We start from the raw sequence: 288,358 nt of genomic DNA on the forward strand, positions 1-288,358 counted from the left end.
CTCAGACGATGGGACATGTGATTACCAAGGTAATTCCGTGTCAAGACAGCAAATGGTAGGGAACTGGACACTCCAGTGAGAAGTACGTGTGATTTGAAGAGGGCTAAAACATTTTGTTTCATTATATCACACCAAAGAGTAATTCCACTAAAATAAAGACTACCAAGAACTGGAAAACAAAGCATCTAATTTGACTTTAAAAAGAGTTTTTAAAAATCTGTGTTTAAATCCCCAGAGCCAGCGGGTCAAAGGAGTGATTCATGATGAACTCTGCCTTCAGGCTGGAGCTGCTGATACCATCCTGGTAGATAATTGCCTGTCCTGTGCTTAAGGTTCTTGTGGGAAGGAAATTCCAAGGCCCCTTTGGTAATGAATGCATACCAGTGCCTGAATGGTCCCTCAAGGAAGATTTCCTCTCTGTGGAGCCTGAAATCCCGTGGCCGCAGTTTTATCTACTTCCTCTAGTTCTGCTAGTCCCAGTTCAGTTCAAGATCCTCTATTTACAAGGTCACATGATTTTAAAAGATCATTTAAGGCTCCCTTCACATCACATCTTAACTAAAGTTTAATAACGCAAGAAATGTTTGCGTAGGAACTGGTGACAAGGAGAGGAACTTGGATGGATCTTGGCTTTTGCTCTCTGGTTTCCCTAGAATGACCTTCTGACCCCTGTTCAGCAAGCCAGCTCCATCACTTCCTTCAAAGCCTAGTTTCGCTCCCTTCCTAAGCCCCCTCTTAGGTGTTACTCCATTGAGGGGCAGACACAGACCCAGATAATAAAACCACAACACATGGTTCACAATCTCGCTTCATTGGCTGGAAGCCCGCCCTTCCCACCCTGGCCGGATATGGTGGCTGGGGAGGGGTGGCTAGTGTCCTGAGCCTCATCTTCTACCTTCTGGGTAATGAGATTAACCTGCCTTCTCTCTCATGTGGCCCTCATATGTCTCTGCCAAAAGGGACAAGGTGACATTTGGCTAATTTTTTTTTTGTGCTAATGAGCATAATTGGGAACTGTCTAGGGAAGCTTCCTTTTTCCAGGTAATTTGTACATCTTAACAGCGGCCTTCTGGAGCTGTTGTGGTCCTGTGCTGTGTATTGCTACTGTGGGAATGTCTAACTAATTAAGAAAGGAGTGGGCAGTGGGCCAGGCTGCAGAGGTGATGTTTTGGGCCTGGTCAGGCTTTGCTACACCCTACCTCTCACGGCGAGGTCAGGATTTTTATTGACCCATGGCAGGGCTGGAATTGCTTCTTTAATTTGTTATTTTTAATTACTTTTAAAATTGGAAATGTCGTGTATACGCAATGGAAAATAAACCTCCTCCAACCCCACACTCCCCGTTGCCTTCCCCCATGACATCAAATATAGTCCTTTCCACATAGTACTCGTGTGATGAACAGATGCTAGTATATGAATGGATTCATTTGTAGCAGGTAATTTTAGAAAATTGGGGGGAAAAATGGGAAGGCATGGAATAAGACATTCTCAGCACTGCAGAGAAAGAGGCCTTATGAAATAAGAAAGGTTTTTATGAACAGATGAAGGTCAATGATTGATTTTTGAGAAGGCTGATTAATTAAAATAAAACATTCATTAAGGATCTATTATATGGCAGGTCCTGCTCTGGTGACGTTTGAAGGTGTCAAACTCTGATAGAAGCTCAATTATTAATGGAGAGAAGCCTTGTAAATTGTACTAAGTGCCTGAGGAGCCTGGGAGCAACTCATTATGTTTTCAGGAGTCAGGAGCATCTTATCAGAGGGGGAGACGTGTGCTTTCTTGAAGGATGCTTCTAAGTCCTTCCGAAGGAGAGAGGGAAACAGGGATTCCAACCCTAGCAAACAGCAGCATGCAGAGGGGGACAACGCACAACCTTTTCAGGGAAACGGTCGTTGTGATTGGCATACAGGCAGCAGATCTCGGTGGGAGGTGACGCTGAAAGGGAAGTCGGGGACCAGGTTACCTTGGGCTGTGTGTGACTTCTCTGGAGAAGGACTTTTGTCCCGATGTGCAACTGTTGGAGACTTTTAGGTTGAGAAGTGACCACCCCCCACACTCCCCCAGGACAGTTTGGATGGCGGTGTGAGAAACAGATTGAAACAGGGAGGGACTAGAGTCCAGCAGGATAATCCAGTAATCCAAGCCAAGAGTGAGGACACAGTCATCCAGGCCATTCTGGTGGGAATGGGTTTGAGAGAAATTTCTAGGTTGATTTACATGGTTAACTACATCTTGATAGTTACCTGGTACAAGGAAGGGGTGCAGGGAGGAAAGGCCAGTGCCGAATTCTTTGTGGGTCTAGTACTGCTAAAAAAAAAAACACAGAGCAAAGGAGAATAGCTGTAGCAACACAAATCTGGTGAATTCAATCTGAGGCTTGTTAGTTTGAGATTTCTGGGGCGCAACCAAGCCAAGAACTTCTGCAGGGAAAGAGTTTCAATGATACAAGTGGAATTAGCAATATCCAGTATTCTATAAAGGTCAAGGAAGATAAAAATTAAAAAGTAGCCATTAGGTTTGTTAATTAGGATGCCATCCATGACATTTGGGAGGGCAGTTTCAGAAGAAGAGGAAGGAAACCAGTTACAACAGGCTGGTAACTGAAAAAACCTATAGCAAGCCGTATTTATATGTGGAAGGAAGACAGCTTATAGAGAAATGGATGCAGATGTGTGACTAGTGAGGCAGGACAGGTGGGAGAACTGCCCTGGTTTGCCAGGTTTGCCAGGTTTGCCAAGGAGAGAGACACCTCTCTTGGCACCACCAGGGATGTACTTGCCCCTAGAATCTCACTAATGGCTGCTACAACCATCACACTCACTGTGGGGGTGGAGAAAGGGGCTCCTTTTTCTTTCACAGACCACCCACCCCCTTTTCCACAGTGGTACAGCTGGGAGGTGCTGTGATCCCCAACCCCTCCTTAATTCTCCTAACACCTTGGTTAAAGAGCAACTTTAAACTGGCCACACAAATGTCCCTATCCTTTGAGCTCACAGGTACAGTCTTACAGGGTTTCTAAGGAAGCAGCTCCTGCCAGTCCTGGCTCCGGGAGGCCCTACTCTCCTCCTTACTGCTCGGGAGCCCCCATGAAGACCTGAGATACTGGGCCCGAGAGGAGATGGGCCAGGAAGAGGAAAGTGTTCCCTTTCTCTTTGATCTAAAGCTGCCTTCCGAACCCTTGCTTCTTGCCTTGTATGACTCCCATTGAGACTGGCCACTCCTTCAGGGAAGACTCCACTCTACCTTCTACCCAAAGAGAGTGACAAAGCCCTATGGTTTCAAAAGAAAGAACAACTGAGTCAGAATGGGAGAGTTCAATAATCGTACACAGCATTCATAGAGAGTTTCTGATTTTGGATTACCTTAAGACAGCAGGGGTGGTGGGTGAGGTAAGGATCAGTGGGATGCAGGAAAAGTGAAAGCAGTTTATTTCTTGATGTATCTTATCGTCTGTGTGAGGCAGCGCCCTAAGACTACTGATGAGAGGAGGGGTAGTGGGTCAGTTGGGATTTGGAGAGGAACAGCTTGGAAAGTGGAGATTGGAGACAATTAGAAAAGGGGGAAATATTGCCTAGAAGCACCAAAGACCCCGCTGAACACAGACCTCCTTCACTTGTGTAGTCAGCGTGGCTATGTGAGTTATTTCTCCAGCAGAGTAGCAGCCTGAGGCACATATGAGGAAAGTTGCGGTTGGAGATTATGCAAAGCTGTGGATTGGCAAGGTAGGCGCAACCTAAGGACACTGACGTGAAGGGGAGGATGCTGGTGAGAATGTGGTTGGAAGTCTTGGTCATGAGGCCCAGGCTGGGAAGGGAAAAGACAGTACAGACGGGAGGACGGGTGGATTGAGTGTGGGGTGGGGTGGGGGGAGGAACCACAGGCCTTACGGAAGGAGGTGGGTTTGGGGAAATAAGGGAATGGACTGATGAGAGGGCAGAGTTTTTGGCTAGACAGCAGGTTGCTGAGTTTCGGATGTCAGAGATAAAATAATTCTGGGCCTGGGAAGGGGAGTGGGTCGATGCAGGAAAGTCGATCGGGAGCCATACACCGCACGCACATTGGGGTGAGTAAAATGATGTGGTCATCAAACCTGGACTTCGTAAACTCGTTAAAATAAATAAAGTAAATCTGTCCTTGAAAACCAGGTTGATGACACCCAAATAAATGCAAAATTTGGAAAACAACTGCTTTGCTTTGCATATCTTAACAATTAGGAGGTAGGATAGGAAAAGATAGGCCTCTCTACAGAACTTATAAAGAATAATACAGCCCTGCCCGGTGAGGCTCCGTGGACTGAGCTCCAGCCTGTGAACCAGAGGGTCACAGGTTCGATTCCAAGTCAGGACACATGCCTGGGTTGCAGGCCAGGTCCCCAGTGTGGAGCGTGTGAGAGGCAACCACATATTGATGTTTTTCTCCCTCCCTTCCCCCGTCTCTAAAAATAAATAAATACAATCATTAAAAAAGAAAAAACAATACATGGAGACCTCACTTAGTAGGTGTCCTTCTATTAAGAGAATGAGTGAACATATTAGCAAGTTTTAAATTCCAGATTTTTTACTTCTCTAGAAAAATTAGATGATCCTTGCAGCAGTGAGATTCCTTACCAGGTTATCTGAACCCTTCCCACTCCATGTTGCTGGGCCACACCTGGCTGAGTGTCGGCTGCTCTTTATCATTATGTTCACACTGTCTTTCTTCGAGTTAAGAGGAAAGTGAAATATTTCTTGTATCATCAAAGGCTCTTTTCAAAACTGGAAAGCCAAAGATGACTCAGGAAGAGTGTCCCTCTGCATTTGATATGGAAATACATCACTGTTAAAAAACTATAAATTATGCAGCTCTTATGAAACAAATCCTCCCAGCCTTGCTCACTGTGTTATGTACCTGGCTCCTGTACAGTATGGCATCAGAGTACGCCATGACTCCTGTAATAAATAAGAGTAGAACTACAATCAAATGCATGAGAGTTTACAAAAGCAGTGTGATAAACGACAGTCATTTTTAGAGCAGATCGATCATACGACTGTCCTGATAGAATAATCCTATCAAATGTCCAGTAATTAATAGAGTCTCTCAAAGCGCTACCTAACTCAATAGCCACTGATGAAAATTTAACAAATTCACGCAGTGGTTTCTCAGTGGCTGGAAAGCGTCACTGTAACTCCCAGAATGCCTCATTTACTGTCAGCCATATACACCTAAAGAAGGTGTCTTCAAAGTAAATGGGTGAGAAGTCCTTAGTGTCAGGAGGGGAAGAATATGCAAATAAAAGCTTTTGGCAGGTCTAACTTATTTCATTGTTGCCTAGGAAGAAAGGGAATCACTACGTATTTCCTGTTGAGAATCATGAGAAAAGGAACACAATCCAGGCTTTAGGACCGAACTAGATTAAAATCAACACCTTGGATTAGTTTAGGAGGCAAATGGGTAGCCACTGTGGACCAGTGCATCGATATGATCTGCTATTTCCTTAAAGCACCGTGGTCGTCTACTTTCTGCTCCAGTAAGCGCTCATATTCAGCATAAGAGGAGAAGTCCAATGTGAAAGTTCAGCGGTTCAATTACACCTTTAGAGAAATACAGGAAATAAAAGGAGACTGAGGTTTGGGAGAGAAAATTGTCATAATACATGGAGGGGAAAATGATCTGAAGGTCAAGAATTCAGTGAGTCAGAAAAATTTAGAGTCACGATGTGACAGCCTACAGACTGGATACGAACATATAACCTGCGAGGGTATAAATGACGGCATGAAGTCAGTAAACAGCGTCAGTGTTTTCCGGGGGAGGCCGAAGTAGGGCTATTAAGGATGACAGAGCCCCAGTAGCTCATGTTCTAGGCATCCCAGTGAAGATACAAACAAAGAGAGGACCGTTTGGTGAAGGGCGACGACCATGAGTAAAAAGCTGAGATGGACCGAAATAGAGAAAAATTGAAGAGATAAGGCTACCTATGGCCGGCACAAGGAGATGATGAGATTTTAAAGGTGTCTATTAGCTTTAAACACGATGAACAAATTATTCAGCAGGACCTAACCATTAGTATATAGATATAATAAATTGGCATAAGCACTATGGAGTTATCCAGATTGAGCATTTTATTAATGTCTTGCCTGTTTCTTACCACCCTGCTCTGAACATTAGTCGGAAGGAATGATTAGATAAGTATTTGCTGAGGAATGACTATGATATTTGGCTCTTCTTCTCACTCTAACTTACTATGAATTTTACAGTGCCATGAAAACACTTTGGCAAAATATTTACAATTTCTTCAATAACATTGTTCATGGAACAGGAGAAATGGAGAGCAATCCCTTAGTGACTGCAGAGACAAGCAGGAAGGACAAGAAACGGTCGCTCCCTATGCTGTTTGTGATGAACAGAATCTGAGTTTGGCTATTAAAAAGCCTGCTGGGAGCTGAGAATTTCACTTGCCAGAGGAACATGCTGCTTCCCATAGAGGAGAAACGGTACCTACGGTCTGGCTGTTCGCGGGTTGGGGAAGGACAGCTATAACATTCGCAGGCGTGTGACCAGCAAGCGGCTTGTGGGAGACAAGCACTTATGGGGATAAAAAGGAACCTGGCACAGGCCTTGTGCTTCTGGCATCATTAGTTACAGGTCTGCCAAGATACTTTGGGAAACGTTTTAATTTAAATACCAAGTCTATTTCAGCGGAGCCTCCCTGGTTTGACCTGTTGGGAGTCCAGAGTGAGATGGATAGGTGTTCATTTTGCAGATTAAGCAAATTAGATGGCACTTTTATAAAAAGCATTCTGGAGGTTTAAATCTCTGTATATCCTCACTCATCCGGGGAAACTCACGGTACAAGTTGCAGGATATATGGCTCTCACAGCACTTTACTAGTGACTGGTAACTAGTAAAGGGCAGAGACACCTCCAGGCGTTTATTCAAAATACCAAGGTTAGATAAAGAACCTTAGGAATAAAGGCCTCACATTCTTCCTCTCCTCTCCCACAGGGTACTCAGAGGATTCTCTGACCATAGCTTCAATAAGGTAAATCAAGAACTTGATTTGAATTCTTTGAACATATTTTTTTTCTGCAAAAACTATCACAAAACCAAAAAAATTTTTGAGCCAAAACTAGGGGAAAAGAAAAGGGATGGGACTGAATCAAATATTAAAAACGTTGTCCTTCGATGTACATATATTTCTGTGAGTGTGTAGGCCCTAGTTGGCAGGAGCGGATAAAGTGGATGGTTTACAAAAACATAAATCCACAATATCAGAAGAATTAAAAGGCCTCCCAAGAATAACATCGAGGCATTTGAAGTTGCTTCAGCTACAGGGGTGGGTACGTATATATATGTACATAAAGCCCAGTTCCTCAGAGGCTACTGGGCAGTTTGCTACAACATCATGCTAATGAGAGCAAGGGTTTGAGTTCACTGCCCCCTCCCTCCCAGGGGACTATCAGTTTCTCTTCCTGCACCCTGGGAGAAGCTCACTCCTAGAAAAGGAAACTCAATCGTTGGAGAAGAGCTGGGGTGCTAAGGGAGGACTGGAGGTTGGAGTCAGGGAGCCAGGGATGGAGAGGTGGGTGGGGCCTCGGGTACCAGGCTATGAATTTGGGCCCTGTCTGGCTGGAGGGATGAAGATTCCGGTGGGGTGAGGTGGGGGGACACAATCAAGGTTGATTTTTTAGGTGTACCCAAGGTCACTGTACCCAAAGCGTTGGGGCTGGGGGTAACTGGGGAGGACCAGAGCGAGGAGGGACCAGCTGTTGAGACCCAATTAGGATATACTGGCTCTCAGAGGGCTGGACCAGCCAGCATCTCAGGAAGGTCACTAAGAGGAAGGAACATTGGTGATAAATCTCTGTAGGGCGACTCAGAGGGCACAGAGCTTGCTCTGCTGAGGTCCTCTGCTCCCTACCTCGCTCCATCTGCCCCCCCCCCCAACTTATCCATCCACCCATCCACGCCACCCTGGCATCCTGGAAACCGGCTGAATCAATTTACAGTTTTAGGAGCCCGAGGGAACAGGCTCCCTGACTGTATGTGACTTGGGTCTGACCACTGTACTGGGGAAGCCCAGAGGGGAACGTCCGGATGGCTTTTTCCCAAGCTGGGTGGGAGGGGAAAGAGTCCAGTGCTCCGGGGCTGGGGGTAGGAGGGAGGGGCAGCGGCAGAGTCCCCAGAGACTCGGGACATCAGCTCCTGGCACAGGGGCCTGCGTGGTCGTTGCCCCTCGGGGCGCCTGGCGGGTGATTGGCAGTTACCACAGTTCTAGTGGGGCACTGGGTATCCGACACGCGTCGCCACCTCCGGTCCTTGTCAGCTAGGCTACTAAATTCCCGCCGCCCGGTGATCTGGCCCCACAGCAACGGCCGCGACCTCGAGCAGGAGCCCGGGCAACCAGTGGTGGGTCAGCGGCGGTCAGGGAGGGTCCCTGCGGCCTGTAGGGGGCAGCGCGGAGCCTAAGAGGAGACTCTGCAGCGGGCGGGGGTGGGTGGGTCTGGGCTACCCCGGGCTTCGCAGCGACTGCAGGGCCCGGCTGCCCCTGCCCGCCGTGCGCTTCCTCTCCAAGCTTCAGGCCTCAGCGGGACCCCGGAGGGACGTGGCAGGGCCACCTTGCGACGGCCCGTAGGGTTAGGACCAGGGGAGACCCGCGTTGCTTCCCCTCCTCGAGGGGTGGCGAGACCCTCCAGAGGCGCCTCCGCGTGGCAAGAGTTCGTCGGGTCGCCTGCGGCTTCCCCTCGCTTTAAGCCCGAGGTGGGCACCCCGAGCCCGGGGCAGGGCGCCCGGGTCCCGCGCGATGACTGCTCCAGCCCCCGAGGAGGGCGGGTGCCCCGAGCCCCAGAGCTGGGCGCCCCGTTACCTTGGGGTGGGTGCCTGGAACCCCGGGGTGGGCACCCGGCGCGCGCGGGTTATTTTTGGCGCCCGCGGCGGCATGTGTGTCTGGGCGTGTTTTCCTTCCCCAGGTGCCCGGAGCCCCGGCTCCGCCGCCACCAGAGCTGACTTGTGTCTCTCTCTTCTCTCCCCTGCAGGAATCTTTCCCTTCTGCCGTTACGACTTTCACCGCGCGCGGGGAGAGCTGGAAACAAACATCACATCTAAATTTAAAAAAAAGAAAGAAAGAAAGAAAAGAAAAAGCGGAAGAAGCTGCGAGGCGGCGACAGGGAGGAGGCGAGGAGGAGGGGCCGCGCACGGCGGGCCCGGCCGGAGGCGGCGGCGGGGACGCGGGGACGCGGGGACGCGGCTTTGTGCTGGCGGGTCGCGGGGCGCCCATGGCGGAGTGCGGCCGGGGGGGCGCCGCTGGCGGGGCCCTGCCCACCTCCCCGGGCCCAGCTCTCGGTGCCAAAGGTGCCCTGAAACCCGGGGAAGGTGACGGCAGCGGGGGAGGTCGCCTCGGCCACGGGCGGACGCGCTGTGACAGCGGCGGGGTTTCTAACGGAGACTGCAGCCTCGGCGTGTCCGGGGAAGAAGCCCGGGTCAGCTCCGCCGCGGGACCTCACGGTGGGGTGCTCGCTCCGAGCCCCAGCCCGGCTGCCTGCCCCCTCCTCCGGGAAAACAAACCGGGCGGCCTGCCCCGCCGGAGCAGCATCATCAAGGTAAGTGGGAGAAGGGCGCTGATCGCCCACCCCCAGCCGCCCTTGGGGTCTGTTTCCCCCGGAGGAGAGTGGTGGTGGAAGGAGGGGTTTGTAAGAGGAGCCCATTGCTAACGGGAACCACTGGTGCACGGGTGCTTGGGATGGTTGAGCAGGGATTGGATGCCAATGGCATTTGGAAAGATTCTGGAGATGTTTCTCAGTGTGCAGGGGAAACTGTGCTCAGACATTCCCAGTTGAACTTGGGGCTGTCACCTCTCCCAGGATTGGCCTGGAATTATGGCCTGTACCTGGCTGGGCAGGGCATGTTCTTCTGTGGTAGCTTCAGCTGGTAACAGACTCCCAGTAAGGTCTCTATTGTATGTTTGAGGCAGTTGGTGATTATGTGAAAACATTTTCTTAAAAATCCCAGAGGGAGAACAGAGATTATTTTACAGGTTTCTTCTGATCTGTATACAGTTGCTTTTTGCAAACGGTTCTACTTCGTGGCTGCAATGTCTCTGGTCAGTCACATGGAGACGTGGAGTAGGGTTCTGAACATAAATGCAAATTTCCGCTTTCTTAGGCTCAAAAGCACTGAGAGATTATAGTGGACTGAGAGAAAAAGCACTGGACGATTTAGGCTTTTTCTTGCTGCAGTAGGCTGGTCTTCAGTTCTGTGCAAGTTCTTTTGGGCAGTTTGCTTGGTCTTGATATCTCTTGCGTTGTGTTATTTAGCAGAAAAAAAGCCAGCGATTGTTTGTGTACTTTAAACTCAAGAAGTAATATTAGGAACTCCTGAGTTTGTTGTGGTTTCATTCTAATATTACATTTTGGTCTGCCGTGTAAAAATATTTCTCGCGACATTAAGTGAAAAAAAAAGTTGATAAGCTAAGAAGCACAGAGCCTTAGCAGGACTGGCTCATTCTGCTCCCGTTTGGAGCACATATGAAAATGTTGCTTTCTGAAAAGCAAGAGCTTACCAGGTCAGTGAGCAGCCACGCACATGGACAGGGCTGCACGGATAGCTGATGACTGGTGGGAAGGAGGACAGAAGGGGCCACAGTGAAAAGAGTTGGCACTGGTGGTACTAGAAATTTAATTGGACCTACAGTAGTCTCCTAAGTACAGTGTTAAGTGTCCGATGCTGTTCTCAACGTATACAGTAATCTAGTGAAATACACCCCCTTGCTACTCTGTGTAACAGGCAGTTGTGAAACTGCTTTTCGCTTTGTCATCTGTTTGCACAGTTTGTGTCTGGGCAAGTGCACAATTGAAGGGCTTCAAGCTCAAGTGTAGTGACCTACCTACAGCAGGTGTTCTGAGTTAAACTAAGAAAAAAGTAACGTATAATTTTGCTGCATACCTAGCTTTTAGTGCTTCATATATATATATATTTACACTGCAGCTTATATTTCTGTGAAAGTTGCTTTCAACTGTGTGGGATAATCAGTCCTATTACAGAGCTATGTGTCATCTGTTTTTATCCATGACTAGAGATTTGTGGTGATTTTGCACTGTGGTATTAATGAAATTTGAAGTGAAAATTCCAGTGAGGATACCAACCTACTCTAACCCTTCACCTCCATTTTTCTGGAGGGGCCTGTTTTTACATTTAAAAAAAATCCCAACGTTATTGGTATCTGTAGTGGGATTCACAGAGTAGCTTAGTTATAACAGCATCTGCTTGAATACATTCTTGGAAGATGAGGAAGGATGGCTTGCCCATATTTCTGATGTGTGGAATTGAGAATTTTGTTGGTAGATGTCATTTCTTCATTGAAGATTCTAGAAGAACATGGGAAAATGATTAATTATAAAGAAATTACTGGTTTCTGAATCGTTACACTTTGAAAGATCTCTTTGTCATTTTTGTTCTTGCTAATGAAGGCAGTTGGCTTCTTGTTCACAGTTATTTTCCTAGGTACACATTGCCAGCACCATCGTTAGGCCTCAATATGCTTCCTGAGTGAATGCAGGAGTGATAAGGAAGTACATGTGTTCTCTGTTAAGTTCTCCTAATTTCTGAAAAGGGCTACTTTGGATTTACCATTCTCATATCTTATTCATTGACTTGTACCTCCTGAGGAGACTTGATCAACTGCTTTTTCTTGCCAAGCTGATCAAGCCTGGATTACAGGAAAGGGTTGTGCTATAATTAAGTAGGTAACTAGTTGGTATGTTTCCCCTTGAATGGGTGCCTTGAAGAATCAAGATTTCATCAAGGTAGTATGGTACTTCCTAAAGACGTAACAGCCTCTATCCTAATAGAATAGAGATCTTTCACTTTAACATCAAATTTCATATAGCAATGAATAACACAGAGACTTTTTTGTCACATGAATGGCAGAAATTATATTTCATTTTTCTCAAAAAATAATATAGAACTTAGCAAAAGCCTCTGTAAAAAAGCAACAGTCACCGCCTTCTTGTGTTCGTTTTGAATACAGGGGATGAATGCAGGCAGGTGATGGAATAGTAGAGGCGGAAGTCGATTAGTAAGCAAGAGCATAATTGGGGGCATGAGAAAATGGCAGGAGTAAATTCTAGCTAAGGAACAGAGACCAGAATTCACAGGGTTGCATTCGCTGAAATGTCAGGCTTGTGAGCTATGCCTGTTTCCTAGCTTGTGTCTTCATTACAGCCCCTGACAGCCCTCTCAGGTGGGCATCCCAGTGTGTACAGGAGGAGAGAGCCTGTTGCTGACATGCAGAACCACAGGCAGAAACACACAGTGGTCTCACCAGCATTATATTCTCCTTTTAAAGTCATTGCTTTCGAATTCCATCTGTTTTGTAAATGCAGCGTTAAGTAAGAAATTGTTGTCAAACTACATTTCTGCCCAAGTAGGTGTACAGATCTGTACTGAAAGAGCTCCTTGGTTATGGTAAGAGTGTTGATGAAAATACAGCCTTGCAGAGCCTTTTACAAATACTACGAGGAGGAAAGTAAGTCATGGGGCCCCTCACCACCTTTTTCTACTTTTCCTTAGCTTATTGAAAATACCGTTATACTTTTGAGATTATTCACAAAGCCTATGGCTAGATTTGTAGGGAACGGGGCCCTTTATGTTTGTCTTCTTAAGTGATCTAGTAAACGAAAACATCACTTTCATTTTCTCTTTTCATATTTCATGTCATCACACTATTCAATACGACGCACACTTTATTTTGAAACAATTAATTTGGCTTGTGATTCACGTAGCATCCATGTTTTTTGCAAAGAGCTGAATCCTTTAACTTAGGAGCTTGGTCTGAAACTATGAAGGAGCAATTTTAGGCCTTAGATTTCTTTTTAATTTTGGAAATAAATGAAGTTAAAATGTCTGTGTATTTGGATGGTTTACTTTAATGAAAGCTAATTGAATCTTTTAGTTGGTACTTTTAAAAATGTGGCCTAATTTGCATAAAGTAAAACTCACTTCCGTTGGTGAGTTCCATGCCACCTGACAAACACAAATGTGTGTTATCATCTCCGCTGTCAAAATACAGAGTAGTTCCATCACCTCAGAAAATTCCCCTGTCCCTTTGTAGTCTTCCCCACCCCCGGCCCCAGACCAAGGCAACCTTTGATCTTAGGTACTTTTTTAATAAGTAAGAAATACAGGTACTGCATTATTTTGGTATTTAAAAGTAATAACTGCTGCCACCATTTACTAAACACTCACTGCATGCAAAACACAGGAAAAGTTTTTAATGCAGTTCTTTGGCTTGGTTCTGTACCAATCATGTAGGCTGAAGAGAACCAGAATTCAGGCAGGTTAACCACTTGGCGGAGGTGTTAGAGCTGGTGGATGTACTCCACGTGGGTACAGCTGCACTCTGCTGCCCCCCAAATTGTACTGGCTGTTTTAAATTCTCTATTTAATGATGGGAGCCTTGGTAATTTGGAACACTGGCTTTGGTTTTCCCCTTTAAATGTAGGGGACATGGGAGAGCGGGGAAAGAATCTGTTTCTGCTGGCAGAAGAGGTTGACAGATAATGTCATCAGGCAGCTGTTAATCACCTGTTGTAGCTGCTTGACCAGAGCCACCAGCTTCTCTGGGACGGATGGTTTGACCTTGTCAAGGTGGCAACCCTTATTTTTCTTAATATCATCACTTCTAGTATCATAATTATAGTATCATGCTATGTAGGAAGAAGGCCTTTATTACCTTTTGGCCAAAATATATCCCTATGTCTTGATGCTGAACATCCCAAAGTGGGGAATAAACGGGCTTTTTGGATTTATCATACATATTTAAACAGAATAATAAAAACGTCCCCCGAAAATGATATTGTCCCATGGTTAAAATAAACTAGACTCCTTGTAGGCAAAAGCTGGGCTATATTTATCAGTTCTGCATAGATCATAAGCACTCAGTAACTATATTTTGAATTGGACTTTACATATACTATTTGCATTTTACTGTAGATATTTTTTTTCTTGAATGGTTGGGAAAAGAAAATTGCATGCCCCAAAATCTTGTGGGCATAAATATTGAACAAACAGTAACAGGATAGAAAAGTGAATTTGTCTGCATAGATAGGCAGCCTGGATCTTTTAGGTCAGAAAAATCCATTGGCCAGCCAGCAGCTCCCCACTTCACTTTGAACTAATGCATTTTAGGTCACACAAGATAACTGTTGAAGGGCCAGGGCATGGTTCCTTCTCTCAGCTGCTCAATTTTCCAGCCTCTCCTCCAAACGGTGATGTTTGACTCAGTTGTTTTTCATTCAGATAGGCAACTGACATGAAATTGTTTTGTTTTGTTTTGTTTTTAATTGCTGCCCTCGGCCACTCAAGCTATTTTCTTAGATTGCTCTCTCCCAGAATCAGTTCAGTTCCTTTTATAGTTCTGTGCTCTCCACAAGGGGTCTGAACTTGACTGTTCCTTTTTTCTTTTCCTTTTCTTCTTCTTTTTTTAATGTCTAAGTTACCCATGCCTCACTGTTGAACAAAATAGGGCATTGTTATTTACAGCCAAAATGCAGATATACATGAAGCATGAACATTCATATTTTTTCTGTCTATATTTTAAACATGTATGTCCAAAAATAGATGCTCTGTTCCTTAATAATAATAACTGTTGGCTGTCATTACTTACTCATCTGCCAGACCCCTGGATTAGTTTAGCTACCTTTTTGTTTTACCTTAATAAGTTCTGTAGTTCAGGAGATATTCAATTATTTTTACCTGTGGGCGATAATATCTGAAACTGTGTGTTCCTACTGATAATCATTGTGAAGCAACAGGATTGCGCTTGGCATAAGAGTATTAGTAGTGACTCAAACTCAAGTCAGAGCCCCCAGGGAAGTCTTAGCAGTACCTGCTTTTCTTGTGTCAGAATAATTCCATCCGGCTGGGTTGCTCAGATGTTTGGAGCCTGCACCAAAGGTTGCGAGCGTGATCCCTGGTTGGGGTGTGCGTAGGAGACAACTGATCAATGCTTCTCTCTCACATCGATGTTTCTATCTTACTCTCTCACCCACCTCTCTAAAATCAGTAAACATATCCTCAGGTGAGGATTTAAAAAATCATGCTTAAAAAAATTCCATAGCTTTAGGGTGCTCAAAATACAAAATTAATTACATTGAACTTCAGTGATGGTTATGCAAGTGGTCCAGCCTGCTGGGAGGACACTTGGCACCTGCCTATTTCCAAGTGGCAGAGGAGGGCAGGTGGCTAGGCACCCTGCTGGCTACTAGTGCTTGGTCACATGGGAGGAATAATTAGGCAAAATGCATTGTAGGTAATCTCAGCTGGGCTGCACTCTGGGGTCTTATGCTGCACTTAGGCCATGAGTTGCCCATCTGGATTATTCAGGAGGCAGAACAGTGGTGGGAAAAGTAGAGGATGTGGAGTTAGGTGCTTGCATTCGTTTCTGGCTCGCTCCCTTCCTTTCTGTGTTGCCTTCAGCAAGATCTCTAAGTCTGTGCCTAATTACCCCGTCTCCTCTACAGAGAGAATAAAATCCCCCCTCAGAGCAGACTGTGAGGATGAAATGAGACAATGTGAGTAGCACGCGGTAAAACTCTCAATAAGCTGTACCTAGTGTGGGGTTTTTCTTTTTAGTTTCTCTGATTGAGAGTTTATCCTGAGATGAGCAAACTCATTTAGCTCCATTTGAGTTGGAGATCTCTAACATTACCGTGCCCACTTTGGAAGTTTTGTCTTTTGAAATATGCAGAAAGTGCCCAGAAAAACTTCTCAAGCATATGCTAAAGATGCGTTTAAGAATTATTTGTTAGGATACCTTTCTAAATCTGAAGCCTCGGACAACCGTGCGCATATCTGAGTAGCCTCAGCTACATGGTCCGAGGGTATGGAACATCAGTTTCATGGAGTCAGGCTCCCATACGTCTTGATTTGCTCAGGCGGTCCAGATTTACACCTTTCATCCTGACAAAATTATTAATGGTGCCTTCTTTCACTCTCAGAGGCAGCCTGGTTTGCATGATACATAGTATGGCCACCCCACTTACTGCTTTTTACACACTCTTTGTGACAGCCTCGGGGGAGCCCCATGAGCCTGCTCTCCGTGCTAAACTTGGCCCTGGCGTCTATACCTCCCTTTTCTCAGGTTGGAATGCTTTCCTCCTCTCTCAGTCACCTTTAAGGTCTTCCTCGGTTCACCCGCTCTCAGGAGGCATCACCTCCTTCTCTGCCTTCCCACCACCACTCTGCCTATGTGTCTTTGTACAGCCCCATTTCCTCCTGCCTCATAGGTAACTTACTGGCCTTCAGTTTGTGCAGACACCTAGTTTAATACCTTGTAGAAAGCAGGCGTTTGAGTATACACTTGTTGAATAAATGTGTGATGGATGAGTAAGTGGACATGAATGACGCAACTTGTCTTAGTAGTTTGATGAAGATGTTATTTAGACTTACTCCCACTGGCTTTGATTGGAATACAAAATTCAATGGGCTGTGTACGTCAGAGAAGACATTTATTTCACATACATAATTTTGGAAACAATCAAACGGAAGGAAATACCTTGATTTAACATTGGATTCAGGAATTTGGTTGGTTTCAGAAGTGTTATGCAAGATGTTGATATGAATGATCTGTCCCCTTTGGTGCCCCTGAAATAAGAGTAGACCTTTGAAAATGTCTTTTTATGTCCTGTCAAAGTTTAAAAAGCATGGTGAGAGAGCTTTACTATTTGTTAAAGCATTTAATTTCTTTTCTAGTATTCAGTTTCCTTAAGGGATTATAGTTTTGCTTGTTTTTTTTATTTGTTTATTTTTAAGGCACTGAATTACTTAACCCTTTATGGTCATTAACATTGGGTTGTCATAAGATATTCATTGGGAGCACTTTGGAATTAATAATAAACAAGAATAAACAAGGAATATAGGTGGGGTTGTAGAAGTAGGACCTTTAATCCCCAAGCACATTCTGACATATACTGGAAGAAATTCTACCTTTTATTGCAACTCAGGGATTGCGTATGGAAGTATTAGTAAGAAATGCTGGGCCTGCATCATCTCACACAAGTCTGACCGCAGCCTGCAAGGAGACATTATCATTCCCTTTTTACAGACAAAGAGACCCACTCTTCAAGGTGCAGGTGGTTTCAAGCGAGGTCTCAGTGTGGGCGGGGCAGAGCCAGCACTCAGACCAAGTCTGACGGACGCGAAAGCCCACACTTTGACAGGCCCCATTGACCTCTTTCTATTCCATCATTTGACACGTGCCTTTGACTTTTTTGGCCTGCTTGCCCAAGCCATTCTGGCTTCTTGATCCTAGCAGTTTCTCCCAGTCCTAAAATAGATGACTGGGTTTTAATTAGGAAAGTTTGGCCTTTGGGGACTGAATCTTGGGATGGAGCCAGCATGTATCTAAATCAACAAAAAGCCATAACCGTGGTCCTGCCACCATTTCTGTCTGGTCTGCAAACCAGACTTTTGTCTTTTTCTTCTCCACTCTCATTTGATTGATTTGAAAAATTTTTAGGAGGAGGGTCATTTTCCATTTTTATTTCTTTCTTACACAAAAACTGAATTTACGGTTACCTACTTTTTAGGTTCCTAGAAGCTAAAGTAGATTATAATTAATAACAATGTTTTAGGTGAGCTTTTCCCCATAATATCCACATGTATTGTTGTTTTGGAATTGTCAAGTAATTATAACATTATAAAATATGTTAATACTTACAACAAATTATTGCAAAGTTAATAGTAATGTATCTTCTTAGAGTATGCTGAGTATACTGATATGGACATAGCAGATATTAGCAACACCTCAGAAACTAAGCAGCTGGATTTAGAAGTGATTAATAAGGTAGATTCTGGGATGTTTAGAACTGAAAGAGATCATGTAAAATTCTTTTGTGATTAAATGTACACAAGGCCATAATGGTTAGTACATTGCGCTCCCAGCTATGGTTGAGTTCATTTATTTGCATGTTAGCGAAACAAAATTGAAAAAATAGTTATGTAATACTGCAGTCTGTGAGTATTATTAATAGAACAAGATGTGGTCTTCCAAACAACTATATTTGAGAATTTGTTTTTTTGCTATAGATAGCTGCATATGTACATATGCTATACTTGTGCGTTCATATACTCTGAAGTCTCTGTTTATAAATAGTACAGATTAAGAGCAAATCAAATAATGTAGCGGTGGGGTGACCGGAGTCCCGCCGTGTGAAAGACTGATGGATGGGTGGCAGGTGTCCACTCTCCAAATGGAAAGTGCTCAGGAAGGGGTTGGCTGGTTCTGTTTTTGTTTTTGTCTTTGTTTTTAGGAGCATTGCTGATGGAGCCTCTGTTGCTCTTGACCAATTAATGTGGCCACAGAGGGATAAGTGACCTGGTTTGCAGCTACCATTAGAATCACAAGCCACATGACTCTCTCCGGGTGGCTTTCTGATACCTTTTATCTTCTACCTTCCTTCTAAGCTCCGATGTTCTGTGGGCAAAGCAGATGTAATTTTTCAGATAGTTAAATATGGTTTAACCTTTATTCTTGAAGGAAATATAGCAAGTTGCTTAGATTTTTATTTGTATCAATCCATGCTAACAGATGATATTAAATACCAGTGGAATTATTCAGATGTTTTTATATTGGAACTAAATATTCTTGATGTAATATCAGTTTTAAGGATGTGTTTTTCTTTGGAATTTTTGGTGACCTGTTGAAAGAGATCTGTATGCTTTTTCAAAGCTTTCTCTGGTTTATGTATAGTCCCATAAATGTTTTTATATATGTTAAAAATAAAATTGCCATGTCACACGATATATTTTCTTATATCTTTATAAGATGCCGTACATTGAGCTTTAGTAGATATTATCATGTGATTTTTCTAACTGGTTAAATCAATTTATACACCCCCACTTGGTTACATGAATTCTAGTTGCTCTAATGCTTACTAATACTTGGTATTGATTTTTTAACTGTAACCATTTGTGATGGTTATGTCATGGTGCCTTCCTGTGGCTTTTAGTTTGCATGGCCCTGATGGCTAATGATGTTGAGCACTTTTTCATATGTTTCCTTGGTCACTTGGATATTCCTCTTTGTAAAATGTCTGTTCAAGTCTTTTGTCTATTTAAAAAGTTGGGTTTTTATATATTTTAAATAGATTTGTAGGACTCATTTACATTTCCTGATATGTGTTTTGTTTTATATATATATACTTTAAGAGAGATATATACACATTAAATGGCATCTTTTAATGAGAAACAGTTCTTCATTTTAGTGAAATCCAATTATTAGCTTTTTATGGTTATTATTTTTGTGTCCTGTTTAAGATATCTTTATTTAGCTTAAGGCCATGAAAAATAATCATTGGTAGACCTTTTTTTCCCCACGCTCAGACCTATAATCTACCTGGAAATTATTTTTGTATATGGTGTGAGGTAGGGGTCAAGAATTTCTTTCCATCTACATCCAGTGAACTCAGCACAGTTTATTTGAAAACATCATCCGCCCCCCCCCCAATCCCATCCAGCCCACTGCGCTGCATCAGTCCTTTGTCATAAATCAGATGACTGTGTATGTGTGGATCTGTTTCTGGAGTCTGTTGTGTTACATCAGTCTATTTACCTATCCTTGTACCACACTGTCTTTCTTACTAGGTATAATACCCAACAGATATTAGTCCATTTGTATATTAAAAGGTAGGTACAAGAATGCTGCCTAGAGCAGCATTAACTGTAACAGCCCAAGCTGGAAGCAACCAAATGCCTGTGACTGCTACATGTACCACTCCAGTCTCGCAAGCATAATGTTGAGAGAAATAAACCAGCCACACACAAAAATTCTTACTATATGATTTCATGTATGTACCGTTCAATAACAGGCAAATGAATGGAAACTTTCGCAAACATGTGAAACACTTTTTTGCTGCAGTGGAGCACCGGTGTGGTGCGGAGACCTGAGCGGAGTGAAGCCGTGGGGAGAGGGTGGCGAGGGGGGCGGCTGGAGGAGCAGGCGGACAGTGTCTTTCCTGGACCGCACTGAGAACACGTAGACGCCCGGCCTGTGGGACGAGACACATCAGCGAATCGGGAGTCGTCTTACACCATTGCTGTGATTGCTAGGAGTTTTTATGATTTGTTTTGGTGTAGTTTTGAGAGTTTTAATTCATTCAGGTGCATTCAGAGGGTTTAATATTGCAAAGTGTGCTGCTCATAGAAAACTTTGAGAACCACTCATTTGTGGAGCACCTGTTCTCTGCATGACGGTTTTCTAGACAGCGCTTTTGGGTCTCAAAAGCAGTTGAAAACAGAAACCAGTTGTCCACGTGTGTAGACAAAAGCAAGAGTTATTTGATTACTGCTGAATAGCTGTCTACCTGGGATCCCAGGAGGTCAGCATAGCGTTTAAGCCCCACTGAGCACTCACCTTGTCCTATGTAAATATTCTTCCAGGTGGGGAAAGCACCAAATCTTCAAACGGGTGTTTCGAGTACATACTGGGATTGCCTGGATTTGAAAACATCCGAATGTGCAGAGCTAGCCCGATTAAATCAGAATTTCTGAGGGTTTCCGAACCCTCAGCAATTTTAAGGCATAGTCAGGATTAAGAACAGCCAAGAGACCTTTTTCATGTTGGCTCTTTGCTGGTTCAGCTCTGTGAGATAACAGGCAAGGAGGGGCTCCAGGATCCACCAGGTGTTGTTGGTGACCCTGAGGCTGGTGGGTGCAGGGGGCTGGGCTTCAGCTCCTCAGTGCAGCTTTTCCTTCCAGGGTTACCTGAGTTGCCCTTCTTCTGAGGCGACATAAAATAATAATGAAGAGGAACATTTTTAAAGTCAAATTTGGAGAAACAGATTTTATGTGTGAAAATGATGGTCACCCCTGGGCATTACTCATCATCTCGTAAGGAAGTATTTTTGATGCAAGTAAAAGAATATGGTATGCAGGTTGTCCCAAAAGCCCTGGGCTGGTCACTGGAGCCTGACTCGGTAATACCCAGATTCAGCATCACTGTGCAGCCACTGTTTCTCTTGGCTCTTTTCCATCCCCACACAGAAAAGACATCTGTGTGTCCATGACATCATGCATCATGGAGAAAGAGCTTTCCTGGGAGGGAAATATTTTAGAAAGAACTAATTTTACTGAGGCATGAGCACTCTTTCTAGAAAGAGGTGATTGCATGTTTCAAACTATGCTGAGTCGAGTCCTCACATTTCCTGTAGCTACTGCATCTACGCTCAGGTAGCAACGTGTAGCAAAAAGGCTATTCACTCATAGAAGATTATAAATGGACATTTGCCAGACACGTACCTATTTGTACAGGAGGAAGAGAGCCAGTGTGTGATGTGTCGGTGCACCACCGTGTCATGGTGGGCTGGCAGTCGGGCTTGGGACGCCGTGACCTTTGGGTAAATGCCTGCTTTCTGAATGCCGTCTAGCACTTTTCTCTTGCCACACAGGCACTTGCGGTCAGGAGGAATGACCGTTGAATTCCCAGAGCATCTATAAAAATATTTTATTGGCTGCAAGGCAGTAACACGAAAATATCAGTGTTGCTTATTTCCAGTCTCAGTTGCTTGGTGTGTACTCTTTTAGTCGCTCTGTTAGCAGATCATCAGTGTTCACATCTATTCTTTTAATAATTATTTTTCTCTTCCAAATTAACGTGGGGGTACCTTGCAGCAGAGAAGCTCTTGTCCACTGATTTTCAGGTAGGCGCCGAGAAAGAGGCAGGGTCTGGCGGGGAGGCTGTGTCCTTGGAGACTCCGGTCTGTAGAGGCTGGAGGAGCACCGGCAGTGTTCTCTGGCCTTGCTGATCTTGATGGGAACCCATATATTAATACTTGTATCTTTAACAGGTAGTTTAATTTATTTCCTTGCCCATGGGAGGCATGGTGGAAACAAACATTAATATTCTTGGGGGGAGAAATTCTACATTCTTTCTGTGAAAATTGAGTGCTCGGGGATGTTGACCAGGCAAAGAATCAGAGAGGCTCCGCTTTCTACAGCACAGGTAGCCAAATCTTCTCACCCGTCTTCTTTGTTAGGGAAGAGAGTATTGTGGGAGAATATTTTTAAATAGTTAAATAGCCCTTTGTCCCAACAAACAGCCGCCATTGATGAATGCGCCCCCGAGGGACCTGGAAGCAAGAGAGTGAAACCAAATGGGAGAAATGGGACACAGAGCTCCGTGGGCACCTTACTTAGAAGTAGCTGGGGGTATGTTTTCTGCGGCAGGGCCCTGACCTCAGAGCACTTATCCTGCTGTCCTCATTCCTGGCTGTGAGGTAGAACAAGAAGAAGATGGGCTAGAAATGTCCGCAAAGTAACAAGGCAGGCAAGAGCTCCTGTTCCCGGATAGAATTTGGCAACTCACAGGCCTACCATTCCTAGGAACACCAGGGGCCATTAGATCCATAAATTATGCTCCAAAAGAGCTCTTCCAACTTTGTCCGCACCAGGTTATGGATAGCAAATGAGATAAGTGTACTGCTGGGTTTGAGGAGATTGCTTGTGGCTGGAGGCCTCACCCAGCCACGGTGAGGGCAGGAATGGAAGGCGGGGGATTGCACACAGTAGTGTTCCAGGGCGCACCGGGCACACTGACCAGGAGGCTGTGCTTCCGAGGGGGTGCAGAGGAGAGCGGAAGTGTGAGGAAAGGTACCGTTGGCTTTGGTGTGCCCTGCATCTCTGGCTGTTGAGGTGATGCCCTCCATAATACGACTCCCACGGCAAATTCACACAAGTGGCAGATCGAAGCTTGGCTCCAGTACATGCCATGGAGCTGCTGCCACTGTGCAGACGACAGCACTCAGGTCAGCTTGGCTCATGGATGTGAGAACTGGGCAGAATGGACCACCTCCAGAGTGAGCTGCTCCAGCACTACATTTGCTGGGGGCCGATTTCTTTTGTAGAGAGGACTGTTGATCTAGCCTTTGGCTATTCTGATGTATCTGAACAGCGCAGACCCGTGCAGTCGCGTTTAAAACCAACAACTAAAGGGCCTCAAATAGGCAGGAAGGCTGGCTTCCCTGAGCTGCTTTGCAGAGGTTCAGACACGAGATGTGGACTCCAGTTCCAGCAATCAGGGAACTGGCTGGTGGGGACCGGGAGCTGGAAGTCAGGAGTTCTGGGCTCTGATTTAGGGTCTGTGCCTCTGTTTTTATTTATCAGCATTGTGAGCTGGTGGCATGATTATTTTCATCACTACCAGGACAGAGCCGATGAAGTGTTAATCTCAGCCTCTTGAAAGGTTCTGTTATGAGGTAGCATTGGTTGTGATTCTGAAGCAGATAACCTTCATTTTTTCCCCAGGGCCAAGGTGAAAATTCAAAGAAGAATTCAGGAAGTCTCTGAAAGCAATAGTAATTTGCATGTAGCTTTTTTTGTATTTTTAATGTTTTTCAGTGGATTTGAAAAGGTAATAACATTTGTCGTTGATGAAATTATACTTTTTTCTCATAGAATATCCAATTGAAGGCAGAAAGTCTGAGCTTTAGGTCTAGCATGTATTTTGACTTGTAAAAATATCAGTTGAAATCTTTATATCTTACTGTATTCTCTACAAATTGAAATAAAGTTATATGTTGCCCTACCTACTCATTTTACTAGGATAAGCATCCTCATGTTTTGAAGGGAGTTTGAAGCTATGAAAGCAAGATGTTATAAAAACATAAAATGGTAGTAACAGTACTCAGAACCAAAGGCCCCCCCAGACTGAAGAATTCCTTTGTATACTGACCACACATCATCTTTACATAGTTCTTTGATCCCTACGAGGGACTTTTAACGACTCAGCTTACTCTCACAACTGTGTTGTGCCAAGGATGCCATTGGTGGCCCCCACATTATGGGTGAAAAAGTGGAGGTCCACTCATACCAAATCACACACGGCCACACAAAATGTTGGTGACGCCGGGCCCAGGTCTCCTGACCTGTGTGTAGTTCAGTCCTCCCGTCTGTGTCCCTGCGACTCGGGTATCTTCACACATTTTATACCTGTAAATTGGAAAGGTGGCACTTCATCCTTCACCCACTTAATTAACGAGACACGAAAATAGAAACCCAGCATCATCAAAAGATAATCTGGAATTGTGTGGCTGGCTGAGAAACCGGCCTTGTTTTCCTGCTGTGAAGGGAACTGAGGTGTAATGCCTTGAGCATTTGTCTCTGGCCCACTATTACTCAGAAAAATTAACTGCTTTGCTGCTTATTCTGATAGGCAGACCATCTGTACATCCTTGAAGCTAAAAAAAAAGTTGTAGTTTTGCACTGAAATTACCTAGCAAGTCAGACATATTTGTCATTCCGAGAAAGCAGCAATATTGCTCCCTGCCGCTGCCACCTGTTGCTTTCAAGGTGCTGCTCCTGCACGATCAGGACCTTCAGAGTGTGGGGGCGTGTCCAGCCAGCTGTGCTGGGGCAGTCCTTTTCCCATGGGCTCGGGACCCAGGTGAAGCTGGTGCTGACGAGGACAGGGTCACAGCTGGTCCTCCTCTGAGCTTGCGAGCTTTGCAGAGAAAAAGACTCCGCTCTCTGGTCCTGTCTGCATCCTGGACTCAGGATGGGCAGTGCCCACACAGATGGGTCACTCTCGGACAGGAAATCCATGGCTGTCTGTCCTGCCACCTCCTCCCTATCGTCCTCAGATTTCTCTCTTGCTTTGCAGGGAAACCTCTCCACCTTTGCCTTGAGGGCTGTCCACCAGTCAGTCCTCCCTCTCCTCGCACAGCCACTGTGCCCCAGACCCCGTCCTCTCCCTCCTGTGTCTTTAGTTTCTCCTTCTGTGCATATATCTCCCAGTCATCAAACAAACATGCTCAGGTTCTTAACAAATGAGAAAGACAGCAGTAACCTCCCCCCTCCCTGTTCAGCTCTCTCTCGAGAGTGGCTGTGATCTCCCGCTCCATTTCCTTTCCTTGCCTTTCTCACTCCACCTTCTCCCAGCAGTGAAGGTCATCAGGGCTCACTGTGTCATCCGGTGAATAGGCCTCCTTCCCATCTGCCAGGCCTCATCCTGGGCAGCTTTTTCACAGCCGTAGCTGCAGTTAAACTAGCTGTTCACTGAGGGGTCTCTAATGGATGTCTCTGGCTCAGATCTGCCCTCCTAGCCTGAGACACTGCTGTCCGCTCAGCATTCCTCCAGCATGTCACTGCACATCCCACGGCAGTGTGTTCAAATCCAACCTTCCCCTTCTTATCCTGCTCCCACCCTCCATCTGGTCCTTTTCTGGTGCTGTTTAGTTGGCACACAGCATCACCATCCATTCTGCTTTCTTTAGGGTCAGAGAATCAGCCTCAATGGAAGAGTATTTTTTAAAGGATTTGAGAAGCTTAGGAAATTATTGCAAGCTCTTCTTTCACAAGCAAAATGCTTGCGCTTATCTTTTTTTAAAAAAGAATTGGTTCGTTCTGATACATGTTGCTATTAAGATTAGGTAAGCGCATGATTTCTATAGCAAGAACATGGGCTGAATTGAATCAAAATGTTTTAACTCTTAAGCATAACTTTCTCTGTAATTTTCAGTCTAAAATGGTTTAGAGGGAATCATACAGGTAACTAGGTGTTCATATGCCTCTACCTTCAACTTCCATTAATCTCTGAGAGTCTCTTATCATTATTTGCCATGTGTTGGTTCAGTTAACATTGCAGAGCAAAATTTAATTGGTGTCTGGCTTAGAAACATTTGTTTCTTGCAGAGAAAGTGTTATAAATTAGGAATGGGCATATTTGTGAGCCAAAGGGGGACAATTTTTAAGCATTTCAAAAAGAGGTATCTATGTGAAGAATTCCTTTTCTTTTAAGGTTTCAGTGTGGCATCGAATTATCTTAAGACTAGGATAGTAGTTCTTACTCTGGTGTCTGTGATTTATAACATTTTTCTCATCGATTTCTTTCCTCTTACTTTGGAATGTTTCTGAGGAAAAAATTTGTGTGTGTCAAAGATATTACTGAGTGCTTTTGCTACTGGCGAGTATCAGGTGGATGGAATGAGAGTAGGCATGGTCTGGAAGTCGCCATTGGAGCGACCTTCACGTTAAGGGATCAGTTCAGTTCCTCTTTGATGGCGCTAAAGCAGGCCCGTTCTGTCACTCGACCGTGGGCATCCAGCTCTTCCCATGTTGGAAAATACTGCAGACAGAAAAGTGCACCTGAGCTCCAGCCCTTGAATTTCACTTTTGTCGCTGAATATGGTGAGACACAAAAACCGTGTCCTGGTTGTATAGCAAGGTGCTTGCCAGTGAAACTGTAGAATCCATAGGCATTCTGTGTGCCCAGCCGTGGTGGGATGGGGGGCGCCCAGCCGTGGGAGAGGACGGAGCTGTGGATGTTTAGGTTGTGTGTCCTGTGACCAGGTAGGAGTTGCCACCTGGTGGGAGAGACCTGGGAAACTTTATTTCTGGCTCATGGTCAGGTTGGTTCTGTGAGTCTAGAAGGAAAGAATTGAAGGAGTCTATTTAACATAGCAAGGCACGCTCAAGGTTGCTGACATTTTTTCTCATACATTAAAGCAGATTTTGGCAGGACCGGTCCCTTCAGCCTGCACCTGGGTGTGCCGTTGGCATTCTTCATGACAACCACCTGACGGTTTTCATCTGTTGTGTGTGTGTGGAATTTCAGAGAATTCGTCCTTTGTGATTTCTTTTTGGAAGGCGCAGTGGCCACGGCTGTCTTTGAAATGTGTCACTGGGATGGTAAGAAAGCCTTGACCCCATGAAGAGGGAGCATCTGGATGCGGGGCAGCTGGCCGGGCCTCGCTGCCTGGGCTACGGCAGTCTCACGCGTTGTGAGAACCTGTCACGTTCTACGGTCCTTGCTCCGTGTTGTCGAGTCTGCCGGCCAGTAATCCTGAAAAACATTTGATGCCTGCACAGTTGCCAGTTTGGCGAGAACCATGGCCATGACTTTCACTCCTTTACCATCAAAAGAGATTGTGACCAAAAAATGGGAGCAGACCATAGATTCCACGTGGTTAACACTGAGACCAAATGTGAGAGGCGTGTGTGTTTTAAGAAAGGGAAAAACCCTGTTTCCTGCTGGGTTGGCTTGTAAGTGGCCCTTTGAGTGAGGTCCATCCTACAGGTCAAGGCTTGGCCATTACCATGGCACCGCTGCTGGAGAACCGGGACTGCTTTTGCCCAGGTGCCATCCAGGAAGCACGGCCTGGAGGCAGGTAACCAAGTACATCTGCCGGCCAGAGTCAGCGACACACCTGTGGCAGTCCCTGTGCAGGTAAAAGCTTGTAAACTCCAGGAAAAACTACAGGGCGCTTTTGAAGGTTATTTTCACTCTGACAGCCTTATGTGGAATACAGATTGAATCTTCCCCATGACACAGACAGCACCAGTGGGGCCATTCTTGCTACAGGAGGCCCCGGGGTGTGTGGACACAGGGAGTGATGTACAGTGAGTGGAACTGGAAGAGGTTTTCGGGGGACGTCACACATCCGCACCCAGCCTATCCGAGCCTGCCGGGCAGAGAGGGCTGTGTTGCCACTTGGCACCACTTGCCTTTTGTAGCTAAAACAAAAACTGGAAGTCGAAGCTGATTGACTGTCAAACGCCAGGACCCAGTTTCTACTTCTGGATCAAAGTAAAGCAGCCGCCTTCTAACGGGAATTTTCTTTTAGTATGTAGTATACTTATGACTTAGCTGCACTATTTACATTTATTTCACTCTCTTTGGGAAGGAGCTGGTTAATTTTCTCATTCGAAATAAATTTGAGAAATATTATTTACAAAATAAAAACTCATCTATGTGAAGGAAGTGAAGTTCCAGTGAAGGCAGTAACTGTACGCAGTTTTGTGGGCGTGCGCATAGGCTTCCGAGGCGTTTTCTTCAGATCGCCAGTGGCATCTGCGTTTTTAAAAACAGCCAGTCACCGATTCAGAGCAAGACTGTGCTGTTGCACGAGCTGACTGTTTAAGCCCACCCCTCAGAATATTGACAGCAGGCCAGATCCTATTAGTGCTGTGCCCCGTCTTTGCAGGAGACTGGAGGGAGGAAGCTGAGATGGGAGGGGTCCCTGAAGCGGAGGGGCGGTTGCTGACAGGTGCCCATCACTGTCCAGCCAAGGTACCACCAACCATCTTCCACTTCGAGGAGCACACCCCAGATCTACCCAGGGAAGCTCCCAGGCAGGAAGTGAGCAGTCGTCACGGGGGCTGCATTTTGACTTTTATGGGCCTAGGCCCTTTGTTCTTCGTGGGTTTCCTCCTCTGTTTAAGTCAAACATTAAAAATTGTATTTCACAACTGTGTTGGTATAAAGGCTAACCTATCTAATATTATAGATTGAAACATTTTATTCAACCATTTTATTCTTTTTGTTCCTTCTGAATTTACAAGAAATTAAAATATTTTGTGGGCCCCTACATCTATTGTGGGGCTAGCACTGCGTGCCTGCTGTCCAGTGGGTAAGTGGGCCATGAGGTGGGCAGACCGCCCCCGATTTTCTTTCTTAATGTATCAGGAAGTGGAATATACAGACAAAAACGTACTATTTACTTCTGATCTATTATTCTCACGTACAGTTGAGAGAAGTCATTGAACGCACTGTGAATTTAAATTTTAGAGAGAATATTTTATCAGTTAATATGTAACTTGTACCTTCAGCTTAGTGTTGATTTTTTCCATGACCCTGATTTTCAAAATTTTAATAAGGTTTGAATTTTTAAAATTAAAATTTTTACTGTGTTAATATCAGCAACTCATATTCTGTGGAGTTTGAGAAGATTTACTCTTGAGTATACGCAATGAAAAATATATTCAATGTTTCTAGTTTATTTTGTGAATATACAATGCTTTTTACATAATACCTGATTTTCGAAACTAAATTAACTTTATATAGGCACGTCTTTATATTTCCTCCAGATTCTGTGTTTTCTATGAATTCTTTGAGTATAAACCCCCTTTTAAAGATAACAGGCAATAATTTTGTGACTTGGAAATTTCAGAGTGGCCAGGGAAAGCATGCTAAAAATAGAAACTGTGTTTATTTACTCTTGCTCCACCCGCACTGGCAGAGTGGTTGCAGGCTTTGGGAAGGCTGCTGGTGTCTGGAGGGTGTTTTTTTCCCCCTGTTGCAGAGTTGAAGGAAGAGGTTGTCCTTTTAACTCCTCAGTCCTGTTTCCGCTCTTTGGCAACTCAGATGAATTATTTCCCCATGCTGGTGTCTGAAAATGGGTTTGACCAGTTCATTTAGTTTTTGGTTCATTCTCCTCTGTATTTATATATTTTCATTAAGCTCCGTGTCATGAGTGGAAGTGTAGAAATTTTGGTTAATGATAATACTTAAAAAATTTATTAGCTTGTAATTTTTAAGTTTTCTGGTTTTTCTCAAATAGTGTAAAAAGATGGCTAGTTATTTGGTTAAAAGGGCCTAGATCATGAGTTTAGTTTGGGCATTAGCTTTTCGCCTGGAAAAGATGCAACTTCTTAAGACTGAATGACTATGAACAACACAGGCTTGTCATTTGTGTCATGTATTGTGTATTGTGATGAAGTATATGGCTTTTTTTTTAAAGATAAGTGTACAGCTTAACTCAATGCTGTCACTGCTGTGACCACCAGACATGCAGCCTTGTGATACCAGCCTGGTGCTTGAGGCACATACCCCTTCTGGGACCTTTGGCCCAAATGTTGTTGCTGGGTGCACTTGACAGCAAAGGCATTAGGGCATTGATGGTGCCCGCTCCACAGGGCCCTGCTTTGGTAGGAGGAGCTTATTGCTTTGGCTCTGGAGTGAGCTGGCTTGGGTGTGAATCCAGGCTGGGCATGGATTCGCCTTAGTTTCCTCATCTCTAATATAGGTATAATAATGTCACGGACTTGGCTGGACTCTTGTCAGAATTAACTGATGCCATACATGGGACACACAGCTGTTAATGAGAATTAGTAACTGCGTTTGTACGGACATACACAGTAGCAGGAGTTTGAACTTCTCCTTTGAGGTGTCTTGCCCTTGGGTTTCTTTACCTCCTTTCATAATGACTGCGTGAAAGAAATGAGTGTCAGCTCACTTAATCTATTTCAATTGAATTTATTTCAAAACACATTTAGTGGGTTGTCACTACATTTTTTATTCTATGTCTATTAATTCCAAATAACACTTAAGCAGCTGTAAGTAAAAACTTTGTGGACTGATTTGGCACTGTCAGGTCGTGCCTCCTATTTTAATTCCATTCTCTGTTGTGGGTTCCCTCTATTGCAGAGAATGGTATAGTGAACCCTTCTGTACCCATCATCCAGCTTCAGCAGTTACCAGCTCCTGGCCAGTCTTCTTTCCTCTGTACACCTACCCACTTATTCTCATCCCGTATTATTCTAATGCAAATCCCTGACACCCTATTATTCATAAATCTATTTATACAAACCATATCTCTTTATTTTACCTAAAACCCCCCAGTAATTCCTTAACATCAAGTATCTAGTTGATGCTCAGATATCTGGTTTTCTTCAAAAATAGTTTAGTTCAGGGCCCAGATCAGGGCCCATATATCGCAATTGGTTGATGTATCTCTTAAGTCTCCTTTAATCTTCCCCCATGTCAGTCAATCAAGGCCTGTGGGCAGGAGAACAGTATAGGGTTAGCTGAGAACTGTCAGCACCCCACGCTCAGGGCAGCCGGGGGATCTGGGCAGGCCACCAGTGGCATCCACGACTTGCGCAGAACTAACTTCCAGGCCAAGGGAGCAGCCTGAGCGACAGTCTGTGAACTGCAGCACCGCGTGTCTGGTGGAACGAGAAACGCCAGCTTTCTCGGAGGCAAGCGGACTTGGGGAAGAGATGTTGGGGATTGTGGTGTGTCCCAGGCTGCGGTCTATTTTATATTTTTAATGCTGGCCTTAAAAATAACTTGTTTTTTTTCAGATGAGAATGAAATTAATAAAAATGGGATTGTAGCTAAACTATTAGAAACACATAGTGCAGGGGTGTCAAACTTTTTCACTGGGGGTCACATCAACCTTGCGCTTGACTTCAAAGGGCCGAATGTAATTTCAACTCCTTAACAGTTAAGGAGTAGGTACATTTATACAGTCCTAAAATTATTTTGGCCCTTTGAAGGCAACCACGAGGCTGACATGGCCCTGGTGAAAATGAGTTGGACACCCCTGATATAGTATATCAACTTAACATTTATTTTGTGATAACATCTAAATTGGAAAATTATGGTAATGTGTGGTAATGTTGTGGAATCTGTGTTATGTAGATATTTGGAACAGAGAGTGTCTTAACCTTCTTTCTGTTTTTCCTTTTATTGTACAAAGAGTGTTAGTGATGACAGGCTGCAGGGCAGACCGTGGTTATCTCTCGAGTCCCGGGAGTGTCCAGAGGGGCTTGTGCTATCCACCTGCTGGATTTGGGTAAAAGTAGTTGAAGAGTTCAGCATTTTTTGGTTTTGTCTAACACCTTTCAACAGTTCTCATCCACGTTGATGTCCTTAGTGTGAGTTCTTAATGTGATAAAATGTACAGTCTTAACATACAGGTTTTGCTGTTTCTTGACGGTGAGGACCTGGGTTAGAACTTGACAGTTTTAACTCTGCCACTTACTGTTGGGCAAGTCACGTAACTTCTCTCCGAGTAGCTTCGTTTTTGAAAAGCCAACAACAACAACAACAATAATGCTTATTATTATTACTTAATGAGAATGGGTATATTAGAGCATTTAGCAAGGATTAGGTACACCCAAGCTCACAATGCTTTGTTTATTATTTCATTATTCTTATTCTTACTGTTTTCTTATCAAATATCTTTTGGGATCATTGAGGTAAGGTGCACTAAGCAGACAGTGATGAATGAAGGGGATTAGGAACAAGGGCATTAACTTTTATGTCTCCTGGGGTTGAAATTTGCCCTGTACAACTTAGATATGTTTCCTTTATGTTTTCTATCTTTCTTTATAGTCTTTAACTGATTTAATATTGGTTCGGAGTCCCTGTTCCTGTCAGCAAAAGGCAGGATGTCAAAAATAACTCTTATCTGGCCCTGGCTGGTGTAGCTCGGTGGGTTGAGCGAGGGCTGCTAACCAAAGGATAGCTGGTTTGATTCCCAGTCAGGGCACATACCGGGGTTGCAGGCCAGGTCCCCAGTAGGGGGTGTGCAAGAGGCAACCACACATTGATTAAAAAAATAACTGTGTCTTTCTGGGCTTAAAATAGTCTATATTGGGTTAAATGCTGTCTCTTTAGGGTAATTTCTTTCCTCTTTAAGGGGTCTTCCCTTCCTAGTCCTAGGAAACAATAGGATTGTTCTGACTGATTACCTTTATTGTGACTCGGTCATGGCCCACTATGATCTCTACCCACTTATCAGCATTGTACCCCCATCTCTGCTTTCCCCGGTGTTACCAAGAGGACCTCCCATGGGTCTCTGCATCCAGGTGGAAGATCTCCACCCACTTGGAGTACTCAGCTCATTCATCCAGAAGCTCTTCCCTCTTCTTCAGTGTCAAGTTTTCACCCTCTACTAGATATTCCCTTCAGCATCAAGCGTTCTGACATTCCTTCCATCTTCTCTTTATGCCACTTCTCTGCTGGCTGCTGCCCAATTTCTTTGTCTCTTTTGGCAGCAGAGCAACTTGAAGAATTGTATATGTTTTGTGTCTCCAACTCCTTGCTCCCAGTTTTTCTTAAACCCACTTGATTTTGGTTCTTACCCTCATTATTCACCAAAGCCGCACTTGTCAAGGTCACCAGGTTCATAAATCGCCAGTCAGTTCTCAGTTCTCCGTTGACTTTCCCCATCAGTAGCACAGGACGTGGTTGGTCATTCTTGTCTTGAGACCCGTACTCCACTTGGTTTCCCTGGCTCCCTGCTCTTCTAGTTTTCTTCCTGTCTCACCAGCCAGTCTTTCCGGTTCCCTTTGCAGATTCCTCCTCTTGTCTTTGATCTCAAAATGTTGTAGCAATCTCGGTCTTCTTCTATCTGTTCTTCTCTGTCTGCTTACCCTCCTTTGGTGATCTCATCCCGTCTCCCGGTCCCAAGTGTCAGCCCCTCCCAAATGCGTATCTCTGGCCTGATATCTCTTCCAACACTCCAGGCTGCCATATCCAGCTTCCTACTCTCTCTCCCCACTTGTCAGGTCTCAAACGCAGCTGTCCTTCCTCCTTTCCATCTGCGGCTCAGTTTGATGGCAGTTCAGGCCTCAGAGTCTCTTGGACTCTGCTCTTTCTCTCATACACCACATCTAATCTAGCAACAAATCCGTTGGCTCTGCCTTCAAAATACAGCTATAATGTCAGAGTGTGATGAGGCGGTATCTGCATTATAGAGTTAGTAATCGGCACAGCTCTGATTCAAACTCATGTCCATTGTACTCCAAAGTCTTCACTCTTATTTTTAAGTTTATATTTTTCACAATTTTTTAAATGGCACAGCTTCATGGGAAATAAGTAGACCTTTCAGTACTATTATATGGATGTACTCATAGACAACCTTCCTATTGGTTTCGTGCAGCTGTTAAATTATTTTTGTTTTAAGTATTTAAGAGTTAGTCCCAAACACTTGATTTCACAGGTTTGAGTTTGTTTGTCTTCCCCCATCCTCCGCCCTGGCCCAGTAACACTGAGTTGTATCAGTTTGCTCTATCATTTTTCTTTGAAGGGAACTGAGAGACCTGTTTGGTTGTACCAGGTGATGAGCAACATTGCCCAAAAACCCAAAAATAGATTTGTGGGTTGTTTTTTTTTTTACTGTGAGACCAGGTGCTCTCTACCGAGCTATTCTGCTTTCTTTGCTTAAAAAAATTAATACAAAATACTGAATAACTAGCCCTAGCTGGTGTAGCTCAGTGGATTGAGCGTGGGCCTGCGAACCAGAGTATCGCGGTTCGATTCCCAGTCAGGGCACATGCCTGGGTTGCAGGCCAGTTCCCAGCAGGGGACGCAGGAGAGGCAACCGTACATTGATATTTCTCTCCTTCTCTCCTTTCCTTCCCCTCTAAAGATAAATAAATAAAATCTCTAAAAAATACTGAATAACTAATGACTGTGAGGTGAATTGAAGTTAGATCCATGAAAACGTACTTTGTAACAAAACCAAATCGACCATCCCAACAAACAAAACAAACATCTTGAGATGCAGGCGTTAGCTGACCCTGTTCTCGCTGTGCCCTGTATCTGTCCTATCGTTCTGATGCTGGTACCCAGGTTTTCTTACCATACGCTTGGGAGATTACAATACTTCATCTCCCTTCCTACTGTTCCTGTCCTTTCCCCCCAAATCCTTTTTCAGAAAGTTTGTAAATTAATAGTCCTTTAACACTACTTTGTAAAATCCTTCACTCAGCAGTTCTGTGATGCCCTTTGTTTTAGTCTGCAGTCCTGGCTTCCTCCTGGTTTTCAGGACACTCCCCATCTGCTCTTGGTGTTTTTCCAGGACTCTTTCCTGCTTCTTGCCAACCCCCATTCGAGTCTTGTCTTCTGAGCCCTATTCCAGAATTGTCCTTCTTCTGAACCTTCTGGTTAGCAAGCCCAGCCCTTCTGCTGGGCACTTCTCACTCATTAATTGACATTTTTATTGTTAGGGATGCTATGATATGTTCTTTAGCTTCTAAGATTCTTCTCAGGGCTTAGTAATGTCTTCACTGAGAAAGTAGGATCCCTACCTAGTACGGGATGTGGTGTAAAATGCGTCTTAATCATTTTGCCAGATACTGGTAGAATTCTGTTATAAATCATAAAAAAATAAACCAGTGTTTTAATGGTTTACTGCTTTGTGATATATTTACTTGAAATCATATCTTAAGTTTGACTGTAAGGTAAACAAACATTTAAATTTGGTCAGAAATGTGAAATGTAAAGTGACTTTTTTTGAGAATGGGAAATTAAATTCAGTCACTTAATAAAATATGAATACATAAATATACTTTTATATGTATGTAATTTACCTTTCACAGAGTCATTTTTATAACAGCATGTTCATAAAAAAACAATACCAGGTTCTTAATCATTTTTGAATAGAACACTTGAGGTGCCGATTTAGAGTCACGATGTTGTGAAAGTTAAAAAGCCTGTAAATTTTGTTCCTGTTGTAAAAATGTAAAAGGTTTTTTAAATTTCAGATTATTGAAACATAGAGACTATAGGTTAATGTAACAGCCACCATCATGTTTTTCTTTTTAAAACGCTGTTTTCACTACCCTCGCATATATGACCGGCCACATTTTCTCTGATACTGGGAATCATTAGCAACCTTGGCATCTGTTGTCATGGGGTTTTAAGTTTGGTAACTACAAAATGAGCTTGAATTGTATTTCATTAGTGTTAATCTTTTTCTTCTGATTTGATGTGGAATTTTTGGTGTATGCCATTACTTGGGAGAAATTGTTTTTAGTGGTGTGTTGTGAAGAAACTGGTTGGACAATTAAGGTAACTCTAACATAGATTTTTATATAATCTGTAAAGTTTTCATGAGGATAACAAAGTACATTTTGTATATGAAGACGTACATGAGTACGTCTAAACCAGGGAAGTAAATGTTTCCAGAGCCACGAAAACGTGTGAATTATGATGCATGGATAATTCTACCGTGAAATGCATACTGAACAATTTCAGAGACTCTAAGAGCAAATACCTGCCAAGTTTCTCTATGTCAAGATGTGGCTAAAGACATTAATACAGAGTTGTATGGATGTTATGACTCAGAACTTTCACCTTATAAATAAAAAAGGCGAGGTGAGAATAAATGTGAAGATTTCAACGAAGTCTTAAGCAACTTCTAGGCCTTGAGTCAAAAGTATTAACCTCATAGAGAGAAGAATGTTTACTAAGTGCTATGCATTGTTTGGTTTATGTTCATTTTTCTTTCACGTTATAAAAGATATATTTTAATTGAATTATGTATATATTGTCTGGTTGTATAGGTACATTTCTTTGCTGCTCTAGTATTTTTCTTCTTTTTTGTTCAGATAGTGTTGTATCTCTGTCTTTAAGAAATTACGTCTCGGCCCTGGCTGGTATGGCTCAGTGGATTGAGCACGGGCCTGTGAAGCAAGGGGTCGCTAGTTCAGTTCCCGGTTGGGGAGCATGCCTGGGTTGCAGGCCATGTCCCCAGTGGGGAACCCATGAGAGGCAACCACACACTGATGTTTCTCTCCCACTCTTTCTCCTTCCCTTCCCCTCTCTCTAAAAATAAATAAATAAAATATTTTTTTAAAAAAGAAATTACTTCTCATTGATTTATCTTACTTATGCTGTTTCATTTTTCTTTCAAATTCATCATTTGAACTATGGAAACTGATGATTTTTAGGAAGTTTTTTTGGACATTATTTGGGTCAAGGCACGTTTGATGTGGGAGAAAGGATAATGCCTGCCTCTCCCGCCAGCAGGCCTCTCACAGCCTTGCGGAAGCGAGAGGGAGGAGGCGCGAGGAAAGGCTGGTGAGGGAAAGGGGACACCCGTTCGGTCTACATTTAGAACCGCGGAAGGGAATGAACATCACAGAAACTCCCTGCCCGACTTGCTCAAACCGCAGTCTTGAGCATCTAAAATAGTCAGCTAAGGTTTCCATTATTTTTATGTATTTATTTATTTTTAAAAAGTTGTTCCATTATAGTTGCCCTCATTCCCCCTCTGCTGCTGTCCCCCGCCCTGCCCACCCCCCTGCTCCCACAGTCAGCCCCCACCCTGTTGCCCGAAGTCCGTGGGTCATTCATACCTCTCCGTTCATTAGACCCCTCCGCTCCTTTCCCCACCATCTCCCTCCCCCCACCCCTCTGGTCACTGTCAGTGTGTATTCCTTGTTTCTGGTTTCCACTATTTCTAATTAATTAAATCAAAGCAGGCATATGATCTTGAAAACCATTCGTGTTTTTCATCTGATTGTGAAAGGTTTTTGTGTTTTCTTTTTCGCAGATTATAATCTGTCTATAGCCTACTTCTATGCTGCAGCACCAGAATGAACAGAGGTGACATTGACTCGGTATAACCTGCTGCGCTAGGGAACAAATCAGAGGAAGTGTGAGGAGTATGGGATAAAAGATGACTCAGCTTTTTAAAACAATGAGTAACTAAATATTTTGTTTTTCAACTAGTTGTTTCTCAATTGTTTTGGTCAAGAAAATGTATACTTTGCTGGGTTATGGGTTTGCTGGAGGTGATGGGTTTCTGCAGTGAACTAATTTGTGCAGCTACTGAGGGTATCTTTCCAGAAACTTTGAAGACAGGAAATAAGAAAATGGTGCATAGAGTGGAGGAATGGTCAGGAGGGAAGTAGTTTCTCCCAGAAGTATTTCTGATGAAGAAAAAATATTCTGCAGCTTGGCATTCAAATTTGTTACTGCCAAAACTCCAGGAATAATTTACCACCAATGGCATTCAATATGTTATTTGTAAAAGAGAAAAATTAATATCATCCCTATGAAAGAGTCGGTTATACTGTGGCACCCAACAAATGTACTTCACATAACTCTGTCACCTTTTTACTTAGAGGAAAAATCCAAAGAGTTAGTGGTGAATGTTTGGAATTATTTTGACACCAATTACTTAGAGACTTAAAACAAAAAATATATATTATCTATAGAATTTCGAAGGATAGAAGGTAAAGATAGTTAAAATACCAGTTTCTTTTTCCCTCTTCGGTGTTCAGGTCTGTGTGGTACATTATGTTTTAGACTCCTCTCCCTTTTGTGGTCATACATTAGCCACGTGTCATCCTGTACCTCCAGCGATAAAGGAACAAGTTGTGTGTTCTTTTCTCCCCCCTCTGCCCTTGCCTGCATTCTTTGTCTTACGAACCCCTTGGAGACTCCTGGTTTCCTCAGTAGGTTGCCTGGCAGTGACTGGAGCATGAGATAGCTATGCTATAAAAGGCTCTTCCTTCCCTGGCCCAGCCTTTTCCTGGTACTTAGCCCTTCCCTGTCTTTCCCAATCCGGATGTGCATGGACTATGGCCCCATTTTTGTCAAGGACATGCATCCTCAGCAGATTGATCTCCCTTTCGGTTAGGGTCAGGGCTCAAGGACCGGCTCTTGAGCCTTCTGGTGTATCTGGCTACTTCACCAATGAGTATCAGAATTAATCCTATGACTAGACTCAGCAGGATTGTAGAGTTTTAGGTTTCTTGTTTTTGGCCCAAACATTCCCTTCTGGTTATCTACAACTGTATAACAAACTACCTTAGATTTACTGGCATGGAACAATGATCATTTTATTATTACCATGGGTCAGCAATTGGGACAGGACACACCATGGGTGGTTAGTCTTTGCTCCTTAGTCTGGGCTCGACTGGGAAGACTTGAATGCTGGGTGACTCAGACACTGGCTGAGGCTGGAGCGTCCACTTCCAAGATGAGATCCTCACTCACATGGTGAACACTTTTGTGGGGCTATGGTTGGGTTCAACTTCATGTCTATGTGTGGTCTGTCCAACATGATGGTCTCAGGTAGGTGAATGTCCCCCAGACCAACCTTCCTAAGGGGACCATGTGGAAGCTGCATGGCCTCTTCGAACCTCGCCCTCCAGTCGCAGTGAGTCACTTCTGCTGCATTCTTTCACAAGTTACAAGGGAATCAGAGGCCAGCCCACATTCAGGGAGAGGGGCATGTGCCCCTACTTTTTTTTATTGATTGATATAGAGAGAAAGGAAAGGTGAGACAGAGAGAAAGAGAGACAGACAGACAGTGACATGAGAGAGAAATATTGATGGGTTACCTCCCATATGTGACCTGAGCAGGGGTTGAACCTGCAGCCTAGCTATGTGTCCTGAGTGGGGAGGGAAGCCACAACCTTGTGGTATGTGGGATGACACTCCAACCAGCTAAGCCACCGGCCAGGGCAAGAAACCCCGCTTTTTGATGAGAGGTAACAATGTCACACTGAAGAAGAGCATGAATCTCGAGGGACTTTGTGATCTGGGAACTTAACGCAAATGAGAGGCTGCATCTTGGTATTTTGAGTCCATAATGCTAATTTCCATTTCCTTATGCGAATCATTCAGATGTCTCATAATTTGAAAGTTTAGTGTTTTGTACCAAAAATTTGGATGATTGCCTGAATATTCTCCTTATTTACTTGTGTTGCTGGCTGACTTCTTACATAACTTCTGTGGAACCAGATTCAGAGGAGGACCGTTCAGCAGTCTTCGATTCGTACCCTTCATCTGACAAGCTAAAACAGGACTGTAAGATTATGCCAGATTATTATAAGAAAGAGCACATTGTTACCATGAACTTTACAATCAGCAAGGCATTTAAGCCAGAAAGATGAAAGGAAAGAAATGTTAAAAACAATGGAAATTTTTGTGTAGAAAATAGTCTTTTTAGATAAGGTACGACAATTTAATACCAATGGCTCTGCCGATGACTCTCAATAGCATGCCATAGCAAGGTGCACAGTGAGGTTTTAGCGATAGCTTCCTAATACCTCCCTTAAGAATGAAGCGATACAGCAGAGTTAGGCTCCCCAGAGTACAGACTGGTCATGACTTTCTGTATTGAAGGAAAAAGACTAAGGTAACATGAAAACCTGGACAAGTTACCTTACCTCTTCGGATCTGTTTCCTTTTCTGTAAAGCAAGGCGTTGAAATTTTTTCTAACTGTTTAGCACGTTGACTTTATTGTTCTTACACTTTCCTAGCCCCGGAACAAGACAGTTATATGGCAGCTCCAAGTTAATATTAAATACAGAAGTACAAGGGTCACTCAATTAAGTTTCAGAGTTACTAAATTCTAGTCACTTTATACTTAGCAAATAGACTTGTTTTAACTAATCCTCACAATTAAACAGACATGCTATAGGAGAATTGTGGAGTAAGTAAATTATTTAAAACAGTATGGAGCCCTGACTGGTGTGGAGCTCAGTGGGTTGGGTATTGCCCCGTGGACCAAAAGGTCTCAGGTTGGTTCGATTCCTGGTCGGAGCACATACCTGTGTTGTGAGCAAGGTCCCCGGTTAGGGCTTGCAAGAGGCAACCGATCGATGTTTCTGTATTTCTCTTTCTCACTCCCCTCCCCTCTCTCTAAAAATAAATAAGTAAAATCTGAAAAAAAAAGATGATTTGGGCACTCTTTAAAAATTTAGAGTACTTACAAATCATAATATTTAGAAGATTTAGTTTTATTCCTTTGAATCAAAAACACCTAAACTCACTCACTTGGAGCTGTTAACAATTTAGTAGGAGTTAGTACAATTGAAGTTTTAGTTTTATTCCTTTGAACCAAAACCCTGAACTTACATATTTGGAGCCAGAATTTAAATGACTAAATAACATAAATCACACGCGGCAGTTTAAGATGGGGGAGTATTGATAGGAGGGTATGCCCCTGAGCTACCAGGACAGTAAAATTTAACCCTAACATTACCGTTAACTTTAGAGATTAGAATATTAAAAACAAATGACTAAATAACAGTTTAGGAAATAATGCAGTTGAGGTTCTGGAGCTTGTTTTGCCTAAGTTTTCAATTTTATTGAAATGATGTTCATCATATTCTCCCACCTTTTGAAATTCCACTGCATATATAATTGTGCCCTTTTCATCACTAGTAATGTATATTTCTTTCTTTTTTTGTGATTATGCTTCCCCATGGTTTATCAGTTTCACAGTTTAGTTATTGTTTTTTTTTTAAGCCAACTTGTGGCTTTGTGGATTTTCTCTATTGTTCTCTTGCATCCCTTTTCTGTTTCATTAGTTTCTGCTTTTGTCTTTCTTATTTCATTGATCCTTATTATTTCTTCTCTTTTTTTTCCTTTGGGTTTATTCTGTTTGCTATTTTTGTGACTATTTAGGTTGTACGCTTAGCTCTTTAATATTTAGCCTTCCTTTAGAGTATTAATTCTGTGGTTTGTATAGTTGGCTTACTGTATATATACATTGTATATGTATATGTGTTTATACATATACAATGTATATGCGTTTTTGTTTGTATATTATGTTTGTGTTTACATATACATGTTGTATATGTATTTATACATATACATATACAAAGTACCACATACACATATATACATATGTATATATAAATACACATATATACACAGGGAATGTGTATATTTATATATACACATATACAACACACACACACATAGTAAGCCAACCATGTATACACATACATGTATATATATACATATATATAAGTAAGGGTATATATGTATATATATTATGACTGATCTTTTTTGGGGTTTGGTTTAGTAAACACCTGTTTACCTGGTATTTTCCTGGTGCTTCCCTCAGTGTGAGGAAGGGTTACCTCAGGTAGCAGCATGTGAATATGTGTTTTCTCCTGGGAACCCTCATCTCAAAGATTCTGTGAATATGGACTTTAAAATGGTATTTTATTGGTGTGAGAATGAGCAAAGCAATTGAAAATTCATTTAGGCAAAATATAAAATAACTGATACTCATAGAGTACCACATATACAGCATCTGCTGAAAACTTAATCACCAGAATATGCTCTTACCAACCCAGTTTGTTTCCCTCCCTGCCTCTAAGGATGACAAATCAGTGAGGCGAAGAGACTGTGTGTTTTTAAACAAATTGAAATCATTTGTCCATAATGCTTTGTTTACGGTACTGTTTGCGGTTTTGTTACTTCAGTATCCATAAACCATCTTTCATTCTGTAGTGTGTAAATGTGGCAACAGATTCTCCAGTCACTTTTTTATGGATTCCGGATTCCAAAAAGGTTGGCTGTTAAAAGGCCAAGGAAGGTACCACTTCTTGGCTTTACAGTATCATTTAACTTTTTTCCACTGCATTTGTTAGATATAATGTTAATCCTCATGTGTTTTTCTTCTTTCATGGATGATGTAAGACATAGCATTATATTAACTCCTAGAGTTTACCAAAGAAATATGTTAATTTTATTATTTAATTGATTACATGATAGACATATTTATTGAGGATCTGAACAGCTGGAAAGATTGACCACAAATTAAAAGCAGGTATGTAAATTAGAGTGAGAGAGAGAGAGAGAGAGAGAGAGAGAGGAAGCAGGCGCTTTGAGCTTATATGTGGCTCCTGCCTGCTGGCTTGGCCATTGGTTCGAGTAGAGAGGGCCTCGCTCCTTCTGGGTGGGACGTGCTCCAGAGTGGAAGTGCTTGTGCAGCGTTTTTATTTATTTTAAAAAGATCGAGTTTTCGTTTCACTGGAGGCCACCCAGTTCCTCAAATACTATGAATAAATAGGAGCTTGCTGTGTTGCAAGCCATTACTAAGTGAGAATACAAGGAGACATTTTAAATATTAATTTCCCAGCCCCAAATCATAACGTAAATGTGTTTTGATGATCCCACATTTATAGCTTTCCTTTATCCTTGCCATTTGGAAGAAAGTTAGTATGTTAACTGGTGTTAAAATGAACTCGTTTTCAACTAAAGTTCGAATTAGGAATTTCATCCAGAAGGACAGAATAGCTCAAAGCCATAAAAAAGGTGCTCACATCTTGACCTGCAAGCATTTTTAAGCCTAACCTGTTTTGTTGTGTTTGTGGATCTAGCCCAGATAGTAAGTTTTCCCAAGGGCGGAGGTCAGGTCCTCTGCTTTGTATGTGTGCATATATAGCCACAAATACCTGCTCTACCTCATAGGTAGAGAGATGCTAACCAGCTATTTCAATCATATTTTTTAAATGGACCATTTCAGACTAAAGTTAGTTTTGTAGAGAATCTTAAATAATCAGCACCAAGCGTATTATTTTATTTTTAATTTAATCATCTGTCTTTATCATGTAAGAAAGCTTTAAATATAGTGACCAAGGGACTGATGTATTGGAAATATGATTTACCTGCTTAATTGAGACAGCGAATTGGTGCCTCTATATCTATTCTTGGCAAGCTGATGAAATATCTAGTAAACGGTACGATCGTTCAACACATGAGCTCAGAACAGTCTTTGAGGAACACAGCATCCAGCTTTCCCTAAGAGGAGATCCTGTTTCACCGTGCTTTCAGAATTCTTCAAAGGCTGCGGGAGGATGTGGATGAGAAGGACAGGAGATGCACAGCTGCCAGCATTTTAGGGAGATGTGAACTAGAAGTATAGCAGACTGAAAGAACAGATATTCCCAGAATATCACTCTCCATTTTCGTATACAAGGGTACACATGTTTTCTAAAGACAGGTGCAAATCATTTTACTGTGATCTCTACCACTGCCCCTGTCTGTTAATCAGACAGTCATCTGGAAAGCATCTGATTGTGTAGGATCTGCATAGAACTGTTGTCTATTTCAGTATGGACACAGGAGTTATTAAGATAGCTGTGTTGGAAGAATCTCATCTAAGACACTGGTAGCGGTGGGGAAAACAGTTGAAGATGCTTTGATTTTAGAGAGGTTGCTTGAGTTATACATGGTTTTAGTGGGACAAAAAAAGTGAGAGAAAGAGTTTCATGGAACTATTTAAAAAGAATGTGATACAACAAAAGCTATTTTTAATCTGTGGCTTGGGTGGAGAAAATTCATGCTCTTTCATAGTTATGAACTTTTTAAATTAATTTCTGTGAGAAAGAATCTTTACTGAGAAGAGAATTTGGCTTTGCAGTTTTGTTAAAACTTATTCAAGCAAAATTTTGGTATTCAGAATTCAGTATTGCGATATAGTGTTCATAACAGAAATGCTCAGTCAAAACCTATTTTGAACACATAGCGTGCCCCTTTAAAACCTTAAAAAATTGTGAAAATTTAAAATCATCTAAAAATGATCATGTAAAAAATTTGAAATCTTTTTGTACTTTTCTAACTGGTTCCATCCAGAACTTTTCTGAAAATGCATTGTGTTTCTAACTCTCATAAAAGATTACTTCCTTTGTCAAAACAAATCATTCCTATGATCTCATCATTCCACCAAATATAGCTACAGAGGGGGCCACATTTCGGAAGTAAGCTCTCCGTTAATAGTATATATATACATGTTTAATAGAGGGCTTAGAAACTGTGGCCTCAGGTGCTATTGAAATATATCCTCCAGGTCTATTTCTGTCAGAAAAATCCTATAAAATTATTTCTAATTATTTATTGATCCTCTGTTTGATGAGACATTACTCGCTTATGGTGTCCTTTAGTGCTTTGTACATGGTTCCCTTTAGTTCTTGAGCATATTTGAAAATAGCTGATTTCTAGTCTTTGTCTAGTTGAGTCCCACGCGAGGGCTTCCTCAGAGACAGTTTCTATTAATTGCCTTTTTACTTGTATCCGGGCTGTACTTTCTTGTGTCTTTACATGCTGTGTCATTTAGTTGGTGTCATTGAAACATTTTTAATGTGGTCATGTGGCAACTCTGGAAATTCGATTCTCTCCACTCCCCATGCAGGTGTTCTGCTTTTGTTGTTGCTGTTCCTTTACCTCTGTACTATTTTTTAAATATTTTATTTATTTACTTATTTTTAGAGACAGGGGAAGGGAAGGAGAAAGAGTGGAAGAGAAACATCAGTGTGTGGTTGCCTCTCATGGGTCCCCTACTGGGGACCTGGCCTGCAGCCCAGGCATGGGCCCTGAGTGGGAATCGAACCGTGGGAATCGAACCGGCGACCCTTTGCTTCACAGGCCCATGCTCAATCTACTGAGCTACACCAGCCAGGGCATTCTGTACTATTTTTAAGCAGTCTGTATTCCTTTCAATTAGCTTAGCGGTCAGCTAGCGATGGGACAGAAATGCACAATTCCTCCTTAGCCTCACTTCCTGCTTCTCAGAACCTGCAGGTCAGCCAGAGGTGAGACCTGAGGGCCACCTCAGGGCTTTCCTGAGCATGTTTGCACGTCACCCTGTGCGCGTATGCACGTGATTGTCTAGATTGCCAGCAATATGTCTGATGTTTTCAAAGTCCTTATTTGCCAAAGCAGCTCATTTTTCACCCTTTCCTCGCAAGCTTTTTGGTTAGTTTATTATTTGCCTCAACTTTTACCCACTGACCCAGACAGCGGGGACAGCTGTATTTGCTTTTAAGTGTTTTTGACAAAAGCCCCCTGGATCGCCACCTCGATTCAACACTTGGTAGAGTTCCATGTCAGGGGAGATCAAGCCAAGCCCTCTGAGCTGAGCCACTCAGCAGATCAAAGCAAACAATCATGATTCTTTCAGACTAAGTTCTGTTCTGCTCCTGCAGGTAATGGAATCTGTACTAGGACCGTGGGCGCTTGTCTTCAAGGCCCCCCACTGGGCTAAGGCTGGGGTGGGGGGACGGGGGTAAGTTGTACTGCACACACAAAGCTGGCTGTTCCTACTGAGATTCAGCTGCTTTTATTGATTGTGTTCCCCTGGTTGTTGCAATCTCTTGGTTGTTTCCATCATTCCAAAAATGTTGATTGTGGCAGTTTTGCCAGTTCATTTTGTGCTTTTGTGGAGGAACAGACTTTTGGAGTTTCCTACCCTGCCATTTTCATTAGTGTCCCTTTGTCATCTGATTAATTTAATATCCATCTAGCTCTCAACCTCTCTTGATGAATCTTTTTCACTGAAATATGCAAATAAGTATACTCTATATTGCTTATGCATTTGATATTGCAACCTTTGTTTTTCTTAGTACTTTACTTTTTAGTACTTCAAGTCTTTAGTACTCTCTAGAGTCTCTAGGCAGATCCAGAGCAATTGTATGGATTTTCCCCAGGTTAATATAATAAAAGTTTTAAATCTAACATATGATTTTAATAAAATAAGATTCCCTTTCATGACAAATAAGATAGAGCTTGGAGAATCCCAAGAGTTGCTCTGAGATTCAGTGTTCCCAGAATTCATCTAGCTTTTTAAATAAATAGTGTTGATCGCATGTATTTATATGTGTTATTATTTAATTGATGACTGTCTTGCCCACTGATTTTACAACCCTCTAATGTAGACAGTCTCTGTTTTTATTCACTTTTCTACCCTTACCACTAGGCATGGTACCTGGCACATAGTAAGTAGGTATTTAAGAAACATTTGTAGAATGAGCCCTGGCTGGCATAGCTCAGTGGGTTGAGTGCGGGCTGCGAACCAAAGGGTTGCAGGTTCCATTTCCAGTCAGGGCATATGCTTGGGTTGCAGGCCAGGTCCCCAGTGGGGGCCATGTGAAAGGCAACCACACATTGATGTTTCTCTCATTCTCCCTCCCTTCTCCTCTCTCTGTAAATAAATAAATAAATAAATAAATAAATAAATAAATAAATAAATATTTTGTAGAATGAATCCAGGGGCTGCTAGATGAAGACCGGAATAAAGATGTCCAAGACCTGAATTATCCAGACCTTTAGAATTTGTCAGGTAGAACACTTGAGTCACAGGAGAGCTTTCTTGGTTTTACCCTTAATTTCAGGGGCTTACTTAGAAAGGACCCATCCTTTCAATTGCTTCCAGTTGGACCCATCAGGACAATTTTCCCCTTGTATTTAAATGAATAAGATACTCTTAAGTTGTATAATATCTTTTACAAAAAGAGTGAAATTTAAATTAGAGGTCTAGGATCTTAGCACTCCAGGCAAGTTAACTTTTCCACAACCTACGGTCAACCCGTCATTGTCTGAGCCAGTTAAGGGACGCTGGCAGGAGGGTGACAGATTCCCCCCTCAGCTCTGAAAGGAAACAGTGGCGGGGTGGGCGGGCCTACCAGCATTCTTCCGTGTAAGAAGGCAGTCGGTGACTGGGAGTAGCTGTGATTAGGAGGGACTGGGTATTAGAAGATACTTCTAGGTCATCATTTCAGATTTCATTCAGCTTTACTTCATGCATATGGACTTTAAATCTACAGAATACAGGTTTCTGCTTTTTGTTTTTTTAGTGTGGATGACCTAAGTCATTATGGTTAATTAGCATGTCCACTTAAAATTCCAAAATCCGGCAGGTAGAAAATAGATAGGGGGGAGGGCAAGAATAGTATGGGAAATATAGAATCTAAAGAACCTGAGACACGTGGTCATAAACTAAAGGGGGGGAATGGTGGGGGAGTGGGTGGGCAGGGTGGAGGGGAATGAAGGGGGGAAATAGAACGGTAATGACATAATCAATAAAATATATTTAAAAAATAAATACAAAAAATAAAAAAAAAATAAACATTACTGGGATTGAGTTAAAAAAATTCCAAAATCCTATTGTACGCATATTTATCTTAGTCAGTTCATGTTATATTGAATCTATAAGCTTTATTATTTGGTTTTGCGTTTTGTTTTGGTTTTTTGCACTTATCCATTGTGCTTTTCCTATTGGGATGTAATTCACATACTATAAAATTCACCTTCTACAGTCTATGATTCATTGTTTTTCTTCAGGATACTCTGCCACCACCACCACCATCTAATTCCAGAACATTCTCATCTCCCCAGTCAGCAGCCACTCAGCCCCTGATAGCCACCAGTCTGCTTCCTGTGTCTCTGTCTGAATTTGCGTGTTCTAGACTGTTCATATAAATGGAATCATATAGTACATGGTCTTCTGAAACTGTTTTTTCTTCCTTAGCAGGATGTTTGCAAGTTTCCTCCACGTGATAGGATGTGGTATCAGTACTTCATTCTTTTTTATGGCTGAAGAATATTCTGTTGTATGGATGTACCACATTTTGTTGGTCTACTCATCAGTCGATGGATGTATGGGTTATTTGAACCTTTTGGCTGTCATGAATAACGCCACTATGAACATGTGTGTACATTTTTGAGTGGACGTATGTTTTCATTTATCCCTAGACATGGAATTGATCGGTCATATGGTGAATTGGTTAATTTTCTGAGGAACTACCATATGTCTCTAAAGTGGCCCAGTCTGCTTTCCAGGTGACTCTTTCAAGTTCCTAAAACAAAGGAGTGGGCCGCATTGGCTCACATTTCTATAAACTAAATGTTTTGAGCACTAACAATTTGTAGGAAAACTGTCTGCATGAAAACAATTAATTATTTTTCTTCTGATTATTCCCCCTCAGGACTTCCAAATATTACTGCCATGCTCATCAGAATGAAGTCTCTGGCTGATTCTTCATGAGAGCTGGCATTTCTGCTTGAGTAGCGTTAAATTACAATCAAACAAAAAATTGTCCCTTATTCATAACATCAAATATTCTAGAGTCAGACAGATAGGAGGGCTAGCTCTGCTACTCGGTTCCTAGCATTGCTGCTTTGGGGAAGAATTTCCTTTCTTGAACCTCAGTTTTCTTCTCTGTGTAATGGGGTTACTACTAGTATCGACTTCTAGGTGTTCCTGACAGGGTTGGAATGAGGCCTGTGTGAAGAGCACTTGCCTGGCACTTCTCAGGTGCTCCATCAGTGTTCACTGTGTTTAACTGTGATATCGTTACATCGTTATTTAACTGCAAATGTTTTCTTTGGAAGAATACATTAAAGAAGGTTTAAAAGTATTCCCTGAAACTACTTGGAGGTGATTCTTGTTTTACCATGGTGATCAGATGTTCAGTCTAGCAAACAAAATAATTTATAATAAAAGCTATTATATTATATTATATTATATTATATTATATTATATTATATTATATTATATTGAGTTTATTGGGGTGATACTGTATACCTGGAACCTATATAATTTTATTAACCAAAAACTTCTTAAGGTGAGGGAGTAATGGGTGGAGGGAAGCTTAAAAATCAATTTGAAATTGCTCCTTAGTAGCTATTATCATCTTATTTTTGAAGTATATAAAATTAAAGCAATTTGTTTTTCATTTCCTTCTTCCCTAAAGCAAATGGAATTTGGACACAGAAATTTTTTTATAGCAAAAACAAAATGCTAGAGGCACCCCGTTTAGCACTACTTTAACGTTATTCTTTAAGACAGAGCAAATTAAACCCTCCATAGAACGTTCATAATGTGGTTGCACAATAGTGTATTAACTGTCACATTTCTGTTTAATTTTGCTTCCTTATAGTAAGTGACCAAACAAAGGGATTTTTTCCAGTTAAAGCCATATAATGTAATGCTACAAATGTAGTACAAATAAAATATTGACAAAACACAAAAATTAAAAATAAACGTATGAAATAAATGATTTGAGGACAAAACGGCAAATGGCCAACAATGGTTAATGAACATTCTGCTGAAACCCTCTTTGTTTATTTGAAAGAAATGCATTTTTGCTCAGTCTGTGTTCTAAGTAGGATGCCCCATAATCTGCAACTGGAGCATCGTGGTCAGTTCTTTTGGCTTGGTAGCATCAGCAGTTTGAGAGCCGGAAGGGACCTTGGTAATAAAGATCAGAGTAGCTCAGCATTTCTCAGCCTGTGCACTATTGATATTTTGGGCTGAGAGTTCTTTGTTGTGGGGACTGCCCTCAACATTGCAGGATGCTGAACAGCAAGCATCCTATTCTCTACCCAGTGCATGCCAGTAGCACCTCCCCACTCTCCCTGTACTCCTTTGTGACAACTAAAAATGTCTCCAGACTTTGCCAGAGCTCCTATAGGGGCAGAACGACCCCTCATTCAGAATCGTTGGTCTAGTGAAACTTACTTTCGCTGGGACTTGCCTCAGAGCATTTTGATACTGCTGGCATTGAGATTTATATATTCCTGAACATCAGGGCCTGGTGTACAGTTGTAGCGTTTCCTTTTTTAGCGGGGTCGGGGGGGGAAGAGAGAACATTGATGTGAGAGAAACATTAACTGCTTGCTTCTCATATGCGCCCCTATCTGGACAAATCTGCAACCTAGGCACGTACCCTGGCTTGTAATGGAACCTGTGACCTTTTGGTTTATAGGATGATGCTCCAACCGACTGAACCACACTGGCCAGAACCATTTCAATGTTTTCTTCATAAAGATAACATGTTTTCAAATCCTGAAAAGGTTTTTGAAAAGACGGGCAAGAAGAGTCAGAGCATCTTGGTAAAGTTGTCAAACACCCTGGGAGTGGGAGTCGCATTAGAATGCAGACTCACTCTGCAGTCATTCTTCACTTTTGAAAAAGAGCCTCTCAGATCTCACTGTTTTGAACTGCAGCCCTTGGTTCTTGTCCTTCTGATTTCTCTGTGCACGGACACATCTGCCGGCCTCCTTTGGAGCCACGGATGTGTTGTGTTTCTGACCAGGAATAGCAAACCCTCTGCCTTCCCAGTTTCCTGTACTAGGCAGGAGGAATTCCCATCATCCCCCAGTCTTGGAGGCTTTGCAAAAGCCTGGTGATCCCAAAACTTAAAGAGAGGAGAATGCTCTCTACTTCTTGTCATGGGAACTACTTGAGTATACGAAGGATTCTCCATGATTGAGTCTAACAGAAGCAAGTGGACCACTGCTGCCTATTTTGATTACCCTGTGGGGCCCAACTAGTCATCCCAAGGTCCTGGCTTTGACTCCACACTCATCCCCAGACTGTTCAAGTAGGGCCTGCATGTCACCTCACTAAGGCTGACAGAGACTCCCAGGATGGCGGAGGCCTCTCTTTACAGATGGAGAAATATGGGAGGTGACTTGCCTAAGCAAAGGAAGAGTCGCAAGACTCTTAATTCAAGAGTTATATTCTTCTGGCCAGCATTGGCCTGGTCTGTCTTTTCTCTCAGAACCCAGAACAGTGCTGTCCTATAGCAGATGCTCGTAGTTTATCTCCCCTCTTTTTTAGTCTAAAAGATATTTAATGTGGGTGAAGAGTATGCTTTTAATTATTTCTCCATTGAACTGGAGGACGTAACCTCATGAGATCCTATTTTTGTTCCCCTCATTTTGAAGGCAGGCACAATTTCATGAGTAGATGAAGATCACCCAAATTTGAGGGAGTGCTCCGGGCGCACAAATACTTGTGGCGGAGAGAAAACAAAAGCCCTCCCTCGACTAGACTACTGCAGGGAAGAGCCGGTATTGGGAACAGCTGTGTTTGAAAGTCTCCTAATTGTTATTTATTCTATCTGTAGATCTGTAGCTCAACAAATGTATGAATAGGACTTCTGCTGATCATATCTCTTTGTTTTGATCAGGACTGCTATGAATAAGAGCTGTAGTGTACTGTTTTCTTAAACTCCTAGGGCTTTTACCACAGTTCAGTTGTTTTTTTTTCTTTCGGGGGGGAAAAAACCCAGCCTTCTTTAGCTTCTTTTCATTTCTAAGAAATTGAACCTAGAATAATAAACAAGTGATGTATTTTTTAAATCCCTGAGGGACCACTTCTCGGATTTGTGAACCTCATCATCTCTCCTAAATATGAGTCTCTTATTTTCTTATGCTTTGTGGAACTCTCTTACAGGCACCTGGAGTTTGGAATGGCCCAAATGTTACCATTGTCTCCTTAAGTCCGATTCTTGAGTGGTTCCCAAGTCATCAATGGCATTTTGTTTTATGACCTACACAGGAACCTTGGAGCCATTTTTATCTCCTTATCTCCTTTTTGGCTCATCTTCGGGTACACGTTTTTCTGAGATACATACTCTCATCAGGTCCCTCTCTACTTTTCCTTCTGTGAATGCAGGTGGTAGCATGTGGCCCTGTATTTACATTGATGCTTCTCCTCAACATTTTCATTCTCTGGCCAGGCCCCTTTCCTCTGCCCAGAGTTCACATCCTCAGTAGAGATGTCCCTCCCCAACCACCCTTCCCAGGGCGAACATTCCTTCCTTCTCTGGATTACCGTTTCTTTTTTTACTCTCACACTTGTGAACTTATTTGGTATTTTTAATTCGCAGGTTTGACGCTTCTGCGGGGTCAGGAGATCTCAAAGGGAGGGGCCCAGCTTGTACTCAGGTCCGTGTCTGCGCCTCTGTCAGCATGAACACTCAGGCCATGTTTTGATGTGAACTTAGAAAAAGATACCTGGACTAGATGGAGGGCCTTTAAATCGTGCTTATTATTTCTTGTTTGATCCCTTTCGAGTTTTTTTTCCTCTTCCCTCCTCACTTGCTTCTCATGCTTAGGAAAAAACTCGTAAAGGTTCTGTTCCTTTAAAATAACTTCAGTACAGACTTTATCAGCAAATGGAATACCCTGGCTGCATTATCAGTGTTCTTGCTAAATGTGGTTTAATTAACATCTGTTGACATCAAGGAACAGAAAACAAAACCACCCCAGGCAAATCTTCACTGTTTTGGAGGTTAAGTTTTCTCCTTTGTGAAATAATAATAATAGCAATAATAATAATAGTGGTAATAATAATAGTACCTATCTGACAGAGTTACGTGGTAGGGATTCCATGAGATATTGGATATGAAAGCATCTTAAGAGAGCGGTCCCCAATTTTTTTGGCACCTGGGACCAGTTTCATGGAAGGCAGTTTTTCCATGGACTGGGTTGGGGGATGGTTTGGGGATGATTCAAGTGCATTACCTTCAAGCTCACCTCCTGCTATGTGGTTTCCAACAGGCTGGGACCTGTACTGGTCCGAGGCAGCCAGAGGTCGGGGACCTCTGGTTAAGACATTAAATCCTGACATAGAATAAGTTCCCACTTAATTTTTAGTTGCTTCTGGATTTATATCTATTTATTAGGCCTGGATTTCATAATCATTCTACTAGTCGGTTTACTTAGTACCAGCTCTCAGTGTATGTGACCCCTGAAGGATTGTTTTCAAAATCTATCTTCATTTCTGGTTAGCAACATCTTTTTTGGTAGTAGTGTATGCGTTTTATTTCAGCTGATGATTGGTTTCATAAGACAACGGGGTCGAGTTTTTTCTTCTTGTTTAAGAATCTTTAGAATGCTCATTATTTCTCTCCTATGTTTTGGATATAATTGAGTTCATTTTTTAAATAACTTGATAATTAAATTTAGCAGTTTCGTTTTGGAGTTTATTTTTGTTTTGGTATGAAGACAGGAAGTAAGATGTTTCATGGTTATCATTATTTTGTTTGGAATTTCTGCTGAATTTTCTCTTCGTTGCAGTTGTACTTGGGGAAAGGCCCTCCCTCTTTGGTTCAGACTGGGAGGGCCTGACACCTCCCCGGCACTAGGCAATGTAGGAGATCCGGAGCTTATTAATCAATCCCCTGTGCTTATCTTTAGGGTGCAGGGAAAACGAATCTAAGGTCTGAATTACAACTTACCCACGGTAGACACAGCCCACACCCTGACACTAATCGGGGAAAATCAGCCCCGCTCCTTGTCCTGCCACGATGGTCTGCCAAGTCAAAGGAAAAGGAAGAGACTATGACGGGTTTTTTTCCCCTCCTTCTCTCCTTTTCCTTCCTCTCTTGTTTTCTTTATCCATTCCTTTTTTATATAGGTTACAAAAGCAGAATTTGTAGTGAGTGCTGTTTCGCTGTACAGTTGTGTAAGTTTGCTTTTCCTTTAAAGCTGAGTTCAGCACCACTTTCTGGGAAGAAACCATCCCACTTTCCCACGGCCTCCAAGATGCAGCCAAGTGCCGTTAGACAGTGGGGGTGTCTGACGTGGCTGCCACTCAGGACGTTTTAGGGTGAAGGACTGAGGAAGGAGGGGAAAGACTCAAGAGAAGGCAGCCGCCCTCCACTGAGATATTTAAATGGCAGGGAAGACGGAGCTACTACTGTCTCCTGACAGCCTTGTTAAGGAGCACTGGAAACTAACTTTTTGTGTGTGTTTTTTTGGGGGGAGGCAGAAGATGTTAAGCCTCTGTACTTCCTATATAAAGAGTTTTGGCAAACATTCACACTGATTTAGTTAAATAAAAATGCAAAGTAAGCGGTCATTGAAATATATAGTGTATACGAATCCAGCTGAAAAGTAAAAGATTACACAGGGAAAGTCTCCCCATCCTGGCCTCTGCCACTCATTTTCCCTCCCCACAGGTGTGACTTTCCAGAGATACTTTATGCATACATCAACACACATATGCACCTGTCTGCGCTTTTTACACATAGCAGCATATAACAGGTTGTTTGTCACTTTCTTCCTTTACCTTACACTATTTTCTGACCTTTTCCAAGTCAGTAGATGAAGAGTTTCTCATTCTTATGCCTGCATACTGCTACATTGGATTGATGTGTAATTTATTTAATTAGTTTCCTCTTGAGGGGCATTTAGGTGCTGGGAGGAAGTAACTTTTAAAAATCCTCTTAAAAAAAAAGCCCTGGCTGGTGTAGCTCAGTGGATTGAGCACGGGCCTGTGAAGCAACCGAGTTGCCGGTTTGATTCCCACCCAGTCAGGGCACATGCCTGGGTTGCAGGCCAGGTCCCCAGTAGGGGGGACACATGAGAGGCAACCACACATTGATGTTTCTCTCCTACTCTTTCTCCTTCCCATTCCCTCTGTCTAAAAATAAATTAAAAAATATTTTAAAAAATTCTCTTAATTTGTGAAAACTGTCCTAATATAATGTACTCTGCTGGTGTGATTAAAAATTTGTTTTAGAAAAAAATACAAGGAACTATGTAGGATCTGTTTCCAAAACAACAAAAATCACATCTGATAAGGCATAAAGGAGAACAACCAGTAAGGACCCAAGAACCCCCAAAATTATCTACGATAATTTTTGCAGCAGCTTCAGCACATCTGCCCAGTGTCTTGCCGTCTTCGGCAACGGCCCCTAGGTGTATGCATCGTGGGATAGTTGAGCATGTGTAAGAGAAATGGTGTTGGCATCATGGACCTAGAAGAACATGGTACATGAATCAGTGAGAGAGCTTTTGAGCACGCAAAGACTTTCTTTGCCGAAAAGGCCATGCACTGATAGAGGTGCCCTGAGATGCCTGCACACTAAGTGACCCCCAGTTAAACCATAATTCCAGGACAGTGTGGTCAGTGCCGTGACCAAATAAGTGAATGGCTCTGTGGATAGTATGTGCTTCGGCGCTCCATCTAACTCAACAGGGCAGAGGCAGGAGAGTTTCACCCAGAGGAAGCACCTGCCAAACTGAGCCCTGAAGAATATGTTGGAAGAGTATAGGTTAACTGGGGGTGGAATAGTGTGGGTACCCCATGCTCTAGGACAGGGAGAGCAGCACGCATGGACCGGCATAGGCCTTTGGAGGAACTTCAGTGTGTGGCTGGGCAGGCGGGGTTGGGAGAGGAGGCTGGCAAGGTAATCAGGGACAGGAGAGCCACAGCTGTCTACAGGCTGTTAAAGACTTAGATTTAGGCTACCGGAGGCCACTGAAGGCTTTCACCAGGGGTGTGAAGTTACCTGGTTTGTGTTTTTAAAATCTCATTGTAACTGCCAGGTGGAGAATGAACTGGGAGGGGGTAGGATGCGCTTTAGGACAGTGCTGCAGCAATCCCAGTGAGTAGTCACGAGGGCCTGAACTAGGTGACCACGGTGCAGGTAGTAGGGTCCAGAGCAGACCCTGGAGAGCTCTTTGGAACGAGAATCAACAGCAGGTAGCAACTGCTGAACCTGCACGTGGAGGCAGACACACTCAGCCCTCTGGCTGTTGTTCACTTGAAAATAAATAAACAGTGCATTTAATATGTGCGTCTTTATGAACTTTCCGCACTGTTTCTGTTGAATAAACCCTGGAAGTGGAATTGTTGGTTCGAAGGAAACAAGATTTTAAAATCTTTTAACAATGTAGTCAAATTGCCTCCATGAAGGCTTTCCGCATTTCTAGGTTCCCTAGCAATTAGGATGCTGCCGTTTCCCGGTAGCTTCAGCATCCCTGGGCGCTGTTACTGCCGTGAATCTGCACCAACCTCATTGTCAGAAACACGTATCTTTTCTTTGTTTTAAGTTGTGTTTCTGTGAGTACTGGTGAGGTTACAGTTTTTTATATTTATGTACTAATTATATTTGTACTAATTGCATATTCATGGTTTTTTGCTTTTCTCTTCAACCATTTGTCTTATTTCTAAGAGCTCTATAAGTATTTTAGTTGCTTAACCCTTTCTCTTTTATATTTGTTGCAAAATTTCCCTAATTTGTTGTAGCATTCCTCGACTTTGTTACTGTGCTTACTTCTGTCTGTGTTGTTTTGTTGATCAGAAAGTTTTATTTAATGTAATACTATTTTTTTCATGATTTCTGCCTTTGGTGTTGAGAATCCTTCAATCTTGAGTTATATAAATATTGGCATTTATATAAATATTCACTCTTACTGTCATTTTCTATATTTAAATCTTTACAGTCGGGACTTTCATGGTGTAAAATGTGTTGTAGGAGTCTACCTTTTTAGTTCCCAAAGTAAAAAAAAAGAGCTAAAAATAAAATTCTAAAACCCCCAATCAGGACATGTAGTCTAACAAAGAACTTTTGTGCAGTTTGTGTGGGGAGGCAGTCTCGGAGTTCGTTGGAGGAATATTAGAACTTCTGAGGCATTTCATGTGGTCAGAAGAACAGACCCTTTGAAATCCGGAGTGTGTGAGAAAGCTCAGCTCATCAAATACTGCTCACGGTTTATGGGCTTGCAACCTGCGTTTCACTTGCAGCTCAAGCCATCTTCCCTCTTTGAAGCATTAGTTAACACCAAAAGGATGTTTCAGGTGGGTGGTGGCGCTAATTTTTGCGTTCATTGGTTGCTTCTTATACAGCACGTCCAAGAGAACACATTCTCTTGGAATCAGAACAAGACCGAAGATTGTCCAGCCCTGACCCTCAGTGCTAAATGAAGCAAAGCCTCCAAGTGACTCAAGGAGTCTTAGGAAATAAAATACCACAGGCTGTGACCTTGATCGTTTTGCAGCGAAGATTTCCTAAACATTTTCCGAGCTTTTAGAATTAATTTAGGGGCCTAATGGAAGTCTGACTTTTCTAAGATTTTCATTTTGAAGCGTCACTCGTTTTGACCGAGAGAAAGCACCGCCGGGCTCTGCCTAGTGAGGCGACTTCTGGAGACGAGGCTGGTGACCCGACGGTCTGCGCATGCGTGGCTCAGAGGGCCAGTGTTGTGTGCATCAGCCTGTGCCACTGGCTGGCGGGGAAGCTGGGCTGCCCAGTCGGTGCTGTTTGCAAGCGTCTGAGGGGGGGTTCGGTGGCTTTCGGGCCGCCGAGAATGCCATGTGCATCTGTTCGATAACTCTGTGGTTGGTTTGTTCTCTCTGGTTTTGCCAACTTGTTTTTAAAAAGAAAAAAAGCCGACAGGCAAACAAGAATGGTATGTTCAATGTTTATCATTTTACATGAGAAACTGGTTGTTTTCCTGGAGAGATTTATTTTTTTAAGTGATTGGGTCTTTCTTTTTTAAAGGCTAGGAATATTAACTATGACAATGAGTATGACATTATACATACTTTTTTCCACCTGTCTAAGCAGTATCTTTTCAGAAAGGAAGCCTGTACTTAACTGCTTGTTGTATGTCAGAGATCAGGAAAGAGTGACTGTTGAAAGTCATCTTTTTTTCTTTTTTTGGCTTTGGCACAGGTTTTCTGATGTTGTCCAGGCCTAGGCAGCACCCTTAAATCTTATCTTATTTTTATAGTTTTGGGTTTCCAGCCTTAGCACTATTGACATTTTGGCCTGGATAATCCTTTGTTGTAGGGGCTTGTTCTGTATTGTAGGGTGTTTAGCAGCCTCCCTGGTCTCTGTCCACTAGATGTGAGTAGCCCCTCTCCCCACGGCCCCACAGCCATGGTAGTTGAAATGTACCCCCCGGCATGGTCAAGTGTTGGCTCAGGAGCCCACGATCCCTGGTTGAGAGCCATCGCTGCAGAGAAGGTAGGATGGGTTGAATCAGGATTTATATTTGATTTATCTGTGGCCTACTTTCAAGTCTGGTAGTTTGTTGTCTTTAGGACAAAAATAGGCTATTGGAAGGAACCCTTTTACTAAACTTCAGTGGAAATGCAATTACATTTCATAACATTGGGAGTCACTAACTGTGAAGTTGTTATATTGAAAATGAAATCCATGAACTGAGACCCGAGGATAGCATTGAGAATCTGGGAGGTTATTTTCTGGAGAGAATGATCCACTGTAGGTCTCAGCTGTTTCCAGGCAAAAGGCAGGAATCACGAGGCACTTCTTTGGAATCAGTTACGGTCGTTACATTTAGTTAGTTGCTGTGTTAATGATACAAATCAAAGGACAGGATGCTTCTTTCCAAAAATACCCACCTGCCCTTCTAGGCCCCAAGCTGTGCAAGATTTGCAGGTTGTGTCCTTCTGTTACTCAGATGAAACACCCACCTGCTGTGGAAAATCAGGAAAGTCAACCAAAGCTTGTAACAAAGCCCTTCCTTGATGACAAGTTTTAATGACGACAAGTTACACACTTGGGTGGACATGAGTGACCTGTGTTTTTCTCACACCTGGTTCAGTTTTCCTCTCACTGTTGCTGATTTCTAAAGGTGCATCTTCCTTTTCATGAATGCCACTGCAGACAGAGAGCCGTGTCGCAGACGCCAGCCTCAGCAGAGAGTGTTCTACTGGCATTAATTTTGGACAACAGGTTACAGCTTTTCTATTGGATTTTAAATGATGTAACAGAAATGATGACAAATTGGCCTGAAAAGTGGCAATAGATATGTGATTTAACACTCCATCTTAAGTTGTACCTACTTGTCTTACATCATTTTTAGTACTTCTTTCAAGCATAACTGCCTATACAATGCAATTGTGTTAATTCATTGTTAAATGCATTTTTTGTTAATTTCTTAAGTGAAGTGCATTATAAATCACCTGTCAGAACATTGCTTTGCTTATATTAGACAAGCAATTTAATCATGTTTGGATCTGCTTTTTTAAAAAAAGTTTTGGTGATTTTATAAAGCTTTTGGATGATTAGATTAACTGTTTCTACACTATATAAAATGCCCTTTAGTGCATTTTTAAAGGGCTATAAAATAATAATTAGAACTTAGAATTATAGTCAACTTTCAGTGGTAACTTCAATGATCGTTGCAAATAGAGGGCAGGAGAGGTGTTACAGAAACCCAAAAGAGGCATTTGGAAAGGAGTACAAGGGGCTTACCACCCTCACTTTTCCCCCTGCCCAGCCTTCACCTGCTGCAGGAGCTGACCGCCACATAGGGGGAGGAAGCCACAGCCTCAGAGAAAGCGGTCTACTTGTGGAAGACGGCGTGTTGACTTCTTTTTTCCCTGGCAGATTTTGATTGGCCCTTTTCTGAATATATTTCTGTGTGAAACCAGGAAACAGTAACCCGTTTCTTATTGCTTATGTCGTGCAAAGGCAACCCTCAGAAGCAGTTTGATGAGACCGGTGCCAGGAGGCTGGCTGCTCCTTGGAAACGCCAGGAAGAGGCGAGGTCTTTGGGGGCCCCTCTGCCCTGTACCTCTTCTCCTGTTGTGAACGCCTCACCCGGGCTGGAGTTCTGGGTGTCAAGTGTTTATGTCCACTTGAGGGCTTTCATGTTTGTGCCTGAAACGAAGACAGCCAACGCTGTGACTCCAGCAACTGGAGCAAAAGAATTCAGTGATATGAGGAAAATTTATACAAGTGTTTGAGGGAGGATATTAGTCCTGTCTCTGACTTTTAGTCTGTTTTTAAAACTTATTAACAGCTAGCTATGCAGTGTGTTTGAGACATCTGGCCTTGTCGTTGTCTAACTATAATCATTTTTAGGGATGCTGTGAATCCATTATTTTATGTTTTATCTTCCTGAAAATCAACTAAGGCCCATACATGCTTGTGCACATGCAGAAAATATAATTCGCACTATAGATAGCACTAGGGGTAAATGGGAGATCACGTGGTTTTTCTTGTCATTTTTTTTTTGTAGGCCAATAGTCTAAGAGCTGTTGAAGTTTGGATAGATTCAAACTAATTTCTAGGTCTGTTGACTTAGAAATAAACACAAATGTTCAGGCTGTGGATTTTTAATTTTCAATGCTTATTTTAGGGAAGTCTGTTGGTTGTGTTTATTGGGGTGTGTGACTCATGAGGCCCAAGTCATGGGTTTGAGCTCTGCATCTAGCTCTTCACTTTGCCAAATTCTGTGATTTCACAGGGCACATAATGTCATAAAGTAAATGAGAAAAGTATCAGGTCTAAGTGCGTGCATATTGTTGACATCAGACAAAGCACTCAAAAGGTAGTTACTCTAGAATAAAATCAGTAAAGATGGATTAGGCCTCAGTGGGAGAAAAACGATGACAGAATTGTGGAGCCTCTGAGTGCAAAAGTCTAGGGCCTCGTTCCGTTTACACCGCACAGGATATTGGGGACAGCTTTCCTTGGGGTGATACTTTTGTTATTTCCACTCCATCTGTTTCCCTGCAAAGTAACATATTTTAGAAAACCTCAGAAAGATGTTTGTTTCCAGACACTATAGAAGGAGAAGAAACTGAGCGACTGTTTCCAGACTATTTCCGTTCGGCGGGGCAGTGGGGAAGCGAAAGGAATACCAAGCATGTGGGAGGTGGGTGGTACCTGAGGCCTTCAGGTCTGAGCAGGAAGATTCACACTGTAAAAACACAGTATTCCTAATTGAGACAGAGGCATTCGAAAGCCCAGATGAGTGGGATTTGAGGGAAACCACGGAGGATAAGAAAAGCCCTCATTAAATGATGGGAAGGCAGGGGATGGCTGGGTTGCTTTCTTGTGCAAAGCACCCAGGCAACACCCTCCTGCTCCGCCCTGCCCCCAACCTCTGGGGTGAGTTGTGCCTCTGGTGAGACAGGACCACCCACCCATCTGTATTATCTGTCTGGCTCCGTGCCTCATCTTCAGATGCTTTCTCTAGACGGGCTTTCCTTGCTGCTTCTGAGCGTGCTCCCATCTCTCTGAATTACTGAGAGACATATAATAAAGTGCATCATCTGTATCTGTAGTAAAGTGTGCAACGCATGGTGCCAGCCCCCAGGAGACGCTGCCAGGGGGATAGCTGCCGCTCCCACTTCTGGACAGCATCTGGCGCAGTGACTGCCACTAGAGCTGCGGCTGCTTTTGATTTTGCAGGCCGCAGTCTGCCCCGAGCTCTGACCCCGGACCTCCACCTTTGTGCGCTGTGGGTGTGTTTCTGACCCGGCCTGCAGTGTCCTGCCTCCTTCCTGGCCCCCTTGTCCTGTTCCCAAGGCTGAGAGGAGGGGGCTGCCCACCGTTCCCTCCGTGGCCTCCTGTTCTTCCCACCGCTGGGCTGTTCGTACTCACGGCTGTGACTGCATGCCCTGTGCTCCATTGCCTACTAACATTGTCACTAGGGTTTCCTGGGTCCCCTTCACTCGTGGCATGTTAAAAACCCCTCTCAATGCCACTGTTGCTGCTTACATGTTTTTTCGTTTGTTTTTGCCTTTCTTAAATTTTGTTGTCACCTAGGCAGAATGGTTTCTGGAAAAGGCAAATCAGAGAATTCGCTTTCAGCCAAGCCCCTGGGCCTGCAGCACAAGCTATAGCCCCTTACCACGACACCAAGGCCCCCCTCCTCCTGCCTCCTGTCCAGTCACCACCCTGCTCATCGTCCCTCCCCGCCTCACGGTACACGCTCTGGTGATACCTGATGCCAGTAGGTGCACTGAACAGACCACACGTTTTTTGCCTCCTAGTGTCTCGATGTTTGCTCTGCCCGGAATCGCGTCCCTCCTTCCCTCACTCTGGTTGTCCTCTGCACAGGCATCATCTCCGTGAGGCGGTGGCGGACTCCTGGCTGGGCTCACGGCCCCTCCACCGGCCTCCCACAGGCCCCCATCTACTTCCCAGGCTACAATTATGACCCATTTTTTTAAAAAATTAAATAAACCTGAACAGAACAGACTAAAAGAGAAAATGCTACCTCACATGTTGCTGTGTAAGTGTGCACAGCATTCCCGTGTAAACCAGAGCTGTGTCCAGGGTTGTAACATGGGGCTGCCACACTCTGCTGGAATCCGTGCTTCCCCATGGATTGTAAATGCCTCGAGAGCAAGCACTGTTCTTAGCCTTTTGCCCTCATGTTGAGCAGAGTATGTACTCAAGTAAAAAGCTTGTTGAATGGAATCTGCTAATGATCAAAGAAGCAGAGGGGAAATAGTAAATCACATGGATTACTAGGATGCAACATGTAATCGTGCAAGAAGCTGCTTCTTTGAATCTAAATTCGTTCCTACCTCTGGACCCCCCGGACAGAAGCCTCCTTGTCCTGTGGACCCGCTGACAGCCACGGAGAGTGTCTTGTTCTCTTTCGTCTAAGCGCATGTGACAATATTCTGTGGTTATTTAGGGGGTAAAGCAGCTCTCTTTCATTTCTTTGCAGAAGTTGAACTCGTACCACATCAGCTCATGCGTGAACTGGCTTTCCTGCAGCAGGGGTAGGAGACAAAGGCCAGGGCCGTCTGGTGAAGGGTTCCATGCAGTCTTTCTGTATATTTTCCCTCAGAGGGACCAGAAAACATGCCCTGGAGGAAGAGTGCAGCCTCCCCTCCCAGGGGCCCACTGGTGTCACTCTCAGAACCCCAGTGCAGAGCTGGAGCCTCGGGGTGCTCGCTCACGGGGTCTGCACGCTGCCTTCCTTGTCTTTCCTAGTTGTCCAAACATGGAGTCAGAGGTGGCCGTCTCACGTGCTGCCTTCCCATCCTTCCGGTGCGTTCTGTCCTCTTTTCTAGGCACCTTTTCTCCCAAATTCCATGTTTATTTCAGTACTTTGACTGCTTCCTCTCATGTTTTCATCAGCGGTCTACTCAGATGCGTTTGTCCTCCTCATTTCATCCCATCCCTCTCTTGGACCCCCTCACAAGCAATGGAGAAAAGATGCAATGTAAACAAAACTTGGAAAGGAAAAGGGCCATCAGGTGACTTCCACTTCATTTGGGCTCCTGTCCTCAACACATGGGAAGGAGTTGTGCTTTAGGCCATAGGCCGCATATAAAAATGACGGAGGTCCCAAAGGGGCTGCATCTTACTTTTCTATATCTTCTCAGGGCGTAGCGTGGTGCCCTGCAGAGAATAAGGAGTTCAGTAATAGTTTGCTGTCCAGCTACTTGAATTAATAAATATTAAGCATGACACTCTCTCTCTCATGCCCTTAGCTGCCTCCTTCTTTCAAACATTGCTACCAGTGCTTTATTTTATAATTCTGACATAAATGACTTTGACATCAATGACAGTCTTGGCAGATTTGACATTATTAAAAATACCAGCTGAATAATAAAATACCAGCTGAATAATATGCTTGTACTTCCTGAAGTCAGACACTTCGCTTGTGAAATGTTGATGCTCTGAGTCTGAGTTACGAACTGTGAGTACAGTTGTCCTCTGTACCAACCTGTAAGCTCTGAAGCACTTCTGTTGATAAATTTCCTCCCAGGGGGTTGCTTTGGGTGTGAGAAGAGGCACTTAAGGGAAGTTACTCCCAGAAGGCTTGAATGCTGTGTCCGATCCGGAGAGCGTACAAGCTTTGGAGGGGTGTGGGCAGCCCGGTGTAAAGGTAGTCGTTTTAAAAAATCTTTCCAGATTGGCAGTAACGTTATTGTTCTGATCTGTACAATGTATATTTACTAGAATCAGACATAGAAAAGTATGAAAAAGAAAGTGAAAATTAACTACTTTCTCACTGTCTCTCCTTTTCAGTGTATTGTCATTTACACTTTTGCATATACATAGAATATACAATATTTTTAAAGATTATTCTAAAATGTTATTTTACTACCTGCCTTTAAAAAACACATTATAACACCAGCTACCTATCCACATAATCAATGTAGCTTTTCATTATTGTTTTATATAGTGGTTGTATATTGTTTTATAGTGGTTGTGTGGTGCCCTATTGTAAGGTTATTCCATAATTTTCCACAACCAACGACACTTAGGTTGTTTTCTTTTTTTCTTTTCAGTATTATAAAACACTTTCTAATTAAGGTCTCTTCTAGTAGCTTGTACTGAACAAATCATTTAATCACCTTTTGAATTCATGGCTACTTCTGTTGGAGGATAGTGTTAAACTCGTACCTAAGGTTTCGATTATATTTCAAAATATAATCATGGTTCATTCATGGCTTTATGCCTTCAACAGGCGGCTTCCTGTAGCAGGGGAGGTATAGGCAGTGGTTAAGGGCATGACTACCATAATCAGAGTGCTTGGATCCAAAAATTCCTCTATTCCACTCAATAGCTCTGTGACTTTAGGCATATTGGGTAACCTTGTTAGGTGTCTGCTTCCTGATTTGTAAGTGGAAATGATACTCCTGACATTGTGGTGTTGTGGTATTTCATGTGATTACATGAAATAATGCATGTGAGTGCTCAGCATGGTGCCTTACATGGAATAAGCACCCAGATCGTGGCAGCTGATCTTTTCACTCTAATGACTCCTCCTCCCAGTGCCTTTCTCCATTGTGCCAGAGCCCATCCATCAGTCAGTGGTGAACTCAGATGGTCCTCTGTCTTTTCCCTGGATCAGGCCAAAAACCTCGGCGTCATCCTTGATGCTTATCATGGAATTAATTGTGTTCTCCTAAAATTCATATGATGAAGTCTTAATTAAGCCCCTAGGATTAGTGTACCCAATGGTACCCTCTATGTACGAGGTGCTCAATAAACAGTTAATAGATGTTTATAGATACCAACATCAGGAGAATTGATACAGCCATCACTTTCACTTTTCTTTTCCTGTCTAAAGCAAATTTACAGACCCTGAGCTCATGGTTCCACTTGATCAATGTAGGAAGGACCTTTCTGACCCATCACTGTTTACCCATGACCTCCTTTATCCTTTCCACCTTTCCCTCCTTTCTCTATTTCTTAGAGCTCTTCTCTGGCTTTCTCAGAAGAGCTTCATTTCTTTGCTTCCTTCCACCCTCACATTGCATCCCTTGTTGGCCAACAGATGACTCTCACTGGCCAACTAAAGCGAGAGCCGTGCAGGTCCATAAATGTTTGTTGTGAAAGGAAGTGTGAATTTATGGGAGCAGTGGGCTTCTTGTTCAGGACAACATCCTCTCAGACTTAGATGGCCTTTGTGGAAATAGAAGTGTTTAAATGAAAGATTTAAAGTTGGCAGGACTGGGACAGAAGAGAAGGGAAAGGTGGTTCAAGTAGTAGGAAATGAAAAGCGAACGGAGGCAGAGCGGCCATGCCTGTGCCCTGGCTTCCCCAGCTCCGTGGTGCGCCCAGAGGGCCCTGGAATTCCAGCAGAAGAGGGTGTCTCTCCCTCACGCCCCTTCAGTGAACGGCTTTCCTTCATATACTAGATTGAGTGGGAGGATAAAAATAGAAGTTCATAAAATTAGTTTTACTAAATTGAAATTATTTTCTGTTTGGTTTAATTACTAGCATTTCAACAATGATTTCCCCATTTTTAAAATGTTGTCTGTACATTATTCCAGCTACATTATGGACTAAGTAGGTTTTTCTGGGTGGGTTGGAGGTTATAAGCACCGTTTACAGTGTAGGTCTATGGGACAATGGACGTGGAGTTGCAGACAACTGATTCACATAGAAACTTTTGGAATACAACTGAATGGTGGACTGATTTCTTATTACTGATTTAAATTTTAGTTGTGGTTTCACATTTTGTTTGTCTAGTCCATAAGTAGAATCCACTGTGGCTTTTATTTTAATTCCATAGTTATTTTATGCAGCTGATTAAAAAGTTAAAAGTTATAAATCCTGTCATAAATAATTTCATTTTAACTCTTATTGTATCATAATATTTTAAAATAATTAACAGTTCTTCCTTCTCTTCTTTTTAATCATGTAATAATCGAGTAGAGATTTGTTTTTACTTTTTAAAAATTGATTTTGGGGGTGGTGGGGAGGAGACAGAGAGAAAGAGAAATCCATTTGTTGTTCCACTTACTTATGCGTTCATTGGTTGATTCTTGTATTTGCCTTGAACACGGATCAAACCTGCAACCTTGGTACCTCGGGCAGTGCTCCAATTAAATGAGCCTCCTCATTTGGATGTACTTTAATATGGTCAAGGTGGCAGAGGTTTTCTTTTATATTTATTTTACCACACAAAACAAGTAAGTAAGTAAGTATAAGATTAAACATTTATTCTTGATGAATCATCTTTTTTTTTTGGCATAGGAGCGAGCTCAAACAAAATTGCTTAAAGAGCAGTAAGTAAAGATTTTCTTAAATTCTCACATTTGTGATATTGGACCACTTAAGGTGTGAGTTCCTTAGTAGTAGGGATGGTCCCTAGAACCCCCCTCAGTAAATGGTGCTGAAGGAATGACAATTGTACTGAGATGTCAGAAAGCAAGGGCCACCTGCAAAGCCTTTGGATGGATGGATACCTCTCTCCTGTCTAGTACTTCTGCGCTTTTGAAGGGCAGTTAATTACGCCCATGGGGAAAAAGAGTTTTAAAAACAAAATATCTTCTTTTTCTCCCCCGAATGGTTTTATCTCCAGTTATTTTGTTATTCTAAGTCAGAGTGCAAACTATTTTTGCCACCGAAATGTTTTTACTCCGGTGACTGACAAGATTAAAAAAACCCTACCCCCTCCACATCCCAGAAAACCCTTTCAGGTCTTCCTCTTCGGAAAATTCTAGTCATAAATTAATTGCCGGTCAAGGGCATTTCTCCAGTTACAAAAACCCATTTCTTAAAATTTAGCATCTAAGGGAAGGTTAATGTGGAAGTTAATTATAGTTAGTATGATATCAATAATTGTTTCCTGTTCATTATTTTAATAAAATGGCTCATTTGATTCATTAACAATTACTTGTTAGGACAAATAAAGAAGACGTATATTTTAATTGTCCTACTTTCTAAATCATTCCACACACATTTACATAGAATTGTTTAGCATTTTAAAGAAAGCATTATAACTTATACACAAAAGTTTGTATCATCATTATTCATAATCCCCCAAAGTGGAAACCACCCAAATAGCCATTAACTGATTAATGTATAAATAGAACGTGGCACATGCATACCGTGGAATGCTGCTTGACGATAAAAAGAAATGAAGTAATGATACATGGCTACGACATAGAATAACCTTGAAAACCTATGCAAGCGCAAGAAACTAGTCGCAAAAGGCCACGTGTTTATGAGTCCACTTCTATGAAATGTCCAGAGGGGCAACTCTGTGGTAACCGAAAGTAGAGTGTGGATGCCTGGGGCATGGTGGGGGTTCAGCGGGTGAGGAGTTTGATGGCTGCTATTGAGTGTGGGATTTTTTAGGGTTTGATGAAAATGTTCTAAAATCAGTTATGGTGACTGTTGCACAACTTTGCACATATCCTAAAAGTCATTGAATTGTATACTTTACATAGATGAATTGTATGGTGTGTGAATTATATCTCAATAAAGCTGCTATTAAAATTTTTTGTTAGAATTCATTCACTAATTTTGTATAATATAATGGAAGAGACTCTAGAGAGAGCTAGCATGTTCAGTTAGATAAATATAATGCATAGTGAATAAATGCATGCAATACCTACTGAGGAAAACTCTTTGAAACTGTGTTCAGGTGAGACTGAATAAAGAACAAATACCCTGTTTCATGACTTCGAAAATATCATTGTCCTTACATCCCGGGGAACAGATCTTAGAGTCTACATCCACTGAAAAATTTTTTTAAAGTCCGAATGACTATTTGAAACAATCTGCTTAGTTTCAAGAAGGTACTTAAAATATTTCTACTGTTTGCTTTAGAGATGACCTTGCTTTGCCGTGTGTCCAGGCCAGTTGTGATACGGTAGTTTGCCAACCATTACAAAGCATAAAAGGCAGTTCAAGCAGCGCATTTGTCATGTGGATTTGGGAAGTTGAAGTCACTTTAATAATTGATCATGGTGTATGAAGGGGAAATGAGAAATGAGTATGCTGCAAGAGGTCTCAAGAAAATATTTGGGTTTCCTCTCTTCCTCTTGGAGATGAAAGAAACATTCTTGGCGCAGGTGATTTGAAATCATTTAGTGTTGTCCAGGTGGGGTGTTTGGGGTAACACCCATCTTCAGAGCCCTTGATATTTATCCTGGAACATTTTACGTTATTTTGAATTATTAAACAATTTGTGAATATTTTTTAAAAATATTTTTAAAAATATTCACATATCACAGATTCTGCTAAAATTCTGTTTGCCACCCAATCAATCCCATTTCTCTCCAGGGAGGAAACGACTGTCATTGTTTTGGTAGATATGGTCCTTGGGCTTTGAGGCCTTTTTCTGTGTATTTCATATGTACACATACATTCCTATAGACATACATAATTCGGATGTGTGGTTCTTTAAAAAAATCAACAACATAACAGTAGCAATTTTTCCCTTTAAAAATATGTCTGGGGAGGCTTTTGATGTTTGTAGGCATCAGGTTCTAAGTGCTGTGGAGCATTTGTTATATGCATGTGCGATAAAAAGCATGTAAACACTATTTAACCATTTCCCCATTGATGGTCATATAAGTTTTTTTCCTAATTTTTGCTGTATGAATTTTATTGCTCCTCAGCGAATAAATCCCAGCATATGACTTTTTGTGGACGTGCACAGGGGAAGCCCTTCTCTAGGGTAGTAAACAGGAGGAGTGATTGCTGGGTGGGAGGGCCCCCAATTTTCTATTTTGGTGCTGCCATCTTGCCCCTTCCATGTGCCCGGGCGCCCTCCCACCAGCAGTTCCTCTGTGCACTTGCCAGCACTGGACACCACTGAACTTTATTTGTGGTTAAAAAAGTATCTCCTTGTTTTAATTTGCATTTGCATGAGTATTCATGGGTTGAACAGATTTTCATGTTTAATGGCTCTTTAATTTCCTCTTCTGCAAATTATTCCTGTATATCCTTTATCCAGCTTTTAAATATTGGGTAATTTATGTTTTTTTGATTGATTGGTAGATTTTTAAAACTATATTTTCGATATTAATTGTCTGCCTCATATGTGTTGTAGTTTTTTTTTTCTCTGTGGCTTGTCTTAAAACTTTGTTTATGGCATCTTTTGTTAGGCAGAAATTTTAAATTTAGATGTAGTCAAATTTATTTTTTTATTTTATTTTTTGTGCTCAGAAACCCTTCCATCTCCCTCCTCACGTTGTTTAATTCTCTACTATAGCCATATTGAAAGTCTTATTTTCATTTTGCACTGGGCCCCACAAATTATATAGGCAGCCCTGCTTATGTGTTATTTGAAGCTTAAGGTCTTTAATTACTCTGGACTTGTGTGTGTGTGAGCAACTTGTGTGACAAGGAGGTTTTATTTTTTTATTTTATTTTTATTTATTTTAATTTTTAAAAAAAATATTTTATTTATTTATTTTTCGAGAGAGGGGAAGGGAAGGAGAAAGAGTGGGAGAGAAATATCAATGTATGGTTGCCTCTCATGCGTCCCCTGCTGGGAACTGGCAACCCAGTCCCCTGCAACCCAGGCATGTGCCCTGACTGGGAATTGAACCTCGATACTCTGGTTCGCAGGCCCGCACTCAATCCACTGAGCTATGCCAGCCAGGGCAAGGAGGTTTTATTTTTTATTTTATGTTTTGTGCAAATGGACAGCTAGTTGTCTCAGTACCATTTGTTGACGAGTGAATGGAATGCCACTTTTATTATATTTTGGATTCTGTCGTATTCATTGGAGTGTCTCTGGACTGTGTGTTCTGTTCTATGAATATGATGATGTATTTCTGTACCCATACCATCCTCTTTTAATTAGTGTAGCTTCACAATGTTTTCATTGATATCTGGGAGGGCAAGACTTTTGTTCTTTCTCGTTAAGGTTGACTCAACTATCTTGTGTGCTTTTTCATTTGCTTTAAATTTTTTTGGTATCAGCCCATCCAATTCCTTGCAAATTCCATTTGTTTCTTTTGTTAGGGATTATATTAAATTTTAAATGAGTTTGGGAAAAAGTAAAGTGTTTATAATATTAAGTCCTCCCATCCAGGGATACGATATTATCTCTTCTTTAATTACTTTGTGTCCTTTGCTAAAGTTTGACATATTTTTTCTGAACGGTCTTGCATGTCAGGTATTTTGAAAATGTTATTTTGAATGAGATTTATTTCTAAGTTTTTCTAATTGATTGTTGCTCATGTATACAAGAGAGTATTTTCTACTTTTCATTTTGTACATGACTTCTTAGCTATCATCCTTATAGATCTAATAGTTTGGTTCTCTTAATTCTTTGTGTAGACTATAAAAAATCTTCAAATAATGACATTTTTGTGTCTTTTTAAAGATGTGTATATGTTACTTTTTTGTTTGGGATACTGCTTTGACTAGTACAAGTGTTACTCTTCAATTGGGATGCTTCTAGACTGTCATTATTACATGAAACGTTGAACATCGGCCTCTCATGGAGTTCCCTTTTCAGGTTAAGGAATGTTTCTACTTCTAGTTTATTGAGTCTTGTGTTTAATGTGTTTTTCATTTGATCAGTCCTTTTCTAGGCAGTAATTAACACAGTCATATAATTTTTTTCTCTTTTACTCTGTTAATATAGTAAATGTCTTCATAAAATTTTTTCTTGAGTTTTCCTGGGAAATCGGCTGTTTTGTTTATTTTTCTAATCTATTTATATTGACTATATATGACCTGAATTAAAAAATAATAGTTCAATCCTTGTTCTTTTCCAAATGTATTTTGTCAAAGATTTGTGTGTTTTATTTGTGTTTAAAAATTACCAGGTTTGGGATTTATTGATCAACTGTGTTATTTTTATTTGTTTTCTGTAGCTTTTGATTTCTTATTCATCTGTCTCTTGTTTTATCTTTATTAATTGGTCTTTTCTATGTGTTTATTTTGTTTCTCGTTTTCTATCTTCTTGAATTTTAAACTTAGGCCACTGATTCTTTTTTATTGTTTATATTTTCTCAACAGGCCTCTGGGACCACATGAATTTTCCGAAGTGCTACTTTTTCCAGCAGCACAGTGGTCTCATGATTCATTTTCAAACAATTGGGGATTTCCATTTTGATTTTTTTTCTCATTCTAAAAGATTTTTGGAAGTGTGTTCTTAAATTTCTCCATGTGTAGGATGTTTTTGGTTATGCAGATCTGTCAGGTTATTTGCCTGTATAATTCTGTTTAAGGAGTGTTTCTGTGTCCTCCTCTGGGGCCTAATTCAAGGTCACTTTTTGTAGGTACACTGAAGACCAAGACTTACTAAATTTATATTCCGATGCACCCATCCCATCACTAGTTTTCTGTCCTTGACTTGATGATTTCTGCTGAAAAAATATAAAAGTCTCTTCATGATTATGGCTTTGTCAATCAAATATGCTGCTATTCAAAGTCATGAACAATTAAACCAAAGCTAAGAAGGGACACAGGTCTGGTTTTATAAGTATAAAGTTCAGTTCAACCACGGTGCTCGTCAAATCCTAAGGAAGTGAAAAGTTACCTACGCAGGTGCGGCTGTACTAACAGATGAGAGAAACCTAAGGACTTGATATTGCAATGGTATCATTCATTATTTTAAAATAAAGAATGCGTTTTAGCCGCTCTTGGGACTCCAACCTAACTGAATCCTCGGAGGTGCCCTCAGAGGTGCTTTTCTGCATAATTTGTAATAGTGAAAAACCAGAAGTAAATATTCAGTAATAACAATAAACAAATGAAAGGATATTATGTCCGTGGTTTTTAAAAATGATTTTTACCAGAATATTTAAGATTATGTGGGGGAATTTTTCGTGCTGTCTTTACTTAATAAGGAAGGATATAAAATATTACATGATGTGATTATGTCTTGAGAAAAACGATATAGGGACGTTAAATGAATGCATAGAAAAAAGGTTGTTTTTAACAGTTATCCCTTGAATGATGGTGTACATATGTTCATTTTGTTCTTCATATTTGGATATGTTTTCAAAACGTTTACAATGATGATTTATTTAATAAATCATCCTTGGAGGCAGGCATCTTTCATCAGCTCATTGCTTTTGTCTAGTAGTGCACATAACCTACAATCAGGTGAGTGCTAATCGGAATATCCGTTGTAGCTTTGCGGGGGAGTCCAACCTTTTGGTGTCTCTGGGCCACACTGGAAGAAGAGTTGTCTTGGGCCACACGTTCAATACACTGTGACACGTAATCACAAGGAAATCTCATCATTTTTTAAGTAAATGCATGATTTTGTGTTGGGCCTCATTCAGAGCCGTCCTGGGCCGCATGCAGCATGCAGGCCATGGGGGGGGACACCCTGCAAGTGATTATGGCAGATTTAATCTGAAATATACTCAATGAAATGGAAATTAAAATAATAACTAATGAGCAAAGAGTAAAAAGACTGGTATATTTTGTGTTGCAGAATGTGAAGGAGGAAATAGATGTTCTTATTGGCTGGTGGTAGTAGCATTAGGCAACCGTGATGGGTAGTTGAGCAATATCTGTCTAAATTTTAAATATTTACATTCTTTGACCCCCAGAGTTCCCTGCTATGAATTAAGCCTATAGCAATTATGAAAGTAGGGAAGGATTTAACTGAGTACTGTTTATAATAGTGAAAAAAATTGGAAGAAAAATGTTAATATCCTGTATGGAACTGGTCGAATAAATTGTGTTACATCTAAATAAGGGAATAGTATACAAGCCTTAAAAAGGAAGGATAACTTTATGGATAATGACATCAAAAAATATCTGAGATACATTTTAAGTTAATGAAATGAGTTGCAAAATACTATCTGTAATATCTTATTTTTGTAAAGAAAATGGGATGTGTGTGTGTACATTCACACACACACACATACACACATATGCATTAAAAATTTTTAAAGTTTTTGGAGAAATATGTACAATAGTTAACAGTACCTACCAGTGAGCAAAATGCAAAACCTGAGCAACTTCACATATTACTATAACTTTGAATTTAATAATAAGTATGAATTATTTTAAATAATTTTGATAAAGATACATTTTAAAAAGTAAAAATTGATATCACTGTAATCAATGCTACTTAGGCATTTCCTTTCTGGACGTGGCAGTGGCTCTAGCGGTGTAATTAGCACGTGAAACAGAATCAGGGTCACCTGGGCCCCAGGCTTGTCCTCTGAAATTCTCTTTTTCACAAGTATACGGCACTCATGTAATTACTTGTAATGGGTAGCAACATGGTAATTAATGTGCTTGAAGTCAAGGAATTATTACAATTTAGTGAGTTCTTTTAAACATTTGGTGGTGAAGTTGACACAAAACATCGCATTAGTTTCAGGTACACAACATAGTGATTCGATATTTGTATACCCTATGAAATGATGACCATAGTAAGTCTAGTTAACTTTCGTCACCATGCATAACAACCTAGGAACTTCTTACTTCAGGGAGCTAGTGCTAATTTCATGGACATTATCCTATACGGGTCAGATAATCCCAGGGCAGATATTTAAGTTGTCTGAGAAAGGAAATCGATGGGTAAAATTAGTAACATTAGTGCAAACTTAAAGCTGTAGGAGTTCCTGTGAAATGTAACAGAACTCAGAATGTTTGCACCATCGTCTCTTTCTTACTAGGAGGAGACGAGTAACTCTGGAGGAGTTTTTTTTAATGGGTCACAAGTATTATACAAAGTTAAAAAGATATGAACAAATATTTAAATTTTGAGTTGATGTCTCACTTTTATTTAATATGCCTGATGAACTTTAAAATACCTGTTAATTCATACAGTCTTAAGCTATCATTTTCACTCAGTGGCATTTGTATTTCTTGAGCAGTTCTGTTATCCCTTCTTTAAATGCCTAGCTTTCCAAGCCAAGTTCAGAAAAGGATGAGCAATAATCCACTAACTGAAGGTGATAATGAAGCTGCATTTTAAAACAATGTTTGTAAAAAGGTCACACTAATACAGCTTACATACTCAGGGTCCGAATGCTTTCGTCCTTTACTTCTGGTGTCTGAAAATGTCTTTGTGTTCAGTAAATGTGGGTACAATGTTCAACGTAAAACTGTAATAAAGCAAATTACAAATGCACGCTAAAGGTGTGGGGCGGGGGGAGATTCCATTTGCAGTTTGCTCCCTAAAACGTAGTTGATAGCTTGAGCCATTATTATCTTTAATGGCAGATTGAAGTGAGTGACGTGTTGAATGTTGAGTTAAATTCCTGTTATAAAGAAAAAAAAGTAAAGCTACTGGCCTAATATAATGGTGTTCAAACTCTTTTTAGGGGACCTAATCCATCTAAGAGATGGATAATGACATCAAAAAATATCTGAGATACATTTTAAGTTAATGAAATGAGTTGCAAAATACTATCTCTAAAGCACACACATATGCATATTAAAGTTTTGGAGAAATATGTACAATAGTTAACAGTACCTACCATCTCTTAGATGGATTAGGTCCCCATCTCTTTTTATATAAAAAGTAAAGTCGCTGTGGATAGTTTCTGCAAGACTTCCACTTTAAATCACTTACAGACTTAGGCATTAGTTTTTGTCTTGCTCTATTCTGCACCTGTAAGCTCCACCTAAGCTGCTGATCTGTTTTCAGTATTTGTTTCATTCCCTGTTCAGAATGCACACCTGGGTCAGGAGCAGTGCTGCAAGCCAGGCTGTAGGAACTGCAGGATGAGGCTTCCGGTTCTCTCTGCCTTTGCCCTCCCCCATGGATAGGTGACGACCTTAGTAGACCTTTCCCCCTAACTGTCTCTCCGGTTTGTTGGGAGTAGACATCTGTACTCTGATTTTTGCTATGAAAGCCTACCTCTACATTGGTCTCATCAGCGCTTCAGTCCATCTTTGGCTTTATATATGCATATAGCTTCCCATTCGAATGCAGAGAAAGGGAAGTCTCCACCCTGCTCTGGGGGGACCTGTTACCGATGGCACCAGCTCCTGCCACTTCAGGTCTTACATCCACGTCTATCCTCCCGGTCCTTAGGATCTTCCTTTTTTTCCCTCCAAATTCAACCACACACCTTGCCTCTCGGGCATAACGTTACGTGCCTTTTGACTCCTCTTCTCTTTTACTCCTTTTTACTACAAAACACATGGAACGGGTGGTTCTTGCCCACTCTCTCCCAGACTCTCCAGACTGATTTTCGTTCCCACCCACCTACTCAGCAACTTCTTTCTCCAGTGCTACCCTTGATCTTCATATTGCAAAATCCAAAGGTCTCCTGTTCATTATTTCTCGCTTTGGCCTTTCCACAGCACGAATGTTGCTGACTCTGCCTTTCCTGAGTTTTTTTTTCCTCCTGGTTTTTCACACATTGTCCGTCATCATTTTTCTCCTGCCTTTACGTCCAGTTCTTCCCAGCTTGCTTTGCTGGTTAGTTTTCCTTGTGTTGCGTTCCAGTGGGCGCTCACCGCAGTTCTGCCTCGGGTCCACGCTGCTTTACGTCCCGTCCGGGTTTCTCCCCGGAGAGCTGTCCCAAGGGCAGATAGCGCCCATCTCCAGCCGCTTCTCCAGCCTACTCCTGTCCTTGGTACTTACCCGGCTCTCAGTACTGTAGCCCACCTGTGTTCAGAGCCACTATCATTTCCTTTTTAACTTCAAAACCTGTGATTCTTTGGGTGAAAAGAAAGTCATTTCCTCTATAAAACTAGTTGGTTTATGAAAATTCTGTATTTCAACAAAGCGCCATCAGTATTCCAACCTTGTAGGTGGCACCACCTTGACTCATGATTTAGCCGAAAACCTAGAAGTCTCTCTTAGCGCCCCCACCTGTGATCCTCCGAGGAGCCGTGTGCCGATTTACGTTAGTTCTCCCAGCACGTGCCGCCGCCTGGGCCCACCTCGCCCTGCTGGGCCTTCTCACTGTGAATTCCTCCCAGGCCCCATGCTGCTTTCTAAACAGTCAAGCCGCTGGTCATCTCTGTTCCTTGTTCGCTTCGCCGGTTTTGAGTTCTGGACTGGCCTTGCAGGATCCCTGGGGGTCCGGCTCTGCCTCTGTCCCCACCTCCTTCCCTGCTTCCCTGTCACTCTCAGTCAGCTCTGTTCTCTCGTGCAGACCTTCAGTCCTGTCGTTCCCCTCGTCCCGATTGGCTGCTTCACTCCATTCCGAGCCCTGCCTGGCTCGGAAGGGCCACCTAAAGCTCTCGGAATCTACATCTCAAGTCAGTACCCCATAGTTTAAATGAGGGGAGGTTTAGTTTAATATATAAGACTCATCTGTGTCTTATATATGAATAAATAAATAATCCCCTGGGCATGAACCTCCCCTTCCCTCAGAAATCTTCCCTGAAGCCACTTCGTTTTCTGAAAACACATTTTAGTCTTACACACCTAACTCTTAGTTTCTTCAGGGTGAGAATGTAAGTCATCCCCTCGTCTGTCCCCTCTGGTGACCATTGTGATACCAAAGATAATTTCAGGAACTACTTATTAATTGTTGGGCATCTCAGTTTGAATACTTATTAACAGGTTAAGAAATTTTAAATCAGGTTTTAAAAATCTAATTATGTGTAATCCATGCAATGCTGAAAGTGTCTCATAGTAACATAGGCCAGGACCTAACATTCTTTACACATAAATCTAGAAGACGTTTTCTGGGTAGAATACCTGCTGTCAGAGAAGTGTGTGTCGTCTTGTTTCGGTGGAGGCGGACAGCCTGCCGCATTTCCCAGTGCAGCCTCGTGGCATGTGTAGGTACTGGGCTTCCAGAAGGTTAATGCTAGAAGGGGCCTTGGAGCTGGATTAGGTCCCCTGTGAAGGATCAGACTTCCAAGTTCGGAGTCAGAGGACATAGCTCTCTTGCCCGTTCACCGTGGCAGAAAGGTCTGGAGGCCCGGGCAGGGTGGGCTTGTCGCTAGGGCTTCTAGGCCGCGTGATGCTCCAACACGGCTGTGCCACGGAGGCTCTCCCAGGTGGCTGGGGGCAGGGGCGGGTGGGAGCACGTGCCCCTTAACGGAATGGCTGGTTGGGCGGAGGCCCAGGACGACTGCATTGGGAAAGGGAAGGTACTGTTGGACCCAGGGGCTCTGAGCGGTTGGGGCAGCGGTCATCTGGGGTACCACGCCCCAGCCTTGGGGCAGCCGGCCCCCTCCGAACTCCACTGGCCAGTCTCTCGGGAGGCCTGGGCCCCTTGGCTCAGGTCTGGGGGGGCAGAGACTGGCCGGAGCAGATGGTACCTGCAGTGCCCCAGGCCCATGTTAGAATGAGCTGGTAGAAGGCAGTGTTGAACCTTGCTCCTCCAGAGGATGACCTCTGAGGAAGAAATGGGCGAAGGAACAAACAGACGTACGTCTCCAACAACTAACTACTGAGGAAAAGGGAAGGTTCTGGGAGAGGCCGCCGGTCAGACTCCATCTGTATTACTCAGGGTTCTCCAGAGAAACAAATGTGTGTCGGGGGAGGGAAGGCAGGGAGGGAGGAAAGGAGGGAGAGAAAAATGAGAGATTAATTTTAAAGAATTGGCTCAAGCAGTTGTTGGGACTGACATGTTTCAAATCTGTAGAGCAAGCCAGCCGCGGGCGGAGGTCCAGGTAAGAGCTGATGTTGCAGTACTGAGTCTGAAGGCTGGAAACTCAGGCAGATTTTCTCTGCAGCTGCGGAGGCAGGATTCCTTCTTGAGAAATAATCTTTGCTCTTAAGGCTTTCCACTGAGTAGATGAGGCCTACGTTCATTATGGAGACTGGTCTACTGTACTGAAGGCCGACCGATTGTAGATATTAATCACACCTAAAAAAGTACTTCTACAACTATGTCTAGGCTAGTGCCTGGCCAAACAACTGTACACCATGGTCTACCCAAGGTGACGTAAAATTAACTGTCACCACAGTGCTCCTGGAACATGGTCCTCTCTCAAAGGAAGGAAGGTCATTAGCTAAACCTTCTTCCCTCCAGAGACCGTAGGAGGAAGAGGGGAGAGGAGACTGTCGTCCTTATCTATGGGCCTTGTTTATTTCAGTCTTTAGTTAGTTGCTCCTTGAACTTTAAATCTTGGCCCACTCTAGGGTGGCATTTGGGAGACTGGCTTATTGTAGATCACTCCCTTCTTAAAAGGTAACACTCCCTAGGACAGCCAGGGCCCCAGACTCATGGTCCTTGAGTGGAGGGTGTATCTATCTACCTGTATTTGTATCTATATCTGTATCATATGTCTATATATCTCTATCATCTATATCATCTCTCTCTCTCTATATATATGTATATGTATATATATATATATGTATTTCTTAAGGGTAGAATCCATATTTGTCTATCTTCGTAGCCCCACAGTGTCTAGTATCTTAGTGCTGAGCCTCATACATAATGGACATTATTTTTTAAAAATATACTGAAGGCTTCCCAGTTCAAGGCACTGTGCTTGCTAGGTGTTGGAACAGCCATTGAATATGTACTTATTGAGTGAATTATTTCACGTCACTTTATACTATCATTTGTATTTCCTTTTCCCCACAGTTAGAGGGAAGTGACCTTAAACTAGTACATCCTAGAGCACAGTCCTGTGAGTACTCAGTCCCTGACCGGCATTCAGGGTTTCTGTGACTTGCCTCCATTTACCTTTCCAGCCTTAGCTCTTACTGTTCCCCTCCCAGAGCTTGTGCTCAGTCCCCACCAAACTAGCTGCCCTCACAGTCACCCCCAGAACATTTCCACTCTTATGATGTTCCTTTCACCCGAAATGCCCTTTCTTGCCAGTTCACTTCATTTTTACCCATTCAGACCTATTATTCAATAGATGATAACCTACCAGGACCCCATGCTTCCTGTGTTCAGAACATCACAGCATTTTCATAAACTTATCTTAATACACTTACCACTTACATATTTCCTTTAGCCTCTGTAATGTAGAGTCTGTATTGAAAGCCTCTGGAGGAGGGAGTCCGTGTCCCCTTCCACACCCTGCTCAGTGCCTTGCGCTCTGCTGGTGGTGAGGTGGGACTCACTGGAGCCCCCGGCGGTCCTTGTGTTATATTTGACGCAAGTTAGGAATCACTTCAGCCACTACATTATTTTGGCCAGGTTATCCAGTTTCTGGGCAGTCTCAGACTTTGCCTTTCTTTTTGTACTTGGAACGTAGTCAGAGGACAGAAAAAGAAATTAGATTCCTTCCTACCCCGTTTATTGTTGATAAGAGGGTAGTTAACAAAACAAAAGCAAAAACACGATCATTTGAGGTTTAAAATGAATGGCTGCAAGACAGATTAAAAATCATTCATGAATTTTTCATCATTGGGCCTCATTTTCATCAATACTCACAAACTGGGTATTGATGCTTTGCTCCGGGGGCCTGAGACTTCAACTGGGGACTTCGTTTTTCACGATACTCACGGTAGCTGCCACTCAGGAACTCTTCGTCTAGTCGGATGAGAGGTGAGAGGAAGGGCAAGGGTGTGCTGGGGTGTCGGAGAGAGGTGGGGCAGGGGCCTGCCTTGGTTGCTTTGCGGTTCAGCCAGTTTGGGTCCAGCCCAGATATTACCACTAAAAGGAGAAAAACGTTCAAGTGCAGGGCAGCACTGGAGGCCAGGATGTTCTTGGGATGTAACGCTGTAAGGACATTCCTACAAGCTCATTAGTTTTCCTGCCATAGAGGCATTGGCACACTCAGATGCCAGGCGACATTGTGTCAAAGCAACAAGCCCAGAATCCTAGCAACAATGTTAAATGTTGGAAACTTATTGAAAATGACTCTTTTCACATGAGGAAGTTTTGTTGGCAGAGAGGAAAGCAGACCTTGCCCTTTGCCAAAGCCGAGGAAAACGGGTATATATTTTTCTTTTGCTCAGCGCTTGCTGTTTTGTTAGGAATTTTAGCTGATGCAGAGATATTAACCTTGCCCTAAGAGAATGTTTGTCAAGAAAAGAGAGTTCTAAGGAATGATGAAGTCTTGTTTCTGGAATGTTTACTCTTTTACAGCATCAGCAATTCGTTTTGTTGCTGCCTTGCTCGCTTTTGGATGCTGTGCCTCCGGACCTCTGGGATCCCAAACAGGAATCTCTAAATTTGATCCCGTAGCAAAAATGAAAAAAAAAAAGTGCGTTTTACCCAATGTACTTTTCTTTTAAAGAAATTTTTGTATACAGTTAGATTTTTAAAAATAGTAACCCTGCAAAGTTCTATGTGGAGGGTTTGGAAAAAGAAAGCCAACAGCAGCCCCGTGACTATCATTGTTAATCTGTCTTCATTTTCTCTGGCTCTGAGAAATGAACAGTTTCAATATTAGTGGGCTGTTATAAAGGGCTTGAAACAGTCGTGAAGTTCTCTGTGGTTCTTGTTATTGGGTTCAAGTGTAAGTACACCTTCTGAAAGATTTGTATTTTCTTTGCCCAATGTCCAGAAACTGTACTTGTTGGTTACTCTAATTGTTAAATGCCGGGGTCTCTCTTTCCTGAGTAAGAACGTAATTGCCACCCACTTTACTTGATTTCACAATGCTCTCTGTATAAGAACCATATGATGATGAATTGCATCTTGCATTTAGTTTCTGAAAGTCACTTTCAGCGAGGACTTGTGTTTGCTTAGTGTTGTAGGACAGCAAAATGCCTGTAACCCGGTGGACCGGCTGCCACCTGTGGCTTTTCTGTCTCACAAAGTTAGTATCTAGCTGTAGCAGTCTGTTTACTCAGGTATGTGGCGACATCTTATCTTGGAGCTTTTTTTAGATGTTCTATTTTTTTCACCTCAACAGTATCCTCGTTGATATTACGCCATAACCATTATGTTACTTCAGAGTGTTTGTAAACAGGCAGGATACACAAGTCCAAAAACACGTTTCCCAGTTGATAGCTGCGTCCCTATGAAAGGGGTGCAGGGGAGGAGCCCCCCAGGCAGAGACCGTTTGCTCTGTGTCCACCAACCTAGGGGACGTTGGCTAAGTTCACGGCACCGGGAGGCACTGCGTGAACCTCTGTCGAGTTGCCATGGCAGACCACATCTCTCCCCCAAGACTGTGAAACAGAGACCTGTTCTCCACGGGCGCCCTTTTCCTTCGTGCAGCCTCTGGCCTCTTTTTTACTTTGTTTACCTAGGCTTTTGCAAGTTTTCAGTAACCTCTGTTTAGTCCTCCTGAGAGTTTCATGGGAGCTTCTGAGCCACAGCTTGCCATTTTGTACTTTCTCTCCCTGCTTTGAGGAATAGGTGTTTTTTTGGGTGGAGGGGGTGGTGTTTATCATCATAAATGCAACCGCTGGCACCTACCACCTTTATCAAAACCCAGGAGTGTGGCCCAAAGCCAAGACAGAAATGCACACTTCTGACCGGGGGAGTTTTCAGCCATTTAGAACCGAAAAGCAAGTGTCAGAAGCAGAGCCCGGGACAGGATGTTGTCTGGACCTGCCTGGTTTAATTGAGTGTTTAGTGTCTAGCAATTGTGTCCTCTCTCCCCCCTGCCACAGAGGAGCCCCCTGGTGCCGAGGGAGCTGACTTCCTTAGTGAACAGGGCCGGCCACTCCCGGGCCATTGCCAAGCTGCCTTCTCCTGTCCTCACAGGGCGGGAGCTGTTGTATAGATGCACAGTGTCATGCCACAAAATACAGTCATACAAAGAAGAAAGCCATCGTGGAGGTTTCTAAAGATGAAATCCATCCTTCCATTTTTAATGCCAAATTTATCTTCACCCTTGAGCATATTTTTGTTTCTATATAACTATGTCTTTCCCCATATTTACATTTCCGTCTTCTGTGTAAATACGAGTCTGTTACTCGGCCATTAGTGGGCTTTTGCTTTGAGTTGTTTTCTCATGTCAGTGGCATGTCTTTAAAATATTTTTATTCAAAGATGATAAAAAGCATGTATTTAAGAACATTTTGGGGAAAAAAATCCCTCTAGGTCTCTCATTCCTTCCACACAGCTGTTTTTGCTAATGTGTGTTGCCTTCCAGTTGTGCACATATCTAGCATAGCTGTTCTGAAAGGATGCTTTTTATTTGTTCGGGGTTTAACTTGTCATGCTCCAGCCCCAGTCTCTAATTCCCTCTCCTTTGGATTTATAGAACGCTCCGCCAAGTTGAAAGGCCTGCGATTTGTGGCCGTGGTTCAAAGCAGAGCTAACCAACTCCTGCAGGAATGAAATGGCCTGGGCGGGCTGAGAGCCCCAGTGTCTTTAGAGCTGCGCTCTGACCAAATGCGGTGGCCGGGATCGTCCACCACCAGCTAATGCGGTTCATCATGCAAGGAGTGACTAACTTACACGGAAATGATTTTCATAGGAACAGAGACATTCTCACTGAAAAGACTTTATTTTACCCAGAAAAGTATTCCAAAACATATACAAGGTATCACGTGAGCAAATTCTTATTCCTTAAGTCATGGTGAGTGTTTCTAGGGCTTCCATCACCTTTTCAGTCACAGTTTGAAATGTGATGATTTTGTATCTCGTCCTGGTCAGCAGCAAACTACGTTTCTTTCTGTGCATTGTGGCACTTGGTCACAATATGAAAGCTATTTATTTTCAACCATTTGGATAAATTGTTATTTAGAACCAAGACAGAAAGTGGAATAATTCTAAGCTTTCTGCCAGAAGATATTTTAGTATGTCTTTTTGTACTTGAGTATGTGAAGGATACTTCTTTTCTAATACCGAAAGCTTAAATAGTAAGGGTCCCCTGATAGGTGGTTAATACTTTTAAAAGCAAGTATTAACAGAGGAATAATAACAGATCATTTGCTTTTAAGACTGTGATTTTAAAAAGAAGAAATAAGCCCTTACTAGTGTGGCCCAGTGGGTTGGGCGCCGTCCCGTAAATTGAAGGGTCACCCATTTGATTCCCAGTCAGGACACGTGTCTGGGTTGCGGGCCAGGTCCCTGAGTAGGGACTCGTGAGAGGCAACCAGTTGGTGTTCTTTGAGCGCATCAGCATTTCTCTCCCACTCTTTCTCCCTCCCCTCCCCCTTTTCTGAAAATAAATAAATAAATCCTTTAAAAAAAAGAAGAAGAAATACGGATCTGATCATTCCAAGAATAAAAATAACATGCCACTATCCATTTTCCTTAAGTCTTCCTTTCTATTTCACTTACTGATTTTCCTCAGTAGACTGTAATTGGTTGTACAGTTCTGGAATTTGGGGGAAATGAGGTTTTATTAAAGAATAAATCATCTCCTTGGCTCTTTGATTATAAAGCTTCTGTGTGGGCAAGAGTGTTAAAGTTTGTGTTTTGTTGTATGAATCTTTTCAGGGTTTGCCTCTTCAGGAATATATACTTGGCTCTGATCTCCATAATGATAATTCATAATTGACATGGAAAGGAAGAAGAGAATGTCACCACTAGGGAAAAGGGGGCTATGATGTAAGCATCAGACCCCTCCCGAGCGACTGTAGGCATAACTTACCTAAAAGAAGCTAAGACTAAACACTTTCCTGAAGTACAAGTGCCAGTGGTTCATTCCCGATCTTCAGACATTCCTGATTTTTCTCTCATTTGCAAAGGGAACTTTTCACAGAATTTCTTGAATTACGTTTTGTCTTCAGTAACGGACGCAGTAACCTGAACTCCATGTGTTTTAGTTATCGGAAGGCTCAGCGGTCCGAGAAAGCCTTCTCTGAACCAGTGGGCCGGGAACGCTGGCCCCGCTCTGGTGCCACGGCCCCCAGGCACGCTTCTGCATTGGCTTCTAATCATGTACGTTTGAAATTCTTCTTCCTGCCATCTCCACTATTGAGTACTGTCTGCTTTTTCAGCACTTCCGCAGTATTTGGCTCGTGATGCTTAACAATTGTTAGTAAATGGAACTAAACTGAAAGCCAAAATAGCGAGCATAAAAATGGGTTGTCTTATGCCTGAAGTTAACAATACATTTGATGAGTCTAATATTCCGTGATGATACATATTGAAACATTGAAGAGTAAAGGTCAGGGAGACTTTTGGTTTATTACTCTAATTCAGTGTCATTATTTTAGTGTATTTCCTTAGGGAACCAAGAGTCTCATGGCTGTGTCTGTGCTCGGTCTGTGTCCTCTGTGAGCTTTCGTCTCTGCAGAGGGAATGCATGACAAGCATTTGGGGCCGTCGCCGCTCTGTTAGCCGCGCTTGGGCGCTGCACAGAGGGGTGCCCACGGCCGCTCTGCTGGGCCCCGAAGGCCACTTCCACGTTACCTTAGAAGTGAAAAAACTTACCCCTGAGAAAGGAGGCAGCAGTTAGGCTCTGTTCGCTCACGGCAAGAGCCGGTGGGAGGTGCACGTGGGGAGAGTGCAGCCCTGTTTCCAGTGGCAGCTTCGGAGGGGTTTGCAAAAGACCGAGTTGGTCATCAAGATGGAAGTGCAGTTCTCAGTGTTCCTGGCAGCCTCCGGAGATGCCAGCAGGAGGAGAACAGAACCTAAGACGATCGTGGAGCCAGGACCATGAGCTGTCCACGAGTCTGAGCAACCTGGCAGATGTCTCTAGGAATGGCCAGTGGCGTCAAGACATAGGGAATTCTAATCAGTGGGAGGGACCTTGTCCAGCCAGCAGGAACAGAGGGAGGAGCTGAGTGGAACCAGCCGAAAGGCTACTGAGCAGAGAAGTTTAAGGACCCTGCGAGTCAGAAGAGAAGCCGTGAGAAATGATGCTGGGCAACTTGCATCTGTCGCCATGGACGCCTGCCCTAGCCTCCCTGCCTGTTGGGTTTCTTCTCAGAAGGCAGAGGATAATAATGTCTGCGTCTCGGGGTGGCCGTGGGGTTTAAAGGAGGTGGTGGCACGGATCTGGCACTGTCTCAGTTCCTTTGTGACCCTACACTTCTAGTGTGAATCATCCCACAGCTGAAGGGCCATACCCCAGGGGTTCTTTAGCTCCTGTTTTGCGCCTGGTAGAACTATTTTTAAAGAGCAGATGATAACCTAACAATGAACCCAAAAAGGGTCACTTGTCAGAGAATCTCTGGATGGGGATCAAGCTGGTGATAGACTCTCAGGTTACCAAGAGCCCTCATTACATATAACTCCTGAATATTTAATATGCCAGTCCATGTTTATGATTTACAGTTCCTCCATCTCTTTGCCTTATAAACAGTGTCTGTTTGGACACAGAAGCAGCTCTGTGTTTTTAAAGGGAATTGGAGGAAGGAGTCTGACATTTACGGGGCCCCTGAGTGCCAGATTTTCCCTTCTTTACCTCCCTTATTTCCTTTGACTCCCGCAGCCGCCCTGTGGAACTCATCCTCATCCTTGTGCGATGCATGAGGAGGCCGAGGCCCAGACAGGACACGTCTAGGGGCCTTGGGTCATCAGCTACTTGCAGGTAGAGTCAGAATTTGGACCCAGGCTTGTCAGGTGTGGACAGCAGTGCTCTTTATCCTCCCATGTTCCCCGACGTGCCGAACAAGGAGCAGCCCCTGCACCTGGGGGTGGGGCATGTGGGAGGCGGGGTCCTGCCTGGTCAGCCCGTGGCCCCGCTGTGGCCTGCCCGTGGCAGACTGTTGGTAACCAGTGACTGAGTGAAGAAAAGGTGCATGTTAAGGTTGGAAACGAAGTATTTCAGCAAGTGGCAGTGTGTCAGCAATATGAAATTTGTCATCAATATTATTGAATTACTGAAAAATATGTGACATTTACTAACACAGGCTTCCCCCAAATGGCTTTGCAGTCATTTAAAAGATCTGCGTTCAGAATGGGACAGTGTGTGAAAAACTGGCACGAAATGAATTCAAAAGATGTCAACGATTTTTTACAAGATTAAAGAGGCCCACGCTGCCTCTAGAAAAAAGGAAACCGATTGGCTTAAAAATATCTTCTGAAAAGTAATGATGTAAATATTGACTCGTGTATTCTCCATTTCTTTAGCCCTTACGTTTAAATGTTCAAAGGTTGCCCTTATGGAGATTTTTAAGAGCACTGTTTATTTTCCCTTAAAGGGACAGTCCAACTTTCAATCAGGTTGAAAATTAAAATTTACAGGTCTTGGCTCAGTAAATGAAACTACGAGCTGTATGTTTTATAAGAACTTTGATGATAAAAATGTAAAGGTCTAGCTAAACTGGCGTTTTATTAGTAACCATAGAACCATGGATTTATCAAGCCTGGGATCTGATGGAAATTCTACTCGATTGAATAAATCAAGTTTAATTAAACGGGTTTTTTTCACCAGAGGCAGAAAGACGCGTCCTAGAGCTGCAGAGCTTCTCCTCTGCACCTCGGTCCCCCCTCCCCAGGCAGGGAGGGGCTTTAACAGGAGACTCAGGTGCATCGAGATGCCTTTTCCTTTCCATCCATTTGGTCAAAGTATATTTAGCACTAGCAAAAAGCAATCCTGTCACGGTGAAGAGGAGTGCGTTTAGTGCTGGCTCTCTTTCCTTAGAAGTTCATTTCACAATTTTAGTGAAGATACGCTGAGTATTTCACAATTCCATACAACTTGTGTGGAGGCTGTTTCCTCTTCTTGAGGGGAATGGGGGGGTCCTCTCGAGTTGTGTAAAGAAGCTGTCGCTGACCCCCGGTGGCAGCAGTCTGGGTAGTCTTTCAATGGACAGGCAGCCTTGGTCGTCACAAGAAACTTGACATTGATGATGTCTGTAGCACAGGGTGAAAGGAGCTACCCTCTATCCAATGGCTACGTTTGTACAGAGGGTGTAGTTCTGTGGCTGCAGGAACTACACATTGTTTGTAAGTGTTATCCTGATGGGGAAACTTGATTTGTATCAACCAGGTGGAAGCTAATTTAATTTGCATTTGTTGAGCCTCTGAACCTCAAGTAAAATATGCTTTTCGTAACTCTGAGGAAAAAAGACATTTATGTTTGTAAACCGTCTGGTTGCGATATGAATTTTTAATTCTTCTCAAGTTATATTTGTGTCCTAGCATGTATTACAGCTTCTGACATACTATCAGACATATGAGGTCATTTAAATAGTATTCGATGTGTCGTTGTGGTCATCTAATTAGGGCCATTTTTTATTTCTCTCTTTCCCCCAACTCCCTTTCTATTCTCTCTTGCAGGACAGTTAACCTTGCTTTTTTCTTCATGTGTAGTATGGCTTTCGGGGTGATAGGAGGGTGAATGAACATTGCGGAATATTGTAGCAGTGATATTCATTTGTAATTTTTTAAAGTATAAGATGCACCAAGTGTTATCCCTGCAAAAAAATTGCGTTGGCTTTGCTTACGTTTATGAGTGTCAGCCCTTCGTTCCAGCCGTCATTCCCAAGTTCAGTGATGCCGTTTGCTGAGTGCTTGCTTTGGGCAAAGCTCCACACTAGACATGTCAGGGGGAGTTTGGAATTAGAGTGTGACGGGCCCTCACCCTTAAGGAGCTTATCCTCTGGACCTCACCGTCCGATACATTAGCCTGAGACTCGGAGTCCGTGTGTCCTGCAGTGCAGTTAGTCAGCGAGACCCCGGGGTCGCTGGGCGCCACGGTCGCTTAGTCGGTGCCGGCATGTGTTGTACATGACTCTGCAGCTGAATTTCTGAGACTTGGTGTAAGAAAAGAAGACATAATATCTTAATAATTTTTATGTTAATTACATGTTGAAATAATAGTATTTTGGGTTACATAAAATAAATTATTAAAGTGTATTTCATCTGTTTCTTCTGACATTTTTGGTAACGGTTAGTAGGAAATTTTGAATTACGTGTGTGACTGTCATACTTTTGGGGCAGCATGGACCGTGTCTCTGCTTCCTCCCAGTGCTGTCGTTAAGGGAGCGCGCTCACCAACCCCACAGAACGTCAGTGTCTTCCCCATCAGTACTCACACGTTCAACCACAGCAAACAATGGCAGCCACAGTAAAATAGGATAAGAAGTCAGACTATGTGATTTCTCATTAGCCCTTTAAGTAGTCCATTATTAATGTAAATACAAGGCTAAATAGGATAGTTTTCTTCTTTCACAGCATTATTTTTTAAAAAAACATACTGAAACCTAGGTTCCCAGGTGCTTAGGATAGAAATAAAAGAAAGAAATGGGGCGCGGGGGGCGCTGCTTCAAGTACCTTGTGCAGAACAGCAAGAACAACAGTGTGGTGGTTACCAGAGGTGGGGGAGGTGGAGGAGGGTAAAGGGGGGACAAGTGGTAATAGAAAGAGACTTGGTTTGGTGAACACACAATAAATACAATGTACAGATGATGTGTGTAGCATTGTACCCCTGAAATCTATATAATTTTATGAACCAACATCGCCCCAATAAATTCAATTAAAAATGTTCAGGAAGCACATCTGAGCTTGCCACTTGTCTTGCAATGATGTAGGCAGAAAACGCTCTGATCAAACCCTTATTAAACGCTCCTTATAGGAGGGAATGATGGTGGTAATAATAATGTGATAAGATCAATCACATTAACTAGATGGACATTTATTGAGGGCATCAAGAAGTTCGGTGGGCATTTCTACACGATCTTGTTCAGTGCAGCAGTCCTAGGGAGATAGGCCATCCTAGCGTGTGTTTCAGTAGCAGCAGGCCAGGCTGAGCTACGCAGGAAGTGGTGGCGCGGAGGCCGCCCCGAGCTGTGGCGGCCAGACGAACATGCCGTGGTGGCCACCGCGGAGACCATCGGCCAGCTGACTTCCCTTTTATGAGAACAAAGTGTTGGGAACTAGATGTGAGCTCTTAGAAGGCATTTAGATCTGTGAGATTAATTTGAGGGTTAATTTCAGGCCAACTCCTTTATCACTGTCCGGTAATCCCAGTAAATGAGACTTGAAGACTTGTAATGTGATGTAAAAGTCATAGTTAAGTCAACCTCCACAGTGCTTTCACATTTGTTGCCTCGTTCATGCTTTCCCAGGCCCTTTAAAGTAATTAAGGACAAGTAATTACTCTCCTCATTTCATAAAATTAGCGGCTGAGGTTTCTAGAGGTTTATTGACCTTCCTAAGGCTGCACAGCCGGTACCTGAGGATCTAGGAGGACCCAGCTGTGGCGGACAGGGTGGGCCGACCAGACAGTGGTGGGGGCCCAGCCGCCCCAGCTTCAAGACCTGGCTTTGCACTTAGCATCTGAAACTTGGAGCACTGAGTCACCCAGGGTCTCACCAGAAAAATGGTATTTTCCTTGAGAATTGAATCTAGGGGGGGTTTACAGGTGCTGGAAGAACCACAAGGCCGAACAGAGACTGGCAGCAGCAGAAAACCATCCTACCTGCAGGGTGGAGAGACAGGGAGCCCATCCCGGAGGCTGTGGGAACCTCAGAGGGGATGGGGCCTCCACGGAGAGGGGGAGGGAGAACCGCCCAGACTCCCCCTTTCTCCTGCCTCACACGCCCAGTCCTCTGCCAGAGCCTCCTGGGCACAACCCAGCAGGTGTCCAGCTGACTTGGGACCAGAGGAAATCTGCCAGGGTCAGCTCTCTGGTCAGACAGAGCAGAGCAGGGTTCCTGAAGGACCGGATCTGCCTGCTGGGCAAACTCTTTAGCCCCTGAAAGGGGGCTGGTAGGTCCCGCTCAAGGAGTTGGGGATTGAGAGGAATAGTGTCTATGAAGTGCCTGTGCCTAACAGTAGCTCCGTAAAGGTTAGCCCACCCCTCCTTTCCGCGGGAACCACGGCATTTAAGGTAGTCACCACGTGGCCTAAAACACTTAGACATGTGTGACAAGTGAGAATTTGCATCCTGGCCATCTCTCTGAGCACTGTGAACAGGCATGGATTATTCTAGTTCCTTTCCACACTTCATCCTCTTTATTGCTTTTGGTATTTTCCTCTTTCTCAGCTCATAAAGAAAACCCATTACATTATCTACATCAAGGACACTTCCCGTTTTGTCCTGGGGTTGTGGGCTGTAAGAGCGAAGACTGCTCAGAGGAAGCTCCTACAGGCCATGTGGAGGTTGATTTTCCCGTATTCCCAGTCCAATCTTATTTTGAAAAGCCCTTGATTTTAAGTTTTAGTCTTATTAAATTAAAAAATGTTCTATAGTAATGCTTTTAAAAGCACAACTAAATTACTTGAAAAAAAGTATAATTGGAATAAACACGATTCAGCTAAAACTTCAGCTCTTTTCAGAGGACAGAATGTGATTTTGGTGTTGCCATTATAATTTCGAACAGACCCAAGTGAATTTTCATATCACAGTTGGATTGGGGGAGGAGGGGAGATGCATAAAAGCAGGTTAAAGATAACCTGTTGGCTAATCGAATTTTTAGATGCGTTCAATGTTGTGAGCCACAAACTCAGCTCAGCAGCCTTACAAAGGATTCTGAACTTGGAGAGTTGATTTTCAAGGTGCCTGTGGGGCAGAGAGTCCTAGACTGTCTTTAATGACACATATGAGAGTGACAATGTTATATGCATGCAATACATCCACTTTTTTGAAATTTAAAACGAGAGCCACCATACACGTGTATATTTGGGGCAGTGGGCACGATTTGATCTCCAGAAGAACTGATCTATGGCCTGTTAAAACGGTCAGTTGGAGGAGCCCAGCCATGGGTTCCTTCACCCTGCTTCATGGAACCTCATTTTCTTGCTCCAGCTCCGAGATCTCACACTCCACCTCCAGAGGCACGAGTTGAGAATGGGAAACCTGAATTGCAGTGTCCAATGGTGTGTGATGAACCCAGGCCAATTCTTCAGGCCTTCACCTCAGGGCACTCACAGGAGAGCAGGACTCTGTCTGCCCAGCCGAGCTGGTGGTCTCATTGTGTTCCTAAGAAAGTCCAAGAAGATCAAAGGGGAGCTTCAGCTGGGAGCTGGGCAAGAGCTCTGGGCAAGGGTGACCGTACATTTCACCTTGCCCAGAACAGGCCCTGTTGTTGTGGCATATTTATTAATAATGTCCACCTTTGTTCCCAGAAGTGTCCAGTTTGGATGTCACTCTACCTTGGGAGAACAGAGCCTACCAGGTCCCACCATCCCTGTGGTCTGTGGGGCCTGGGGGCCTTGAGCCTTTCCCCCTCAGCGGGAGCCTTCTGTGGAGACACTGCTGCAATCACTTCTAGGTCTCCTCTGTGAGCGGCTGGGCCCTAGTGAGTCAGTGCAGGGTTGCAGTAGAGGGCTGGTGCCTTGGCTTTAGGACTCTCGGACGTCAAAGCACTGTTCCCAAGTGGTCATTGGAATGGCAACCTGATTCTTGGAATAAGGACGGCATCCTGCAGAGTAAGGGCTTTTGGTGATTAGTTTGCAAGTGGATTTGGCCCTTGTTTTTGCTCCTGGATGACTCCAATAGAATCAGACAGTGTAATGAATTGGGTCGTTTTAAGCTTTCAGTGTTATAACACCTTTGTATAAAAGCTAAGCAGGCCTTATGAGTACCTGCATTTTATTCTCACACCAATCTCCTGAAGCCCAGTAAGAAAAAGCCCTTCCCGATCCAGCTGTCAGAGCTGAAGTTCACAGTGTGTGCTCTGCAGGGCTGCCTGAGCTGCTTGGTCTATGTTCTGTGTGATTATTAATGGTGCATGCTGTTCTGTATTATTTAAAATGCGAGCCAGGTTTAGGAAGCTGTATTTAGAATGAGTCTTGTGTCTGCCACAGGGATTTAATTGTACATTTGCTACTTGTACTTTTCTCCCAGTAGTTAGGTTTACAGCCATGAGGGTAGAGACGGCGACATAAGATTTCACTGAGGCAGTTAAATCGCTTCAGTCACCGGCAGCGCAGGCCATTTAAAATGCATTAATGATGAGATTTTGCTGGTTTTTAAAACTGCTTTTCATTTCAGTGTGATGAGCTAATTAATTTGGAAGGGACTTGAGGCTTTGAAAGGGAACATGATGATCCAGGAAAATGGCAGGCCTGGACCTTCCGCAGCCCAAACGGGCATCGCTCTGCCGCTCAGACGCTCTGGAGTGACCGCTGAGTGTCACAGATCCCTGCCATGCAGGCACTGGCATTTGTGTTGATCCCTTAAACTGTGGGGCTTTTAATTAAAAGGGGGGGGCTTACTGTGGCCATGTCCTAAAGTGTGAGAATGCTGTTGCTGTAAGTCTGGTAGATGCAAAAATTGGGAAAGCCTGTGTGTGCCGCTTCAGCGATGTTTGCGTTAGAAAATTTCTATTTGCATAGAATGCCTCCAAGTAGAAAAGCAGAGGGTTTGGAATTGACTATAATTTTAAAATTTTTCAGTAGGTAAAAAGTTTTGAATTGTAACCGTGAGCACTATAATATTTGGAGATAATTATAACTGTTTAAAAGTTATTTGTTTGTTCGCTTATTTATTTAGAGAGAGGGGAAAGGAGGGAGAAAGAGAGGGAGAGAAACATAAGTGTGTGGTTGCCTCTCACGTGCCCGCAACCCAGGCATGTGTCCTAACCGGAAATCGAACAAGCAACCCTTTGGTTCCCAGTCCAGTATTCAACTGCTGAGCCACACCAGGCCAGGGCTAAAAGTTATGTTTAAAGTATACAGGTTTCTCTCTGGTGCTGAAAATGGTGATGCTTCAAGTGGTCATCTTTGAGTTCATCCATTCCTTTGGGGGGTGGTTAATAAACTATCACAGTTAAACATGATATATGCTTTAGCTCGGTTTTGTTAAACTGTTAAGACAGAAACACAATAAATACCTACATGAATAGTCTGGTGCTTTTTCAAATTACAAAACAAATGAGACCTTATTCATTTGGTGACCCTTCAGAGAAGGTGGTGAGTTTTATTTGCACACACAGGAAGAGTGCACACGATTATATCGGTTTTGTGCTTGGTTGTATTTCTTCTGCCTGTGGCACAGGAGCGTGAGCTCCCAAGGCTGCGGGGCCTTCCCAGGAGAGGGCTGACTCCTCTGCGCTGAGGCTGGAGGCTCGCCGGCTCGCCCTGCAGTGTTGCCCAGAGGGCTCCCATCCAGCCCCTTACCTGCTGGCCTTGTCCTGCCCAACAGCCCCTCCCTCCGCCACACGTACACTTCTTCAGATGTCACAGGCTCTTTCCTATCTCATGTCTTTGCCTGCACTGTTCCCTCTGATTACTTAGCCTTCCCTTCCTTTTCATTTCCCATCGGGATCTAGCCCCAAAGTCACCTCGTGGGGAACGTTAATGAGGATCTCCTCCCCTGCCCTCCTGAGAACTTTGTTCCTTCACAGATATGTTCTTTCTCGCACATCTTTAATTTCCCCTTTTCACTGGACAGGTGCCTTCAGCACAGAAACCTGCTCTAATATTTCCAATATGGATAAACAAGGACGCACTCTCTCTCCCTCTCTCCACCAGTTCCTTTTCCCGGCTCCTCCTTCACAGAGCTGACTGTACTCACTGCCTCGAGTCCTCATTCCCCGCTCACGCCTCCTGGCCCTTTTGCACTGTTCTGGAACTGCTCTTGCCAGGGTCACCCAAGAACTCTGTGCTGTCAAATCTCACACATACCTCACTGACTTAACATCAAAGAAATCATCACAGAAGGTATAAAAAAGATACAAGACACAGGAAAAAAAAGTAAAATGGCAGATGTGAATTCACCTGTAACAGCAATAATATATGAATTGGATTCAGTAATCCAATCAAAGGCAGAGATTGTCAGACTGGATTAAAAAAAAAAAGATCTAATTACATGCTGTCTACACTTTTGGTTCGAAAATACAAATAGGTTGGAAGCAAAACGACAAGTAAAAGATGTATCATCCAAATAGCAACTGTAAGAAAGCTGGCGAGGCTTTGCTAACACTAGGCCTGCTTCACTCTCCTGTCCTGAGGTCCCAGAGGCATTGCGGGCCACTCCGTTCTTACTTAAACATGTTATCCTGCTGTAACACCTCCGTCCTCTGGAGTCACTGTTACGTCTTCGGCTTCAGCTTTCTTGCCTCTCGCTGATCCCTCTTTTTCTGCCCAACCTGAAATACTGGAGTGCACCAGATTCAAGCCTAGACCGTCTTCTCTTTTCTCTCTCCTTTTTACGAGTTACCAGAGTGCTCTAGCTTCCAAATTTATATCTATAGGCTTGACCTCTCTTCTGATTTCCAGCTTCATACATTAAAATGCCTACTTGACATCTCTACTCGGACGTCTAGATGCATCTCAAACTCACCACGCTCAAAACAAAACTCCTGATTTCCTCCCCCCACAAAAAACCATTCCTTAATCTCCCCCATCCAAATAAATGGTGTCATTGTGCACCATTTAATCAATCTAGAAACATGGAAGTCATCTTAGATTCTTCCATTTTTTTCCATGATTTGTACCAGTCCATCAGCAAATATTGCCAACTCTAACATTTGAATTACCCTGAAGCGATCCACCTCTGGTTTTAATCACCGTGGTCCCAGCCACCGTCCTCCTGTGTCTGGGCGACTGTGGTTGTCTCTAAACTACTTCCCCACCTCCACTCGTATTCCATTTAATTCACTCTCCACTTGGCACTGCTTTAAAAAGGTAAATTAGACCATGACACTCTCCATCAAGCAGTTGCCCGCTGAATTAAATCCTACACGATTTAAGATGCCTTTAAGATTCTGCAGGATCTAGTCTCTTCCTCTCCCCGTGTGATTTCACCCCCTTCCGGCTTCACTCACTACCTGCTCCACAGCCCCCGAGGTCTCCTTTCAGCGCTGGAGTGATCAAGTTCACTGGAGCCTCAGGGTGTTGGCACTCACCATTGCTTCTTCCTGGGCTCCGCATGGAATGAGACCAGAGACAAGATTCACTGGGACTGGGGTACTTGAGGGACCTGTCCAAAAGCTTGTCTGGAAGCCACACTCACCCCAGCTGGGACCACCTCTGTGGGTCGGAGACCAGGAGCCTTCAGAGAAGACCTGAAAGGTTTTGTGGCTGAGAGCTGCGAGGCTACGGAGGGGCCTCCAAAACCCTCTCCAGGGGTGTCCGACCTGCGGGCCGCATGCAGCCCAGGACAGCTGTGAATGTGGCCCAACACAAAACCATACATTTACTTAACACACAATGAGGTTTTTTGTGCTAATGTGTCACAATGTCAATACAACTCTTCTTCCAGCGTGGCACAGAGATGCCAAAAGGTTGGACACCCCTGCAGGCTGTGGCATTGACCAAGGGCTCATGGGTTAGGGCAGTAGTTTCCAAGTTGGGTATGTCTGGAAGAAAGTATTAGAATTTCAGTTTACTTTAGTGAATGTTTCCCAGCATAGAGAATGTGTTAGTTGTTAGCACATGCATTTAACATGTAAATAAATAAATATGTCTTAGACGCATGCTCAACAATAGGATCATGTGATCAGTATACAAAAAGCACTTTGTTAAAAAAAAAAGGCAGCCCTTTAAAACTGTGGAAACCTTCCAACAGAGAAAAGCCCAGAAGCAGATGACTTCACTGGTGAATTCCCCCAAACATTTGGAGAAGAATTAACACCAACGCTCCTGAGACCCTTCCTTTGTATTTCTCTGGTATTGGTTGTCATGTCTCCCCATTTTTTATTTTATTTATTTGAGTCCTCTCTCCTTTTTTCTTGGTGATTCCAGCTAAAGGTCTGTCTCTCTTGTTTCTCTTTTCAAAGAACCAGCTTTCAGTTTAATTTGATCTTTTTCTGTTGTCTTTTTAGTCTATGTCATTCATTCTTGCTCTGATCTTCTACTGACTTTGGGGTTAGTTTGTTCTTCTTTCTCCAGTTCCTTGAAATGTAAAGTTGGGTTATTTCAGATCTTCCTGGTTTCTGAATGTAGAGGCATTTATTGCTGCGAACTTCCTTCTGAAAATTGCTTCTGCTGTGTGCCGTAAGTTTGGGTATGTTGTGTTTCCATTTTCATTTGTCTCAAGGTATGTTCTCATTTCTCTTTTGGTATCTTTAACCCATTGGTTGTTTGCTAGCATGTTGTTTAATCTCCAAGCATTCGTGAATTTTCTTCTTGTTACTGATTTCTAGTTTTATACGATTGTGGTTGGAGAAGGTGATTTGCCTGACTTCAGTCCTCTTAAGTGTATTAGGACTTGTTTTGTGGCCTAACACGTGGTCCACCTTGAAGAATGTTTCATGCTTGAATGTGTGTTATTGTTGCTTTTGGATGAGATTTCACTCATATTCATTCACACACACACACACACACACACACACACACACACAATCTCCACCCATCCATCCATCTGGCTTTAATGTGTCATTTGAAGCCAGTGTTTCCTCATTGATTTTTCTGTCTGGATGATCTATTGATTGATAGAAGTGGGGTATTAAAGTCCCCTGTCATTAAGTATAGCTTTCTATTTCTCCCTTTAGGGTTGTTAGTGTTTATTTTATACATGAGGTGCTCCTGTATTGAGTTCACCCATATTTACCAATGTTACATTCTCTTGTTGGATGGCCCTCTTCACTGTTGAGAGGCCCAGCCCGTCAGAAGGGACCACCGTTCTGAAGGCGGCATCCGCCCAGCCAGTACACGACAGGGCCCGTCCCCTCAGAACGCTCACTTTCTCCTCCAGGAGATAAGCTGAGCCACCTAAAACAATTAGAGAACTGGGGAAGACTATAATTCAGAGTTAAATTATACGTTGGAGATTATAAATACTGTTTGAGTTTGGAGAGGAGACAACATTGAGGGCTGGGCTAGTACAGGCTCATGAGTGGCTTGGAACTTAAAAGAATATTTTGTAGAAAGCTGAGTTTCCCCTTCTGTATGATTCATTATTTTGTGTTTTTTCCTTTGTTTTTGTGATCTAATTGTCCCCTGCCACACACACACAGTAATTTCGCATGCAAATATAAGCCACTGGATTTAAAAAGGGCCCCAGGAGAAGTTTCTAAACAAAATAATTTGGAAAAAAAGAAAATAATAAACAAGGTGATGGCATAATAAATTGTTGGTGAAGCAATTTTCCTTAAATAATTGTGGAAATCCTGACATTTCTGACTGGAAGAGCCACTCTTCTCCCTTCTCCGTGACAGAGGTGGCCCAAGGCACGGACCCCAGGGGAAGCTCCTTTCTGCGTCCCAACTACCCCCAAATTGCCATAATTTCCCCCTAGTGCCAAGCAATGACAGAGTTGAGGGTTAAAAAGTCAGAACAATGAACTGTTCTTCCTGAGCTGCCCAGAAATAGTGATGAGCCAGTACAATTCAGGGGGGGAAATTGCGATTTTGAAGTTCCTCTTCACCGTATTGATAGCTAAGGGGTCGCATTATGGGATTTGGCTTGCATACCTCTTGAAATTCAGTTTGATTTACCAGTTATTAGCAATTAAAATTATGTAGCCACATCTCGAAATAGCTCTGTAGGAGAGGAAGTCAGCAGACTTTCTAACGTGCTGGGTAGGAACTACCGTATACACGGCTGAGAAACACTGAGTTTCCACACTAAAGCTGGCCACTTAAGTACCATTATTATAGATCGTAAATTTAAAGTCATTAGCATCAGTATTTTCACTAGAACGTGAAGTAGCGCCAGTGTCGTTTAGAGGAGCTCAGGCCTCCCCATTACGTTTTTCATTACCGGAGAAAAGCAATGAATTTTATTGCAGCTTACATTGGACACAGATGTACGTTATGGCTTTCTAAATTTACTTGAGGTAAATATTTCAGTAGTAGTGAAACTGTTTCTGCAACAGAGTGTTGTCAGAAGGGTTTACTCATTGTTCCCACTCTGCCCTCAGCGCTCATCCGCATGCCTGGGTCAGAAATGCATCCCTTCCTCGCTCTTGCCTTCTCCCAGGCACGCTGCTTGCGACTTGGTGCTGGGCCTCCGGTGCGGTTGGGGTGATTCTTGGTGCTCCTGGTCTAGTTTCAACCTTAGGCTGCGCTGTGCACCTGGGCCCTAGGGGTGGGACCTTCCTAGCATTCCCGCCTTGCTTCCCAAGGTGGCCAACCTCTGCCTGTACCTGTGGTGAGTCTGGGTGGGAGACAGCTTTCTGCCTCTCTCCTGGTGGTGGCAGAGCTCTGCGTTTTAATATTAGCGCATGCCCTGGAGTCCAAGAGGTCCTTCTGCCCTGTGGGGTAGTCACTCTGTGCCGGGCTGTGGAGGTGGATGGAGTTCTCTTCTACCCTTTGCCCAGCAGCACTCAGAGAAAGAGCTTGCTGCCCTTACCCTGGTGTCTGAGGCTTCTGTTTGCCATGAGAGGATGACTGGGGAAGTAGGCAGTTCCACGCTGTCCCCAGTGACAGTGTCACCAGCTGTATGCTGGTGCCCAGAGAGGGGCGCTATCTTCTGCTCGGCCCCTCGTCTTTCTCAGTAGCACCCGTGAAACCAGACTCTCCCTCTGTCTGGAGCACCCAGTTAACTACACCATCAGTTAACCTGATAAACTGGTCACTTAACCTACTAGTCCACAACTGGCCTTTAGGGATTCCGTAAAATTTCAGCTGATTTTTTCCTCACCTCCCTCCAAGATGGACTCTTTCTCCCATGCTCTGCTAAACGTGAAATAGCGTCGATGTTTGTCTTTCCTTAGAAGGGCTCATCACTCTGGAATCAGTTCTCTTGGTTGCCTGGGGACTGCAGTTCTCTGATGCATACAAAATAAACGTTACAGTTGTTGTACAGATTGTCTGGCTTTTTCTTGTTAGAGTGGCTGGCAGTGATGTTTTCGTTTGGCTGTCTGCATTGTAAGCCGTCATCTGAACTGTACTGGCCCCTGACTCATGCATGACTTTCAAGTCTCCCATAGGTTCCTAGGCCACCAGCAGGTCTGTGTCTTCATAGACTACTTGCCAGACTCAGGCCAGGTTTTGCTTTGGGAATCCAGGAGAGGTCATCCTGGAAGAAGAGACCCATTCGCTTTCTGTTATTTGCAATAAAGGGCCTTCCATGGGAGTAGAAAGCAGCAATTGACTATACTTAGCTTTTTTTTAGTCATTTTATTATTTTTCAGCTCATCAGATATTATAAGATGACCTTCGGAGTGACCACTTTTGCGCCAGGTCCTTTTCTTTTTCCTTTTTGCTTGTCTTGGAGAGCGCATCAAGGTTTCAGAGATGCGCGAAAACCTTGCAAGGTAACCCTGATGTGCTCTGCAGGGCACACTCTTTCAGTTCAGAGATGTTACTGCGCAGAAGGAAGGTCAGGCCTTGCTGTGCTCCTTTAATGGGCCTCATGTGGTTCTGGGGTGTTTTGTTTTGTTGATAGAAATTTCTTTAACCCAGTGTTTCTTCTATCCTAGAGCCCTTCTAATAAATAAAGATCTCACACTCTTTTTTGTGCTATTTATAAATCAAAGTAAATGACTGGACTCAAAACGAAGCTGAAGGAGAAATGCCACTGTGTTTTCAGACTAGGCCCCCTCCCCATTCTGTCACATCCCCCACCCCCACCCCAGAATCGGTGCCTAGGCCCCTTCACTGGTTCTGCCCGTGTATTGACTCTGGGTATTGACTCATCGTTGTCTCGTGGTGCTTATTGAGAGATAATCACACAGAAAATGGAAACAAATCGCTTTTGAAATACAAGAGAAATGCAGGAGGACCTAGGGGGTGAATCTCACCTAGCAGGACCTCCAGCCCTCTGTGTGTCATAAGGCAGACCTTTCCCCAGCCCTGCTCCAGGGGTTTCCTGGGCTCCAGAATGAGCTGGATCTCTTGGACCAGTGCCCCACGCTTTGTTACCCACAGAAGAAATGGGGCACACCTCTTTATTGCTTCCTTTTAGGATGAGAATTTATGAGATTGCCCACACCCACTTATGAAATTGCTACCTCTTAAGTATCCCAGATGGTAGTTTTAATGGCCAAGAGGTAGAGACAAGGTTATATTAAACAAAAGTAGGCAGACTTGTTAGAAATATGCATGTTTCCCCATAGAGCTCAACGTGGCTATTTCCATTTCTGATGTTAACTATAAGTCCTGTAAACATGTTTACTCTCTTGAGTTTGCTGTGATAAGTTCGGCTAGCCTCTTTCTAGTTCGTTGCTTTCTTAAAGTCACTCTTGGTGCAAAATCGTTATTCTGTAAATAAGTGTTGGTTAAATGCATAAATGAATCTTTAAGCTTCTATCTAGTTCAAACTTTTATGATTATCTTTCCTCAGAATTCGTAATTTCAGGGTCGATACAGAGGTAGGTTCCTTTGAAAGCTGGTATTCTTCCAGACTAGACTTTGCTTTGAGTCTCTTCTCTTGATGGTACCAAGCGCTAATGGAGCAATATCGGTGCAACAATGGACCGAGTTTACACTTTGTTGTTTCCACCACTGAGCAGCTTTAGGTGACAAGTACTTACATTGTAAGTGCCAGCCCTGAAATTATTTTCATCAGTATTTTGAGGAACCTCCACCTCAGCAGAAACTTAGGGTTTTTTTCCCTCTGGTTTTAGGCAATTAATGCATATAAGTTATGTGCATTTAGTTTTCTTTTATTTAGGAAAAACAGTATGTATACCAAATATAGTTGGATCATTTCATTGTTAGATTTAAACTAACATTAAGAGGCAACACAGAAAATAGATTCCAGCTTTGGTGCCGACCAGCCGCTCAGCCTGTGTAAGTACCTGATCCCTGCTGGGCGAAAAGGGGAAAGCCGGGTAGGTCAGCAGGAGCGGGATGAAGACTCTGGGAGTCAGGCAGGTTGAGGGCCTGCGTCTCCTGCTCCTGAACCCGGACTCTCCTTCCCTCCCACACCACTTCTGTCCTTTCCCCTTCCTTTCCTCTCCGCGGGGGAGGGCCAGCTTGCCTTCACCGTCTACCTGTGGCTTCCAGCCAGTGATTCCGGTCCCTCCAGTGATGAGTTCTCTTTTTTGGTCTCTAAGCTTTCACACTCCTCTCTCTGAACTTCCTAGTAGCTTTATCTGCTAGCGAGGAAGGAGAAACAGCGCCTTCCATCCAGGCCTCAGCATGCTGTGGGGAGGACGGGGTGGTCTAGGCAACAGCGGATGGAAGGGGAAGAGGAGACAGGAAGTGTCTGATAAGGGGAGTCCCTGCTGTCATTACAGTAGCCTGTGCTAGGCTGGTGTTCATGGGTCTGCTTCGATGGCTTGAAGTCACCAGTCATTGCCTGGGCTGGCTTGTGAACTGCAAGGCAACGAGTTTAAAGCCACAGGTACAGTGTTTGTTTAAGCTGCGGAGTGTCCCGCAGGTGTGGGTGCTGGAGCATGTATGTACGCTGTCAACCTGCTTTGCCATCTGGCTTTTTCCCTCTTGGTAATGGAGACGCCTGTGCATTTGGAATATATCATTTGTAGTAAATTGGCAAGTGGTAGTTGAATATTGGTCAATACGTTTAAAATGACAGAATGAAAGGTTATGATGTTGAAAAATGCTGTCTACATTTTTAATGGATCAGTACCTCCATTTAACTTCGTGACTCATTTTATTAGTGATACCTCTGGGCTATAATGTATAAAGATTATAAAACTCCCTTAATTAGTATGTTGTCTTTTTTAAAGGTGTTTCTTTTTAAAGATAAAGACAGCCTTCATTCTGAAAAATGGGAAATTTTTACGTTTGTTTCATGCCGTTACGCATGGCTGGTTACAGATTTCATGCCAACTTGCTTGAATAGATAAAATAAAATCTGCACTTTAGGGATTTGGAGCACCTCTGGTACAATATATCTTATGGACACAATTACCACAGTCTTCATGTCTTTTACACTTTACTGTTCTGAGGATACAGTTATAAAGAAATACTCTGCCTTGTGGCTTCTTTGTTTTATCTTGGCATTCAGATCACAGAGGCCTCTATGGTTCATTTTGAAACTCTGAGGGAAATGATACCCATATGTCTTAAAGTTTAAGTTTAATTACCTCCTGCAAATTGCTTTTGGAAGTATAGCTAGTCACAAAATAAAAGTGGTTTTAAAATTTGAGATGCAGAGAATAGCACAGGTTTTTTTTTTGAGAGATTTTATTCAAAATAGGTTCTTTCCGGAGCAGGAAAGTGAGAATTGCCTTCGGGTAATATTTTTCATGTTCTTCCTTTTATTGCCATGAAAGTTACATAATCCCAACCTCCATCTCCCTTATTTATGCATATAATGAATTTCTGAAAATTTATCACAGACTTTGCGCACCTCCTGAAAGGCATTATCATGTTTGAGGCCAAGATTGAGAAAGATGCTGCGAGGGCCTTGGAGCAATTGTTACTTTGAATGACAGAGGCCTCGGGACAGGAAGGGACTTACATCCACCTGGCTCCGCGAGGTGGGCGCTTGTTATGTTATGGAGGAAGGTTGAGGACTGTGTTACTGGTGGTGTGCATTTCCTTAGAAACAGATGCTGCCTGGACATTTTCACCTGGCAGTGTTAATAATCTGTTAACAGTGGAAGTGCTTACACTTAAGTGACATTCACCTGGTGCCTGGTAATGGGCCTTAGAAAGTCAACTGTGGAATTTTAGAAATACCTCCAGCTGTAATGGTGATCCAGGCCTCGCACCCAGATTTACAACACAACTGCAGCAGTAAAACCGTGTTGATCTGAAATATTTAGGACCAGGGACAATCTGAGACTTGGAAGGGCTAGGATTCTGCTTGAATTCCAGTGTCTGCTTACATATTACATGGTTCATACTGAGCTGGTTTTGGTCATCAGGCGTGTGTAGTTTCCAGAAACAGCCCAGGCGTCTCAGTGAGTCGAAGTGGTTTTCAAACTTTCGTTGCATCCCCCATCAGCTAGAATGTTGCCTAAAATGCCAGTTCCTGGGTATTGCTCCCTAGAGATCTGATACCAGAGCGTAGAAAATCTATGTTTTAACCCGGTAACGCGAGTGATTCTGAGGCAAGTGGTCTAGTGACCACCCTCTGAGAAACACTCGTGTGAGAAAGGTATGCACAAGTGGGGCCTGCTTCATGGGCCTGTGTATGTAGCCTGTGCAACTGCACAGCCCACCCCCCGCCCCCCACTCGAAAGGGCCCTGCATGTGCCTTGGTGCTCTGCTGTCAGCTTCTTGAAATCTTAGTAATTTTTCAACAAGGAGTCCTACATCTGCATTTTTCCCCGAGGCCTGAAAATTATGCAGATAGCTCTCTCTTCAAGATGTGATTGGGTGTTACCAAAATTGTGTTTCTTGGCGCCCATGGATTGCAATTATTCAATCACGATTTCTTCTCTGTTTGTATTAGGCGGAAACACCAAGGCCTCTTCTCAGCTTTAGAATGAATGAGTATCATTCATCATTGGACATAGGATAGGAAATCCTAATAGCATGACCTTTTTTTCCCTGAAGGAAATTAAATATTTATTGCTAGTCTTGAACATAGACCTCTCCACAGATACGGTTCTAATGCACCATTTCCTCTTCTCCTAGGATGGCACGAAACAGAAGAGAGAACGGAAGAAGACAGTCTCCTTCAGCAGCATGCCGACCGAGAAGAAGATCAGCAGCGCCAGCGACTGCATCAACTCGATGGTCGAGGGTTCCGAACTCAAAAAGGTTCGCTCCAACTCTAGAATTTACCACCGGTATTTTTTACTGGACGCTGACATGCAGAGCCTGAGGTGGGAACCATCCAAGAAGGATTCTGAGAAAGCCAAGATCGATATTAAATCCATCAAGGAAGTGAGAACAGGAAAAAATACGGATATATTTCGCAGCAATGGCATTTCCGACCAGATATCCGAAGACTGTGCGTTTTCGGTCATTTACGGAGAGAATTATGAATCCCTTGATTTGGTTGCCAACTCTGCCGATGTTGCGAACATCTGGGTGACGGGACTGCGGTACCTAATATCTTATGGAAAACATACCCTTGATATGTTAGAAAGTAGCCAAGACAACATGAGGACTTCCTGGGTTTCACAGATGTTTAGTGAAATTGACGTAGATAACGTTGGACACATCGCTCTGTGCCATGCGGTGCAGTGTATCAGAAACCTCAATCCCGGCTTAAAAACTAGCAAAATTGAGCTTAAGTTCAAAGAATTGCACAAATCCAAGGACAAATCTGGAACCGAAGTCACGAAGGAAGAATTTGTTGAGGTTTTCCATGAGCTTTGTACTAGGCCTGAAATCTATTTCCTTTTAGTTCAGTTTTCAAGCAATAAAGAATTCCTTGATACCAAGGACCTTATGATGTTTCTTGAGGCAGAGCAGGGTGTGGCACATATAAATGAGGAAATAAGCCTTGAAATTATTCACAAATATGAGCCATCCAGAGAGGGCCGGGAAAAGGGCTGGCTCTCCATAGACGGGTTCACGAATTACCTTATGTCCCCTGACTGTTACCTGTTTGACCCGGAACATAAGAAGGTGTGTCAGGACATGAAGCAGCCTTTGTCTCATTACTTTATAAACTCATCTCATAATACGTACTTAATAGAGGATCAGTTCCGAGGTCCCTCTGATATCACGGGATACATTCGCGCTCTGAAAATGGGTTGCCGGAGTGTTGAATTAGACGTGTGGGATGGGCCCGACAATGAACCTGTCATTTACACAGGCCACACCATGACCTCTCAGATAGTCTTCCGCAGCGTCATTGACATCATTAACAAGTATGCATTCTTCGCTTCAGAGTATCCGCTTATCTTATGTTTGGAAAACCACTGTTCTATTAAGCAGCAGAAGGTGATGGTTCAACACATGAAGAAAATTTTAGGAGACAAGCTCTATACAACATCCCCCAATGTTGAGGAATCCTATCTGCCATCCCCAGATGTCCTGAAAGGGAAGATACTAATTAAAGCGAAGAAGCTGTCCTCCAACTGCCCTGGAATGGAAGGGGACGTTACTGATGAAGATGAAGGAGCAGAGATGTCTCAGAGGATGGGCAAAGAGAACGTGGAGCAGCCCAACCATGTGCCCGTGAAGCGATTTCAGCTCTGCAAAGAGCTGTCCGAGCTGGTAAGCATCTGTAAGTCGGTTCAGTTCAAAGAGTTTCAGGTGTCCTTCCAGGCGCAGAAGTACTGGGAAGTCTGCTCTTTCAACGAAGTGCTCGCCAGCAAATACGCCAATGAAAATCCGGGGGACTTTGTAAACTACAACAAACGTTTCCTCGCCAGGGTTTTTCCCAGCCCAATGAGGATTGACTCCAGTAACATGAACCCTCAAGATTTTTGGAAATGTGGATGCCAGATTGTAGCCATGAACTTTCAGACGCCAGGGCTGATGATGGACCTGAACATTGGCTGGTTTAGGCAGAATGGGAACTGTGGCTATGTCCTCCGGCCAGCCATCATGAGGGAGGAAGTCTCTTTCTTCAGCGCCAACACGAAAGACTCTGTGCCAGGAGTCTCACCTCAGCTCCTCCACATCAAAATCATCAGCGGGCAGAACTTTCCCAAACCCAAAGGGTCAGGTGCCAAAGGTGACGTGGTGGATCCTTACGTCTACGTGGAAATTCATGGAATCCCCGCCGACTGTGCAGAACAAAGGACAAAAACAGTGCACCAGAATGGAGATGCTCCTATTTTTGATGAAAGCTTTGAATTTCAAATTAACCTCCCAGAGCTGGCCATGGTGCGCTTCGTGGTACTAGATGATGACTATATCGGGGACGAGTTTATCGGCCAGTACACCATCCCCTTCGAATGTTTACAAACGGGTTACCGCCACGTCCCCCTGCAGTCACTGACTGGAGAGGTCCTTGCACACGCCTCTTTGTTTGTCCACGTGGCCATCACTAACCGGAGAGGAGGAGGCAAACCTCACAAAAGGGGCCTTTCTGTGAGGAAAGGGAAGAAATCCAGGGAATACGCATCTTTGAGAACACTGTGGATTAAAACTGTGGATGAGGTGTTCAAGAACGCCCAGCCCCCTATCCGGGACGCCACAGACCTGAGAGAGAACATGCAGGTACGTTCCAGAACTTAAGTGTTTTACTCAACAGTTTTCCTTCTTAGTGCATGTGCATTGTTCATGAAAATATTGCAGGGGTTTTTTTTTTAAGTAGTATATTTGATTGTTACATTATTTGTAAATTCCACTTGGTTACTAGAATGTTTACCACAAGTCTCATTCTCCTGTTTAAATTTCCAAAACCGTAGCTGGAATCGAGAACATGGGCAGCCTACTAGAATAAAGCAGTCTCATCGTTGTCCTGCACACCATGTCTCGGTCTCCTTTAATTAATGCTCAGCAGTGCCCCCATTTTTTCTAGTAGTGTCCACGGGAATCTCTGGGTTTTCTGAGTGTTCCTTAGCTGGAACACACACCGATGGCCTATCAAAATAAAAGGGACACGTTCCAGTCTTTTCTTATGGAGCTGTTCTGCTGGGAAAGTAGCAAGTGTTTATATAAGCCAATGTGTTTGCATTTTGAGCCTCCTGCTGATTTTAGAGGATAGCTATTTACTTGTTTAAGTGAAAGACGTGGCATGTATACCTACTAGACATGCAGTGATTCCCACTGAACTCTGTAATGGCTAACAGCAGGCAGCTAGGAATTCTGTATGCAGTTAAGGTTCGACCACATGCCTAGCAGTGTACGAGGGCGCAGGAGGGACACAGAAGTGGGCAGCAAGGGCCACCTCACAGGGATACCAGCCCTTGCCCGTCCCAGGGTGAGAAGGTCCATGTGCATGACAGCTGCTCAGCGTGTGTTTATTAAATAGACACATGTACTATATTAGCTGATTATATGTTTATGTGTGAGTATATACAGGGTGGGGCATAAGTAGGTTTACAGTTGTGAGGAGTACATGAAACACAGGTTCTTCTGGTATTCTTATTAATTAATTATTGTAGTATTTTCCACACAAACAGCTGTGAATCTACATTTGCCCCACCCTGTATATAACTATTATAAGAAGAATGCCACTGGCAAGTGAGATCTGACTCAGAAAATTCAATATATTTCACCCCTCTCCCAATTTGGATGCCTCATTAATAAAAACACCTTCCCACAGTAGAGAAATTTTATTCTGGTTCTTTCAAAGTAAAGCATACCAGAAATACGAAGGGCGTTCCCCCATTTCTGAGGGTGAGAATGGCTTGGTTAACCCTCAGCTCTGAGCAAGCCACATTGCCCCCAGCCCCACGGCTGCTGCTGTGCGTGGGACCCAGAATCCCCGAGGACCTGCCAGAGCCTGAGCCTCACCTTTCCAGAACCACGTGCTCGGAGCGGAGCCCAAGGTGGTGATGTTCAATGAGCACTGAGCGCAGGCAGCCCCGGCCTGAGGGCGCAGCAGCGAAGGCCCAGATGACCTTAGCTGGGGGCGGGCGGTGGAAGGGGAAGCAGCCCGCAAGCAGGTGAATAAACACACAGGCGAGTGCTGTGAAGGAGGTGCAACGGAGTGGTCGGGAGGCCACGCCCTGGATTGGACCATCTCGATTATTCTTGTACGCAGTCAGCACTGAAGTGCCTTTGAGCCAAATGACCTGCAGTTGGCTGTCCATGCTTAAAATGATATTAATAAAAAGAACATGTTTAAACTTAAAACAAAAGTGCTGCTCGTTTCCCAGAACCGGGGAATTGGAGAGCAGAAGCACGGGGCGTGGCCGGTCTCCATCCCGCCCTGCCATGTCCAGCTCAGCCCGGGGCCCCCGTGTGCCTGGAGTAATAGCCCAACTCCTACTGGGATTAGAATTTGCCTGATTTTGTATCATAACTATTCAAAGCATAAGCTTCAACATGAACAGATTTCAAGTAAAATCTTGACTCCTTTACTTGCCCACTGGGTGGCCTTGGACAAGTAACAGCCAGCGGCTGTAGCTGAGGCTCAGCTCACTGACCCACAGGTGGCTTGTGGAGGGGAATGAGGTGAAAGGCCTCCTGTCTGGATATTTTCACGGCATATGTCTGGTGACTAGGGAAAAAGGAGGGGGGTGGGGAAGCAGTGAAGTCCGTGGAGACACCGATAGGGGAAGTTCCACGGGTAACAGGGTCCCCCACTGGGCAGACCCGACTACGAACCGCCACATCCTCAAAGTTCCTTTCGATTGGGAACCAGCAGGTGTAGACAGGTGAGAGAGTTTCCAGTTCCTACCTCAGAAATACTCCTTTCCTTTTTGAATGGATGGCCTCCTCGATTCTTATTTTAAGCCTGATTTCATTTTTCCCCTTAATCTCTACATTTTTGTGACTGCAGAGAAGCCATTCTTTTTGCTTGCTCATAATTGCCTATCAGCCTCAGCGCTGCTCTGAACTTTGATCTGAAAAGAGGCTCTGCCCTCGGGAAGATTTTAACTTGTTTACGTTTTGTGTAATTGTAATAAATTGGTATTACAAATACCTATAATCGCATTTACTTTGGAAAGGAGCCCGTTTTCACAGGATGAAATAATCGTTGGCCAGCTCCGTCATGGCAAGGCTGACAACTGTCGTGCTCGGCAGTTCCGGTGTGACCCAGTGTGTCCAGTGGGACATCCACAAACGCCTGGTCAGTGACACAGTGCCTCCTTCCTTCCCATGGCACAGAATGCGGTGGCGTCCTTCAAGGAGCTGTGTGGCCTCTCCTCTGTGGCCAATCTCATGCAGTGCATGTTGGCGGTGTCCCCCCGCTTTCTGGGGCCTGAAAACACACCCCTGGTGGTCCTGAATCTCAGCGAGCCGTATCCCACCATGGAGTTGCAGGGCATCGTGCCTGAGGTTCTGAAGAAGATCGTCACTACCTACGACACGGTGAGCAGTTTTTTGTACGCTTATGTAGCCCAGGTGAGAGAGGTGTCTTAGGTAACACACCAGGCATAATTAAGAACTCGTGTGGAGGACTGTTTTCCTATTTCATGCTTCATTTACCTGTGTTGGAAAAACCACTCTCCTGACCTTGCAGGATTTGAAACAGGTTACTGTTTTCATCGTTGTTTTAGAAAGCGGGATTCAGGCAGTCTTGCCCCAGTCGGAGTAAATCATAGCTTGCTCTTCAATAGCTGTATCTGAATAGATTTCTAAAGGATATACTATTTTCCACATAGGTATAGTAAAGAGTTGTTTTTTTTAACTCTTCCCCTGCAGCCAGCCATTGATTCACTCACTTTGTTTTGTTTTTACTTTTCAAACTGGTAATGATGAGAAACTTAATGTTCAAAAAAATACGTTTTAAGTGCCATAAGGGGCGGGGCTTCCATCACATAACTCCACTCTGTGTGACGGAGTTCTTTCTAACAGCCGGTGCTCTGAGACACCTGTAATTGTAATCAGCTTAACACGAATGAGGTATCCTGAGCAGACCTGGAATGGTGCATATTTGTACTTACAGTATATCTTGTGTTTTATTTTAATCACATTCTGCCCTTAATGTACTTTTTGATTTATCATAACTCTGAGGGAGAAGAATTTAGTGGGTGAACCACACCCATTTCAAGCTCACAATGTAGTCGAAGCTCTCAGAACTCCTGAGTGCTGGCAATTAATCTGTAGTCTGTCGAGGTTAAGGTTGGTGTTGGACAAGACCCTCCCAGATGGGCCAGACTTCTCACTGTTTACCATTTAGGGTGCTCAGGGTTAAGAGGCCTCCCCTCCTCCGCACCAATGGTGCAAACCAACCCCACAAAACACTGGGCTTCTTCGGATGCAGGACGCCATGGTCAAAAACAAAACAAGACTGGTATGATACACTGTAACAAAAATATTTGTAAGTGTTTCATTCATTGCTCCGAAAGCTGCAGTTCGGAGGGATTTCTGCAATTCAAAGAAAAGGAAACAGCACTTTAGGTCAGCATTTCCCACACTGTGTTCAGAGGAACCTTGGTTTCTTAGGATGTCAGTAAATGTCACATGGAGAAAGGTTGCTGCTGAAATAATTTGGGGAAGTACTGGTTTGAACGAAATTAACCAGACATCTTCCTGGCCAGGCTTCTCCGGGCCCTTTATTTGCAAGCACAGTGAGTTCCCAAGAGGGTGGTGGACGCAGCGTGCCCTGTTTCACAAACCGCCTTGACCACGGGGTACCATATCCAAAAACACCATTTCCGAAGATCTTTTGTTCTTGATTTTCTTCACTTCTTGGAAGTGTAAGTCGGAAGAATAGAAGGTTTTAAAAAGCTTATCAGTTCATACCTTAAAAAAAAGTGGTACTTGATCTTTTTCATAGGTTCTTGCACAACAGCCACACTTTATAGCAGATGCTTTTTATCCCTGCTATTTCCGGCTTAGAGTTCGTGGTCGCATAAGAGCTATAAAGGACTGGACCTGGGACGCTGCCGGCGACCTAGAGAGTGTCAGTCAACCTGCAGGAGGAAGGCAGGCCAGGGGCTGATGTCCGTGAGAAACACCACGCTGGGCCCCTGTCCTCAGGGGGCATCTGGCTACTGGAAGGAAATGGGGCCACTGGGAGGGACGTCACCACAAAAAGCTCGTGCTGAGAGCCTTCTGGGGAAGATGGAGATGCAGGAAGAAGTGGTAAATGTGGGGAAGTTTGAAGAGCTCTTCCGTGTTGCGACCCAGGCTACCTAGTTACTTCCCGACCCTAAGTTTTATGAGACGAAGCCAAGCAGCTGCTAGCTGGTATCTGTGAATGCCTTTTAAGGTGAAGCCACAAATAAAATCATTAGACGTTTTACAGACCTATTTCACTGACCAGAATCTAACGCAACGTACTCCCCTCAGGGATTTCACTGATGGCTATGGCAGTCACGTGGTGACCAGCCTCCATGGAAACCTTTCTAACAAGAGCGGTGGTGGTACCCTATGCAGGCGGTGACAGGACAGACTGGACAGGGGCCAGCACCCAGGACCTGGGTCAGGGGCTGGAAGCTGACCCCCAACAGGAGGGTGGTCTCGACCAGGTTCTCAGGGGGTAGGGGACTAACCCTTGTCCTGTCTGTCCTGGTGGGCCTCCCATGTAGGGCTCCAGGAGCCCCTGTAGAGCAACATCGGGCACGGAATTATTCAGTGATGGTCGGGTCCCTGCTTCTTCCTTGTCCTGGGCTGGCAGATGATAACACTGGCTATGTGACTCTTATTTTGACGATGTGTGTTGTTGTGGAAGTGATAAGACAGAATGTATGCACTTACTTACATTTTTTAAATTGTGGAACTACTCTTCCGTGAGGTTTAATTGGAATAGCTGTGCTGAATTCTGCCCCTAGCTTTATTGATTTGTTCTGTTTCTAATTCTAGCTGATAAATCAAGCTATAAAATACTTAGAATTAATTCAAATTACTTGAATTTTAGAAATTGTAGTTTTGCTAAAGCAATATTAGAACTCTTGTGACATTTTACCATCGTTTTTTAGTGACTTAATGGTCTCTCACCTGTGACAAAGGTTAAACATTGATGGAAAATGCACTACAGGTTTTCACAGCCTGTAACTTTAAATCTAGCTCTTCAGTTTTTGTAATGTTATGTTGAACTTAATCCCAGAATAACCTTAGAAACAAGATCTTATCTCATCTTGTCGACTTCCCATCTATTCCCATCTCTAATTTGAAGACCCCAAGTGAGAAGTAAGGGTGGTTGAGGAATCACCCTGCAGAACTCCGGTCACTGCCGGTCTACACTGCTGAGCTCACCCTCCGGTGGGGGCAGTGCTGTGCTCGCTCCTAAGGGTGTACAGACTGATGCTGTCTGGATTGTGATGACTCTGCAGCATCTAAGCTCTTATTAACAGACTAGCATATCGCAGCTACGTCCGTGTCTGTGAGGAGAGAGGACGCGGAGGAGTCGATGATGGCGAAGGGAACACGTGAGCCTGCATTGAGACCGGAAGAGAATGCCCATGCCTAGCCGGCCACGTGTCCTGGTTTTCCTGGAATGGACCCTGCCTAGACACCTGCTGTCCCAGCATAATTAGTAACATTCTCCCTCCAACTTGTAGAAGTACCTCCTTAGATAATTAGTTGTGTGCTCACCATGCCTGTGGCCCCTCGATTGTTCTGATGGCTTTTGTGACTACCATCAAAGAACAGATCTTCAAAACTGCCCTGATTGTCGTTTTACTCAGCAATTTGTGATATCTTCTTGGGTCCCAGAAGTGGTGAGGTTTGGGCCTGGGACCTAGTTCAGGAAGGCAGCTGTCAAAGCCATTCGGGGAGAGGAAAGAGAAGTACAGGCACCTTCTTAGACAACACAGACAGGAAGGGCTGTCAAAAATAGGGATTGGACCGGTGTGGAGAGTGGGGAGGACCACGCGTTGTTTGTTCCCCTTGAGAAGTTTACAGTTCAATGGAAGGGATGGAGAGTACCCTTAGATAGTAAGATGATAGATGATTGACCGATTGATTGGTATTAAAATATGTAAACAAATTATTTGGATGTATATGAGAGAGAAGGTTCAATCTTAGGTTTAGGGATTAGGAAGACTTTAAGGCTTTTGAGCTAGACCTTTAGAAGAAGTCAGATTTCAACAGGTAAGATAAGAAGAGGTGACTTCACAGGGCGAAACACACTCAGAAATAGGAATGGTTATGTAAACTGAGAGTCTGGCGAACCACTGCATGTCCTTTATGATTCATAACTCCCTTAAGAGCCAATCCGCACCAGCATCTCAGCACCACGTTCCCCCCTCCCATCAGCGTCAGCGTCTAATTCCCATCTTTTTAACCCGAAGCGATTCTTACCGTCCTTCTAACGTTGATGAGAGCAGTCCTTACTACCCTAACTACCTGTGTTTGTTAGTTTCAGATTTACTGTCTGTTTCAGAGTTCAATTTAAAAAAATTTTTTTACTAGATACCTAGTATCAGAGAGAGACCAAGGAGTCAGCACTCTTCCTCCATAGAAAGAAAATATTGGAAATGTAAATATCTTGCGAAGTGCGACATGAAAAGAAAGTTGTCTGTAAGCTTTTTCATCGGGCGTTGAGTCCTGTTCTCTAAGTGAAATAAGTCAGACACAGAAAAACAAGTACCGCTTGATTCTGCCTATTTAAGCTTTTTAAAATAGTCAAATTCATAAATACAAAGATTGGAACGGTAGGTACCCGTGGCTGGGGGAGGGCTGGGGAGCTGCTGATCCACACGCAGATGAATAGACTCTAGAGGTCTGGGAACACCACGTGCTGTGCAGTAGAAATTGGTTAGGAGGGTGGAGCTCACGATAAGTGTTCTTATCACAGTAAGATTTTTTATTTTTTTAAAGGTTTTATTTATTTATCTTTAGAGGGTAATGAAAGGAGAGAGGAGGGAGAGAAACATCAATGTATGGTTGCCTCTCGTGTGTTCCCTGCTCGGACCTGGCCTGCAACCCAGGCGTGTGCTCTGACTGGGATTTAAACCATGATCCTTTAGTCCACAGGCCTGCACTTAATCCACTGAGCTATACCAACCAGGGCACAGTAAGATTTTTTAAAAGAAAAAAGTTTTTTCTTTTTAAATTATTATTCTGTTACAGTTGTCCCTATTTTTACCCCTTTGCCCTCCTCCTCCCCCCTCCCCCTCCCCCCAGCCTCTGTCACTCTGTTCCATGTTTCCCTGTCTCTGGCTCTATTTTGCTCGTTGGTTTATTTTGTTCATTAGATTTTTTTTGTTGATCTTGCTGTAATTTTTATGTAATATGGAATGTGCTTTAGCCACTGTAATTAAATTGGAGATGCAATTTTAGCGAATGGAAAGGAGAGAAGAGAAAAAAGTAAAGGAAATGACACCCACCTCAGTTATGGGCAGGCTGGTTGTCCGTCAGTTCGGCGGTGGACTCTCAGGCAGCCGTCCTCTGTTCAGAGATTGTATATGAATTCATTCTCGTCATCTCAGTTCCCTTATCTGTTCTCTGGGCAATCCGTTTCCCCAGTGGAGAATGGTACTGTTTTAGCATCGAAAGGAACAAGGTGCTTTGTCTAAGAGGTTGTTATTTACTCTCTGTGAATGTTTTTTACGTACATTACTAAGTCGTGTCTTCTAATTCATAACTTTAAATATGCCTTAAATAGAAACAAGTTTATTTAAAGGTTTTATTTATTTATTTTTAGAGTGGAGAGAAGGGAGGGAGAAAGAGAAGGAGAGAAACATCGATGTGGGAGGGAAACATCGATCAGTTGCCTCTCACACACTCCTAACCTGAGACCTGGCCTGCAGCCCAGGCACGTGCCCTAACCTGGAATCCAACTGGTGACCTTTCCGTTTGCGGGACGATGCCCAACCCGCTGAGCCACACCAGTCAGAACGGAAACTGAGTTCTTTAAATCAAATGTGGATATGAAACACAGGCATGCTGGTAGTTGGCATGAGATACAGGACCAGTCTGCTTTATGCTGCCAGTGTGGTTTCGTGTGTGTTGTTGTGCCACCGCTTAAAGCAGTGAAGAAATAAATCACAATTCATAACTGGTGGAGTGTGCCCCTCTGGACCAAGCTGGAGATGACCTGTGATGGGGTTACTATTGATCTCCATCTCCCCTGTGACTCCTTTCATCATTCTCCTGCCTCCGAGCCTGACATGAAACGCTTCTTTTAATCAGAGGTGTCAGCTTGCCCAGCTTTTGTAACTATCCAGTACAAAACAAAAGGGCCAGATAGAATATGATGCATTGGAGTGAGACTGAGCTGAAAAATAAAAATAAAATGGATAAGGAAAGGGGGTGTATCCTGCCGCAGAGGGAAGAGCGGAATCCCGAAGGCTGTAGCTGAATTTGGTGACAGGGCAGGTCCGCCCAGTGACGTACCACGGAGCCACTCCAGAACTGCTACCAAGCCAATGAGAGAGGGAAAGAAATATTTAAAAGAATACGATGAGCCCTGGTCAGTGTGGCTCAGTTGTTTGGAACATCGTTTTATAAACCGAAAGGTCACGGGTTCAATTCCCGGTCAAGGCACCTACCTGGGTTGCAGGTTTGGCCCCCAGTCGGGGGCACATACGATAGGCGACGGATCAGTGTTGCCCTCTCACACCAGTGTCTCTCCCTCTCTCTCCCTCTCCCTTACCCCCCTCTGAAGTCAGTGAGCGTGCCCTCAGGTGAGGATTCAAAAACAAAAGTCATGACAGCATCCCCTGTATCATCAGAGCAGGCTGCCTCTTAGGAATCGGATGCAGGGAGATTTGGAAACTTCTGCAAGGTAGTCCTTCAGGGTGAGGCCCAGGGTGGTGATTATAAGACTGTATTTCTGCTCCAGTTTTCTAGTTATACGTGTCTCCACAGAAACCAGTGAGGAATACGTATTTAGAAATATCCTTACACACATACACACACCAGATACTAAGTTATGAACAGTTGAAGAGAAGCATGTTAGGGCCTGACAGTCCTCTTGGAAGAGACTTCCTCATATAGCTCTTTTATCTATGTAATTGGACACCCAGTTCCAAGACCTCTGGGAGGACAGAGACGAACACCTCAGTGGGGACCAATATGTTGTCAGATGGTGTCCTCAGACAAGAAGTGATAACTGGTACTGAGCATGCTGCTGTGTCACCTGACATGTTACCAGTCCGATTTAAAGTTTCTCGGTGAGCTAGGGCGTAACAGCTTGGTGCCGTGTGGGTGTGTGGGGCCTGGGAGCCCGCTGTTGGCGTCAGTTGGTTTTGCATTTGAACCGAGGCCGCCGCAGGGGTGGGCAACTGTACGGTGCCGTGGTTTGAGGCCAGGTGCTTGGTGGGGTCTCTACTGTTTTGCTTCTCAGTTTAGAGCTTTTCTGTTGCTTTTTCAAGGGATAGAGCAAGCTTACAGATTTTTCAAACATTTTATTTCCCGGAATCTGGTAGACAATATATATAAAATACACCTGAAATGTAAAGCTCTAGAAAAAGTTAGGGAACTTCTTTCTAAAGCTATGCTTTATGCAAAAGAACACTACTCCATCTTCGATGAGAGATCTCTGAAGTACCTTAGTCGTTTTTCCTCCTTTGCAAGAGCAGAGAAATGACTTCCTGTGTTTCCATCAAATTCCATATTAGACGTGGGTTTTGTTCTTGTATACTTCCTTCAGAGTCTGTTTTTGATATATATTCTCTTCTTGATGGCAAGTATAGAATATTTTGTTCTTGTTTCTGCAGTGGCTAAGGATACCTCCATGAGTTATTTGCTAAGTTCTTCTTTGTCTCAAGGAAACTTTAGAAAAGAGGACCATGTGCATCTTTAAAATTCGGTATTTTCTCTGTGAGTGATACACACAGTTCTTCTGGTCAGCCGCGACATGCACTGGTGGCTTTTGAAAGCTGCGGGCAGGCATTTCACTTCCTGACCCTTGTTTACTCACTCCGTGTTCCTGTTAGACTCGGAGTGAACGGGCTCTGATTGCGCAGACCAGCCAGTGCTGGCTGTCGCTGCATTTCTGTGGCCATCGTCCTAATGCAGCCCCTCGTCACCTTATGTCCCCATGGCAGAGTTTGAGTTCAGAATTCACACTGAATTTCAGATGGTGATGAAAATGCAGCTTCTCTCTCTCTCTCTCTCTCTCTCTCTTTCTCTCTCAGTGAGAGGTGGGTATTCCTAAATTTTAATTCAGTTTGGTAAACTTCATTCATTGCGTTTGGACTGTAGATGCTCCGCTTTTCAGGGGAAAAGCTCCACCCCTCAGACTTTCTTTCCCTCTGCTCCTCTACAAAGTGGCCACCAGTTGCCCAGAGAAGAACGGGTGCAGAAGTCTTCTGTGTCCTTATTAAAGCTCACCGTGCTCCCCCCTCCCTGCCCTGCACCTTGAGTTTGGTCCACTCCGTAGGGGGAATTCCCAGCTCCATGTCCAGTCACTCAGGGCGACCAGAGCTGGCCCTGCCCTTCCCTCCTGCTGCCCGAGATGCAAGCCCCTGGCAGCAGGAGGGCAGTCTTCGCCACCCAAGGGCGTGAAGCTCCAGGGCTGCTTCATAGGTTGAAATCATCGAGAAAGTAGTTTCTCCTTGACCTAGGCTTACTTTCAAGCCTGTCGTTTTTAGTGGAAACCTGAATCAAAATCTAATTTGACCTTTAAATCTGAGAAGTGTCTTTGTTTTTAATGAGCTAGCTGCTCCTCACCCAGGCTCTGAAACTCGCTGTTTGCATAGGTGGAAAGCCCCCAAGGCAAAAACGGTTTCTAAAACACTGCAGCATGTGTGGGAAAAATAGTTTCACCCCATCCCCAGGACACCCCTGTTATTGCTTCTGCCGTGGCTGCCCGGACTGCAGCATCCCCTCCTCTCAGCACCCATCCTCTGGGTTGTCATAGAGCCAGACTTCCTGAAATGTCACCTGGAGAAAGGCCCGGATGTCTCAGAGCCAGCAGGTAGAGCTAGAAGCATGAAGTGACAACTTTCAGAACTAGAGCAGCTAAAGGGATATGGTGATCAATAGTAAGAGACAGGTCGCTGTTCCTTTGACTGTCATCGTTAGGTGGGTCGTGTTCTTCTTAGAGCATCTTGGAACAGCAACATCCCGTGGGTGTGTTTCGATGAAGAATTTACGTTAAGCCTCATAATTGCCAAGAGAGGGATGAAGGCGGGGATAACTTTAAGGACATAAACCTCATGCATGTGTTCCTCTAGCAATTAACGTTTTCCAGAATCAAAAATTTTTACTTGCTCTTGAAACATGCATCAAACACTGTTTGTTAATACTGTACAGCCCTTTAAAAGGAAAACGTCTTTACAGCATCCAGAATCATTTGATGTGAAAGGGTGACGTTATTTCTGTAGTGTTCGCAGAATGGTGTCTTTTCTGCGTCTGGGTCTGTGGGTGTGATTGTCCTCCTTTGTGGAAATCCGTTTCAGGCAGAAAAGCGGTGGTCCAAGGCTCAAAGAGCCTGACTGGACTTCCCCGTGTGATTGATTTGTGTGTCTTTATGCAGCGTGAGTTCCTAATCCTTTCAGCTTCACACAATTGAAAACTCGCTGACCTAGAACATGCATCTCATGGCTCATTAATGCCTCAGCCTGCTTCTCCCCTGTGTTTGAGAGCCCTCTGGCTTGGTCCCACCTTCGGCCCAGAGCGGAGCTACGTCTCTGCTTGACCCTGTGTGCTGCTGGCACTGAGGGGACTCTGCCAGTGTGTGCTGGCTACTTAGAGAGAGATCGATGCACGCGGTATTCGTCTCCATTGCTGTGAACTTGCAGAGGGCGGGTAAAAGTTTGGATCCCCCCAAGTCTGGGGGCGCCACTTTGGAGCACCAGCCACTCGCTGGTAATACTCCATTAGAGGAGCCAGTAACCAACCGTACCTTCACTGTTTAACTTAGTTTCCTAAGGGTGGCAGTTTTTGATCAGAGTGGGAGTCGGGGATATGAAACCAATTGTGAGGCTACATCCCACCTGGAAAGGTGGCTGCCTTCGCCATCTGAGCCTGGCCCCAAGTGGGGCTCAGAATGTCCTCCAGTGCGTTACGTGGAAATAATTTCCTGAGTGATTATTTTAACCACACTGGCTTCAAAGTGCTGGCTACAGTTAGCCAGTAGGAGTTGCAAATACAAACTTAGTTTCAACAGAACTTTTTGTTAAAGATTCATCAAAAGGGTAAATAAACTGTTTAATATCTCTTTGTGCTCCATTGTCGCTCATATTCAGGTTTGAGTTTAGAAAGCGTGTAAGGTGCAGTGGTAATATAATTTTATTGTTTAGGATCCTGATGTTCTCCACATCATTCCCTGACTTTGTACCTGTAAGACCCACTCATCACAGATTAGCTTGATTTATTGCCATGGATTCGTGTGCAATTTAGAAGGACTCAGTGCTTTTCCGTGTAGAAATTCAGCAGCGTTGAACTGGAAAGACTGACATTACATCAGACGCCCGTGTAAAATTGTTAGTGGCAGTACACAGACAGGTTTGTAAACGGAGCAATGAGCTCTTCCATGGTCCCACATGCTCTTTGGATGTGGGATCACATTTCAGAAGACAACTCTCTAAGAAATGGGGTCTTTTGGATGGAATCGCCTTCATAAAAACGAAGCTGTTGAAATAACCAGTTTATATTTCAGAATTGTTTTTGAGAAAGTACAATCGTAGACACCTGAGCCACCTCTGGCATCTTCGTGTGGAGCAGTAAGACCTTCGCATTTCTGATTTTTTTTCCTGTCCATGATGCTCCCCGTCACGAGCTGGGGAAAGAAAACCTATAAAGGCGTCTTAGCACAGCCTGTCAAGCAATGAGGCAGCAATTTTTCTTCATGGCTGCGTGTGTTCCTACTAATACCTTTTGGCGCTGTCTAAGCTTTGAAGCCTGTTCTGTTGACATGTTACGTGTGGCCTCATGTTCGTAAGACTGAAGAAATTCAGGTCAGCTTGAGGATTCATTGCTCCTCCTTTTCCCGTGGGTGGGAGGGCTCACCCTCAGCCTCACCATCGGTCATGCCTGGGTGGGGACCTTCCATCTCCCCACCTGAGCTGCTCTCTCGGTGGGAACTGCAGGGACTGTCACTTGGTTTTTATTTTAATAGCGACTGGTTTTCATCCTGTTCACTTATATTCCCCCAGACTGCTGTGAAATAATGAATGCCACTCACCCCACTAAAATAACCACCTTTATACCAGAAATCTGATTGTATCACCACCCAAATTTATCAGGAATAAAAATAGCACTAAATAATGATTTTAGAGTCTTTTCTAACTTAATTAGAGCAGTTTCAATTCTGAACCATAAAAAAATTACTTACAGTAAACTCGGTGGGTGGACGTTATGATGTGCTAAGGAGTTGAGTTTAACTCTACAAACTTAATTACCAGTTAACTTAAAAATAACATGGTTTAAAATATTTATTTCCCTACTACATTTGGTATTGGTGAAATCTTTGAGGCGAAATGTTACACATTCATATATGGAGATTTTATGTAGGATATCCTTTATCTACTTACAGAAATGTTTATTTCAAGTTTGATTGCTAATTCAACTCTGAAATCAGCGTTGATCATTCTAGTTTACGGTTATTACCCTTCTCCACTGGCGAGTGCTCAAATGTAGTTACATTCTCGTTTATGTCATCAAATGGCACAAACCAGTCAGTCATCTGGTGCCAAAAGAAATACAAAACCCAAAACCTGTCTCCGTGACTACAGATGGTTATTTGAGGATGTAGCGAAGTGCAACTGGGATGGTACTTAATAATTTTTAGTTGATTTCCTGAAACTGAGCCCTGTCTTTGTTGGGAGTTCGTGAAAGGGTTTAACCATTGTTAAGATTCTCCATAATCATTTTTTCTTTGCTTACATGTATTGTAGCACCTGGTTGTCCTTTTAAAATACCAACTGCACTTGCTTTTTAATGGCTGTTTTCTAAGATGCACCTGCAGCAAATCAAACTGTGTTCCGTTGAACACTGTTAGTCCAGTGTCACCAGATGGTCATCACATCACATGTCAGAGCAGGGGCTGGACCTGGCGGCCTGAGGGCCAGTCTGGGGTCACCTTTTTGCAGTGGGCGAGTCAAGAATGTTTTTTTGCGTGTTAAACGACTAGAAATTTTTTTTAAATAGTAGCGTCTCATGACATGAGAAGATCATATGAAACTCAAATCTGCGTTTATAAGTGAAATTTGATTAGAACGCAGCCTCATTTACTACGTATTCTCTGACTGCTTTCCCACGGCAGCGGCAGAGTGGTTGCAACAGCTTTGAAACTAAGCCTCAAACGTAGCCAAAAATGTGTGCTGTCTGCTCCTTCACAGAAAACGTTTGCCAGCCCCTCAGGAAGAACCAGAGAAAAGGTCCTTAGAGTACTTCGTTCGATGCACTGGTTTCCAAATCCACATTTGCCAGCTTGAATTGCAATGTAATTTTATTCTCTCTTTTTAAAATAATGTACTAAGTGCATTTTGAATTTTGGTCCATAAGAACATTCTGCTTGTTAACCCAGTAGGCGGTGAGGGCTGCAACCACTTGAGCGCCTTTGTCCTGGGAAAAGCAGGGAGCCCAGAGCAGCAACACTGGTTGCTGGCCTTCTGGTGGCAGGAACCTGAAGACAGTGGAGGCCAGGAAAACTGAAGTTAGCTCTGATTTCTCACAGCGTCCACAAGGCGAGCGTGCTGTGTCAGTAGAGTTGTGTATAATCCAACAAAATGTGTATCTAACTTCACACGTATTTAGTGAGAGGCATAATCACAATGGTGCTGCTTGGTAAGAAGGCATTAAAAAAAAATCAGGCGAAGAACAGAGTTTGAGAGGTGCTCCTTTCCTCAGTCAGACCAAGCAGTTCTTGTCTGTGGAGGGGGAGGGTGGGGTGGAGAAAGGGGAATTGGGCGGAGGTTCTGCATCTTCTCTACAAACCCCGGGTTTCCTTTCACGCTCCCTGACAGAGAGGAGGAGGGCTTTCTCTCAAATTATCACCCCCAGGCCTGGCTAACCGCATTCTATTTAAAGCTGCCTTACACGGGAGGGATTAGACAGGGTGCAGGAGGCGGAGACCCAGCCCCTCTCTCAGCGGGGAAGCTGCTCAGGAGCTTCCCTGCGGTTCCCACACCCTGTGACTCTTCCTGCTCTTGGTCTCCTTACTCTCCCTGCAGCCTTTGCGTTCACTGGTGTGACTGATTCTTTTTCGTAAGCTCCCTCTCTCCCGCTCCCCCACCTCTGAGCTCGGGGATGGCAGGAACTGCCTGTGTCCTGCTCTCCACTGTGTTCTCACCACAGAGCTGGCACTCGAAATGTATGTGTGAACGAATGAGCGAAAGTGACCTTGATGTCCAGGACACAGGTGTCAGGTGTCCTTTCTACTATGTGTCTCTGCCCTGGAGTGTCTCCATTTCCCTGAACAGGACTGAGTTGTATCATCACCAGTAGCCTTCCTTGGAAGAGTTAGGTCTGGGGGCTGGTGAGGAGGAGTCGCTGTCCCAGTATTAACCTAGCCCTCCAGTCCCGAGGCACTGAGTGGTGGCCTTGCCAGTCCAGGGAGTGCAGGGCACCTGAGACTGGTGGGCACCTCCGGACACTGGGGGGGGAGGGTGGGGCCAGAGGCAGAAGGGGCTGGGCCTAGAACAGGTGGGAGGAAGGCAGGCGTGAGGGTCCCGGCTCCCCAGAGCATTTACCTTTTTCCCTAGATGTCTCCCCTACGCTTCACCAGGGAATTCCTTACCGTGTTTGAAAGGCCTACTTCAAGCTGGACGTGTCCTAGTAAGAAAACAGAGCAGACTGAGCAATAGAGAGGGGGCGGAAGAGTAGGCGCGGGCTCTTAGTTGCTCCCATGGCCAGGAGAGGAGCCAGATTCAGGGAAGTTTTACGATTTTCCAAATCATGTTCATAAATCAGTTGTCATATGAGCTAACAGGTGGGCACAGGCTCCTGGCGGGTTGAGCGGAGAAGTCCTTGAATGCCAGACAGCCACCTTCTCTCCATTTTTGTACCCACCTCATCTCTGACACTGAACCCACCCTAGTGAGTGAGCCACACACACACGGCTGTGCTCCCGAGGCAAGAAACCTGGAAGCACACAACGCCCGCCGGCTCCGACCCCACCTTGGGAAACCCTTGTTTGCGTTATCTCACGAGCCACCCTGAGCCGACCCGGAGCACCTGGCGCCCAGCAGAAGTCCTGCTCTGGTGTGTGTTGTCAAGGCCCGTCTCCTGAGCACAGCCTCACACGGACCGTCCAAGCCGGTGTGTGTGGAGTGGGCATACACGTGTACAGGGCTGTTCTCATACGGAGACGTCGTGACTAGAAACCAGGGGTGGAGGGCGTGCGGGCGCTCTAGGACGGCCGTTCTGTGCCACTTTCACGGCACGCATGAACCAATTACTAAAATTCTGCGGCACACCGAAGAATATATTTTTTGTTGATCTGACAAAAAATTGGGTGTTATTTTGATTCATTCACACTGATGGCTGTTGTGGTGTTGGCTGTTGTCCTTTTTTTACTTGAGTAAAGGAAAAGAGGTCAGTGCCCCTGACTAAATAGTCTGTGTTGCATGTTTTAAGGACTCTGCGGCTCACCGATTGGGAATCGCTGCCCGGGAAGGAGCTGAGTGGCGCCTTTCCGGGGGTGGCACTAGCACAAAGGGTGAGCAGGGAGTCCCTGCTCTGGTGCTCACTCTGGGACCGTGGACAAGGCCATTTCTTGATCTGTAAATTGGGCATAGTGTCACCACCCCTTGGTCAGGAGGTTACGTGTCCACAGCCCAGAACGTAATAAAGTCTCAATAAGTGGTGGTCATTATCACATGATTGTGAGTGTTCAAAGGCTAGAAGCACATAGACCTTCACGTGCGCATGTTTTAACATCACTCCAGACTTCCCGGCAGCAGCGTGGCTGTGTGGGTAGCGTGTGGTTGCTCCATCTCATCAAGGCAGGTTTGAAAGTACAAAGTGAATGAAGAGCAGAAGGTGAGGTTTCACACCACTTTGCTAAGCTGGTCGTCTCTCTGCTCTGAAAAGGGGGGGCAGGGGAACGTGTGAGTAATGTAGTCACCTCCGGAAAGGATGCCTGGGTGTGAAGGGCGAATACTGCAGCAGCTGGTCTGTGCGTTACTGTCTTCTAGTGCTGCTGTTCCGGGAACCCTGTGGACACCGCATTGTGCTCAAAAACTTTGCTTTTCATTACACAGAAACCTCAAACTGCTTTTCTCTGTTAACCAGCTTCTATACTTAGTTATCGCAGACCCGAGAGGAACTAATGATACCTTACACCAGTACTACGATTGAATTACCTTCTGTTGATTAGGAGTTCCTAAATCACCTTGAGCCCATTGGAGAAAAGGCTCGATAGAAATGCACAGTAATAAGTGGTACTATGTTTAATTCAAATTGTATCCTTTGAAATTTAAATTAGTAATAATAGTTTTAAATGAACATGTCAGAACTCTGAATGGTCCTCGGCGACATGAAAGAGTCAATGGAGCATCTTCAAGTTCCTAACCTGCCCTCCGGAAGTAGCTTGCTCAGTGAGTACTTGGGTTTAACAAGTTCAATGTTCCCTTTCTCCCTGCAGGGATGATGCAGGCCAGGGTTTCAGCCATTCTCATCAGTTCTTTGGAGACTCTCCCTCCATCCAAGACGTAGCTTCTGCATTCGCTGTCTTTAAAACTTCCCAGACCTGGGGAGTCACGGTGATGCCCTGGCCCCTCATCCCTCTTACCAGACATTTACTGGAGGCAGCAGTGAGTGAGGGGCTGGCCATCCACCACATTTCCCACTGGGCTGGGCCTGGCTGCCCAAAGGCCCAGCAGGAAGTTCCTTTCCAAGTTGCTACATCCCTAACGTATCCCTTCCTGCTCCCGTAATCACAGTGGATACTTGAACGCTAGGTGCCATCTGAGATGATAGGAGGCTGTCATGTAAGCACATCATCATTACCGGTAAGCGAGCAGAGAAGTGTTTTACAGTGTGAGAGGCTGGCGTAACTGAAGGCCCCAGGGAGGATGGGGTTGTGTGTGCAGGACCAACAGACGACCGAGGAGCAAACTCGTCACACGCTGGGACATCGCTTGCTCGGGGTGGCAGGGTCGCATACGGCTTCCCACGGTAATCACGTAGGAAATGATGGGTAGCACACCACCTTCTTCCCTGAGGCAGCTTCTGATGGTGCGAGGCTGATCATAAAACAGAGAAATAGCAAGATTATTATTGTTACATGAACTTACTGGATTCATGCTCTCCACACAGCAAAGCACAGCATGATATATCACGACAGGACCTGGTAGGAATTATTATATAGTTTTTCTGGATAGTTTTATAGTTGCAATGGAGTTCCTTTTTAGGGTAGTTTTGCTTCTGGGTTTTGTTTTCAGTAATTTTTACTTGCTCTGAATACTGTACAGAAAAAGAGCAACCCCAATTCTATTCAACCGTTTGAAATTCTGTGTACGTTGTGAAACCAAAGCTATCCAACGGTTTTAAAACTTTGCCAGCAATTTATAGTAGGATGAAGATTTTAAACCTGTACATGGACTTCATAATCAGTCTTTTGGTCATAGGAACCCTGGTTTTTCCAGAGTCCCTTTCTGTTTTCCCCCAGCCATTTAAACATACTTGGGAAAATACGGACACTTCTAATAGTGCTAAATCCCAGTTAATCTAGAAATGTGAATGAATAAGGGTTTAGTCATGGCTTGATAGTTTATTCAATTGTCTGCATAAAATAAAAAGTCCTTGTCTGATTTGAAATTTCTTAACTGCTCTAAAAAATGTATCTTTGGATAAGATACAACAGCCTGGTGCATTCACTGTTTTGATGCCCCTAACTTCTGCCTCTGTGATTTTGTCTCGTTTTCCCTTCTGTTCCTCTGCCCTCCACCCCCATTTCCTCCCTGCCCTGTTTTTTCTCATCTGTGCTCCTCTCCCCTCTCCTCTCGCCCAGCAAGTGTGTGTTGCTAAGGACTTCTAGTGGCTAACACTGGAAGTGCCTCCCAGAAACTCCCACAAGCGGAAACTTCCCGTCCACCCAGTGTGCACGGGGCACCGAAGCAACTGGGAGTGAGAAAGAACCTAGGGAAATCGGGTGTTGTGACTGTGTAATACCACTGATTTTTGTGACTTTTATGCTGAATGCAAAAAGTTATTTAAGTGAGAAGAGAAAGCTATATTACTCTTAGCACGATGTCTTTGTCTTTACATGGTGCGTCTCCTCAGAGATTGCACTTGGAATAAACTTGAACTTTGTTCTGTGAAGTACTGCCCTTTCCAAGCACATTAATATGGTAATATATTACTTTGGAGTGAGAAATTATAGATGGAGGCATTGAGGCAGAGGGGGCTATTCGTCATGTGAACATTCAACAGCTACAGATGAGGTGGGATGTTCCTTCACGAGATTGCTCTGCGTCTCAGTGCCCCAGAGGTTCAGGTTGCATCGGCGTTTAGATGAGAGTCACGTGGCAGGGTAGCCACAACCATCCCAGGGGGTGCCGCACGCTGGCTCTGTGGCGAACTTCATGAGACGTTGCAGCACATTGAAAAGCTAGAGAACGCTTGGCTTCCTGAACGTGGACCCTGGGTCACTCATAACTCATAATTCACTCCAGATTTATACAGCACTTGGCACCTATTCTTTGGCAAGAAATGATTGTTAAAATAGTTGAGTACAGTGTCAAGGCAGGCTCCTAGGATGCCAAAACCATTCTTTGGTTGAATATGATAGAAACTGAGAAAAATTCAGTTCACAAGAAAGATTTTGAAATACTCTCCCCTGTATAGTCGGTTCTGCTACAACGCTTGTTTTAAAAATGCAAATTTATTTGAATGACGGACATGTTAGTGAACGATTTTAGACTGAGGCGGATTTCATGTTTTCTGAAGCACAGCTCTGACCACAAGAAACACCAGTGAACGCAGAAAACCGCGCCTTGGTGAACTGGATGCACACACCCACACCTCACACACCCACCAGCTACGGTGGTTCACCCAGAGTGTTAGGAGCTGCGCCACCCACATCTCGTGCTGCCCCTTCTCATCAGGTTTCAGGCCGCTCTACTCTCCTTCTTCACAGTGACTCACACGCTGCAACACTCCCGACACCCATCGCAACGAGCAATCCTCAGGTCTTTTTCCAGTGCCACATTTATTATAGTAATTCTGTATTCCTTAACCATTTAACATTCAGAACAGTGTGCTATCACTTTTATTTAGTTCCTGCGTTTCATGTGTCACTGCAAATTTTTTTTTTCTTTTTTAAATATTATTTTATTGTTGTCCCCCTCACCTCACTTCCCCCACAAACCTCTTGGTTGTTCTCGCACTGTTCTCTATGGCACCTGATTGATGACTGATGTTGAGGGGCACATGCGTAGTTGCCTGAGAGCAGAAGGGTCAGGACTGCTGTCACACTCTCCCTGGTTACCGGACCCAGAGTCCCTCGGACCGTGGGCCCACCCCCTCCCAGCAACTCCCCTCGCACATCTGTGAACACTTAACTGAGCCTGTCTGGCTCTTCCCCTTGGACCACTCCCGCGTCTCTTACACTGGGTTTCTCCGCCTGTTCCTTGGCATGATTCTGGAGCACCGCTGTGATGCTTTAATCTCAGTCATCTTTCAAATTCCGCCCTTGGAGATGGAAACCTTCTTTCTCTCAGTTTCCACCTCTGTGCAGAAAGTTCCCAATTTTCCGGTGCTCACTTGCATGGTGTCTGGTGGATGCTGCAGGTTTTCCCTCAAGGCTGCCCCCTTGGAACCACCAGCTCTGCTCATCAAAGGTGAACTCCACATCCTGAAGCAGTTACCATATTAAAGATACTTTGCAAACTGTGAAATGCTTCACAGGTGGTGGGTGGGTCACAGTTTTCCTTATCTATCCATTTTACCCTCTGTGTCTTCGGCTTTTCCTTTTGCGCCCGCAGCACTTAAAATCACCCAGTGCTGATTTGTTCGCCTGTTCTCCCTGCACAATCTCAATTCCACCCCCCTTTGGCCTCCCATGTCTCCCACACCTCAGGGGGGCCCTGCTGGCTGTCTTCCCCATTTTCAGGTCCCCACCCTCACTTCTTCCCTCACCCTGTGTCTTCACTTCTGAGATTCCACTATGATCACAGAGCATCTCTGCTTAAAATTGTAATGTCGTATCCCAGGGAAACCAGGATGCGTCTCCCTGCTTCCCTGCGATGTGAATGGCAATGGCAATGCCTGGGGAGCTTACTGATACTTTACATTGATTCGTATCCTGCCGCTCCCCCTCGTGCCTGCAGTGGTGTCCCCTACAGGGTAGCGCCCCAATAAAATAAGCTCCTCTCTACATGTGCCTTAACAATGCAGTAATGCTTTTTAATCCGGCAGAGCTTTAGCTTCTTCCATAATTTTTCTATTACAGAGGGTTTTTCCCCCTGTAATTTGCATAGTGGAAAATGTGGAAGCAGAAGTGAGATTTATGAGGAAACTAGGACAGGTTACTTGGGAAACAGTTTGTTATTTAGAAAGTGTTTTCATAGTGACCTTGCTGGGAGGGATGGTGGCCGCAGCTATTCCTGACACAGCAAACCCCGGCCCTGGAGGGTGACCGGCTGTCTGCCCTCCCCCACACAGCTGAGTGTGGCCGCAAACCTTTCACCTGCTGGCGGTGGGAAGGGGGGCAAAGACCCCACAGCAATATAACTTCCACACTCCAGTTCCAATGAGTGATTTTCATATTATTTTCAAGTACTAAGAGCTATGTTGTATTTTCCAACAATAACTTTATAAATAGTTTCTCTTCTGTTCAACTTTGAGACATTGTACTGTATTTGGAAGGTTTAATGAAAGAAAATGTTACCTCTGAATTTCAGTGTTTCTGCATTAGATTCTAAAATTCTTCGCCCACATACTATTAACTATTGATATATATATATATAAAGATAGAGTTGCTAACTCAGAGGGATGTTACTTTCAAGAGCACGGAATAAAAGCACCAAAGCTTTCAGGTTCCTGAGGGAATTGTGTTCTTACCCGTTCTGAACATTAGTGAACCAGCTCACTTTGTAAGGCTGTGTAGCACAGGGGTGACAGTCCTCCGGTGACCCCAAGCTTTAGAGACTGCTATAGAGCTCCTTCTCATTAGAGGTAGAATACTGCTTCGGATTGAATTGGTTCATCTTCCAAAGACCTCAGTCCTTGGTTCACAGGTGCCATTTTGTTATTCTTCGCTGGAGCCCTGGGAGGCAAGTCCAGCTTCGGTCCTCCCAGGGTCTTTCCTCGGCTTGGTGGTACCCGAAGCCACACCTGCCAGCCTGCCACCTGGACCTTTGCTGTCAGCCGAGGCCTACGTGGATCAGCACAGGCTTAGAACTCTGGGGGTTTTCAGTGAGAACTAGGTGTACCATTTTTTATAAGTCCATTGTAAAGCTTGGGAATGATGCTCAATTTTTTGAGTTGGGGAAAATATTTACCTGTGACGTGTCACCCAGTCACAGCATTTGTGCAAAAGACAGCATTTTTGCTCTCAACCTGTTCTTTTTTATAACAAATGTGGTGCTTCTCAGACCAAGGCTTCATAACTTGATTAGAAAGAGCTGCAACCGAAGCAGCAGCAGCAGCAGCAGCCCTGTGCTAAGATGAGGACGGGTAAAGGAAGGTCTTCCGAGAGAGGCTTTTTCTATCCGGAACTGAGGATCGAAGGGGAAAAATGTCGAATTTTGAAGATGTTATTACTGTTATTACATTTATTTCACCCAAGGGCTTAAGTTACTTTTGTTGTTATCAAAATCTGTGTTTTGGGGATGAAAGGTTTGATGTATTGCCTAAAATAAAACATAAGATTCTTACATAAAACCATAGACTTGCTTATTCTGAAAACAGGATTTTCCAGTTTGACATGCAAATTTCAAAACAGAAAATGAAAAACAATCTATAGAAATCCAGTAAGATGAAATATATTAATATAGTAATTATCCTCCTAAAACCTATAAACAGGAAAGTTTGACTTACACTAACTAACCTGAGGAGTTATTTTCAAAACAGCATCCTTTTAAAAAGCATTTCTGATTTCTTTCCAGCCTAATGAAATATTAATTTGAATTTTTACTTTGCCTTTACTTCCTGCTTTTCATCTGCTTTAGTCCCATGTTGAAATCTTGTGTTAGAGCTGATCAAATCTATGTTAAACCTATAGATTTTTTTCAAATGAATTGTTAGTTTCAGAAATGTAGGAGGTACTGGTAACTAGACAGTAATAGGAATTCCATTAACAACAGCTATGTAACAGCATCTTGTGAGATGTGCACACAGTGAGAGTGTCCACACGGTGAGTTCCCAGGGCCGGCAGCAGGATATCTGATTGCGGTGCCAACACTTGCATGTCTCTGCTTTTAAAGGGGACTGATGAAGTTAAGCCATTTGCATCAGTTCATATTATGCTTATAAAACCAGCCGCTCTAACGAGCCTTGCATTGTACTGGCATATTAATGTAATATATGCCAAGAAAATAACTTAAAGCAGTTTTCCCTTTGAGTCATCTTTTGATGTCCCTCCCCACGTCGGCTTTTGTCTAGTCTGAGATGCTTATTCTAGTAGCTTTACATTAAATAGAAATTATTTCTCTGCTATAAGAATGAATTGTTAGATGGAGGAAAGTAAATTGTTTATTGTCATTTAAAAATATGTGCCCTGGCTGGTGTAGCTCAGTGGATTGAGCGCGGGCCTGCGAACCAAAGGATCACGGTTTGATTCCCAGTCAGGGCACATGCCTGGGTTGCAGGCCAGTTCCCAGTGGGGGACGCATGAGAGGCAACCATAGATTGATGTTTCTCTCCCTCTCTCCTTTCTTTCCCCTCTAAAGATTAGCTAGATAAAAAAAACTTAAGAAAAATATGTTTTCCCCAAGACGATTCATAGACATATTATTTAAAATACTGACACTCTGGGCCAGTGTTAGTAAGCTGTGTTACTACCGCCGTGCCTCACTGTGTGGTCAACCTGTGGTCATTGGTGTTAGTTCAACACCAAGAGGAATCCCCGTTTCGGGGGTGCAGTGAAGAAGAAACTTTACTGAGTGCACACAGTTCAGTTGCGAAACAGCACAGCTGTTAGAAAGCCCTGGAACCAGGCCCCTCTCTGGCTTGACAGCGCTGCTCTGCTCTGGCCTCATGTTTCATCTTCAGGGTTTCAGCCCCAGCAAAAGAAACACAGTTGTTAGCCTTCGGTGGAAAGGGAAAATGAGTTCTCTAAGCCAGAGGGGAGCTGACTTCTGAAAACAGAAGTCCCCACCCCTGCTTCCTCATGTAAATGAGGACTCTAAATTCTCACAGTTTGATTGGTCCAAAAGGCACTGTTCTGATTGGCCAGAATGGAGGTGCTCTAATTGGTTGATGGGGGTATAGGTACACAGTTCCAATTGGCTAAGGAATGCCTCTGTTGGTTGAAATAGGATTCCAGGGACAACTTTAAGGGCTGGCTCAGAGAGCAGAAGCAGTGCAGGAAGGCAGCTCAGTGGAGGAGGCAGGTAGTTTAGTGCTGGCCTCTCCCTGAAGTACAGTTTGCACGAGAGGCCCCAGTGTAGAAATGGTTGCTCGGCTCTGTTTTTAAAATTGGAGTCCAGTTAGTTACCCAGGAGCCCTTCTGAGTAGGTATCTTCTTTCTCAGGGTCCACAGTACCTATCAGAAGTTACTGAATTTCCTTTTTCACACTTTTCTGGTTGGAGTACCTTTCCTCTTCTTATGCAATTGCCACTCATATGTCAAGATCTCCCAAGGTGCTGTGGGAAAAGCAGAGGCTCTGAGGTCAAACGGAATACCAATTCCATTGTTTATTAGTTACAGTCCCTTTGTCCATAATACCAGATGACCTGGGAAAGTTGCCTACCTCGTAGGTCTTCCTTCATTGCTCACGTCTGTAAAACTAACACCCTAAATACCCACCTCATGTGGATTTTATGAGCATTAAATGAAATAGAACACAAGTATGTACTTGATGCAGAAGAGGCCTTGAATTACTTCTGTTTGGATTCATCAGCTCTTGTGCTATTTGTCATCACAACTTGTTACAAATTAGCAGACCTGGACAGAGATTGGTCCCCACTAGATCTAATGGCACCCTGATCGTGTCCCTGCTGTGTCCTCAGCACCATGTGCTCTCTCCATTCAGCTATGGTTGTCAGCTGAATGAAACAAGACATCAGCCAGCTGGCAGGCAGGAAAACCTAGCCCTGCCCTCTCAGTCGGAGGGACCCTTGACCTAGTGTGTTTATTGGAAGGAGCTCACAGTCCAGAGAGTTTCCTTATTGGAAGGAGTTCACAGTCCAGAGAGTTTCCTTAAGAATACCTAGAGGGGCTGTCTCACTCAAGAAGAACTTATGCAAATACTGCAAGAGTTGCGGGTGAATGAACTGATGCACTGGATGAGAACTACCAACTGCCATATGTTAATTTCGTTACAAGTGCACACCCAACTATACTACCCTCAAACTATAAAAAGATACAAATTGACAGTTCCTCTTCCCAAAGGAAGTGGTGAAAACATTTAATAACAGGTATGTCAAAGAGAATCACCTCTCCTAAGATCTGGATGAGTTTTCTTCTGCCTTGTCTAAGTTTTGCTAGCTGTGTTCCTACTTTCTCCTAGGCTCTGCCCTCCAGGACGCCCCTCCAGCATGATCTGCAGATAGCTGCTGCTGCTGCTTACGTACAAACCCGAAGACTGGCTTTTCACTGTGTCTGCATTCTGCACACTGTTGCGTTAGCCACCTTCAGATTTTATATACTGCTCATGAGTAAGAGTCAGGCAGTGGGAGGGCAGGCATGATTTTCACTGCCATTATTAGGAGAAGAACTATTGTACTGAAGTCCAAGCCACAAATGGAGCATCCCTGTGGATGCCAGGACACCACCCTTAAATATTCCACCAACCTGCCATAGCTGTCACCCAATAGTATGTGGGATGCAATGAAAATGCCACCTGTTATTGTGATTGCTGTTCACTTATAGCCCTGGGTCAGCAACTCTTTATTTATTCTCAGCACTAGTTCAGGGGCCCACTTAGAGGCTGCAGAAGGTGATTGTCCCAAGAACAAAGGACTGAGCCTCCCAAGTATTGAATTGCAGAGCACAAGAGGCTGGTGAGCTTCGCTCTCTAGCCCCTTGAGATAGATGTGTGTGTCTTCAGCCTTGTATGTATTTTACAGCTGAAAGGTGCATAACTATTTAACTTTCGGTGGGAGTTTAATCTGGAAGATGCTTTCAAGAGTAATCACGCAGTTTGTCGTTTCCCTGAGCTGCATCACATCGGGCTTTTTAAGTAAGACTAAAATTAGTGATGGGTGTGTGAAACACTGCCAGTGAATAGATGAAAGGAAGTCATACTCATCTAGCTAATTTTGTGTTACCAGAAAATGCCAGGCCCCTGAATAAACACGAGGAGTCAACCGTGACGTCAGCCAGTCACAGGTCTTCATTGCGCCCATCCCATGCCTTCTTTCATTTACTTCTCACAACCTCATCAGGGTCACGTCTGTTACTAAACACATTTTACTGGTAGGAAAGTATGGTTCCATGATTTCTAATGTCCTACTGACAAAGCTAATGAACAGCAGAACCAGGATTTGAACTCGTATACAGAAGCCTGTGCTCTTCCTGCTCCTGCTCCTGCCCCTGCCCCACCCCCAGGGTGAATCTGTTGTGAACACCTTTTCCCTGCAGGTTGTGTATGTGCATGAGCCTGTGCTGAAGGCTGCTGCTCAGTTTTCCTCTCTTCCCCCTGTTATCGTTCCTGTCCTGCCCATTGTTTCATGACCAGGTTCATTTCACGGCTTGTGTTTTTCCCCTTTTTTCTATTTGAATGATGGGGGCATGGTTGGCCACTTCTTGGATAGTGAGCTGTGACAACCGTATCCTTATTTGAAGAAGTCCTTGCTTCTTCATCTCTTTCATTTGGCTTGACATCAAAGCGGAAAAAGGTTACCAATGACGAGATGAACCTTTTCAGTGTGCAAATTATATAACAGTACAAATGACTTTATATCAGTATAATTGAGTGCTTAACTATTCATTTTTATCACTGCCTGCTCAATCTGTCAAGCTAGGATATTTTAATTCACAGGAATGACTCAGATCTTGAAGAATGAATGTGAAAACACTGAATTACAAGCCCCGCCACTAGGCTGTGAACTCCCTGAAGATGGGCTTCGTCCTGTAGGTCACTGTGTCCCTACTTCCTGCTCAGGGCTGCCTATAATAGACCTCCCATGAAGAATAAATGAAGCTATAAATGAACACCTGCTTTGGCCTTCAAACCTTTGGATATTGACTCTGATTTTCTTAGAACAGTGGAAGGTGATAGATGTTGTGTGACTCACTTTAAGAATCTGGTGCACTTCTTAAGAGGCTTGTGGATTATGCTTTGGTATAAATAAGTAATTAATCAAAATACGGTGTTCTTTGAGTTATACAAATTATCCAACCTACATATATTTAGTTCCTGTAAAATAATTATTATGATAGCCAGTGATAAATACTACAAAGAACAATGAGGCAGAATTTAAAGAAATGAAGAATGGTGGACTGGTATTTGTTACTTAGAATGGTCGTGTGAAATAGATGAGTGACACTATAATGCGAAATAGCTGGACATGTAAACATAAAAGTTAGACTCTGCACTTGAGGTAAGCCGTAATCAGCGTGCCCATCTGAGCAGAGCTGAATCTGGCTTCGATTTTCACAGTAGCTTTAGAGCCAAAAAGATGACTTCACATGCTCTTTTCCCAACACTTTGGTGAGTGAAATAATCAGTCAGTTCTGTCCTGATACTTTTTCTTATGCCAGCTTGGCTCTTAAAACAAGCACATGAAATTTGGAACAATAACTCAAAATTGAATTTTTAAAGTCAGTGATAGGAGTATTAAAATGTATATCATCAGTGGTGGATCAAACAAAAGCTGCGTTTTTAATCCTCATTGTAAGTTGTAAAGTAATCTTCAGAGGAAGGCGTTTTAGCTGAAAAGGGAAAGGTGTGTAGGCTGTGAAACTCTCCGTAAGAGAACATTGTTAAAATAAATGGCTGAAAATAATGATTTAAAACACTCTGTACACACATGTACTGGTAGCTTTTCACACTGAGGCGAACTCAGTTCAGTCCTGGCTCAGTGTGGGTCAGGTTCCCTGCACCTGAAACTTCCCATTCACAGTCTTGTTTAAACCATCCCGTGGCGGTGCATGGTTGCATCATTTTTCACATACACATTTGAACTTGAGTAGTGGGAAGTCAGTTAAAAGAGCCTCTGCCTGATTTTAGGGAAGAGCCTGATGCATGTGTGCAGACTGGTGTGTCATGGTCAGGTGTAACCTCATGTCCGGACATTCCCTTTGCAGATGATCCAGTCCCTCAAGGCCCTCATTGAAAATGCAGATGCTGTGTATGAAAAGATTGTACATTGTCAGAAGGCAGGTAAGTCAAAGTTTGTCTTCTCTTTAAAATGAATTTAGTAGCATCGTGTACAAGAAGGGGGAGGCCCCAAAACCCAGAATTATCTTCTGGAGGGCTGGCCTCTTGTGGTTCAGGCTTCTCCTGCTAGGTGAGTGTTCTCAGAACCCCTCGGTATTGGTGGACTAGCTGGCGTTGTGAGGGGCTGCATTCGGCTTCAGTGAGTTTTTTTGAAGACTCTCCCAGTGTGTTCACCCATTTCCTGATGGGTGATTTACCAGCGCCCCTGCACACACCACACTGAGTGGTCAGCAGTTTTTGACCAAAACCAGCATGACCCCCATGTCCCACCCTCCTTACTCACCTGATCTTGCCCTGAGCGACCTTTTTCTGTTTTCCCGGATGAAAAAAGTCCTCGAAGAGAAACATTTTGCCGATGTGGAAGAGGTGAAACAAAAAACACTAGAAACACTGAAAGACATCAGAATCAGGGAGTTCGAAAACTGTTTTGAACAGTGGAAAAAAGTCTCAATAGGTGTACTGACTGCATCAAATGGAGAGTACTTTGAAGGCGGCTGAAGTTTAAACATGTGAGAATAAATACACAATTTCTGTTTCCTTGTCCTCTCCTCTTGTATTTTGCCTCTAAACTACTCCACCCTATTGATACTATATCAAGAATCAGGAAATCAGATATCACAATTATTTCTCCACAGTTAAAGAAAGTACTGATTCACTGGTTCTCAAGCCCAGATAACCAAGCACCAGGTCTGGGGCTGGGTGGGGAGGGCGGTGTCTTTTCAAATATACTGACATTAGTCTGGAGTGTGACTTAAGAATTCGTAGCTGTTGAAAGCTCCCCCGTTTTCCTAATGAACAGCCAAGGTGGAGAACCGCCCCCACTAGACTCTTCTCGGTATAACATGAATTTTTAGCATGTGGTGGGAATGGCGAAGCTTGAGCAGAGAAAGAGTCAGTTCTCAGAAGGGAGACTGGGCACCAGTTACAATCTCTTAACACTCTTTAATGCACTGACATTTTCGAATGCTTATGAATTCATTAATTTAACATCCAAATGTTACACGAGGTTATAAAATTCTAGCTACATAAACGACCATCTAATTAATTTTAGCTCTGATAAAACCAAAAAAATCAAGTATTCTGCATTGTAATAAGAACAGATAAAATGGAGTTCTTTCAATTTTCAAATTTTGTTTGAGTATCAATTTGGAAGATTTTCATGTGGAGATTTGTAGTTCATAAATAAGAATATCTCCCCTTAATTTCTAAGGTTTTTGGTGGATGTTCTTTAAAATCAAAGCACTGTAACTATTACCTAGCCTGAGGGGAAAAACACGCTTTCATATCAGAATAAACTTGTTTAAAATAGATTAAAGATAAGGATATGTGTGACAGTTTTCTTCTCTTTTCTTTTCTTTTGGTGTTTATTGAAGGAATATGCACATTAGTGACTAATGAACAGACAAAAATTCTTATCTTATTTTATTCATTTTGTTACCAAAACATTACTAACGAAGTGATCTTTCTACTTCCGGGGTAATATTCCCTATATAACCGGTCCTCAAAGAAGTTACTTCAAACACCATCTTCATCACAACACTGCCCTACACAAAACCACCTAGTAGCTCGCTACAAAGTCTGTGGCATTAAACGTCAACTTCTAACCTCCCACACAGAGCCCTCTGCCCACCAGTCCACCCGTTTTGACAGTGTCATATAAAATTCATTAATTAAATCATCTGCTCATTGAGTGACCATCTTTTGAACTTCCATTACACATAAGGTATTTGTAAGAGGTACTTGCTTATCAGAAATAAACAAGATTGGTTTTGCCATCTAGAACCTTCCAATTGAACCATAGATAAGAAAGCGGCTACACACAGTTGAACATGTTGAGAACTAGCTGTGTGTCGCTCAGGAGTCTGACCTTGGTTTGTGGGGCAGTGGGAGCCACTGATTTTTTTGCAGAATGGGAGAGAGATTGAGCTTTAAGACGATCAGAATAGCTGTGTGCAGAGAATGTTCGTGGACAGAACCTGGTTTGGGGGGCTACTGGAAGCTGTGAGGAAGGACGGGGGGATGGCGTCCATGTAGCCTGGCCTTTGGGCCGCCCCTCTCCATTCCTTGGTGTTTCTCCTGAGTTGGATTTTCACCAGCCATTCCTCTGGTAAGACGTCTCCCTCCTCTCTGCTGGTCTGTACTTTTTCTGTTTTGTCTCAACAGTCTTCCAGGAGACCTTTTATGGTTCCCGAATTTATGTTTCCTAACCATTCTATTCAGCCCTTCAGCTGATAGAGCTCCTTCGTTATTCTGTATTTCATTAACGTATGCTGCCTTCCAGATAGGATAGTCCCCTCCAGTGGTACCAGGCCTGCATTTTGAGTCACTCTTGGGACTGTACCCATAACATCTGTTCTAACACACTACTCAAATATTAACTGGCTAAGTGTGATTCGACTTTTATGATGTATTTGCTTCTATTATTACTCTGGGAATTATGAACTATCAGAATTTGAAGCTGCATTTATTAGAAAAAAGAACTGCTTATTAATGGACATTTTGTCGATTCTTTGTAACTTCATCGGTTTAGGGAGTTTGATAATTTCTAACATAATGTAGCTTTATGTTATTCTTCTATTTGATTTTAGTAAGGGATATATTTGTATTTAAAACACTGAAGAGTCTTGTCTATTAAGGATTTTTTGCTTGGGTGGCAGGGCAGAGAAGAACCACTGTGTAGTGGTTTGCGTTGCTCTGCAAAGATCTTTAGAGATATATAAGGATTATCTTTTATTTTTAATTAAATTTACTGGGGTGGAACTGGTTAGTGAAATTATAGGTTTTAAGTTTACAGTTCTCCAATATGTCATCTGTATATTGCGCTGTGTGCCTGCCACCAGAAGTCATATCGTCTTCCATGACCGTGTATGTGTCCCCTTTACCCTCCACTACCCCCCCATTCCCTCCAGGAACCACCATTCTGTTGTCTGTGTCTGTGAGTTTCAGTCTCATATACCACACAGGAGTGAAATCACGTGGTTCTTAGCTTTTTCTGACCGACTTACTTCGCTTAGCGTAATATCCTCAAGGCCCATCCACATCGTCTCAAATGGCAGTACTTGGTCTTCTCTCAAGGCCGAGTAGTAGCACCCCATTGTCTATAGTGGCCCATCTCTAGTGATTATCGTTTGGTTTCACAGTTCCTGCTGACCGCCTACCCATCCCTCCGCCTTCAAGTGCTTATTTTAGAGACCCTTGATCTTTTCTTTCCCGTGTTTACAGTTACCATAAGGGCCTATAGTCATTAGTCATATGAAGAATTGCTCATTTGTATTGGGCTTAAAAACATTTGCATAAGATTTTCCTTTTAGTAAGTAATTGCTGTTCCGCTTGCATAACTTAATCTCACAGTGGCAAAATGAAGACATAGGTCACCAAAGTGCTGTAGGACAGGATTATTTCAGAAGTACTTCAAACTTTTAAACACTAATTTTTATTCTTATTAGATAAGCACTCATTTGTATTCTTGCCATTCAAACAATTAGGTAAAAATAAGGAGTTACTCTTCCCTCTGCAGTCGCATGTTAAAAAGTGCACCCGGTTGGACAGGCTCAGACTCCTGGCTGTGCAGCTGGTTGTTTGGAGATAGAAGCGTGCATGTTGATATTGAGAAGAGGGAATGAGGCAGGAGAGGAAGGTGGAGAAGTGATCTCCGGCCCAGGTAGGCGAGGGCCATGAAGGCAGATGACCCAAAGGGGTGGGTCACAGGGAGGGCAGAGGGGACACCCACCCAGTGAGCACTGGGGAAGCCTCTGTAGCTCTCTTTTAACCAGAGAACATAGCAGCACAGAGGGTCAGAGTCAAAGGGAAGTCTTAAGAAAACCATGTTCCCAGAAATAAGAAAGATGCAGAGAAGAAGTAAAGAGGGAGATGAGAAAAGGTGAGACAGGGATGAGGACGTGAGGAGGGAAGGGATCAAGCATAACCCTTGCCACACTTGACCTTGGAAAGAGGGAGGGACCCCTCGTCTTCTCAGACAATACAGAAGTCTATGGCGCCAAGAGGAATTCTGAGCAGGAGAGGAGTGTCTGCTGTTGAGAAGGTGAACAGGGAAGTGCCTACTGCCCTAGGAGAACACCAGCTTTGGGGCAAGGAAGTGAAAGAGGGAACCAGGAGCGGGCAAGGGTATGGGGGCCTTGTTCAGTCAGAGGTCCGCGGTGCTGGGAAAGGGACTCATTAAATGTTAGGTCCGCAGGAGTGATGCGGAATGAGTGGGTCTGGGCTGCCACTGAGCGAGAAAGGTTGGTAAGAAGTTCCGTGGCTACAAGAATGAGTATGTACAAATTAATGAGCACAGCTGAATACACTCAGACACTCATTCTAAATCTAACAATGCTTGTTCTTCCAAGAAGTAGCGAAGTCAGTGATTAGTGAGGAACATATGCAGGGCAGCCAACTCTCTCTCAGTCTCAATGTCCAGAAAGGCAAACTATCATTGAATTTTAATTTCCTTTTTAGTTGCTTTATTGATCTGTTTCATAAAGGATGGAAAGATGATCTAGAAAGAAACTCAAACTGCTTTGCTTCAGTGAGTTGGATATTTTTATCAGGTGAATTAAAATGGGAAGTCATTTGTTTTCTGGAAAAAAATAGAAATCAATGACATGCTTCCTGTCAAAGATGTTAACATCTCCATTTGTTCTCCACTGCCTTCTGAGCCTTATTAAAATGATAGGGTTTTTGGTTGTTGGTTTGTTGGGGTTTGTTGTTGTTTTTGTTGTTGTTGTTTAAGGCATAAACCCACAAGGACCCCCAAAAAATGGAAGCCAAAAAATGTTGGAAACCAACACCAGCTGACAAGTGATGACTGACTGAGCTGACTCAGGCAAGGTGACCCTGACGTGGTGGGTGGGGCGGGGCCTGACGTGCAGACTGGTTGACCTGCAGGCCACTCCCACCAGCTCAGAACTGGGTGGGGCCAGGTACCACTGGAAATCAGGGTAAAGCTCTGAATAAAGGAGAGCTGTCCCAGAGCCGGGTTAGGAAGCAGTGAGACCCCAGGTGGCCAAGGGACCACCTGCATCCTGACAGTAGGAGCGTTAAAAATAGCAAAATTCTCATCCTTCCTGTGGGAGTTTAACAGGCAATGCTTGGGGAGAAAAAAATCTAACTAAACCATATAAGCATGTCACTTAGAAATGTGGTCAATAAATACTAAAAAAAGGAAACAAAACTCTGCTAAAGGGCTTGACTATAACTGCTTCTGGAGAGGGGCAGTCAGGACGGTTATCTGGCTCTTTATGTGTGTGCAGAATTCTGATAACAAATTACTAAGTTAAAAAGAAAGGAAGGAATAAAGAAACAGAGGCTGCTGCAGGAATCTGTGACTAAAGGCGTTCCTGGTGAAGACGTGGACCACACCCACCAGGCTTGGGGACCGCGTTGGGTGTCGGGTGAGGTTATTGCCGAGCACCCCTGCCAGCCGCCCTGGCCTCACGGGCAGGCCCAGGGCCCAGGGCCCAGGGGATGTCTGTGTGCCTGGGTGGCTGGGTGGACGAAAGCCTGGTTCCTCTCATGCCTGGTTGCCTGGCATGAGAATTGGTTCTTTCAGAATGACTTGAGGGAAGATGAAGCTCTAAATGAAAGATAACCCAGCCCCCCTCCCTGCACCGCCTACCTATTTAGAAACAGAAGCTTCTATTCTCAAAGCTCTAAGGCAGTCTCATGCGTGGCCGGGTTACATCATTGCTGAGCAAAGTGGGATGCAAGGTAGCTTTCCAAGTAATGAAAGCTTTAATTACCCTTCATTTTAATCAGTTTAATGGGAATTTTTCTATAATGGGTTCTATACATCCCTGCCTTCTTAAAATTGCTTTGCCAAAATGAATTTGAACTTCCGATGACTCGGGGTCACCTGGAGTGGCATCTGTTACTGCTCTCCTGTTCAATGTGGCCATTTCCCCAGGACCCTCTGCGTTTTGGAGGACCCTTGACCTGCACTCCAATGGCCTCGCTCTGTCTGTTCAGACCCCATTTCCAGGGCTAATAATTAAATTCCATCTCATTCAAATTTCACTTCCTACTGCTAATTTGTACCGAATTTCTGACTGTCTGTTTGTACTCCACTTGCTATTTTCCTTCCTAATTTACTGCTTCTGTTCTGCTGAGCCGTTGGCGTCCCCCGCCCCCCGCGCCCAAGCTTGATAGATTTATCTTCCCTGAAAGCAGACGAGAGCTCCATGCACTTCCATATGGAGGGAGAAGAGGCTGACTGTCAGGCCAGACCTCCGTGACCTGGGTTTGATTGCTCAGAGACCTTTTTATTTCGCCAACTCCTTGGATCTCAGTGTGTTTTTAGGAGCTGATGTTACCAGCTAAGTAACCTGTCACCATCTATCACCTGGTTTGCTCACATCATTATGTTGCCCACCAGAGCGAACATGAAATCGTCTGGGAGATTTATTCTGAAAGCACTGCACGAGTGTTCTGTTTGAAAACGTTTACAAAAGGAAACCTGGGAGCCTGGAACTTTTTTTTTTTTTTCATTCATGTCAGGATGTTTCCCAGCTCTGTTTTACAGAAGTGACAGGTTCTTCCTCGGGGTCCAGAGACCCCTGTTCTTGTGCCCTCTGTGTGATACTAGGTGAGTCACTTGACTCCTCTCTGCCTGGTTTTCATCCTCCTAAGTGACGTGGGATTATGTGATTCCCTGCCGGCCCCGTGGGCTCTAAAACAGTGACTTAAGATCAATGGTCTAATTTGGGAACAGCTTCATTACAGTTGCTTAAAAAGATCACCAGATTAAAGAAGTAATCCCATTGAGTGGTGGATACTCATCACGTGAGTTTCAGGGAGGACCGGTAACGCCTGACTTTGAAGGCGGAGAGTGATTCCCTGAAGACCTGAGTCAGGCTCCCCTAACTCCTTTGGAGCCCTCAGCATCTTTCCTGTTCTGGAGGAATGGGCACTGGATCCTCTCCTACGTGCTTTAGTTAACACCCAGCTAGTGAAGCCATGGGAAGCCAGGAAGTATGGAGGTGTTCAGTGGCTGGCCAGCCTGCCCGCCCTCTTGGATTCCCCAAAAAGGAGACTTCATCACTGATAAGGGAGGGTAGAAGGAATAGTCACAAAGGTGACCACTAGGCCAAGTCACGACAAAACTTCGGAATAAGCAATGGGTCTCTAGAAGGTCACTGTCTCATCGTACCACCTTCTATACCCGTCACCCCATCCTGCTTCAATGAAGAGCCCCAAGTCGACGGTCTTACCAATAGTATTTCTCCTTGTTAAATGCCATTTCTTTATACCACCATATTCCTTCTTCCTTATACTGTTCTTTCACTGGTCAAATTCCCCCAATGCCAGGAAAGAAGGGAATGGAAACTGGGGGGTGCTGTCCTTTCCCGGACCAGCTGTCCCGTGAGCAGATCCCAAAGCAGTGCTTTCTGCTCACGTCGTCCTCTCTCCTTCCTCTGTGAGCCCAGAGCGGCTGAAAGCGTTGCTTTTCATTTAAATAGCAATTCTCAGGGTCCTCTCAGCGGATGCTCTTCAGGGAAGGGGTCAAACTGCCTTCAACTCTGGTATCCCCAAAAAAACTAAATTTTCTCTCCCTCTCTCTCCTTCCCTTCCCCTCTAAAGATAAATAAATAAAATCTTAAAAAAAAAAAAGAAACTCTGGTATTCCTCTAAGTTTTTAAAATTATTATTCTGTTGTATCTGTTTATTAAAGAATCTCAACTCAAGTAGCATGCCTAAGAAATTATCTTTCTCAGACAAATACCAAAAGAGGAAAGAATTGATTTAAGAGTGGCAATCCAAACAAATATGTCCTAGGTTACAAAAGAAAATAGATTGAGTATAATTGGAGTGAAGAAGGCCTTTTTATTTCTCAGTGAAATGAAATGAGGAAGGTCCTGCTATACACATTATTCCTCTGTGATCCGGGTGAGTCATGAATGGATCCATGAGTCTAGAATGGTGATATGGTAATCAGGTACCACAGGGACTACATGTTACACAACTTCATCTTACCTGGATTCACCCAGATGGAACGTGCTGGCAGAGGAAGTTGGACCTTTGTCACGTAATTCATTCAGAAATTATACTGCCGTGGATTTGGCGTCAGGGGATCTCGTCATCCATCTGGGTTTCATGGGTATATTTAAGAGACCTGGTTTATCCCTTCCACCTCATGTGGAACAGGATATAACAGCTCAAAATCCATCTTAAAATAATTTGGCTTTTGGTAAGGCAAAAATTGCTTGGGAAGAAGGCCAAGAAAAAGAGACTACCAGCTGGAACTAGATGAAAACTAATTAGGCCTTTCCATGTTCCGTGGGGATTGTGGAATGAACGCCCACGTTTCAGCGGCACGCCCAAACCTCCCACCACTGGAGTTCTGGAGCAGTGTGTAGTTCACAGAGGCTGCGTGCGTAGTTTAACAAGGACCATACTCGGATCTGTTGGAAAATGATTAGGTGTCCGCATTTTGTCTTCAGGGGACTTTGATGTCATGCCACAAGACACTTACAGACTGTGTCATCGTGAGATACTTTTAATACTATTGATAAATCGACTTCCTGAATGGAATATTCCATCTCCCAGGAAATAGCTCCGTATACCTAATTTGGGACATTTCAAATAAATTTAAATGATAAATATACATTTTTGTCACTATTTGAAAAATGTTACTCCTTGCTTTTGGTTTCTATTTTCAACACACACAAAAACATTTTTGTACTGGATGTGTTTGTGATGTAAAAAAAAAAGCTTAAATTTTCATTTGAAAAACTAATCTTTAAGTATATTGGTACGAGATCAATTTGTCTCTCTTAATGAGTATTTTTTAAAGTTAATGAGTATTTTTTAAAGACTTCTAAAGTCTTTTAGCCATGTGCTACGTGGTATATTCTAGGTTCACGTCATTTAGATTGATAGAGAAAATCCCAACCAGAGGTTTGAAAGGTCATCTGCTTTATGTTTGTCAAGAATCAATGGCATTTGCTTTAGTCGAAGAGGAGATAATGCTGTATTTCTGCCGAAAACACCCTTCAAAGCAAAATTCTCCATTTTAGTATTGTATATATACCACGTGCTCTCCGATTTTTATTTTATTTTTATGGCTGTTTGGTTTTCATCTACATTTATCTGGGGTGGGAAGCAGGGAACTTGGTAGAAGGGGCATTCCATTGTATGCAGTTGTGCTGCGTTCTTAATTGAACGATATCATCTCGGAAAGTCGACTCATGTATTAATTTTTATAAAACATAACCCTTCCTGGCTGGCATAGCTCAGTGGATTGAGCACGGGCCTGCGAACCACACGACCACGGTTCAATTCCCAGTCAGGGCACATGCCTGGGTTGCAGGCCAGTTCCCAGCAGGGGACCCACAAGAGGCAACCATACATTGATATTTCTCTCCCTCTCTCCTTCCCTTCCCCTCTAAAAATAAATGAATAAAATCTTAAAAAAACAAAACAAAACATAACCCTTGTATCAGTATTACATTTCATTTTTTTGTCATTAAGCTTTAAGCCTCTCCAAGAAAAACTTTCAAATTACATGGGTCATAAAGTATTTTGAAATAATAATTGGAAAATGACATGAAGTCAACACGTATCTATATGAAAATTATGAGTTGTTTAGATTTTTGAGAAGTGAGAAGGAAAGAAGCAATACCTCTAGAATACAGTTCTTTACATATAAAGGAAATCATATACTCTTTTGTGGCCCGAGCAGTTTTTAAAGCTTAACGTTACACCCGTAAACCAGAAGGCCGGGTGATGTACGTGATCCCCACCGTGGACCGACTGCCTGGCCTCGCGCTTCGGTCACGTGCCCTTGTCTCCATTCCCCGAAGACCAGCACTGAACTGAACTCACGTAGAAATCACCGCGCGTGGGTTTCCCATTCCTCCTTTCTCTGCTGTTTGGTGACTTGCCATCTACTTCTGTAGTTCTCAAGCTCATTACCACAAAGGAATTTGAGCAGATTTTCTTCTTGGCTAACATTCCAGAAGAAAAACAGCCCACAGCTCTTCGCTTGCAACAGACACTCGGGGTCATGGAATCAGAGGAACGCAGTTGTGGGTTTCTGGTACGGAGCATTCAAGGCCCAGGGGCTGTTTTTTCGGCCAACGAGCAGCTGCAGCGGGCCCCGCCAGGCCCGTGTGTGAGACACGACCGTTCTCTGCCTCCTGGATGCCACTTACCACGAGCGTCAGTCCACGTGCCCGTGCACGTCATTGCACTTGTGTGACACGCTCCCAGCCTTCAAACTTCAGTGCCTTTAAGCACATTGAGTATTTTGACTGTTAAATAATATAGCTCATTACGGTTGTTTAACATGTCAGACTTTTCAAAAGGATCATTTACCTAGTTACAATTGATTTTCAATGAAGTTTAGGGAAACTTCACAGAGATTTCTGTTTCTTTGGCCAGAATGAACAATTACCTCGTGCCTGACTCTGATGGCAGTGTTGTAGTTAGTAGAGCGGAGAAACCTGGCTTCCTTCCCCTGCCTCCTTACTAGCTGACAAAATGTTGATTTTGCCTTTAAAGAAAACCTGGGCAATGCCATGTTCGATCTGAGGCTCTCACGGGGCCGTTTCATTTCAGTCCGACGAGTGACATTAAACAATAGAAAACCACAGATGTTTACGTTCAGCAACTAACTTCAAGATGATGTGAACAAGTATACGTGGTTCTAAAACATACGCATTTATGATGGAGCTTTTAGAAGGTACTGGGAACATGCAGGGAAGTAGAACTTGTCCTGAAAGAAGAAAATAATCCCACGTCTTAGTCCCCCATTATTATTGTCCTGGTTTCTATTCCTGAACCTGAAGATTGTTTGCACAGTGGGAGTTCTTGTCACTAAGCAGCAGCCGCAGCGACTCAGTCAAGGACCTGCCTCCCTCTCCTTTGTCACCAGTGCCCAGCGGGTAGCTCTCTGCCAACCCACCTGGCAGGGTCGGGCCTTGTGAGCTTAGAGCCACATTCTATAAGAATATTAAATCTCCTTTGGCTTAAATCGGTAACTTTAAATCTTTTCGATATTGATTTTGTAGATGGTCACAAAAGAAATTTTCAATAACATTCTCGTTCAAGAGGATGTAGATTTTTCTTACCTATAATTCATCAATGAAAAGCGTGTGAGTTTTGGCACTGGAAAGGCCTCTGTTTCAGCTTCTCCTGCCAAGAGGAAGAAGCGGAGGTGCCACCAGAAGCCGTCTTAGTCTACATCTTCCCCCCACCCCGTGCCCGCAGGGTGGGGCGTGGGGACTGCCTCCGTAGCGTCTGCCTGAGGGAGGGACGATAGCAGTGTTCTGGTTTTTTTACTCACCCAGAGAAGCTGCTGTGAGTCGTTCCCTCAGATCTCCTTATCCTTTTAAAAATGGTAAAGGCTTCTCTTCACCAACGTTATGAAAAGCCTGCTACTGAGGACTGCTTCCAGGCACTGCACGTGTGCAATGAACAGTCCCCCTCCCAGAGCAGAGGGACTGTCACTCTAAAATACTGGCCACACAGCCAGGCAGAGAAAAGACACATTGATAGTTGGCGAGCAAAGAACATGCAACCAAAGTCAGCTATGGACTTGGCGTAATTGCACACAAGTGGTGTTAACCGTGTAGTTCTGTGATTTTCAACCGCTGTGCCTCCAGAGTTTTTAAAACATGAAGTACCTGACTATTTAATAAGGGCACTGATCTCTTTTTGCTCATGTTGTCAAATAAAAAAATCATACCAGCCACCACAACAATAGCCGTCTAGTGTGGATGAATCAAAATTATACCTATTTTTTGGTCAAATTGTCAAATATGTGTGCATGTGCACCACAGAATTTTGGTAGTTAGTTTATGTGTACCATGAGATGACAACGGTTAAAAATCGCCAGTGTGATTAATAGGAAGGCAGGAGGTAGAGTTCACCTCTGTGCGGTGACCAGATGAACAGCCACCAGAAGTGGCCAGTTTTGAGTCTGAACAAAGTGGCAGGCACAGGCGTCTCAAGCCTGGCCTGCACCCGAAGGTCACAATTGAACAGCGCTGGCTGCTAAGGCACCCTGCAACCCAGGCTCTGTCTGGTAGAAGGTGTCCCCCCGAGGACAGGAGCTACACAAAGAGTCTTTCTTTAATCAGAACCCAGCATTCTTACCACATCTGGAAGGACACTGAGGCTAGCCAAGATCAGGCACAGGAAATGATGCAGAAGGCCTGTCTTCCTGGTGATGTAACTTTCCAGTATAACGGCTCACAGTTTTGTAACAGCCACAAGGGCAATCCCTTGTACCTTAGGAGGGTTTGTTTCCTTCTCGTTTTCTGTGTAGTCATTTCACTGCAAACACAGGATGGAATTCCTCAGGTTTTAGAAATTGAAACTTGTATGATTTATCATTTTTAGTTTATTTTGTGGGAGTAAGTAATCTCATCCTAAATTACCAGTTGTTTGTAACTTATTCTGTAACCTTTTACATTACAGTATACAGTTCGTATATGCCTACAAAATCTCCCATACATAGTTTCTTTTTCCTAGTACAAAAGTCCTGATTTGATGTTGTACCTGCAGTTTATATTGGCACCGGTTTTTAAAAAGCAGCAATTGTTACGTATTCTCACATCATCATTTTAATGCTGTTGCCCTATTTGCTCTACAAATGCCTTTAAACACAGCCACTGTAGTCCAGAACAAAATTGGGAAGACCTCTTTATGAAACAGATGTCAATGAGCTGATAATGTGAGTAGTAGTTCTCTCACCCTACCTTGTTCCCGTGCTTCTAGAAATCTGTAGCTTTGGGCGTGTTCAGCACGTAATGTAATGGGTTTTAACGGGACTCAACACAGAGTACGGTCGAATGACCTGCACATGCGTGATCAATAAATGCTATTGGCTGACCGATTAGTGTTATCACCTCATGAATCAAGAATTACTTTCATCATCCAAAATGATGCAACCTTTTGTATCTCAATATTATAAAGATTGATTACGAATTACAGAAACAAGTAACTTCTGAAAAATCTGCTTAAAAAGGAAATCTAAGGTAATAGTTCAGTTTTTCATTACAATCCTTTTTCATAAACATGGAACTAGAAAACATAGAAAGAAATCTTATTCAAAATAGAGTAACTTGGAAATAAATATTTGTATACATGAGCTGGACTGGTCATTTACAAAAGAAGAGTCTTGGCTTCCTCCCCCCCCCCCCCCCCAGCTCACCCCCCTGCCCCGCCTCACCCTGCTTCTTTCCTTTTTTCTGACAGAGTTGGCAGGACCATAATTCTGAGGCTTCTGAGACGCCCCTGTAATCATGGCCCTCGGTTACCTACTGGGCTTGCGCTCCTCCATCTTCATCATGACTTTCCTTCCCTCAGTCCCATCTCCCTGTCCTCCTGCTGTGGTTTCCTCGGAGTGATCCCTGGCCCTCCTGCATGGAAATCTTCTGGTGCTTGCTGGAAATGCCCATGTCTGGGCCCTCCCAGACCTCCTGAATCGGAGTCCTGGTGGACAAGCAGAGAAGCTGCCTTTTAAACATGCACCTCCCCTGGTTCTTAGAACACCGAGGTTTGAGAGTCACTCTCTGTGATGACCGACCCCACGATCCTCTTACGGGCTCCCCCCACCCAAGCCCTCTGCTGAATAACCATTCCTCCAAACTCTTTCACACAATGGAAGCCACAAGGCTACAACCCTTTACATTCTCTAGATTGTGGGAGCAGCCCGCTCCCTACGTAACCGAACTTCCTGTCTCCTCCACTCCTGGCTCCTCACCAGCTCCCTGCCCACCCCAGGGCTCCTCCCAGCGCTGGCCAGTGCCCCATCCTCACCCCCACGGTGAGAGCCCCACATTCTCTTACCTTCCACTAGCTCCAAGCTCCACCACCCTCAAACAGAAATTATAGAACCAGGAGTTTTAAAGCAAAAAACAACTTGCTTGCTTTCTGGGGAATAGGGAGAGATGGTAACTTCGTCCGAAACTTTGACTTCTCTGATTTTCACCAGCTACTTTAAAATTCGCTCTGCTCTTTAGTCAGGATGGTATGACTTACAGAAAGGAAAAGAAATACTGCTTTTAATTTTCTTAATAAGATAAGAACTTTTTTATTGGGCTGATTTTCCTTTGCTGAAAACGATTTGGAAAATAGGGAGAAAATTACTTAATATCTACCCCAGACAAGTTCTTTATATTCACTGCTGATGTAAAAAACAGAAAAGGCCTCCTGTGGCGTGTTAGAATAGGTTCCCTGGTAATTTCATGTCAGGGTAATAATGCAATTTTCACCTTAGAAGTATAATTCCATTTTCTTGTTATAGAGGGACTGACCCAGTTCAAATGCATAATCTCATTCTGTCTCCCTCTGTATTCCTTTAGAACTTGGTCAGTGCCTGTCCAGTCGCCCCTACAGTGTTTTGCCTCACAGTGGAATTATTTGTCACACATAACCACAGCGTGAGCTCATATTAAGGGCAAAGGCTCTCACAGAGAAATAATACATGGTAGTTGGAAAGCCTTGGGGAACTGGGATCAGGCAGACCAGTATCCAAGTGCTTCCTCACCATTTCCTTGGGAAAATTCTGTAGCCCCTTTCCAGACCCCCCCTGTAACACATGTAAAGCTCCTGCTGGGCTGCCTCTTGCTTCCCTGGGTTTTGCGCCCTCGCTCCTTTCCCTGGGCTTTGCATGTGTTAGGGGAGGCGTGAAGGGTGCGTTCAGGCTGCATCGGCCAAGGTGAGGATCCTTTAATTTTCATAAAAATAAAGTCAGTGTGTGCGTCATGTAGATAGATTAGAAAATGTTTGCAAGGATCAGTCTATAAGTTAGTAATATAAAGCATTTTTTAAACAAGCGTGTTGTGCAGCACGCCAAATAATGGAATCAATAACAAAGGGACTGAGTCTCGGTCACTTTAAAATGGGGGGGGGTATATTTTTAACATAACTTTTCCAGTTTCCAACATTTTTGTGCCTCCGTCTTAAAGAACTTTATTAATAATGCATTTGCACTTCCCTATAGACTTTTAGTGGGCTGCAGCTATTTTAAGAGGGGGAAGATAAAAGGGAATTGTCTGGTCTCACTTTTTAATAAATGTCAAATATGAGCTTTTTAGACAGCCGTGCTCGTTTCTTTAGATGTTTTTCTATTCGTCCTTATCAGTGTTCTTTTCATCATCTTGACTGTGTTTCCTCCTGGAGTCCAGGGGTGGGTGATATAGGGTGGGGGGTCACTAATCACCGTGACTAAGGGAGTTCGGGTCACTGTCAGGGTCGAGGTCTCTACTGACCCGTCAGCACTAGGGGAGGGGTCAACCACGGCTGCATCTGGTCCTGGTGGCGGCAGTGACGTCCCTTAGTCTGGTTTCCCAGCTTTTCTGGGCCTACAGCTGAAACACAATTGAGGCCTAGATTGTTATCTCTGGTTTGACGGAAACTCTGTCTCTGAGGTCAGCAAACCCGACGCTTTGTTCTAGAAGATTGTTTGATGCGAGCAGAACCTCATTGTCCTGAGGGCTTAATGCCCGAGGGCATGGGCCTGCCTGGGGGGAGGAGGCAGGTGAGTCAGGGGCTGGGCAAGGCCAGCTTGAATCAAAGGAAAGAAAGGAGAAAAGGTCGAATTAAAGAAATGAAGTTTCTGCGTGGGGACAGCAACCAAATATTCAGCAAGGCAAGAGAAGCAGTCGGCCTCTGGTGGAGTGAGGCTTCTAGGAAGATGCTTGGGTGGTTGAAAAATCCCCCAGTGCTGTTGTATCACACCTTTGTGCCAGTTTTGAAATGTGTAATAAAAGCAGTGTCGTGAAGAAGCTTCATCTGGTCGTGTAATTGCAGTGTATAGTCCTGTGTTAACATCCCTTTCATTTCCCTCCCCAGTTCTTGTGCTGGGCCACACAGTTGTGTGGCTTCTTGTTTACAGAGTGACTCCCCCACACACACACTTCTCTGGTGTCTCTTCTCTTTCCTATACTCCAGTCATGAATTCCATCTACTGAACCTCAGTGGTATTTATAAGAATCTAGTACCTTCTGACTGCCAGAAATATAAACATTATGAGTATTGATGATTTGGGTCCTAAAACCCTGATCTTGCTGAAGTCCAGTGTTAAATCTTGAGTAAGAATCCAGCACACTGGGGTCTTACCATCAGAGCCTGGCTTGGCCATGTCGTGAGAAGTATAGCCCACTCCAGGGAGACTCCCGCCTGTGACCAGGGAAAATGATGTGCGTGCGTGCATGCGTGCGGTTTAATCCTCTACCACAAAACCTGGGATTTAGAACAGGTTTCTAAAGACTGCTACCTAAGCCTGACTGTTTGGTTTGTTTGCTTTCTGGTGTTTGTTCGTTTTGCAGTGTGTTAAGCCGAACACGTCCAGTGAAAGTCAGAACTAGATGTAGGGGAGGCGGCCCGCTGAGCCAGGGCACCAGCAGGGGGGTGGGCGGCGTAGTTCATTGAATCGGGGTGTTCTTGAATACATCACTGAAAAAGAGAAGTTGGGAAGGAGGAGAGTGGTCATTGTGGTAGTTTCCTAGACCATGTAATGAATTTTACTCATTGTCATTCTTTCTTGCAACCAATGAGGTTCTTAAGCCTTGTTAGCGTGACCGGAAGCAGGACCATATTTCCAATTAGGTGGGGGAAATAATAGAGATAAGAAAAAAGATTAAATTGGCAGTTTACCATGTGTGTGCCAGCTTTTGCTTATTGTTAAAACCCCTAAGGAATAAAGCCGCTGTCGATTACTGTGTTAAGAGGTGCTTTGAAATGGAGCTAGAGAGAGAGAGAGCTAGAGATTGGAATGCCCAGCCTAGCAGGAAAAAGGTATACCAAAGAACACAGGGCATGTCTTATAAAAATTATAACCACTTCATAATAATTGTAATAGCAAAAGATTTGAAATAAGCCCATATACCTCAGCAGGGGACTGGGTAAATAAATGCTGGTCCATCCACCCAGTGCAGTCTGTGAGGCTTTTAAGAAAAGAGTGGGCCCTGGACTGGGGGCTCAGTTGGTTAGAGCATCGTCCCGTAGACCAAAAGGTTGTGGCTTGGATTCCTGGTCTAGGGCACATACCTGGGCAGGGGGTTCGATCCCAGATTGAGAGCATATGGGAGGCAACCAGTCGATGTTTCTGACTCTCAAATCAGTAAACATATCTTCAGATGAGGGTTTTTTAAAGTTATTTCTTTAAAAATATAAAAGATTAAGGGAGAGCTCTGTGCACTGACTCAGAATGATCTCTGTTGTGTCGTCATGTGTGGGAAAAACAAAGCCAAGACACAGTACAGTGTACATAGTGTGCTGCTTTCTGTGCAAGAAAGAGAAGATTAGGTACATGTGTACATGTTTGCTTATATTTTCAACAACATACTCCCCCATACTCACATAAAATGAAAAAAAAAGAAAGGAAGCAAGTGAATCTAATAGTACTTTGTTAGTGACATCACCATGGAGAGAAAAGAATTATTATGCCTGACCTTAGAACACATTTTTACCATACATTCTCAATGAGATACTCTCTAAGTACAAAAAATGCAAATGAATTGGATTCGGCTGCTGTATTATTAATAGTTATGTTGATATGATGAGGGATTAAGATTTTCCACCTAAGAGATAAGAAATGAGCATAACGGTTTTTTTTAAAAACATGTGAAAACACTGTATACTTAAATTTGAATTAGAAGTTTAGCAAGACCTTATTCTTGCTAGAGAATAATACATGTGTTTGAGATCCGTGCATGGAAAGGCATAGAAAACAATGAGAACTCAGTAGCAGTGAGCACTCCTAGCACCCAGAGTGTGGCCTTGAAATATCGTTCCCCACTGTCAGAGTCCAGAGGTCCTTGGAGAAGTGTTCCAAGTCTGAGGCAGAGCATCTTGTACAAGAAAGCAAGGAACATAGCCAAGGCTGATAGGTCATTTCAAAAGGACTTGGAGACCAGTCTGAAGGATTCCCATTGGCCAGAGACAGGGTAATTGACTGCAATCGAACACGCAGAAGGTCCATGAAACATGATGTTATTACACCAGTAAAAGGGCCGTCATATTGGTCTTGCATCATTGCCGTGTTACTGCCTGAGGAGCCTCCGGAGACTATTCTGAATGACAGTAGGCCATGTAATTGCATTCTGTATGTTACAGTAGAGAGTTGTGATACATATGCCAGGTTAGAGTTTGTGGTCTCTCCCCCTACCCTCTCCCCTCTGGAACAGGCTGGCTTGGTATCTGACCTCAGACTGACTTTACTGCGACAGGAAACGCACCTCCTGCCCCTCACTGTGTCCTCAGAAGAGCTGAAGTCTGTCTTCTGAGGTTCCCAAGACCTGGGTTCTAGTCCCAGCCCTTCCTCCTGCTCCCTCCATAGCCATCCAGCCCGGAGCCCTGCCGAGCCCCAGATTTCTCACCTCTGAAATGAGGATGAGAACCATCCCGTGTGCCCTGTTCGCCCTTCAAATCCATGAGCAACGGCGGCTGACCTCTCCCACGCCTTCCGGCCCGTTGACACCAGGAATTCTCAGCATTTCCCCCATTACTCTGTTCTTAAGTGGGTGTGTTCACAAAATTCCGACAGAGGTTGGAATCGGTTAGCAGTACGGAGAAACAAATGTTGCCGGCCTGTGACCACAGAGTGGATGGAGAAGTAATCTTCTCTGTCTTTCATCTCTTTCAGCCATGGAATTCCACGAGCACCTGCACAGTATAGGCACCAAGGAAGGCTTGAAGGAGCGCAAACTGCAGAAGGCCGTGGAGAGCTTTACCTGGAATATCACCATCCTCAAGGTATCTAGCGCGTCGTTTCTGGTGCCTGTGATCTGGCAGGCGTGTTTCCTTCCGTCAGTGCCCCCTGGTCTGTGCTGTACGGTCCCAGCCACCGGAGGCTGTCCATGCTCAGAGAAACCCGGTGCCTTGTGCCGTCTGGAAAGCCTGCAGACACCAGAGCTGGGCGGTGTGGCAGGGACAGAGAATGCGCACGCTTGACTGGTTGGCACAGTGTGGACTCGGGTCGGAAGGGAGAAGGGAGCTTGCATGTCGTCCTGGAAGCGTTGCGCAGCTCGCAGGTGCCGGTCGCTGTGTGTGCAGTAGAACGTTTTGATCACAGAGGAATGACTGGGACTTTGAAGACTCTAGTTCCTCAAGTTTCATTTAACATTTTAAATTACAATCACAGTTTTAATATTAATGTGCTCCCAGAAAAGAAGGAGAGAATTGTGTGGGGTATACACAAAAGAAATATGTAAAGGAATTGCCATTTGAAATAAAGTCTCCTTCAAGGGAAAATCCATCTATTTTCCTTCCTTCCTTTTTTTCCTTCCTTCCTTCCTTCCTTCCTTCCTTCCTTCCTTCCTTCCTTCCTTCCTTCCTTCCTTCCTCCCTCTCTACCATCCTTCCTCCCTTCCCCTTTTCTCTTTCTCTTTTTCTCTCTCCCTCCCTCTTTCCCTCCTTCCCTTCCACCTAAGTAAACATGCCCGTTTTTAAAAATTAACTTTTTTATTGTAAAAGCAATAATATAAGGGGGATAAATGGGAATGGGAAAATTCAATAAACACAAAACATTTAAAAAATTAGAAAATGTCAGAATAGCATAACCAAAGGCAGACCGGGTCCTACCACACAGACAAGGCCCGCTGGTTGTCCCTTCTCTGTACTTCCTCCCGGCCTGTTCTCTGTGCTGCATGGAATGGGACATGATTTTTAAAATGATGCCTCGTCTGTGCCTTGAGACCTTCTTTGAGTTTCGTTTCAATGATCTTCACTTTTCTTCATCTCAATGTTTGGGAACTGAAAAATAATAACACAGAAAACATGATTTCATTCTGGATCTTGGACAGCAACACATAAAATTACTCTCAGGTATTCACCCGCCAAGCTTTCCGCTCAGTGGAATTCAGAACTAAAGGCATTATCACGCTGCCTCTTTCAATTTCCCCACGCTCCTGCAGGTTAAAGGGTCTGTCCCAGCAGCTAACGACAGTTTTCTGTGTCGATGTAATAGAAGTTGCTCTCCCAAAGCCGGCCAACTTGCATTTGCTCACGTTTAACCCCTACTCGTTTTTTCCAGTGAAAATCATTTTCTTCTTCAAACACTTCCCTTCCTACACACGTTCTTTTAGATCTTCTGCTTAGGATTTAGCTCTGATCCTTTGCAGTTCAGTGAGGAGAGAGACGCGAATTCACACTGGAGAGGAGCTTGGCTTCACTACTCACGGACTCCCACCAGAGGTGGGGTTTACACTACAAATTTCCTGCAAACCCCAGGAAAAAAGAACACAGTCGTGTGTAGCCTTATGACAGGAATAAGTGCTCATTTGGCTTTTATTTTGTTACAGGCAAAAGCAGACTCGGGGACCACACGTTTATCTGTTAGCTCTCATTGCTACTCGGTCGTGGTCCAGGCACCTGCAGTCTGGGCATGTCTGCCGGGAGCTTGTTCCAGATGCAGCCCCCCAGGCCCCGCCCTAGACCCACCCAGTCAGAATCTGAGTCTGTGCAAGGTTCTGGAGCGTTCGTACGCACATTCAAGTTTGAGAAGCACTGGGCAAAACCACCAAAAATGGGACCCTGGCTCACACATTCATGAAAAACAGTTGACATAAGGCCATGAACTAGACTTTAGAAATAAATAAGCCACACAGCCATGCTAAGGACATGGGTTTTGACTTGTGGACACAGGAGTTTTCCAACCTGTAGAGAATTTTTATAAGGGTTTATCTGAGCCCCACTGACAACGACGTCAGGAAGCAAGACGTCAAGATGCTCTGGAAGCCAGATGTGCAGTTGCTTGTACACCTTTGGAATGAAGGAAGATTACATGGGAGATAACAAGGTCCAAGACAGTCAACAAGTTCTGTGCTCCCTTGAGGGTGGCTACACCTTCCAGGGGTCTGTACAGCGGTTACTTCCGGCATTTCAAAGGTGTGTTAACCTGGATGCCCAAGAACAATGGACAGGGCTGGCTGGAAGCTTTTACTAGAGTTATAAACCTGGGCTGTCACTACTCACCATGACCTTCCCAGTTAGGAACTGATCATACCCCCCGGCCCCCGTGATGTTCCTTTTGGTCACTGAGCTTGTACGGTGCACCCTCTCTTCTGCCCACAGACTTATGTCCAAGAGTGAGAATTAACACCTCAGACTTATTTTCCTATAGAAACAGATGTATCGGATAGGGTAGTGGATAGTTTTAAAATTTCCAGGATAATATGTGCTATGGATGGTGTGTGAGGATGGTTGAACCAGGCAAGGGATGGAGAAGAATCGGGGAGAGCTGTGTGTCATTTCTGTACAACAGAAAGGGCCTCTTCCCTTCCTGTGTATTTCACAGGCTTCAGCTTTCTCTAGAAGAATCCGTGCTCCTGGACTCTTAGACGTGAGCTGCGTCTGAGTTGAACTGCCAGCCTTTTCCTGGCAGGGGCTCCTCCCGTTGCTTGTTCTTTGGGGTGAGCACAGAGAGGTGGTGGCCCCGCTGGGCTGCTGCGTGTGGTGTGCAGTTGTCCCCAGAGGACGCTGGGTGTGAGGAGAGGAGGAGGAGGAGGAGGACCGCACGGTGAGGGAGCTGGGAGGCCAGGGGTAGGAATGACCTGGGCACTACACGGGCAGCCCCCTGAGCCCTACGCAGACCCCCTGGTCCTGGATCTGAATCTCCGGGGATTGGGGGGTGAGATGCAGAAATGTTCTGGTGTAACATGGAACAGTCCACGGGGCAGGGTGACCAGTCATCCAGGACGCAGGACTTTCCGTGTGAAATCTGGGACGGGCCTGGGTGCACAGGACAGCTGGTCACCCAGGCGGAGGCCCCTGCCCTTAGCCCCTTCCATCCAGGGACGGCCACCCCAGTTTTTATGACTCTTGGCTTGCTTTGCTTAGTTTTTCCATTTTAAGAATTGCTTTAAAATACAGAGATGAACAGAGAAGAAGCGTCATCCGTGACAACCACACCCAGCAGGACCCCCTAGTGACATCTCAGCCTGTTTACTTCCAGTCATTTTTTTCTTTGACTAAAAACTGTGTACTTGTTTTCAAACATATCTTCATTATAAAGAAGTTTTTTTTAATGTAGGAAAGATGAAAGTTTTAAAATGATCTCAGGTCGTCCTCCCTTTGAGAAATTACTATTATGAAATGGAGGTGACGTTACACCAGGAAAATTTTTATTGTGCATGTGGATGAATGGATGGACAGACAGACAGATGAATTATTGGGATGCATTTTATTGACTCTGAGTCATAGTGGGGTTTTTTTCATGTTTTTGACACCTATGGGGTTGGTGTGTGTCTATAGTGGCACACATGACATCTCTGCAGGTGTCCTCATTAAACTGGCGATGACTTTTCTTTCTTAGCAGTGTGTAAATAATGATGCGTCTCGTAAGCTCTAGCATCTCAGATATTATAAAATACATCAGTAAATAGAGTCCTATTGTAATTGCTCTTCTTAACTTTAAAAAAAAGTACTATTTATACTTTACCTAATATAACAGAAAGTAAACCAGAAAGAAGCTAAATGAAATGCTGAACAAACTTCTACTGTAAGAGGTATTCATCTCCTCTAACTCCCTCTGAGGTTAAGGAAAAGCGATGAAAAATGTTAATAGGGATCATCTCATTGGGGTTTTTGAAGCTGCACATTTCCATTGTAAGCTCTGTTGGTTGAGTTTCTGCTGTGAAAGATGAGAATATTAGTACTCTAAAATATATCTAGAAAGGGAGTTGGGCATATATCGTCGTTTTTTTTATGTTGTCCAGGTTTAAATCTTCCCACTGGGCCCCAAGACTAATGCCCACGTTGTCTGGTGCGAGTGCAGTATCTCAATTAGTTCACTGTCACTGCGGGATCAGGCAGTCACCCACGCTCTTCTGCAGCCGGAGGGAACGGCAGAGAGAAGAGGGAACTCTCCGGTGGGGTCACGGACAGCCTTGCTTTGAACCGTGGGACCCAGCTTCCTCCTGTGCAAGGGTCCTGGCCTAGGGATTCTGCCTCACAGAGGGAAGAAGCTGACCGCTTCTTTCACTCAGGAGCCAGCCTTCCAGACCTTCCTCTCACTACACAGCATCGTTCTCTCTCTCTCTCTGTTTTATTAAATTTATATAAAATAAATTCACCAATTATGACTACACTATTCGGTGCATTTTTACAAACGTATATAGTCACGCCACCCCATGGCAGTGATGACAGAGCTTTCTGTCCCCCCCCCCCCCGCAAAGGTCCCACATGCCCCTCTGTAGTCAGTGCCTTCCCCGTGCCAACCTCTGACCTGAGTTCCAGCTCTGTCACTTCCCCCGTGCCCGGTGGAATTGGGGATGGAGTGGGTAGTTCCTGCCTGGCTTCTTTCAGGAAACGGAATGCTTTTGAGGTTTGTGCCGCCCCCGTCCCATCACGCCTTCCATCAAAAAGCAGTGAAAGCAGGACACGGCCACTCTGCTTCTCACCGGCTTGGTCGGCTGTTAGAATGTTCAGGATGTTTGTGAGCTGCCAGTGTGAATTCTGTGAGTTTTGGATGTTTGTTCATTATGTTATATCCTTTTCTTGGTTCGGTTGCTGTTGGTGGTTTTAGATTTGTTTTTGTTTTTGCTAATTTTATTTTTGTTGCTCCTTTCATCAAGAATGTGGGACGTAAATTCTAGAATGCATTTTCAGCCCACCAGTTTAATTGGTAATTTCCTCTCCTTTTGTTTTCCGTTTGCTAAAATATTCATTATACAGGTAATAATTCTCCTATTTATTACTATTTCAAAGGTCATGGAACCTCATAGTGGATTCATACCCTGACTCTGTGACTTCGCCTCTACCCACCGGTCCCAGTGGTGCCCTCGGGCAGCGCAGGGGCCCTCTGTTCCCTCTCCTCCATCCGCCCTTCCCACGTCTGGAACCTATCCCATCTTCTCTTAGCCCCCGGACTCAGCTCAGACATGCTTGCGCCCTTGCCCAGATGCTATAGGATGAGATGGCCTCTGGTCCCCTGCCCTCTGCCCGCCCTGGGCCTTCCGAAGGCTCTGGTGGGTCAGTGTTCTTTGTAGAACAGGACGACCAGAATGACCCGAATACTTCAGGTGCGGCCTGGGCTCGCCAGCCCAGAGGGAGACTCGTCTGTGTGATTTTGCTCGTGGTCTGAAAATTATCTTCTGTTAGTGTAGGCCAACACCATGTTGTGTTGAATAGCACTTGAGCTGCGAACTCAGATGAAGCTGTCACTACCCAAGATGTTCTTCTCCAGGTGACCTGCTGCAGGGCTACCCCTCCCACCCTGAGCCATTCCACCCCCGGGAGAAGACTAAAAACGAACCCCTGAACATAATTAGAGGCTTGTTCTCTTTAGGAACATAAGACTTAGGCCAAAAATAAATAATTAAACCGGACACATTTTGCACCTGGTAAGACATTAATCTTGATTGCACTTGTGTTTGCTTGAGGTGCAGGGCTCTCACCACAGCGACCTAAAGCCGGTGATCTATGTGTAAATTACTTACTTTATTGATGCTAAGATCTTTTAGTTACACTATTTATTATAGGCGATGTATTATGTTGCCTGTTTTCCTGAGAAACTGTAATTGACTGAAAGCCATTTCTCTGGTTAGCACGTGAGAGCCCCTCCCCCCTCCCAGGGCTCGGACAGCCAAACCACGGCAGTGGCTGTGGCCGGATGTCCTGATGCATTGAAAGCGCAGTGACACCTCACGCAGCTGCGTCCCACTAGTGCAGAGTTTGCAGTCCCTCAGCTGACATTTGATTATGCAGAGGCGTGCTTCACAGATTAAAAGGAAAAGGAAGTACTCCGGCACACGATGGTTTCAATAGTGTTTTTGCCGAGTTCACGATCCAGCTCTACGCCTCTCAGAACCCCTGCGCCCTCCCCTCTTTGGCCCTGGTCTCTGACTCCAGCCGGTTCTTGACCCCCTACCTTCTGTGCTTGGGTCTTGGCTCACTTCCACTACCTGGGGACTCTGATGGCTGCTCTTGAAACCCGCACCCCACTTCTGACTCAGAGCAACCACCTCTGGGCCACGCTCGCGGCCAGCGTGAAAATTAACCCTTCCTGTGGCCAAGCCTGTCACAGGAGATGCGGTCACCGTGGAAACTTAGGAGGCTTTGTAGGACAGACAGCACACGACTGAACCCCAGGTCAGCCCCGCAGGCACCTTTGGTAGAGCCCTGGAGCCACGTGGGGAGGTCGGTCCGGCCCGGACGCCACCTCCTCCTTGGTGCTGCCTCCCGGCACCTGTCCCCTGACCCCCGATCCTTCTTGAGCGAAATGCAAAATTGTTTCTGAGGAGAAAGGCATTTGTTCTCAATTTAATTAAATTTAATTTTATGTTGAGAATGTTTATTAACTTTCGTACAAACCTTTGAGCACAGCCATCGTTAAATTGGGGAATAACTAAATGTGATGAAATAGCACAAATATTGGCAAAAAATTTTTTAAAGGAGGATGGGTGGAGAATAAGACATGAGGGCAGTCTTCCGATGGGCCCTCTGGCCTTCCTTGGTCAAGACAGTTCACCGCACAGTTGAACGTGCGTCAGGGCGGAGAGAAGAATGGAGGGTGAGGAATGGAGGGTGAGGAGCCGTGTTCACAGGGCTCTTCTTCACACTCAGAGCCCCTTGCACACCTCGTCAGCGCCCCTGAGCTGATGGGGTGGAAGGCAGGGAGAGGGGCCACTCTACTTCGAAGTGTTCAGTGAGGTGAGTTTATTTGCAGCTCTTATTTCTCTCCCTTCGATCATGTGAATGAACAAGAGGAAGCCAGCAGGACAGAAAGAATAATGCGCCCGTTGAAGTGAATCTAACCTCCCAGAGAAAAGCATGTGCCATTGTCCCCTGTTGCACCAGCTGTAGGTGCTGATGACTGGGGACCTTTGTCAAGTGCAAGATTCACTGAGACTTGGGTGGGCAGAAGGCCTGGCCAAGCTGGCAGGTCTTCCTCAGGTCTGTGAACATGCTGCAGCCTTAGCCGACCTCTCCTGGCCTCTTCCCGGGGGCTGACGTCAGAGCGTAGTGACGGCCATTTGGAACCAGTGCCCAGACCCCCACAGCCCACTCGTTCCCTGTTCACTGAGTCCTCACTCCACACACATGAATTGGAGACCTGTGCTTCTGTTCCTGTGTCGACTACAGGAAGAGCGAAGTGTCTGCACAGTTTGTAATGCGCTGAGTACGTGAAACGTGTGATGGACATTCCACTCTACTTTCTTTCAAGTGTCACATGTTAAGAAATGAAAGCACACAGAGAGAAACCTGTATGTAAGCATGGTTCGCTGGGTAGACTCTGCCTTGGGTGAGGCCCTTTATCTCCCTAAACTCAGTTTCCTCATCTTTAATTTTTCAAAATCCTAACCCAAGGATATGTTTATTGTTTAGAGAGACAGGAAGGGAGAGAGAGAGAGGATCTATGTGAGAGAGAAACATCGATCGATTGCTTCCACCATGTGCCCTGAACCTGCAAACCCAGGTGTATGTCCTGACTAGGGGTTGAGGCCACAGCCTTTTGTGTATGAGATGACGCTTCGACCAACTGAGCCACTTGGCCAGGGCAGTTTGCTCACCTCTGAAGTGCGGATAGTAATTGCACTCTCTCTCAGAATTGAGAAACTCTCGTGAGATAATCTCTGTAAAGGGCTTCTTAGTACAGTGCTGGGCATACAGTAGTCACTCAATAAGTGGTAACTGTTCTTTCCAGAAGGCTTTGGTGGTATAATTCCCACATATCTAATTTTGAGCATAGTGTAGGTTCTGCCCTTCCTTCCTTCCTTCCTAACAGGCTTAATTAATTCACTTTATTTTCCTTGTACAAAAATTATGTGCTGGCCACAGCTGGAGCCTGGGTGGTCTGCACAGAAACTCTGGTGTGGGTCTTTACAAGACGGTCGGTTCATTCCCGACAGGGGACTTGGTGAGCATAGTCTCTTCCCAGAGGTCAGGGGTGAGACAGCTGTAGGTTTTAGACACGGCGGCAAAGGTGGCTTTGGCAAAGTTGCCCAGGGCAGCAGTGCAGCCCCTGGCTGGGGCGTAGCAGTTGCTGATACCAACCGTCAGCAGCAGCTTTTTGGGCACAGGGGCTGAGACGATGCCAGTGCCCCTGGGTGCAGGGATTAGGCGCCCCAGCACGGAGCCACCGTGCCCCGTCACCTTACGAGGGACCGTGTGGGTCTTGCGGATCTTGTTCCCCCAGTAGCCTCGCTGCACAGGGACAGTGGAGAGCTTGGCCAGGATGATGGCCCCACGGATGGCAGTGGTACTTCCTCTGAGCACTTAACACCCAGATCAACGTGTCCATTGTCGTTCCCAAAGGCGACAAATGCCCCGAACCGGGTCCTCTGGCCTGCACGTGTCTGCTTTTGCACGGGCATAATCTTCAAAACCTGGTCCTTGTGGGATGACCCCAAGAAAAAGTCAGTGATCTTAGATTCCTTGATGGGCAGAGAAAAGAGACAGATCTCCAGAGGCTTGATTTTCATGTCCTTGATCAGGTGGCCCAACTTTGCGACGGGGATCCACTCCTTGTCCTCGGCCTTGCCTCCGTGACCCCACGGCCTCCACCCTGACCCCAGTCGCCCCCTCGGCCCTGAATGTCGCTGCCACAGAGGCCGCCTCGGCCTCATTCGGGGCCCTCAGGGCCCCAGGGCCTCCGGGCCCTCCCACAGCACCAGCATCCTGGGGCATTTGCTGTTTCCTGGGAGAAAAAGAGGAGCTTCTGCACTTTCAAACTTAGAACTATCATTACATTCTCAGGCCTTCTGTGCCAATTTGGACTGTAGTTGTAAGAAATACAACATATTAAATAGTTTCCACAGCACTCTTAAAAGAGGTTTGCGCATTTGGCCTGTGATTCTGTTTGCTTATAAAATCCTGGCTTGAAAAGTATTCATTTTTTTATGTGTCTCACATCACCCCGGTCAGCGACTAGCCCACAATGTTTACTAAAAGGCACTGTGTTTGTGACCACCCACTACTCATTGTCTAGATAAATGGGGACCGCGTTGCGGCTGCGCAGGTTGGATGCTCTGGCTCTGCCTGCAGAAGATGCTCGAGTGGGAGACAGCACCGGGACCCAGACTGGTGTTCCGTCCTCTAACTTAGAGCAACGCTGAGGGGACCTGAGGCCTCTTGGAGACCTGTGGGGTGATGGGAGCGATATGGACACGTCCATACCAAATTGCTGAGCGAGGGCCCAGCATGTGCCGGGTGTCGGGCTCACTCCGGGTGGCAGTCCACCATCCTGCCCGGCCTGGGTGCTCCGCAGGCGCCTCCCCTCTTTTTTGGCCCCGGAGTCAGCCACATCTCTTGGGGAGCAGAAGGCGTCTGTGACAGCACATAAAATCTGCTGTGGTCCCCTCGTGTTCCCGAGTGGATAAAGGAACCAGAAGGCGGCAACCTCGTCTGCACCATCCAGGTGCACCTCCTTGTGTTGGGGCCTTTGGCCCCAGAAAAACCCAAAAGTCACGATGGGCTCCAGACCTGCTGAGGTCAGACCAGACACTGATAACTTACATTCCTATTTGCAATTTTTTAAAAAAGTATTCATGACTTTTGTGTCTCCTTCAGACAATGAAAATGGTCTGTGTGTCTTCTTTCTCTTCCTTCCCTCTGCTTGTAAGTTGGAAGCAGAGCGGCTGCTGGCCCCCAGGAAAGGGTGGGGGAGGGGGAATCTTTGTTCTCTCTCCCTCTCAGCCCTGCAGCCATGGCATGGGCTGGCAGCAGCGGCTGGGGAGTCCTTGTGGCCACGCTCAGTCACTCACCTCAGAATTAGGGCAAATCCATTTTTCTGTATAAATAGTGTGAGAAAAAGGCTTTGAACAAATTAGCTGACCTATACAATCCCTATTGTTTTAGCTCTAGGTTTGAATAAAAGCAATGAAGTGTGATCATTAATCTTGGATTCAAAAGCTGTGTGTAGTACTAACAGATGTGCCTTGAAACATTTTCAATTTGTAAAAAAAACTGGGGCATCCTTTGAAGTCAGACAGAAAGTTTGTTGATCACCCAGTGCTGAGCATGGCCGGGCACCAGCTCTGGCCCCTGCTGTCTGCCAGCCCTCCTTCCCGGCTGCTCCAGCCTCTGACCCAGCCCCCGGTGAGCCACAGGCCGAGCCAGAAGGAGCAGGCTCACACAGACCCTCAGCAACAGCCGCTGGGATCGCCCCCCCCCCCCCGCCCTTGGCTGTATCTTTCAAAGATCGTTTTCTGAGTCTAACTGAGAATCTTAAATATTTTGACCTAAGGTTGTTATAAATCTTTCAAGATGAAAACCAAATAGAATAAGTTATGAAACTCAGCACAGAATGTGTGAAACCAAGCAGGGTTTGAGATTCTCAACTAAAAACACTGCAAAGCCCGTTCTGTGGGCGTCTTTGAAGCCAGGCACCCGGTGTCGGTGGGCAGCAGCGTCTTAAATAGCCTGTGCTCTTTCGAAGCAGGCTGCTGTGAACAGTGCTGCGGCATCGCCTCTTTCAGAGTCGTTTTCTACCCGCTCTAGACACCATGATTCCAAGGCGTGCCAGACGTGTTGTTAGATGCATAGAATAAAATGAGGGATGAGGGTCAAGTCTGGCAGCCCCACGGGCCCGCGTCCAGCACCCACAGAGATACTTGGTGTCTCATTTGGATACTAGCCAAAGGCCTGGTCTGCCACAGTGAGTTGTCGGAACTTGGGAAACATGAGATTCAAACAGATAAAGAACTCTCTTATTACCGCGTTAATCATCCTACACCCTCTGGAGGTTTATTTTTTAATACCCTGTCATCGGTGGTAGCTGTATATATGCTGACGTGGAAAGATTGCCAAACCATGGTTTTTGGTGAACAAACAGGAAACTGAAGAATAATATAGTTTGTTTGAAGTCATTTATGTAGAAATAAACTAAAATACCTATTCGTAATACATATAAATGCAGAGAAAGGGAAAACACGTTGTTTGGGAGGGAGGTAGGGAAATTAAAGAGACTTAGGCTTCCGTGTGTTCCTTCGATGTGCTTCCTGAGCCCATGTCGGAGGGTTCATCAGTGACCCAGGGACATCAAGTCCCCGCCCCCGTGGAGTTCACATGTAATGGGGGGAACAGACAGTAAACGAGGTGGGACAGGATGTCTGATAATACGTGTCCTGGAGAAAGCAAGGCAGGGAAGGGGTAAAGAATACTCGGAGCTTGAGGTGGGAGTTCTAATTCTAGAAATGTTGGCACCAAAAAGGGTGCTTCCAAGTCAAGACCTGCAAGAGGAGAGCGAGCGAGCTGCTGTGCATTTCTGGGGAGGGGCCCTCTTCACTCAGGGAATGAACGGGAGGGCGCAGACCCGAAGCTGGCCCAGAGGACCTGCTGTGCTGGGGAACATTCCGGAGCCCAGTGTAACAGAGGCTGAGTGACGAGGCGGGGTGACAGAGGGGCTAAGGACAGCATGGGGGCGGGTCCTGGAGGGCTGTGGAAAGGACTGGGGCTCCCGCTCAGTTATGGGGGGGGCGCTGAGTGGGAGGCGTGTTCTCACTGTGTTTTGATTGGATCTGTCTGGCCGTCTTGTTGAGAAGGGAGGAGTAGGACCACCAGCTGGAAGCTGTCATCACAAATCCAGAGGAAGGGGGTGGTGGTTTAGGCTCAGTGGTGGCAATGGGGGTGGTAGGAGTTGGTGAGAACATGTACATGTGTGTGTTCTATTATTTCTAATTTTATTTTTTAATGACAGTTTACATTCAGTATTATTTTATGTTAGTTCGAGGTATGCAGCCTAGGGGTTAGACTTTACTAAGTGTCCCCTCTAATATTTCCAGTACCCACCTGGCCCCATACATAGTTACTACAATATTATCGACTGTATTCCATACACTGTGCTTTACATCCTCATGAGTATTTTGTAACTACCAATCGGTACTTCCGATTCCCTTCACCATTTTCACCCAGTCCCCTGACCCCCCGCCTTCAGGTGACTATCAGTCTGTACTCTGTGTCTGTGAGTCTGTAGGACGGAGCCAACAGGAGGTGCTGACAGGCAGAAAGAGGGGTGCAAAAAATGAGAAGAGTTGAAAATGTTGCTGAGGTCTTTGGTCTGAGTCACTGCAAGAACAGAGTCGTCTGAACCTAGGAAACCCTGGTTATGGGGGAGGGTGCCAGGAACTCGGTTCGGGACATGTAAAGTCCAGGGGACAGGCCAAGCAGGCATGTTGATCAGAGAGTCACCAATTTTTACTAACAAAAATATTTGCACAGAAATCAATGGAACTGAAAACAAGAAACTAATAGAGAAAATGAACAAAACACAAGTCAGTTCTTTCAAAAGATCAATAAAATCAATAAGCCTCTAGTCAGGCTAACTAGGGGCAAAAAGGAGAGCAGACACAAATTACTAAGATCGGAAATGAAAGAAAGGACATCCCTACAGATCCGATAGGTGTTAAAAGGATAACTACAAAATACGATGAACAACTCCATGTCCTCACTTTTGATAACCTCGAAGAAGTGGACCAATTCCTTGAAAGGCGTGATCTGCCAAAGCTCACCCAAGAAGAGAGAGACAATCTGAACAGGCCTATCTCTATTAAAGAAATTGAATCAATAACCTTTAAGAACAGAAAGCACCAGCTCAATGGATTCCCTGGTGAATTCTACTGAACATTTGAGGAAGAAATTATACCAGTTCTCTGTAGTCTGTTCCAGAAAATTGAAGTAGAAGGAGTACTTCCTAATACATTCTACATGGCCAGCATTACCCTAATGCCAAGACCAAAGATGTTATAAGGAAAGAGAACTGTTGACCAATATCACTCATGAACATACATGCAAAAATCCTCAAGAAAACTTTGACCAGGAGAACCCAACAATGTATAAAAAGAATTATACACCACGGTCAAATGAGATTTATACTACATGTGAAAAAGGTTGGTTCAACATCAAAAATCCATTAGTATAATCCATCAGTAGGCTAAAAAAAGTCATTATCATCTCAATGACAAAATCCAACACTTATTCATGAAAAAACTCTGGGTAAAGTGGGAATAGAGAAGAACTTACTCACTTTGATAAAGAACATCTACAAAAAAAACTATTAGTAACATCATATTTAATGGTGAGAAACTCAAAACTTTCTTACTAAGATCTGGAATGAGGGCACGGTGTCTCCTGGCACCACTGTTAGAAGTTCTAGCTAATGCAGTAAGAAAAGAAAAGGGGAAAATGTATACTGATTAGTAAGGGAGAAATAAAACTTTTTGTTCACTGATGACATGATCATTATGTAGAATTCCAAAAACAATTCAACAACAACAAAACCCCTCCCCTATATAGAAATTCCAAAAAAAGTTGACCAACCCCCCCCACCCAGGGAATTAACAGGCTATTACAGAAAATTTGCAGGGTGCAAGGTTAATGTGTAAAAATCAGTTGCTTTCCTAGATATAGTAGCAGGAAAGAATGAAAAGAATTTGATATTAAACACATGATACCATTTATATTAGCACTCTCCCCAAAAGAAATACTTAGGTACAAATCTAACAAAATATGCATGGTCTATATGAGGATCTATATAAGCAAAAGTACAAAACTTGGATGAAATATATCAAAGAAGAAGTGAACAAATGGAGCAATGTTTTATGTTTATGGATAAGAAGACTCAGTCTTTTCAAATGTTGTTTCTTTCCAACTTGGTAGATAGACTCAATGTAATCTCATTCAGGAGCCCAGCAGGTCATTTCATGGATATTAACAAACCGAATCCGGCGCTTACATGGAGAGGCAGAAGACCCAGAATCACCAGCACGGTATTGAAGGAGAACAAAGCCAGAGGGCTGACGCTGCCTGATTTCGAGGTTTCCGGGAAAGCCGCAGTAGTCGAGGCAGTGATGTGTCAGTGAGGGGATAGGTAGTCCCTTCGATGGAACAGAACAGAGCCCAGAAACAGGCCCAACTACACGTGCATGTTGTCAGCTGATCATTGGCCAAGAAGCAAAGACAGTACCGGGGCGAAGATAGTCTTTTCAACAAATGGAGCTGGAACAATGGGCATCCACATGCAAAAATAGATAAATAAATAAACCTAGACACAGACCTTCCGTCCTTCACAAAAGTTAACTCAAAACGGATCATACACCTAAAGGTAAAGTGCAAAACTCTACAACTCCTAGAAGAAAGCATAGGATGAAATGAAGATGACCTTGGGGATGGCAGTGACTTTTTAGATACAACACCAAAGATGTACGTAATTCACGAATGAAAAATTCAGAAGCTGGACTTCATTAAAGTGAAGCAACTTTTGCTCTGAAAGGCAAGTTAAGAGAGTAAGAAGACAGGCCACAGACTTGGGGAAAATATCAGCAAAATACATATCAGATAAGGACCGTTATTCAAAACGCGATGATAAGAAAATGAACAACCTAATTTTAGATCAGTCAAAATACCTGAGCAGATACCTCACCAAGGATGATGTACTGATGTCCAAGTGAGTATGTGAGAGGATGGCCAACGTCACATGTCATTACAGAATTGCAAATTAACCCAAAGGCGAGACACCACTGCACACCTCTTATAACAACCAAAATCTAAAACGCCGACACCACCAAACGCAGGTGAGAATGCGGAGCAGCGGGAACTGTCACTCCCCATGCGGGAGACACAAAAGGGTGCAGCCACTTCGGAAGGCAGTTTGGCAGTTCCCTACAAAACGAAAGATACTTTTACCATATGACACACCAGCCACTGTTCTTTTGCTATCTACCAACATAAATTGAAATCTTATGTCCACAAAAACAATCTGCGCATGGATTTTTATAGCAGCTTCATTCATAACTGCTATAACTTGGATGTAACCAAGACGCCCTTCAGCGGGTGAATGGATAAATAAACTGTGGTACATCCAGACAGTAGAATCTTCCTCGTCACTGAAAAGAAACGAGCCACCGAGACATAAAACACATGGAGGAAACTTAAATGTGTATTATGAAAGGAGCCAATCTGGAAAGGCTACATACTGTGTAAATCCAACTATATGACACTGGAAAAGGCAAAACTATTGAGTCAGTAAAAAGCTCAGTGGTTGCCAGGAACCAGGGGGAAGGGCGGGTTGAGTGGGTGGAGCACAGAGGATTTTTAGGGCAGTGAAGTGGCCGCATGGTACTGGGATGGTGGGTACCTTCGCCCCAAACTGTGGGATACACAACCCCAAGAGTGAAGCCTGATGTTCACCACTGGCTTCGGGCGATGACCACAGCACAGTGTAAGGTCATCGGCTGTAACAGGTGTGGCACCGCGGGGCAGGACGTCGGCTGTGGGGGGGTGTGCCTGTGGGGACGGGGGGACGGGAACTCTGTGCTTTCTGCCCAGATTTGCTGTGAACCTGGAACTACTACTCTAAGACTCAAGTTTGTGAATTAAAAGTAACTGTTTGGAATTTTAAAGCACAAATGAACTATTATCTAGTGACAATCTATTAACCCTAAATATGCAGCAATCCTACATGTGAAGTCAAACTCATTAGCAAGAAATCATATTTCCAGAACAATATGGTTTATTTATATATACAAACATGTTACTACTTATAAAATTTCAGTATCCGAGTTCAGCGACTAGTGCCACTGAATAAAAATGAAGCTCCTTCAGTTAAACTAAGTAATGGAACATCTATTTATAGTAACTAATTAAAGGTCTTTGCAAAGCAGGAAAATCATGAACAGTAAACGGCACCCAGCAAACCGTTCTGTGGATTCCCACCTCCTGGCGACTTAAACTGCATTGCAGTTTGGTCTCACTGGTGACTGGGACTCGGTGATAGCCCAGGTGTCTGCCGGCGTCACTCCTCGCCTGTCACCCTCGCAGGTGGCCCCCAGTGGTACAGAAGTACTTTAATGGGGATGCGCGTTGGGAGCCAGCTCAAAAATAAAAATAAAAAAGCAGAATGGGAGAAAGAAGGGATGGTACTAAGAATACAAGTATGGCAAAGGGAAAATCAAACGACGGTGGGATCATAGAACAGCAGAATAAATTTAGAGCCTAAGGAAGGGGGAAAAAATAGTGAGCAAAGAGAGTAAGAGAGAAGGAAAGATAGCAGTATTAGTACCGTTGGTTGGTGGGAAGCGGATTAAATACAGGAAAGGAAAATAGAACCAAAAAACCAAAGTAGGAACGTTGGGATTTACAACAACGGAGCAATTTACTCTGCGTCATCTCTTCTACTCAGTAACCTTAAAACCCCTGGCTCTGCGGGCAGTTTCACTCCCCAGGGGACATTTGACAAACCTGCGGAGGGTTTGGTCGTCTCGGCTGAGTGGCTGCTGCTACTGGCTGGTGGGTGAAGGCCGGGGGTGCTGCTAAGCACCTTGAGATGCACAAGTGAGCCCCCTTCACCAGGTTAGAGATTGTCACGGGCTAGGAATGGTGGAGGGGTAGGGATGGGTGTGACCGTGGGGCCCAACACGGGGAGATGTTTGTGGTGATGGAATAGCTCTGTGTGCTGATTTCAGTGGTGATTCCGTGAGTCCTCGCGTGGGGTGAAGCGATGCAGAACTGTACACACGTGTTGTGTTGGTGCCACCCCTGGCACAGATGTCGTGCTGTAGACATGAGACGTACATAAGCCTCCGGGCACATTTGGGCCCACGAGACCTCTCTATACTATATTTGCATCCTCCGTGAGTTTATACGTATTTCAGAATAAAAGTTTATGAAAAACAAACCTTAAAAGGAGAAACCAAGAGGGGCCGAACAACCAGTGGAAGAGGTCAATTTAGCCAGGGCAGAGGGGAACGGCGCGCGCGCGCACGCGCGCACACACACACACACACACACACCTCTGTTCAGATCCGTGCGTGGAAAGGACCGAGAAGGCAGCATGCTCCTGGAGCATGGTGCTGAAAACCAGGAGAGCAAACTCATTTGTTGTTAAAATTGACCCATTCGGGTGCCATGCCAGTAAGACATACACACACGCTCCTGGAGGTGGTTCGGTTTCAGCGGAAGACCTCCGTTTGCAAGCTGTCGCAATGTTGTGCCACCTCTAACGTGTTTCATCATATGTTTTGTTGCAGGGGCAAGCAGACCTTTTAAAATATGCTAAGAATGAGACTTTGGAGAACCTGAAACAGATCCATTATGCTGCTGTCTCGTGTGGACTGAATAAACCAGGGACAGAAAATACTGACGTTCAAAAGCCCCGCCGGAGCCTGGAGGTCATCCCCGAAAAAGCAAACGATGAAACGGGAGAATGAGGGAACTTCTAGAAATCATTTTGGAGTTCGTGACTCTAGGACCAATGGCCGTCAAACGGAACTTTGCACTCACTAATGGAAACGATGTTTGGGATCTTAAAAGCACAACTGGAATAGCTAATTACAACCTGTTAAAACTGTGAATGTACTAGCAGTCCGGCGTGTGAAGGCAAATAAACTCTTTGACAAGAAATTATATTCCTGGCCAAAGTACGTGCTATATTTGTATACAAAGACATCATCACTCAGTTCTAGTGCGAACAACAGACTAGTCACTCTAGTTCCATCGAGAAAAAAAAAAGTTTTCCTAACTGGAAATGCTTTCCTTAAAGTCGAAATGGATTGTATTGTCAGATTAGTATTTATTGGAGCAAAACCTAGTCTGCGCATTTTACTTATGTGTGATTGCCAGAGTCTCTGGGCTGTAGATGATTTTGGTGGCATGCCTGCTGAGCCATAATTGCTAAGGAGAATGTAAGTGGACAGATCCCCTGAACCCCCAGGGACCTTGGAGAGCCATCGAATACAAGGAGACGTGCAATTGGACTGAAGCTCCTCGGCTGGAGACATGTGCTGGGTATAATATATATGATGTAAAAGCAGCCAATTTGGAAGCAGCACATTGTAAATAGTTTTTCATTGTATGAAGTAGTGTTCACATTAAAAAGATGTTTTATGATATTTCTCCAATAGCAGTACATGCCTTTAATGAAATTTTAATTTTTTAAATGTTTACTTCAAGATATTCCGCTCTTAAGAGTAACCCATTACTTGGTAAACCGCTTTGTCAAAAATAAGTTGCTTGTCTGGCTTGACACCTGCCTTTAGTGAAGTGTCCACAGCTTTGCACAGTGGCAGCTGACTGTGCAGGGCACTGGGACACCTCTCCCACTTCTCAACTCGCAGTGAAGTGTGCCTTGAAGTGGCATGAACAGTAAGTCGAAGGCTAGAGAAGATGTAGCTTTCATAAGGCTGGCTGGGTTTTTAGCCCAAGTTTTTAACTTTGGGCGATTTTTGCAAAGATACCAAACACTGCAGCCTAATTAGTGCTTCTCCCAAACCAAAATTGCTTTCAAATTTTGGAAGAGTGGAAAAGATCTAAATCTTCACCAGCCCTTCCTTTTTTAAAAGTATATTTTACTGATTATGCTGTTGCAGTTTCCCGATTGTTCCCCCTTTATTCTCCCTCCACCGTTATCCCCCCAACCCTCCAGCATCCACCTGCCCTAGTTCATGTCCATGGGTTGTGCATATAAGTTCCTTGAGTTCTGTTTTCTATACCATTTTTGACCTCTCCCCATGTATTTAATGCCTACCAATTATGCTTCTTCTTTCCTGTACCTTTTTTACCCCCCTACTCCTCCCTTCTCTCTCCCCACTGAAAATTCTCCATGTGATGTCCATTTCTGTGATTCTATTCCTGTTCTAGTTTATAAGGTTATCAGCTGATTTCTCTAAAGAAACCTTAGAGGCAAGAAGGGACTAGAAAGAAGTACTCCAAGTCACAAAAGGCAAGGACCTACATTTAAGATTACTCTATCCAGCAAAGCTATCATTTAGAATGGAAGGGCAGATAAAGTGCTTCCCAGATAAGGTCAAGTTAAAGGTGTTCACCAGCCCCTTTTTGATTATTTCGTTTTCAGTGACTCAGGTATGTGGGCAGATATTGGGTGCGTGACCTTCAATTTATTTCCTCAAGAGTTAGAGAGATGCTCAGGCTAACGTATTTATTTCTGCCCAGACTCTGAAATATCCTCTTAAAAAGACAGCTCCTTTGTGCGGTTCTTGTCACTTGCATTTTAATGTGCATGCGTTAAGGTCTGTGTCCCCAGAGACTCTTCTGTCTTTCCAAATAGAAAAACCTATCACTTATTTGAATAATAGTGCGGTTCCCTGCACACCCCAGCTAACAGGCAGCCAGTCAGCAGCTTAGGCTCTTAGCTCTGAAATGAACTCCACGCGGGACAGAAAAAGAATGGAAAATAACAAAGAATTTAAATTGGTTTTGTAGGTTGAGGAATAAAATAGATTATCATCAGCAATCCTTGAACTTCACTGGCAAGAAAACAACAATATTCAATTTAAAGTGAAAATCCACAAATCATAAAAATATAATGAAATTGAAAAAATGCTACATTTATGTAGTAATGACAAGCGTTGTCTCCTCCATGACTTGAACAACTCAGAGCAAGTTACAAGTAGTTTATGTCAGGGCACCGGGCTTAGAACCGGTGACTAGAACTGGAGTCCATGACATTTCATCTGCCACCTTTTCAGAAAAACAGATGTCTTGCCCGATGTCACAAAACCTGTTCAGGGGCAGTGTTGGCACTGGACCCAGCCCAGAGTTGGCTTTGCTTTTCCTTGCTAAAAAAATTGTCCCATATCTTCAAGGACTAAGGCGGGTGATGGGAGACACAGACGTGGATTGCAGGGTTTCCCCAGTTCGTCTAGACCCGGTCCCATCCTCCTGAGATGATCAGCGAGGCGCACATTCAGGGGGAATGGGAAACATTCGTCCAGTGGGCAGGGGCCCATGTTGTAAGCAGCTTTCTCTTCCAAAGAAAACTTTGTAAACAGTTTCCTCTTGCAACGGACCAGCTGGCCCACTGTGGATTGAACCTGTGGAGGCCTTGTCAAACCCCGCTGGTCAAACAGAAGAGAGACGCCAGCTCCTGACTTGGGGAGTTTGGGGGCAGTGGGCTCGCGCTCTGGCTTCCTGTGGTCACGACGTGTCTGAGACGGACAAGGGGAGGTGGGGACATCCTCTGAAGTTACTGACTGTGAACAGAATAACCCGCCGTCGGTTTCCCCGTGTGTGTGTTCGCCACACCGGACACACACCTTGTGTGTCGCCCCCATTGGGGCAAATGCCTAATGGGAAGCACATGAGAACCACTGGTGAAGCTCTGCCATGGACACGGGAAAGGAAAAGCCGGGCAAAAATGCACGGACAGCGGCGGACAGCTGGTCTGTTCAGTGGGAAATGGAAGCCACGCGGGCAACACGCAGGTGAAGCCCCGTGCGGGGTCCCAGCAGTCGGGTTGGCGTCTGGCCGGCGAGGAAACCCCGAGGCTTCTCCGCTGCACGAGGGGCGTTTCGCCTCCGCTTCGCACCTGCTCATCATCTGCAGCTGAAGCCGTTTCAGGTGCTGGTCTGTTTTCTGATTGTGGCAACTATGGCTGGCTCCGGAACCGTGCAGAAGGAGGTCTCTGAAGCCCAAATGCTTTCCTCGCCCACCGCAGGGCCGCGCGGGGAGGGGGCCTCCGGGGTGGCGCCCTAGGCTGTGTCCTGGGGGCGCTCTCCTCCTGCGGGGGGCTGAGGTCGTCCAGCTTGCAGTCATCGCGTGGCCTCGGTCCGTACATTGATAGCGACTCATTTTTCATCCTCACCCAAGGATGCGTTTACTGATTTTAGAGAGGGGGAGAGACAGGGGAGAAAAACACGGACGTGAAAGAGAAAACGGGGACGGGTTGCCTCCCACATGTTCCCTGATAGGAGCTCAACCCGGCAACCTGACCAGGAATCGAACCCGCGAACTTTCAGTGTACGGAACGACGCTCCAACCAACCAAGCCACCCACCAACCAGGCCTCTATTGGATTCACTGAATCACCGAGCATTTGGAAAACTATGAACGCGAATTTTAGCGCCGTAGCAGCCCAGCTGCACGGTACCCACCCGGGGAGCGAGCCTAGGCCCGAGAGCTCCCCCTACCGGCCTCGGCGTCTTCTCACACCCCGGCTGCCGTCTGCCAGGAGCAGACCTCACCCGGGCCAGGAGTGGGAAGACTTCCTATTTGCTACGTTTGACTGGGTCTCTTCGTCGGGACTGTGCCAAGCACTGAGTTCAAGGCACCTTGCATGTTATCTCATCCTCCCAACAACCAGCAAGGTGTTTATGGGGCACTGTAGGTGAAGAAGTGATGACCCAGGCCAAGGTCACAGAACGCTCAAGTGAGGATTTGAACCCGGGTGTGTCTGCTCCAGAGCCCGCGCTCCCAATCGCTTATCTCTACTCTTCTAAATTCCAAACACATGGATCACAACTAAACTATAAGGTGGGTAGAAGTCATAAAGAATAAAGTGTTTTACTCTTTCACATTGAACATGAGCCCCCAGAAGCCACTGAGATACATTCACTCTGATTTTATCGAGCACATTTTAGGCACAAAGGATTCATCACGAACAAAAACAGCATGATTTCAGCCCCCACGGAGCTCACAGTTTAGTTGGGAAGGAAGCGACATTGATCCAAACAATTACAAAGATACAGGGGCGATGAGGAACCACAGGAGGTGCCACCACGAGGCTACGTGGGTTCACATCCTGACCCAGTATAGCGGGCACAAGTGTTCTGAACTCACCTTGTCATGTAAGAAAGACTAAGGAAACGCCGCTTTCCCTCGTGGGATTTTCCGAAGGACTGACCAAGACAGTGTTTGTAAGGCACCAGGTCCACTACCTGGCTCACAGGGGACTTGGTGGGTTTTTACCATTACTATTCTTCAAAGGAGGGTCTGTGGCCCTCCTGAAGGGGGGCCTCCCCGTCCTGAGAGGATGAATATCTGCTGCTCTGAAACACAACCCCGAAACCTAACACAGTCATTATCTCTCACAGTTCTGTGCGTGGCTGGGCTCACTTCTGTGGTTCTTCCGTCGTCCGGGTCTGTCGTGCACTTGCTGGCAGATGTCAGTGGGGGCTGTGGTCATTCAGGTGGGCTGGACATGCAAGATGGCCCCCTCACACGCTGTGGGCAGGGACGCAGAGCATCTATCTGCACGTGGGCTCCCCGTGTCCCGAGAGTGGTCACCACCGGAGTCGGCACTCCAGCAGCCATACGGAAGCTGCAGGTCTTCTTGTGGCTTCTCGGTCCTATTCCTGGAAGTCCCAAAAGGTCACTTGTCCTGCATCCTACTGTTTAAGCAGGTCAGTAAGTCTGCCCAGGGTCAAGAGGGCAGAGAAACTGACTCCTCCTCTTGATGGGTGAGGGGCAAGGTCATGCTGGGGAAGAGGGTATATGGGACAGGAGGTATTGCTAAGACTGCCTTTGCAAAGTACAACCCGCCATAGAGGGTTCCCTGAGGAAGTGGTGTTTCAGCTGAGACCCGAAGGCAGAAATGGACAGGAAGGATGAAGCAGTGAGGGCGATTCAGTAGAAAAAGCGGCAGGTTGCAAACCCCACAGGCGGGAGGGGGTCACCGGGAGGGCTTTGTAGGCCAGGCCGGGGGTTTGGGTCTCATTTGCCTAAAATGTTAGTGCGAAACATTTAATTTTATTATATTTAATTCACCTTTATCAGCTTTCCTTAATTACAAAAGAAATATATGCTGCTTGCTGCTCAAAAGGTCAAATGCTGAAGAATGCCAACTAAAAACTGTGTGTGCCCCTCCCACTGCCGTCTCCCATGCACTGTGGGAAGCGGCCCAGCCAGCGCTTGTCCACGGTCACCTTCAGATGCCACCAGAAAAGGTGTCACTCTGTTTAAGAATCACAGAAATCAAATAATTGACATTTAAGGAGGAAAGCTACGAACTGGAAGGTGATAAACAGCAATTCAATTTTATGAACTAGGATAATTTTGTGTTTTATGAAAACCACTGAGATTAGTTAGAAAATAGGGATTAATAACACTTGTCTAACTATGACTATTAGAATTTACAAGAACAAATATCTTCCCTTTAAAAAACTTTTGTTTTTACTCAAAACCCAAATGCACAAACATCCTGTGAAAGGGGACCGGTGTGGCCAACAAGTGACAGGTTGAGATGAGCGTTCTGGACACACAGGAAGACGGATCGTGGAAAACTCCTACTGGGTGGGAAGGAGGGGGGATGGGAAGAGCCCACGCCCCCACCCACCCTCCCAGCCTCAGTGCCACGCCCCTGCCCTTACTCACGTCTGGCGTGGATTCTTCCGACAGCTGTCACCCAAACTCCACACCAAACGCTGTCCAGCAGAACATTCTATGAAGATGGAAACATCTGTGTTCGTGCTACTCAATGCAAGAGCCGCTAGCCACACTGGCTATTACATTAAATTTTAATTAATAAAAATGTAACTACAAAATTCAGTTCCTCGGTCACACTAGCCCCATTTCAGTGGCTCACTTGCCCCCCATTGCTGGCAGCTACCCTGACGGACAGCTCAGCTGCAGGGATGGGGCGCTGAGCACTCTGCTTCTGCTTTAACGACTAGAAACATCTCTGACCCCCCCTAGAGAAAATGAAATTCATGGCTCGTTCCACTTCTCCCGCTCTTTGCCCTCCCTCCATTCCCAAGCCCTGCTAGGAACATTTTAATTTATTTTTTTATCCTCACCTGAGGATGTGTTTATTGGTTTTAGAGAGGAGAAGGGAGGAACAGAGAGAGGAACATCGATAGGCTGCCTCTCGCATGCACCCTGACCCGGGACAGCCTGCAATCCAGGCATGTGCCCTGACCAGGAATCAAACTCATGACCTTTTAGTGTATGGGACAATGCTCCAACCTATTGAGCCACACTGGCCAGGGGAGGAACATTTTCATCTTGATTCTATTGGTTTACCTTTATAGCTTTTAGTAATATATGTAAAACTGTTTCTTGATACATCGGTTGTTGACTGTAATTCTTTGTTCCACTACGATGTTAGACCAGCGAATGTGTTCTCCACGTTTCCCTCCACGACTCGCCCCGGCAGCTCCCAGTCACCACCACTGCTTGTCACAAGGACAAGGTCTCTGGATGGCATTAACCATCCACCCTGTCACTATAACTGTTCATGCTCTAAGATTGGTTCTACAGTTAAAATGCCATGGCCACCTTATACTAATATTACTGCTTCGGAATCCATTTGCTATAGAAAAAGTGTGTCTCTACCCACCTGGAACGAGACATCTGTGATCCTGGGTCACCAAACCTGTGCTGTTTTAGGGGAACATGGCTCCCTTCCACTTCTAACCAAGACAGAGTGGTGGAAACAGACTTTCTTTCCTGCATAAAATAACCCAGGGAATATCAAATCACGGTGCTCAAGACACTGGACATCAGGCTTAGGAAGACAGCGGTCCCTTAGAGAAGGGAAGCAAACAAGGGGAGCCCGGTGACTGCCCCAGCTGATGGGCCTGAGGGAGCTCCCCCCTGCTGCGGGCAGGGGCAGCCGGGCAGAACCTCCAGGATCCCTGAGTCACGGAAATGGAGCTGAGCGACCTAGGTGGCTCCAGTCTGCAGGACAGGGGCTCAGAGGGTGCACAGCCACATAGAGAAAGAGGAGAGATGGCAGAGGGTCAGGATTCAGCAGGGTGCTCGTCAGCACACGTGAAGACTGCACCTGAGGCAGAGGAAAGAACCACTCAAAATCAGCGCACAGCATTTATCAGCCTTTTCAAAATCATTGAAACCCTAAGGAATCATTTTAGACGTTTATTTTCCATAACCACTCCCCCCTATGAAATTTTAATGCCACACACAGTAAGTAACGTCTATAGTTCTTTATGTATATTGGATGTATAGGTACCCATGTATACATAGATGTGTGTACATCTCTGCTTCATATATAAGCAGAGTAAAAATCACTCTCCGGAAACTAAATTTTGCCCCCAGGGGGCAATGTCACCCCCACTGAGAATCCAGGGCTCTGAGCGGACAGTTTCTGACGTTCACATGGGGCCAAGGACAGTGTGGCCGCTGGCCAGACCAGAGGTCTACTCAACACAGGATGCGTGAAGGCACTCAGAAGGGTCTTGCTTCAGTGTGGGAAATAATTAGCTCCAGAACATACACTACTTTGGTGCCACCTAAAAATTTTAAAAGTAAGGCCAAAAAATGTTAAACTTTTCAAGCAACTGAATTGCATCTTTTAACAAAGCTCAAGAATATTTATAGGAATATAAAGATATCCAGGACCCCAAAAAGTAAAATTTACAATGTCTGGTATCCAAAAAATAACCTGGCATGTGTTGGGAACCGTCCTGCCTAGTTTCAGAAGCTGTGTCCCCCCATGGCTAAGGCTGAGTGAGTGATCTTTGGACCATAAGCCACTAAGGAGACAAAGCTTATCTCCCTGGCAAGAGTGCTTCTTCTGCTCCTTTTACTTCATCCATAACTGGCCCCCAGTGCTTGGTCAGTTAGGTAAGATAACCCAAGGGGGGGATGACCTAAGACAGGCACGATCACGGGGAGGCCCCAGGAAAGAAGTTGGGGGACTATGGGGAAAGGGGGTGATGGACCCTTGCCCCTCGGCTTTGACAAAGCCTGCGTCCTCATTCTGTCTGTGAGAAGTCTCCGAATCTCTTGGCTGCCTTACTTCCCCTGCCTGACTTAAGCCTGAAACAAAGACGGACTGCGGTGCAGCCTAGTGCTGGATAGGGATGGTTCCCCAGGCAATCAGGCCTAAGGAAGAATATGTAAAATCCTGTGAAACCTGCTTTGCTAAGAATGCTCTCAATTAAATGATAAGGGACGGAGCAGGAAAGGAGTTTGTTTCCCAAAGTTTTGTAGCCCTTTAGCTATCTGACCCTGACTCAGAATAGGCCCTCAGAGTCCTTAGTATGTTATCTATTGTTTGATCCTTACTGCTTAACCATGATTAATGAGCTTTACCTGTATTCCTGTGCAAAATGAACCTAATAAAAGCCCACTGAAGAAAAGCCTCTAGGCCCTTCTCCTTTGAGAGATCAGCCACTTTTCCTCCCCAAGCAGATCATGTCTTGGTAGACTTATTCTAGCCTTGGCGGCGGTGACAGGAGGGGGGGCCCTACAGGTGAAGCCCCGCCACAGGCATGTAAAAGAAAAAGCAGAAAAATACTACCTATAACGAGGAGACAAATCTGTGAATCAAAGCAAACTCGGAACTGACCCAGACGTTAGAATTAGTAAACAGTATTAAGGGAATTAAAAGTCAGACTGGGCCCGGGCCAGGTATCTCAGCTGGTTCAAGCATCATCCTGATACACCAAGGTTTTGGGTTTGATAAGAAGCAACCAGTGAATGCATACATAAGCGGAACAATAAGTTAATGTTTCTCTCTCTCAAGTTAATTTGAAAATGTTTTAAAGTCAGACTGGGATAAAATATTTACAATACCATATTTGACAAAAAACTTGTTTCCAGAATATATCAAGAACTAATAACTAAATAGTAAGAAAAAGTACAATATAATGGAAATCACAGATAAAGGACAATTTGTGAAAGAGAATGCAGTGGCCAAAAAGCTCGTGGAAAGATGCTCAGTGTCATCAGTCATCAGGGAAATGCACAGCAAAAACATGCTGAGGTACCACACCTTGCCCACTGCAGTGGCTGAAATTTAAATCACTGACAACCCTAGACATTGGGGAGAATATGGAACAACTGTAATTCTGATACATTATTGCCAGGAGGGAAAATGGTGCAACCACGTTGGAAAACAGTTGGACACTTTTTTTATATAAACATACTCCTAAACTATAAACTAGCAATTCCAATCTTTCCTGAAGAGAAATGAAAATTTGTATCTTCGCTAAGACCCATACAAGAATATTGACAGCAGCTTTATTCCTAACTTTATTCGAAAACTTTAAACTACCCCAATGGCCACCAAGAAGGAAATGAATAAGCACAATTGTGTAATATTTGTGAAATTTCATATCCCTCAGCTATAAAAAAGACAAACTGCCAGTACCAGCAACAAATGTGGGTGACTCTAAAATACATGCTGAGCCATAAATCCAGATGCTAAAGAGTGCCTGCCGTGTGATTCCGTGTATCAGCGGCTCTAGAACAGGTGGGGCTGAGAGGCAGGGTCGGCGGAAGGTGCTGGGAGCCAACTGCAAGGGAACTCCCTGTAGTGACGTCCAGGTGACACAGACGTGAATCTGCATCTTGACTGATTGCAGGTACCTGGTTATAGTTACAATGACCTAGACATTTGTCAAACTCATTGAATGGTGTATTTGAAATCCATACACTTTATTGTATGTAAATTACACTTCAGTAAAGTTTATTTTATATTAGAAGAGGAAACTCTAAAAAACTAGGAGAAAAACAATTGGGAGTAGCAATGGGAAGAGGGAACACATTATATTGTTGTTATTTCATGCTGTCCCTCATCAGTAAAATCTTTCCTGTTTCTTAATCATATAAGTGGTTACAGACTATTTTCTTTTGAAGGCTTTTGTTTTTTCTCTGAGCCCCTCTGATACTCTTGTTTGTAGTTTGGACTAATTGCTTCCCTGTTCCGCCCTTGGATTTAGTCCGGAATCCACTGTATCACAGTAACGACAGGACTCTACTATAAATTGTCCTTTCTTGGGTCCTATGTTTTTTCATGTTTTTTGTTGTTGATATTTTTGCTGAGGATGTCTATAATTCTTTCAGAGAGTATTTCTGGAAGGCAAATTTTTTGAGTCTTTCATGTTCAAAACTTCTTAACTTCGTTCTCATATTTGATCGAAAGTTTGGCTGCATATCTAATTCTAATTCTAGGCTCTAAACCATTTCCTCTGAAAACTCCGAAGCATCACTACAGTTTCTTTCAGTGCCACTGTTGCTTACGAGAAGACATCCTGTCCCGATTCTCTCTCTGTTGTAGGCTGTTTCATTTACCTGGGAGCTGTTTCATTTCTCCTCCTCTTCCTTCTCCTCCTCCTTCATCTTCCTCTTCTTCCTTCTTTTTTGCAGCGTCTAAGATGCTGTGCTGCTATATAGGTTAATTCAGTCACTCACAAATACTTACGGTGGGGAAGCCTGGAGCCTCACTCCAGAGCCCCACGTTCCCTGTTCTGGTGCAGGTTACCTGCCCGTGTGGGAAATAGACAGTAACGCAAACAACGAGGCAGCTGAGATCCCTCCAGATATTGACAAGTACTGAGGACAAAACAGAACAGGGCCTGGGATGAGGATAAACATGCAGGATGAGGCGCTGTGTGTAGATGAGGTTGTCAGGGGAGGCCTCTCTGAGAAGGTGGCGTTGGAGCAGAGCCCTGAATAATGAGAAGGAGCCATGTGGAGCGATGGGGAAGAACACTCATTACAAGAAAGGGAACATGACCCCGAAGGACCAGGACCGAGGCGGGAACAGACTCAGTGGGGGACCAAAAGAAGCCCAGGTGGCTGGAGAGCGCGTGAGTAAAGCTACAATCACTAGGAGACGAGGCTGAGAGGCAAGCAGGAGTGGACCCTGCACACCCTGCAAGGAGCGTGGATCTTATTCTGGGTAGATCAGGGAGTAATATGATCTGGCTTATATTTTAAAAATGCACTCCGGCTGTGTAAGAAACATGAGAGAGATGGTCGAGAGTAGAAGCAGGAAGACCAGCTGGGATGCTAAGCCCACAAACCAGGCAAGCAGTGATGGGGTTTGGAATAGAGCGTCGGAGTAGTGGTGGGGAGGGGTGATCCTCTTGGGGTCTTCACTGGTTGTGGCAGAAAAGAAAATGGAATCAAGGGTGGCTCTTGGGTTTTCACCTGGGCAACTAGGTGAATGGTGTGCCGTTGACTGACCGGGGAGAGTTTGGGGAGAAGCGAGCCTGGTGCTGTTCGGACATAACTGACTTGAGATGCCAGCGCGACCACTGAAGCCTGAATATGCGTCCCCTGCCACTAATTCTGTTCTCTGCTGGAATCCTGACTGGCACAGGTGGATTTCCGGTTATCCTCCGCTGCATAACGAACCTTCACAAAATGCTGTGGCCACAGCAGCCGGTAAATTCCGTTCGTAGATTCTGAGTCAAGACTTTGGAAAGACAACAGAGGCCCCTCTGTCTCCTCTGTGACGTCTGGGGCCTCTGCTGGGGTGCCTGGGGTGGCTGGGGGGTTCCACTGATGGAGGGGGATCCCACCGCTGGGGCCGGGGCACCCAGTTCCAAACGCCCTCCTCACACACCCAGTCCTGGGCCAGGGTGGAGGAAGGCCGGGCTCAGCCCGGCTGCCTATAGGGGTGGGGGGGTGCCTCCGCAGGACCTCCTCTGCGTGGAGGTCTCAGGGACATGGACCTGCTCGAAGCTCCCACACGCAGCGTTCCCAGGTAACAGGGCAGGAGCTGCACAGCCGTCGCCATCTCCTCTCCTGCATAACTGGTTCCTTGAAGTAGTCACAGGCCCGACCGAGTTCCAGGGAGTGAAGATGGGGGTGACATTGTCTCACCCTGTCAGCGGGAAGAATATCAAAGAATTGGTGGCTGTATTTCAAAACTGCCAACCAGGGCCCAAGTCCCAACAAGAAGGACGGGTCTCTGAGCCCCAAACTAGGCGCAGTACCCCGACGGGACCCCCTGTATGGACACGCCCTGTGTGCGGTGCCAGCTCCACCACGAGCCCGAGGGAGCAGGCGTGGGCTCAGAGCACAGGGTGGAGAGCAACCCCCCAGCTGGGTCTGGATCCGCCCCGAGCCAGCAGCAGTCGAGTCGTCCCCCCTCCTTGTCTGTCCTGGTCAGACTCGCAGCCCCACCGGGAACGAAGGCATCACCCGGGCCGGGCAGAGTCGGATCCTAACGTTGTTTTCAAACGAGAAGTGGCGCTGAGTGAATGAATGCATAGGAGCACAGTAAGGGATGGAAGACGACTGTAAGTGAAGATGAACAGTTAAGGGAAAGTGTTTGACGCCGGCACCGCACCGGGTCCCTCGCACACCATTTCCACGGCCCCGGACCGGCCGGGAAGTGGACACACAGGGAAACGCTGCATGTGCTCATTTCTCTTTCCTCTCGCTTTCCAGGTGCTGGGGTCAGATCGCCGGTGTGAACCCCGGCGTGGCCACTGACTGCTGACCGTGAGGCCCTGGGCAATTTGATTGACCTAAGGTTGTGTATCTGTGACAGAGACATCTCCGCCGCACCAGAGAGATGTTGTGAGGATTGTGTGAGCTCGTGCAAGCCCCATGCTTAGAGCTGTGCCTGGGACAGCAAAAGAGAGAGGAAACGTTATCTTTACTAAGATACTATTAAATTGTTTACGGTAGCTCTTTCATCGAGGATCGAAGTAAGCTGTCAAAGCAATCCTCTTTCCAACGGTCTGAAGCAGAAAACAGGTCTTGAGAGGCAGATGCGATGATCCAAGTGCATAACAACTGGCGGGATGCACTGCGGACACTGGGGATGTGAGGCGCCCGGCCTTGGGGGCTGGCGGGTGTCTGCTGCGACCAGAGGGGCAGAGGCTGGGGCATAGACGCGGTGCCAGGTGACAGGCTGGCAGGCTAGTGGCTATCCAGGGGAGCCTCTGGTATGCCTGGGTGGTAGGGAGAAGGGAGATACAGGCGCAGAGGCTATTTTCCTACCATTATAGACATATGTCACCATTTTTGCAACAGGTACAACCATTCCAGAATGTGTCTGCTGACCTGCAGCCCAGTGGGGACAAATGAACAAAACGCTGAGAGTACCCCATGCCCATCACCACCTCAAACTGTGTACACTCCTTGGGTGCAAATCCAAACTGTTGATGCCCATTCATCTGAAATCAATCAGCTCAGGTACCAAGACTGGGGACTGGGCCAGGGGGACGGGGGCGGGATTCACTCTCTTGTCTGGGCCTCATCTGTCAGGACTCCCCGCACCAGATGCTGACCCAGGGCCCGGCTGTGGGACCAGCTCTGGGCGCTGACACCTGAATGAGACCTATGAGAGTTCCTGCATGCCCCGGTACCCCTTGTTATGCAGCCGACAGGAGAATGGAACGAATACCTTTGAGCAATGGGAGTAAACAAAGCGCCACAATTCACCACACTAGGTATCTGAAGGTATAACAGCAAATGAAGCCAGAACCAAAGACCACCCTTAGTCAATACAAACGACATGCATTTTTCTTGTTCTTTCTCTTCCTCTTCCCTTTCCCTTCTTCCTCTAGTTTCCTCCTCCTCTTCCTTTCTCTTCATCTTTTAATCCCTCTCACTGGCTGGCCCTGAGCAGCCTGTGGACTTCCCTGGAGGGACTGTGCGGAAGCCCCTGGGCCCTGCTGTAACTCGGCAGGTGGCAGTGCCTTGAACAGGGTTGTTTTGTTCCACATCATTTTGTTAGAGCAGCGGTGAGAAACCAGTCAGCTCCTGGCCAGGGCCACTGTGTGCAGTTCCCACACTCTCCCCGTGCCTGAGTGGGTTTTCTGAAGCGTATGTTTAGTTCACACTTATTTCAATGTTTACTATTAGACCCGTTTGGGGTCTTGATTTAGAAGTTTGATGATGGTTTTGTGACCAGAAATATGCCACAGGAACTTAACTCATGCTTATGTTAATTAGCCTATGGTAAAACTGGTTTTGTTATACATTGTTTTGCTTAAAGTCACAAGAAACTGCTGAGGATGTTGAGTCAGGTCTCACCGTATGATTGACGCGAAGCCCCAGATCAAAGTCATAGCCATGCTCAGCGTGTTCTAGTGGCAACCACTGTGCTTGGAGTGAACGTCAAACTTCACCATGCCTGCAAGCAAGGGCTGGCAAGCTAACGCCTTGGGGCCAAATCTGGCTCATTGAATAGTTTTGTCCATAAAGTTTTACTGGGACATGGTCACACCCAAACTTTACATGTTGTCTGTGCCTGCTTTTTGCTGCAACCATATTTGTGACAGAATCCACATGGTTCACAAAGCCTAAGATTTGTTATCTAGCCCTTTGCAGAAAAAGTCTGCCTCTCCCTCACTGGAAGGTCCCACACAGTCCGGCCCCTGCCCACCCCCAGCTTCTTCTCCAGGTTCTGTCTCCCTAACGAGCACCGCGGCCACGCCCCACGTGCCGTCCCCCATCAGGGGCTGGGCACTCGCTCTTTCTGTGCCTAGAATGTTTCCCATAGCACCGCACAGAACCGGCCCCTTCTCATCCTTCCAGCCTCAGCGCTAATGTCCCTGAGGCCTTCCCTGGCCACGTGATCTCACGCTTCACTCCTCAGCTCATGGACTTAATTGATTTTTTCCCAAGATGTTTTGTTTACTTGTACATCAGTGACTTCCCCGCGATGAGAATGTAAACACCGTCAGGGCCAGGGCTCAACCATCTTGTTCACTGGTGCATCCCAGCACTCAGTGCCACAACCTGTTACAGGCACGCGGGAAATATTAGTTGAACAAAGATGAAGGGGTGAACCTTTTCTAATAGACAACACCGCACAACAAAGACCTGGTGTAACAGGATACGTTGTAGCAAGGCTCACCTTTCCAATGACTACCTGCTATGCATTGTAATCCTCTTTAACAGCCTGTGCAGTAAGTAGGTAGTATCACACCCAAGTACACTGGAGACCGAGGCTCGGAATGGTGGATCAGCTTGCCCCGGGTCCCACAGTTAGTAAGCAAGAAAACAAAACCACACCTGTCTGACTGCGGTGCTCACACTTTCTCTGGCTCTGGGCTCTAGAACCCAGCCCAGATGGCACTGGCTCTTGCTGGTGTTTGAAAGGTGCCATCCTCCCCGAAACCGCCCTCAGTGGGATGCAGCCTCAGAAGGGCACAGAACCCAGCTGGCAGGGAACATCTTAGAACGTGAGCCCAGGCGGCACATATGCTATTGATCTGCTACCCTCATTCATTTGTTTTCAAGTCCAAATGAAAATGAAACCCAGCAGTCAATCTGAATTAATTAGCTTTTCTGGCAGCTGCCATCTGAGAATTAGGAATTATCCTGAGCCAGTAAATTCTAACTGATTCTTTTTCCGTGGTGTCAGATTGAATTAAAGGAAATATTGTGGTTAAAATTAAGTGCTACGCCTTTTTTATTGCTTTAGTTGCCCAAAGATAAATGCTTTTCATGATGATAAATATACCATAAATTCTCGTAACAACAACTAACATTCAAATAAATAGGCTGTATATCTCCCTGCGACTGTAATTTTCCTTTTATCGTCAGCTTGTTTATTGTTTATTGAAAAGAATACCTGTTCCTTGCCCTTGAGGGATTTTAAATTGAGGGTTAGCCCAGATTTTGTGTGGAAAACCCCTGTCAAACCAAGCACCTGTCTGTATCTTCCAATTGCATTCGCTTGATTAAGAGATTGCAAAGTCACACAGTCCTTGATCCAGAAAGTTGGGTGGGCACAGGGGTGAAAGGAGAGGGGAGCAGGTGACACTTAGCCAGAAGTCAGGAGCCCTGGACTGAGGCCCTACACACTGACCCTGCCCAAGTTGATTCATTCCTTTATGTCCCAGTTCTCTCATCTGTTACATGAGAGTATTAATAACTTCCCTGCTTACAAAATGAATTAGTTTGCCCATACGTAATGTTCAGAATGAACATGAACTTGCTTCTTAGATTGATTTTTGGCATTACAATAAGTGAGTAAGTTTTCTAACGGTCACTCCAGACACCCGATTTACAAAATACGTGAACAGTAATGCAGCAGAAGCCACCAGGCATTGGCAATCCTAAGTTATGTGCTCCCTGCATGAGTGAGAGCTAAGGTTGAACTGACAAACACATTTCTAGGTATATAACAGCAGAAGGGCAATGGGTTTCCACTTCTGCAAAAGTTTTGACTAAGGCACCATAATGTAATAATTGTGAAGTCACAAAGATTCAATTTACAATTCAATGTAATTACTGTCACTATCAAAATTTCAACGGCATTTTTCATAGAAATAGAAAAGTAAAATTCATATGGGACCACAAAAGACTCCACATAGCCAAAATCTTGAGAAAATCTTCCACAGAGTGGAGGCACAATACTTCCTGATTTAAAAATGTATTCCAAAGATACAGGGTGGGATGGGAGAAATAGAGAAAAAAAATGTACTTGAAAAGTAACTAAATAAAATTAAAAAAAAATAAAAGACAGTGAAAAAAACACAAAAAACAAAGATACAATAATCAAAATAACATGGCATGGGCATAAAAAAAGACACACAGAATAGGGAGCCCAGAAATAAATTCACACATTTACAGTCAACTGATCTTTGATGAGGTTACCAGAGACATATAATGGAGAAAGGTAATCTCTCCAATAAATGGCGTGGGGGAAACTGGATATCCACATGTGGAAGAAGTTGCACAACTATCTCATACTGCATACAAAATCAACCCAAATGTAAGACCTGAAACTATGAAACTACCAGAAGAAAACACAGGAACGAAGCTTCTTGACATTAGTCTGGGCAATGATTTTTTTTTTTGAAACGACATCAAAAGCACAGTCAACAACAACAAAACACAGAAATGGGGGTGTTTCACACTAAATACCTCTACACGGCAAAGGGAACAATCAACAGAGGGAAGCAACAACCTCGGGAATGGGAAAAATGTTTGCAAGCCACATATCTCATAAGGGGTCAATATCCAAAATATATAAAGCAGTCAAATTATTTAACAGAAGTCACAAACACACCACACACATCCACACATACACAAACAACTGAATTTTTAAGAAAATGGGCAAAGGACCCGAGTAGACATTTCTCTAAAGACGACAACCACATTAAAATCACATCTAAACTACAGAACAGCCATCACTCAGAACCATCAGAAATCAAATTGAATGAAAGTCCAAAAACTATGGAATTAAAGAAACCACATACATCAAGGTTGGTAGGAGGGGCAGAGATGTGGAGACACAAAGTGAGCTGGCCCCACACCCGTATGTGGTGGATAAAAATTCAGGAGGGATATCTCGGGAGCAAGGGTTCCCAGCCCAACCCCAGGACCCAGCTCAGGGTTCCAGTGCCAGGAAGATAAGTCTCCATAACTCTGGATGTAAAAACCATCAGGAACTGAGTCAGTGGAAGAAACTGCTGAATTCCCAAGCAGTTCCTCTTAAAAGACCTGCACATGGACTTACTCAGACTCACTCCCTCTGAGCTCCAGCCCTGGGGTAGCAGCTTGAAAGGCACCAGTGGCATATAGGAGGAACTCAAGTGTCTGGCACCTGGGTGATAGGTCGGGGACAGCTTTCTCCCAGATAGAATGGTGGGCAGAGGCTATTCTTCCTATTCTGACCCCCCAGTCCTCACAGAGCCAAAGAGCTTGCAGGTGGGAGCCACATCTGAGACTCCATCAACCTGACTCACACTGTTTGCCCCACTCTGGTACTTTCCTGAGCTCTGCCCCACCCAACTTACGGGCCCACCCAAGCTGTTAACACTGGCTTTTCAATATGAATGGCTGATATTGACTCATCCTTCACATCTTTTTAAATTCTCTCAAACAATGGCTGGCTTCTGCAAGCCCTTAGCCCCCCAAACCACTTGCTAAGTGGCCCCAGGCCCAACACTAGCAGCAGCAAGCCTAGGTTCATAGCTTGGCTTCACCTGGGAACCTCCAAGTCTAGCACAAGTAGCAGCCATCAAAAGATTGCTTTGTAGCTCATGCAGGGTGGCTCCAGGCAGAAAACAGGTGGTGGCTAAACTTGGCCTGCACCACACAGGAAACCCCAAAACCTACACACCCAGTAGACAGCTACAGACCACATCAGAGCACCACCATCCTGATCCTGCACAGCCAGTCCTGCATGGAGGCAGGAGGTTGGTAGTCAGTGGTCGTAGCCACTCCTTACAGCTGACTGGCTGGGGTAAATCCCTCCCAGTGACCTGCCAACAGCAGTCAAGGCTCAACTACAAGAGAAGGGTATACTCAGCCCACACAGGGGGCACACCTCGAGAACCCAGCTTGGGTGATAGGGGAGTCTGTGCCACAGGAACCCACAAGGACACCTACTATATCAGCCCGCTCTACCCAGATAGAAAGACATGGCAGCTGTACCTAATATATAAAAAAACAAAACAAACAAACAAACAAAAAAACCCAGGGAGGCTGCCAAAATAAGGCGGAAAAGAAACATGGTCCAAATGAAAGAACAGATCAAAACTCCAGAAAAAAGAGCTAAGCAAAATGGAGATAAGCAATTTATCAGATGCAGAGTTCAAAACATTGATTATAAGGATGCTCAAGGGACTTAGTGAAGACCTCAGCAGCATAAAAAAGATCCTGTCAGAAATAAAGGACACACTAACTGAAATAAAGGACAATTAACAGGGAGTCAACAGTAGAGAAGATGAAGCTGAGGATCAAATCAATGATGTGGAACATAAGGAAGCAAAAAACAACCAATTAGAACAACATGAAGATAAAAGAATATAAAAACAAGAGGACAGTGAAAGCAGCTTCTGAGACAACTTCAAGATGTCCAACATTTGAATCACAGAGATGCCAGAGGGAGAAGAGAAAGAGCAAGAAATTGGAAATCTATTTAAAAATGAAAGAAAAATTCTCTAATTTGGTGAGGAAAATAGACATACAAGTCCAGGAAGCAGAGAGTCCCAAACAAGATGGATGCAAAGAGGCCCACACCAAGACACATTATAATTAAAATGCCAAAGGTTAAAGTTAAAGAGAGAATCTTAAAAGCAGCAAGAGAAAAGCAGTTAGTTACCCACAGGGAAGTTCCCATAAAAGCGTCAGCTGACTTCTCAAAAAAAATTATGCAGAGTAGAAGCGATTGGCAAGAAATGTCCAAAGTCATGAAAAGCAGGGACCTACAGGCAAGATTACTCTACCTAGCAAAGAAAAAACTAAAGGAGTTCATCATCGCCAAACCATTATTATATGAAAAGTTAAAGGGATTTATTTAAGAAAAAGATCAAAATTGTGAGCAACAAAATGGCAATAAATACATAACTATCAACAATTGAATCTAAAAAAAAAACTAAGCAAACAAGAAGAAGGGACACAGAATCATGGATACAGGGAGCATTTTGATGGTTGCCAGATGGGAGGGGCTGTAGGGGAATGGGTAAGGAAGTGAGGGGATTAAGAAATACAAATAGGTGATTACAGCATAGCCATGGGGATGTAAAATACAGTATAGAAAATGGAGTAGCCAAAGAACTTATACACATGACCCATGGACATGAACAATGGTGGGGGGATTGCCTGAAGGAGTGTAGGGTGTGGGTAGAGGGAGGCAAAGGGGGAATATGGGGATAACTGTAAGAGCATAATCTATAAAGTAAAATTCAAAAGAATAAGAAGACATACACAGGGCCAGTGGGTACATTAAACGGTGTTCGACATCACTCATCATAAAGGAAATGTGAACCAAAACCAAAATGAGATGCCACCTCATGCCCGTCACAGTGTCTGATGTCAAAACAAGAGAGAGCGAGTGTTGGTGAGGATGTGGAAAAACGGGAACTCTGGGGCACCGCTGGTGCAAATGCGAACTGTTGCCGCCACTGTGGAAACAGGGTGGGGGGTCCTCAGAAAGTTAACCAGCTCACACGCAGATTAGCTAGTTGGCTGATACTACTTAAGCATCTGTGGTCAGCTGCTTGGGTCAGGAAATCAGTTGCACGCATGGCGTCCAAGCTCCCTCACGTGTCTGGGGTCAACGGCCAACTCCGTTTTGCCCCGTGCTGTCTCTCTTCCCCCAGCAGATGGCTGTCTGTGCGTGAGACAGAGGCAGGAGCCCAAGAGTGCGAGCTCAGTGTCCGGGGCCTCGGCAGGTCTAGGCTTGGGAGGGGGGCATTTGTACTTCTACTGTGTGGTGTTGGCCAAAGGAAGTCACTCGGCCAGCCCACATTCAAGGGAGGGAAAATAAACACCTCCCAATGGGACAGTCACTGAAGTCACTTTGGAAAGTCTCGGGACCACAGGGAGGGTGGGGAGTGCTGCCGACTTTACAGAAGTCTTCTCTGAGATTAAAATGGTGCAGTTACGGGGTGGGGAGGTGGGGGGCACGTTGCGTTTAATTTCTTGCACATGACTAAGCTCTTGTGAGATTAGAAGATATGGCTACCAGTCACCGAGTAGAGAGAGAGGGAGTCAAAGGCTCAGTTTGAGAAGCAACTGCACTGCCATCAAGAACAGGGTGAAGGATTTGCACTACATGTCTCATGAGCTAGAGGCAGGCCAACTCAGAGAGGTTCTTTGGAGCTGTCCAAGAGGACAGCCACGGGGTGCAAGTGGGCTCCAGTGGAGACTTCTGTGCTGAGACCCCTGGAAAACCAGGAGTTGGTGCAGGGAGCAGCTGGAGTGGCTTCATACTCGAGAGCAGAGACCAGCAAATGCCAAGTGTAACCCAGTGCCTGTTTTTGAAAAGTGTCTTATGAGGCCATGGCTTCCCTCATTCATTTATGTATTGCTTCTGGCTGCTTTGGGCAGACAGCAGAGGCGAGCGGTTGAAGCAGAGACCCTATGGGCCCCAAAGCCTAAAATGTAACTCTTGTGCCCTTTTCAGGAAAAGATCGCTGATACTGCTTGAAAGGTTTGTTCCTTCTTCCTGTCACGGTGCATTAGGGTTCCCAGGCAGCCTTTGTAGATTTCAGCCGCCCAGAAGCAGATCCTGAAGGTGCCCAGGAAGCTCTGGAGGGGAGTGGGAAAGTGACTCAGGGAAAAGAAGCAAATCCCAGAGGCGATGAGCTGTGGGCGACTGGGCTTCATCCTGCTGGGAGCCTGGGAGATTCGAGGTGGGCTGAGCTCCTTCCTGTGGCCAGTGAGAACCCTCAGGCCTCTGGGAGGGGCTGGGAGCGGCTCATACAGCATCAGTGAGTGAGGTGGGGTGCCTAATGATCACCACAGAGCCAGGGGCTCCCAGGGCCTTCGGACTCCTCGGCTTCAGCCTCTGGGTTCAGTCAGCCATCAAAGCTGGACCAAGCGAGTGGCCCTCACGACCAGGTTGGAAAGGGCACGCTTCCCCCCATGCCCAGCCCGCTGGCCAGGACCTCCACCAGGGCTGCCTCTAACTGCTGGAGGCTGGGAGGTGTCGTCAGCTTGCCCAGCACGCGGAACCAGGACTGATGAACTTCTAACTACTCTTTGCCTTAGTAACTTTTGTTGAGGCCTAAGTTTCAAAGGAGCTAGCAGAAATGCTCCCAGACCCTGTATCTGAAATTGTTGAGTAACTTCGTATGGAAAAAGTGTCCCTTAAATGGCTGCTGTGGGCTGAAGAAGGTGTGTGCGGAGTACCTTTCTCCAGCCTCCCCGGTGCCTCTCTGCACAGGCTGCAGGAGGTTTACAATGCGTTCTCTGCATGAGTTCAGAGGATGGAAAGACTCAGTCATGGCTGAGCGAGGTGGAGAACTCACTTGCAGGAAGCTGGGGCCCCCCCGGGTCTGGTATCCAGTAATGATACCAAGATGCGGTGGCATTTATGGGAGCTTGTCAGAAAAAAAGCTAATTTTTCCCCTTCCTCTTCCCTTTGGTCTGCAACTCAGCAGCTCCCATCTGGGAGCCCAGGCTGCTGAGGCCAGTCATCTACCCACCTCCCTCCCCCTCCCTCCCCTCCCTCCCCCTCCCTCCCCTCCCTCCTTCCCCTCCCTCCCCTTCCTCCCCCTCCGCAGATTCCATGATCTTAGCAACCTGTGGCCTCCTGGCACCTCCTCTAAATATTTGCTCTGAAAGGCAGCTGAGCCTCTCTCACTGGCTTCTAATTACCCTTGTTGCTTGTTTTATTTTTTAACATTACAAACAGATTTGTGGATAAAAACATCAGCTAATGATTGCTATGTGCTCATATATTCACTCATTTAACCCTCAAATTGCTTAACCTCCTCCTCCTTTGATTTCCTCTTCTGTGAAATGAGAGTGAGAATAGCTGTTCCCACCATCCATTCTTCATTTCTTTCTTTCTGATAGACCTTCCACCACCACCACCAGCACCGATTTTCAGCCGCACATGGCTGCCTGGGATAACAAGTAACTTTTCCAGGCTTCCTGAGGCCTCTGACTAAGTTCCGGACAATGGGATACTCTGCATAATATGCAGAAATGTCTTGTGCACCTCCTGGGGAGTGTCCCAAGGAAGCAAGTGTGCTTTTCTTCAACAATTTCTCCTGCTGGCTGAAATATGTATGTGACAGCTGGTTCTTGGGCTGCCTCCTTGTGCTAGGAGGAAGACACTATTAAGGATGGCAGAGCAGAAGGTTACCATCAAAACATGTATCAGTCTAGGTCTCCTTCCCTTTGAATATCACTTAACTGGCCGAGAAATTAACCACTATCACATTTAAGCTCCTGATGCTTCATCAGGAGCATTGGCATCACTGGTAATGTTTTGGAAATGCAGAATCTCAGCCCCCACCCTAGACCGGCTAAATCAGAGTCTGCATTTTAACAAGATCTCCAGGTGATCTGTGTGCAGAATACAGTTTGAGAAGCCCTGGTTTGACCTACTGTTATTTGAGAGGTCCCTGTCACAGCTGAACCGAAGTTGGACCAGAACACCACTCCCCATCTGGGAGGGTTACGGGTGATCATTAGGTGGAGCACCTAGCACCGGGCTGTGCCCAGCGTGGGAGTGACAGGGACCGGGTTACTCCGCCTGGGGGGCTGGGGTTCTGTGATAAAGCACAGATTGACAGCAACATTGCCATCTACACCGTAGGCCCAAAGACAACCCCTGACTCTGCAAAATCTTGGAGACAGTGCAGAGAGGGTGCAGTGTTTGTTGAGTAACAAATTAAGATGTTTGCCTAAGCCATTTTTTGAAACCAGGGAAGGGAGAGTTCTTTGGGATGAAGCTTCCAGAACTTGCCTCATAGCTGGACCCCAAATGATGCAGGCCTAGGGGCCTGAGAGAGAAAGTGGTTTTAAAATGTTTTTGCCGCGACCCTTAGCATGGGGACGGCACAAAGGTCCTCTTCATCCTGCCTTCTGAGGCCAGCACCCTGGCTGCAGAAGGGGAAACCTGGCTGGTGACTGGGGGTGCAGCTGTACTTCTCCCCCATTTTCAGCTGGTCACCCTTCATCTATCCTGTGGCGTGACTGACGAGGAGGAGCCCTCCTCAGCTCCTCGTTGCGGTCTGAAGAACACAGTGGCCTCGTGTCCATGGGCATGCAGAGAGCCAGGCAGTGTGGCCAGCTGGGTGGGGTGTCTTTGGGGAAGGATGGCATTTCTCTGCGCCTGGAGGTAAGGGAGGTGGCCCTGAGGCAAGGGGCCCTGCAAAAATACCTGCATTCAGCTGATGCAGAGGCAGTTTCTGAAATGCAAGGGGGAACAGCTCATGTGCCAGGCCAGGCCTGCATTTCTGCAGGGTCTGCTGCCACTCAGCCCCTGGGACGGGCTTGGGTACCACTGCCAGGAGGTGACCAGATTCCGGGACCTAGCTCGGGGTGCGTGTGTGTGCACTGACGTTTCTCTGTGTCTCCACTGTGCCTCTCTCCAACTCAGCGACTTCCCCCAGTGCTGGGAAGCAGACTCCCTACCACAGCGATTAAGAAAGCCCTGGGGCTAGATGAACTGGTTGCTGAAATCCCAGCTCAGCCACAGTGCCTGCGGTTTAATCGTGGACAATTTACTTCTCTGCTGAGCCAGTTTTTTCATCTGCAACATGGAGGTCAGAGAGTTGTTGGGAGGTGCGGTCCTCACGATGAGCCCTCGCTGAATGAATCGGAGCTGCTTGTATAAACATCCCGGAGCCTGCCTGTCCTCATCCCTGGTCCCTGCTGTCCTCACCCAGCACTACCCCCCAGGGCTGCACGACGAGCCCTCTGGGTGGAGGGCTGTGCCACGAAGCCACCTGGAGAGCAGACACGGTCCCCCCTTCATGCTCAGAGTGAGTCATCAGGAATCCCTTCTCGTGTGAAATCCCCTTAAGGCCTCGCAGTTACAAACAAAATGAGATTCTATTTCTCCAGGGCCACCCATCCCTTACGTAGCTCTCCCTGTTCTCTGGGTTCATGTGAACGGTGACGGGAAGATCAACCTTGAGGACGCAGTTAGCAGAGGTCCTGCTGTGCATGCCGACCGCCCGGCCTTCTCCGCACCAGCACTCAGCTCCTAATTGGTTTTTTATGATCATCTTTCTGCTTGAATCCATGATTGGCCATGTGGGGGCTTGGGAATTTAGTGCAGCTAAACGTGTACCCGGTAGCTACCATCCCTTCTTTTAAAGCAGGAATTCTTTCGGTGGGATTTTACCCAGGGGTAGAGAGGGCTATTGGGGGGCTGGAGTGGGTTCCCCTGGTCTGCCCGCTGTCACCCAGCCCCGAGCTGAGCCCTGGCAGGTGAGGGCGGGCAGAGGGGCTGGTCTGCCGAGCAGGATCCATTGTCGGGTTCCCAGGCTGAGACGAGGATTCAAGTGCAAGCAGTCGACTTAGGTGGTCCCAGGAAACACTGTAGAGGTGGGCATGTGAGATGGGAAAGGGTATGGGCTGCCTGCCGTGGGCAAACCTCCCAGAGACCCTGCTGGGCAGGCTCAGGGGCCAAGGCTTTTATCTCCCTCCTTCTACTTCGTCCTGGTGAGGCTGCTTTGGGGACAGGATTTCCCAGCCCGTCCACCGACAATAACCCATCGTCTGTGGTAGGAATAGACCTTGGGGAGCTTTGAGCCAAACCTGACCCTTCACGGTGTCCAGGCCCCCCTGGCTGTGGACGGGGTCCTGGGCAGCACGTGACTGGAGGCAGGCCAGAGGGCAAGGGTTGGGGTGGGGGGTGGGAGGCTGAGGATTTGACTGGTGTTGGTGGGTGGGGAGCTGCTGGGCGGGGTGGGGGGGGCCTGGGCACTTCACCATCAGGTGGGAAGGGACTGCTTTCCAGTGAAGCTGACGCAGAGGAAATCAGAGCCTCAGACACTCAAAGGCCCTGATGGTGTTGCTTAAACCCTTTGTTTAGAAACAATTGTGTTGTGTTTACAATATTTACAACATTTTTATCGTAAAAAATGTAAAATATACATTACATAAAACTTACCATTTCAACCTTTTTTAAATGTATGGCTGTATGGCAGTAAGTACATTCCCACTGGTGCAGCATTTTAAACAGTTTTTGAACATTTATTCTTGAGAAGGGCACAGCAACTGTGATCTATTTTCCGGGGCTGTTGATACATCTGTTTGCACGGCTGGTCAGCAAAACCCCAGAGTGTCCTGTGTGGAGGAGTTGGAAGTGCAGGGGGGACCACAGCCCTCTGGGCCGTTGTGGCTGCCGCGTCCCTGGGGCATCTGTCATCCCCCCCACCACCAGCGCAGCTCACTTCAGCTTGCCCTTGACTTGGAGAAGAGCACTTAATCCCCCCCCTGAAGGGAAGAACTTCTCTCCACTGGGGGCCAGAACTTGTTCTGATCCTGAAATAGCTCCTGCCATCCCCCTGGGTGGGACCCACGGTTTACTTATACCCATTCTGTTGAGGAATGTCCCCTTCCCTCTTCCTCAGGGTAATAGCTATAGACGGACACACAGACAGACTGCACTGTCATGCCCCAGTTGGGACCACATCCCTCTCTCTGTCTTCTCTGCTTTTACTGTGGAGCTGGGTGTCTGGGGCTGCACTTGGGGGACCATGCGGGTGCTAAGGAGGCAGGGCACAGCTCAAGGGGGGCGAGTGGCATTTCTGGTGACCCAGACACCTCTGCTACCTCACCGGGCCAGTTTCTGGGGCATCAGATTGTTTCCCTGGAGACTCACCATGTGGTGTCTTCGGGCAGCTTTTAGTTGTCCCCGCAGGTGGCCTCAGCTGTTGCATTATGGGAGGCGGCTGGGGCCCAGCCTTGCAGCCTCATTCTGCATTGGGGTGGGGGTGTCCCCGGCCCTCCCTGTAAGACCCTCCACTACATTTCCCAGAGCGCGTTCTGAGCCAGCATTTGGGGGCAGGATCTGCGCTGGGTAGAAAGGTTATCGGTCTCACAAAGGGCTGCTTATGTTGCCAGACATGAAAGGCCAGATGAGCCCTGGCGATCAACACCGGGCTGAAAGCCAAGGCGTTTTCAGTCTTGTTTGTTTTCCCTCTCTGCAGATTTCACGTCGCGCCCACTCTTTCTCTTGTTAGCTGCTGCCTTTTCTCTCGGTCTCTGCATCGGCCTCTGTGGCTCAGGGTTTCCTCCGAGTGTCCCTCTGTGTCCCTGGCCTCTGAACGCCTGAGTACCTGATGTCACTCTGGGGCTCAGTCTCGCCGCATCTCTTTGGCTATTTCTCTTTCTTGGTCTGGCTGTCTCAAGCTGTGTGTCTTTCATCTCAGTTTCTCTCTATTCTGTCTCCCTCTGTTCCTGCCTCTTACTCTCTGTCTGTCTCTCTTTCTCGGTGTCTTTGTCTCTCTCTCTCTCTGCTTCTGTCTCCCACTCTCTCTCTGGCCCAGTCCAGAAACCTTGGCTCGGGGACATGGGTGAGTCAGGGCAGCTGCAACAGGAGAACACAGGGAAAGCAGCCAGGGCTGGTCTATCTGAAGGGGAACAGTCGGTGTACTTTTCGGGGAGAAACCGGGGCACACACGCTGTCCAGCGCCCTGTGGCTCACTGGTCCCATAGGCTCCTTTGGGGAACTGGGGTGCCAGCTGCCACCCCAGCCCACATGCCCCCATCACAGGGCTGCCACTCCGCCCTCGAAGCTGAGACAGACTTAACAGGGAAGAGAAGTAGCACAAGACGTTCTACGTTCGAGAAACACTTTTTGTATGCAACTAATTAATAAATTATATCATTTACAGGACATTGGAGCACTTCACTTTTTTTTCCATGTGTGTGTTTTAAAATTTTTTCTTTAAAAATGTTTTTCACCTTTTTTTCTTTATTGGAGTGAAAACCAACATTTCTTTTTTTTTCAATTTTTTAATTGTTCAAGTACGCTCATCTCTATTTCACCCCCACAACTGCCCCCACCCCAGCCATCCCTAAATGTCGACATGGTCACAAAATAACCGGAGAGATCTTACTGGGAAAACTTTACGTTTTGCGGTCACTTATATTTGAGCAAAGGTGGCCATCATGTTTACCTGTGCATTTAGGAGGCCTGGGGACTGTCATGCCCCCTGGGGAGCAGCCCCTGAGCCAGAGGGAGCCCCCTTGTGAGGGGCCAAAAGCCGAGTCTGTCCCCACCACACCTGGTTCACAGCATCACCTCGCCGCTCCCAGCCACCTTAGACATGCGGGGTTAGACCTCTCCTGTCTGCCTAGCACGCCCACTCTGGCCTCAGGACAGCCAACCGAATGCTCGTCTGCTGTCTGGCTCTGCCCCTACGTGGTCACAAAAGCAAGGACAGCTAAGGGAGGGCCAGGACAAGTGACAGTGGGCAGATCACAGGCAGAACATGAGGTCTGCTGGCATTTGGGAATGGCATTTGAGAGGGTAACTGACTGGGGAAGGCTCGTCTATACAGTGGGGGAGGACCGTCTAGCAGGAGCCCAAAGGCCCTGGGGTGGGAACTGGCGTGGAGTGCATGAGGGAGGGAGGTGGAAGTCAAGTTGGGGGCATGAAAGGTGCTTGAGCAATGGGTAACGTGGGCAAAATAGTGTCTTAGGTAGGAAGAGAAACCTGCCAGCTCTGGGCCAGTAGGGACAGGGTCAGAGGTGAGACTGACGGCTAGAACACAGGCTCAGGAATTGCAGCCTGCTTGAGCCGGAGCTGACCTGGGTGCTAGCAACCCCGGAACACAGAGCTTGGCCTTGGGTGTGCACGTGCACTGGTGCCTCTGTGTGTGCCTCTGTGAGCGTGTGTGTGTGCATATGGGTGGTGTCTTAGCAATCTTCCACTGGCCTCCCTCCCATGTGCACTGGTCCCCCTCACACCCCTCCTTGCAAATCCTTCGCTCTGTGATCCCACAGAAAGGGTGGGCAAAAAACAACAGAGCAACGTTTTTTAAAGCTGGGAGAGGGGATAAGGGTCAGGAGGCTGAGCCTAAGCTACATGCTTGCTTCGCCCATGAAGGTGGGGGGTTCCCAGATTTCTGCAAATCCCCTGAGAGGCTGGTTCATGTGTCAGCTTTATTCTCACTGCCCCATAATCGACTCAGTTGTTCATCGGCAGGAGAACAGCTCACCCAGATGTAGTCTGTCCACACAGTGGAATACCACTAATCATAGAAAGGAATCTGCAAGGCCCTGGGTGGGTAGCTCAGTTGGTTAGACCACCATTCTGATAGGCCAAGGTTGCAAGTTCAATCCCTGTTCATGGCATATACAAGAATCAACTAACAAATTCATCAGTACGTGGAATAACAGATTGGTATTTCTCCTTCTCTCCTTTCCTCTTTCTAAAGTCGATTAAATAAAATGAACCTGCAATAATGGGCTGGTCTTCTGTGTGGTTCTTTTTTTTTCTTTTAATCTCACAGACAGTATGTTAAGCTACAGAGGACAGGCATCAAAAAGTGTGTGATTCTGCCCTGTGAAAGTCCAGCGGGGATGAGAGCATTCCCGGTGGTCAAGAGCAGATCCGTGGTGCACTGGGGCCGGGCGGGGCTGACTGGGAGGGGCGTGCAGGATTTCTGAAGTGAGGGAAATATTCTGTATCTCAATGGGGCACTTGTTACACAGGTACCAACACTTACCAACACTCATTGAATTGCAGCTTTAAGATCTACTTTACTGTATGTAAATTCTAACTCAGTTAAAAAAAAAACAGGCAGACACTAAAAAGAAAGAAAAAGAGGGAAAAGGTAGGGAGCAGAAAGAGCAGGATGTGGTCTGGCTTTTCAAGGGTAAACTGAGGCACCTACCAAACGTTAAAACCAGGCTCATGAACACCGGTGTGTTGCTTAGCCGCTGTGGCTGCCCAGAGCCACGGGCACGGACCCAGGTGCGAGGCCCCTCAAATCGCTCACCACAGCTGCCTCCCTGGCTCATCGCCCTGGTCCTAACTGGTGAGGGCCCTGTGGGCAGAGCCTCGCTGGTCTCAAGAGCAGCCTAAAATCCTGATTTTCATGTGAAATCTCTCTGTTTTAAATGTCGGCAGCTAATAGCAAATCATAAGTGGACTTCACAGAGTACATCCACCCTGAGGCCGGCTACCCCTCATCTTAAAACTCCAGTATTTGGAGCATTTCAGTCAACAGCGGGGCTGCTGGGGGCCCCTCTGTGTTTGGGGCACACCGAAAAGTTGGACGCTCGTGGACTCCAGCAGGCATCTGACGACTGTATGTCAGCAGGCGTCAGGGGTCTGGGCCCAGGTGCTAAGAGGCCCTCTCGGGCCTAAGCCCCGAGGAGCAGTGGGCACGTGGGGAAGAAAGGCCTCTGAGGGCGCGCATCCTTGCCGTGATGGGACGTGGGAGAAGGGGCCAGACCTCCGGTTTGGCTGGAATGACAGTTCGCCCCAGGACACCCAATAGGGAAAGCCCACCAAGGTCTCTCTAGAAAACTGGGCTCCCTGCCCCCTCTCAGAGATACCCCAAATCCTGCCACAGCCCAGGGCTCTGCTCCCTCCCTCACCCCAAGTCCAGGGGCTGCTGGGCTGCTCCCTCTGTCCCCAGGCTCCCTCCAGCTCTGGCGGCACCAGGATCCCCACCCCAGCCCCACAAAGGGCCTCAAGTGGGGACTCCTCCCCACCCCTCGGCCTCCTTGTCTTTACAGTGGGTGTCCCAGCAGCTGTGGGGCCTCAAGGGGCCGTACCCACAAAGGCACGTGGGGCTTGCCTGCCGTGGGACACCTGAGCCGAGAGTTCTACAGGGAACTACAGGGGCAGGCGGCGTGACGGGGCCCCTCCCAGAGCGATTCAGCCTCGCCCTCACCCGGGGACTCTGGCAGGTGGTAAAGTGGTTCACCTCCTACCTCTGGTGCTTACACCTGTGAGGCCCTAGGCAAGTCACTCCGCCCTCTGTGCCTCAGTTTCCTCTTCTCTACAATAGGAGAATAACAGTCTCTACCTCCTGGGGTTAACACGAGTTAATATACGTGAAGCACTCACAGTCCTAGCCCATCAATGCTTGCTAACTAGGCTTTTCCCTGCTGGGAAGCAACTGAAGGCTAATTATGGCTGGATGTGAATAAAAAGACTGTCTTTCCTGTAAGTGAAAAGATTGAGCAGTGGTTCTCAGTTTGAGTCACTGCAGGTGAGTAACGTGGAGGCTTTGCCCTCAAAGAGAATGTGGGTGCAAATCCCAGTTCAGTGGTGTGCATCGGTGGCCACCTGGAGAATTGTTTCTGCTCTTCCCTCCCTCGTCCCACGGGGGGCGGCCTACTTCCTGCCTCTCACACGGGACTTGGCCACGTGACTTGGCCACGTGACTGACTTTGGACGACGTACGTCAGCAGGCGTGGAGCAAGCGGGGACCCGAGAGGTAAGTGCGCAGTGGGCTTGCTCTCCTGCGGCTGCCGTCTTTGTGAGCGTGGAGAATGTGCCCCTGCTTCCCGCAGCCCACCCAGGGACGATGGCCACTGAGAGGGCCTTACAAAAATTATCTCCTCCTATCCCTACCAGAATTCCAGCGGGAATACGGTTGTTGTCCCACTGTGCAAAGAAACTGGGGCCCCATGGGGTCTCGGGACTGTGGACCGTGGCAGCGGGCCCATCCGCCTCTTGTCTGAGTCAGAGCTTCTTCCCAAGCAGGAGCTCCTCCGGGGTCGCCCTCCCCATGACACCGCCCGCCCCCTCCCGTAGGCGGGGGCGCCCACGTTTCCCTGCTTAGGCCTCGAACCAGACTCTCTCCGAAAGAGAACATTTGCCCCCATGCATCTAACGAAGGGGCTGCACCTGGAGTGGAACGAGCAGCTCCTGACTGTCGGTGGGCGGTTTAGAAGGTGACAGGTGATGGAAGCTGATTTCATCAGAAGAGGCTGCAGACTTTGTGGCTGCTGCCTCCAGGAGTCCTCCCAGCTCCAGAGGGAGAGGCGATGCTTGTGTCCCCGCAGAGGTGGGGGTGGGTGCGGAGAGGATTCCTGGGTGGGGGGTGCCTCCCGGAGCCCCGAGTCAGATCCCTCACCAGCCAGCTGGTCCTTGAGCGTGCAGGAGTCCAGCAAAACTCACAGCTTCATTGGACTCTGAGTGAAATGAAGGAGGAGGTCGGCAGTGGGGGTGGGACACGCTGAGTCAGAAAGTGGCTGCGAACAGAGACCCCACGGCCACCGCCACCTGGCCTCATTCACACCACGTGGAGGAGGGTGGAGAGCTGGAACTACCATAAGGAAGAGTTACTTCTCTGGGAAATTTGTTTCTCACGAGAACATTCAGAGACCCTGCGGTGCTGCAGACCTCATGCCGTTCCGTTCGCACTGTGACCCCAGCAGGTAGGCACTGGAACTCCCATTTAACGACCGGGAAACTGAGGTGCAGTGAAATTAAATGACTCGACCAAGGTCACTCCAATGACAGTGACATCCAGGCGTGTGGGGCGTCCGAGCCACACTCTTTGGGGAAAGTTTGGCTCAGTTCTTGTTTCTGCCCTGACTGCAGACATAGAGCAGGGACTTCTGTGGGGATGTGTTTATCAGTTAATAAAATTCGTCTGGCATCAGGGCAGTCAAGTCAACTTGCTAAAGCTTACCTCTGAAACATTTTGATTTCTGTAATTATCAATGGTTTGAGGTGAAAATTACTCTTTTTTTAAAAAAAATCTTCACTTGAGGATAGGTTTATTGATCGAGGGAGAGAGAGAGAGAGAGAGAGAGAGAGAGAGAGACAGACAGACAGAGACATCAGTCGGTTGCCTCCCATACGTGCCCTCACCGGAGATCAAACCCCAACCGAGGTGTGTGCCCCGACTGGGAAGCAAACCCACCACCCGAGCCACTCGGCCAGGGTGGAAATGACTCCAAGCACATGCCAGCTGCTGAGGCCTTGTTGAGCAGCATACAGAACACAAGTCCGTCCTTTCCAGGGGACTCTGGTAACCAATGTGGAAGTGGCTCCGCGGCAGTCACCCTGATGCCCTCCTGACCCCCTCCTGACCCCCTGACATGCCTGGACTTCTCTCTGCACTGAAGGGCCCCCACTTCTAGCTTCCTGGGGCGGCTTTTAAGTGCCACCCCTATTGTTACAGTATCCATTGCCAGTCCAGCTGCTGGCAAGGTCCTGCACTGCTGTGGCCGCGGAGACGCTGTGGCCACGGAGACACAGCGGCCACGCCCTTTAGGTGTGTGTAGACCGTGTGTTCAGATTCTTGGCGCCGGCTGACAGACACAGGACTCACTGACACCGACAGTACCTGGTCTGGTCTGGTCTGCTTCCTCCCCAGCTCTCGGACGCCGGGCCTCACGTCCAGCACAGGGCAGGTCTGCACAGGATGCAGTAGGCAAGGAAGACCGGTGGGTGGCTGCCGCGGGCAGACAGAGGGGAGTCCGTGCATCGAGGACTATGGAAAAGGGCAGATCCGCACTGTTCTGCTTCCTAGTCTCTCTCTAGTACCAAGAACAGGGTCTGAAACGCCCCACACCTAAGTGTTCAGTGGTGCGCGTGGGCCCAGAGGGGCGTGTCTGTGTGCGCATGGGGTCTGCACATGTCCTTTTCTTGGGTCCTACCAACCGTATGTGGGTACAGTTTTGTGGAAAGAGAGAGAGGGAAGGGGAGGGGGATGGGAGGGGCAGGAAGGAGGCAGGAGAGGGGCTGTATGCAGGCAACCCCTGCTCCCACGGACCCTCAGCATCCACCCTGTGATGATTCTGGCTATAGATTTCTTTCTTTTTTCTTGAACTTTACTTGAATGGAGTCCTCCTTGTTGGGCGGGCTGTTGGGGCTCGCCCTTATGAGACTCAGCCGCGTTGTGTGGACCAAGTCCTTTCCTTTCCTGTCCAGTGGCTTGGGGCTTCCGAGGGTTGCTCATGGTTGCTCATTCTTTCACCCACCGGTGGGCTTGTGCATTGTTCTGGTTGGGGGCGATTGTGATGTCTGAGTCTTTCAGTGAGACATGCATTTCACTGTTCTCGGGTAAATCCCTAGGGGTGTGACTGCCTGTTAGAGTGCATTTGGCTTTTTTAGAAGCTGCCAAACCATTTTCCAAAGTCATTTCCCACCACAAATGATGAGAGTTCCAGTTTCTCCACGTCTTCACTCTCCCAGCAGAACAGCCCGCTGTTACTAGAAGAATTGTGAATGCGGTGGTCGGTTGCTTCCCTCCTTCCCTCCCACTTCCCTCCTGCAGCCGGGGCACAGTGCCCCAGTCTCCAGGGAAGGGGGCTGACGGCGGGGGGACATCAGCAATAGTGTCAACTGTAAAAATAAAGAAAAAAGGAAGTTTTAAAACATGCAGTACCTGACTTCTTTTCCCTTAAATTATCAAATACAAAGTGACAATAGCCACCACAACAATCACCATCCAGTGTGAATGAATCAAAACTCTACTTACTTTTTTGGTTAGATTGGCAAAAAATATATTTTTTGGTGTGCCACAGAACTTTAGTAATTAGTTGCTGTGTGCCATGAGATGACAAAGGTTGAACATCGCTGCCCTGGACAGCCCTGCAGATGATTCTGTCCGGTCCCCACTTCTCATTCCATCAAGGAGGGGCCGAGGCTGGGGCCCAGAGAGGGGAGGTAACCTGCCCAAGGTCACCCAGCAAGAAGCAGGGCCAGGATGGAAACAGAATTTCCTCGCACATGTTCCTTCCTGACACCAGAATTGTCTCTCTAGTCTTGTGTGTCTTTCCTTCTTTTGCCCCAACCTCTCTGCCGTTGCTGATGCTGTTCTGTCGCCACGGTGCCCACCCTCAGGTGCCCGTCGGGGGCAGCCTGGCTGTTCTGAGGTGATTCCTTAAATCAACTTAAGTTCAGCTTTGAACCCTAGATATTCTAGAAGTTCACCCCTGAACACACAAGCCCAGAGTGGTGGGAAGGTCCCAGAAAGGCCTTGGAGTCCCCAGACCACAGGGGCTTTCCCCGCGAGGCCCCCAGGCACCTCCTGCAGCTGGGCCCTGGGCCCTTTGCGGAAGCCCAGCAGAAGCCCCTCCCTGCCCCTGGGGACTTGGAGCAGCACCAGCACCTCCCCTCCTTCCTCCCTGCTCAGGGCCTGGACTCCATTCCCAGCCTGCTGCTCTGGAGCAGACCCCAGCCCAGCCCCCCCTCTCCGCCAAACTGCCCAGTCACCTCCAAGTTTCAGCTCAAACTTCACTTCCTTAGGGGGCCTGCCTGCCACCCCTTCCTCCCAGGCTGGGGCTGATCGTGTCCCTTCTTTGCTCCTCAGTCCACCGTTCCCAGACTCACCAGTTGTCCCACTTGGACTTGTCAGGGGGTCCATGGAGGCAGTAAGTTCCCCTAGGACAGTCCCTTGGCTGGGCTGCGGTGTGTGGCCCTCAGGATTCGTGCAGGGTTCACTTGGCCTGTCACATCCACATTGGAGGGCAGTGAAGTCCATGACCACGATGTAAGCATGTCTCTGCAGCCCCTCCTTGTGGCAGGGCATGCGGGCCGGTGGGGACACTCCCCATGCAGCAGGCCCTTCACTTACTTTAGCTCATCTGCTCTTCACACATGTCCCAAGAGGCAGGCAATATATCTCATTTCCAGGTAAGAACATGGAGGTTCAGAGAGGGTGTGCAATTAGCTCGAGGGCACACAGCTCGTGTGGAGAGGCCCTTCCTGAATCCAGATCCACGGGCTCTCCCATCGCAGCTTCCTGCCACCACACGTCTTTGCCACGAGAGGCTTGTTGCTGTGGGTTCATAACAGGGAGTTGCACAAACCACAGCACATGAACCACAAAATTAGGCGGAAAGTCTGAAGTCAGGTCTGTACAGGAAAATCTGGGTCAATCCTTGAAATCGGATTTGTTTATTCACAGAAAAGGGCCTGTGTCCCAGTGTCACAGCGGGTCGTACGTCATGACCTGGGTCCGGGGGTGATGAGGGGCTCTTCCCCAGGTGTTTCTGAGAAAAGAGCTCCAGGATGAGAAGGTGTTCCCCGAACCTGGCAGAGCTGACAGAGGTCAGCAGTGAGGAGGTAGACCTGACCTTTCCCGGGGTGGGGGAGGGCGGGAGAGAAGGGGTGATCTGTGGGGACACCGGAAACTTTCATGGCAGGTGCTAATGGCGACTCACCATTGCCATTTAGCTGAAATTTTGCCCAAAACCAGCTGCATTCTGGGAAAAGCGCTTAACCAAATCCATCTCAGAAGGAAGCTTGGGGCCAGCCTGTCCCTCCTCCAAACCTGGTTGTTATCTGCTCCAGGAACCGCCCACCCGGGCCCCTAGGGGTGCCTTCTGCCCCAATATCAGACCAGGACTCAAATCTCTGAGCAGACTAGGAGGGCATCCTAATCTACAGCAGGTTTAAAGCCACTTTTCTTGCATTGCATCTGCCTCTGAGTGACACCTACGGCTTAAAGCAACTCTCTGGACTGGAAAAGTTCTTCAAGATGTGTGGCCACTGAACTTCACATACTCTGTAGAGTTGGGTAACATTATCATTACTTCTTTAAGGAATCCTTTGAATTTTTAAACTGTAGGCATTGGCCCAGTAGTTGGTCATGAAATTAATTTAGTGGGTCAGGCTCAGCACCAATAAAATAAAATAGAGTGAAAGGTATTAGAATCAGAAAGCACCCACGTCGTACGAACAGGTTTGCTTCATGAACCTTCTGTTTCTGTGTGTGCGTGTGTCCGGGGTGTGGCAGAGGCAGCCGACTCCCTCCTCTTGCATAGCTGTGTTTCTAGGGAGGGGCTGCCCTGCCGGGAAGGACCATCCCCAGCCCCCGGATTCTGGGTGGGCCCTGGATGACCTGCTCTTGCCCATGGAACGTGGTTGAAAATGGCATTTTCCTTCTGAGTCAAGGTGGCTGGGTCCCTGAACCACTGCAGAGAGGAGAGCTGCCCCCAACCAGGAAACCTCACCTTGCTGTTATGTGAGAAATGAAATGTTCTTGTGTTAAGCCACTGATGTCTTGGGACCTGTGAATTATAGCACCTGACATTATTCTCTGTAGTCCATTGTGAAATGTATTTCTTAATGTGGGTATGGTCAGAAAAGTTTGAGAAAAGCACCTGATCTAATCCAACCCCCTTATTTTTTGGATGGAGAAGCTGAGTGTCAGAGAGGGGGAGGGGCTCCCCAAAGTCTTCTGAAGGAGCCGGAGCCTACGCAGGAGGGGGGAATGCAGTGAGGCCTGGAGTGGGGTGGAGATGACTGTGGGCTGTGTCCTTCCTCGAGGCCGGTGCTCCTGCAACCTCCACGCGCACCTCAGGGACGGGTCTGACATTTGTGCTCCCTACAGAGGAACTCCGCCCACGGCGGGGGACAGGAAAGGTGAACTGCTCTTGGCCCTGCTGAACTACCTCTCACCTGGCCCCACCGAGGCCCTGTGGTTAACATCTCTGCAGCACACCGACAGACTTTCTCTGAAAGTCTGAGTTTCTCTGAATTCTCTGAGGCGCTGGATTCTGAGAACCCAGCGGTGGCCTCCCCCCGCCATCGGAGCCCTTGGTGAGCCGCACGCACACAGGAACACACGCCCGGGAGCCGCCCCTCTGTGTGCTGCCACACTGGGAACTTGGGCCCTGGTGCCAATGCTGATGACGGGCGGGGGGAGGGCGTGGGAGCATCGGTAATGGAAACACACGGAGTCTGCTGTGTTCATGCTGGCCTTGGTCCCACAGAGGGGCCGAGCTCACCACCCTCCAGGTGCTCCAGGCTGCTGGTCAGCTGCAGGGGAGGGGGCAACTGAGAGGGCAGGGCCACAGGCAGCTAGCTGCTTGCCCACATTGAACAAGTGAGTGCAAGGCTTGTACCTTCTCTGTTATTTCCTCCTGGGGTTATTGTGAGTATGTTAATAATGCAGGTGGAGGAGGGCATTTAATGGACTTGAGTCTACTTGACTTCACCCCTGTGAGGTGGCCAAGCCTGGCATTTCCCCTCCCTCCCCGAATGTTATACCTGAGCAAACGGAGGCTCACAGAGCTTACATTGTCGTGCTCACAGTCCCCCGTCATTGGCTGAGAGTGGGCTGCAGCCCTGGCATCCTGAGGGTGGAGTCAGACAGGCAGGGCACAGGGCACTGGTGTTCATAGGCTCTAAATCTCCCCTGAGTGAGGACACGGGCTTCCATCTCTCCTTGATCTGTCTGGCTGGCTCTGGCTTTTTCCCTTGTTCATGGGGATGAACAGAGGGAATAATGAACCAGAGGCCTAGGAAAAAAATCTCAGACAAACTGGGCTTCAAAGATCTGGGGAGGTAAGGGGGTTTCCCAGTGTCCCCAACCCCCTCCCAGCATTCTGGGCTCCTGGGGTCATCTGCTTATCTCCTGCCCCTCCACACACTGCTGTTAGGGCACCACTCACGTTCCAGGGGTCTGAGGTCCGTCACTGCAAGGGAGTATGGGAAATGTGGTCCAGCTGTGCCCCGGCCCAGAAGGAGAGGGAACTGGATTTCCTGAAGAGTCTCTGTCACGTCACTGTCATCTGAAATTATCTCCTTCCTCCATGTACAAGCGCAGTGTGTGGGGTGAGGAAGTTAACCTTTCCCCCCACCCAGCCGCAGCTCCCTGAAGACAGGGAGCTGTCGTGTTCACTGCATGTATTCGGCCTCTAGAACATAGTGAGTGCTCAGTAAATATGGGTGAATGAAGAGCCAAGTGCAGCCCATCTTTTCAAACGGGGACATGCAAATTCCGTACCTAGATGAGGGAATTGAGAGGAGACGAGTCCTGCTGGTCAGAAAAAGTTGTCCACGCCCGTATCACTATTCGACCCAAAACTCGGTGGCTTAACACAACACAGTCATTTCATTTGCTTTCAGTTCTGTGACTAGGGAAGGGTTCGTCAGGTGCACCTGTCTCAGCTCTACACAGTGTCACCTGGGGCCGAAGGATGCCCTTCCGAGGTGGCTCACTCTCAGTTGGCCCCGGCTGTGGGTTGCACATGGGCCTCTCCACTGAGCTGCTCGGGCTTCCTTCCAGCAGGTGACTGGGTTCCCAGAGTGAGTGCACCAGAGACAGGGAGTAGAAGCTGCCTGTCTTTTTAAAGCTGTGGGCCCAGAAACTGGCACTTCATCATGTCCTCCGTATCTTACCGGTTAGGAGGTCACAGATGCAACATTCAAGGGGCTCTTGATGGGAGAAGCATCAAAGAGACGGCTTCCTGGAGGAGAAGAGCGAGAAGCTGCAAACTGTACGGTTTGGACGGCACCTGCGAGGTGCATGGCCGGAGCAGCCTCCGTGTGCCCCAGCAGGGTGGAGCCTCGTCTGGCTGCCCCGAAGAAGCCTCCAGTCAATGGACATGGCAGACCGTCTTCTCCAAAAGTGGCAACACTTCCATTCTCAATGTGTTTCCCTTGGCGCTCGCTCCTGGGACCCAGGCGTGATCCTGCAAGGAAGCCCAGACCACATGGGAAGCCACCTGAAGGTGATCCAGCTGACAGCCCAAGGTAAGGTCTCGGCATCCGCCGTCAGAAATCTACACGACCCACTTCCAGAGGATTCCAGCCTCCAGTGTTTGAGTCTTCCGTCTGAGCCCCCAGACGTGTTCTATCTGTCCTTCTGACACACACAACCCATGAGCATGTTAAGTGGTTTCATGCCGCCAAGTTTTGGATAATTTGAAAGGCCACCACGGTAAAGGGCCCAGTGGGCAAAGTGAAATGGAACAGCAGGACCTCCAGAAAGCAGTGCCATGGCCAAGAGCGGGCTGGCGGAGCCTCACCAGAGACGTGGGCCCCTGCCGGTGGCGTTCACCTGTGTGAGCTGGAGAGCAACGGCAGGGGTTTTAATGGACAGAGGAAACAGCAGGGGTGGCGCTTGGAGTTAGGACAGGGGCTAGCAGGAGGGAGACCGGTGGGGCTGGAGCGGAGCCCTGTGGGGTGGGGGGGTGTGGTCCAGGGAGCGACTCCTCATCTCGAGGGCTCAAAGGAGGACCCTTGGTCTGGTCCGCTTCCCGGTGAGGTGGTGAGATGGACGGTCAGAGGAGCGAGGCCACCAGCCAGGCCCAAGTGGGGCCGAGGCCTCTGCTGCGGTGGGCCGTGGGGGAGAGGCCGGACCGAGCTGTGGGATGGACTGGATGGCAGGATGAACGCAGGACCGGGGCCAGAGCTGAGGGGGCGGGAGCGGGGGGTACCGGTGCCGAGGGCCAAGGGTGCCGTTGTGGGGGGGCTGTGGGCGGTGCTCCCTTCCTTACGGCGCGGCCGTTGCTGGCCGTCCCTCCCCTGGTCCTGCCCCCAGGGAAGTGACATCCACTGCGGCCTTTTCACCCCTTCAGTTACACCTCATGACACACCCCTTCATTGCCGAGTCTGAGACTTGGGAGGGTCCCTGCTGCTTTCTGGGCTACTGCCAGGATGAGGTCAGGCCCTGGGAATCCTTTGGGGGTCCCCCCGCCTGCCGCTGGGTGTACTTCCTGGCTAGAACTGGATGATGGGACAGCATCCGGTCCTTAGTGAGGGGCCAGCCCCTACCACACATGCCCGGGGAAGAATGTGAATGGCTGGGCTGCATTTACGGAGTGGGAAGTGGAGGCGGGTCCTCGCTTCACCACGAGGGACACCTGGGGGACTTGCCCTGGGTCCTGCTCGCCAGTCTCCCCTGAGCCTTCTGGAGCCACCCCAGCTGGGACTTCGTCTGGGTTCCCTTGGAACGTAAACCTTTGTCAGCACTCCTGCCACCCTTTCCTGGCGAACTGAGAGGCATTTGTGTGTCCCCAGCACCTGTGCAGCCTCACACTTTGAGGGGGTTCAGTTGAGTCAGCTGAAGGAACAGGCGAACAAATACTGAGTGAATTCTCTGGGTCAGTAAGTCATCCATACGTGTTTCCAGGGCCATCCGCCTTTCCCTGAAAACCACCCCCTCCCAGGACCCACCGTGCATCTCGGAGTGCAGAAATTCTGGTGACACATACACCCTTAGAGGGCTGAGGACATCGGCTGTCACTGAGGCAAGTCACCAGGTGAAAACGAAGTTGCCCACGGCTCCTCTAACAGCATGGTCAGCGGGGCAACACTCGCTTGTAGGAGCTGCCAGCTCGGTGGACCCGGGAACCAGAACTGGCTCAGGGAGGGCTGGCCTGGGTGGGGCTGGTGACGTGGCCCCCCTGCTGACCAGAGAAGCCAGGGAGGGTGCCTCTCAGCACGGCCCTCGTCTGTGATGGCCTGACAGCCTGCACCCTCCACCCACTCACCCAAACCCGGGCTGAGGGTGAGCCAGGGACACAGCATCGGCCTGAAGGGGCCCCGGGAAGGTGTGTAGGTGTGAGTTCCAGCCCTGACAGAAGATGCCAGTGTGGCCGCTTGTGTGGGCAGAGGACACCGCAGCGGTGGAGCAGGAGAGGGAAGGCAGGAGCGGGAAGGCGGCCAGTGACTGGACCCAGCCTGGCAGGGAAGCTGCCCACACTGGCCTCTGCTCAGCCTTCGGTTGAGAGCTGCCCCCAGAGATTTGATTCCTTTGAAGTTTCCACAGGCCCTGGAGCATCTTTCTGGGGCCTGGAAACAGCACTCAGGTAACAGTTCAGGTAGGGTAGGAGGAAGGTCCAGCAGCACAGAAGGGGTCTTCACGAGGCCTACAGGCGAGGGGCATGGGCCATCTGAGAAGTGTGCAAGCTCTATCTTTTGGTGGCAGAACCTGTGGACAATAAAGTCCCTTGGTGGGGGTGGGGGACGGGTGTGACCCACGGAAGGGCAAGCACCTGTTGGCTGGGCCTAGGACAGAGGCGTGTGAGGGATGAGCTCAATCAAGCACAGATTCTGCCTAAGGAGCCACTGGCTTCACGCTCTACCTAAACCATGAAGACCCCCTACCTTCCCCGCATGTCACTTACGACTTGGAGTGCATACTCTCCCAACCCCGCAGCCTCTTCGCCAATTTCCACGTTAGCTAGGGGTCAGCCAGGCTCCCAGGGCAAACTGGAGGCTGATAGGACAGTGCGGAGGAGGCAGCAAGCTGTTGGGGCCACCCTCTAAATGGCCTTGGGATCTGACATTGATGGGAGAGGTGGGAGCACACGGCCTCCAGTGGCTCTTTGAGAACTGAGTGTCCTCTGTGGTTCTGTTCTATACGTCACTGAGTGTCAGGCCGGTCGCAGTGCTTTAAATGTGCTGCCCTGTTTAATCCTCGGCACACCCAGTAAGGTAAGTGATTAGCGCCCCATTGCAGGTAAAGAAAGTGCTGCCCGACATTAAACAACTTGCCTAAGCTAGAGAGGAAGGGGTTGGCAGAGTTGGGGTGGGCCAGAGTCAGGCCCGGGCCCCCGCTGCCCGTGTGGGGGTGCGGGTGCTGCCCTGCCTGGCGGTGCACAGCCCACGCCCCTCGGGTGAGGCCAGGCCGGCTCCTTGTGCCCCCACCCCCTGCCTGGAACAAGTCAAGCTACATTCTCAGTTTCACATTAGTCTTTTATTATAATCGTACTGAATGGGATCGCTTTGCCAAGAGGAAAGTCAGTTCTTAAATCAATATGAGTTACAGCATCAAGATGAATGAGAAAAAAGCGATAGATATAAATGGCAAGACGAGTATTCCATAAATCAAGTGAATTGCGCCATTGTGAGAAAAATTATTATGGCAACTTTTACATCAAAGTGGTCTCAAGCCCGCGTATAGGAACTCTGTGTGTGTTTAACACTATGAAAGGAGAGCCTCTGAAGGGAGCGCCGAGGAAGCGGTTTTGGCCTGAGACAAGGAAGCCTTGGGTGCTAGTTTCTGCCCTCAACTCCTCCCGGCCTCTCCCGCCCCACGGCCTCACCGGGCCCTGCTCTGCACACAGGGGCTGGGCCGGGGGCACATCTGCGGGGGAGCAGGGGTGGTGGGTCCTCGTGGTGGGCTCCACAGGACAGCCGCCCCCAGTGGCAGGAGGAAGTCCTCCATCCACTCTGGTTCGGTAATGACCCCTGGGGGCAGCTTCTTAAAGAAACAGTAAAATAGAAATAAAAAGAATAAGTTTGGGTCAGCTGTGGCAGGTTGTCATTAGGAGACACCAGAACTGTCACAGAATTTTCTAATCATTTGCCATCTCGTCCTTGGTAATGGCGAACAATCAAACCCTCGAAGGAAGGATGACAAGAATCAGCTCAGTCATATGCAGGGCAGGCAAATGACGGAGGTCCTGGTTTACTGTTAGTCACATTCACTCCAAAGTGACAGTTTTTCTTAACGGACTGCAGTTAGCAGTGAACGTTAGCAGGAGGTCATCTGTGGAAGAGTTACCCATGTAATGAAATGTTTTCAAGTTTTATATGGCCCCTTGGCATACACGCAAGGTAAGGCAGAGTCATAATGATTTTTTCTCTAATCTGTATCTCTCATATGTAATGTACACATACAACTCAAACTTCCAAACTGATCGGAGAGGAATGCATGAACACAGGGATAAGTATAAAAGGAGGAGATAATGAAAATTAACCTAAGCTTTATATATATAAACTTTACCTGCTAATAATCAAAGCACAAGAGGTTCCAATGATTACCACATTTTTGAAGAAAAACGAAAAGGTTTCAAATATTCAGCATTTAAAAAATGTGCCATTAAACATAAGTACCCGATAGAGTAATAAAAAGCAACATAAATTCTTTAATAGCACTGTAACTAATAAAAATGCAAACAATGCTCTATTATAAAAAATAAAAACACGTCACTCACTTAGGTGAGACAGTGGTTCCATTCTCGCACCCCACAAACATGGGGATTGAGGGCGCTGTGTCTGCACCCACCCGCCGTGGGTGTCTCCCCTCGGAGGGGTGGGCAGCATGTGGGGGCCACAGAAGCAACACCTCTGAGTGACCCACTGGTTCCAGGTGGCACCAACTCGGAAGCACAGAACGGAGGACCTACCCCGGAGTGTGGGCAGGGCTGGGAGGTCGCAGTGACCCTTAGGTGGGGAAGGAGTCCAGAGCGTGTCGGTGTGGCAGGTGTCTGGTGGCCACCGTGGGGCCAGGGACACTCTGCTGCCCTGACTCCAGCTCTCAGGGCAAAGCGATGCTGAAAGCGAGCAGACGACGGTGTCTCAGCCGCCAGGAGACAGCCAGCTCCATGGCCCTGCCCGGTCTGTCCTGCAGCCCCGCGAGGACACCTCCCCACTTCCAGAACTGAAGACACTGGCACCTTCCCAAGCTTTTGAGAGAAAATAATGACAACTGTGCAGCTGCAAGGCCACTCACTCCGGGGACCTTGGGAGCTTATGAAGTACCATTGATGGGACATACATGTGGCCCACCACTCAGCGCCAGGAGCTGGAGCTAATGTGCACACCTCCACATGCACGGGACTGTCCTCATCCCACAAGCTCGTGTGTTGGGGGATTTCCTCGCTGGAGTTTTAAGAACGAACTGCAGAGCTGACCAGAATCCTCTCTCGAGTCCTCACCATTTTCTTGGAGAAGTGGGAGGCCGGACACCACTTTTGTCTGCAGAGAAGTCACAGTGAGCGGTGGCAGGGATGCGACAGCGCCCGCCCTCCCACAGGCAGCTGTTTAGTGCCTGTGTCACTGCCCAGAGGCCTCGCTGTCCACACAGGAGAAGCCCAAAGAACCAGGCTCCCCAGGGCAAGCAAGGTCTGCTTAAAGGGACCTTGTTCTCCGGCGTGCGAGATGCTAAAAGGTGAAATGTGATTGTTTAAGGGGGGCAGTGATAAGCAGAGTGATCTGGCCAGAGGCTTGGAAATGTATTTATAAATACGAATGAGGAGTCTCAACCCCATCACACCCGAATGAGCCCTAAGTGCAGAGCCGCGTCAGAGGATCATGTAACTTTATGGGAGGTCAGTAATGAATGGTTTGTTCCCAGCCCTGAACCCACCGGTCCTTTCCACGGCATGTGGCTTTGCCCTGCGACTTCCCAAGGGAGAAATGACACGGGATGGCACTCAGATCTCCAGAGAGTGTTCTGGAGATCAGTGTCCCTGTGCCTGATGCTCTGAGGAGGAAGATCTGAAGCCAACTCTTCTTTCTTCTCCTAGGTAACACTGCTGGTGCTGCCACACCTTCCCAGCTGGGGAGCAGAGGACAGAGGACAAGTCGCTGGAACGGGGGTTCGGCTTTCCTGGAGGCGTGGTCCTGGGCACCTCGGAGTGAGGGTGCGGCAGGTTAGGGGGGGGCCGGAAAGCCTGTCTGCACTTCGGTGACCAGCAGTCTGTGCGCCTGGTGGCCGTCTGCTTTTCTCTAAAGGGTTCTGTGGGCCCTTCTGGTGCCACGTGCATGCTGGGAAAGCAGCGCTGGTTTCAGAGGGGTCTCCACTGCGGGGAGCCTCAGTGGGGCGCAGAGGCTGCTGGGGGGTGGGCGTCCTGGACACTGTGGTCAGATGTCCAGGTGGCTCACGATGGTGAAGCCGGAGTCCTTACTGTTGCTACTGCTGTCATCATCGGGGCTGGAGCTGGGGTTGCTGGAGGACGCGGAGGCTGGGCCCATCAGGGGGTCAGAGAAAACCAGTGGGGAGCAGGCCAGGGCCTCACCTTTCCCAGACATGCTTCTGAGCGTGCGAAGAGGCTGGGCCTGGCTGGAGAAGGATGCCCTGGCGCCGCCTCCCTCATCTTCTTTGGAAACCAGGATGAAGTCGTCTGCGCTCCCTCTGTCTGCGTGCCCTGGTGCTTCTGATGAGGCCTGTGAAGTACAGTCAGAAGTTCAGGGGCTGAGAAAACACACCAGAAAAAGGAGAGAGCTGAGTGGAGGCCCAGACAGTGGGGAGCGCTCCATGAAAAACCAGGCTGCCTTGCCCTATGGTCTTCTGTGGAAAGACGCTGTGTTCTGCCTGCTTCCCAGCCCGGGTGCTTCCCAGCCCGGGTGCTTCCCAGCCCGGGTGCTTCCCAGTGGGGCAGGGCCGGCACCTTGGAAGCTGAATGCTGGTTCCCCAGGGGAACAAAGGAAACCTGCGCGATAACTTGTTGGGAGAGGCAGGCTCAGGAGCCAGGCAGCAGCCTCCCAGCTTGAGGTGGCACCCTGCTGTGCAAATCACTCTCCTCCTGGGGCTTCAATCCCCTCATTTGTGAAATGGGGACAGGACAGCATCTTGGTCCTAGTGTGCGGCCACCATGCAGAGATGGTGTGCGTGGACATGAGTCGCAGAGGACTGACTCTCTAATGTGAGCCCCAGATCTGGAGAGAGTTTCCCACTCGCTCAGAGGAGAGCATGGGCGGGGGGGCACGTACTTCCTCTCCTCCAGATCTCAGGGCTCCCTCATCCTGGGTATGCACTTGGGGGACAGTGGTGGTTAACTGGCAGTTTCTCCAAACATGTAAACCAGGAATGGAGACTGCAAAGTATATGCCAAAAAGCATAGCAATGGAATTGCCTCACAATTATTTCCCTCCTGTCTAAGCAATTATGGCTAGTGCTTAGTTTTTTAACTAAAGCTGACATTCATGAATATCAGCAAAGGTTCTGAGTTAAGACCAGAGGCACTGCTGCCTCCCCTGGGATGGGAGTAAAGCCACAGTCTAAGCAAAGATGTTCCAGTACCAGCCGGGCAGAAACAGCACCCGCCCCCGTGCTGAGGTGAGCTTGCGTGGTGCTCACACCTGCTCTCCTGCTGGCCTGCCCGCTGTCCCCACACTGTGGGGAGGGACTGGGGCAGGGGCCTGTGTCTAATGAGATGTACAGAGTCCCTTGGCTGGAAGGGCTCCCCTGGGTCCTCCAGCCTCAAGACTGGTGTGGCCAAGGTGACCTCTGAGCTGCGGGCAGAGCCTGGGACAGGAAGCCGGCAGCACTTCTGAGGAAATCTGGGCCTGGCTGACGTGTCCCTCTGGGTCTCATGTTCTCCTGGGGGGCCTGGCGGGGGGTGAGTGGGCAAATAATGGCTCGGGGGCACCCCGACAGTCCGTCCACCCTTAACACTGAACAGGAGGGCTGAAATGGAATTTGCCTTTAAGACTTTGGTACTGAAACAGGCCTTAAGGCTCTTGATTCAACACATTAATTCCTACAAATCTGAAGAGACACTCTGGCAGGAGCGGACAGTCACAGATGGCGCTAGGGCAGTTTGGTAGGGAAAGGCTGTCCTTTTTCATCCCCGATACTGCCCTCTGCACAGGGCACCCGACCAGGGCCATGCCGCCCGCCCCTGGGGAGGCTGGGAGGGACACGGGCGGGGGGGCTGTCCCCCACACGCATGCTTGTGGGGTGCACTTAAGGCTGTAGGGACCTCAGCTTGAGCTCCTTCCTCCAGCGTGGGGACACTTCGCTCACATGACTGTTGTCCTGCTCACTGTTCGTGTGGCCCGTGAGCACCCGTGCTGGGAATGGGTAGGTTCTCACAAGTACGAAAACCAGGCCTGACAACTGCAAGTCCAATGAAGTTCTAAAGTCAGCAAATTTGTTAGTGTGTTTAACTATCTTTTTGTAGTATTTTTACACCTTCAACTAAAAGAATCATGCTAAATTTTCAATAAACTTGTCAATTAAAAATGGGTGGGGCTCAACAACATTTGAGTAAATAAATGGTAACTGAAAAATTAAACTGTGCAGGGAGGGAGAGTTAGAAGGAATTAATCAAGTTAAACGTGCAGTTTTAATGGATTCATGTGGCTGAAAATGTGGCTCAAAATGCTCCATGAAAACAACTTTTTAAAGCTCATGAACTGGACCACTCGGTACTCTTGATCACAGACGAGTACTCTTCTTAAAGAATACTCTTAAAACTAAAAACACCCATTTTAAACAATTATTTTGCCTTTTTAAAAGTCGTAAAAAATAATTTACAAGTACCTGGATGCTAGTGTTTGAGAGAATGACTTAGATGAGATTGTGCTAATGATCATTTTTTAAGATGAAACTTTGCAAGCCATTCAAAAAATCATTATTGGGACTTGCAGTCCCATCAGACAATGCCCGGTGACGTGCAGGCGTAGGAGTGCGTGTGCTGGGACGAGGGGACGAGGGGATGAGGAGCCAGTCTGGCGAGCTGTGTGCCTCTTCGGCCTTCGTTTTCTCACTGGTAAGTGAGCAGGCAGGACTAAGGGCATGAGGAATTTCTCTGCTCCTCGTTGACTGCAAAATCCTGTGATTTTGTGTTAGAACAAGTTATATACCCCATGCTGAGACCTGGGTGCAGCGGCCAGCACACACGGCCCGGGGGCCGAATCCAGCTCGCGTGGCTCTCAAGCTGTGAATGGCTCATACATTTTTAAAGAGTTGTAAAAACCAACCAGCCAACAAACACACAAATAAACCAACACACCAGATACAACAACAACTAGATGACACAGACCATCTGTGGCCTGCTATTCCTAAGAGATTATGATCTGACCCTTTACAGAAAAAGTTTGCTGATCTCTCTGCCTCCGAGGATGGACATTAATGAGAAGTTCTTCCCAACAAAGGCAAAAAAGGTTCCAGCCAAGTGAGCTACACCCACATTAGCAGAGCGCGGACAGTACTTCCCGTGCTAAAGGGGAAAGGAGGCATCGGCTGCAGCCAACAGACCAGTGGCGGCGGCAGGGGTCTGCCTTCCTCACACCATACAGTGGGGTGGGCAGGAAGTTCGGGCCAGAGTTGCTGCATACTGGTGTGGAGGGCGTGCAGCACACGACTCCAGGAGACACTAGCCTAGTAATTAGCACTGAATGGGCCTGCCCTGGGGGTGTTTTACAGCTGAAGTTCACACACAGTAATAATCTGAAGTGACCTGAGGAGGATGTTGTTATTCATGACTTTGAGGAACTTATGTGGCTGTGTCCCCATCAGTGACACTGCTCATCAGAGCTCATGTACCTGCGTGGTGGCCCCAGGCATCTGGCCATCCCGGCCCTGGCCCTGGCCCTGGCCTTGGCCCTGGCCTTGGCCTTGGCCCTGGCCCTGGCCCTGGCCCTGGTCCTGGCCCTGGTCCTGGCCCTGGCCGCTGGAGCAGTAGTGGTCATCGGAGATGGTGATCTGCTCGTTCTCCTCGGCTTCCAGCTGGCTCTGGTTGAAACGCAGGGAGCCTTTTAGAATGTCTTTGATCTATTTTCAAGGAAAAAGAAAATAAATGAAAAAGATAAATGAGTTTGTTTTTAAATGCTAGCTAAAACTCTGATATATTTAAGCGAGACTTGCCATTCACAATTTTTAATAGTATAGGTATCAATGTATTAGCATAAGAAAGAAATAGCAGAGAAAAATCCAACTCTATTGATAAATGCCATTGACTTACTAATGACCAAGGAAAATTTTAAGTCTCAGGGGCCAGGTTCTCACAGGGTCAGACACGGGAGTCACGTCCTTGGCCGTGAAGGCCAGAAGCACTGTTTGCCTGCACAGCCAGCCCCTGAATGGCCCATGAACGGCTCCTAAAGCGCCGCACCCCAGCTGAGCTGCTAGTACCACATGCAGACACTTGAGAGCAGCATGCTGTTCTCGCTAACATTCCTGTTCCAAGCCACCCTTTAAAGGGCACAAGGGTCACTGCAATGTGGCCCTTGAGGGCCTGGGGCCTGTGGCAGGCAGTGTTCACGACGTGTACTCCAAGGATGGCGGTGTCTGTGGAGGTGACTGAACGTGATGCTGGACCACACCGTAGCGGCTGCGGGTGAGGATCGAGCAGACCAGGCGTGGTGAGAGGAAGGAGCAGGTGGGAAGTGGAGAACCAGTCTGGGCTGCAGGCCAGTCCGACATGCTCACCAGAGACAGCGAGGGCACAAGGAGGGGGGGTCCGCAGGGGCCCTGTCTGAGGGGCTAAGGGGCTTTGGCTCTAATGTCACGGTCGTCCTTGCCCTAGGGTGCCCTCCCCAGGGGGCACAAAGGGCCGGTGGGACACACGGTCAGATCAAGGGACATACCTGTTTCAACCCTGCCAGGGAAACCAGAATTTGATCTTCTTTTTCCAAATTTTCTTGTAATATCACATCTTGAATGTTTACTGAAAACAGAAGAATGACATTTTATAACTAACTATGAGTATGACTTATCTGCTGCCGCGCTGTAACTTCAGACAATCTTGGGAACTTTTCTGCCAAATTTCACAGCAACTATTCCCACCAAGGATGCTCTGCCGAACCGCAGATGGGGCAGGTGCTGGGTGCAGCAGGGGGAGTGCCGAGCTGGCTGTGCACGGCCTTCCCGCCAGCATCACACAATGCGTTCTTGTAATGACACATGTGTCTTCACTTCCACAGAGACACCAGGCAACTCTCGCTGACCTACCACGTGGGGAACAGCCTGGGGCCCTCGGGCAACCCCCAGGAGGAAGGGTTCAGCCTGGGCCTCCCTCCCACACTGCCTCCCAGTTCTGTGAAGCTAGTTTGCCTTACTCTCTAAAGACCAGCTCCTCCCAGGTGACTGAAACTACCAGAGACACCGTCTATAAGGACTGAAACAGTGAAGCATAGTGTGAGTTCAGAGAGTGGTGAACACAGAAGGATGAACTTGTGGCACTCCAGGCTGCCATCAGGCAGCGACACCGATGGAGTCAGCACCACTCGGCCCAGGGCCTTCACAGGACTGGTTTCCGAACCTGAGACGTCCTCCTGACCTGACCTGATCTGAGGGATCTGCCCGGCCAGCTCTGCCCACCCACCGTGCTCAGAGTCACACCAAGCTGCCCGCCGACAGGTTCCACACTCCGTGGTCCTCAGCCTCCCCCTCCTCCCACCGCCTGTGGATGCTCACAGCCCTATTGGTGAGGTGCCTCTGGAGGCAGGATTCTCAGGACAGCTCAGAGGGAGGAGCAAGAGCCCTCTCCCCTGGGGCTACGCAGAATGTGTGTGTGTGTGTATGTGCACACACGTGGCAACTAAAACACACTTTACAAAAGATACTGATACTCGTGCCAATTTGAGAATCACTCTAACAAAAAGGCTCACTGTCCATTAACATCTGCTTTCTTATTTTTTGTGCCCTTAAAAAACGCCCCATCTGTAAGATCTTATAGCCCACATTCTTCGTCATGCACTCTTGAAGTTGTCCCACTGTCTTCTCTGGCCCCCTTAATGCCATGTGTGCCCCAGGGGCCACCAGAGCTGTGTATCACTCCTGCTCGCTTTCTGCTGCCAGTGGGAGCGGCAGGGCCAGCACACTGCTCCCCTGGCCTGGAGGCCATGCTCCCGGACCCATGCAGGCTGGCTCCTCCTCCTTGCTCAATTCACTGTTCCCAGCGCTGCCTCCTCCGAGCAGTCTTCCTGCCCACCAAACTAAAGTAGCCCAAGTCACCCTCTAGTCTCTACTGAGTCCTCTCTTCTACTGTATTGATAATAAGCACTTGTGACCATCTGACATTATCAGGTGCATTTGCCAGTTTGTTGTCCCTCTGCCCCAATAGGACATAAGCTTCCAGCCTTTAGAGTAATTCCTGGTGCCTTTCAAGTACATAATGAGTGTTTATTGACTGACTGACTGAATGAACAAACATGGAAAAACACTCCTGGAACTTGCATTTCAAAACACTCCTACCCTAAGTATTTCCAAATAGCATTTCCAGTAAGGGGCAAGGGAAGGACTGATGCCATCGATTGTGAGTCCAGCTCGAAAATTTCTTAGAATCCTCACTGAGTGCAAGTCTGTACACCGTGCTGACAAGTCCTCGTAGAGACTGAGCAGAAAAACAGCAGCTTTTATTTATTCAGAAAATGTGACTGTTGTTTCTGACTAATAGAAAGGCCTGCTCCGAAACAAGAGAGCAAGATGAATGGGGAAGGAATAATAGATATAATTAGAGAGCGAATGTTTTTGGTTTTTGTAAAAGCCTGTGACAATTTGTTCTCTCTCAATAAAACACACACACACACAACATCCACTCAACAAGACATTAATGACAACTGCAGAGAATTAACAAGAAACAGTTGTATAGGTCTTTTAGTGGACAGAGAAGGGTTACTTCTACTTTCTGACTGCTGTGTTCTCAGTCCAGGCTCTGCTGGAGTCAGTAGGGCGCATAGCAGCTGGACAGTTTGGTAAAGCAGTAGGTTCTGCCCCTTGGGCTGGAGGTGGGACGGATTTCCCAGTGCCTGCTGTGTCAGCTTCCAGCCCCTGGAAGGAAGCTCACCTAGTGGATACAGAAACACTAGCATGTCTGTAGGAGGCATGGGGGCCTTCCTGGGTCCGAGGAACTAAAGGAAGGGAGGCCTTTGGAGACATACCCGGAGAGCCAGGGGGCCAGGAAAAGGGGAAATCTGAAGCAACCACACGTGGTATCTCCTGCCTGCCCCTTGGACAGTCTGCCATGGAAGCCAAAGCATTTGGCTGAATTGCTTAGCTCCTGCCCCCAGTGTAATGGTGGGGCCCAGAGTCAGCAGCTAGGACCACAGGCATTTAGGGTCATAGGCTACAGGTCTATGGGGCAGCATGTGGCTCCAGTGCGGACAAAGGCCCAGAAGTATGCAGGAGTAGAGCTCTCCTTAGAGGTCAGCAAGGACCCAGAAGCACTCAGAGGCCTTCCTCAAACACCACCCTGGAATCTTGACACCAACCCAGCAAGGAGAAGAGACAGAGAGGCTCTGTGGGCATTTGTTTGGATGGGGTGGTTAACCTGTAAGAAAATGAGTAGTCTTTAATTGGCAAGTTTAAGCCTTGGACTGACATCGGTGGGAAGGGAACTTCCGAACAAGATTTCTACACACCCGAGTTGAGGTATGTTCATTTATTATTCCACCACAGAAGTGTCAAGTGTCCACCTGAGATCTTCCAAATCCACACTGGCCATGTTGCCTAACAATCCCATGAACAGAGAAGCCGTGTCCTCCCTTGAGTGGGTGCCCTGTTTGCTGTGAGCCAACCCGGTGCTGATGCCTGCAGGGGCAGGCTGAGAGGGGAGGGGTGGAGAAGGCAGAAGGTATGAGTGTACTGGGAGAACGGAATAAGGCTCTTCTTTCATTAGAGGCTAATGCTCCCCATTCTAATGGCCACTCTTCCCATGTGCTCGTTTGATAAGGGCATGAGCTGCCAACGAGCCTAGATCCTCATGACTGCACAGTCTCTTGGGTCTAAAGAAGTGGCAGGGTTGCTGGTGGGCTGCCAAAACTCCACCCTCCACACCTTCCTCACCAACATGTCCCAGATTCTACTCAGGGCAGCACTGTGCACACCTTCCCTTTCAACCAAGGTTGGTCATGTGACACAGCTCTGGCCAATGAGGTGTAAGAGAAGTCCCTGTATAAAGCTACTGGGAAGGTCCTCATATGGGACTGACTCAGTTTGCACCTTCTGGGCCTGCACTGTCCCCACTTTTGCTGCCTCAGTGCTGGCAGGAGCTTGACAAATCATCTTGCGAACATGCAGATGAAGGACACAGCTTCAGGAACGTGGGCAGAAGGCCAGAAGGAGCCTGGGGCACTGGGCCCATCTTGGGGCTGTGATACCTGCTCAGAATGCCTACCTCTGGGCTTCTTTATTTAAGAAAAAAACAACCTATGGGTTTCTTTATTTTTTTTCTCCATTTCTGTTATTAGCAGCTGTTTTAGTTTCAAGGTATTACAAACTGGGTGGTTGGAAATAAGAAAAACGTATTCAGAGGATGCTGGGAAGATGGCGACACAGTAGGAGGAGCAGATTCTAGCTCCTGTACTCATGGGTGAAAATCCTGGCTGATCTATACAGAAACAGCACAATAAACCATCGGTTACCCAGCATTTATGAAATTAAAAGACCAGAGACTGTGACCGACACTGAAACACCAGACCTCGGAAGAGTAAGCTACTGGGGAGCCGGGACACACGCGGTCCCTGTGCCACTGCCATAGCGAAGGAACTGGGCGCCGGGGAGTCAGGTACAGTGCCGGGACACTACAGGCCCCTGTGCCGCAGCCATAGCAACAGGCCTGTGCGCTGGGGAGCCAGCTACAGGAGTGCAGCCCCTGTGACGGGCCCGGGCTGCCAGAGGAGTCGGCTACGGGAGCCCAGACGCTCAGCAGTGGTAGGCGACCAGCACAGGGACCAGCTCAAGGACCAGTACGAGAGTAGGTGGAGACAGAGAACATCAAGATACCTGAAGGAGCCTGTACCACTGAAATCCACAGGTATTACACCACAGAATTTCACACCATAAACCCAGGGAGTCAGAATAGATCAATTTTAGAAGCTGAGACTAACAAGAAGAGTTTCAAACAATGGGAAGACAAAGAAATAATCAAATGAAAGAAAAAACAGAAACTTCAGAAACAATGTTAGATGAAATAGAGGCTAATCAACCTTCAGATATTGAATTCAAAGCACTGGTTATTACGAAGTTCAAAGAGCTCACAATGAGCTACCAGAAACTACAGGGGAACTACAATGATTTCTCTGCAAACTACATCAACATGAAAAAGAAAATAGAAAATATGAGCAAGGGCCAAGAGGAAATGAAGAATGCAATTTCTGAATTAAAAAACACAGTAGAAAGCATTAAAAATAGGGTAGATGAGACAGAGGATAGGATTAGTGAGTTGGAGGACAAAGTAGAAAGCATCTCACAGAAAAAACAAGAAAAGGAAAAGAGGCTCAGAAAGAATGAAGAGGGATTAAGAGAAATGCAAGACAATATGAAACGTAATAATATCTGAATAATAGGAATACCAGAAGGAAAAGAAGAAGAACAAGGGATAGAAAATGTATTTGAAAGAGTAATGAGAGAAAATTTCCCTAATTTGATGAGAGAAAAAGTCACACAAATCCAGGAATCACAGAGAGTCCCAATCAAGAGGAATCCAAAGAGGCCCACTTCAAGACACATTATCATTAAGATGGCAAAATTCCAAGACAAAGAGAGAATCTTAAAGGCAGCAAGGGAGAAAAAAGAAGTAACATACAAGGGAGCCCCAATAAGGTTAGCTACTGACTTCTCAATGGAAACACTCCAAGCAAGAAGACAATGGCAAGAAATATTCCAAATAATGAGAACCAGAGGCCTACAACCAAGGCTACTTTACCCAGCAAGGCTCTCAATCAAGATAGAAGGCCAAATAAAGAGCTTCCAAGACAAAAGAAGTCTAAAAGAATACGCCTCTACCAAACCAGCTCTACAAGAAATACTAAAAGGACTGCTTTAAGGAAAGGAAGGAAAAGAGGGAGACAGAGAGGAACACAGTACAAAAATGGCAATGAATAAGTACCTATCAATAATAACCTTAAACATAAATGGATTAAATGCTCCAATCAAAAGACACAGAATAGCTGAATGGATAAGAAAGCATGACCCACACATATGCTGCCTACAAGAGACCCACCTCAGGGCAAAAGACCATCACAGACTAAAAGTGAAAGGCTGGAAACAAGTTTTCCAAGAAAACGGACAAGAAAAAAAGCTGGGGTAGCAGTTCTCATATCGGACAAAATAGACTTCAAAAAAAGGGCCATAAAGAGAGACCCAGAAGGTCACTTCATTATACTCAAGGGAAGAATCCACCAAGAAGACATTAACATCACAAATATATATGCACCAAACATAGGGACGCCCAAATATATCAAGAAAATGTTAGAGGACTTCAAAAAAGATATTGACAGCAACACAATTATAGTAGAGGATTTTAACACCCCACTATCAAAAATGGGCAGATATTCCAAAGAAAATATCAACAAAGATATTGCGGCATTAAACAACACCCTAGATGAAATGGACTTAACTGATATATATAGAGCCCTTCATCCCAAAGAAGCTAAATACACATTCTTTTCAAATGCACATGGAACATTTTCAAAGATAGACCACATGATAGGACACAAAACAATTCAAGAAATTCAAGAAAATTGAAATCATACCAAGCATTTTCTCTGACCACAAGGGACTTAAATTGGAAACCAACCCCAAAGGAAAAAACCCAAAGCACCCAAAATCATGGAGGCTGAATGGTATGCTATTAAACAACGAATGGGTCAAGAATGAAATTAGGGAAGAAATCAAAGACGTTTCTGGAAACAAATGAAAATGATTTCACAACAACCCAAAACTTATGGGACACAGTGAAGGCAGTCCTGAGAGGGAAGATTATAGCAATACAGGCCTACCTAAAGAAGATAGAAACATTTCAAACAAACAACCTAACCATACGCTTATAAGAACTCGAAGAACAACAACAAAGACAGCCCAGAGCAAGCAGAAGGAAGGAAATAACCAAGATCAGAGCAGAATTAAATGACATAGAGACTAAAAGCACAATTCTAAGGATTGATGAATCCAGGAGTTGGTTCTTTGAGAAGATAAACAAAATAGACAAGCCTTTAAGTAGGCTCATCAAGAAAAGAAGAGAGAAGACACAAACAAATACAATCAGAAATGGAAGAGGAGAGATTACAACTGATACCACAGAAATAGAAGGGATTGTAAGAAATTACTATGAAGAACTGTATGCCCAGAAATTTGAAAACCTAGGGGAAATGGACACATTTCTAGAAAAATACAATCTTCCAAAACTCAATGAAAAAGAAGCAGAAAATCTAAATACACCAATAACAGCAAAATAAATTGAAGCAGTAATCAAAAAACTCCCATCACACAAAAGCCCTGGACCAGATGGTTTCACAGGAGAATTCTACAAAGCATTTAAGGAAGAGCTAACCCCTATTCTCCACAGACTATTCCAAAAAAAATCCAGAAGGATGGAAAACTCCCAAATTCTTTTTATGAAGCCAGCATCATCCTAATTCCAAAACCAGATAGAGACACAACAAAGAAAGAAAATTTCAGGCCAATATTGCTGATGAACATAGACACTAAAATCCTCAACAAAATATTGGCAAATCGCATCCAACAATATATCAAAAAGATCATACACCATGACCAAGTGGGATTCATCCCAGGGATGCAAGGATAGTTCAATATTTGCAAATCAGTAAATGTAATACATCACATAAACAAAAGCAAAGACAAAAACCACATGATCATATCAATACACACGGAAAAAGCTTTTGATAAGATACACACCCATTTATGATAAAAACACTTAGCAAAGTGGGAATAGAGGGAGCATTCCTCAATATAATAAAGGCCATATATGAGAGACCTACAGCCAACATCATACTCAATGGGCAAAAACTAAAAGCTTTTTCACTAAGATCAGGAACAAGACGAGGATGTTCACTTTCACCACTTCTATTCAATATAGTTTTGGCCACAGCGATCAGGCAAGAAAAGGAAATAAAAGGCATCCAAATAGGAAAGGAGGAAACAAAACTGTCACTGTTTGCAGATGACATGATAGTGTACGTGGAAAATCCTATAGACTCTACCCAAAAACTGCTCGAACTAATTAATGAATTTGGCAAAACAGCGGGTTGCAAAGTCAATATCCGGAAATCAAAGACATTTTTGTATACCAACAATGAATCAGCAGAAGCAGAAATCAAGGAAAAAATCCCATTTGATATAGCAAAAACAAAAATAAAATATCTGGGAATAAACCTAACTAAGGAGGTAAAAGACCTGTATGCAGAAAACTATACAGCCCTGAAGAAAGAAATCAAGGAAGACACAAAAAAATGGAAACATATACCTTGTTCATGGATTGGAAGAATTAACATCATCAAAATGTCCATACTACCCAAAGCAATTTACAGATTCAGTGCAATACCTATTAAAGTACCAATGGCATATTTCACAGACATAGAACAAACACTTCAAAAATTTATATGGAACCATAAACAAGCCCGAATAGCAGCTGCTATTTTGAGAAAGAAGAACAAAGTAGGAGGAATCACAATACTTGATATCAAATTGTATTATAAGGCCACTGTAATCAAAACAGCTTGGTACTGGCATAAAACAGGAACATAGACCAATGGAACAGAACAGAGAGCCCAGAAATCAACCCAACCCTCTACAGTCAATTAATATTCGACAAAGGGGGCAGTAACATAAAATGGAGTAAAGATAGCCTCTTCAACAAATGGTGTTGGGAGAACTGGACAACTATGTGCAAAAAAATGAAACTTGAGCACCAACTTACACCATACACCACAATAAATTCAAGGTGGATAAAAGACTTAAATATAAGCCTTGAAACCATTAAAGTCCTAGAGGAGAACATTGGCAGGAAAATCTCAGATATTTCATGCAGCAACATTTTTACTGATATGTCCCCTAGAGCAAGGAATATAAAGGAAAGAATAAACAAATGGGATCTCATCAAAATAAAAAGTTTCTGCATGGCTAAAGAAAACAGTATTAAATTAAAAAGACAATCAACTGTATGGGAAAACATATTTGTCAATGATACCTCAGACAAAGGTTTAATCTCCAAAATATACAAAGAATTTACACAACTCCACTCTAAGAAGACAACCAACCCAATTAAAAAATGGGAAAAGGACTTGAACAGACACTTCTCCAAGGAGGACATACAGAAGATCCAGAGACACATGAAGAAATGCTCAATATCGCTATCAGAGAGATGCAAATTAAAACCGCAATGAGATACCACTTTACACCTGTCAGAATGGCCATCATAAACAAAGCAACCAACAACAAATGTTGGAGAGGTTGTGGGGAAAAGGGGACCTTAGTTCACTGTTGGTGAGATTGCAGACTGGTACAACCATTATGGAAAACAGTATGGAATTTTCTCAGAAAAATAAAAATTGACCTGCCTTTTGATCCAGCAATTCCACTGCTAGGATTATATCCTAAGAACCCCAAAACATCAATTTCAAAGAACCTATGCACCACAATGTTCATAGCAGCACAATTCACAATAGCCGAGAGATGGAAGCAACCTAGGTGCCCATCAGTAAATGAATGGATCAAAAAATTGTGGTACATATACAAAATGGAATTCTATGCAGCAGAGAGAAAGAAGGAGCTACTACCGTTTGCAACAACATGGATGGAATTGGAAAGCATTATGCTGAGTGAAATAAGCCAGGCAGTGAAAGACAAATACCATATGATCTCACCTTTAACAGGAAGCTAAACAACAAAACAGACAAGCAAGCAAAATAAAAACAAAGACACTGAAATAGAGAATAAGAGGACAGCGAGCAGAGGGGAGAGGGGAGGGAATTTATGGGAGGGATTTAGAGAAACAAGTATAAAGGACACATAGACAAAAACTAAGGGGGGTGGAAATGGGAGGGAGGTGGGGTACATGGGGCAGGGTGGGCTGGGATGGGAGAAATAAACTGAAAACTGTACTTGAAAAATAAATAAATAAAAATTAAAAAAAAGAAAAACGTATTCACAAATTCATTTGTGAAGCTGTTAAGTCGAAAGTCAAGGTGTTGGCCCTTCCCAGCATTTGGAGGTTGTCCACAACCCTTGGTGTCCTTGGCTTTGTCTCCATCATCACCTGGATTCTCCCTAAGTGTCTGAGACCAAATTTCCCCCTTTAGAGAAGGACACCTGTCCTTGGATTAGGGCCTACCAAAACCCAGTATGGCTGCACCTGAACTTGGTTACATCTATAAAGGCTCTACTTCCAAACAAGGTCACATTCACGGGCTCCAGGTGGACATGAATTTGGCAGCAACACTACAGGACACAGTGCAGCACCCAACCTGCCTGTTACATAGGATGAAAACCCTCCAGCTCCTCTAGTGAGCGAGGCCAAGGCAGCCCCACCGATCCTCTCCTGCAAGTAGACTGTCATTCAGGGCCTAGGCTGGCTCCGGCCTGTGTGCCACCCACACCCAGGTTGGGAGGCGGGGGACTGGGGGAGGAGGGCGGGTGGAGAGCCCAGAACCTTGGTATCATCAGCACTGTACCCTCAGCCAGAAATTCTTAGACCTTAATGACGAAAACCAGGACCATCTCCCCTGAAAACCCACATATACATTGTGGGAGTGACTTTCTCGCAAGTCCCCCCAAGTGCCACGGATGAGGGTGAATATGACTGAGACGTGAGGTGATCTGCTTGGAGAGGAGAAGTGAGCAGTGGCCAATTTCTCAGGGGATAAAAGGCCAGCTGCGGCCAGTTTGTCCGAGGGGAAAAAGGCCCTGAGCGCCCTCCTCCAGGGCCTTTTTATTGGGTTGTAATACATGGGAATACAGGGTGGCAAGGATCAAACAGTAGATAACATTTCGAAGAAATCTGAGGGCTTCTTACTATGAGTCGGAGTCTGTCAGGAACAGAGTTTTAGGGTTTCCTGCTAGAAACCTTAACATATGAATGAAAGCACTCTTAGCAGAGCAGATTTCACAGGTTTATCAGGAAGTCTTTGTGATGCCAGATTTTTCCTTAGGACACGCTCTAGCAAGGCAAGGAGCTGCACCTCTCCCCATCAGGTATTCGGGCTTAAGGGGATTAGAGCCAGGAAGCACTTTTCCCAGAGGACATGAGGACTCAGGCTATGTCAAAGCCAGGGGAGGGGGGGGGAACCAGAGTCCACTGCTCTTTGTTGCAGCCCCCCAAGTCCTTCCATGAAGGCCTCCCAAGTGATCAAGTCTGGCTTAGGTTGCCCCCCACTGTGAGGGGTCTTACCCATCAGTGACTTCTGACCAAGCTTTGGGGGCAGGGAGAGGAAACTGAGGCAGCGTTTGCTACCAGAGACAGGCTTTGTCTCCTGCGGCTTTCATTCCAAAGGTCATCCCTCGCCATTAGCCACAAGGGATGGAGATACAATTCCTAAAACCGGGCAGAGTGGTCTACGACACATAAGATGTTTGCTTAATTTTAAGGAAAAACCTCTGCTACAATCAACTAGGCTGACTAGTCTCACTGTAAGAAATTCAGGGTATAGAAATCCAAATGAAAACAAAGGGCATCTTCAGGGGCTGTTAACTGTTTTGAATACAAGAATTTTCATGTTACTAAGTACTGGCCATGTAAGCCCCTTGCCTGCCCAGTTCCACTACATGGTGATTTAAGGCAGCCCTTATGAACATTCTACTAATTTATAACCTCTCAGTAAAAAAATCTGCTTTAAGTAAGTTGCATATAAAAATAGAACATAATCATGCTATTTCATACTTTAAAATTTTAAAGGCAGAAATGTGAAATGTTTAAATTTTCAACATAATGCACATTTTTTATAGAAAAAAGCGAAATAATACATAAAGTCTCCTTTTGTTTCTGTATAGCGGGAAGATTATGTTCTTTATAACCCCCTTCTATTTAAGCATTGTCTACTATAAATGCTGGAGCAGTCAGACGAAAGGGGAAAGCCTCACATAACCACTAACCACTTCTGTGAAAATTATACAAAAATCTCATCAACATAATCCCATGGTGACTCCACTAGTTTTAATGAAATGTCATTGCCACAAAAAATAGATCTCTAACTCTAAGGGTAATGGGAATGGCACACAAAGTATGTTTTCAATTTCTTAAAAACCTGATTTTCCTCAAAACCAGAATAAAAGTGCTTTCATTTAAGTGGCTGGTACAGAAGGTTGACATAAGCCTACATTCATGAGGAGGGTAGAGGAAAGGTGACGAAAACAGAACCGACACCTGTCAGTGGTGGTGATGGAATTGGACCAGTTATTTAACCTCCTGGGGTTGCCTGCTGGGCAGCAACAGAACCTTCCTCACAGGACTCCTGTGAAGAATACTACATGAGCACAGCACCTCACCCACTGCAGAAGCTCAGGACGCAGTCCCTTGCATTTCCACGTGGCCACATTGCTTCATATGAGCATCCCGACAACCATTCTAGATGAGGGCCATCATCCTTGTGTAGGAAAAGGTAGCCGGGCTCAGAAATGCCAGGTCTGTTATTTGCAGTCTCATGACTGGAAGCGGCAGGGTTAGGACTAAATTCCTTCCTGATCACCTGCATCCACAGCCTCCTTCCACAGTGATGTGTATGGCAACAATGGAGGGGTGAGGTCTGCAGCGTCACAGATAGCATCTCGATCACCTTGAGATGGTAGTGCCCTTTATTTGGTGGTCAGCCAGAAACAGGAAGACACCTACGTGCAAAACAGACTGCCCAGTCATTTTGACCAGACCTTCAGGGGCCCTGGCACTAGCGTCAAATAGCTCAGGCTTTGATGACCTTGTGCGGTGACCCGTGTGTCAGGAAGATGGGAGTAACACCTGTCTCCGAGGGTTGTTTTGGAGGGTTACACGAGGTAATCAGAGTGGCCCACTGCTAACACACTGTCTCACTATGACTGTTACTGCTCAGTATGTTTTTCTCCTTCTCCAACACCTTAAATACCCAGATACGTGGATTCTGCTGGCTGAGGTTCTCACATCCCTGGGAGAGATTTAGTTATCTTGACCTCTGTCAACCTCATAGAAGGACACTCCCAGACTCTAAAGAAATATGTAGCCTATTGCAAAACAGAGGGGTCACCTTAGAGCAGACCTTGGGTCACGTGCAAGGCCAGAGTGGTAGTGGCTGAAGAGGTAGCCACTAGTCAAGGGGAGGGGCAGACCTATCACTTGTCACTTTTCACTTTGGCTGGACCACTGGGATTTCTGTTCACAGAGGAGACAGGCTTACAAGAAGACTGCAGACACCAAGTGCACCCTTTAATAGATGGTAGGTACCTCTGTGTGTCCGTGCAAATGCCACTCCCCTTCTAGACGGCCCTCTTCTCCTCTTCCCGGGGGGAATGTCACATCCCTCCCTGCCTTTAAACTGCACTCAAGGATCAGCTTCCCGTTAACAGTCTCCCCTCTGAGAGCATCTACTGTTGGCTCTCTCCAACATGTACTGTGGGACTCTCATCTTTATTCTCGAAACCGTAATGCATAGACAAGGCTCAAACTAAATGTTTCCTGAAACTGCCCAGGTCTGTGTGGCCAATGCTGGTCCCAAGGTCATCTGGTCCAAACGAGGTGGGGCCCTGCTCACTCTGTCCCGATTACTTCAGAGCCCTGCCTGTCCCGCCAACGTTTCTGAGATCACTGGTGCTCTGCGAGGACCTTGGTTTGCTTCGCCTGAAGCTACGTGTCACTTCCGGCATTTCTGCTGAATATTCTCTTTTGCTCTCTCTCCCTTCTTGGAAGTTTTACTCACCTCTTTCGAACACACTGAGCTCAGTTGCAGATCACCACCTTTCCACTTCACCCTGCCCTCCACCTACTTCTCCCAGCACCTGTTTTGTACACCAGAGAGCAGGTGCTTAGTAAGTATCGGCCGAATGACCAATGTGAGGCTTTCCCAGCAGCATCAGGGCTGATTTTTAGCTCCTGAGAAGCAGATGTAGTGAGATATTTCTCAGATGAAGAATGAAGGGGTACCAATGTGGTGACTGAGAAGTCTCAGGGAGGTGGAGGGAAATAAACATTCATCAGATGAGTCAAAGTACTGAGTATAGGAGAGCCGAGTACTGAGTCAGGCACTTCATGCTCAGTTTTTTTCGCAGATTACACAAAATGAATGCCCTTTAGTGAAGAGCAGATTACACAAAAAATATAACCAAGGGTCCTGCTTTGTAGCCACCTGTCAGAATGGCTGAGAATCCTAAACTCAGCACTGGAAAGAAGCGACACTTAGGACAAGCCAGAGGAGGCCAGGCAAATGTGTGCACTACTCTCAGAAAGCTTTCTGGCCCTGGCCGGGCAGCTCGGTTGGTTAGAGCGTTGTCCTGATATGCCAAAGATATCGAGCGTTGTTCGATATGCCTGATATAGAGCCTGATATTGCCGGTTCGATGCCCAGTCAGGGCACATACAAGAATCAACCAATGAATGTATAAATGTGAGGAACAACAAGTCTCTTTCAACCTTCTCTCTAAAATCAATTAAAAAAAAAAAGAAGTCTTCAGGCCAACAAACAGTTCTTTTAAGTAAATTGGGTGTAGTCAGCACAGAGCTCCAAATCTTTACCGGTCTCTGTGTATTCACAGGGTTTACCATCCTGACAGCCAGGGCAACGGAGCATGACTCCTCACAGTAAAATCATCTAGTCAAATGAGAGCCTTCGAACCGGGTTTACGATGGATGGGTGTGTGTGTGTTTGTGTGTAAGAGAGAATTTCAGGCCATACATGTTTTGCTGATATAAGGATCTAGGGAAAGTTAAGGGCCACTCCTCAATCGGGATGAAAAAATGGCCCTCAGCCTTCTTTACTTGGGCTTCTCCCCCACCCCTGACCCACAAGATCTTAAGCTCAGCTCGAGATGCTTGTGGTGGCCCCATCTTTTGTCTAGTGGGTCATTAACTGGAGAGGACAGGGACCGGAGGGCTTGGGCGGGCACCGGGTACGGAGAGATGAAAACGAAAACAGGCCGTGCGGTCAGGCGGTTTAAGAAACATAAAAAAACTGGGGCTGTTCCCGTGGAAGAGCATGTGGGGAAACGGCAGACAGCCAGAAAATGAAAATAAAATGATGGAAGATGCTGGTCGGCACTGAGGTCATGTGATGCCTTCACCGTGTGGTGTCTTAGCCTGGAAAAAGAGAAGGCGGTGTAAGCGGTGCTAAATTTTTCTACGCAGGTGTAGGGCAGGTACAAGGAAGACACTGACCAGCTGTCCCAGGGCTTCTGATAATAAAACCCGGGCGGCCAGGGGACTAGAATAGAGCAAGTACAGAAAGGCCAAAAAAGAACTGAATGTCAGGTTGAAGGCTACATCAGAGCTCCAGGGCAGGTGTGAGTTCTCTGCCCACAGACTTCAGCTGTGTGTGTGCTTTAAGCATGGGTTTAGGAATACAAGGAATTGTGCCCAAATAGTTTTAAGTTCTGTTGTTCCTCGCTGCTCCTAGTCTGTGATGGGCCAGGAGCATCAAGTCACCTGGGGGCTGTTGAAACGCAGAACTCCGGGCCCCAGTTCAGAACCACTGAATTGGAATCTGCATTTCTCCCCGGTACTTCTACAGAGGACTCTGCCACCAAAATTAGATGCAGTTCTTCAGACCACGAACAGCTCTGATCACAGTGTGGCTGACAAGGAGAGGGCTGTCAGGGGCCACATTTTCTCTGTTTTTCAAATGTCACCAGTTTATTGCCCTATTGAACATTTTCAAAGACATCCATTGAAGGTTGTTTTTATAAACAGTAGAAAATCAGATTTATAAAGTTCTTGCAGAGGCAAATAAACTAATTTTCCAAACTGGCCTCCTCTTATAGTTAATTTGTGCATAAATATTATGACAAGTGTAAAATCACTAATGGCATGTGCAATAAAACAGCAGGAGAGCTGAAATACAGCGACTAATTCAAGTGTGGCCTCAGCAGACGCATCAGTGAAAGAGGAGCCCAGGACTGGATTTGGGTCTGGACTCCTGGTGCCGGCTAGCTGTCACTCGTCCTTCCCTGGCCTTGGTTTCCTCATCAGTGAAATGAAGAGCAGCTGGATGGCTTTTAGGGCTTCTGCATCTTTACCACTCTAAGAGCCTATGGCGGGCTCAAGATGAGAGCACAGGAAATCTAATTTCTCTGAATTCACTGCGTTTAACCCAGCCATTGTTTGTGTGAACCACCAATGAAAGGACAAGCTGCTGGAAACCGGTGTCCAAATACCAAACAAATGAGAATACCGCCCCTGGGAGCAGGCAGGTGTGGGCACTGGCGGTCAGCAGGGTGAGCAGCTCAGGCTCTGCAAACAGCTGGCGGCTCAGCCCAGCTGCTCACAGATCAGGGAAGTGCAGGCTGCTCGCCCACGTGCAATTGCGTGTTAAGTGCGGCAACTCTAAAAATAGCCCAAGCTCAGCCCCGGGGATTAATACAGTGCTGTCAGTGTCTCTCAACTCAACTATGAGGGTGACAAGAAAGGGAGTTACTATGGCAACAGAAAAAATGAACACAGAAAGTCTTCTGAAACTGACGGGAAAAGTTTAGATCTCATAAAACACTTATTTTTAATTCTTGTCTTTAAATCTTCGAATTCAAATAGTTCAATTCTGTGGAGGTAATAAAATTAGAATTTTGATAAAACAAATACTCTTTCAGTTGTGGATTCCAGATCTATAAGGAAATACTTCTAACCTGTCAAATCATCCTTAATTAAGGGACAATTTGAATAAATGCCTTTATATAACTTTTAACTGAGAGGCTTTCTTCTCTATTTGTTCTATCAGTTATAATAATAGTCTTGAGCCATACTTGACATTTTAAAATTATTACTACATGTCTGAAGAAAGTGTAGGGTGATACAGAACTCTCTAGAAATGAAAGGAACTTTGGGGACATCATTAACACTGGAGGAAGTTTCAGAGGCAGGGCCCACAGCTCACACCGTGGCCCAGCGCAGGGCGGGGGTCGGCCATGCTTGCGCCCGTGCGTCATCAGTTCTGACTCGGTGTCCTCGCTCACGGGCTCACGCACATGATCCTAGAGTCCACACATGCAAACCCCAGCACCCTTTAGCATCCTTTGATAAAGGAACATGCGTTAGGTGTCGGGAAATGCGGCGCTGGTCCCAGCTCTTCCACAGAGTAGTTGTGGGGCCTGAGACAAGTGGCTGCTTAGCCTCTGGTCACAGCTGGACTAGTCACTCAGGATGCTCCCTGAGAAGGGCTGTCAAGAGTTAAGGGGAGTGAGGAAAGGATTTGTGTTGATACCCACTCTGGGCTATGCCCTGTGCTGGACTCTAAAATACATGTTATCTTGGCAGTCAACTGGCAAGATAGATAATTTTATCTGCACTTTATATAAGAGGATCCAATCATCACCAGGCTGAGCTAAGAAGTGACAGGGCCTGGTTATAACCCTGCATCTGTTTGATGCCACATGAAGCATTCTCCGCCCGCCGTACCACTCCAGGGCTCTGACAGCTGACTCTCGCCTGCAATAGGACGACTGACCCCCCCCCCCCACCCCACCCAGGTGTTAGTTACATGCACTTAAACTGTCTACAGATTTTCAGTGACTGTCTTGCATTTTCCAAGCATAGAAGATTAGGTGCCTTGGAAAGCACCTAATCTTCCCCTCACTCAGGCAATCGCTGTTACCAGTTATTTCCACATCAAATACACGGTGCATAATTCTGCCACCTGCCCTTGTGGTTTAGTAATATATCATGAGCATCCCCTTATTTAATGAAAATAAAAGTATTTTCATTTAATCTTTACAAAGACTGTATATCTAAATTATACTTAATCATTTTCCAATGGCTATTTCATTTGTTTCAATTTTATAATACTTGAATAATCAGGAAAGATTGAAAACATCATATGGAAAAATGCCAGGGTATTAAAGTCATTTTTGAAGAATAATAAGTCAAAAAGTAAATCAAGAGCTTCATCTTAATTCATCTTTGTGTATCCCTAAAATTTCTGCTCAGAATCCAAATTGCCTGCAATGCAAGAACAACCTTTAGTAAACCAATGTTCCAACACGTAGACAAAAAGAACTGTGTCTGTGGGCCCCTGGGTCAGGAATTCTTGTCGTGTCCCTTGCCCCACTTAAAAAATGTGGTCACGGCATCTGTGTGGCACAGAGAAGGCACGGCTGGGTGGAGGGACTCTGGCTGAAAGTGAAATCACCCCAAAACAAATCTAGTTTTGTGGTTAGCTGAAAATCCACAGCTTGTACGGGCTTTCTTCTAGTTGAAGTGCGCCCCCTCCCGAGCCATGTGCAAATGCTGCTGGTGCTCACTGGAAGACCAAAACGAGAGCAAAGGCCGTTGGAAAATTCTGAGGCTTAAGGAAAGCTGCTTTAAAAGCCGCTATGTGGACCAACAAGTTGGAAGTTTCCTAAGGGGATTTTCAGAGTTTCAGTAAATCTTTCTCTCTGTCACTTTTTGGTTCTCCTACTGTGATGAGAACCAAACTCGAGTGATGAAAAGGTCTACCATGCACCCAGGAGATCGAGAAAACACCAAAGCCACACATGCACATATACACGCACTAAATATTAAGATTAATGAACTAAAATGAGTTATGTAAGACACGTTAGCCATTTATATATAAACTATTTCTTCATTACTTCTTTTTTTCTAGATTTTATTTACTTCTTTTTAGAGAGAGGGGAAGGGAGGGAGGAAGAGAGGAAGAGAAACATCAATGTGTGGTTGCCTCTTGCATGCTCTCTACTGGGGACCTGGCCCACAACTCAGGCATGTGCCTTGACTGGGAATTGAACCAGTGACCCTTTGTTTGTTTTTCTTTTTAACTTTTTATTTTAGACTTAAAAAATTTAATTGTTGTTCATTACAGTTTTCTTTTATTCCCATCCCAGCCCCCCCCCCAGGCCCCCCCCCCTTTGTTTTTGTCCATGTGTCCTTTATACTTGTTCCTGCAAACCCTTCCCCTTTCCCCTGAAATTCCCTCCCCTCTCTCCTCTGGTCACTGTTAGCCTGTTCTCTATTTCAGTGTCTTTGGTTATATTTTTCTTGTTTGTTTTGTTGATTAGGTTCCTGTTAAAGATGAGATCACATGGTATTTGTCTTTCACTGCCTGGCTTATTTCACTCAGCATAATGGTCTCCAGTTCCATCCATGCTGTCGCAAAGGGTAGGAGCTCCTTCTTTTTCTCTGCTGCATAGAATTCCATTGTGTATATGGACCACAATTTTTTGATCCATTCATTTACTGATGGGCACCTAGGTTGCTCCCAGCACCTGGCTATTGTAAATTGTGCTGCTATGAACATTGCGGTGCATAGGTTCTTTTGGATTGGTGTTTCAGGTGAACCAGTGACCCTTTGGTTTGAGTCCAGTACTTAATCCACTGAGCCACATCAGCCAGGGCATCTTCATTACTTCTTTTTAATACATTTTAAAGTATGATGCCATGAGGTTCACATAAACTTAATTCTATATAAAAATGGTCATAAAGAAGCATAATAAATATAGTTTTGAAGGGGTGGAATCGGATGTGACAGGGTTTCTTGCTGTGATCAGAGATACTACCCTTTTCATCCGCTGCCAGGGTTTCTCCTGCTCTTTCCTCCCTCTTGAACCCTTTCTCTGAAGCAGTGGTCAAGCGAGTAGAAACAGGACACTGGCAGGCAACCAGCCACTTAGGTCAGCATCTCTCTCCATTCATAAGAGAACGTGTATTATCAGTACTTGCCAGAGGCAGCAGCGATGGTTTAGGCAACAGCCAAATGACAGCTGTCCTGGCCACATGCAATGGACTGATGACCTAACAGGCTGAGAGACTGATGGAGCCCAAAGTAGAAAGTCCACCCACGATGATGGCCCAGGGACGGCCCACTCGCAGGGTCCCTGTCAGTGGGAAGGGACGTTGGTGGATTCTCTCCGGTTTCCCCTCATAGGTGGGGTGCATCCTGATTTCTTACAATACTAGGTATTGCCACTCTCCAGTCGTGGAGCAGCGTATATGCCATTTCCATTACAGTACATGTCTTATTTTCTTAACTGGTTCCCAAACTACAGATGCCAGACACTGCACATGGGGAGTAAGACTGTCCACACGTGGGCTGGAAAGAGTAACAACGTGAATTATAAAAGCTTCGGTGGGCAGCACGGAGTTACTGAAGTTCACACATAGGTGATCCGGCCGGGGCCACTTCCAACAGAAAGCACAAAGCTTGACAAATGTTGAGAGCAGTGGCTGAAGGTTTTCTAATGTGACATATGTATGAGCCACACGTGCACTAGAACACTTTTTTATTTTTGATTTTTTTTAAAAGATTTTACTTATTAACTTTTAGAAAGAGGGGAAGGGAGGGAGAGAGAAGGAGAGAAACACTGATGTGTGACAGATATTGACCGGCTGCCTCATGTGCGCCCTACTGGGGACAAACCCACAGCCCAGGCATGCGCCCTGACCGGGGAATCAAACCAGTGACCTTTTTTCTTGGGGGACGATGTCCAACCAACCGAGTTTCACCAATCATGGCACACTATGACATTTCTTACACTGTACGCATAGTCAGAAGTAAGAAAAGATCATGTGGTCCTGACGTGTATTTCAGGGGCTGGTTAAAAACGTATTTTATTTTTATTTTTATTTTTAAAAGATTTTGTTTATTTATTTTTTAGAGAGAGGGGCAGGAAAGGAGGAAGACAGGAAGAGAAACATCAATGTGTGGTTGGCCCTCACATGCTCCCAAAGGGGGACCTGGCCCGCAGCCCAGGCAAGTGACCTGACTGGGAATCAAACTGGGGACCTTTGGTTCCCAGGCCTGAGCTCAATCCACTGAGCTATACCAGCCAGGGTATGGTTAAAAACATATTTAAAAATATAATAAAGCAAGCAGTGTCTATACAATCACATTAGTGATTACAGCCAGGTTGGCACAACAGTAGAAGAGACTGACCTTGAAAGCCCAACATCCTATTTCGCTTTGAAGCAGATAGATACAAAGGGCAGGGTTGCAGTTAAGAGTTGAAATCTATACTCAGACTGCTTGATTTTGAATTTCTACTTCACTTACTAGTGATATAAATCTTGGGAAATATTGTTAATCTCTCCGTGCTGCAGCTTCCTCAGCTGTACAATGAGAACAGTAACGAGGGCTGCTGTGAAGATTTCACGCGACAATTCACAGTAACGGCCGAACGAAAGCCCAGCTGCCGGTCCTCCCGTGACCGCCGCCCCTCCCAGGGCCAGAGGAGTTACTCACCGAGATGCGTGTCCATCACCTTTGCACAGTACTTGCACATGGCATCCAGGTCGTTCAGCTGTCCTTGAAGGAAAGAAATTTGGGCTTCTAAATCTTCTTCCTAAAATGAAGAGGGTAGGATAGGGAAATTTTTATAAAAAATCTAATACAATCCCCAGTGTTCTCCAGTGATCTGAACTATTTTAAAGAGGAACAATGTCTTCTGTCCCAGCCAAAACAAAAGAGCAAATGAACAAGAGTGAACCCATCCTTACCACTATGAACAAAACAGAGAAAGGGTATGTATGGGGGTCGGGAAAAACCTGGACTTTTCCTAACTGAATGCTAGTTTTGCGCCATGCATAAATGTCTACCCATACAACCTTGTATAAAAAAGTACAGATAATATCTTCCACAACTATTGAGCCCCACAGACTGGGAGAGTAAAGTGGATTTCGGTGAACCATATCCCCCAGGCAGCTGGTACAAACACATTACATTTTCTCTCACACACATATGGGAAACCAGAGATTTCCATTTGTACAAGACAAATCTCATCACTTTCCAGACAATGTTGTCTTTTAAAGAGTGAGATTTCCCCAGAGCACTTGGGAAAGTTCGGTCCCTGTAGCCCATACACAGCTGCTCTTACATTTCCTCTTGATAGGCCACTGGAACATTTTATTTATTTGACTGTTTCTGGCAAAAAATACCCTGGGTTGAGTAATTATCTAAATGGTGGAGTCAACCTAACTGTAACAAAAGGAAAAAAGTCTGTTTTTTTTTTTAAAGGAAGAAAAGAAGATACATGTAAAAAATTTCCCAAGAAAATTTAGAAGATTAATTCTAAAGAATTAATTCTAATTCTTTAGAATTAAAGAATTAATTAAAGAAGGGAGTCTTTCTCAGAGAAAGAGAATTAGCCTTATTAGGTAGGAAATTTTAAACTAAGCTAGAATACAAAGCAGAGATGTTGCTAGAGGTGGAATAGGCTAGAAAATGGGTTTTTCAGTTTTAGACGCTTGTCCTTTCACATAAAAATCCTGTGTCGTTAAAAAGAAGGGGAGAGAAACCTACTGCCGAGATATGCTTTTCGTAGGGGGCTGAGTATAATCTGACATATAGATGGAAATGAACAGTTGAAAAGGTAACTTGGAGGCATGTTCTGTCTTAGCAGCACACACACAGCACTGAAAAGTACTGTTTCTAACAGGTGTCCGGAGGATAAGCCCTTAGGAACGTGCATCCAAATGCCTGCCGTAGAAAACAGAGCAGTAGCTCTGCCAAACAAACTCCTGAGAAGTGCCCACTGTGGGCTAACGCAGGCCCTCACCATGGTCTTTATAGATCCCACCACGTGCTGCAGCCTCTCCTCTGATGTGCAAAGACAGGCAAATGCAGCCAGAGCACAGGAGCCTGTGGGTGGGTGGTGTCGCCTTCCTGACACTTTGGCTGGGCTTTAAGGTGGAAAAGGATGGGGTGTTTCGGGGTATTATTCTTTTTGCCCTGTTTCCGCTGAATTTCCCTGTGCTATCAGGCACTGCAGGAACAAGAAAACTGCATGTGTTGACTAAATGGTAGCTGTAGTTAGTTTCTAAAGTTGGCACCATCAAGTCCTTCCTCCCCTTAAACCTGGACTGGCCTCGTGACTTGCCTTGATCCACAGAATGCAGCAGAAATCAACTGTGCCAGTTGGGGGCTAGTGCAAGAGGCCTGCTGACTCCTGCTTTCACTAGAGGAAGACAGCTACTATGTTGTAAAGAAGTTCAGGCTAGAAAACTGAAAGAGAGGAGAGAAACTCTGGAGAGAAAGCAGCTGCAGGAGAATCTCTGAGTTCTAGGCACGTGAATGACGTCGTACTGGACCTGTCAGCTCCACCCATCTGCACCAGCTCAGTAAGTGACCTGTCACCATCACGCAGAACAGAACAGCCTGACCAAGCCTTGTCGAAATTCCTGGCTCATAAACCTATGGAAAAATAGCAGTGCGATTGTTCCGAGGAGTGGACTTTAGGAGCGGTTTGCTATGCAGCAACATACAGCTGAAACAGTGGTCAAACGGAAAGAACCCTAGACTGGTACATGGCCTGGGGACATCTGCCTTCTATTTCTGATCCTGCCACTCACAAGTCATGTAACTTGAGGTAATCCTCTACCCGACCTGGGCCTAAATTCAGCACTCTCTGGAGCAAGTAGACACTTTGCTCTCAGGAAGCTTACAAACTTCTAGTTGGAATAAGAAAGATACATCAGTTACTAGAGCACGAGGTAGAGTACACCAAAGTCATACAGGAACAATCGCTGGGGGAACCTGGTCCCCGCCTCCTGTCCCTTCTACGACATGAATTGCCTTTTCAATGTGTTACAGACACCAAGCCAACCGATGAGTCTAGAACCGCCTGGAGATGAGAGCTTGGCAGTCTGTTAACAGAAGGGGGCCCGCTGCGGCCTGAGTTCTTCCTCGCACGTGACTACCGACTGGGGGGCTGCCAGCCAGAGTGGGCAAAGGGCACCAGGAATGTACCACCTCCTGGCTTGAAAGCATCTCTGTTGTATCAGTTTAATTTGGATGAAGCAATCACTTCTTTAAAAATGCAAAAGCCCTTAGGAAATTTAATCCCTAGCAGACAGTCCTATCTCAATCTCAAGGATTTCTTTTTTATTCAGCTGGTTTTCATTTTAAAAGCTGGGATGGAAGAAGCTCGTCAGAGGAGAGGCAAGACAGCTGGCCTGTTGGGGGTGCGGTCTCAAGTTCAAAAGGGAGGTCTCGTCCTCAAAACGCCTGACTGTGCCGGCAGGAACCTTCTTGTAATGAACATGTTGACCAGACTGGTTCGCTCTGAATTGTGCGGCGCAGGGTCTGCACGAGTGTACAGGGAAGCCCCGAGGCCTGGCGGCCCGGACAGCACTGGACGCGTGACTGTGTGGAAGTACGGAAACACGGTTTTCCGAGTCTGCAGATGTTACTTAGGGCTCTGGTGGCAAGTGAAGAACACCGTGCTTTCCTAAGTCCCAAGTAAACCTCAACACACATGGAATGTGTACTGTAGAAAATGGCAACTGTCATTAATTTAAACCTCTTTTTCCAAAGGAAAGCTCACATGAAGACCCAATGTATGAGATAAGAAGAGTGTTCTGGTTGAAACGGGTTGAGAGACTATCCTTCTAGAGTTCACTTAAGCTTAAAACATTCCTAAACCCTTCAACTATAACTCAGACTTTATAAATAGAAATGGAATCACTTGGAGGCAAAAAGGTGGCTTGTCATTTCTTCCCCACTCTATAATTACAGATAAGAGAACCAGCCAAGAATCAAGCTTCTAAAATTGTGGACCTGACTTCACATTGCTATCGCAGCTTCTTGTGCTTCCCACTCTCCCCAACTACCATGCTTTAAACACTGACAGCTTTAGTCGTTTGTTTTCATTAAATGGGTCCTCTGTAATCAAAAACAAACGCTTGGCTAATTGCCTTCAGGTTTTATGAAAACAACCGGTTAGTGTAATTTTTATGTATAAATAAGACACTGAAGAAAAATGTTTATTGTACAACAGTTCCTCTAGTAACGTCTTTTCATTCAATATCATGTTATTAAGTTGATGAGATGTCATAGAAACTCTTGTTTATATCAATTAGCCTACATACAATCGGTTTTGTTATAGGTTGTCTCACTTAACGTCACAGAGACTACTGGTGATGCTAAGTGAGGAATTACCACAAGCACCTCGCATATATGTTCTGCCTGCCATTACAGGAGGGCGTGCGGCGGAGCAGGGTGCGAGTCTGGGGTACACACACCTGGGTTCAAATGGACTCTCTGCCAGTTAGTTACAAGCTGTATATAATCTCAGACAAGTTCCTTAAATTCTTGGTCCCTTCACCAACTACTTAGTAGGACTCGGGGAAGAACAAAATGGGAACAGCATGGAGAGTACCTGGCACCAAGCAGGTACTCAATAAGGGCAATTATTCTTTCTTTTAAACACTTTTTTATAATCAGGTCTAAACAGTGAAACAGATTTTAGGTAAGGATTTTGATTCACTGTTGTAAAACACTGGTTTGTGGTTTTAAATCCTTTATGAGGCTTAGCCCAGAAAAATTAATTAGGATTTAAGAGCCCATCACTGTGTTCAGTTCCACGTGGCAACTTGAAGTGCGCGGCAAGGCACTGATGGGGGATTATGCCCTAGGGCCACGTGGACTACTGTGTGTGACTCATCACCACCTGCACTTGGCAGCCTGGCAGGGGAGACAAGGACCGGAAGGGCAACATGCCTAGCACCTACCCCTTCTACAGCGATTCCAATATTCCAGACACTGAGCTTCACCTGCATAACTCATTTAATCCTCGCCACAGACCTAGACCATAGATTCTTATTATCGACTACATGAAACATGGTCTTGGTAGACACATTCTTGGAAGTGGATGCAAGGGGCAGACAGCTAGTTGAGAACACGAGTCCCCTGGCCCACTACCCCCACTTCTTCCCCACGTGCACAGTCTCTCTCTCCCTTAGTTCCAGCGAATAATCTTAACCTCGGTCTCCTGTAAGAGAGACTCAGCAATTACTATGTTAAGTCCTAACCCCAAATTACTTACTAAACTGTTTTCCTTGCAAAAAAAATTTAGGCATAATTGGTTGTGGTCTATTTTGTTGTTTGCTGAATGATTCTTGTTTTGACTGTATCTGAAAAATGTTATTATTATTATTATTTTTTAGAATTACACTTTTTAGAGAGTGGTGTTTCCACTACTATTCACCCCAAAATAGTCGATGTGTCATTACACTTCTACTCAGATATTATACATCTCAGTTGTTTGAGTTATTTTATAATATATGAATTTTATATATCAACTTTGTTAAATGCTTCCATGTGTTTCTGCTACTTTATATAATAAAACAAAACCTTCTGCAGCTTATTATTTATTCCCTTATTTATGCATTTACTCAGTAAATATATTTGTTGGTGTTGGGTCTGGTGGAAAATGCGATGATGAAAGAGAATCAAATCTGACCCCTGCAGGTTTAGAAAGGTAAGACCTACACATGATGCAGGAGACAAGGAAGGGAAGCTTTGCAGAAGGTTTGAAAGAGGAGCCTGCATGATTCTGGGCAGGGCAGATGGCTTCCAATTTGTAGAGGTGGAAACGAAAGCAGATGTTCAGGTTGAGGCAGTATTTTTTAATGGGCCTTAAAGAAGAAAGACTTGGCCCAGAAGATATGATGGACAAAGACGTTTTTAGGAGGCAAGGACGCCCCAAACAAAGGGGTCAGGAAAGTGTGGGACCTGGACAGAGCCAGAGCCTGGAGAACGGCAGCAGCTGAGGTCCAGCAGAAAGCCTTCCTTTCCCTTTCCATTCATCCCTATTACATTTTTACTTCTGATAATGATGCTTTGGGGGCTGGGGTTTGATGCGCACACTGCTGTGGCCACTGCCCCTCACAGGAACCACGCTAGTAGTGATTTTACAGGCTGCAGCGGTGTCTTTGTCCAGGGACTAATTAAAGCCAGGGCCTGTGGTCTGAGAGAAAGTGGGGTGGAAGAGGACCGGGTGGAGATCCGCTCGGCTTCCAAGCGAGCGCCTCCAGATCACAAGAGAAGCGACATTGACTGCAGGCAGCAGGAATAGGCTCGATACAGAAACCAGGAGACGAGAAAGACACCCAGTCTTTTTCAAACAGATGGGCGAACAAGAAGTGGGAAGTGAAGGAAACAAAGTCTCGGGGAAAAAAGTGGGAAGGCCATGGATGTTCTGAGGAAGCTGTGGGGTGCACAGGGGCAAACACACACACTGGGTGTGGATGGAGACCAGGCCAGAGCATGTGCTATCAGCGGAGGCAGACACCAGCAGAAAAAAAAAAGGAAGACAAACATGAAGGAGACGTTTTAGGACTATGGAAATAAATGGTCTGGCCCGGTGGAGAGCAGGAGGAGTATGAGCAGCAGCCCCAGACTCAGGATGTAACATCTCTGTGACCCTGGCAGAGAGCGGAGCTCTCTGAGCCTGTTCCCTGCCCACGAAATAAGGACAACAGTACTTCCCACTTCCTGTGCCTGCCGGGGGAAGTAATTTGTGAGGTGCTTGACACATGGCAAATGATAAATAAATGTTTGTTGTTGTCTCTCGACTATTAATACAATTCTAGAAAGTTATTCCCAGGAACTACTGACATATGCAAAATAGTAACTCCCAGGATATTCATCACACATTCAATGGCAACATGAACACACCCCCCCAATCCATACAAATCCTAAATGTCTAATGGTGGGTGACTCAGGTAACTTGTGGCAGCGTTCATAAGCAGAATATTTAAAACTGTCTCCTATGACAACATTTAAGAGGAACATATTATACACTAATTGGGAAACAAGGCACCGAGTTCTGGATAAAGAATGACTCTGTCAGAACAAATGGCTGCCAGCTGGCAGAGGGGCTGGGGGCTGGGTGCAAGGATGAGAGGGATTAGGAAGTACAAATTGCCAGTTATCAAAACTATCATGGGGATGTAATGTACAGCACAGGAAATATAGTCAATAATACTGTAATAACTACGTATGGTGTTGATGATACGAGATTTATCGGGGTGACCACTTTATAGGGTGTATACATGTCTAATCACTATGCTGCACACCTGAAACTGATATAATGTATGTCAACTGTAATTGAAAAATTACATTTCTTTTAAATGATTTTTTTTTTTGCAAAAAAGAAGGCACAGAAGAAAAGATATTTACCAAAGTGTTTTTTATCAGTTATTCTCCAAATGTTGGGGCTACAGGTTATTCTTTTAGCTTTTGTTGGGGGGAGATTTTTTATGATGAAATAAAATAATATTTTTGTAATAAGAAAGTCAAATTATTATTTAAATAACATAATAGAAAGAAAATAAGAAAAATGTAAATGGTATTTAACAAGGAGAAATAGGATGTGTGAGTATTTCTAAATGACCAAAATTGATTCTAAATTAAACTCTAAACAGTACTATAGTTCAGCAATTTTCAACCAGTGTGCTGAAAGAATTTTTTGTAAAGATTTTATTTATGTATTTGTTGAGAGAGAAGGGAGGGAGGGAAACTGTGTGAGAGACTCTGATGTGGTTGCCACCTGCACACACCACAGCCGGGGCCCAGGCCCGCGACCCAGGCATGTGCCCCAGCTGGGAACGGAGCCAGCGACCTTTAGGATGGTGCCCAACTGACTGAGTCACACTGTTCACAACAATTAAAAAATAATTTCAGAGAGAGAGGGAGAGGGAGAAGTGGGTGGCGGGGGAGAGAGAGAGAAAAAGAGAAACATCAGTTGCTTGCCTCTCACATATGCCACGACCTAGGACTGAACCCACAACCCAGGTATGTGCCCTGACTAGGAATGGAACCGGCAACCTTTCGGTGTGCGGGAAAATGCTCCAACCAAATGAGCTACCTGGCCAGGGCTAACAGGGATAGAGTTTTAATTTTACAAGATGAAAAGAGTTATGAAAGAATTTAATACTATTGAACGATACACTTAAAAATGGTTAAGGTGGTAAATTTTATGTTCACTTTACCAAAATAAAAGAAAAAAATACTACCTCCTTGTAATATATGAAGTTAAAAATAGCCTGCTTAACATCAGAGTGGTGAGGTCAGGCACGAGCCAGGTTCGTGCCAGGGCGGCTCCCCGCTGACCGCGCTGCTGCCTCAGCTGGCCCCGACAGACAGACAGACAGACAGACAGACAGACCCTCCCAACCCTTCCCTGCAGTGGCCCAGGGAGAGCTGTAGGCCAGGGACTCCAGGTGAAACACAGGGAGTAACCTACTTTTCCATGCAAAAATTTTCTCCACGAAATGGCAACTTGACTTTTAGCGTATCGAGTCCACATTCACTGCATTGGTTTCTATGTGAAAGAGTTTCAAACATCTTTTTGAAGCCAGGTATTGGCGGGTTAAACTAATTAACTCAGATCAGGTGTTTGCTGTGGGTGGGACACATGGGATATGGACTATAAATGATACTCTAAAAATAGAACGTGCAAGGTGCACAAAATTAAGACAAAGAAATTTCCTCTTATTCAGCTGCCTCTCATAATTTTTATTGAGGAAGGTAAAAAAAAAAAAAAAGCTTAGTTTCTTACGCCATTTTATTCTCTTGGATCCACCTAATGAGGCCAAAGTTTCCCACTGTCTAGTCAGGAGTATGCATTCTTCTGCCGATGGAGCTAACCACAGTCTCTGTGCCTTAGTTGTCTTATCTATAAAATGGGAGGTAGTGAAGCACCTCACAGCAGACCTCAGCGAGTCCTGTGAGGACGGAAGGTGCTAATGCACGAGGCCTGCTGAGAACAGAGGACACGCGTGGAAAGCAGAGACCATGTTTGCGCTGGGAACACACAGGGTCTGGTACGAATAACGCCTCCTTTTTATTATAAAGGCATAAGCTTGTGATTCTGTAACATAATAACAGCACACTCCAGCACACCATATAACATTTTAGGTGAAGTGTTCAACTTAAAGCTATAAATTATTACCCCCATATTATTACCCTACCAAGCACACTCAAGTAGGCTTCTTGTATATGTATATTTGTATAAAATATGCATATATGTGTTTTGCTGTGTATCATGTGCACTTTTTTGTCCACATTTTTGAGGGAGAAATAACAATGTGCACTATACATGGGTAGTACTAATTCTGTATCTATATAAATGTTTTATATTCTTTTATTTATGCTTATGTGTTAAACATTTAACTCTACAAACCAATAACAATATCCCTATGTTCAAAAATAAATGCTAAAATTTGTTTATAATGCAAGAAACAAGTATCTAAATATAAATAAATAATTGAATAAAATAATTAAAATGAAATCTTTTCCCCCTGAAAATTTGTGTCAAAAATGTGGGTACACATTATACACGGCAAAATACAGTAGTGATCCTTGCCCAAGGGTGTATCCCCTGATTTCAGAGAAAGAGGAAGGGAGGCAGGGAAGGAAAGGAAGGGGGGAGGGGGAGACACAGAGATGGATCAGCTGTTTCCTGCACCCACCCACACTGGGGACTGAACCTGACACCTAGGTCGATGCCCTGACGGGGAACTGAACTTGTAGCCTTTCAGTGCACGGGATGATGCTCCGACTAATGAAGCCACATTGGCCGCGGCCACACTGAGATATATTTGAAATTGCCTTTATCTATAGAAAATCTCATTTCTCAACTGGTATTCAATTACTCTTCCTTAGACTAATTCTTCTCAGTTTTTAATATGCACAAGCATCACTTGGGGAACAGCGTTAAATGCAATGTACTTCAGGAGGCCTGGGGGGGGGCTTGAGGTTCTGCATGTCGAACAAGCCCCAGGGGATGACTGCAGCTGGAGCTACGGACCACGTCTTGGATGGCACCGGTTTAGATGAGCCATCTCACGCCCTCCGATTTACTTAAGAATACAGCTTCCAACCCCTCTGGAAGGCTGGGAAGCACTTTAATATTTCCCTTTGGTAAGACAGAGTTGACCGATGGCTATCTGGTCACGTGCTTATTTGGTAACAGTTCAGAAGATAGGTCTCAACGTGGAGTAGGATGCAGGGAAGAAATGAGTGGATGACCGGCTTCCAAGACAGCTTTTCCATCTCCCTCAATCAGTTCTTTACAGAGTGGCTTCAGTATCTATTTAGAATTAATTCTTAGACTATTAGGTACCAATTTATTCTACTGTAAACACAAGCACTTATTTTAAATCCAAACATAAATTAATTTTGTTGGATTATTCATGCTCTCTTCTATAATTTTGATAAAGACTGTAAGTATCAGGGAATAAAAGATGCTTTTCAAATATCAATGTGATAAAAAGAAAATGATAGAATATTTCCATAATCCATGGTATTTAAATTTATCTCTCATTTCCTGAAGATATTTTTAAAATAATATAATGAATAATATTTGTAAATACTTTTGGCCTTTAGAAACATGCTTTTATGCTTATTGCCATTTCAACACTGTGAGCTATTTTAATCTTACTTTTGCTTTATAGACTTAGTTTACCAAAAACAATAAACAGAATGGATAAGAATGGTGCCAAAAATAGGATCGTGTGCTGCAAAATTCTAAAGTAAGGTGAGTAAACTTACAATCCTAAAATAAATAGAGTGGAAAATAAAATCTTTAACTGGAGAATCTCACATACGGGTAACCTGAGGAAGAATAATACTGTATTTGCATAGTTACAAACTTTATTTTTTGCAAAAATCCTATAACTGCTTTTTAAAATAATTATATGCATATGATATGTCTTAGAAACTATCTAGCCTTTACAAATTCAAAAGGTATAAAAATGTTAAGCATAATGCCTGTCTCTTGAACATTTTAAGCAGAGAGAAAAGTCTCTCCTAGAAGGGACTGTGTTTGGGAGGCTAATTCAATGGCATTTGTGTGGAGAAATGTCCCATCTTTTGGATTTTTAGGCCATCATCTCCATGTTGTGTTTTTATAATTAAGCAACCTGACCAATCTTTTGTAAATGAGAATAGCTCTCTCCTCTACCAGGCCAATTAGCACAGATGCTACTTTATTCAATAAGGGTTTTTCCATTTCCACTTACACATGTGGTCAGACCATCTGATGGAACCGCCCAGCCAGCACGGAGGACTCCAGCTGAGTTTCTCATCGCGCTGCTGGCCGGGCTGAACCACCCGAGCGCCTTCCCATGCTGCTTCTGGCACCAAAAGGAGGCATCGGCACAATGGCTGACCCAGATACTAGGGGTTGGCCAAGGTTGTTTTCCTTATGAGGAAGCTAATTGCTCCATGTGAGGATAAAGTGTGCACCCTTGTACTACCACTCTCTGGACAACATGATCCCTACAAAGTACGACTGGAGACCAACAAAAAGTGGTACCCTACAGCAAATCCAAGCTTCACTGAGGACCAAGTACACTTTAAGAAATTCTTTGGTAAATTACAATTGATAAAGAAAACCAAGTGTTGGAACAGCTTTGTTTAACACAAACACTACCAATTTTGAGACTTCTGGAAAGAAAAAGAAAAGGTGAGAATAAAATAATTCTCTGAATTACCTGGTTTAGTTGCACTTCTGCTAATTCACTCCTTAAACTAATTTATAGAAACCTAATTTCTCACTACACATCGACAACTCCTATAGCTTTTGTACATGGGTGGTGAATGCCACTGGGAAACGACATGACCTTCCAGGCCCTAGGGACCTGGATAAAGCCCTGCATCCCTGCATGGCACAGAACCCTCAACAGCACTTCTCATTCCTAAACACCTAATGAGCGCCACACACCACCTCTGCCGCAGGGGAGACTGCCATAGTGACAAGTGCCTGCAAGAGCCTTTTAACCAAATACAAGTAGTTCTCTGACAGTCCAAGCACAGAACCCCTTTATAGATGACTAGGGATCCCTCCCCTCGACATGCTGCTTCTGGAGGCTTGGGGTGACACTCTGGAACCCACAGCTTAGCCAGGGCCATAGCTGCCTAATGGAAGAGCTTGAAGCTTCCAGAGAGTGGCAGGGAAGGCTCCATGGACACAAGGTGGGTGGGCTGAGACTGGAAGGAACTCGATGAGTTTGTGGCCACGTGCACAGTTTTGGTCAGAAGAGACAGTGGGGCGGAACAACACAGAGGTGTGGGGAGGCATGCTTGGTTTGAGAACAGAAACAGCTGTCATTCTCCTGAAGGGTTGTGGAGGAACTGAAGGGAGAACTGATGATGAGGCTGGACCAAGTGAGAGCGTCAAGGGCCCTGCAGGCTGTACCTTAAAATCTTGAGATGCAGCCTAGGAAAGTGTCCCTGCAGAATTCTGATCGGGACTTAGTCACTCAACTGGATTTTCATAGAGCCAGCTGGTGTTATGAAATACTTTGATGTATGTAACCATTAATAACATGAATTTTAAAGTTCCTAATTAACACAGTACTGTCGGTTACTGAACTGAGAACAAGAACATAATACAGAAAGTATGTTTCTCTATCCTTATTCTCCCAACCCATTGCCTTCAGAGGCTATATATGAACCCAGAGAGTCAGTTCTGTTATCATGCTTGTTTTAAAAATGTGATTTTGTTCCGATGAGACTGATAAATGAAGGAACAATTGAGTATAATATGAATTTCATGTTTGCTTATATATCTCACCCACAAGAAACACCAGGTGACCACAGAAAGCTGCGTGTGGCTGAACCCAGGCTCCCAGCAGTACACAAATACTTACACGCACCCACCTCAGTACCTCCCAGCCACCTCAGTTCACAGCACGGGCTGCAGCCCGCACCCAGGTCCATCAGACTCTGCACAGCATGGTGATTTTTATGAAAATCATCTTAGAACTGCCTTAGAACTGACTGTTCTGCAGATGACCGTTCATTTGAAGATGTCCACTTCCCTGACCAGGCTGCAGGTCTTTTTTAAGGTGAAGGATCATACCTATTATACTATCTACTTCTTTCTTACTCACTTAGCATGTATAAAACTATGCTTCCACTCTTATTAGGTTCCTACTTTGTTGCACGTGCCAGTAATAAAGTTTTTGACTGTTGTTTCCCACTCCACCTTTCCCATGAGCCCTGTTTTGAACACATGACTTTGCACAGCATGGTGATTTTTTAAAATAAATAGCTTTAGAACTGACCTGGACATGACTCTTCATTTGAAGATGAATAGATTCATGACAATCAAATTTATATATTTTTCCAACAGGTACATTTTTGCAGAAAAGCTTTCATCTAGAGATCATGGCGGCGCTCAGTAGAGCTGACTACACTGTGACTTGCTGGTGCTCCCAGCGTCCATCTCCTTGCCGCCCTAATGGGGTCCTGCAGCCGTGCACCCCCTCTCCCGGGGGAGCCGACCCACACCAGAGCTGCGGGTCTGGGGCTGGATGTGAAGGACTTATGGCAACCCCGTTACCTCTAGCGATGCCTGTGGGAATGTGGGCTGATGAGACCCAGGTGGAAGTCTCGGGTGGGTGGCTCTTGAAAAAAACCAAGAACAAAGGTTCTTAAGACAGATTTTCCGGATTTAACAAATACAAACACAGGATATACAGTTATTTTTGAATCTCAGTCAACAAATATTTTTGGTATAAATATATCCCATGACATATATGAGACATACTAAAATATTATACATTATTTAGCCGATAATGAGATTTAACTGGGCATCCTGTATTTTACCTGGCAACTCTATCCTAAGAGAATGCCCCAGGAAGACCTAGTCCATCTCCTCCAGGGAGTGGTGAATGGGCCTAGAACTGGTGTGGCTGCCTCACTTCTAACCTGGGGAAGAGCCTGCTCTAGGCAGGACAGAGAAGTGGAAAGAACTCGGCTCTCTGAAGACACTAATAAGCTTCTAAATTGTTGGTTCTAAACCTTGACTACACATTTGAATAACTGGAGAAGCTTTTAACAATTACTGAGGGCCAGTCCCCACCTCAGAGATTGATTCAGTTCTTCTGTGACTGGTATTTTCTAAGTTCTCCAGGTGAATTTAAGGTGCAGCCAGGCAAGAGAAGTCCTTTGGACTTATCTGAGTTAATAACTTACTAGTTGAATCACTTTCAGCCAGAATCTGTTCTGTTCAGCTTAAAATAAAAAAAGTTCTAAAAATGACACTCTCTTTGGAATGAAATGCAAGGCCTGGCATTTAAACAGTCTTTAAATTTAATTAGTTTATCTCAGAAATTTAAACCTATACTCCTGGCAAAAGAATTAGGTCTGCTTGTTTATTTGAGAAAAAGATCATGTTCTTATCCAACCTTCAAACCTGGTTCTGAAGGGCTTCAACAAAGGAATTTGGTCATGGAGATTGAGGGTAGGTGACTGACTACAGACAGTGAGAAGAAAACTAACACCTTATAGATCGTTGGCAGTAAGTAGATAATAGTTTCACCACTGTTCAGCTGGTTTATATTACACTTTGTCTATAGATGAATTTAAGATTTCTATAAACGTTAGCATTAGTACACAATGGTACCTTGCTGGTTTCATTCTTATTTTCTCCAACTTCATTTTCAAAAGTATTGTTTTTGATATTTTATGGAACATATATCTACATCATGATGAACGAGTAAGAGGTGCATGTGGAATACACAAATATGCTTCGAACAAAAGACTGCCTAGGATTTTGACTGGGAACATCCTGAAGGTAAGCAATTTGGCACCTTTCTCACTGTTTATTCTAAATCTCCTTCAGTTTTTGGACTCTGTAGTAGTGGGAGTACAGGTGTGTGTGTGGGGGGGGACAGGGGAGTGATGTACCTGGCAAGTTCTTTACATTTCCTTGTTAACAGGATCCATATGACCTAGGTGGTCAGTCACATGGAAGAATTCAGGAGAATGTTGCAAACTTTCACGGTCTTGTTTACAATTTTGCCCTACCTTTGGGATAGTTTCCAAGAATAAAGGTGGTGGTGATCAAGGTCAGCAATCACCTGAAAGTGACCTTAGATGCCAGTCCAAAAGGCCCTTTCTATTGCAGGGACTGGTGTAGTTAGGATGGATTTATTCAGTGAGATCAGGTCTTTTCTAAGAGCCATCAAAGAAGCAAGATGAGAAAGATAGGGAACTTTAAAGCAGAACAATGAGAACATCAAAAGTGAAAAAAAAATTGGAAAATACAGCCAAGAAAGGCAGGAGTCAGAGTCCATGAATAAATGGTAGAAATAGGGACAAAGGAAGTACCTGCCCCCATAACTGCTCTTCCAGTTGATTTTTAAAAATTTTTTCTCTCTTGTTTTCAAATGCATCCCATAACTTTCTAGGGTTTAATACAAAGTCAATCTGTTCTTGGCTTACTACCATCATCATGCTTTGAGCTGCTGCTGTTAAGAGTTCTGTCTATTGACCTAAGTAACTCTGGGGAATGTTTTGACGGGAAATAAATGATAAGGCTACATACAGAAGGTACTAAACAGGTAACAATTCTGAGGGAAAGGAGGGCTTTGCCATCATCTTAAACAAAAAAGAAGCTTGGGAATTTGATTATATTTTCTTCTGGAGATCCATGTACTAAAGGCTTGTAAAATCCTTCAGCCATACTGCAGTGTCAGGGCTGTGAAGAGTTTGGGTTGTTTTTTTCACGTATTTTAAGAAGTTTTCATGTACACGTTTTCTATGTTATCATCACTGCCACAAAATAGAAAAGTCCTGAAATTATCCAACAATTGCAAGTCCCTCTTGGGACTTTTACTAACCTAAAACATGCTCTAATTTAATTAGGGAAATCCACTGCCTTTGGGTGCAGGACTTGGGGAATGAATATTACCTTCATGCACAGGAAAAAAATGTCCTATCTCTAGGCAAACACAGCCCCTGGACCTGGGCATGCTGCCCGGCGCCCAGAGCGCAGGCTGGGTCTTAGTGACCACCTGCCCCTTCAGCAGGGCTCTCGTGAGGAGTGCACGGGCTGCGTTACTGAACGCCCTGTAACTAACTCTGCCTTCGGGTTCCTGGTTCTCACTGCCTACAGTATTTCCATGCGTATGAATTCCTGATACAGGAATTTCTTTCAAGGAAAGAGAGGAGGCTCTCCAGCCCAAGCCCCTGACGGACCCTCTGGGCAGAGCAGCTTTAGCATAAAGAACAACCAAAAGGAGTTCCTTAGTCTGAAGGTTTCAAGGCATGGCCAAGGCCTCCTGTGTGATATACATCTCCCTCTTTGTTCAGTAGGCTTAGACTTCTGGTGACAGGAGCAAAGCCACTCTTTCTCGAGTTTGAACTCAGTGGATTAAAAGTATAGCTTCCTGGAAATGTTAACAGAGGTGTTTCAAAGAAAAAGCGATGAGAAGCTACAGGGCAGAAGATTTAAAAGCAGGAAGATGCTATGTCGAAGGTGGTGATACTGCCGAGGGGGAAAGCGGAGGACTCTCTAAGAGTCCCCACCATTTGGCCTCTAGCCTTGACCTCTAGGTGCACAGGGTTGTTCAAAGCCCTTATTTTCTTCCCTGCCCTGCGCACGTACACTTTGAGGCACTGTCTTCAAGGCAATGTGACATTGCAAGACTAAATAAATGTCAAATTTCAAGAAAGGTCATTGGAAGAAAGCAAATGCTATCAATGACACATTGAACTTGGCATGATTCAAACCCACGGGAATTTCTGTCCAGGGGTTCTAAATATTTCTAGTTGCTTCACTTGAGCACTCCCCAAACGACTGTCTATGTCTCCTGGGCAGGGTGCAGCATGGGTGCAGTCTGGCGTTTTGTATTTCATGAAGATGGTGGCACTGAGGACAAATGATGGAGGAAAAAGGCCCAGCATGAAGGGGATGAGGGTCTCATTTGCCCCCGAAAGGCACCGTCTTCAGTATTCTAAAAAGGACATTACAGGCACGGCTCAGAACTCTGTTTCCTGTGGTTCTGCTTTTGTAGGCGCCTCAGAATTTTGGTTGAAAATAAATTTACTGAAGCACAAAGATGCTAAAAAGTTGGTTACAAAGCAAGTTTACAGAAGCTAAATTAAAATGTCATGTACAAAACTGTTGAAACCAGCTCTTTATGACGTTCCTTTAGATGTTCCCATTTCTTTACAATGGAATTCATGTGAGCTGGGTGAGGCAAAAGGTGGAGATAGCAGGGAGGAATACTGCTATTGGTATAAATACAAATGGTCCACCTTCCTGGACCCTGAACTGACGCACTGCAAAGACTGTGAACAAAGTTCACATAACACTGAGTGACTACCTAAATGTCATATCTCAAACACAAGAATTCAATTCAGGCTTAGATTAAAATTCCTATCGTGAGACTTAGAGTTAGAAAAATTGTAGATGTCTAAATTCATTTTAATGCACTCTCGTTAAACAGAAATGGTTATTTTAAACAGCAATGTATTTGAATGCAGTTATCATTAATATTATTGATTAAACAATAAAAGATTTCAATTTATGAATTGAAAAAATCCTACAATTAGATAAACTCTAGATGGCAGGTTTCAATCCATACAGAACCCTGTGAAGATATCCATTCTGATCAATACTTCCCACATACCATGTATTGTCAGGAAGTATGTTATCATGTGTCAGTCACACGTCTCCACCCCCTTTTCGTACTGTCACGGATTTCTCTGAACCTTTGCTCGTACCAGAGATCGGTATGGGAAGGGCATGGGGTTTAACGCTGGCCAATGGAATAGGAGGGAAAGCCTGCTGGGCTTCTCTAGCAGATGTGTACGTGTGAGGAGGGTGACAGGAAGGATGACAGGACAGATACCCAGCTCTGTGGCAGCCCTCCTGAGAACCAATGGGAGTGAGTTGAGAACAAAGCCAAAACACTAATGATGGTAGAACAGAAAGACGGTGTTAATGAACAGATGAATTATCCAACTCTAGACCTGCCTATCTCGGGACTTTTGTTATTTGGAATAACAGGCAACAAATTTCCTTATTTGAGATAATAATTTCTTATTTTTTCCAAAGGCAACTTGAGATAATCCCAACTACTTTACACTCTGCCAGAGGATGCGGAGCAAAAGACCTACAGCAGACACTGCTGACTGCCTACTCAACACCCACCACCACTCCTCAGTCCTAGGAAGCTGCTGGATATTCGTAAGGGAGAACAGTGGTTGCATTGGGTGAGAAAAGAAATATGTTTGTGGTTCAAGTCTGACCTCTCACGTGAAGCTTATCTGGACCAACACAGCCTGTGGTGGTCTGTCTCCTGCATCCACACGCTTTATGATCTTTACTGTTTGTACGGCATTTAACCGTACACCACCTCTCATGGTGATGAGTTGTATTTTTATTTCATTATTACGTAACTGTTCATGTGTTTCCCCCTCCTCCAGTTTCACTGTAAGTACCCTCATTGGGACTGCTCTCTCATAGTTCTTTAAAAAAATTTTTAAATTTGTTTTTAGAGAGAGGGAAAGGGAGGGAGAGAGGGAGAGAAACAACAATGTGTGGGTGCCTGTCACGTGGCCCCCACTGGGGACCTGGCCTGCAACCCAGGCATGTGTCATGACTGGGAATCGAACTGGCAACCCTTTGGCTCACAGCCACTGAGCCAATCCACTCAATACACTGAGCTACACCAGCCAGGGCTCTCTTGTAGTTCTTACACAGCTATGTCTTAAATTCTAGTTTCTAGAATATGACCTCCAGTAGATCAGGCAATGTGCAGGTTGTCTGTACTTCCACAAGCAAGTATGAGTCCACTTTCAAATTTGTTCTCATTCATCTGACACTTTTTGTTATCTTGTCATGATAAAGAATAGACTGATGACTATTATAAAAACAAATTCTGTTAGTACGGCCATGGTATGCATTCAAACTACCAAATGGCAATGATGAGTGAGGGCAGTGTATGCGGGGGTCACGGGGTGAGCACCTCCAGCGGCGATGTGCAGCAGCAGGTGGTTTTTACCTCATTACACATCCTGTTTTGTTTGGATTTCCAGCTCAGACAGTTTTGATTTCCCGGGGCTTAGAGGGGATTCTGAATAGATATGTTTAGAGCTTTAGAGATTGGTGTGTAATTATCACAAAGCACAGCGAAATGTCTTGCAGTTAATAAGGAACATTAAAAAATCTTTTAACTGGCTGATGTGCTTAAACATTAGAACTTACCACTTGCACAAATTGATTTTAGAGATTTTTCTTATTATTCAGTATTTTTTTCCTCTTATTTAACCTCAGCAAAGAAAGTGATTTGGAAAATGATTGGGCAAGAATTGAGTTGGCAGAACATTTAACAGTACTGAAATAAGCAAAAAAATTACTTAACAGTCATATGAATGACCAGCTAAAATAGATTTCTAGAAAACTAAGTATTGACTGCCATTTACATTATATGAAATAAAGCATGGAAAATAAAAATTATAAAAATTTTGAATTTTGTCTTCAAGACTACAAAATTCAGAGCTTGGTTAAAATCTGGGTTTGAATTAGGTGAACCCTACAGGCTTTTTTTTTTTTTGACACAAAGCAGGGGGAGAACTCTCTTCCTGAGCAAACACCAATTCTCAAGTCAACATGAGTACCGACCACAGAGTAAGGTCATTTTAAAAACTTCCTGCTGGTTTGCTCACATTTCAGAAAAGAAGCATAATGATGTCTTTTATAAACATACGCCACAAGACTTAATTAGTTATCGCTTTAAAAACTTAGCTGAATTGTACACTCTTCTATTATATGGCCAAATCAGAGGCATCAACAGGAATAGATGTGTACGATTTCACCTAAAGACAGCCTGTGGGTTACAGAAAGGCTTTATTTGACACATGAAGAGGCAATACTGAAAGGAAGGAAGTTCTGAGACTTGATATAAGTATATGACACTTGTCCAGAGTATGTCATGACTATGCTGATGTTGAAAATCATTTCTTAATCATTAGATTAGAAACATAAGCAGATTTAGCTACACTTAGGTTGAGAACTACTAGTTGATTATTTTTGTTTTAATGTCTCTTTCAACTGCTATTTCATCCTTTTGTTAACTGACATAAACAATATCTTGACCCTGAGCTACTTTAAAATATCATCTGAGGCTTGAAATCTGCAAGGTGTCATATAATTTAAGGCATAGGAACCCAGAGAAAGAGGTGTCTTTACTTCAATTTTGGCCATGTGCTGTGTGAGAACTGATACTGATGATGTTAATGAAAAACTACCTTGAACATTTCTGAGGACATGGAATACCCCAGTGTCACGCTGTACTGGGCTGGCAACGCAAGCAAAGTAGGATTGGAGATGACATGTGCCAGGTCACAGGCTCTGGTGGTACCGGGACCACTTGAGGGTGTGGGGGTAGGATCGGGATGTGGTTCCCATGGGTGAATGATTCCCAATTATGAGCCTGAAGGTGTTCCAACTGTGAACTGTTATGCTGTGATAAGCAATAATTTCACCTTAAATTAAAGGTTTTTTATCTCACTCATACTTCATGTCTATGATGGGTTGGCAGGTGGACTCCGCTCATTGTGCCAGAGGGAAAAAGAGTGCCGGGGAGGGGCTTGCGGTAACGATAGGAACTTAGGACTCCCACTCAAACTCACTGGACAGAACTAGTCACGTGGCTCTGACAGCTCACAGGGGACGAGGAGGTACAATTCTATCAGTGTCTAGAAGGAGGGAAAACTGGAATTATTAGGTGAAGAGCACTGACTACAATCCGCCATTTCATAAAATAATAAGCTGGCCCATTACTTGGAAAAACACAGCTTTCTCTTGAAAATTTCTGCCTGCACACTTCCCACAAGCTAGGAAATAATTAAATTTTGAATAGCGATTTGGCATTCTGTTTGTTGGTTCACAGCAGGTCCATGTGGAGGGTGAGACTCACTCTTACGTCTATTTTTGCCCCACTTCTCAGTGGTAAGTCACAGCATCATTGTAAAGAAAAGTAATTAATTGTTATTGTAGACTAATCCATATGCCACCAGAATACGATGATGCAAATGAAACATCTCTCCATATGCCTTTCCCATTTGTTACCCCTCATTCTGATTCTTCACAGACATGCTCTTTGTACAGGCAGGCATCTCCTGACTTACTAAGTCAATACATTCTATTTTTGTTGTGATTTGAAGTTCTTATTTTTAAACTAAGTTTTACATGTAACACTTTGAAGAGTCAAGCGGCCCCACAAGGCTTGTTATGAAACAGTTCACACAGCCCCCTCCCACTTCCTGCACTCCAGAAGTACCCACTTTCAATTCTTTTACCCATTTTTTCATCTCTGTATCTCAAGCTTATACGGTTACTTCTTGATTTTTCTGCAGCAGTGATTTTCAACTGGTGTGCCACCAGAATCTTTAAAACATGCAGTACCTGACTATCTGGTCAGGGGCACGGCCCTCTTCTCCTTCAGACTGCCAAATAAAGAGCTGACAACAGCCAACGCAACAATAGTGTCTGCTGTGAATGCTCAGCCTTAAACCACAAATATATAGGTCACATAATAAAGTTGCATCTCATGGGTTAATTCTTGGTACCAGAAATCCTTGTATATAAATAAGGACCTGATTTTTTAAAAAATCACTTTGGAGCAAAAAAGAGTAATTTTTTTGTAAATCAATCAAAATTATACCTCCTTTTGGTCAGATTGGTAAAAAACAGTATTTTTTTTGTGTGTGCTGTGGAACTTTAGTAGCTAGTTTATATGTGCAATGAGATAAAAAAGGTTGAGAATCGCTGTTCTAAAGTATTTACAAGGGAGGACCCCCAAAACCCAGATAATCCTTAGAAGGCGGGCCCCTCACAGTACAGGCTCTGCCCACGGTGAATGTTCTAGGAACTGATCTGTATCAGTGCACCAGCTGGTGGTGGTGTGAGAGGCTGCACTCAGCTTCAGTGAATTTTTGTTTTGAAGAGTCCTTGAACATTTTTGCCCATTTCATGATGGGTGATTTATGAGTGCACCTGCCCACATAGCGCTGAGTGTCCAGCAGTTTTTAACCCAAAACAGCATGACCCCCACGCCCCACCCTCCTTATCCAACCAAAGCAACTTTTTGTTTCCCCAGATGAGAAAGTCCTCAAAGGGAAACATTTTGCCGATGTGGAAGAGATGAAACAAAAAATGGCAGAAGCACTAAAAAGGATCAAAATGGACAAGTTGCACAACTGTTTTGAGCCATGGAAAAAAGGTCTCTGTAGCTGTTATTGCATCAAGTGGAGAGCACTTCGAAGGTGACTGAAGTTTCAACATGTAAGAATAAGTACACAATTTTAATAAATAAATTGTTTTTTGGGGTCTCCCCTCAGACACTAACTTTACACTACGGAAGATGAGGATTTTGCTCTAATGACTGCGGGCCACCTGTGTCCTTCCCTGTGCCCGCAAACACACCATCTCTACACTCCGTCTGCTCAAATTTTATCACGACTTGGATTAGATTAACAGTCATAGGCTGACATTATGCTGTGCCCATGAACCACAGCCTTGCCTTGGCTCCCTTACAAGGTCTGCCATAACCTTTCTTCCTTTTCCTGTAGCTATTTTATTTTTCTTTGGGGTTACTGATTGTCCCGTGTTTTACTGGCTTATTTTCTCTAAAGTTATCATGACCTTAAACCCAATTTCACCTGTAGTTTTATATATTTCTCAATTTCTTCAAATATATTAGCTATTCTTACAATTTCATCTTTTTGGAGAAAACTTTCTGGAACCTTCTAACTTGCCTCAATGTGGGTTGGCAGCTGCTCTCTGGACCTGCTAAGTAGCTGTGCTCCCCGAGTGGTTGGGGGACCTCCCTGCAGTCCCATCTGGGGAATATTTTCGTCTGGCTCTGGATAATCTGTTCACTTGTTCTCGGGCACCCCCTCCTCAGAGCATGCCCTCACTTATGCAGCCCAAATCCTCCAGTGGGTTCTGAGGTGTCTGAAAGTGGCTTTACTCTATCCTCACGTTTAATCGGTTTGGTTAAGTGTTGAGTGCAGGGGGGGAGGAACTTTCTCTCAGAACCCTGAAGACATTCTTCCACGGCCTTGTTTCTGGTGTGGCTGCGGGAAATGAGTGGTTTTGCTAATTCTCCATCCTTTGTTGGAAATCTTTCTTTTTATTCAGTTCTCTAAGTTTGCAGGACATTGTTTCCAGAGTTCTGACCTTTTTCAGTGATGGGTCTGTGTGTGGCTTATATTTACTACTGCGGGACATTCCATGGACTTTTTCAGGTCTTTCATTAGTGAATTGTATTTCTGACTGCTTCCTTCATTTTATCTGTTTCTGTCTTTCTGGAATTCCTGTTTTTTAGATTTTGAGTTTCTGGGGTTGGTTCTTTATATATTTTTTCTTACCTTCCATTTCTGCCTACGTTCTATTTTTCTGGGGAGATTTAACTCAATTTTTATCTTCCAACTCTTCTGTTGCATTTTTACCTTGTAGATACTGTATTTTAATTTCTAATAATCTTTGTTGTGGCTGTTTTATGAATGAACACTTTTTCTGAAGCATCCTACTCCTGCATTGACTTGTTTCCTCCTGGTGGCATTTTTGTTTAATAGCATTTTTATTATTTTGTTTTTACCTAAAGAGCCACTGAAAAATGAATTTCAAAGGATGGTAGTTTTAAAGTGAGGTATTTTATGTTAATATCATTATTTACTATTTTCTAATCAAAGGTAGATAACATGTCAAGAGCTTAATTTGAGTTATTTTTGCTTAATTACTATGTACCAGGTACTCACATGAAGACAGTGAAACGTAGCTATAAATGATACTTCTTTTTTTATTTGTTTTTGTCTGTCACTATCCCATGCTCTCGGCCAGTATCTGGTGACCCCTGGCTGTCTTGCTCACATAAAACAGTGTAAACTAAAAGTTAAGTGAAAGGTCTGGGCTGTGATTCACTGAAGGTAAACTGGCTGTTTCTCTGAAAAGCCACTAAGTTCAGAATGTTTGCATGTTTTTTCATTTGTAACTTCTGCTTAGAGAAAACTCCTCCTGCCTGGAGGGACTAACAGAGTGGGATTCTGGGGGGCAAGTGGGGTAAGGCCTTCGCCCTCCAATCCAGTAGTTAACCCCGCTCGCTGCTCCTTTTCCAGCACGGTGGTGCCACGCTGGCATGTGCCCGATCGTGCTCAGTCCAAAGAATGAAAGCTCCAGTCTTCTGCCAGGGTGGGGAAGGGAATCTAACTACTTTTTTGAAGAGACTTCTGACCAATCCTCATGCCTTCAGTTCCACCTTTGCTCCATTTCCAGTTCCAGAGCTTCCAGATTTTAAATGCAAATCAAGATGCCTCTTGGTTTTTACCTACTACTGCCTTGGCATTCAGCTTTCTTAGAATGTTAGTTAGTTAGCACTTAACATCTGCTTTCTGAGCAACAAAAGTTATTTGTTGTTGTCTTCTCTTCTGTTTTCTTATTCCTCAAGGGTTTATCTTTAACCACATGAACTATCCCTGGAGTGGAATTTGAGAGGGAGCAGAGCTGACTGCCTGCATTAAACTGCCATCTCAAAATGAAAGTTCCATTCTGCTCTTCCACAAAGCAGAGGATCCCGGTTCCTACCCGCTGAAAAGGACCCCAAGAGAGGAGGTAGTGAACCCTTCCCTTCAGAGAGCAAAGTATGCTGTATGCTTGGCAGATGAAGTGGCTCAAGCACCATGAAGCTGAGCGTCTGACCCAGTGCCATGAGATACCGTGTTGTTACCTATTCTAAGTAGCATAAATGATTGTCCCTCAAAAGTTCAAATTTTTCCCCCTAATTTAGGACTATGTCAGCAACAGCTAGGTCCTTTCTTGTAAGACCTTAAATTTCTGCCTTCTTCCAATGGACAGATGAATTCTTTATTTTATTTTATTTATTTTTAGAGAGAGAGAGGAAGGGAAGGAGAAAGAGTGGGAAAGAAACATCAGTATGTGGCTGCCTCTCTTGCGTCCCCCACGGGGGACCTGGCCTGCAACCCAGGCATGTGCCCTGACTGGGAATCAAACCAGCAACCCTTTGCTTCACAGGCCCGCGCCCAATCTACTGAGCCACACCAGCCAGGGCTGCACAGATGAATTCTTCATAGTAGAACATTGTGTTACACCAGCTATAAAGTGTGGCTAAATGTTTTATTTATTGTGATTTGGCTTAAAAAATTTCAGATGCAACCAGTTTTTTATAAAGCAGATTTGCTTTAGATAGATTATTTTGAGTAACGTCTACAAAGACTTTTAGAGAACAACTACCAATATACCATAGTTCAAATTTAATTTGTATAACTTTTAAAAACAAGTGGTTAAATAATTACTTTAAATTTCAAGAAATACTTGAAACAAAAAACACCTTGGTTTGTTTTATTGTCTTTACCTATTTGGTATAATGCTATTTGCTACATTTTAGGAAAAAAACACAGGCTTTGATAAAAAGGCATTTTTAGGGGGAAAAAGGACTGAGATTTGGGATTTAATGTATTTTAAATTGATGCTACATTCCCCCTCCACCCCAGTGTGATATATACGCAGCCTTAAAACACCCAAGTTATTTCTGATGAGTAATTCATTTCAGTCTGTAAAAATTTTCAGAGCTTCATAAGAAGGTTTAACGAATGCATTACTCTAGAGGAAAATGGGGGACAACGAGAAAACCGTTGCTCAAGACTTACCGATTCTTTCCTGCCCACGGTTCTGCTGTGTGAGCGGGAGCGCGAGATGGTGCTGAAGAAGGAATCCTTTTTAGCAGCAGACAGCGGCGGGGAGCCAGTGGTTTCTCTGCCTGCAGGCAGACTCTCAATGCTTGGAGATGAACTGATGTTTTTAGAACTTTGTCCTGTAAGAAAAATTAAGTAGCAATAATGAAACACCACTCTTTCATTAAGCTACTGAACTTAGTAGCTACTGAACCTACTGTTCTTAGTAATTATGATACTTCTTTGTTCACCCTGTCAACAAAATGACACTATGGAGCATTAAAATGCATATATTTTTATGTATCAGAGTAGCTGCCAATTTTTTGAAGCAATGAAGTACGCGATAGTTTTCTATGTGTAATTTATCCTACAGTAGTCCCAAATGTTGTATACATACAAAACATAAATAATTCAGTTTTTAGAAATCATAGGTTAAAAGACTGGACCCTTAGTAATACAATCATCCTTAATAATAGAAATAATAATATTATAGTGTATATTATATTAGTAATATAAAAAATTGAAATCCTTTATCAGATTTTTAAAAAGGGTATCTTTCCTTTTCATTAACTGCAAGACAGATACATGGCTGCTTCAGCCTCTGGTAGCAGCATCTAGAAATAGGGACAAGGTGCTGGCCCACAGGGTCTCTTTCTAGTCCCTGTATGAGAGTGGACCGAGCAGTGCTCCATAAAGCTCCCTCAGACCACAGCAAGGGCTCTAGTCTGCCTGCTGAGAAGGCAGCGTGGTGCAGAAGTCAGGCATAACAGAATTAGCTACAGCCAGACCCATGCAGGTCTCACTAACAAGCAGGGCTACTCCTGTAAGACTGTTATGGGAACTTAAGGACCTAGTAAAATACCTGCTACATTCATCCATTCAACCATTAGTACCTGAAGGTCCAGTAAGTGCCAGACAATTTTGGGCGTGGGGAGACAGTGGAAACTAGTAACATAAAAAGCCTGTCCTTCAGGGAGGGCACTTTCTAGGGAGGGGGAGACAGCCAAGTACCGGGTGGGGCAAAAGCAGGCACACAGTTCCTCATATGGAAAGTAGTATGATAACTAATAAATACTAATACAAGAAGAAACTTTGTGTTTTGCATACTCACAACTGTCGTCTAGTTTTGCCTCATTCTGTACATTAGTAAAATGTACATGATTTCAGATGATGTAAGTGCCGCGGAGAGAGACCAAGCAGAAAAGGAGAAGGTGGCAGGGGAACGTGCTGCAACCTTGAACAGGGTGGTTGGGGTGGGTGTCACTGAGCACTGAGGGGAACTGACTTCTGAGCATGAACTGGAAGGTGAAACACCAGCTTTGTAGGTAACGTGGAGGAGGAGCAAGCACAAAAGCCCCAAGCAGACCTTTGTGTTTTCAAGGAGCGGCGAGGTGGCCAGTGTGGCTACAGCTAAGAATGAGGGGCGGGGGACAGGAGATGAGGTCTGAGAGCAAGCAGGGGATCAGGTCAGGGAGCAGTTTGTAGGTGACTGGGGCTACTTTTACGGAGAAGGGAAGCCACTAGAAGCCACTAGAAGCCACTAGAGGATTTGAGCAGAGAAGTGACACGATTGGACTTACTTTGAACAGGATGACTCTGGCTGCCGTGGTGAGAATAGAATCAGGGGTGGGAGAGGCAAAAACGAAAGCAGAGAAATCAGTTTTTGCCACTGCAAAACTCTAAGTAAAAAGACTGATCAGACCTTGGTGGTGAGTAGAGGTCAGATTCTGGACAAAACTGAGTAGATTTACTGAGGAAACTATTAGGGAGATGAGAAAAAGAGAGGAGTCAAGTTTAACTCCAAATGTTCTAAAGTTAGGTGCTGGTGACAGCTAAGCACTCCCTGTGAATGTACTAAAATCCACTAACTTAAAGGTGAATTTTACAATATATGAATTATATCTCAATAAAGTTGCTCTTTTTATAAAGTCAGTTTTCACATTTCCCAGCTAGTGATCAGCACCAAAGAGCCTGCCCATTTCTACCCAACAAAGGGCTTTCTAGTCGGAAATCTTGGCTCCAGAGGTTTGTTGTTTGGTTTGCAGAGACTTTTGCGACGTCTGCACCGCAGTCTGACAACGTCCCCTTGCCTGTTCTATATCCTCCTGTTCTCCTTCCACAGCTGTTATTCCCTAAAAAACTGTGTGCACTTCTGTCTCACCCTGTAATGGACGATACTGTTGCTGACCCTTGAAGGACAGCAACCCTGAGGTTTGGAAAGCAGAGGGGAGAATAGGTCCCAGGGCTGAGGACAGTTTTGCTAGTAGTGAATTCTGTCTTTATCTGTTACTGTCTTAATTTTCCTTCTTGTTTGAAGGACAGTTTTATTGGATATAGAATTACTGTTTGACAGTCTTTTTAAAAAAATGACTTTGATAATATCATCCTACTACCTCCTGGCCTCCACAGTTTTGATGAAAATCAGCTGTTGATATTGAAGTTACCTTGAATACCCTGAGTTGTTTTTTACTTGCTGCTTTCAAGATTCTCTCTTTGCTGTTGACTTTTAAGTTTGCCTATGATGTGTCCAAGTGTGTGTGGCTGTCTCTGAGTTTATCCTGCTTGGAGTTAATTGAGCTTCTTAGATATATAATCTTTTTCATAAAACTGTGGAATATTTTAGCTACCATTTCTACAAACTCATGGTAGAGTCCTTTTGCCCCTTTCTTCTTTTTTTAAGAATTATTTACTTATTAATTTTTAGAGAAAAGGGAAGGGAGGGAGAAAGAGAGGAAGAGAAACATCAATGTGTGAAAGGAACATCAATCAGTTGCCTTTCGTATGCACACTGACCAGGAATCAAACTGGTGACCTTTTGCTTTGTGCAATGATGCTCAACCAACTGAGCCACACTGGTCAGGGCCCTGCTCTCCTTGACTGCCATCATCTATACACTGGTGTGACTCATGTAATCTGCAAGCCTTTAAGGCTCTGTTAATTTTTCTTCATTCTTTTATCTTCCTCTATTTTGGATTGGATAATCTCAATCGACATATCTTAAAGTTCTGATTCCTTCTTCTGTCAGCTCAAATCTGATACTGACCCTCTGTAGTGAATTTTTAAATTTTAGTTATTCTACGTTTCAACTCCAGAATATCTTTTGGGGTCTTAAAAACTACTATCTCTTCATTAATATTCTCTATTTGGTAAGACATTGGTCTCATACATTCTGCTGGTTTGTTACACAGTCTCCTCTAGCTTTCTGAAGACATTTATAACAGCTGATTTAAAGTCTTTCAAGGTCCAGTGTCTCTGCCTCCTCAGGGGCAGTTTGTGTTGACTGCTTTTTTCCATGTATGTGGGCCATACTTTCTACTTTCCTCTTTGTTTGTATGTCTCAGAATTTTCACTGAAAGCTGGATAATTTAATAAAATAATGTGGCAGCATTGGAAATTAGATCCCACCCTATACCTTGGATTTATTTTTCTTGTTTATTTTTTAGTGACTTCCTTAAAACAAATTTTGCTAAGTTATATTCTTTGGCCACTGAAGTCTCTGTTGGTTAGTGGTCAGTAAAGAGGCAGAGACTTCCTTTCCTTAAATGCCTTGAACCAACAAGTCTCAAAGCCGCTGGTGGGGGTTCTGTGTGTGCTTCAGGACATGCCTTCAATGCTCCGGCAGAGATTCCCAATTCTGCTTTAACCTTTATTTCTGCACATGCAGAGCCTCGGGGTTCATCCAGAGTTGAGAGATTATGCCATTCTCAAGCCTCTCCTGGACGTGCACACAATCCTGTGTGTGTGTCCTTCTAGAACCCCAGGAATATCCTGGACCTTTTCCAAGACCCCTGTGGGTCTTTGATTTGGCTAGCCTCTGATTTTTCTGTTACATTTTTGGTGAGCCTCTTGCTTGCTCCATTTCTGCCTTGGGCAGCTGTGATGTTAAGTAATTTCCACGATTATTGTCAATGGATGCCCTATGGATAGATAGGGTTTTTCTTAGTGAATTTTGAATAAGGTCAAATAAAGGCAAGCCCTCTGAATGAGGCTTTTCTGGGGAGCTGCTGGACAAGTCAAACGGCTGCAGTTTACTGGGGAATGGGACTGTCCGGATGCTCCAAGTCTATTTTCCCCTCCGGTGGTCGCGAGGCTGGTGGTTAATAAAGACTATGGCAGACCTGGGGAGGGGTGGAGGGATAAGGCAAGTTAAAAAGCTACAAATCATTTTTTTCTTGAATAGATACTTCTCAAATTGTTGCAATTCTCTGATTCATTTCCTGAGTTCTGAAAAAGCTGACTTTGATATTTTTGCCACTGATCTCCTTGTCTACAGAGAAACATTTTCACGGATCCTTATTCTGCCTTCCAAAAGTGCTTCCCTCTATGACTTGCTCATTGGACTGAACTTGGGTCTTGAAAATTTGTCTTTCTCTTATACAAAAGTCTGCCTTATTCTTTCTAATGGCTGTGAAGGAAAAGAAATGGTAGCTTTCCTAAATAGACATTTAAAATTTTTCCAATTTTTTTGTCTTTACAAACTAAATGACAAAATTTAAAGAGGTCTGTCCTTAGGTACAAACAATTGGTTATTTTTATTAGGTAGAGTTATATAAATGGAACTAAGTCTAACTGTATGTGCATTTTAAACTTACATGAATTATTCTAAATTGCTTTCCCCTAGGACTTTAACAGATATATGTATGTATATTCACATATATATGGGCAAATGTAACATGATATATCTTTGTCCGTTCATCTCATTTTTTATTTGGTTAATCTAATGAAGGGAGAACTTCATTATGTTCGCTTGATGTTTCCTGATAACTAATGAGGCCGGAGGTTGAAACATACTCAGCCTCATTAGTCATGTAGGCCACGCGAAGGTCCCAGCGGAACTGTCTCTGTGCACTTTACGTTAAGGAGCAGATTCAGGGGAGCTCCTCCTCAGTTCTGGAACTCAGCCCTTTGTGTGTGTGTGTGTCCATACTTTCCTTTATGGCTTTTGTTTTTATGGTTCTGCTTAGGAATGCATTTCTTACCCCAAGATGATATAGTGGGAAGAAATCTAAGTATTTATCATAAACCTAGGTTTTCCTTTTTACTTTTATGAATATTTTCTTGTTGCTACTTGGACCTCTACTCTTTAAGTAGCTTTTATTGCCTTTGGGTCATGGAACAGTGTACTGTAATTATAACAAAAGAGATGGTTGCTTAGCTTTGAGTTTCAAATTGCTTCTAAAAGTCTATAGAAAAAAAAATAAATCTAAGAAGCCAAAGCATTTTGATTAAATGAAATGAATTTTTTTTTAGCTTTTTCTACATTTATACAACTGAATTTATTCCTTCAAAATTTGAATCACCCACCTATAAAATTCTCCAGTGCTGGTGACTTTTTAAAGGTTTTACAATGATGGCTTTTTGGAATTTTTCTATGTTTATTCCATTACTAAAATTTTCTACTTTTCCTTGGCTCAGTTTTGATCATTCATATCTTCCCCTTAAAAGTCTTTAAGGCAGGCAGAATGATGCCTATGCCCTTAATCCCCAGAGCCTGTGGGTATGTAGCAAAAGGACTTTGCGGGCACCATTAAGGTTAAGAACCTTGAGATGGGAAGAATATCCTAGGTTATCACGGTGGGCTAATGTGAACAAAAAGTCCTTCAAGTGGAGGAGCAAGGCAGAAATATGAGTTAAAGGTGTGACTAAAGAAAAAGGAGAGGGTTGAAACATGAGAGGGACTTGACCTGGCATTGCTGGGCTTGAAGGTTAAGAACAGGGCCATGAGCCAATGTGGCATCCTCTAGTTGAGAATGGCCCTCAGCTGGCAGCCAGCAAAGAAATTGTGACATTGATCCTATAGTCACAAGGGATGGGATTCTGCTGAGAGCGTAGATGATTTTCTCCTAGAGCCTCCTGATACCGTGGTTTTGGCTTGGCGAGGTGTGTACCAGACTTCTGACCTACGGAACTGTCAGATAAATGGGAAATTCTCTTTACTACTCTTTTGGTTATTATGTTCTACTTACGATCTCTAGACTCTCAATATTTGACATCACAGTTCAAATTCCCAGTTAATTTAAAATGCTATGTAGAATCACTTATATTTTATTATACTCCTAGAAAAATTTAAAATTTTGTGGACTGTTACAACTTTTCACATTTTTTCCTAAATGAAAAAAATAGTTGTGAGCAGTTATGTATATCAAATCTTATAAAATTTTAGTTGCCTTGGATACTTCTGAAATGAGGTAGTTAGTACCTATTATAGCTATCTATTTTATATTTAAAAAATACAAGTAAAGTTCTATTGAACTTGTTGGGAGAACTGTCCATTTAGAAGGACTTACAACATTATCAAAGAAAAAATCTTAAGAAGCTATGCCAATTTTTATAAAGCAACTATTTCCATGATGAAATTAGAAGAGCAGAGAACCTTCTCTGATTCTAGACTTTATCTGTACTACAGCTGTGTACTATTCATTTTCCCTCCAACCTTCCCAAATATGCATCTCCTAGTTTGTCTATCCAAAGAGAGTAGAAAATTAAAATACACTATATGAATATGATATTTGCAAAACATTATTAGTCCAAGGACATACATGGACTTTTACACTATTACCTCATGTAATCTTAATGACATTGTGAGGTAGTTATGTGTAGGAAACTGTTCCACATGGCATGGGAATGTAGCCCAGCTCCCACTTGGACAAGCCAGTGGGAAGCGAGGACCGGCACACAGGAGCCAGGCCCACAGATAGGTTCTCCTCCCATGGGGAATCAGGCCTGCGTTGTACCTAGGCTGCTATGAGACTTACTTTTGTTAAAACTCCCTCACCCCGAATTGAGGGAGCAAGTGCTTACTGTAACTTCCTAAAATCTGAGCTAAACCTCCCAAGTATGGAGTGTAACCAGTTCAACCACTTTTCCCTTTACAATTGCAAATATCCTTCTTCTTTGATGTAATTAGCAACGTCCTCTCCTTTGTTTTCTGTAACCACCTAAAGTGAACCTGTGCATAGTAAATGAGGACCATCCTCCCTGTAATGTACCCAGAAAAGCAATCAAAGCCTATCTAGGCAGGGGCCAGGCCCCCCTCTCACTTAGAGCACAGCCATGCTGTCCCTTTTCTCCACAGGACTTCTGTAGTCCGCGTGAATTTGTTCATTACAGCCGCAACACACGGACCCTGCCGGCCAGGATCCGCATCGGTTATGTGTAAGAAAACTGATACTTAGGGAGTGTGACAAATCTGCCCAAGGATGGAGGTATAGCTATCTATATCTATATCAGATTTGTTCAAACATACATACATACATATACATACATACATATATATATAAAACTTCATAAGATTTGTTTAAAGACTGTGTCAATGTGTATTATTTCATTTCCATATCACAGAGAGTGACTCCAAGGAGGTATTAATTCAAAACGGCAAAGAAGAAAAACAAAAAACCAAACCAACTGTATTTGGGGAATAGGCCCATCTACTCAACTTTTAGGACATATATATGTATTTTGAGATGGCTTTTTCTACAAACAAAGCTGACGGCCAGGCCTCTTGTATTCAATTATAGGAGCTTGTCTCACAAAGGCCGGATTTCGCAGAGGGCGGGGATTGTGGTCAACACCAGCCTCACGGGTTGGAAACAGTTAGCAGGTGGGTGGATGTAGTAAGGCTGTGGTCAAGTTCTCGGCCTCTACCTCACACAAAAACCCTGTACAAAATAGATTTGCCCTCAATTACTAGCATTTTTGTGCCCTTTGGGAACAAAAACAGTTTAGAGCTTATGAAAATGGAGTCTCCAGCATGTTCCCAAAGAGGATGACGGACTATTTCCTCTGGAGATCAGCGGGAAAAGCCCAGGTACCAGAGGAAGTGGTGCCCGAGGCAGCAGAAAGGCCTCCCGGGCCTCCCTGCCCTTTTCATCACGGATGAGACGATGAGACGGCCTATTACCTGGGCCTCACCTGGACACCTCTAAACTGAGGGGTCAATATGCTCACCAAGCTTACAGCCCATAGACCGACCACACAGTGGCTCTTTTCAAGTTTTTAACTGATAGGAACAACATTAATCATTTCTTTTGTTGCACTAAAACTAAAGTTTATTCCTGGAGGCACATTCTTAAATGTATTGCTGTGATGCCCTGCCCAGACAGACTCCCCCAGTTTGGCCTGGAGATGGCTGGCTCTTAGGACTTCCTTTCAGAAACCTCCCTGAGCTAAAGAGAGCTGCTTTGCCCAAGGTCATGCCCCTCCCCTGCGGATCAGCTGCAATCCACTGTGGGCTGACGGAGCACAAACGCTGGCCCCCTTGCCTCAAGGCAGACGCCTCTGCGGGGCTATCCATCCTGCTCAGCGCTGCCCTCTTTCACTCTCTGGTGCTGAGCTTGAGGATACTCCGCCCAAAGCTCCTTACGCGTAAACCTTTGTCTCGCATTTATTTATCAGAAATCCTGACCCAAGGCAGTTAATTAAAAGTGATTTTATGGTCTACGGTGTTCTTAAATACACTACATACAGACCAGTTCTTAAGCTGCATCAGGCAGGCACATAGTTTTTCCCTCGTGACCCAAAACAGGGCACAGCTTGTGAAGCGCCAGTAGAAACTCTGTCCAGCACTGAGGACGGGGGCCCGACATGACAGGAGCTCTTCAAAAGCTCCCCAAACAACAGTACAAGGGAAATACAGACTTGTACATACACTGGCCTATGGTCCCAGGCGACAGAAGCAAACGGCAGTGTAAACAACAGTACTCTGGAAGCACTGCGGAGGGAAGGTCTAATTCTGTCTCAGGAGACTAGCGGTGTAAGGTAAATCTTAAAAAACTTGAGGAGAGGGGCGGTGGTGGCGGCTCGGGGAGGGTCATTTTTGGTGCAGAAGACAGTATTCACGAAGCTGGTTAGACTGCTGGGAACATCTAGCTGGAGCAGAGTCTGATTAAATTCTTCAGGGCTTCCTGCCATCCATATGTAATTGAAAATGAGACCAAAACCAGTGGAAAATAGGATGAAGTCCAAAAGCAAAATGTTTAGGTGGCTAGGAAATCTGGGGTCGTGGGCAGGGAGGCACAGCTCAGAAGAGCGGAAAGGGAAAAGCCTGGGAAGCCCAGTGCGGTGGCCACAGGAGGGGTGGCCACTGACTTCACACAGTGGCCCAGGAGAAAAGGAGGCATCCGGCGCATCTGATAACATTTTTGTTACCTCGGCCTCGAGTGACAACAGCAAGAGGGCTGATGTCTGCTCAGTAAAAGCACAGGTCCTGTTGCCAGCAGAGAGCAAACGGAAGCAGGCGGTACCAGAATCCCCTGGAAGAGCTGGGCTGTGCCCAACTACAGGGGTAAGCACTGCTGGATCCAGTCCTTGCCTGCAAACGTGGTTTTAGGATATCGGAAGTTATTAACTACCAAAATATAGAGTATGCTGAGTTGGCTCCTTCCCAATTTGATTCTGAAAGCCAAAAGGTGTTTGAGGAAAACAAATAACGGCTCTAACAGCATCACCACCACCTGAGCGGGTCGCACCCTCGAGCCCTTGCTGTGGGACAGTGTTGTGGTCACTTCCGAGAACCACCCTTGAAGCAGCTGTTCTCTTCTGGGTCATCTAGCAGGGCAGGGATGGAGGCGGGATTCAAACCCAGGCCCAACTCCAGGCCCATGCTAGGCAGAGGTGTGCACCTTGCTCCCCTATTAAGGGCTATGCCAGGTGGGCAGTAGTAAACATGATCTAGAAGAAAGGAAAAATGGAATGGAGCCTTTTGAAAATAAAGGGCAAATTCTGATCTTAGTCTCAATCCAAAAGCAACTTGTTTAGTAAACATCTTTTGGAATAAGTGGTCCACAAAAATGCATTTTCTAGTTGATGCTTCCCCAAACTTGTTTTACATATTATATACTTCTCTGCCTTGTTAGAGTAATTACACAGAACAGAATGGGTCTATTTGTTCTGCTTCAGGGCTATCGTTTCTCAGGAACAACCTCAGCGATCAACACAGGGTCATCCACAGGGATAATTTTTTTGGTTTTCAGTTACCTTCCCTCGCTCTCGTGAGCAGAAGCCATTTCTGTTTGGTCATTACACTGTCCTGCTGCAGTTGATTTAGTCTCCCTTTTCTTTGTCTACCAGTTTGTGGCACGTGATCTGCCTAGGACATCTCCATTGGTGTTTTATTCTTAAAGGTCCAGAGAGGAAGTCACCTCCAGACATGTGAGTATCACATCAGCGTGACTCCCACTGCACTTCTCAGTTTAATACCTACTTTTTTCCCTGAAAGAAACAATAAGAAACTTAACAATAATTACCCTTAGGGAAATGGGCTGGCAGAAAAAAGTAGGCGGAGAAAAGGGAGGATTATATTTTTCTCTTTAATACCTTTAATTCGTTGGGATTGTCTAATGATATGTGTGTTTTAGCTTTATCTTAAGAACACCAACAGCAGTTATCTGGGCAGGGAGGTTGTTTCGTAACCTTTTCCTTCCTTTATATTTTAAATGCTATATAACGATATCTATGTCTGCACCCATATATATATATACACATATATAATCATGTCCACTAACAGAAATTATACACACACAAATATAAATTTTTAAAATGCCTATGGCAGTAACCCACAAAACTGAAATTTCTTTTCTAATGGTCTATTATATGATGATACTTATATACTTCTGCTGTTGGAAACTCTATAAATTCTCTTTGGAAGTAATGCCTGTGTGTTTGTCTGTATGTGTGCGTGTGTGTATGCATATTAAAAAGCTTTTTGGTTTGTGAATAAATTCCTAAATATCTGTAAAAAATAGTTTCTGGGGTAGCTGTATATTTTCAAAAATAATTTTGAGGAAACCTACTGAATTGTCTTCAAAAAACTAATTCTCCTGTGGTAAATTTTAAATGACTGCAACTTATACTGAGATACAAAATGAACTTTCCAAATTTTCCAAAAATTATTTATTGATCTAAGTTATAAAATTTCACTTTATATTCAGTGCTTTTCTTAAAACAATCAAAACCATATAATTATTGTGTTTTAAAAGGCAAAGGTTACAGATACAAAATCTCTAAAAAGACTATATAATCAAAGAATCATGGAAAGTATTTGCTTCAGTTCTTGAAAAAAAAAAAGACATTTGGGGAAAGCCTAAATAAATGATAGTTTTAGTTACATGAAATGAAAAGCTTATCTATTCTTGAAATATTAAACAGGGGACTATAAATGGCTTTGGCACATTTGATGAGGTTCTCTAACTTCTAACGTAACTAACCCTATGAAGCACAGATTTTTAAAAAGTTTCTTGTTGCCACCACTATTTCGGTTTACTTCTGCTTCTGTTTGCTTTCTGACACCGTGCAGGCAATGTGTTGGAGAAAACACAAGGTGACTTCTTCCACTCGGACTGTCTCACTGCCCACTCATCACTGTCGTAGTGGTCACCCTCGACTGAGGGCTGTTTACTCAGGCCTCATAAAGAGGCCGGCGCCGTCCCCAGCAGCCTGACTCTCTGCCAGAAAGTGGCAGGCAGGGGGGCTTCTGAACAGGGTATCCAGAGAAAGAGCTGGTTCCTGACTGGGCATTCTTGTCGGGTCACATAAAGTACAGGCTGATGCCCACGTCACCTGGTCAAGCTGTGGGGGGAAAGCAAGGGCCTAACAAAAACAGAGGCTGGCACACAGCAGGCACTCAATAAATACTTGCTGAATAAGTGAATGACATGATTCTACTTATATAAGTTATTTGAATAAGGTGATACAACTTCCTCCTTCCAGATGCCACCTAAAAACCAACTTTGTTAAGTGGCCCCGGTCTGTGGGGAAAAATGGATTGAGCATATGATAGCACCGACTCAGAAGCCAGAATACGCAAGGCAGCCTCCGCTTTGTCTTTCCAGAGCCAAGTAACTTTGGGATAACAGAACACTTGTTAAAGAGTTGTTGGTGGGGGAGGGGACACACAGATTTTAATTTTAGGAAACAAATTTAAGTCATATGAATTCTCATCATAGCAGATGATCACATCAATATTTATTTAAGTGCAATAACTGACAAGGCTAAAGAGAAATCATTTGGAGATTATTTGCCTTTTCTATTTCCATGTTACCGCATCCCTTTATATCAGTTAACAGGCACCACTAGGAAGAGTAAACAGCAGCTCCTCATGGAATCTCCAGACTGAAAAAACCCTGAAAGGTCAGCTGGTTCAATTACCAGAATGCAGCCAGAAACTATACTTGGAAAAAACAGAACTATATATAGAAGTAAGGTCACATCCCTCTACTAGCAACTGTTTTTTTGCAAGAGGGCCACACACCACTCATTTCCTAATCACAATAGCTTCTTTTCTGTTAGTTCATCAAGAAAAACAGAGATCATGAAGACATATTATTAGAACAGTATTTTAATACTACTAGCACTACTAAATTATGTGGATGTTTTCAACTGAAGGAAAACATAATATGAATTTTAATACTGTTATCTTTCCTGTTTGAATTTAAGTGGGAGATTATTAAAGTTAGTCTAGGCTTCCACTTAATATAACTCCTCTCTTTAGCATATTTTATCTAAAAGGTTACATAATATGAGATTAATGCAGCAACTTTAAATGTTTATATGTTTTTACATTCCGCAGGAGATGCTGAATATGGATTACTATTATTCTGTATCTCTTAAAACTTTTTTCTATATTTTGAACAAATAACTGTGGTATTAAAATGCCTTTTTATTTTGAATCATTGCAAGTTATGCATGGAGATTTGTCACACCAAACTTTCTGTTGCTGTGATTCATAATACAAAGCCTGTACTTAAAAATTTATTTGAAAATCAAGTTGTAATTCTTTTAGGTAAAATAAAACAAGTACTGCGGCGAATACCCAGCACATGTAATAATACGCATACAAACAGCACATAAAATGGTCTCATCTCAGAACTAAGTTGTCCGTTATTGTCACAGAGCTCCTATGCATCAAAAAGAACAGTTGGGTGTGAGCTGCTCAATAAAATACAGTGTGAAAATCACCACAAAATGTAGAGTGACCATACTTCACAAGGGAAGAGGCTGATGTGAACGAACTTAATAGAAAACCCACATCACAGCTAGATGTGGCATTTCCAAGGTGACATGAGCGGGACTTTTGTTCTGAACAACAGTGCCACCAAGTGGCTGAACAATGGTAGTGAACTGATAAACAGTATGAATGGAGGGTGGGCAAAAGGAATAATGGAGTTTTGGAATAGGCAATGATAACACTGCAGGCAAAGAGATATACATCGCTGCCATGGTAACTGTACCTTGGAGGTCAGTTAGAGTCTGGACAGGAACAGAAACCTGAGCACTGCTTCCTGTAACTATATCACCTGGATTTCATAAGAGAAAATAATTAGATTTCATAAAAAGGAAAAATATCAACTTTTCTTTCATACTTAATATTGTAATACATTTGTCAACTGAGTTACTAAAAGTAAGGTAAAACAGAAAATACAGTGCAATCTTATGAAAATAAATAGAAAATATTTTTAAGGGAACTGTTTTTTTTTAAAGTAACTCCTAAAAAGCATTTGTGCATATTTTTCTTAAAGAAAAAAAATAAAACAAGCTTCTACTAAAGTATAAAACAAGTTTCTCCCAGTTGGAAGTATGGGATATTCTAGCAATCAAAAGATTCTGCTGAACAGATTTCATTGTGCTACAAATATCAGTACGGTTTTATATTTTCTTTTCAAAAGCCTTTATCCAAAAAATTATAGGCATTTATTAAATAAGCATTCTTTTGAAACTGATTTCCCTGTCTAACAGGCAAAATTTATTTTTAACTAGACTTGAAACCAACTTCTCCAGTGATCAGATAAAGACCTAAAGAAGTTCTAATTTCGTATTAAGTATTGAAAAGATTTCAAAAGTTACCACATGTACCAAATGTCAACATGTAAAAATAAATCTGTGAACTGCATACCCTTTAAACTTGATATACTTATTTCAGGCGAGATTTCATTTACAAATTGGACCTGCTGTAAACGCTGCAAGTAAAGAAGTGTTCAAATTCAGGAACCAGACAAAGGAAATGGGGAAAAAGGATCGCATTTTCGGACCACAGGAGAGAAAGGCAAAGGAGCACTACAGGAAACTCTGTGGGGGACGGAGGCACACGCCTGCTTATGGAAGGGAGACGTTGTGTTTCTTTGATTTCCTTCCCAGATGACAAAGTTCAGCACAAGCACTTGCTGTCAACAGAGTAACCCTCCAGACACCACAGCTTGTGAAGGCCTATGATATTCTGAGATTAACTAGGTTAAAAAAAAGGGCTTCTTAAAAGGCACCATATTTTCTATGTACAATACTGTAAGATTAGTAGACTTGCTTTTCCTATACTTTTTATACAATAGTAAAAAGTCCATTTTTTAATTAAACAACATATCCTCAGTGCCTTGGCACTTGCTACAGTTATGAGTTACACATGGTCAGCTCATCTAGAAATTAGTGCATTGCAATTATAATCATTCCTATCAATTAACAGTACGCACATTTATATTCTCCTCTAACTGCAATAAAATCTATAAATAGGTACATGCTCCAAACAAGTGATGAACAGCTTTTAGCAGAACTTATCAGGTCCTGAATTTTCATAACATGGTTAACTCTCTATTCACTGATAAATAGTGTGCTTATTTCCTGCATATTTAAAGGGAATTTTTAATTGTATGCTTGCTACCCATTTTATTCTGCTGCTTCTGGACCACCTATTAGTGTTTGTTTAGAGACTGAAAACTGATTTTAATATCAAACATTACCAGGAAAATTATGAAGGGACGTCTGTGCTCCCTTTTCCTTCCTTCCCACGACCCCACCCCCGACACATACATGAAGTACAGAACACATTCCAAGCAATGCGTACATGAATTTTCTGTTTTCCATATAGCTGTTCCCCTGTATAAGCACAAATGATTGAGAGTTAACTAACCTAGGAAAACCATAAGCATTTTCATCTTTATAAACATCCATTTTTCAAAACAACTTTCAAATTTTCCAGCAGAGTACACTAAAAAGGCTGTTACATTATCTTTGCTCAAAGGCACTAAGGAGATGGCGCCGTTCTGAGACAGTTAGACGCCATATTCCAACACAAGCCCCCGGATGGCGTGCCAGCCGTGCTCACCACGCCACACAAATCTGTGGCACACCTGCAGATCAGTGGGTGTGACAGCACAGCAGGACACCAGTGGGAAATACCTGCTGAAAGAACCAGTGCCGGAGAAGTGTTTTTCGTTGCAGAGCTAATGAAAAATCTTTCGCCACAGGAGCCACAGATTCTTGGAGCTCGAAACGCCCCAGGGACCAGTCCAAACCTCTTACTTAGGGTCAGGAAACAAATGGTCAGAAAGCTTTAGGGTTCTGCTTACAGTTCACCGTGCATGAGCGGATGAATGGCATCAACCTACACCAGCTTGTACTTGTGTAAACTGCTCTTTGCCTTTTCCTCTGCTTTATTCGAGACTTTATGCAGGGAGGGGCATTACCAGGAATATTCATCTTCAATTATGAAGGTAGACAAGCTTTCTGTAGATTGACACGAGAAGAACAAACCAGGAATAAAGAGAGACAAGAGTTGCCAAACAAGGCTGCTTCCCTCCAGCACAGGGATGGGGTATGAAATGCCCCAGTGATGATGCTCATGTTCCAAATACTTTGCTTAAGTGCTCTGTTGTCTTCTTATAACTGGGGACTTGGTTTTCATCAATTGTTCCATACTCATGCACTTCCTTTCTCACTTACTGTGATATTAATACTTGACATTTCCTTAGAGACACAACTTTATATTTCTATAGTCATTTGGCTTGGTTCCTCAGAAAATTTAAGCTACAGCATTAAGAGATTCTCTGACTCATTTGCCTGCCATCAGTTAGAATTACTACTGAGTACAGCTTGTTATCAAAGCAATATTGAAATCATATTTGTTTAGAACAATAAAACAGTACAATTATGAAATATATAAAATAACATTCATTTCCATTCTGTAAGTGGGCAAGTCTCCTGGCATTAAAATACATTTACAACATGTTAATGATCTGAAGTCTCCTTTTCTTTAAATCGTGTGTGATAGCGCCAGAGTAAGAAGAGGAGAATGTAATTTTAAACAACATAGTCTGATGTAGGTAAACTGAATATGCTGATAAAATTTAAATACTAATATATAGTGTCTAATACTTCATATAGGCAACAATAGATAACATGGTATATTTGAGGAAGAACACACACTCATTACTCAATAATGCTCATTATTTTAAATCACTGGGTAATAATGCCCATTGAACTTAAGTTTACCAATTTAAATACCAGTAATTAAAATTTTTTCATTATTTTGGATGCAAACTCCTTAAACAGAGTAGATGGAACATGGTTTAAGGTCTTCCTACTGACTCAACGTTACTGCTGCTACTGCCAACACCGGTTCTTTAACAGGGCTATTATGCAGGGCTCCCTGGAAGACACGATTGGGGCATCGGTCAGTCTATCTGACTCGAAACGAAATGGCTATCTGATGCTTTGGAATGCTAAGGAATGACTTGTATACATTTTCTGCCATTGTGTTAGTATTTCTTTTTTCTGTAGTATAGATAACAGAGTCTCTCATCTGCTATAAATAGGGGTACTTGATCATCTGTCTCTGAAAATGAGTGGAAAGTCAGAGCATAAAGATTCCGAGTTAGAACCTGACGGGCCCCCTTAGGAAACAGTACACGAGGCAGGAGAGACACGGGGGAGGCTCAGAAACGAAGGGAGCTCACCCAGGTCCCGGGGCCAGAGCGCCACTAACAGTCCCCACGGCAGTGCCCTCACTCACACCAAAGGAGGCTTTGGATCGGCGCATCTGCCAGGTTTCCTCTGCTCTCACATTCTATGGCTCATTGTTAGTGCACGGACTCAGACACTTGCTTTGGCTGCTTGACATTCTGCTTAGCTTTTTCTCCCCTGAAGGGTCTAGTCTGTTGAGCTCAGAGGTAAAACAGCCGGACGAGTGACTGCAAGCCTAGTGGCACATTTCCCCCAGACCCACTGCATGGACGAATGCTGTGCCCAGTACAGCCCGTGGGATTCGAACCTTCCCAGTTCAGATTCCCTTCTGGTCAAAAGCATTATCATCTGAGATAGCAACGGATTTCACATTCTGTGTTGTGATACTTCGTGCCATACTCTACCGGAATCCACCGAACCCAAATGCAATTATTGTAGGATATAAATGTAAAAAAAATCCCCAAAACCAAAAAACACCTTCACAAATAATCTCATAAAATGGTCCATAATAAAGAATGATGTAATATCTAATAATACAACGTAAAAGAATCTAATAGAATGGATCTTTTAAAAATTAAGTTTTGCATTGATTCCTATTTCTAGGCAGTTGGGTTCTCACAGGCAGGTGAGGAAACCCCAGACTGTACTGGGAGGGTTTCCTTCAGATGTATTAGTACTTCTTTCTTCCTCACCTTTGTTCAGTTGCACTGGCATGCTTTCTGATTTCAGGAGTCTCTGCTGCTGCTGCTGCTGCTGCTGCTGCTGCTGCTGCTGTTGCTGCTGCTGCTGCAAATGATGTCTGGGGGCCTCTGCTAAGGTTGGTAAGGTCCTGGTGGGAGCCACAGCCATGGAGGAGCTGCCTCCGGATACAGGGCCACCGGTACTGCCTGGGGCCATTGCTGGAGAAATCAACTTCCTTCCAAAATTAATCAGGCTATTAGAGACTTTATTTATATTCAGGGGAGTGCCTTTGGCATTGGTCCTGTAAAAAAATTAGGTGGAGAGACATGATTTAAATTAGAGGACAACTATATTTTGCACTATTTCACATATGCCATTGGTATAAAAACGTATCTTACCTGCTTCGAAATGGCTATTTGCTAGCTCGGCTGTACCAAGTGAGAAGTGAAAACTTAGTGACCACAAGATAATAAAACAACAGGACTCTTAAAGATGTGGCTTCTGGAAGACAGTCTTTATAATTCTCACCCATCCATCCATTCACCCCTCCATTTAATAAATAGGGCCTACTGTGTGCCGACACTGTGCCAGGTTCTGAGGAGACAACTGTCCGAAACAGACAGTTTCCTTCTTGTAGCTTCTAGTCTAGTAGGGAGTAAATGTACTAATCAAATACATAAATAAAAGCATGATTAAAACCCATGGTGAGGACTAAAAGGAGGGGAACAGGGCTGGGTGCGGCTTGGGCCACCCACAGAAAGGGGAGCCTGTGAAGCCAGGCTGAGACGAGGTTTCCCACTCGGTCTTGTCTGTGAGGACGAGGTTACATTGAATGTGATTTGGAAAAATAAACTCGAGAGTCATGAAGTAAACTCACAGGAATCATACCAAATGCCCAGACCACAGGCCCTGCAATGAGCACTCACCCCCGCCACCTGCCCCCACGTTCCACAGGCTCCTTCCCCACTTCTCTGCTTCACGTTTCCTGATAGCACTTTGCATCAGCTGACATACTATATATTTTACTTATTTGATTATCATTTGTCCACTTCCTCCAATCTCCACTAGAGTAGAAGTTTCATGAAGACAAGGATTTGTTGTCTCTCTGCTATTTGGCCATTGCCCAGCACCCATAGGTGTTTTATAAGTATCTGTCAAATGGCAGCAGCATCTACCCACAGTCTATGTCTTCTCGCGTGTTGCAGGGGAAGAGCCCCGCGCTCCTCGCTGTGGCCAGCCTCTCCATTCGGGCTCTGCGGCTCCCTCTCCTGCGTCACCACCTTCTCCTTCTCTGCTGTATGATTTCCATGACCTCACAATGAGTTTTGTTTCAAAAGGTGTCTTAAGGTGCTACTGCTGCTCCGTCAGTTTCTGGCTCTGTAAGGCCTGGCTGGCTCCTTGCGGCTGCTCCAAATGCACTCCTCAAGGTCACCAGTGACTTAGGCACTGCAGAGCCAAAGGTCCATTCTTATCCCACTCTGCCCCTCAGCAGCAGTTCACCCCTGGAAACACTCCCTCCCTCACACACACTTCCTCCCTGGGCTTCCAGGGCTGGCCAGCACCTGTGCTGTACCTGGCAAATAGAGGACACCAACTAAACAGCTGCTACACGAGCGATTACTTCCCAAACGATTCATGATCTTGAACTGGTTCAGAGCTAGCTAGTATCTTCTTGAAGACAGTTATGATTATCAATTATTTTAGTTGTACAAGAATCCAACTCCATGACAACACTGAAGTTTGTACTTTATTGCTCAAATAATTAATAGAAGCTTTTCTTCCATTTTGCTTTTTCTTCGTTAAAGTGAGACGCTGAAAATCAAGTCTGAGGGATTCACTTACTTGATTTTAGTTAACCTGAATTTTAACCTGGATCAGATCTACCTGACAGCACTTCCCTGGTGCCTTTCCCACCTTTCTCACAACAGCTGTGCCCTTGGCATTAGCACATGCAGCTGTAAAGCCAAACGGATCCACAGTTCTATTAATAAAAGGAAAGAACACTATGCTTCTTTCTTCCATAAAGTTTTCTCTAACGGTACTAGCTAACATTATGGGCTAGGTATTGAAGAATTACATTGCTTTGGACATAGGACAAATCAAATTTAAATCCTGGAATTCAGCTTTATAATAGAGATTCATTCATTTATAACTCACTGAAATGTGAAAAAATTCATTGTCAAAGTCCTCTTTCTGTATCAAGTTTAATCTTTAAAGAACCGAGCTATTTAATATCCTTTCAAAAAGTATTAAGAAGTAGTGTTTCCTAATAGATATGAGGATATATAGTGGTTACACACCACTTCTTCACTTTTAGCTGTTTACTTGTGAAGGACAGCATCCCCAGTTTAGACACTGTAGCTTAACAACGGAGAAAGCACGGAAGACATGTTTATTGAGAAAAAGAATGGCTAAAATGAAAAGAACTCATAGATCCCAGAGTAAGCAGGCATTCACCTCTGGCACTGCATTCCGCTCGGCGGCCTCCAGACACTCCCACGCCTTGTGAGGAGGCAGCAGAAAGAAGAGCTACCACGATGTGAAGTTCTACTGCAGTTTAGTTTTGCTTCTTTGCAAGTCAAGATTCATAATTCATAGATATGAAGAAGTTGTAATGTTGTTACCCTTTTTTATAAACAAAAATGTACTAGTCAAATTCCCATATTGCCAGTTGTAAAATTTATATGCTGATAAAAGTACTAAGGAACTGCTGGAGCATTGTCAAGAGAATACGGTTAATGCATCTTCATTACTACTAATAACCACGAAAAACATACAGATCAAGCTCATGCCGAGCCATTTTTCATCTGAATAGCTCTTAAAAGGGAATGAGCACTGTTTTCCTTTTTTGAATGTTTTTTTGTTTTTAACCAATTTCCCCCTCATCCACTACCCATAGCTTCCAGAAGAATATATGCTTTTCAAAACAACTGTCGATGGCAACTCTACTTATTTTCAGATATAAACAACTGTAAACTATGTACTTCTAGGAAAGGCAGACTGTCCATAGTTTGTTTTTAAGGCATGACAATTTTTAGGCCAAGTCAGTTAATATAGATCTTAAATATTACTAGCAGCATTCCCTACAAGAAATACTAAACCATTTGCAACAATTATTGCCTGTGACTTTACACTATTAAGGCACATATGCTAAATTAATGACAATGCAGTTATCGGAGATCTGATGGGCAGTGAAGATCGAACTGGATTAAAGATAGAGTGTAATGTGTAAATAGAGCTGAGATGAACAGCAAAAGGATTCTGCAATTAAGACATTAGATCACAAACCTGATGAGTGACAAATTCTGTGTGATCAAAGCCTTTCATTCCTATTTTCTACCACATACTATTACTAAGTAAGTAGTACCATCAAGGAAAGATTGTCTTGAAATTGTACCAACAACATGTTTTGGGCATGACTTCATTTACTAGCTTGAATCAGTAGCAAAAGGGCGTTTTTCTGAAAATTCATGAATCCTTCAAAACACCTGTACTAGAACCCAACCTGGGTTTACCGCTGGGCCCCATTTGTTCAGTTTCTGAGACTTAAAAAAAAATCTCTGAAACTCCTGGTGCCTCTTCCTACCCTCTAACTACCCTCAATCTCTTGTAGCCCAGCTTTCTAACCCACGTTCTACTGGAAGAACTTTTAGGGTCTCTAGTGCCCTCTTAATTGCCAGAGTCGCGAGCTGTTTTAATTCAACTTCTAAAACTGTCCTACAGATTCAAAGAACACATTATCACATCTGTAAAAATTTCCACAACTTTTCTTCTCCCAATATCCAAATCTTGGCCATGCACAAACGGGGGACAGTGGCCGAGAGGTGTGTGTGCCGTTCGCAGTCCAGAGGCACAGCCTCGTGGCAACGCTGGCCTACCCAGAGGGCCACAGGCCTCCTCTCCTCCCACACCTTGTCACTACATCACCAAAGGTCTACCAATCGCAGCTCCTTTCACCTACTGCATCATTCCCAACCATGAAAACAAGTATAAGACATACCGATAAAGCAAAATGCAGAGTTTGAAGAGACAGAACAAGCGTCAGAGGTAGACTCAGATACAGCAGGGATGTTGGAATGGTCAGACTACAAATTTAAAACAACTATAATTAAAATGTTAAGGGATCTAATGAATAGACAGTGAGTATAGACAGATGGAAAATTTATGCAGAGAGAAGGAAATTCTAAGGGATAAAAGAGAAAGGATAGAGCAAAAAAACTGAAACAAATGAAGAATGTCTTTGGTGGGCTTATTAGTAGATTGGACACAGCTGAGGAAAGAATCTCTGAAGTTGAAGATATTTCAACAGAAACTCTCCAAACTGAAAAGCAAACAGAAAGAGACAGAATCCCACCCACAGAAGAGAATATCCAGAAGCTGTGGGGCGACTATAATGGTGTAACATTCCCACAATGGGAGTAACAGAAGGAGAAGAAATGCGTGAAACAACAATGACGGAGGATTTCCCCAAATTAATGTCAGACACCACACCGCAGATCCAGGAAGCTCAGAGAACATCAAACAGGATAAATACCAGAATCACTATACTTAGTCATATTATTTTTAAGCTACAGAAAACCATAGAAAAAGAAAAACAACCCTGAAAGCAGCCAGAGGGAAAATCACCTTACCTACAGAGGAGTAAAGGTAAGAATCACATCCAACTTCTCAGTAAACCATGCAGGCCCGAAGAGAGTGGCCCCGGGGAACATGTGAAGTGCTGAGAGATAAAAACCACCCCTTTGAGTTCTGTACCCCATGACATTATCCTTCAAAAGTAAACACAGTGCCAACACAGAGTAAACAGTGTCTACAGTGCAGGAGGTAACTGACAACTATGGGAGATAGCTCTTGGAGACATTAACTTCCAGTGGAACTGAGTTTTGTACTTGCAAAATGGAGCAGAACAGAGGAGAGGTATGACCTTGAGCTGGAAGAGCAGCTGAAAAAGCTGGGGAGCAATCCTCCAATATGCCGCGGACGGCTTGGAGGGAAAGCAGTCCTTTTTTTGCCTGGCTTTACAAAATGAGACGAGTTGCACAAGTTGCAAAACATACCCGAAGATAGTTAAAAATCATGACAAAGGGAATTCTTTCTAAAGATTTAAGAGGCTCTGTTTAAAATATAAGTGCTCCTTTGCTTAGTAGAGGTTGCAGAATGAATTCTAGACACAGGGTCTCTCGTCCTGGCACAGGTGAGAGGCAGGGTTACAGGACAGCCCCCTGCCCCTCTCAGGTGTATCACCTGCTGTGTCAGTGGCTTCCTACCCTCTCATTCAGGGCACTGTTGAGAAGACAGGACCATGTAGGAGGCCTGGACACCAGTCTAGCCTTTGAGGAATGCTGACTCAGTCCCATTGCTAGATGTACGTTCATTTTTCTTCTGAGACCGTATTTTCTCATTTTTCCCTTTACTTTCTATCCTGTCTCCTTTTCTTCTATCATTTTCTCACCTTTATCTACCTATACTTGATTCCACCATAAAAACATAAAACTTATTTTTAAATTGTTCTCTGAAGTGCAAAAGGTAGCTGGAAAAATTAATTGATATACACATATAAAATAAATGTGTCCTTGGTTTTTGGATGGAAACAATATTCTCTTCACATTCCTGTATTTTTCAAAGTATATGATAATGACCTGCACTAAATGGATGCTGGCTCATATTTATTTCTTTTATGCTTATAGACATTGGTCTTTTAATAAAAAATTTAAAAGAGTTGTCAAGATTGTAATGTAGTACTTTTCAAGATGATTCTAACATCCAAGCTAACATTCGGGATGTATTTCTACTTACAAATTCCATAAATTGAAGGCTTCAAGTTCTATAAAATGAATTTTCCAATTTTCTTTAATTCTTTAACTTTGAAGTTGAGTGTAGCAAATTTGTATCAGTGGAAGACATATCTAACTCCAACCTTTTTGCCATATTGTGAGGTTTCCATTATCTTAAAAAATGAACTCATACCATACCTCAGGGACCTCTAGATTTTACAGGCTTTTCTTAAAACTAAACCAGGAAAACTAGTTTGCTATTCCTTATTCATAGGAGTCTGGCTTTCAACTGAAATGGGCTATGATTATTTTGCATGTGGTAGGCAAGCTCTTGTCGATGGGAGGGGAAGTAAAAGGAATAGTGCTCGTTAGGGATAAAAGGCTGGCGCCGACGGGTGAGCGGATGTAGCTAGACTGTGGGGCTTCCCTCACTGGGTCTGCACACAATTAGGAACAGTGGTTACTAACACAGCAAATAATAAGCAATTGTGCATTAATTATGGTATATAAAATCATTGGATAAACTCTCCAAGACATAGCTATAAAAACAAACATTGAAGTTTCTAGCTCCATAGTGGTAGTCTTCAACTAGTTTATTTTCTGACCCAATGTGTGACTCCTTCCATCAGTGACTGGTTCATAACAGCAGCATTTTCAGAGAACAGGGATTCTCTGGCCCAGGGGGATACATCAGAACGGAAGAGGATATGATACAGAGATGCCCGCCTGTCGGGTAATTTTGGCCTCTTCACTTCTCTTCCTTCACAAATGGTCCTCTGATGTATCTGATGTACTTTGAGGACATTTAATATCTTCATAGATGGAGAGGACAACAGGAAACTTGTACCTGGTTTCTCCTAGATGCCAGCCTTTTTCCTTCCCTGATTTTGATCTGTAT

The 288,358-nt window shown here is 45.0% G+C and overlaps 2 protein-coding genes, 1 long non-coding RNA gene and 1 pseudogene across 10 annotated transcripts in view; 2 read left to right on the forward strand and 2 right to left on the reverse strand.

Annotated features, from left to right (window-relative positions):
• The first annotated feature begins 8,321 nt into the window (after window positions 1–8,321).
• PLCL2 (phospholipase C like 2) lies at window positions 8,322–170,286 on the forward strand. Of its 2 annotated transcripts, none has more exons than XM_037143966.2 (7): window positions 8,322–8,388; window positions 9,015–9,578; window positions 102,294–104,780; window positions 107,343–107,546; window positions 133,378–133,453; window positions 152,106–152,215; window positions 169,426–170,286. In XM_037143966.2, the coding sequence occupies exons 2-7, from the start codon at window positions 9,255–9,257 to the stop codon at window positions 169,603–169,605; spliced, it is 3,381 nt and encodes a 1,126-aa protein (XP_036999861.2). In that variant the 5' UTR covers window positions 8,322–8,388; window positions 9,015–9,254; the 3' UTR covers window positions 169,606–170,286. The 2 variants fall into 2 exon arrangements, with proteins under 2 accessions (XP_036999861.2, XP_036999862.2); XM_037143967.2 differs by lacking the exon at window positions 8,322–8,388 and adding an exon at window positions 8,512–8,739.
• LOC119048319 (40S ribosomal protein S2-like) lies at window positions 160,224–161,089 on the reverse strand (annotated as a pseudogene).
• A 41,107-nt stretch (window positions 170,287–211,393) lies between the features above and the next one.
• TBC1D5 (TBC1 domain family member 5) overlaps window positions 211,394–288,358 on the reverse strand; it is a 485,401-nt gene continuing 408,436 nt past the window's right edge. For 6 of the 7 annotated variants that reach the window (XM_053668964.1, XM_053668963.1, XM_037143968.2 and 3 more), the window contains 6 exons: window positions 281,698–281,987; window positions 264,257–264,420; window positions 239,246–239,345; window positions 218,756–218,835; window positions 217,713–217,940; window positions 211,394–214,606 (listed from right to left, as the gene is read on the reverse strand). In XM_053668964.1, the coding sequence (XP_053524939.1) occupies window positions 214,304–214,606; window positions 217,713–217,940; window positions 218,756–218,835; window positions 239,246–239,345; window positions 264,257–264,420; window positions 281,698–281,987 (1,165 nt within the window). In that variant the 3' untranslated portion in view covers window positions 211,394–214,303. The remainder of the gene's footprint in view (window positions 214,607–217,712; window positions 217,941–218,755; window positions 218,836–239,245; window positions 239,346–264,256; window positions 264,421–281,697; window positions 281,988–288,358) is intronic. The other variant, XM_053668967.1, reaches the window with a different exon arrangement.
• Window positions 252,458–263,757, forward strand: LOC119048322 (uncharacterized). Its single transcript, XR_005082314.2, has 4 exons — window positions 252,458–253,370; window positions 256,641–256,798; window positions 260,689–260,873; window positions 263,038–263,757. It is a non-coding gene; the product is annotated as an uncharacterized LOC119048322 (long non-coding RNA).

The sequence above is a fragment of the Artibeus jamaicensis genome, unplaced genomic scaffold, assembly GCF_021234435.1.
Source record: "Artibeus jamaicensis isolate MK-2021 breed Jamaican fruit bat unplaced genomic scaffold, CSHL_Jam_final contig_519, whole genome shotgun sequence".
NCBI lineage: Eukaryota > Metazoa > Chordata > Mammalia > Chiroptera > Phyllostomidae > Artibeus > Artibeus jamaicensis.

Coding starts and splice junctions, on each gene's coding strand:
- PLCL2 (XM_037143966.2), top strand. CDS start 9,255: ATGGCGGAGTGCGGCCGGGGGGGCGCCGCTGGCGGGGCCCTGCCCACC. Junction 104,781..107,342: donor ACCTGAGAGAGAACATGCAG/GTACGTTCCAGA, acceptor CCCATGGCACAG/AATGCGGTGGCGTCCTTCAA. Junction 152,216..169,425: donor GGAATATCACCATCCTCAAG/GTATCTAGCGCG, acceptor GTTTTGTTGCAG/GGGCAAGCAGACCTTTTAAA.